This window comes from Phodopus roborovskii, unplaced genomic scaffold, assembly GCF_943737965.1.
Source record: "Phodopus roborovskii unplaced genomic scaffold, PHOROB, whole genome shotgun sequence".
NCBI classification, from domain to species: domain Eukaryota; kingdom Metazoa; phylum Chordata; class Mammalia; order Rodentia; family Cricetidae; genus Phodopus; species Phodopus roborovskii.
The window spans coordinates 18,188,159-18,415,005 of record NW_026126514.1 but is presented as its reverse complement, the minus strand read 5'-3'; the positions used below and the strand labels follow the sequence as shown (position 1 = coordinate 18,415,005).

Genomic DNA, 226,847 nt, shown 5'->3' with positions numbered 1-226,847 from the left:
CTGCAGTTTTCCTGAATCAGCACTCACTCTTGGCTTTTCAGTGAATCATCTCTGCTCCTATGAGTAAGCCCAATGAACTCGCTGCATCTCTAAGATGTTCGCTGATGTCTCGTAATAAATAGAGCTCTTAATGTTTAGCCAGATCTCAACTGGGTGTCAGTAGTGACTCTTACCATCATATTCTGACAAAATATGTACTGAATGGAGTTTTTACAATGGTAATCAGAAGGATGTTCCCAAGAACAGCTGCAGCATAACATAAAAAAAAAATTAACTGAAAATTTCATGTATTTTGAAAAAGGAACCACAAAGAAAGAGATACAGGTTATTTCAAAATGATCAAAAATATTATACAGAATTCGGTCAACTAGGATGGGGGAGATGGCTCAGCAGGTAGGGTCTTACCAGCAAGCCTGATGTCCAGAGTTCGATCCCTAGGACCCACACAGTGGAGGGAGACAGCCAACTCCCACAAATTGTTCTCTGACATCAACACTGGTAGCATGATCTGCTTGCTCACATGCATGCACTAAGTAAATCAATCTTTTAAAATTTTAAAACCTGGTTAGTTAGAAAGCAAAACCATACTCTTCAGTCTTTACTACAGAACATTCAGGATGCTAAGGTGTCAAATATAAAATATTGAAAACTTTAGTCAGGTGATAGTAGCACACGCCTCTAGTCCAAATACTTTAGAGGCAGAGGCAGGCAGATCTCTATGAGTTCAAGACTAGCCTTGTCTACAAAGAGCTTCAGGACAACCGGACTACATAGAGAGACCGTGTCTAAAAAAAGACAAGAAAACTGTAACAAAGAGGAAAAGAATCCAAATATTTATATGATCTTCCTCAAGGAAGCTTAAACTTCTGTCAAACATTTTATTCACTAGATATCTTGATTTTCTAAATGTTCTATCCAATTTTTCTCTGATTTACATGTTAAGCCCTCTTTTCGTATTCCTGCCCATTTTCTTCTTTAATCCTTTAATTAAGCACAGATTCATTGAATTTGCTGATGTGTTGTTGTGCCAATGCGTTAACAAACTGAATACGGGTTGTGGTGTTCTCTATGAACTGCTTTGCTTTGACCTGAGTGGTTAATGAGTTCGTAACCAACAGTTCCACAACAGCCAAGGATGGATTTCCTGCACTGTGGTGCCACTTCAGGGGACTCCCAGCATTGTCCAAGATGTCTCTGAGCAGCACAGCTATCGATGTGAAGAAAGACTTGGCCTTATAGGCTGAGGATGAGGGGTAGGTGAAGGTTTATTATGTTCAGAATACTGAAGCATCCACAACTCAGTAAGTCTTAAGGATGAAATCCCAGCCATTCAGATGAAGCACTGAGGACATGCCCTGAAGGCACCAAGCTGTGAAAGTAGGGCCCAAGGGAAGCAGCAGGATGTAGGAGACTGGTATAATGTGGATAAATAAGAATCTGGGAAACGATAGGCTGATGGATGTTTATTAGGGGAGAAATCACTTATACCAGAAACAGATGACCACCAGCAGTTTCCTTCTCCAAAGATGCCTCGGAATGCTCTCTGTCTCCAATCAGGAACCAAGAGAGAGAGCTGGGGTCCGGGATCCCAGACCTAGTCCCCTCAGGTCACTCCCACACCTGTCCCCATGCCCCAATGGGCGTGGTCAGTACAACAGGTATGGGCAGGGTGGATATCTCACTACAATTCCCCTTTTAGTCTAAAGATTTAGGTTTAAAACAAAACTATATACAAAGACAGTAAATATCAAGTATGCTCTAGGAAAAGGAAAATTAAGAACATACAAACTTAAGACCTATTGCCAGTGAGGTAACAAGAGAAAATGGCAAGAACTACATATCCAGTCCTAGGGTGAAGGCACAACAGAGATTATATAGAGTTGCCCTAAGCTGGAAAGTTTAAATCTTGTACCTAATATTTCTATTTAGGAAGAGAGAATAATAATTGTGACAGTCTAATCTTCAACCTCATCAAAGACCTGAGAAGGAAGATAACAATACTAGGGCAGGCAGGAAGTACAGGTGAACAGCTTCCACAAGATGCAACGAAGACAGAAACAGCAGGCTACCTGGATAGTCACCCAAAGTCTCACAGCAATGTTGGGGCAACCAGCTTTGGCTAAGGCCTAGAGTATCTCACAGACCACTACAGAAGCAGGGAAGTAGAAAGGCTGTCTTACCCTGACTTGGCAAGGTTCAGCAGTCTTCTATGTTTGTCTCCTACAAGCACAGTAGGACAGCATGTCCAAAATCAGTGGTTGAAGTGGGGGCAGTTCTTTGCCCGAGAGGCCATTAGTCGAGGAGAGGATGAACTCCAGAAGCAGGGTCATCGGTGCCCAACTTATTCTCAGGAAATGCTCAGTGCTGTCAGGAGCAATAGTGTCTCATGTCAACAGAGTACAATTATTAAAACATTTAAATGCCATGTTCTGCGGGTCTATGAAGTGTTTGAAGATCAAACATCTATGTTGGACTAATCTCATAGATACATAGGTATAAGAAACATGAGTGAAGATAATCTGAAATACTCAGGAACTTAGTACTTCTCTAAGTAATTAGCAAGGACAATGTTTTTAGCAATATAACTATATACATAATACATACATATATGCAACAGAGGTAGAATTGAAATGTCTTGACCTAAGGTAGAACTATATAGTGCAACATGATAAAAATATAAATATACGGTTCTGAAGAAATGGCTGCATCCACTGGCTGCTCTTCCAAAGGTCCTGAGTTCAATTCCCAGCAACCACATGGTGGCTCACAACCATCTGTAATGAGACCTGGTGCCCTCTTCTGGCATTCAGACATACACATAGGCAGAACACTGTATACATAATAAACAAATAATATTTTTAAATATATATATAAATATACAAAATGTCTTGAACATATGTAAAGGTATACATACATGAAGTATAATAAAGATATCGTGCACAAAATATCATAAACAGAAAGATCTTAACAATATGACAAAATATAATATACAAATCATTCAAGACAGGAATACAAACTTAATTTTACATAAGTTACAACATATAAAAATCCATAACAGTACAAATTGTATATATCTAATAATTACTAAGATAATTCACAAGAAGGTAAGTTAATCTACCTATATCCCATCTAAACCATACCCGTTCCAACCATACCCTATATTTATCTAAAAGAGATACCAGAGTCTGAACATCACCTTCCATACCCAACCCTAAGTAACTAAAACCAACCTTATGCAGATGAATATTATCCCTTAATGTCAACAGTAGGGAAAGGGGGCGCCGTTATCTTAAGATTACTTCCTGCTGAAATGGGATCCTGTAGGAAAAGAAAATGTAGGCAACAAAATTTCTCGAGGGGACTAGCTGTAACATTTGTAGCTAGTCTCTGCTTGGCAGGAAATGCTTGACTGTGAAGTTCTATCTGAAACTCTGGCCTGGGTATAGTAAGAAGGTGCAGCATTTCAGCTAGCTAGTCTGGAGTTGTCTGGAGCATTACAGTCCCAAAACAGTTTTAGGATGATGTTTGTAGTCCAGATGCATCAGGTTGAGTTAAGTGGAAACGAAGTGGGGCCCCATCTTCTTTCCAGAGAGTTCAAAGATTGCTGTTAGGAATTGTTATTATTCCTTGTGGAAAACTTAAACATAAAAATCAACATAAAAATCTCAACAAAACAAAACAAAAACCCCTGGTTCTCAACCTCTGCTGTCCCCTGAAACCACCTATAAGATTAAAGCTGGGGCTGGGGACTACTCAGATGGAAAAGTAGTATGCTACACACGCAGTAAGACTTGGATTCAACCCATGTTTAAAAAAAAAAAAGCCAGGCACTGCTCTTGCCATCCTAGAACTGGGTCTACAGAGCTACAAAGACAGGGAAATCCCTGGGGCTCGCTGACCGGCTCGTCCAGCCTAATCTGCAAGTTCCAAGCCAACCAAACACCCTGTCTCAAAAAAGAAGGTTCTTAAGTTGTTCTCTCAGGTCCACAAACATGCAGGAGCATCACACACACACACACACACACACACACACACACACACACACACGATGCTTTCCACGCCAGCTCTTTAATGGTTCTGAGAGCCATGTGGTTTGAGAGTCTGTGGTTCTTCAGGTTCTTCTGTTGGTCTTAGTAGCCCAAAATGCTAAAAGGCTCCTGGGTGAGGACTGAGTGAGTGAACTTGGAGGCAGTTTTGGTTGTTATCACCCGTGCTTTTACAAAAATAGCAAAATGTCTTCCGAGGTATCATTCCATCAGTCTGTCACTTCTGGTGTGTCATTTGTACTGATAACTAATGACTTAAATTCACTCCCTAAATACCACTTAGGAAGCTGGGGAGATAGCTTGATGATAAAGTGTTTGCTGCAAAGCGTGAAAAGATGAGTTTGGATCTCCACCACCAAATAAAAAATGAGGTGTGTAGCGTACACCGGGAACCGCAGTGGTGGGGATGGACACAGAGACAGGCAGGCTCAGTGAGAGACTGTCTCAGAAAATAGGTTGGAGAGCAATAGAGGAAGACAGCCCTACATACATGCAGCAGAGATCCTCTTTCTCTCTCTCTCTCCCTCTCTCTCCCCCATGATGCAACATAAAAAAAGAAAAGACACAGTGCTTATGCCCAGAACAAGTAGTCATATACTGGAAAATATCTTGAACTAACCTACCAGTTTTTTTAAGTTTAATTGTGCAACCAGGTATTTACATTTTATCACTTAGAATAAGGATGACTAAGGAGATTCAACAGTGGCAAATACAAAAAAGTGTTATTATGCAGCAATTCTAAATAACACATGCTTTTTCTTTCAAGTCCCTTAATCAAGCCCTCTCTCTTCTTTTCGTTATTTAATCCCTTCCCTTCAAAAGACTGCATATCTGAATCAAAATGTCCTAGTGGGATTTCTGTTGCTATAAACCAAATTCCAAAGACTGGATACTTACAAATTTTAAAAAGTTAGTTTGCTCAGAAGGCTGAATGCCCCAAAATTAGGCAGGCCCATGTGTTCAGCTTTTGTGAAGGGCCAGCACCTTGCTGTCTCACATCATAGTAAGGGCTGGTGCAAAAAAGGCTGTCATATGGCAAGAAAGGAAGCAAGCAGAGGCTAGGCTCACCTTCTTTGTACAAGAACTCACATTGTCAGAACTAACCTGGGTCCCAAGAGAACTAATGGGTATTGCGGTAAATAAGGATCAGGATAAACAAATAGGCCGAATAGATGTTTATTCAGGGAGAAATAACTTACAACCTAGACAGATGAACACCAGGAAATTCAACCCGATCCTCTCCTGTCCGAGTCACGCCAGAAAGAGAGAGCCTTTTCTGGCCCCTTCTGACCTCCTTCCACAGGTCACTTCCGCCCATGGCTCCACCCCCCAATGGGCGTGGTCAGTGCTACAGAAGGACTATCTCACTATAATTCCCCTTTTAGTCTAAAGAAAAGATTTAGGCTTGATACAAAACGATATACAAAACAGTGAATAACAAGTGTGCTCTAAGAAAAGGAAAATCAAGAACAAAATGACCTACATATCTAGTCCTAGGGTGAGGGCATAATGGAGTTTACAATAGAGTTGTCCTAAGCTGGAAAACGTAAGTCTAGTACCTAATATATCTAACTAGGAAGAGAGAATAATAGTTGTGATAGTTTAATCTTCAACCTCATCAAGACCTGAGAAGGAAATTAACAATACTAGAGTAGACAGGAAATGCGGATGGACAACTTCCAAAAGGTGCAGCAAGGACAGAAACAGCAAGCCACCTGAACAGTCACCCTAGGTCTCACAGCGACGTTGGTACACCCAGATTTGGCTAAGGCCAAGAGAACTTGACAGACCACAACAACAGCAGGGAAATAGAATGGCTGTCTTACCCTGACTTGGCAAGGTCAAGCAGTCTTCTATATTTGTCTCCTGTAAGCACATAGGACTGCATGTCCAAATCAGTGGTCAAGGTGGGGGCAATTCTATGCCCAACAGGCCATTAGCTGAGGCGAGATTGAACTCCAGCAGGAGCAACAACAGTGTGCAACATATTTTCGGGAAAGTGCACGGTGCTGTCAGGAGCAACAGTGTCTCATATCAATGGAGTACTAATATTAAAACATTTAAATGCCATGTTTTGCATGTTTATGAAGTGATTGAAGATTAAGCATCTATATCTGACTAATCTCATAGGTACAGGAAATGTGAGTGAAGATAATCTGTAATACTTGGGAACTTAGCTAAAAAGACTGATTAAAACTTTCCTGAGTAAAGCAGGAACAAATACTTAAACAATATAACTATTTACATATACCTACATGTAAATCCCTAAAATAGAGGTAGAGTATAAGTGTCAAGACAAGAGGTAGAACTATAAAGGGCAGCAAGATAAATATCCCAAATTGTATCAATATACAAAATGTCTTGAATACAGGAAAAGTATACATACATAGAATATGGTAAAAAATAATGTGCATAAAATATTATAAGTGGAAACATTTAACACAATATAACAAAATATAAACTTAATTTTACATAGCTTACCACATAGGAATACATAACAATGTAAGCTGTAAAATACTATCTCATTCATACTCAAATTCTCAAGGAAATAGGCTAATCTACTTATATCCCATCTAAACCATACCTTTACCCACCATTCCCTATTCCTGTCTAAAAGATAAACCCGAGTGTAAGCATCACCCAATCCCAAATAACTAAAACCAACCCAAAGACGATGACTATTATCCCAAAATTCCAAGGGTAGGGAAAGGGGGCGTAGTCATATTAAGATTACTTCTTGCTGAAATGGGATGATGATTGCTCCAATGGATCCTGTAGGAAGAAAATTTTTAGCAACCAAATTTCTCAACAGAACTGGCTGTGACATATGTAGTTAGTCACTGTGTGGCAGAAAATTCTTGACTGTAGTTCTATTTGAAACTCTGGCCAGGGTGTAATAAAAAGGTGCACCATTACAGCTAGCTAGTCATGAGTTGTCTCGAGCAAAACAGTCTCAAACCGGTTTTAGGGTGATGTTTGTAGTTTCGATGTATCAGGTTGAGTCAAGTGGAAACGATGATGTGGGGCCCCATCTTCTTTCCGGAGAGTTTAAAGACTGTTGTTAGGAATCGTTATTATTCCTTGTGGAAAAGTTACACATCAATATTAAAGTAAAATTTTCAAGTTTTAAGGTATGCATTAGGGAAAGACAACAATAAGCATTAAAAGTATGTGAGAAAATTAGGATTTCAGAGAGAAAATTGCATATAAGATATGAGTCCCCAGATTTTGTTTTCTTTTGCCTTACATCAATTGGCTTTTTGATTTAAGGCAGAAACCATGAATTTAATCTTAACAACATGTTTGAATTTAGAGAAGGAAAGCCAAATCCAACTCCAAAGCCAGCATTGGTTTACAAAATTTGGGACTTCAGGAATACTAGATAGTAGAGAGAAATAGATTTCTATATAGAAATAGTTTACTACAATTAAATATTTTTTTTTTACCATATATCAGATTCTGCTTCCTTAAGTGATTGTTTCTGAAGAGCTGTCTTCTCTTCTGTAGGCACCTACATGTTCAGTGTCTTTTGGCTGTTTGATGATAGGTTTTCTCTGTTTTCCTGTAAAAACAAGAACAGAACACTTCCCCTACCTTTGAGAGGCGTGGTCAGTGCTACAGAAGGACTATCTCACTACAAATGGGCAGTGTCCCAATAACCTAGCTGCCACCCACTGGCCCCACCTTTTAGAGGTCCCTCGACATTATCACCATTGCACTGAAGACAGAGCTTTCTAGTACATGAGCCAGGATACACTCAAACCACACCCAGATTACAACACCAAACGATATTTTCCCACACAAGAGATTAAAAAAAACAACTCATGAAAAATATATCATATCTAGTGACTACAGTCTGAAAAGAAATAAATGCATATGTGTAATAAAAACTTGCACCAATGTGTTCATGACAACTTGCTAATAATCCACAGAACATGTAACTTGTCTGTTTCTTTTTGTTATTTTGGTAAAAGGCAACTTAAGGGGGCTAAGGTTGATTTTAGCTCACAGTCCCAGGGAAATCACAGCCATAGGAGCTAAAATAAACGGCCACATGACACCCACAGGCAAGAGAAAATCTCAATGAATTAATGTTATCAGACTTGGGGGCACAACTATGTGCCCCAACTCAATTGTGGGCACCGGTCCTCAATAAGCCAATTAAAAGTGGAAAGTTGGGCTGGAGAGATGACTCAGAGGTTAAGAGATGGTTCAGCACTGGCTGCTCTTCCAGAGGTCCTGAGTTCAATTCCCAGCAACCACATGGTGGCTCACAACCGTTTATAATGAGATCTGGTACACTCTTCTGGCATACAGAGAACAGTGTACATAATAAATAAATAAATACAAACAAACAAAACAAAATGAAAGTGGAATAAAGAGGTTTCATCCAGCATGACCACACTAGGAAGAGGAACAAAAAGATCCATAAACCCCTCAAGCCTGATGTCTGTCAGGCTCTGGAAATGAGACCAAAGTTCAAGTAGAGGGCCAAGGATGCGCCCATCCAAGCAGCCCTTCTCCAGCACCGTGTCTGCCTGCACACTGCCATGCTTTCCCGCCATGACGATAATGGCCTAAACCTCTGAACTGTAAGCCAGCCTTGATTAAATGTTGCCCTTTATAACAGTTGCTGTGGTCATGGTGTCTCTTCACAGAAACAGAACACTGACTTAGACAAATAGCAAAACTGCACCACATTAACTGTACCACATTAATATACTGGAAAACTATACAATAAAACCAAAGCATATGAATTTGATAGGAAAACAAAACTTGCACACATAATACTGATATGCTAAGTCAGATGAACAGAGACATACTGTGGATTCCATTTACACAAAAATAAAAACAGGCATAAAAAGTCATTTATACTACTTGGCGGCTTGTGCCTGAGATCCTGGCACTCAGAGACAGAAGCAGCATGTTTGCCATGAGTTGGAGGCAAGCATGGGGTAGAAGACCCTGCTTTTGAAAAAAAAAAAGATATTTTGCAGAAGTGGAGATCAGAGATCCGGGTAGTACTTGTCTGATGGGAGATGTCATTCTGTATATGTTTCTCATACAGTGACTAAGACGGGACAATAGTTAGGAGTTAACGAGTTATTTACCTAGAAATACTGTGACAAAAACTTCAGATTCTACATCTGTCCACAGAGGTGCTTTGCTGATATGAATTACCTCTCAAAAGAGGGTTTTCAAAGAATTATGAATCAAGGAAAGTATCAGTTATTTCGATCCATCTATTAAACGGAATACCAAGAACGGAAATGTTAACTTGATATTTAGCACATTGGTGACAAATTATGTATTGTATATGTGGAATGTATATGTATTAAGTCCCATGAGTGTAAAGTTGAGGACACCCCATTAAATACAGCACAAATGTCACCAACTCTTGCTTGGCGTACAATATCCTGCATTCCCAGGAGTCTCCAGAAGGTGTCTCCATAAGCTCCCAGTCAGCCGCTATGCCCAGGTCCTGACACCCACCCCACCCCACCCACCGCCCGTCTGCGAGGTTCTTCTCTAAGCCTTATCGAAGTTGTGGAACAAAAGGCTGACCCCACCCCCACCCCCCGCGTTCCCGCGACAGAAGGTAAAACAGCGTTTGTGGGATCCAAGTATTTTTATAAAACCGCGTGGTGAAGGTCTCTCGGTGTTTGCTGGCCGCCAGCCACAGCCCCAGGGCACACTGGCTCCTACTCAGCAGAGCCAGGAAACAGAATCAAGAAACTGCCACAATCCCCTGACAACTACAACCTATTCCTGGGCAGGCTAATCATCAGACTCCTGCCCTGGGGGGTGAGTTCTCACCCGAGAAGGTTCTGAACAGCTACTCGCAGGTCTTAAAGCCAGCAATGTAAGGGACCCTGGAACTCCTCTCCCCTGATCACACTGATGTCACTCTAACCCATCTGGCCAGTTCCCAGAGGGTCGGGACATGCTAGACACATATGCTAGTCTCCAGCAGAGCCCGCCACACCCCACCCCCACCCCCTCTCTTACTCCGTTAAACTAATCCTGTCGATCAAAATGGGAGGTCCAAGACATCAAATTTGAGCATTTCCTAAATCTAACATAACAATACCGAATTCCTATTCTTATTTAGTTATCTGTTTATTTAATTTTTTCCCCAGTGCTCTGCGTTAGCATAAATTGTTTTGTTAGATTTCAGTATATCTGTATCTAAGATTTTGAAAGAGAGAAACTGCTATCTACTTTGTGCTGTGGGCAGTGTGATTAAAATAGTAAAGCTTAGTTTGCTGTTTTCTGGCTATGGCTGTTTTCTCTAGGTGTTTGGGGGCATGGATATCCAGAACAAAGAAAGCAAGCTGTGATTAAAATTACAGCCACATCCTGCAGAAGCCCAGTATGTATGTGGGTGTGTTCAAAGGACAAAGTCCTCCTCCACCTGCTGGTCTCAGGCCACTTCTGCAGCACACACGCATACACAAACACACACAGAGAGAGAGAGAGAGAGAGAGAGAGAGAGAGAGAGAGAGAGAGAGAGAGAGAGAGAGAGAGAGAGAGAGAGAGAGAGAGCGCCCGGGTAACCATTCCATCAAAAATGTAAAACAACATCCAGTGAAAATTCGGAGTTGAGGGCAGCTCCTTGTTTTTCTCTGAAGCTGGAAATGTGATTAGTGACAATGTCATTCAAGAGGGGGTAAATAAAGAATATCAGATCCAAGATACTCCTTCCTTCCTGTAACCAGCCTTCAGGGCTGGACTACTCATAGTACTGTCTGTTTGTATTAGCATTTTTTGGGTGGTCTATCTTCTATTTGCACGGGAATATGGAACTTCAGTTTCAAAGCTCTTGGGAGACCTGACCTGACCTCTTTGGTTTCTCAGCAGTGAGCACAGACAGAGCCTTGCAGACAGTGGATGCTCACTCATTCAGTGACTGCTGTGTTGGTATTTCCAGCTGACCAATACTTCCAAATCTTCTTCCATCCTGGAAGGGAGATGACTATAGGGGAGTCATATCCAGGTCAGACTATAAAGTGAACCCACTCTTCATTAGCATATGCATTACACCGAAGTCTAAGGAAGATCTGAGAGTAGCAGATATAATCCACCTAAGACAAGGCGTGCAAGGAAGCCCTGTGCTTGTGCTGTGAACGAGCCCCCAGACTCTCAGCCTCAAGCCTTGAAAATATTGAGTGGAAACTATTTTCTGTCTGGAGTTTAATAGCTTTTAAACTAAGAAAGATCACCCTTCCATAGCTAAGCACTTTACTGTTAAGGCTTTAAGGATACGCAAATAGAGGAATTAAAATACTTGGCATTTATGAATCTGAGGGTTTTTTTTTTTTAAGTCTTTAGATTTGCTTCCCCCATGGAGCAAGGTCCCACACCAGTGTGGGTTAAGCAGGAGTCTCTCTGCTTCGTGTTTTTTAGTTGCTATTGTTTTATTTATTTCCTTGTGGTGCTGGGGGAGATCCAAAGGGCTTACACATGCCAGGCACGTGCTCTATCCCTGAGCTATGTTCCTAGTCACAGCAGTTTCCTGTATTCCATCAACCGAGAGCAAAGATCCAGCCAAGATGTGGCTTCCAGGGGCACTTTGCTTTCACAAAGGTCCTGAGACAACGGAACAGGAAGGTCAGCCCTTAAGCCTGTTGCATCACAGTGGTCTGTAGAAACCCTGTGCTTACCACACATTTCACTCCCTTCCCTGCTCAGGGTTTGTTCATGCCTCTTGATACAAGTTTTCCAGAATCAGTCTTCCCTTTCATTCTCCTTACATGATTAAGTGAAGTTTTGGGGGCTTCATTTGTTTGTTTTGTTTTTCTGAAGCAGATGGTACAGCCAAACGATGCTGGTAATTCAGCTCTGCATGGCATGCAGTGAGATTTTGTATACACACACACACACACACACACACACACATATATATATATATATATATATATATATATATATCTTACTGCATATATATATATATATATATATATATATATATATATATATGCCATCCAGTAAAGGAAAACAATCAGTCTACCAACTGCAGATCCTTCAGCAAGGTTCCCTAAAGCGACGGTACTCAAGGCTAGAAGGAGTGGTTGGGAAGCCTCAGCGCCTTGTACTTTCTCTTTGGGGACTCAGAAGATGGTCCTTGTAAACACATCTAAGACTAGAGTGACAAGGCCGTCCAAGAAATCACTTCCTGCCTAGATTTTTTCCTGTTCAGGCTCTTCCTAGAATATGGTGTTCAGTCCCTGGATTCTCTAATATGCCCAGACTACCTAGTTAGTGATTCTGCTTTAAGCAGGCTCCAGGCTCCTCACTTCAAAACTGGTGACAGGGCTATTCCCTCCACAGCCAGCGGCTGCATAAATTAATTTGCATTTCCAACCTGGGAAGCTCATGAGTTTCTCACAGGCAGTAAACACCCCTCACCCCCTGGCCCCCACCAACTCCCACCCTGCTAGCTCAAGGGAAGTAGAAAAGGCAAACTACTGGGAGAAAATGAACATTAGTTCATATTCCAAAGGCAAGTTTGCACCTACCTCAGTAATGCCTTTAGCATTTCCTGGTACTTGGCCATCCTTCTCTGTCCCAAGCTAAGTTGTCTTGGGGAATGAATAGACCAGAGCATTTCCTGATTTTGCATCATTTGACACTGGAACACTGATTCTCTGTGGTCACCAAATTTTGTACCAACAGGTAAAACCATCCATGATTTGAGGGACAGTTTGTACATCCCTCCAGCTTTTCTGGGACTCCCACTGGTCCACACCTAATAAGCCTGGCTACTGTCCTAGCAAGCTAATCAAATATGACAGGAAATGAAAGTGTCAGAGAAGTGTGCTTGCTCCAAGAGTTTAACAGCTACTGGTCACAGTCCTGGCCATTAAAGAGAAGGTGATTCAGGGAGCTACCTGTGTGCCCAAAAGACATTTGGTAGTCTAACAAACCTAGACTCTCAGTCATTATTCTAAGTGTTTGAAACAGCGGGGTCTGGATAGGAACTTTGGCTGTCAGAGTCATACACTAATACATGAATTAAAATTGTTCTAACTCCTGCTCACTGGGCACAAAGCGCAACTCTGATGTTACACTGTCCTTCTCTACTGACCACGTGACCTGCATGTGGGGCTACGTTGGGCCATTTCCCTGGGCTTCAGAACGGATTAAAGTCAACCAAGGGCACAGAGCAGTCCAAGTGAACAGAGGGCATGAGTTAGCTGAGGTGCAGTCAGAACTCTGGCTTCATCAAATCCCAAAGGGGCTTCAGGCCAGAATCTACCCTCAAGTGTGTGAAATCTCTGCGACGGATTGTGGCCTGATCATGAGCAAACCTGAGAACATCTGCGTCGGTCCCCTCCTCCCTACAGTGGGGAGGGAGGCAGAAAATGCCCCTCTGCACTGCCGAAAGGATCAAAAGAAGTAAGGCACACTGGAAAGGGAACCACAAGAGCTGGGTGTGGTGGCTCAGGCCTGTAATCCCGAGGGAGGCTGAGGCAGGAGGCCTTTATGGGTTTCAGGCCAGCGTGAGCTGCAGCGTGAGACGTTATCTAAGAGAATCAGACACAGGGACTACCCGGAGTCCTTGTAAAACTTTTAGTTGTAGTTTTGGTGGCTCTAAAGATGGCATATAACCCTGCTTTGAGCTGTGGTAGATATCAAATTATCTTTATTCATCTTGTATCTTTCTGGGATGCGCCTCCCAGTCACTTGTGACCGCTAGAACCACCGGGGTTGAAAACCTTGCCCTCTCTATAGTGTTTGCACAGAGGCAGGGCCTCCCAGCCTGTGCACCAGTGGTTGAGCACATTCCAAACACTCCTCTGACAGCTGACTAGCCTCAGAATTGCCCTGTGGCCTTGGGGGAATCTTCCTGGGACTGGGTACTCTGGGACAAGCCTAAAACCTCTCCCTTCCCCTCACACTTTGGTCTGACCACACTCACTTGGACAGCCTGATTGCCTCCCGGTTACCTCTCCCACAGACATTTGCCCTGTGAAGAGTCTAATTCTGTACCCAGTGTCTCTGAAGACCAGAACCAACTCAGGTTCCCATGGTTCTCTTCTGACAGTGGGCAACTTGTCCTTGGAGGTCTGGACAGGCTGTCCAGCAGTTCACTGAGGCCTTTTCATTACCGCAGTGGGAGAAGCAGCAAAGAATCAGGCGTAATGCAGGTCTGTGTCGGTGCTGTGAACTTGTGGGCAACTTAAAGCTGCTGCCGTTTTAGGAAAGCCATAGTTTCTGCCCAGGCAAGGGCAAAAGGTGAGTTCTTTAAAAAGATTAACTTGGTCCTGTAAGTTAACTCTCACAGTCGTGGGAATAGATTCAGCGCAACTTGGTTCTTAAACATCACGTGTCAGTACCACACTCCCCTTCCCCTTTTCCTTTCTTTTTTTTTTTAAATTCAAATATCAGCCTAGATGTTTTTTCCCCCTAGATACAAATTTAGTTCAACATAAAATTTAGAAAACAAAGTTAGAAACAGAACATTAACTGAAAAATCGTCATTTTCCCGAATGGAGAGCAATGACGTAGACTCCCAGTTTAGTGTTGACACCTAAAGCAGGTGAGAGTCCAGCCCTGCTTTCCAGCACAGACAGATTAACTGATGCTAAAGACATCAAGGAGAGTCCAAATGAGCAGTTAGAACAGGCTGACCGGCATGTAAGGTCCAGTCTGCCCAGTCCTTGGTGTCATCAGCTGTGATCATGTCCTATTTTACATGTGTGCATATTCATGTGTGTGTGAGTATATATGTGTATGTGTGCATGCATGCGTGTGTGCGTGTGTGTATGTGCATGAGTGCGTATGTGTAGGTCAGAAGTTACTTTGAGTGCTGTCCTTCAGGAACTGACCACCTTTTTCTGGTGTTTGTTTGTTTGTTTTTAAAGATGGATTCTCTCAGTAGCCCAGAACTATCAAGTATACCAGGAATGCCTCGGCTCTGTAATTATAAACACACTCTGCACTGCCCAGCTTTTCTGTGTTCTGGGGTTCCATCTCAGGTCCTCACAATTGCATGGCAATCGATGTTCCCCCCTAAGTTATCTCCCCAGCCCAGACATACCTGCTTTCCCATGGTTGGGGACATAGTCCCTCCTCACACTCCAGAGCTGGAATGTTATGAGGTCTAATTTTTTCCCATGTAGAAGAGATGTTCAACCAGGGGAGGGGAGTCACTGACTAGATACCAACTCAAGGAAATAGTATAGCCATTGTCACCTTTGATCCCTACTAGAATCCTGTCCCTTGGGTAGACAGGGGAGCTGGGACACACCTGCACAAAGACACCCTGAGCAAAACTAGAAAGTTGCTTTTGCCCTTGGAATCTTCCAACTGTGGACAGTTTGAGTACAGTCATGACAGCAGGACAATCATGGTGGTGTCAGCATGAGAGGGGTGGCCATATTACATCACCAGTCAGGAAGCAGAGAGAGGTGAGCTCTGCTGCTTTCTCCTTTGTCCTGTTTTACCATTCCAGGGTCCTTACCCATGGCGTGATATCAACTACACCCAAAGCAGCTCTCCCTTCCATCTCTGAAAACACCATCACATACCCAGAGACCTGGGTATTCAATTAATCCAAATCTAGTCAAGGTCACAATGAAGATTCATTATCACACCATTCAAAGAAGTCAACCTGATTTTTAAAAAACTGTCAGGCTTTGCAATCTGCCAAAGGACCTTCTCATTCAGGCTTCCCTCAAACTTCCCCATGTGGCTCCTAACTTTAGAGCATTCTGACCTCATCTTTGTCCTCATTCAAATCCAACCCTCTCCCTGTCTCTCATAGCCATACTTTCCTCAAAGCCTTTGCATAAAGCCACATCAGCTGTCACCGTCCCAAAGACTAGAAGCTGGAGGCTGGGGATCTGAAGATGCAGCCAGACCCTTGAGAACAGAACTGTCATTCTTAGGGTGAGGGCTGATTTGGCCTGAATCAAGTAACTGCACTCCTATTTGTACATGTACTCAAAATATTTAGCTTTGATGAAGGGAGAGAGAGAGAGGTGGGGAGGGATAGGGAGGAAGAAAGGAAGGAAGGAAAAGGAAGAGAGAAGGGAGGGAGGAGGGGAGAAAAAAGAAAGATAAAGGAGCGAGGAAGGAAAATACAGATAGACAAACGTACAGACTTCTGACATGGACCCTCTAGGTACCTGCTGCCAAGCCTGACCCATACGTGATCTATCCCAGGAACCCAGAAGATCACATGATAGAAGGAGAGAAACAGCCTCTGCCCGCAGTTCTGACCTCTATGTGTGTGCATAGGAGGACACATGTGCTCATGCATACATGCAATGCATACATTGGGGGGGAATTTGTTGTTGTTTGGTTTTTTGTTTGTTTGTTTGTTTTTCGAGACAAGGTTTCTCTGGGTAGCTTTGGGGCCTGTCCTGGAACTAGCTCTGTAGATTAGGGTGGCCTTGAACTCACAGAGATCTGCCTGGGATTAAAGGCATGTGACACCAATGCCTGGCTACAATGCACACATTTCAGAGAAAAAAAAATCTGACATCTTAAAATGCCACATGTTTACCTTTCCAAAGTTTGAAACACATATATACCACCACCACATCTGAATTTGGGGAAAAGATCACACACCAACAGCTTGTTTATCTCGGGAACATAAAGCAATTGGCCCCATGAATAACCTTGTCACACACACAGACTCTCCCTCCTTATTCCTACATCTCATTTGGTTAAAGCATGCTGTAAACAAGGGGGTCTCAAGTCGAAGTCCTGTCCCTCACTGAAGCTTTTACTCAACAGACTTTTAACCCTAGACACCAACTGTGGCCGGCTGCTGTGGGCTGGTCCCAGGCTGGGTCTAGGAGTCAATAAAATCTCAGTCCTGCGTCCTCAGAAAATAAATAAAAAATAAAAAAATCTGGGCCTCCCTAAGGATCTAGGATAGGCGATGCTGGGAACTGGGAGGCCAGTTCGGGCAACCTGGGTTAAATCACACAGACCCTACAGCGTCGCCCCAGGGAGCTACAGTGGAGCCTTCTCCAGCTGAGAAATGGCGATGGCTTTGCTGGGACCTGGGTGATCGGTCGGGCCGAGGCCTCCTACCCCGCCCGCTCACAGGTCCGAGACGCCGAGCGCTACGTGACAGCTTGGTTCCTGGAGCGGCCGGGAGGCGTTGCCCACAGCCCCGGCGCCGCCCTGGGGGCTCCCATACCGCCCCTGCCCCGGTGCTCTGGGCTCCGAGGGTGGGCGGGAGCCGGGCGAGGGGCGGTGCCGCGCCGAGGGGGTGGATCCCTAACTCCCCTGAGTCTCAAAAGCCTCGCTGGAGATGGGGCCGGGCCAGTCCCGCAGTCCCGCGTTCGGTTCTGTTGCCCCGCCGCCCGCAACCATGGCGAAGCCCCTGACTGACCAGGAGAAGCGACGGCAGATCAGCATCCGCGGCATCGTGGGCGTGGAGAACGTGGCGGAGCTGAAGAAGGGCTTCAACCGGCACCTACACTTCACGCTGGTCAAGGACCGCAACGTGGCCACCCCCCGCGACTACTTCTTCGCTCTGGCGCACACTGTGCGCGACCACCTGGTGGGGCGCTGGATCCGCACACAGCAGCACTACTACGACAAGTGTCCCAAGGTACCCGGCCGAGGGTGTTTGTCCTCCTTCCACACCCTGTCCTTCTCCCAAAGTTTGCGCGGGCAGGTGGGCACAGGCCCCACCACCCCCGCAGCGCTGCGCCACCGAGCACCACTGCGCTGTGCGAACCGGAGATTCACTGGTGGCAAGAGCTCAGGCCTCCCTCGCCCGTGAACTTTGCAAACTTTATGGCGTGCCTATTCAGGACTTAACTAAAGGGCCGGGGCGCCTCCTTTGCGACGTGCGGGACTCAGTTCCCGGCCCCTGACTGTCCGCCCGGGACAGGATGGGGGTGGGGGACGGGGAAGGCACAAAAGCTCCGCCTCAGAGCTGGGCGCTTAATGTTTAGGGAAGTGTAGAGTTCTTCTAATAGTGACCACGCCCAGGCCTCAGGGTTGCCCAACCTAACTGTGCAGCAGAGAGATGGGGGAGGTCCTGGCCCAGTCCGGTGAGTGAAGGCAGCAGTTTCTGAACTTTCTGATTCCTGCGGGCCGGCCAGGCCAAGCCCGAGACTCACCTGCAGATATCCCAAGCTCTCTTCCCTCCCAGAGGCCTCTGGGACACAGCCTTTCAGGGACTGCTCTCCTTTCTGCCGAGGGCCAGAGTGTGGAATCTGGGGGTGGTGGACTTGTAGTAGAGGGAGCAACACCATCCCATCATGATCAGTCTAGGGTGAGAAAATTAGTATGGAAGGTTAGGGAAGACCGGGGAGGGAGAAGGACTTTGGACACAGTGAGAGAAAGGCAGCAGCCTTACTGAGGACAGTGGATGTTTTGGGGGAAGAAGCTGGGAAAGCTGGCTGTGGAGTAATGTTGGGAAAGATGAAAGCAGATCTTGGAGGCAAGGGGAAATGCATATAACACTTATTAGGCGTTCTAGATGTATAAAAACACCGAGAAAAGTTATCTCTACTGTTTGTGCCTGAGAACTTTCTAGGACTGAGGAATAAACTCCCTTAGTAGGGTAGTGTTGTTGTAAAGATGCTTTCAAAGGAGAGTCACTTTGTCCCCAGGAGCAACTGGGAATGTGTGTCCTTCCAAATCTACACGTGTGTAGAGAACACTTTGAGTCTCATTCATCTACTGTATCTTTTTATCTGTACAACATGCTTCACCTTGCACTAAAATTGTTTCGGGCTAGTACAGTACTTGTCTGGGTTGGAGCCATGTTTCAGAAACACACGCTGTAGCTGTTAGCATCCTAGCACAGAGAGTTTTGTCCTTTCTCCTCCTGTGGTAATCCTTCTGATTCTGTAGCTGGTTCCTGCCCTGATTGTTCTTCCCCATGTGAGCGCAGAGCTAGCTAGACAAGTTTTACTCAGGGCAGCAGGGAACATGCTAGGGGAGCATGGGAACTCTTAAAAATTCAGTCTGGGTGGGTTCATAGTGCTTCCTCCATGATGGTCTGTGGAAGCAGGATGGGTCCAGCCCTCACAGAGTACCTGGGTAAAACCAGGAGGTCTGCCTGAGCTCCTTCCCCAGCCTCACTCCCAGGTGACTCCCACAAGTCACTAAGTCCAGTTATCTAGCTCCAGACCCTGTGTAAATGCCAAAGGTTCGAGCACACCAAAGCCTCTTCCGCTCCCTCAAACTCAGCACACAAAAACTTGATCACTTCAGCAAAAAAAAACTTGGACCTTCTTTTAGACGGGCATTGGTAGTGCATGCCTTTAATCCCAGACGATGCTGATGAGAAGTCACCATCTGGGAGGCAGAGGCAGGTGGATCTCTGTGAGTTTGAGACCAGCCTGGTCTACAAGAGCTAATTCCAGGGCAGCCTCCAAAGCCACAGAGAAACCCTGTCTGGAAAACAAAACAAACAAACAAAAAACAAAACAAAGAAAAAAAAAAGCTTGGACCTTTTCTTATATCCCCCTTTCAGATGTCTGCAGCGCCCCCCCCCCCACCTTCCCATTCTCTTCCAGTCTGACTTTCTGCCTAGCTGAGAGGCCCTGCAGATCTGTTGTAATGGACTTCTCAGTGGTGACCTCACTTCCCAGGAGCAGTAAGCTAGCAACTGTAGACTCACCAGTCAAACAGATACCACTTGGCCTGGGAGCCTCCATGGCTTTGGGCTAACCTCTGAGTAGTTTAATTCTATACTTTGGGCTGGCCTCTGAGTAGTTTAATTCCATAGTTTTGGGCTGGCCTCTGGGTAGTTTAATGCCATAGCTTTGGGCTAGCCTCTGAGTGGTTTAATTCCAAGCTTTGGGCTAGCCTCTGAATAGTTTAATTCCATAGCTTTGGGCTAGCCTCTGAGTAGTTTAATTCCATACTTTGGGCTAGCCTCTGGGTAGTTTAATTCCATAGCTTTAGGTCAGCCTCTGAGTAGTTTAATTCCATAGTTTTGGGCTAGCCTCTGAGTGATTTAATTCCATACTTTGGGCTAGCCTCTGAGTGGTTTAATTCCATGGCTTTGGACTACAGTCCTGCATGCTTCAGTGTTTCCAGCTGTTTTAGGCAACTTCAACCGCACCTTTATGTGTCAGCTCCCAAAGGCACTGCATTTGCAATCGCATTGCAGTCTCGGCCGGCCGGTGTCCAGCTGAGCTGCCCAAAGCAACCTCGAGTTGAGGTTGCCTCTAGCCCTGTAGTCCTTAAGTGTTTCACTGCTCCATGTTCTGCATCCTTAAGTGTTTCACTGCCCCATGTTCTGCAGGTGAACCTGCCCTCCCATCTCCTCTGCCACCATCCGCTGTGCCTATCTTCCTCCCTGCTCCCCTACTTCATTTCCCACCTCTGCCCTCCACTCGCCCTCCACCCTCCACTTGAAGCACCCTCCCAGCACAGGTCTCTAGGTGCCACTGCTGCCTGCCCTGCAGTCTCAGACCTGTTATCACATGTTTCAGGCACCTGACGGCATACCCAGACAGAAGTACCAGGTCCTCTGGTTAGTGCTGGGAATAGCTTAAACTACTTTTCAAAATTGATATTGTTATGCCATTTTTATTCTATCTTTTGTGACTGGTTTTGTATAATGAATGTTACAATGTTAGGAGTGGTTTGTGCATGTAATTTACAAGGTAAATGAAGACATTCAAATATTTTATCATTAGGAATGTATAATAAATGTTCATAGGACGTTAAGGGAGCAAAGATCTATTTTTCAGGGTCTTACATATTCTCAAATATAAAGTATATTTTCCCTCAAAACATATTACTTGCCAGAATAATAGGAAATCTAGCCGGGTGGTGGTGGTGCACGCATTTAACCTCAGCACTTGGGAGATAGAGGCAGGCCAATCTCTATGAGTTTAGGCCAGCCTGGGCTTCAGAGTGAGTTCCAGGTCAGCCAGGACTGTTACACAGTAAAATCCTATCGGAAAAAAAAAAAAAAAAAAGAGTCAAATGAAAAATAGGAAATCACCTGTAGTTCATGTCCTTAAAAAGTCTGTTATCTACAAAGATACTTTGAGCAAGAGAACCAGAAATATCTTAAATATCCTTAAGATGATACCCATGCTAATGGATCTTAAGTCAATGCTGCTTTGACCTTAAATGGAGGTCAAGAAACTTAGCCCAAATGCAGTAATTCCAGGGGTGTGCACAACCACAAGACTGGGGAAGGGATGTATGTACAAATGAAATTTGTATGGACCACTGAAACAAGGAAACAGGCTTTGTTCCAGCAGAGAGAGAATGAAAATATTCATAGGAGGGCTGGAACTAGCTGAGCTAATGGTGTCTGTGGCTTGATCTGCTGTTCCCTTCGGCCTGTGCACAGAACCCCCAGCCTCAGGTAAGAGTAGGGCTCTGACCCCTTGGGGCCTAAGCGTGCCCCAGATAGATGTCTTTCACTAGCATGCATAGGCATCTGTCTGATAGGCTGGCAAGGACCCAGAAACATCCAAAGAAGCTGGACAAAGATGCTGTGCTCTGGACACCATTATTAGATGCCCGGGCACAACACTGACCATGTTTGTGAAGGTTCACAATTCAGTTGTTCCATAAAACGAAAGTGAGGATGCGTGAAGTGAGTGTAATGGTGATTTGTTACATGAACTCCATCACTATTATTATTCATGTATTGGGTTCCCCAAATTCTTTTATTTTTGGTTCTTATTATCCTGTGAAAATGAGGTGTGCCTAAAATTTGAAGTGAGTTGAACAGACTCTTACTGTTTTATTCTGTGACCTTTGGAGACCAGGGTAACTGAGAGGACAATGTGTCCGAAGAGAGCGATGAAGTCACTCCATCATCCATTGTTTTAAATTAGCAAACTGTGCTTGTATTTAAAACAGTTTGGAGCAGGCCTGGACTTTGTACCTCTCACTTCTGACTCTGCTCATATTTACCTGGCTTTTCCCGTGTCAAAGGCAAATAGTTTCTAAGTCCATAGGGAAATTTACCATCTGATCAAAAGCAAATGCTAATAAGACTTGGGGAGTCTCCTTCCTAGAATTGCTACTAGACTTTCTGGGGGTAGTCTTCATTCCAAAGATGAATAGTTAGGGAAGGAGGACTATTTTCTAGGCACAGAACATGTGGGAGCTAGTCTGAGTGCTTTAGATGACAAGGTCAGACCCAACCCACCTGACCATTGGAGTGAAAGGTGATGCTGGAAGGCAGTCCAACTTGTTTGTCTACAATATGTTTTATTGATGAAGTTCGTGAACAGGGAAAAACAAAACACTGAATGTGATTAATTAGGTGTGCTTGCTTTTCTACCAAGCTACTTTGCCAAAAATGGTTTATAGAGTGGTTCCCTCATGCTGGTAGTGGGGGACACTATCATGCATCCTATTAGGTGACTGCAGGAGCTTCACTTGAGCATGAGTTAAAGTAGCCCAAGACTGGATGGTTTTCTACTGGTGGCCTTGCACGAATTTGCATTCGTATGTGTATCGACAAGCATGGTTGACCTGATAGAAGAATGATGGCTTTCCTTCTCTTTATTTCAGAGGGTGTATTACCTCTCTCTGGAATTTTACATGGGCCGAACATTACAGAACACCATGATCAACCTTGGCTTACAGAATGCCTGTGATGAGGCCATTTACCAGGTATGTTGTTCTCATGTTTCTCATATCTTCTTTCTCTACATTTCAAGTTGACTTTCACATATACACACACACACACACCATGCATATTCACACGACAAGTTGCTTCTTCAAGTAGGGCTATTACAAATAATGAGAAATAAGCAAAAGGTGGAGAACAGACGCCTGAGTGTACTGGTGCATGCCTTTGATCCCAGCACCAGGGAGGCAGGAGCAGGTGGATCTCTGAGTTCAAGACCAGCCTGGTCTACAGGGTCGAGGGAAAAAGAAGTTAGAGAATATGAGATGTCAGGCATGAGGGTTTTATTTTGCAATCAAAATCTTCGGTAGTTTTTCTGAAACAAACAACATTTTAAAGATAGACCTTTTAAGAAGTCTTCATTGTCAGAATGACAAACCTTACATTAGTCTTCTGCCTACCTTTTAAGAGATGATCAAAGTTTGACAATTATTCATATATCAGACAACATTAAAAACAATAAGCTTTTGAAAATCCTCTGTCCTGTTTCTCTCTTGCCTAACGAGATGGAAAACACACTTCTTATTAAGGCAGTCCTAACTTGCTCATATGTGGCCACATCCAGTCCTTCCTATAGGTGTCTCTCCACCGAAAGCAAGTAGCCCTTCACCTTTCTGATGTGACAGAAAGGAGGAGTATGTATTCACAGAAATCTAAATGACACATGGGTCAGAATGCTCCTTTCCCCAGGGCTGGGATGGCTCCTAGTATGGCCTGCTACTTATCATTCAGGACTAGCATCCATTGTGTTGGTTAGGTAGGGCACTTCCTGCCAAAGAGCCACTTCAGCCCTCCTCCACTTCCCTTTCTCTGCTTGCCCTAATACAAGCAAACAGTTGCAACCCTTCCTTGGAGTAGTATGTATGCACGACCTGCATCTGTGTGGTCAAGGTTTAGAGCTCCTTCTTGATTTTCCACTTTGCAGCTTTTCAGGACCCTGAGTGCTAGTTAGCATGGACCACTGACTGCATAAAGAATCCCCAGCCACCGGGGAGCAAATTCAAAACTCTTCCTCGTGAAAAGATTCAGAGCCATGTCTGAGTTCCTGTGAGAGCTAATTATCAACACTTACATAAGGAAGTAATGGGGCAGAAGGGTAGGGGTCTTAAAAAGTGGCTCAGAGAAAATGTGGGCATCACTTTAGGCAGTTCCTTCTTATGCACATGTTTTCAGTATTGAAATCAATTTCCCGTGAAAAGCTGTCCGAGGTAAAGGTGCCTGCAGCCAAGTCTGATGACCTGAGTTCAGGACTTGAGAACCACATGGTGGAAGGCTAGAACTGACTCATAGGTTGTCCTCTGTCCTATACACGTACATGAGGGAGGAAGGGGAGGAGAGGAGGGCTTTTTAAAACTAATTGGGGTGGGGTATGTGACTTTCAGATAAGGACACAGCTGTTTCATAGCAGACTACCCTTTAGTCAGGCTGGGTGAGATTATCATCTAGTCCTCAGGAAACAGGCCACTAGGTTTATGAGAACATAGACTTCCTCATAAAATAAGTGGTCTACAGCTGTAGGACCCTAGTGGGACCCAGTGCTAGTGGCTTCAGGAGTGTGATCCCCAGCCCTGTGGAAAGGGGAGTTAACAACTGTCCCCAAGTGGAGACAGATGGCTGTGCCCACTGAGCTGTCTCACTGACCTCATAGTTTTTTAAGTAATAAAAGCTAACATATAATATACCTACCCAAGACTAATACTGTTGCTTTGTTTATGCAATACCATTTGGCTCACAACCCTAAGTAGCTACTTTCATCCTCCACATTTACAAAGGAGATTTAGCAACCTGTCTAAGGGTATCCAGGAAGTGACCTGGTCCACAGTGGACATCTAGGATTCATGCTTCTCCACGCCTGGCTAGTCCATCCTGCACCACTGACACCAGCAATTGCCAGCTTCTGCAGTACCAGAACACGCCTCAAGCAAACGGACACCAGATCAAACACACAGATCACCCTGATGCCTGGCCAGTCAGTGCTTTAGGAAGTGGCTGTTGTCTCTGGAATGGCTTGAGTGTGTATCCGAGTCCAGTACTGTTCTCCTTTCTCCTCAGCTTGGATTGGACATGGAGGAGTTAGAAGAAATTGAAGAAGATGCTGGGCTTGGCAATGGTGGTCTTGGGAGGCTTGCTGGTAAGTGACAATGGCTGGGAATGGGCTATATTGTCTGGGTAATCCATCCTTCTCAGGTGCAATACACAACCATGTTTAAGAGAGCCAACTGGCTTCTTAGAAGAAGGAGACGGCATGGCCCCCGTGTAGAATTTGTTCTTGACTTTCGACTGTGGGGTGACAAACTCCACAGAGAGAAGAGAACTTGAAGAAAAGAGGTGTTGCTTAAAGCCTTTGCAGACATTGCTTAAACTCCCAGAGCTAACCAGATCCTTCCTGTTCATTTAGGGTTTCCAAAGTCACTTTTACTTCACTGCTGTTTGTTCTCACGGCTGGTCAGTTCCCATAAATTCTAAGTCTTACAGTGCATGCTACAGTTTGCTGTTTGATTGGCTGGCAGGCAGTGATGTCATTAATATACCTCTTTCGTATGCACACAAACCAAGTTCTTTGCTTTACTTGAGCAATGGGTTTTCAGCCAAAAGAGAAGAAAAGATTTAAAATATAATACTAGTTCCACTTGGTGAGACAAAATGCCCAGCAGTTTAAGGAAGGGAGGGTTGAGTTTTGCTAAGAGTTCCAAGGCGCTGTGAGGAGGGAAGTCATGGTAACAAGCGCCTGAGGCAGCTGGTCACATGCGTCTGCATCAGGAAGCAGAGGGAACTAAATGTTCATGCTGTCCAGCTTTCCTCTGTTTATATAATTCAGAGCCCCAGACCCTGGAATGGTGCCCCAACCCCAGCCCCCCAACCCCATGGCTGCTGCTGCCACATCCAGGGTGGGTTTTCCTACCTCATTTAATGCATATAATCCCAGACAGGCATACCCATAGATTCATCTCTTGAGCTATTCTAGATCCTGGTTGATCTGATATTAAGCATCATACCCTATAACCAAGCCTTCCCACTCCTCAGGAGAGTTTCTCCAAAGCAAATACCAAATGCAACATGTGCAGAAGAAGACAGGTAAAACAACAGGAAAGCGTTGTTCTAACACTGCTTTAAAAGTAGCCTGCCCATATAGACCTGCTTGCCTGGTTGATGAACTTGCTTGCATGAATCACCATGCTCAAAGCAAAGCAAGTTCCATAAAAGCCCATACAGAGTGGTGTCTTTTATATTCTTAAAAGACTAAATCTTTTGAGTTATGTTTATAGAGGCACAGGGGAGAGTTTGATTTCAAATACTAAGCTTAGTTTAGTTAAATGTTAACTAAATGATGACTCCCAGAGAGGAGTGTGGGCTTAAAGGAGGCAATCAAAGGGGACACTCTCATATTTCTTTAAAGTCTGTTAACTTTGCATCCCCTCTCACATTGAAGGTCATTTGCATCTGTTTCATTTTATTGAAAACTTCCAGGATTACCGGCGGTGTACTTTAGTGTGGCCACTAGTAGTAAAATGCAGGAAAGTATTTCAGGTAGGCCGTTTGCCATCATCCCGTGCAGTTACTCATCTGAGGAGTTCCCAGGCTTCCCTGGGCCATAGGGAAGGTAACAGCACTGGTGGAAAGCCTATCTAGGACAGGGATTGGTCTGCTTTGCTTTTGTGTGAAACCCACGCTCTGGCTAGCACTGTTCACTCTGCTCTGGGCCTGCTGTTAAAGGCCTTGCTCCTCTGCGGTTTGGGAAGGCCAGAGAATAGAAGAGCAGGTGAAGCAGATTCATTCTCAGATGCCCAAGTCTCTTCCCTGACTGTGAAGGTCAGAACCCCATCCTCAGGCTCTTGTCAGGACCTAGGGAATGCCAGAACAGCCACGGGTCAGACAAAGCAGGGACCCGTCATGTTAGGCTTACTCTAGGCTTAGCCCTTTGTGTTTGTGGCTCTGTCTTAGAGATTGGCTATGAACCCAACACATACCCTTACAGTTTGAGTTACAGCCTTCCAGTTTGAATTCTTACTGTAGGTTTCTTCATTCCACGACAGCTCAGATTCCCAAGAGGGACAGTCAGATGAATGTAACCCTTTGGATTGTATCCAAAAACTAGATAGATGCCACTTCTGCCTGCTGATTGGCTCTTCTAGCTCAGACACTCTGTCATTAGGTAATAGAAAATCTCATCAGAAAACCATTACATCAACAATGACATGCTGATCATAGAACAAGAGGCCCAGAGGTTAGGGCTGATTTATCCAGCAGCTCTATTATCAGGACTCTGGGTCTCTATAGCTCTCCCCCACCCTGTCTCACCCTCCACAATGCAAATGACAAAAATAGCAAGGAAAATCTTGCACTGAAGCCCTCTACCCTCAGCAGAATTCCAGTCTCTGGTGGCAAAGCTACTGGCTGTCACTGATAAAGGGAACGGAATTACTACAAGTGGTTAAAAAGCTTAGATCAGTGAAGCAGAGTTCACTTCCTGGTCCATAAAATCCACTTCTTGGAGCATGCCGTCACTAGTGTCCCAAGAGCAATGGAATCCCATCAGTCATTTGGGTGCTATGATGGAACAGGTCTCACATAAGTTTCTGTTTCTTGGGGATACAGTTCATCAGGCAGTCATAGAAACCGCTTCCCTTAGAACAACTATGGGTAACAACAGTCAATCTATCCAATGGAGAAAGCTTCCATATTTGTTCTCAAACAATGCTAGAATGTGCACAGTAGTTATTCAGAATGGTGAGGAAGGACGTGATACTTAATTTCTTTAAACATTCTTATACTTTCTAATTTCTCTATGGTATTGATTCTATAATTAGAAAAAGTTATTTAAAATCCCAGTAAATGCCATGCAGTGATATTGGTGCTTAAATGAGCGTTTCCCGATAGAAGACTGTGGTATGGCCTCCATGTTCTTAAAAGAAAGGTTTGACATTGATGCAAAGCTTGGTGATTCTGTCTTTTTGTTCCCGTGGTCAAATCTAGCCTGCTTCCTGGACTCCATGGCAACACTGGGCCTTGCAGCCTATGGATATGGCATCCGCTATGAATATGGAATCTTCAATCAGAAGATCCGTGAGGGATGGCAGGTATGCAAACCGTCTTTCACCATGCTGTCTCCTGAGCCTTCAGAAGCGCTTTCCTTGTGCTCTGGCCACTGTGCAGTTTGCCTTTCCTACAGCACATCACTGATTTCTCTGGCATTTGGCTGATGACAATGGATATTGTCAGCTCCCCGCTTTGGATAAGTTGCCTGAGCTGAGAGCCCATAAGAGTCATTCATCTCCAAGTCCATGACACCTGGCTCTCATTAGCTGACTCTTGGCCTGTAAGGAGTAAGGTCCCCTCCCTTTACCCCCCCCCACACACACACACTGGTCTGGTCCCACCACCGCGCCTGCCCCCAATTAACACACAGAGACTCTGTATTTGATATAATGCTGTTGGCCAGGTACTAGTTTCTTATCGGCTAGCTCTGTCTTAATTATTAACCCATTTCTATGTATTTCCACGTGGTCTTACCAGTGAGCGGCGGCTGGCGGTTCTAGTCTCTCCAGACTCTCCATCTTGACTCCTCCTTACTACTTCCTCTTTCCTCCTTGTCTCCTAGTCCCTCCTATCTTCCTTTCCTATTGGCCAACAGTGCTTTATTCATTAACCAGTATGAGAAACATATATACAGAATGATATCTCCCATCAGTGGCCCATTTCTTAATCTCTTTAATGCTCAGCTGTGCCCTCTATAAAACGAGAACAATAGCAGCATATATGCCTCTTGTGCAGTGGGTACGAAAAATAATCTTCAGGGCTGGAGACATGGCTCAGCAATTAAGAGCACCGTCTGTTCTTCCCGAGGACCCGGGTTCAATTTCCAGCATCTATATGGCAGCTCACAACCACCTATAACTTCAGTACCAGGGAATCCTACACCCTCAGGCAAAATACCAGTGCATATTAAATTAAAAAATATTTAGAAAAAAAGAAAATTAATCTTCATTAAATCACCCATGAGGCTCTGCCTGTAGTGAATGCTCACTGAGTTGGAGGGAACTCCATCATTCCAGAGCAGGGTAGATAGGGTCTTGGTTTTTGCTGCATTGAGAGTGAGGCCTCACAAGGGAACGCTGAAAATATTTAACACTGAGCCCTGACTGTGGATGGCTCTCATGTTCCACATTCCATTTCAAAGCTTACAGAAACACGGAAGGCTTGTGAGCAAAAGCTGTGATCTCCCCAGCAGGCCTCCCTGGGAGAGAAAGCACATTGCCAATTTGCAGCATAGAGAGCTGAGTATCTTCCAAAGCAGAGGTCCCCAGGTCATGCTGCTGGTCAACAGCAGTCAGTGTCTGCAGATTTCAGGGTCCACACTCAGTGTTCTTGTGTACGTGAGTCTTGTCCTCCTGCGCCTGACCATCCTCTAAGATAACTCAAACAGAATGTCCTTTTATACAATAAGATTAGCATAATCTTGTTGACTGTTAATAAGCCTGACACATACTTAATACTCTGCTCTATGTAAATGTGCACAAAACCATCCAGACTGTAGTTATACCCTTTTAGATCTAGAATATTGGTTTCTTTCATCTCTGGTAGCTTTTTGAGTCTTTGGTCAAGGCCACTGTGGCATTTCTCCTGATCTTAAGTATAGACTGTGCCCACTCCCCCTCTGCATTTTATGTATCCACCATTGATAAAAATGTATAAACTGCATTTCCAAAAAGCTGAGCTCTGTCCTACACTTGGGGGTCCAAGAGACAGCTCAGGGGTTGTGCGGGGCTATATAAGGGAATGAAGCAGACTTAGCAAGGGTAAGCAAGGTTGGGGACCCAAGGTTCTCTTTCTCCTCCCCCAGTACTTAGTCGCCTAGGAAGGAAAGAACTATTTGGTGTGATTTGGTGAACAGTGAATGAAAAACAAAGTTTATGAAAGAGAGGACTGGGAACAGAATCTGGAAGACATGTAAGCTATAAGCAAAATTCCAAAGTTTGCTAAGGACAGGTGTTGTGTATTTTTACCTAGCTCTAAGTAAATAAAAATGGTGAGGCAACACGGACCTGAAGGACTCAGGCGCTAATTCCTAGTTGAGGTCTAATTTCCACCCCTCATAGAAAGCACGCCACGTACATTGTGTTGCCTCTGTCTGAGTCTCTGTTTTTCGTCTTCACGGTAGAGATTCCCACTTCCCAGAGTTCCTATGGCAACATGCAGAGTGGGCACACAAACAGGCTCTTGGGAAAAGAAGAATCACTCCATTAAGTGTGGTGCTCTGTGATAAAACGTTCATATAGTTAAGATAGCCGTTGCTACTGCCTGATTGAGCAGTTTTATTAAAATAGAAAAGCATTTATGTTGTTTAGGGAGGAAGAGAATCTAAAATGATATGGATGGACTGACTGCAACTTTCCAGGAGAGAAAATGTTCTAGGAAGGAAAATACATCGGGGCAGGAAACATAGATTAAGGCACTTAACGGTCTAGCAGAGAAGCTAGGTTCCATTCCCATGGAAGCTTACAAACACCTGTACCTCCAGCTCCAAGGAGTCTTACTCTTTCTCCTGGCCTCCACTGGCTCCTATATGCATGTGATACCCACGAATCACAGAGACACATCAATTTAATAAATAAATGAATGAATAAATCTTTTTTTAAAAAGGAAAGAACATATACCAGAGTTTCAGCGTTAATTATATTTCAAACATGGCACTTTTGGGAGTGTTTATTACCTTCCATTTGTTCTTCGACATGTCTCATATGCCATGGGAAGCGTGTGCATTACAAACATAAAAAGGTGTAGAAGTGAAAGAGTTGATTTCCTTCCCCAGTGAAGTAACAAGGTCCTTGCTGCTCGCTGAGCTTAGCAGGGGTTTTTCACTATGCCCAGCATTTCCACTCCATTTCACCAGGTGACTCCTGCATCCACCCCCTGTCCTGAAAGTAGACTGTGGTACTTACTGTATTCTAGACTGCTTAAGACTTTCTTTTCTTAGGTTTTTGTTTCGGTTTGGTTTGGTTTGGGTTTTTAGAGACAGGGTTTCTCTGTGTAGCCCTGGCTGTACTGGAACTCACTCTGCAGACCAGGCTGGCCTCAAACTCAGAGATCCGTCTGCCTCTGGCTCCTAAGTGCTGGGATTAAAAATGTGCATACACCACCACCGGGCTTCATTTGTTAGTTTTTAAACTACTGTTGTATGAATGATTCTAAAGAAACTCAACATTTCCCCCCTTGAATTCATTCTTAATCTTATAGTCCAAAGATGTATATGTTTACAGCATTCTAAATTTTAAAAAGCAAAACTGGGACTATAGCTGTTGCTTCATTGGTAGCATGCTTGTCCATCATTCGTGGAGCCCTGGGTTTGGCCCATTGCCTCCGTCACTGAATAAGCCAAATGGTGTCGGTGCACACTTACAGTACCAACACCGGGGAGGCGGAAGCCAGAGGACCAAAGATCATCCTCCACTACTTACCAAGCTAGAGGCTAGCCTGCACTACCTGAGACCCTGTCCAGAGAGGGTGGTTATGGGGAGGAGAGCTAGAGGAGAGTTAGGAGAGGGAGGAAAGAAAGATACCAATAGTTTCTGCTAATTCCAAAGTTAGCCCTATTAGACATCATCACTTCTCTAATTGTATCTTAAAAGTGGAATCAGAAGGACTTATAGTTCTACTCACCACCTGCGTTATTTCTCAAGACAGGATTGTAAAGAGCAAATGTATATGTCACATCATAAAAAAGAAACCATTTCCATGAGAAACAAAAAGCATACGCCAGGAGGCTTGCAGTCCTTCTGACTATGCTGTGGTCTCGTCCCTGAGCGCTGATCTCCTCCACCCCTGCTTCCCTGTTCCGCTGCTCCCTCCACCCCTTCACCCTGCTCTCCTGCACCCCTGTTCCCGTGCACCCCAGCTCCCCCAACAGCAGATACAGACGATGCTGATGAGAAGTCACCATCTGGGAAGGTTTTAAAGGCTGATGGACTTTTAACTTTTGGGATCAAAGAACATTTGCAGTAAAATGTGGTGACTGCAGTTCTGAAGGAAATAATTACGTAGTTAAAATTCCGAGCTTGCCATACACTCTAATGGAACCCTGGACCTGAGCTGTGATAGTCCACTTGAAAGTACTAGGATGTGTGGAGGAAGAGGGAAATGCCATGAAACACCCTGTCCTAGAAAGGCTAGCAGGTAGCAAAGTCTTGCCCAGGAATGATTGACTGCTGGGTCCCTTCAGTCTCCCGTTATTTAGAACCTGTGCAGAGCCTGTCAGAGCCAGCCTCCTGGTGTCCCCTGCCCAGTGAGCCTCCAGTCACTCTTACTGAATCACTGTAGTTCCCCAGAAAGGTCATTCAATTATGTATGTCCTCAAGAAGCAAAGGCTTTTGGCATTTGTTCGTGAGCTCATCCTCTGTGCTGCACATTTGAAGGAGAAAAGTGGTTTTTTTGTTTTTGGTTTTTTTTTTTTTTTTTTTGTTTTTTTTTTTTTTTTTTTTTTTTGGAACCCTGTTGCCAGTGCAGTGCCCGAGCTGACCTCTGCCTCGCTGCTCACTGCTGGCTCTCAGGTCGTTCCTCCAGGGAGCCACCCAGGCTCGGAGCCAGCTCTTTCGCTCTCAGGAGCCCTAGTTGCTGTGAATAGGCACCACAGCCCCTGCAGCCTCTGGGATGGACCAGTCCTGACGCCTGCTTAGATGTAAGGATCAGAGCCCATCTCCCACCCACTCCACGTGTTCATATACCTCAGCGATCAGTGCTCCCAGAGGTCCCCGAGGCTACCCCAAGGTCCATGAAGAGTTTTTCCCTTCCCACAGCACCTTGGATCCTCCTCTGGTCTGCTGTGATGAGCCAGAGGCTGTGAAAAGCCTACCTGTCAATCCACCCTAGAAACCAGCCTGGGTAAACAGAAAGTGCTATTCACTGATTCCTTTCTCATTCAGCAAGGGACTCAGACGGAAGTTAGCAAACAAACATGGCTCCTTACAAAACCTGTTAGCCACGGGAAGCAAAACAGCCATTTTGGAGTGGGGCAAAGGAAACCATGGTCAGCTGACTACTTCTTTGTCACTTAAGAGTATATCCTCAGGAGAGCAAAGGCCACTCAGTTGGGCAGGAACAGGTGCCATCTTTACCCAGGCATTTCTGCTTCTTGAGGACAGAGGAGTCTGTGATGGAGACATGTTTTCTTGGCAGAAACATGGCATCCATTCTCCCAAGCTCATGACTTTCTATAGGAAAGTCATTATGGCCATCTTCCTTTAAGTCCCTTCTATATTGTTCAGTAATAGCACCAAGTGCAGAAAGAGGAATACCCTGTTCACATTGACCAGGCTGTCCATCCATCTACTCATCTACCAGACAGGGTTTCTCTGTGTAGCTCTGGCTGTCCTGGAAATCACTCTGTAGACCAGGCTGTCCTCAAGCTCATAGAGATCCGCCTGCCTTTGTCTCAAGTGCTGGAATTAAAGGCATCCACCGCCACTGTATGGTTCAACCTTATTTTTTTGAAAACAGGGTCTCAGTGAACTTGAAGCTCAGTGATTTGGCTAGTTTGACTGGAAAGCCAGCCAATCCTGGATCCATTGTCTCCACCCCTCCCCCACAGTGCTGGGGTTACAGGTGTTCACCCCCATGCCTGGCTTGTACCTGGGTGCTGGGGATCTGAACCAAGGTTCTCAAGCTTGTGTAGCAAGTGCTTTTACTGGAAAGCTTCTTACCAGCTGGAAGACTTCACAAATGATTATAGTGTGTGCTTAATTAATTAAACTACATCCCTCGATACAGTGGTGTTAATGTTTTAGTCTTCTTGATTGCTTATACAAACCAAAACTAGTTTGATGTCCCGAACACCCTAAAGAGGAACTCTGGTTTAAATTTTTTGTGAGGAGCTGGATACATAAATATTTGTGGAAAGTTGAAATTGTCAATAAAATTAATTCTTTACTTTTCAGTATTAGGGTATCTTCAAAATGAATCATAATGCATAGTTTGTTACAAAGTCAGAGTTTTGTATGGATTAAGATGAGCAAAGACTATGAAATTTTCTGTACCTGTTTCGAAATGAGCTTTGGTGAGAGAGTGGTCTCTAAGAAGCATTTCCTAGCTCATTCTGTACATTCCAGGCACCAGAATCTTGACTGGAAATTTCATGTTTGACCCTGTGTCCAGAAACTCAATGCTTAGCCTTCCTAGAAGACATGAGTTCTGAATCACAGAATGGGAGTCTATCTTACTCTGTCATCTTCTTTCTGTGTGACCTCGAGCTGTTATTTTCCTCATCTCTGAAAAGATGGACATCATTGTTTTCTCCTCTAGGTTGCTGTGAGAATTAAATACTATAATACACATAAAACACATGCCGTTGTTAGTGTCACTGTCACATGAGCATGAGCATTGTAACAAAGGTGAAATGAGGTGGGAAGACCCAGTGTACTGTCTGTACAAAGCAGAATCCTTGAGTTTCTGTAAAAGATGTTTGTGTTGTGATGTAACTGAAGGACTAGGACCTTGTTTCTTGAACAGTGAATTCTATGCCATGTCCATTTCCAGGTAGAAGAGGCAGATGATTGGCTCCGACATGGGAACCCTTGGGAGAAGGCTCGCCCTGAATTCATGCTGCCTGTGCACTTCTACGGAAGAGTAGAGCACACCCAGACTGGGACAAAGTGGGTCGACACCCAGGTAATCAGGTGCTCTCATGACAAGCACTACAGCACCGTGACGTTACACTGTGGACACGCTGTGTAGCACTACACAATATCAAGAATGAAGTATCAGCCAGGCATAGTGGTGCACGCCTTTAACCCTAGCATTTGGGAGGCAGAGGCAGGCGGATCTCTATGAGTTTGAGGCCATCCGAAACTACATAGAGATCCAGAATAGCCAGGGCTATGTAGAGAAACCCTTTTTCAAAGACTGCCACCCCACAAAAGAAAGAAAAACAGTGATGTCCTGTGTTCCAAATAGCAGAGTGAAATTGTACAAATAAACATGCTTGTCCTCTTCACGCTGCCCTTCCCTTTAAGAGATAAGGGCACTGAGGCCAAGAGGGAAGCGACTTCCCTAATGCTAACTGATTGACCAGGGCCGTTTTGCAATCAGCTTGATGAGATATTAATCAACTTGGTAGTACTTAGCCGATTGGCGCTCTGGGTGTTTAGTTCTCTGGTTTTATAAACATTGCTGATACCACAGTAGAGTAGGTTTAAGTGCTTTTGCTCAGCCCATCACTGTACATTTTAGTGCAGTCGTTTTCAAAATGTGGCAGAGGCTTCAGCTCACGGCAGTTAGTGTATAGTGCCGGATCTGTGATCTGAGATCACTTCTGAAAAGGTGATGCTGCTGTTTCTTCAAGGGCATTTCCTCTAGAATGAGTCTCTGCCCCACCATTAAATTTGCATATGGCCCTGTCCCTGAATCATATCTAGACCGTTGCCATCTGTGACTCTCTGTTGTCCTATTTTCTGGCGAATGGCTCTATTCCCTATCGGGCTGCCTTGTCCAGTCAGCACAGCCTCACCTGGTATAAAGCATACTTCATTTGCTTAATAGAAACGATCCCCGGCTGGTGTGTATCTTAGTCATTCTTCAGAACCAAGTAAAACAATTCCCTTACGTGTGAAACTTCTTAGCCTGTTTCAGCATGCCTGGCTTATAGCTTTCTTTTTTAACATCTGGTTTATGTTGCTAATCCTTAGAGATACATTCAAAATTCAGAAAAATAAGACTTAAAATAAAAAGTTTCCTATTTAAATGTGAACTTGTGTGGCACATTAAGCGACAGGTGAACAACCAACACAAATAGAATGATGTGGAGTGTACACTAGTGCTTTGACTTAAGCTCCTACTTTATTCTGTCTCTTGTGTCTGGCCACAGTCTAAGTGGCACTTGGTCAGAACTGCTGCTGTGTGAGCTATAAGCAGACCAGTTAATCCACTCAAAGAAATGGCGCACTTGTTTGGTATTAAGCCAATATGTGGCATACAGAGTTGGTGTCTGTATCTTCATTTGTTTCTCATCGATCCAGAATTATACCGCTTAGGGTCATTGACTGGATCAGCCCCACATTTGTAACCTGGTGAGGTCAGAGAGCATGAGGCTGGACATGCTCTGAGCATGCTGGGAATGACTTCAAACAAGGGAGCTGTTTGTTTGCTATTGTGTAATTCAAGCCTGCAGGGAAGCAGACACCAGAGAGGATTACGCTGTGGTATGGATGTGTGGGAGCAAAACTAGGGAAGAGGAAGCGGGAAGCAGCAGGAAGAAGAGGGAGGTCTTCATGGTACAGGGTACCACCTATGAAGAAGAATGGAAAGTTTTCAGGAAAGTGTGAGGCTACAGCGCTACTCTGAGTGAGTGGTCATGCTGAGGGACTAGCGCACACCTGTTGGAAACGCTGTAGTGTTCCAAACATGCTGGTGCATCCCAGAAATGACATGCACCCTGGGGTGAACTACGAGGGGGAAAGTTCTCTCTGAAGTCCCTGAAAGGAAATCCAACCTGGGTGATCCTTGGACTGCCTCAGTAGCACCGGGAGGAGCAGAGGGGCAAATCGTGTTTAAACCCAGTCATTCCAAATCTACAAGTGACACCTCCTGATTGGTGACAATTGCTTTGAAAGATATCCAAGTAAGAGTGATTTATTACATCAAGGTCACAGTGAGTGGGCTGGACCAGATGATGTATCATCGCCTTCCACACTATCATCCTGCCATTCTCCCTCCTTGAACCTTGGTTCTGATTAGATGAGGGATGAAAATGGGTCATTTTTCATGTGAATTTTAAATGTCCTGCGAATCAGTCCACTTCCCTTTCTATCTGTCTGAATGGCTGTCACCAAGAGAGGGCTAGATTTTCCAAAGCTGACATCTTGAACCCAGCTCAGCTAATTATCACCTGACTTGGCAGATCACCACAGGAGTCTCTAGAACAGCTTTTCACAGTATCAAAAAAGCCGGCTTGCACATTTTAAATGCCTCATGTGGGGTGCCTCCATCGCTCTCCTGTTCTGTTGAATTTTAGCATATTAGACATTAGATTGTTGAGTGATCTACAGAGCCTGCCCCGACTGCTGCTGCTCTTCAGTGGGCCACATTCACGTGCATCACTCTGCTTATACACCATGGTTCATTATCTTCAACCCTTTTCTACCACTAACACCACAGCAGTCCATTCCAGTGTTGTAGGAATACTCTCTTGTCGGGACCTCCAGCCCCCAAATAATGACACAGGGACTTATTAATTATGAAAGCTTGACTTTTATCTCAGATTTGTTACCAACTAGCCCATAAAACTTAAATTAACCAGTTTCTATTGATCTACATTCTGCCATGTGGCTTTTACCCTTCTTTCATTTGTATGTCCAACTCCCTCCATGACTTACTGGTGTCTCTCACCAGCCTAGATTCATCCTCAGAATTCCTCTCTGTCCTGAAAGTCCCACCTAAACTCATCCTGCTAGCTATTGGCCATTCAGCTGTTTCTGCCAAGAAAGTGTCTTGGGAAAGACACATCTTCCCAGTGTACAAAAAGATTATCCCACAACATGGTGTCCCTTCTTCAGGGCAAGGAGCACATGGGAATTCGGCATAGAAACACTGTGAGGAGGGGTCAGCAGTCCCATGACTTCCAATACTCCCTTTAGTCCTGAGACATACTTCTTGGTTCTACCATACACATGTGAGTATGGGATGCAGTCAGGGATAGAATTCCATTGCAGACCCCAGACATTGTTTAGCTTCTGTCATCACACCTGCGAAACTGTGTGCAGCTGCTGATTTTTAATCCCACAGGTGGTCCTGGCCCTGCCTTATGACACCCCCGTGCCTGGGTATATGAACAACACGGTGAACACTATGCGCCTCTGGTCAGCTCGAGCACCGAACGACTTTAACCTCCAAGACTGTATGTACAGCCTGGTCTCTGCCTTCTTCGTGTACACTGCATAGTGATGGCTGGTTAGAGACAAACTGAGGTTGAGAGGAAAGCCTTGCGTGCCTGATCTTTGATCTTTAGTGACCGGGGGCAGCTTTTTATGATTGGATTGATGGATGGATGGATGGATGGATGGATGGATGGATGGATGGTTGGCTGGCTGGTTGGCTGGCTGGCTGGCTGGCTGGCTGGCTGGTTGGTTAGTTGGTTGATTATTTGGGTGTTTGGCTAGTTGGTTGGCTGGCTGGCTGGCTGGTTGGTTTTGGAGACAGGGTGTTACTATGTAGCCTTGGCTGGTCTAGAAATTGCTATGTAGACCAGGCTGGGCTTGAATACATAAAGATCCACCTGCCTCTGCTTCCCGAGTGCTGGGATTAAAGGTGTGCATCACCATTTGTGACTAAAGTGGTATTTTTTTTTTTCTGTAAATATGGAAGACATTTTTTAAAACCATACTTTAGGCTGGCCTTGAACTCTCCTGGGAAAGCCAGTGTTAAAGTTTATTGAAACCCTCTTAGATTTTTTTAGCAATTTTAAGAATTGTACATGGCAGGACATCAAATGAGATGAAGGAAAGTGATCCAGCAATGGCTGTCTTGTCTATTTATGGTTTTTCTACATTCCTTTCAGTTAATGTTGGAGACTACATTCAGGCTGTGCTGGACCGGAACCTGGCTGAGAATATCACCAGAGTGCTCTACCCCAATGATAATGTGAGTGACGCAGGCCCAGCTTAGGTATCTTCCTTCCCAGAGCCTCTCCATTAACCTGTGAAACCGTGTGCAGAATAAGCTATGTCCCTTCCGTCACTTTCCCCTCCCTCAAGTAAGGAAAACAGCTGTACAATTCACAAGATGGAATTTAGTATTTTGCCTTAATTAGTGGTCCCTTCAACTGAGAAGATCCATAGATGTATTTCAAAACAGAACCTAGATATAAAAGAGGAATGAAATGCTAAGAAAGCCTGGTTTTGTTTCCAGATAGAAGCTTCACTGGCAAAGTTAGAATTGGGGATGCCCCCTTCCTGGTCTCCTCCCATGCTCACCTGGGTCTTCCTGGCTTTCTGTCCCCAGTCTAGGGACTAATGCCTGCCTTTTCTGCCACTAGCTTGGATCCTTAAGTTTTTCCTACATCCAGTTATGCTAATGCTATTCTAAAAGCTGTGTCTATCTGTGCATGTGCAAGCAAGCATGCACCATGATATATATGTGGAGGCCAGAAAATAACCTTGGATGTCAGTCTTGCCTTCTGCCTCTTTTGAGATGAGTCCCCCCCCCCCCCTCATTGTTTTTGTCCACTGCTCTGTATACTAGGCTAGCCCTTGAGCTTCTGGGGATTCCCCATCTACCTATAAGAGTACTAGGACTACAGACCACTACCACTCCCAGCTTTACAAGCCTTCTGGGGATTTGAACTCAGGTCCCCACATTCTCACGACAAGTGCTTTACCCATTGAACCTTCTCTCCGGCTCTGGCTTTGTTTATGACATAGGATCTCTTATCCAGCCCTGGATGGACTGGAGCTCACTAAGTCAGCCAGGCTAGACTTGAACTCTCAAGGTTCCTCTTGCCTTCTCTCCTTCAAGTGCTGGGATTCCAGACATGTACCAGTGTGGCCAACTTAACAACTTAGTGTTTGTTTATGTAGAACTAGATCTGCAGTGGCCAGTGCAAATTCTTAGTTGATTTAAGCATATATAACTCCAACCTTTTTATGGTTAAAATTGTGTTCTTGAAGATGTAATGATTCTTCCTGAAAGTAATTTCAGAAGCAACCAAATTAGTACTCTCCTTCACAACAAGCATGGTAGAAACCTGGGGTTCTAGGTACCAGGATGCAGTTTGGGCTAGATGTTTACTTGGTGATAAACTGTAGACTCTGAAAGGGGAGGAAGGAGAAGTAGATGGATTTGCTGCAACGTTTTTGGAACCTAATGATACACGTTATTTTCCTTTTGGAAAAAAGACACAGTGCTGTTAGTACAATTCAGAGAAGTCACTAACCCCAGAGCAAAAGATTGTTACCTTTGATGGACAGAATAAGAATTGTCCAAGTCCGCTGTCTTCCTCCAGGCAACCCCAGACCTGTGGAATTCTGTAACTGGAAGGGGCTACCTTATGTCAGAACCAACCCTGACTTGACCTGGAAATACTCAGTTATAGTAATCAGCATGGTGTATTAAGTTAGCATGTGATTAAAAAAAAAAAAAAAAAAAAAAAAAAAAGACAGGACTCGGGTTAAAGTACTTCTCAAGATATTCTCTTAGTATTACTTTGTTTTTTCAGAGTGGGTTCACAGCATCATTTTTTCATGTTGTGATTATAAAATCAAATTCATTTTTCTTCCTAAATATGGTTATAGCCCATGTCTAGACTTCAGCCTTTTTTCCAAGAATCTTGCTGCTCTCCTCACTCTGCCTCTAGTGACCTGTGTGGCCTGCTTAAGGCCATGAGAACCGTCTGATCATGAGAAGGGGGAACATAGAGTCGGAGGAATGTCTGACTTCCTCCCAAATTTGTGGCAGTTCTCTGACTCATCGCCCATGACCTTGCCCATCAGCTAGGGTCCAGGGGCACTAGAGTGACCACCCTGTTCCTTCTATACCCATCAAGAACTACTCTGACCTCAGTGTTTATCTCACAAATCCTGACTCATCTTTAGGACTCAAATCAAGAATCAATGGAGATCCAGATTTCCAAAATATCCAAAAATGCCTTAAAATTTTTACAGAAACTGTCCACACTTCCCACTACTAAAGACAGAGATTATGTTTAACTAACAATTTCATTGCTTGAAAACTTCTCTAGATTATGAGATGTTTAATTTCATCATAAGCAGAGTCATGGTGCTTTTTATTATTTTTTGAATAATACCTTCATTGTACAGTTATATGTGCCATTAGAAAAAAGACCTATATAAAATGAAGACAGAGAAAAAAAATATTGACTCTACCATCTAAAAAGTCTCAATGTTACTAGTATCCCAGAAGGGTCTAATGACTAAATGTAATATCTTTTAGATTTATCAAACATACACATGTTTGGAAAGATGTATTTGGAAAGGCAAGCAGTCACCTATTTCCATGAAGTTCTGACTTTGTGAAGTAACATGAAGTTACTACTACGTTGTGATTTTTTCCATGCCCACAATTGTTTGTTTGACCCCTCCAGAAAGACAAGCGTAAGCCTCATTCATGTTCTCCCATCTACTCCCCATCACAGAAAGACATTTCTCATCCCGATCTCACCATAGTCTTACTGGGCTCCTCACTTGGTGTTTACCAAGTGTAAATTCCTGTCACTCCCATCGTTCAGAGGGCTTGTGCCTGCCTCCCAAGGGAGCTCGTTGTTTGCAGGTTCCTGTGTCTTTCGGTTCTGGGGTTCTGGGCTTCCTCACCCACGTTCTTGCAGACCTCCTGGGAACAGGCATTAGCGAGCTGAATTTTCTTGAGACCTTGTGTGTCTCAGAAAACACTGCATCCTGACCACACCGATAGTTCTCCTGTATACAGAATGGATTCTGCCTTTATTGCCTTCGAGTTGTGTTGATGCTGAGAAGCACAGCGTAGTTTTGATCCGGCTAGCTTGTGTGAGCATAGTATTGATGGGGTTAGCTTGTGTCATTTGATTCTGGTGGGACAAACAGCAGCTGTCTGTGTTCTGCAGTTTTGGTTGGGAGAAGACTCAAGCGTCTCAACACTCAGGGTACCAACTTTCACTCACTGCCCACTGGACACAGTTTTCCATGAGCGATCGTTGGCACCTGGCTTTAACTGTGCCCTTCACTGGTGATTTGCATCTCTACAAGTCGTGCTTGAGGTCCGAGGTCAGCTGTTCCTTGGGCAGCTCTCACATGACCTTTCTCTCCATCTGCACCCCTACTTTCAAGGAGTTAGTCCTGCCAACTTCTGAAACTCCTCTCCAACCTGCGGGAGATTGCTGATATATAGAATATATAAACCGAATGCCTCATGGATCTTCTCCACCATCAGGCCAAGAGCTGAGTTTTTGGATCTTCGGGCTTGATTCCACAGATCTCCCTGTTTCTCGACTTCAAAGGGGCTTACGGTGCTGGAGGGATAGCTCAAAAGTTAACAGCTGGAACTGTGCTTGCAAAGGATGTTAGTTCTGTTCCTGTTGCCCCCAGCCAGGTTATACCACCTGTAGCTCTAACTCCAGGGGACCTGATGCCCTCCTCTGGTCTCTGAGGGTACTGCACTCAACTGTGCACCTTTAATCCCAGTACTTGGGAGGCAGAGGCAGGTGGATCTCTATGAGTCTGAGGCCAGCCTGGTCTACAGAGCTAGTTCGAGGACAGCTAGAGCTGTTACACAGAGAAGCCCTGTCTGAAAAAAAACAAAAACTATCAAGTTTACTTAACTGTTGTCACTCCCAGCCTCTTTATCTTTTGTCTGAATACCCTCCCCACCCCCAGAGCCCTTGCCTGTCATTTGACCAGCTTTTCAGAAGAAGGTTGGTTCTTCTTCATTCACCCTGCCTCTGCTCGGGGCCTTAATGTTCCCTAGGCAGGGGGCACCGATAGCCTGGTCGCAGCTACGTTGTGACCCACTCACTGGGTCTCCCTGGCTTGAAGTTTTTTGAAGGGAAGGAGCTGAGGCTGAAGCAGGAATACTTCGTGGTGGCTGCGACTCTGCAGGACGTCATCCGACGTTTCAAGGCCTCCAAGTTTGGCTCCAAGGATGGCGTGGGAACCGTGTTCGATGCCTTTCCAGATCAGGTGTGTGATCAGACTGTGGCCACAGGTGACCCACGGGGCAGGACTTCCGTCAGTTAGCCTCTCCCAGGGCCGAACGTTAGCCAAGCCAAGTGCACGCTTCATTCAAACGTTTCCCAGGAAGCGGGCGTTTTGTTTAGTCAGCAGTGGTTTCTGAACCTTCCTAATGCTGTGACCCTTTAACACATGTGTCAACTTTTAACCCCGTGTTGTGGTGACCCCCAACCATAAAATTGTTTCGTTGCTACTTCATAAATGTAATTCTGCTACTATTAGGAATCATAATGTAAATATCTGGTAGACAGGATATCTGATCTACAGCCCCCAAAAGGCAGAAGAGCTGATAGAAGAGCCCCCCCCAGGGTTGAGACTCCCCCACCCCAGGGTTGTGACCCCCCACCCCAGGGTTGTGACCCCCCCACCCCAGGTCTTGGCTCACCGGTTAAGAACTGCTGGTTTAGTGTTTCTTCTTGATGTTGGTGAGGACAGAAAGCCAGAGCCTGGGCCTTCATTCACCTTCACATCCATGTCCTTTCTCCACCCAGGTAGCCATCCAGCTGAATGACACACACCCCGCACTCGCCATCCCTGAGCTGATGAGGATTTTTGTGGATATTGAAAAACTGCCCTGGTCCAAGGTCTGGCTAGCCTGCTTCTTTGCCTTTAAACCATTCAGAATGTCTGGGTTGAGGGACTCCTGAAAAAACCCTTTGTTTCTTCTTTTCAAAATAAGTTTCTGTTGCTAGATTCCCACAGCCGAAGGCTATAGTTTGCTTCTAGGCAAACATGTCTCCATCCTCAGCATTTCACAGGGCATAAAACTGAAAACTAGCTACACGAACAGCAGGAGGCTGGCCAGTAGCTGCATTAAGGAGTATGTTGTGTTGAACATAGTTTGTTTCTCAAATGATTTCAAATGAAACTTCCTAGACCAGAAGACAGCTAACTAAAAGCACACCTCTATAGCTTTGGGAGTGAGCATTTGTGTGTGTGTGGAGGGGGTGCATCTGCTTGCATGTGGAGGTCTGAGGACGTTTTATACTCTTTACTCTTTTTATCTTAGCTCTTTTGGGGACCCACCATCCAGCTCCAAAATGGATCACTCTCAGAGGCTTATTCTTAGTTATAAATGCCCAGCCTTAGGTTGGCTTATTTCTTGCCAGCTTTTACCTTTTGCCTCTGGGATTTTACTTACTTCTGTATTTCTTTCCTTTCCTTCTTATTCCATGTCTGGCTGGGTGGCTGGCTCCTTCTTTTCTCACTCCCTGATCTTTCTTTCCCTCCCCTCTCTTCCATATTTCTCCTTCTGTTTATCCTCTCTGCCTGCAGCCCGGCCTATCCTTTCTCCTGCCTCGATATTGGCCGTTCAGCTCTTGTTTAGACCATCAGGTGTTTTAGGTGGCAAAGAATCACAGCTTCACAGAGTAAAACAGAAGCAACACACCTTAACATCGTTAAACAAATGTTCCAGGGCATAAACAAATTCAACACACTGTAAGATAACATTCCACAGCATCGCCCACCTTGTGTTCTGAGACAAAGCCTCTTATTAGGCTGGGATTCATCAAATAGGCTGGGAGGTTGGTCAGTGAGTCCAGGGATCTTTCTGTCTCTGCCTTCCCATGTTTTTGTTGTTCTATGTGGATGCTGGGAATCAAACTCAGGTCCGCATGCTTGGGTACCAGCACTTTAGTGACTGAGCCATGTCCTTGACCTGGGGACCTTTTAAACATACTTTTAAAATGCAGAATTTTGAACACACTGTGTGTCCACTAAATGTTACCTAAAGTTTTAGTCCCCAACTTTAAGTATTTAGTATTTAACAAGTAAAAGACTTCTTGATCATTAATAAGTAAAAGTGATCATGGAGTAGGTTTATCAGAACACTGTCTAATCTCTTGTTAGTATCGTTTTATAAAAAGCTTTGTCTTTCCCTCACCGCTTGAAAACTCAGTGGAATTTCGTATGCCTGACTGTGCACGTTCCGAAACACCTGTGGCACACTGGGCATTGAGAAGTGCTTGGCTCTGTGGGGGTGTGCACTGAAGGGACAGAAACTGACCCTCTCCTCCTGCAGGCGTGGGAGATCACCAAGAAAACCTTCGCCTATACCAACCACACAGTGCTCCCAGAGGCACTAGAGCGCTGGCCGGTGGAGCTGGTGGAGAAGCTGCTGCCTCGGCATTTGCAGATCATCTATGAGATCAATCAGAAGCATTTGGATGTGAGTCGTTTTGAAAGATCCCTGTATCTCTCAGGAGAATGGGGTGGTAAGGTGTCCGAGGTCGCCAGCCACAGTGTTCACCCTTCCTAAGACGCCCGTGGTGTCTCTCAGGCTCTGCTGAAAGCACTCAAGTCTGAGTGGGGCTCTGTTAAACCGGTGTTTTCGAAAAGTGTAAGATGGAGGGCTGGCATCTCCACAGCCAGCTCTGCTCTCTGTGAAGGTCTTTTCTCCCTCCATCAGAGATTTTGCTTGGGGCAAGAGTTGCTTCTCCGACCGATTTAAAACCCCGGTGGCCATTGAGACTTGTGTCTTTCTTTGACTAGAGAATCGTGGCCTTGTTCCCTAAAGACATCGACCGCATGCGGAGGATGTCCCTAATTGAAGAGGATGGAGGCAAAAGGATCAACATGGCCCACCTCTGCATCGTGGGCTGCCATGCGGTGAACGGTGTAGCCAAGATCCACTCGGACATCGTGAAGACCCAAGTGTGAGTGATGACCCTGCAACCGTGGGCCTAACCCAGGTCCGTGGATGCCGTGGTGCTGATTAGAATGGGCTTTGCTTGTGCTTCCAGATGAGGAAGGGCCTGGGAAATGCTTTCAAGTTTTGTCTTGTACACAAAGAACTGTTTTCGTAAAAAGGAAGACAAACATGGTTTCTCTGTACCACCCCAACTCTAGATGGACAAGCAAACGTGAAATATTCTGCTGGAAAGCTTGGTGTGTCTGTCACAGCCAGGAAGTCAGATGGAGGTGGCTAGGTGTGGGGCAGCTGTTTTGAAGTGCAAATGAGTCTCTTCTATGTAGAGTGACAGCTGCTGCCAGTGTCCCTGCACCTTCTTGAATGTAACCCTGAACTTTAACCCAGCAAGCAGGGCTCTGCCATTCCAGCCCCAGCCAGAGGTCTGCCTCTTCTGTCTCCAGATTCAAGGACTTCAGTGAGCTAGAACCAGACAAGTTCCAGAATAAAACCAACGGGATTACCCCGAGGCGCTGGCTTTTACTCTGCAATCCAGGGCTGGCTGACTTGATAGCAGAGGTAAAAGGAGGCGTTGAGAGGGAGGCTGGTGGGGATGGGGATGGGGTTGGGGTCGGCAAATGAGAGCACAGGGCTGTCACTCATCCTACTGTGGCAGGACTGGCTCCTGAGTAAGTGGCTCATGCTTTTGTGCAGGACCATCTTTTTTTTTTTTTTTTTTTTTTTTTTTTTGCTTAATTTTATTTTTAGTTATGTGTTTATGGGAGGGATATGTACACATGGGTGCAGGTACCCTTAGAGGCCAGAATCGGGTGTCATATCTCCTGAAGCTGGTGTTATGGCCAGTTGTGAGCCTCTCCATACGGGTGCTAGCAGCCAAAGTCAGGTCCCCTGTAAGAGCAGTATGTTCTCTTAACCACTGAGCCATCCCTTCAGCCCCCATCTTGAAATTCTTCTGTTTTGGACAAGGACTACCCAAGAACTGGTAACAAGGAAAACTAAGGTCAGAAGCATAACAGAACCTTGGTTCTTGGTCACCCTCCTATGTAAATTTCTTACATTGAAAGTGTGTCTACCTCCTTTTGTGAGCAGAGCAAACCATTGTGTGGACTTCTGGGCATGAGAGCCACTTTCCATACACTAGCAAAAACCGCTATGATGGGTGTGAGTACCGTCTCAAATTAAGGTCGCCTTGCTCTTTAAATTGACAGAAAATTGGAGAAGACTATGTGAAAGACCTGAGCCAGCTGACGAAGCTCCACAGCTTCATGAGTGATGACCTCTTCCTCCGGGAAATAGCCAAAGTGAAGCAGGTGAGGCCGCCTGCCGGGCCAGGGTCTCTGCCCTCGCCTTGGAGTTGAGGGTGTGGACTCCAGCAGACACCCAAGGCCTCCAACTGAGAGGGCTCTGGCCTGTTCACTCTCCACAGGAAAATAAGCTGAAGTTCTCCCAGTTCCTGGAAAAGGAGTACAAGGTGAAGATCAACCCGTCTTCCATGTTTGACGTCCACGTGAAGCGGATCCACGAGTACAAACGGCAGCTCCTGAACTGTCTTCACGTGATCACCATGTACAACCGTGAGTTTCCCTGGAGCTCCAATCCCCCAGCCTCCCTCCTGCCCTTCTCCCCCCCCCCCCAGCCTTCCTCCTGCCCTCCCCCCCAGCCTTCCCCCTCCCTCCCCTCCCCAACCCCTCTGAGGGCAGAAGCAGCAGTCTGGGGTAGGTCCCTGTACCTCCACAGCAGTCATCTATATCTAAATCTCCATCTTTTGAAGGCATCAAGAAAGACCCAAAGAAGTTGTTTGTGCCAAGGACAGTCATAATTGGTGGCAAAGTAAGCTGACTGAATTTCATGGGGCCTTAAGGGCTCTAGTCTCTTGCTACATGCTCTCTTCATTGATCAGGCCTTCTCTCCACACACTGCTATTCTTTCCCAAGGCTGCCCCGGGATATCACATGGCCAAAATGATCATAAAGCTGATCACCTCTGTGGCAGAAGTGGTGAACAATGACCCGGTGGTCGGCAGCAAGTTGAAAGTCATCTTCTTGGAAAATTACAGAGTATCTCTTGCTGAAAAAGGTACTGTTCTCATTGTCAAGCATGGGGGAGGGGAGGGACAAAATCTGGGCTTGCTCAGGGTAGAGATGGGGCAGCCAACTCCAGGGAGCTAGCAACATTCTAAGATGACCGGAGTGACCCAAGTGGTTGCTGTCACACAATCACATTTACAAGTGTGCCTGGTTCCTACAGCTGGAGAACCTGTGAGGGTAGAGACGCCAAAGTTTGGCCAGGGTCCTCTGTAAAAGGGAGGAAAGGTCTTCAGTTGCCAGCCTGGGTTTTGTAAGAAAACACCAGCTCCCTGACTAACCTCAGATGATTCGATCACTGCATGGGAGGAAAGGCTGTCATTTGTTCACGTTGTGACAGTGAATAAGGGCAGATATGAAGCTGCCAAAGCACGAGGCTTAGCTGTGCACTCCAGAATCAAACACAGAGTTCCTACACAGGCAAGCAGGCAGGAAGCCAATGTCCCTTTCCTTACCACTGGGACCTTTCTTTATTCACAATTCATTACCGGGAGAGAAGCCGCCCACCAGCCAATGCCAACCGTGTTTCCACCCAGATTGAAAAATGTAAAAGTCAGCTTTCTCTTTGTGGTATTTTGGGGTCCCATGGGGTCACTGCTTAAATGCCTCTGCATAAAGAGAAAGTGTATCCGGACTCCTAAAACTACAGATGAGCGCAAATCCAATCCACAAATACGCTCTCCGACAAGGCAGGCTCAGGCTTGGCCTCTGTGGAGAAGAGGTTTGGAGGGTGAGCAGGTGGGATTTGGGTGTGCCTGAGGCTGAGGGGGCAGCCTAGCCCCACCCAGGCACAGAACACCTCAACTGCAGTGACAGTAAAGGGAGAAAGAGGAGGGACAGTTCAGTCCCTGAAAAAAAGAATTAAATAGATGCAATATGTTTTATAAAGCAGAAGAATAAAAATGGGGAGATGAAAAGGGAGAAGGACAATGTTCAGCTCATAGCTCAGAGCCAGTAGAGTTAAAGTAGACTAAAGAACGATAAGCACCCAGGTACATAATGGCACAGTAGCTGCCTGCGTCAAGGAGCAAGTGAGCTCTGTCCTTCTATACCACTGAAGGAGTACCAGGGTCTGCACATGGTCATGAGGTCAACCACAGCCAGCTAGATCAATGCTCACACTAAGGAGCCAGAGAAAACGAACCACCATACTGACATGGCCTGCTTACAGTCATTCCAGCCACAGATCTGTCGGAGCAGATCTCCACCGCGGGCACGGAAGCCTCAGGGACGGGCAACATGAAATTCATGCTCAACGGGGCCCTGACCATCGGGACTATGGATGGGGCCAACGTGGAGATGGCAGAGGAAGCCGGGGAGGAGAACCTGTTCATCTTTGGAATGAGAGTAGATGATGTGGCCGCTTTGGACAAGAAAGGGTGAGAGCCACTCTCCTTTGTCAAGCAGGTCACTCCCAAGAAGGGACATTATCTCCAAGGGTTTGCTGCATGCTCATGCAGGCATCCCGCTGAAGGCTGATCTCGTGAGATGCAGAGACAGAACATTTTTCTCTAGGAGTCAGGACATGCTAGACACAGCTAGCCTTAGTTACCCAGCCAGTGTAACTAAAGGATGCTTAGGGCAGATGCATGGGCAAGTTGCCATGGTTACCAGCCACAGCAGTTTAGTGAACCTTGCATCTTCCTGTGTCTGTGATTTTTTTTTTTTTTTAAACTTTGATTCAAAGAGGAAGTACTATCTCCTCAGATGCTCTTGTCAATAAGTCAAACCAATATCTGGTGCTCCCATAATGTCTCTGAGAGATGGGCCAGAATACAACAGAGTGTGGAGAGATGAGCCTCAGAGGGGTGTTTGCTCTCATTTAATATACAGTTGGGTTTATTAACCTGAGTTCAAGCAAAACCCCAAAGGAGCTTCAGGAAATTCAGAGGATGCTAAATATTCTTTCTGACACTTAGAAGTAAAGTTCATCAAGTTTTATGAATCCAAATGTTTTATGGGCCCAAAGAAAGTAACTGGTTCCCTTCACACCATGCTCTTTAGAGCATGAACCTTACCATATTCTATCAGCTTAGACTACAATGTTCATCATCTACTGTTCTTAATGCTTTTGATTATGAGGAATGCATCAGTTGAGAGGGTATAAATTAGGATCTAGTATTGTACTCATGTTTAAATCTATAACGAATTGTTTAAATGCTGGTGTTTTTGTGTGTGTTTTACAGTGAATGGGTTATCTGGTGTGCTGCTCGTCACACACACTAATGCAGCCTTTTCTCCCATCATCCACCCACCCTTTGCTACAGGTACGAGGCAAAAGAATATTATGAGGCCCTTCCAGAACTGAAGCTGGCCATTGACCAAATTGACAATGGCTTCTTTTCTCCCACTCAGCCTGAGCTCTTCAAAGACATCATCAACATGCTGTTTTATCATGACAGGTGGGTTCCCGGGTGGTCTGACTTGATGCATGAACATGGGACAAAAACATGTCAAACTAGCAGCAACCCACTGGTGTAATTTAGCACAGACCTGTGATCTGATTCGCTATCAGAAGCTTGGTGGTGGGACATCCTCCACAAATGTTTAAGGCTTGAGAATAAGACTCAAATCTTGTGTTCTTTTTTCTCTCTCCACTGATACATTCAGCTCTCTCACACACACATATGCACAATGACATATTTGCATAAGGGAACCACAAAATGGTGACTATTCTTGTTGGTAAGCTGGGCGTGCTTGACAGTTAGCAAAAGAGGATATAAAGTAGAATCTCTGTTCATGAATCTGTTCTGTCTTTTTTCTTCCAACCTCGCACATACAAAAAACAAATACAGATTTAAAGTCTTTGCAGACTACGAAGCCTATGTCAAGTGTCAAGAAAAAGTCAGTCAGCTGTATATGGTGAGTATGTGATGGGTTCGTTAATTATTTTTTCTTTTTATGAAATCTAAATAACAGCCCCATTGACCAATCAAACAGAGAAAGGCTTGGTAGAACTCTTGCCTAGCACGCGCAAGGCTCTGGGTTTGACAACTTCCTCCCACAGTGCCACCAAAATAAAATGGGAAGAGATAAACAGTGAGAGAACTTTGCAGATGTTCAGATCCAAGTCTGTCTTTTTCCAGTTTACAAGACACACCGGGAGGGCTGTTCCAGATGTTGGAATTTGAGATTTCAGTAACAGTAGCAGCCTTTTTCGTTGCTCTACTTAAAAAAAAAAAAAAAAAAAAAAAAAAGAGTCACCAGAGAATTGTATTCATCAAGCACCTACTGTGTAGAAGGCCTTTCCCAGAAACTCAGGATACAGGCCTCAGGTGCGAGGGGTCTCTCCCTGCCGAGCTCAGCCCCTTTTCCCTTAAGCAGCCTGGTTGGTTTTTCTCCCCACCTCCCACCCCTTTAGTTTTGCTTTTTTAAGACAGGGTTTCTCTGTAGCTTCCTAGCGTATCCTGATAGTTTGATTTTTTTTTTTTTTTTTTTTAACGTTTTCCTAATGCATTAACAACGTTGAGTAAATTCCAATGAACTCGGAGATCTTTAAGAAAAAATAAGAAGCTGTGAGTTTATATTCTTTTACAAATGTAAAATTGTAGGTCTTTTTGATTGAGAATAAAACCCTAGTTCACCCTATTTTGAAGCCCCAGTAGAGTTGTGGCGATTCAGAACAAACTTAACAAAGCATAGGCCTTCAAAAGGAGCAAGGAAGCCGAACTTTCCATTGCTGTTAGATAATGTTCACTGGTTTCTGAACTTTCAAGTCAAAGTTAAACCTCTTTGAATGGATAGTGAATATTAGTCCCTTTTCCCCCTTTAGGTGGAAGAAAGGTTGTCCCCTTTATTTTTAAATTTTATTTTATGTATGTGTGTTTATGAGAGTGGATGCTAAGTGTGTGCAGGTGCCCATTGAGCTCAGACGAGGTAATTGGGTCCCTTGGAGCTGGAGTTACAGCAGTAGAGGTGCTGGGAACTGAGCTCAGGTCCTCTAAGGGACTGACAGATGTTCCTAACCACTGAGCCGTCTCTCCATCCCAGGTCTTTCCACTTACAATAATGCATGGGAAACATGGCTTGCATGCTAAAACACTAGAACCCTAGTAGGATTACCAATTAGAGAATTCCCATCCATAGATTTTCATTCTCTCCCTCCCTCCCTTCCCTCTGCCATCTCTGTCCCTCTCACGTCCCCCACAACCCCCTCTCTGCATGTTCATACTGTTGCTCTCACTCGCTTGCTTTCTGGTCCTCTCTCTCTTGAGAGAGAGTCTGTGTAGCCCAGGCTGGGTTTCATCTTGAGATCGTCTTGCCTTAGCCTCTTGAAGGCTGGGATTACAAACATCTACCACCACACTATGCCCGTGGTTTCCCTTAAAATGAAAACAGCTTTTCATCCCTAAGAGACATATACTCTGTGAAGCAAGTGTAGTCTTCTCTAGCTGGCTGTCAGCAGAGCAAATGCATTTATAAGTCATTCTAGTTTGTTACTGTCTTTTCCTCTATGAAGTGTGTTTGGCCTGGTGTTCGTCAAAGCGTGCCAGGCACAGACCCTGTATGTGTTTATGTTATTTACAGGATCAAAAAGCCTGGAACACAATGGTACTTAAAAACATAGCTGCCTCAGGGAAATTCTCCAGTGACCGGACAATTAAGGAATACGCCAAGGACATCTGGAACATGGAGCCCTCGGATCTGAAGATTTCCCTATCCAACGAGTCTAGCAGGGGGATCAACGGGGAGTGACAGGAAAATGTCTCTCAGAAAGGAATGACTTCTCATTGAACTTGAATACTTTTATAGCTTTGTTGATTTTATTTGTTATTGAATAATCCGTTAAGTGTCTCTGGGAATGGGAAAGGAAAACATATGGCTGTATTAGAGATGAAAAATAAAATATGGCTGTATTAGAGATGAAAAATAAAATGTAGACTTCTAGTTGTCAATCCATAGCCTGCTAGGATTACTTTCCTCAAAAGTAACCAGGTAGCCAGAAAACTGCTTGGAACAGTTTAAGGCCATTTAAAGGAACTGAGGTAAAATATCCACTAGTGTCAGAGTACAAGCTCCAGACTGCTGCCTCGGTCCCTTCAAGCTGTCATATCAGAAGGTGCTAACCTAGATAACTTACAAACAACATAAATTTAGTCTCATAGTTCTGAAGATGAGAGAAGGCCAAGTACAGGGGACTCATAGGTTCAGTGTCTGGGGGGAAGCACTTTCTGGTTCCTACATGCCTCCCCCAAATGGTCCCCTCTCTAAATGGTCCCTTCTTGTCCCATCTTGACAGACAATGGCATTTGTAACCACCTTACAAATAGCCCAGAAGCTTTCATAAGTGGACATTTATAGATGAGATCAGATTGTATTAAATTCTGGTTCTCCACATTGAGGATTTGGCATGATTCTCAAGGCAGATGATGATGACCTAAAGAACATTCCATGCAGCTGTCTTTATTCAACGGCAGGTGGCCTTTGGAAGCATCAGGGGCTTTGGCTCATCCAAGTAGCCCATTGCAATATTGCACAAAGAAAGCACACAGCTCAGGTGACATTTGTACCCCATCTTCACTGGCGATTTCTGCTCCTCCCGGCCCTCAGGCCCACTGCTGGCTCAGGAAGTCTCTGCAGAAAAGAAGGCTTAGGTCAGCTCACACTTGGTCTGAATAACTCAGGACTGCCCTGATCCCTGTGGCAGCAAAGCTAACTGGGTCACAATTAGCAAGAGTAGTTCTCACCTCACACTTCTCAGTAGCAAAGGGCTTTCACAAAGAAGGTTATGATGGAAACCTGGAGGAAAGACCACCATTTTGACCCTGTCTTTGTTCCTGTAAGCATTGTGTGCAATTTCATAGAGCTGTGGGAGAAGCAAAGGACAGTTAAAGGTGGTGATATCCAGCTGCAGATCTCCTAGAATGACTTCCCTAAAAGAGAAAGTAACGTGGGGAGTCTCTCGTCAAGTTAGACCCTAGGGACCCTCAGGTCCTCCGTTGGCCATTTCTACAGCTAAGGACCAGAATGCCCATGACTAATAGAAATGCTGATGAGCCAGCCAGCCATCTTCTCGCCACACCTCATTGCAAAGACTCTAAGCATCGCTATGGGCCCATGCCAGCACAGGTTTGTTTAAAGGGGAACATCACTAGAGGTAACACAGGGATCCCACTTAGCCACAGACCCCAGGTGAGGGACAAAGGTCTACCCCTACCCCAAACTCCTTCAAACTAGTAACTAGGGCACAGATGCTCATATAGATCAGAGAACGTGACTCTTTAGGAGTATAGAGCATCCCTATGGTAGTGACCTTCAACCTCTAATCAAAGGTCATCGAGGTGAAGAAATGGTAGAACTCTTGAGCTACCTGCTTTCCATACTCCAGAGGCACTGTCCTGTCGTCTTCTCCATGCAAGATGAGAAGTGGGGAGGACAGGAACTTCACACTAGAAGACGGGAGAAGAGCACCCAATTTAAGTTTTCAACCCGAGCTCTTAAGTTACTGTTTAATGACACATGGCATCTGCCCAAAGCACAAAAAATAAAGTCTTCCTTCCAAGGAGTCACGGCTTTGTATGTGCAAAACTTCACCTAGTAAGTAACCAATTTTATCCATGTGTCACTGTTTGATTTGCTCATGCAATTGAATTCACTTCTATGTGAATTTTAATAATACTAAACAAAATACACATTGAAATAATAGATTTACATGGCATTAGTAGACCCTTATCTTTTTCTTTATTAAACTTCATTGTGTAATGTCTGAAGTATTTTAATTAAAAGTCTACAAAATAGGGAGATAGCCCAGTGGATAAGAGCACTGGCTTCTTCCAGGTGCCCCATCTAACAGCTCACAACCATCTCCAATCCCAGGGGATCTGACTCCCTCTTGTGGCCATCTTGGGTACTGGTGCACAGACACAGTACCCACACCAGTAAGATTAAAATAAATCTTTAAAGATCTACAAAACAAGAGAAATAAAAAATAACAAAACTACCACAGAGCATGAGACCTTCTTGGAGCAATTTATTTACTTCACCCCATAAAAAATAGAGCTTGGACGTGCAGTACCAGGTGTGATTAACGACTTAGCCAGCTCAGTTTGACAATACAAAAGGTTGAAGGAATGGAGAAAGATTTCCTCTCGGGCTCACTCAGGCCTTTCTGTATCCTTCCAAATTCATCACTAGTGGTTACTGCTCAGAATGCTAGTTTTCCTTGTGCCGACATAGGAAAAAGGATATCTTAACAACTGCCTATTTGGAAACATCCTTAAGTTATTCTAATCATTGTATCTATTGCTGAGTGGGCTGGTTGGTATTGCCTGGGTTTGGGCTACATGGAAATAAGACCTAGTAGTCAGGGAGCCCCATAGACTGTTAGACTCAACCCCAGCAGGCTTTCATGGGGCTCATAAAGATGCATCTTTACGGTGTCAGAGAAAGTACTGGATTGGAGAAAGCATTCATTCGGACATAAGGAGAACAGCAGACCCTGAAATGTGCCCTGCCCATGTCCTAGAACTAGCATGGAGTACAGAAAGAAGGACAGACAATACCCTGAGTTCTCATCTAGTATGCCATGGTGGTTATTCAGGAGCCATAGCAAGCATCTTGGTTTCCTTACTTTTCATCACTGGGGAAGACAATCTTGTCTTCTTTAAGGGCATCCATAAGCATTCTTACACATCTTGGCAGCTTCTTGAAAATCTACTTTTTAAAAAAGAGAAACCAAAGATGTTAACACTTGTCCCACAGTCATCTAGAATGCATAGTAGCAAGGTCTCAGAACGGTTTTCCCAAGCCCGCATACAACTTGTTACATCCTTTCATTATGAACCGTAAGGAATAACAGAATAGCCACTCTAGCTACACTAAACTTTAAAAAAAGCACTTGTGGATCTTCAAAAGCAGTTCTTGTAATTGAAGAATTTGGAGAAAACCAGAAATGAGCAGAGACATGAGCCACATAACTGTTCTACTATCAAATATCCCCACTGTAAACATTTGGTTGTGTCTTCCTACATTGCTTTGTTTCAAATACAAGTGACAGATAAGCTCTTATTCCTCTGCTCACGAGGGAGCAGTACTATGCAAAATCTAAAATCTGCTTCTACTGCAAGCAGACTTAACTAGTTTAGGGAGCAGCATTCAGATTAGATCAGTTCTGGTGAGGGCATTTGATATGCTGGCAATTGGTTTGAACACTCTAAATGGTTGAAAGTGATTTGTTACTGTGATGCTTGAAAAAAAAAATTCAGATTTTGACAATGGCTACAGGACCCCAAATACACCACCTGACATTCTGCGCACATGGAATTTCCCCTCTGATGGCAATCTGCAGTAAATGAAGTAGGAGCTTAGTTTGCCTTTCAATACTGTGGTCATGTCATGACACAATCAGTTCACAAGCCTTAGGATGCTTTAACTGAAAACATGGAGCAGAGGACAAAAGCCCAGCATGGCACAGCACCCTCCCTCCACCTCCCCACACCCCCAAAATGCATCCCAAATCCAGTCTCAGTCCTCTAGCTCTGAGGTCACCTGCCCAAAACACTCTACCTTTGGACCCTTGCAGCTCCAATTTCCACTCTCCCCCTCCCCCACCCTCACCATCCTGTAAATCAGATCCTGGTGCTGTTGAGCCTGCACCCACCGAGGATGCTTGGATTAAGCCAGACACACCTTGGCTTTTGAGGCCCTGCAAACTTGGGTGGTGGCCTCTGCCCAGCCTTTTGTCACTAAGCCCATTGCTGTCTGCCTCTGACTTGGCTGCCTTCTGCATCTAGGATATTACAAACTCCATAACTACATCCTTAATTTTGTCTTTCTCTCAGCCGTAGACTTCTAGATCTTTGCATCGGTGGATCTGAGCTAAGACGACTCCTTTTATATATATTTTTTAGTTTTTGAAATTATAACTTAATTAAAACATTTCTCCTTTCCATTCCTTCCCTCCAAACCCTCCTATAAACCCACCATTCCCACTCTCCTTCAAATTCATGGCCATTTTTCACTAACTGTTATTGTATGCACTTATGTATGTATACATTACACGTGTATGCATACATAATCCTAAATATATAAACACAAATAATACATATTCCTAAATATAACCTGTTCAGTCTGTGTGATGTTACTTGTACATGTGTTTCAGGACACTGTTTATAGAGGTTTTCCCTCACCAGCTAAAGTCTTGCCTTCAGCATTTCCTATGACGTGACGTTACTCATGCTAGTCAGTATTCTCTTACTGGAACTGGTCCTCTACTTCTGCAAGGATATAATTTCTTTACTGGTGAGGGGTGCACAAGACATTTCTCTTTTCTGCTGTTACCCTCAAAATCTAGAAGCCTTCCTGGTATGTAATAGATGTTCAATAAATATTTGCTAAAGGTGGAATGGATCTTTTTATGCCAATATCCCCATGCGCACCTTAAGCTATCAGTTGTATTTCTTCCGTGGGCCTGATTTTCAGGCTTCATTCTTAGAAAAGATCTTTACAAAGGAAAGACAGCAGAGAGTCACATGGTTCTCCTGCTGTAGCTCTCAGAGGAGGGCAGAAGGATGCAGTACAGTAAGAAGGACACTGCAAAGGGACAGGAATGGGCACAGAATAGGCCTTCACAGTTTGTTTTAGATGGAGTCTCACAATGGTGCCACGCTGGTTTTGAACTCATCATGATCTTCCTGCCTCAACTTTCTGAATAGCTTATATTATAGGTATACAATGCCATACTTTAGAAAAAGATTTTACACCCAGGCATAAGGCACACACCTTTAATCCCAGCACTCAGGAGGCAGAGGCAGGTGGATCTCTGTGCGTTGGAGGCCAGCCTGATCTACAGAGCAAGGATTACACAGTGAAAACCTGTCCCAAAAAACAAACAAAAAAGATTTTACATTTATTTAGAATGTGTGCATGTATATATCATGTGTGTGTGTGTGTGTGCACACGCATGTACGCATGCACATACAACCACATGCCATGTGTACATGGAGTTCAGAGGAAACTTGTAGGAATGGTTTCCTCCTACCATGTGGGTTCCAGGGATCAAACTCAGGTCATCAGGCTTGGCAGCAGGTGCCTTTGCCAGTGAACCATCTTGCCAGCCCTGGCTTCCCATTTTTTATAAAAGAAAAAAAAGCATTAAAATTGAGACTAGAGCCTGCCAACTCAAGTGTGCTCCTAGAGAGAACAGTACCTTCCTGAGCGCTACAATTACTTCAGGTATTTTTTTTTTCCTGATCTTTTAGAAGGAATTCACAATCCCATAGGCAGTTTAGTTCGGTACAGAACAGGGTGGCCAAGCCAGTAAGTAGATGCCTGTGGCACACTTAGGGCATGGTCCTGCTGCTTTGAGAGCCTGCTGGGTGGCTTGGGGTCGGCATGGCCCACACATTTCCCAGCTCTCCGAGAATAATCTGCCTTCGGGTGTGGGCCCGCTATGCCACACTGCCTTTCCTGTATCTTCTCCTTTCATGTCCTCCTCAGGGTGAGTTACTAAGTTTCTTTTCTTTGTCTCCTGATTTCCCCTGTCCTGGAACTGGGACTCATGGGAGGAAAATCCAATAAGAGAACCCCCTCAGCCATTCATCTCAAATTCTGAAGGAGTAAGAAAAAAGCAGACCCAAGTCAATCTCCTCCCATCATCCCTCACTCTCTACCAGGGGAGATACCCTCTGCTATGAACAGAGGTAAGGACAGCACACTGGCAGAGATTCAGGGAGGCCATAAAGGCTGAGTGTGAAGGGTGCATAGGAGCCCATTCTAGGGCTCCACCCACACACCCGCCTCCAGCCCTGGCTCTAAGCTTCTGCTCCTTTGTTTCCTCGATGCTTTCTGGAAACTCACTTTAATCTGGGCTCTCTATAAGCCCTACACACACACACACACACACACACACACACACACACACACACACACACACACGAGCACAAGGCCACTCCCTTTTCGCCATTCTCCCTACACTGGAACTACCATTATGTCTTTCTGTGTCCCCCTAATATGGTCTTTTTAGTTCACTCTGATACAGAATGAGCAGGGAATGGAACAGGCATTGTTGGTACCCTACCAGCTGCTCCCCATGCAGTCAGTGTCTTACTTAATTTACTTTTTTTTTTCTTCTAACAATCTTGTGCATTGGGCATTATCAACCACATTATTTTTTTTTTTTCTTAATGGGAAACTCAGAGAAAGAGACAACTTAGGTGGCAGCAGGGGTCGGGAAGTCATATAGGACTAGCAGCAGAGGCTAGATTTGAACCCAAATCTGTCTGGATTCGTAGTCCATGCTCATCATTTATACCATCCTAATTAACAAGATGGACTGAATCTCTGTGGTCATTTATGGCCTTCATCATGTCCCCTCTTTCCAAACAGAGCATGAGGCAGAGGACCTGTGCCTTCCTCTTCCTCCATTTACATCATATCATCTTGTATCAATTACTCAATGGTCATGTGGATAGAAACAACTCTAGCCCACTGAGTGCTTATTATGCAGGCACAGCTGTGGTCGCTTTTTGTATGTATATATTCATTAACTTAACTGTCTAGGCAAATTTGAATACAGTTTTCTTATCCTAGTTCATAGAAGAGATGACTAGTGCACTAAAAACAAAAAACCAAAACCAACCAACCAAACAAACAAACAAACAAAAAAAAAAACTTAGCCCAAGATTCCTCCACTGTGAGTGACAGTTCAGAATATCAAATCTGGGCATTGAGGCATCTGGGCCCAGGGTTCTCAAGGACTGAGAAATACTGCAGGAGAGTTCACTTCTAAGTTGCAGAGTGCTGATTCCTGGTTTGCAACTTTAAACTGTACTGAGATGCAAAATGGTACCCACTGAACAGAAACTGTACATACTTTGAATGTTGGTCTTTTCCTGGACCAGCAATGGACTATCCAGATGATCCTGGCTCAAGCTGCCAACTACAGCATCCATCCAGCCAGGTGATCATGAATGCCCCTCAGCTACTGAGCTACCATACCAGCAGGGCAGGGGTAATGGAGGCATGAGTTTATCATTGCCTGTCAACAAACATCTGCAAACTGTATGCCATTTAAAATTCAACTAAACTTTCAAAATCCCAGGGAAGCTGGGGGTAGTGACACACCCCTGCAGTACTAACTACTTGGGAGGCAGAGGCAAGAGAATCACTTTAGTCCAGGAGGTCTGGCCTACAACACCGCACTCCTCTGTGGTCTCTGTTTCAGCTCCTACCTCCAGGTTTTTGCCTTGAGTTCCTGCCCTGCTTTCCCTCAGTGAACCGTAAATTGTAAGATTATATAAACCCTTTCCTCCTCAAGTTGCTTTGGGTCAAGGTGTTCTATCACAACCAGAGCTGTGTCAAAACAAAACAATAACAACAACAACAGAAACAATGACCAACCCCCCCAAAAGTAAACAATGCATCAGACTTGGCAATGAATGTCCTTACCCACTGAACCACCTTGCCAACACCTGAACCAGCTGACAATTAAAAAACATTTCAAAACATGTGGGACTCAGAGGTGTGGCTTAGGTAGAATATGTCCTGATGCATAAATTAGAAAATAAATCCCAAAATAAATTATTAGTTGATGCTGAGCATAGTGGTGCATACCCTCAATCCCAGCTCTTGGAATGCAGGCAGATCTCTGAGTTCAAGGTCAGCCTAGTCTACAAGTGAGTTCCAAGATAGCCGGAGCTACATAGAAAAACCCTGTCTTGAAAAAATAAATTACTAAATGAGTAATATGCACAAGAAATTTTCAAATAAAAAATATGAAAAAATACAAGGAAGAGAATAATGATATACTTGTTTTGACCAGAAAGGCTGGGAAGAGACAGCAAGGGACGATAAGCGAAGGACAGAAATTAAGGGAACAGAAGGCATTGGTCTGATGGCTAGAAAACGTGACAAAAATCAACTACCAATCAACTGTCTCCTGCTGTTTGTGCCTGCCTGGGACTAACAGCTGTCTCCTCTTGTCCTGGGAGACAGCCATGATCTCTGCCCTTCCTCCATTTTCTACTGTGGGGACAGCAGAAAAAAATAGGCCTCAATACCTCAAATCTGGAGCTTGACCTGCCCCCCCCACACACACACACACTCATGCTGACCTCTTTCCTTATGCCAGCATCTCCTTCCCCTGTGGGGCTTTCCTCAGTGGGTTCCCACAGTCCGCCACACACAAAAGTTCTTGCCTGGGTTAGCTTCTCAGAAAATAAAGCAGAAACTAAAGAAACTAAATAACAAACAAGCAATAAAGGAAAAAGTAAACAAAGGACAATAACACATTCATGCCCCGTCAGTATTAGAAAGTTATCAATTCCCCCAAACTGATCAATAGATCCAATGCAATCCCAATCCAAGTCCAGATTTTTTTGTATAAATTGACAAGAATATTCCAAAATATATATGAAAATGCAAAGGGTTAAGAATAGCTAAGGTGACGGTAGGGAGGAGATGGCTCAGAAGTTAAGAGTACTTGTTGCTCTTGCAAGAGGACCCAGGTCCAGTTCCCAGCATTCTCATGGTGGCTCACAATCATCTGTTACCCCAGTCCCAGGGATCCTGATGCCCTCTTGTGGCCTCTTTAGGTACAACATACATGTAATGTGCAAGACATACATGCAGGCAAGACACCCATATGTACAAAATAAAAATTAAAAACGAAAAAAATTAAGAATACCAAAGGCAATGTTGAGGATGAACAAAACTGAGGAACTTTACAGCAAACATTAAGATATAGCATATGCTGAAATGATAAAATGTTGTAATAGTCACAGGAATTGAGAATGTACCAGTACTGCGTATGTATACTCCACTGCATATACATACTGGTGATGCAGAATGACCATTGGTCCTGAGCCTAAGGATGTCTCCCTCCACACAAGCAACCAAACCTGTGAACTGTAACTTTTAACATAAAAGATCAAGCAATTTCTAGAAAAGGGCATACAAAAATATCTTTGTAAGTAAACTTGGGTGAGCAGAATTTTTTTGTTTGTTTTCAAGGCAGGGTTTGTCTATATAGTTTTGGAGTCTGTCCTGGAACTTGCTCTGTAGACCAGGCTGACCTTGAACTCACAGAGATCTGCCTGCCTTTGCCTTCCAAGTTCTGGGATTAAAGGCATGGGCCACCACTGCCTGACTAGAATTTGCGTATACAAAACACTAAAGCATAAACTGCAAAAAAAAAAAAAAAAAAAAAAAATGGTGAATTGCTCTACATTTAGTTTCCGAAGAATTCTTCGTGGAAGAAAAAAGGCCAGACAAAGTACTGTAATCTAGCTGCAGTGCAATTTCCCAATGACTCATGCTAACATCTATGAAGAACTTCCACAAGTAAAATATAGCTCAACTCAAAAATGGGAGAAAGATGTGGACAAGTTCACAGGAGACGATATCCAAATGGCCAATGAACATGTAACAATGCCTAATCTCATTACTCAGCAGAGAAATGCAAATGGAAACCAGTGGTAGACCAATACAAGGGCAAACCTGTGATAAATTATGAGGCTCATACACTTAGTGGGTGATAGACTGGCGAAGTCACTTTTGGAAACCACATAGCAGTGTAAGTGCTCCAGCAGAATCTCACACACAGCAATTCATCCCCCAGGCTCCCCTAGTGACACATTACCAGAAAGAGTGGAGGCTGGAGGGATGGGAGCACTGGCTGCTCTCCCAGAGGTCCTGAGTTTCGCAGTCCCAGCACCTACTGGCAGCTCACAACCACTTGAAACTCCAGTTCCAGAGGATCCAGTGCCCTCTTCTGGCCTCTGCAGGCACTGCCACATGTGGTACATATACACAAGCAAAACACACAGAGAAGAAAAAATAGAATACACGCCAAGCCGGGTGGTGGTGACGCATGCCTTTAATCCAAAAACTCAGGAGGCAGAGGCAGGTGGATCTCTGTAAGTTCAAGGCCAGCCTGGTCTATAGAGTGAGTTCCAGGACAGGCTCCAAAACTACACAGAGAATCCCTGTCTCAAAAAACAAGCAAACCAACAAAAAGAATACACACCAAGGTACATAGCTTGATGTTAGAGCATGTGTGAGGCCATAAGTATAAGTCCCAGCATACACACAGACACACACACAGAAAGAACATATACAATAACAATGGCATGAGCTGCCTCAAACTGAGCATGACCTGAATACCCAGAAGTGACACGATGAACCTATAAATGGTCATATGTGCATCACAACTGAATACCATATAGCAATGGAAATGACCAAACTACAGTTTCAGACATCCAGAATAAAATCTCACAAGTATAATGTTAGGAGAGAAAAAGCAGTAGAATGTAATCTGTGTAATTGTATAAAGAAGCTCAAATAAAGCTATACTCCTTAGAGACACACACATGGATAGTATCACTACAAAGATATACATAGCTATGGCTGCCCGATCCCTGAAAACACTTAAGCAGACTTCAGAAAACACTGTGATGGCTTATGATACAAAACATTTCAGAAATTAACAGATTAAAATATCCGTGGAATGCCTTATAGCCTCAAGTAATTTAAAACGTGTGCCTGTATCTCCTCTAAAACCTTTGCCTTTCCTCAGACTTCGCTGCTAACCCCTCATTTGTTAACAGTCACTGTGGGCATGTGACTACCAACAATTGAAAATTAGGCCTGGGAACGCTTGTAAATGGGTAATGGGTCAGACTCACACTGTTAATTCCAGACAAGATGACTGTCATTGGTTGGAAGCTAGCCTGTCTGTGCTACTTGGTGTGAGTTCAAGTGCTGCCTGAGCTATGAAATGAAACCTATCTCAAAAAAAGATAAATAACATAATAATAATAGGATGGTGTGCTTTTAACTCATCTTTATGTTTCATTTTCTTGAGAAGACTGCTGACCATATCTGGAATGTTCTACAGAAGCAGCATTTTCTCTAGAATCTCCCTTATGACAAAATTATGTAAGAGATGTGGCTGATGGGCTGGAGAGGTGGCTCAGCCGTTAAAAGTTAGGCCCACAACCAAAAATGTAAGAGATGTGGCTGGCATTCATAGAGCTGAAACTGATGTCGAAATTTTAGTTTCAATTTAAGAAGAGTAATTTTCATAACAAATCTATGTCTGATCAGTTTTAAAATTATAACGTGTCTGCTAACTTCAGTAGTGCATTACTAAAATAATTATAATACAAACATATATAGTTGATGGGGGGGGGGACTTTCAGTTCCTGTCTGTTAGAAGAGGCTCTTGTGCTTTCAGTAGTAAACTGACCAAGCTAGAACAACTCCAGAACATACAAAGCTCATTTTTAAAATGAGCCATATTCATAAACACCTGGGTGTGGAAACAGCCTACACTTCAACATAAGGTAAGAGCGGGCAGGAGACTCGCCTTTAGCAGAGGATAGTTGATACTTGCCACCCACATGTTCGTAAATGGAGCTTCTAAGACAATGGCATCTACTGGGCATCCTAGATAATAAAAACAATTGAAAACTTGATGAGTAACTCTCCCCTTAAATACCAGAGTACCACCTTCCCTAGATAAGGGGTCCTCAGGATCTTGTACATGAACTGCCTATATTAAAACCATTTGTGAGGTGTTTTTAATATGCTAGCTCCTTAACCCCACACCATACCCGAGGGACAGTCTTGGGGCAGGGACTGAGAATGTGTGTGTGCACACAAAAACAGATCCATGTGAGTGCACACATATATGCCAGCATGCATACTCATGTGTACATTTGAATGTGGGGACCAGAGGCCAAGCTCAGATATTGCTCTCGGGAACCATCCACCTTGTTTGGGGACAGGGTCTCTCATTGATCTGGAGCTTGCTGGTGAGGCTAAGCAGGCTGACCGGTGAACCCTACTAACCCTCCTGTTCATACTTTCCTCAGTGATGGGATTAGAGATGTGCCACCACAGTGGGCATGATGGTATGCAGCTTTCGTCCCAGCACCTGGGAGGTGGAGGCAGGCAATCTCTGTGAGCATGTGTTCGGTGTTCAGCTCAATGAATAAGTAAATATCCCACAATTGCACCTGGCTTTCTCACATAGGTCTGGGGACAAAACTGACATCAAAGTCAGCATGGCGAGTACTTTACTGACTGGGGCACTACTCCAGCTCCAGAGTATGCAATCTAAACAAGCCCGCTCCTCCTCGAGTATGTCTATGCACATGATAACTGAAACCACTGCCTTCTACTAAGAGTACAAGACTTCCAGAGCTCAGAAAATATAAGAAAGCAAAGTATTATAAGGACAAAGGGGTCTACAGTCCTTCTTAAAGAATAGGCCAGAGGTTGATTGGGTTGATTGGTTAATACTCAGAGGACAGGTAGGAAATGTACATGGAAAAGGCATACATTGTGGAATATTACTTTTAACTATGTAAAGGTGTGTTGCATTTGTTTATGCTGCATATGTTTAATTATGTAAAGCTGTGCTGAATCTGTTTAATTATGTAAAGCTGTGTTGCATCTGTTTCACCTAGCCTGCCCAAGGCACCTGGTTGATCTAATAAAGAGCTGAACAGCCAATAGCAAGGCAATAGAGGGGCTGGAGGACAGAGAGAAAAGTAGGAGAAATCTAAGCTTGAGAGGAGAGAATGAGGATGAAAGAGAGGGAGACACCCAGGGCCAGGCAGCCAGGCAGCAGCCAGCCAGCTAGACATGGAGTAGGACCTACAGAAGCAAAAAAGGTAAAAACCCCAAGGCAAAAGGTAAATGAAGAGAAATAGGTTAAGTTATAAGAGCTAACAAGAAACAAGCCTAAGCTAGGGCCAAGAATTCATAACTAATAATAAGTCTCCTTGTCATGATTTGGTATCTGGTTGGAAGCCCAAAAAAAAAGCCTGCTACAGGGGTATGTGTATGTGTGTATGTGAGTGTGCAAACCATTTCTCTGAGTTTTGGCTGTGATCTCAAAGGACTTCATTCTAGGAGAAACAGTGCACTCGATATAAAACAACCCTGATAAGGTCTGAGTCCAGCCTCAAATCAACTCATTCTCTGCTTGGTTCGTGGTGACTTTATCCACACCCAAAATGTCCTGAAGGAGCAAAATAGGATATTCCTGGAATAACACAGCACCACCTACACCTTCAATCTATCATCTTCCATATGTGATTGCTACCCCTTAATCAAAAGTAATATGTCTGGGGGCTGGAGAGATGGCTCAGAGGTTAAGAGCACTGGTTACTCTTCCAAAGGTCCTGAGTTCAATTCCCAGCAACCACATGGTGGCTCACAGCCATCTGTAATCGGGTCTGGTGCCCTCTTCTGGTGTTGAAGCAGACATGTAAGCAGAGCATTGTAAACACAATAAATAAATCTTAAAAAAAAAAAAAAAAAGTAAGTATGTCTATAAAGAGAAAACAAAAGAGACCAGACTGAAACTCGGGGGTGGTGTCCTTGCCTATCACACACGAGGCCCTGGGTTTGATGCCTAGCACAGCTAAAGAAAAAAAAGGGGGAGGGACTGAATCCAAGTACATTTTTTACACATTAGGCAAGCTGTAAGTCTCCACAGCTTTAGAAGTCAGGGTGGCTAAGAGGAAGAAAGAGAGAGAGACTGTGAGTTAGACTTCAGTCTGGGGAGAGCAGCTCTGGGGCTGTAGAGGAAGAGTGAGAACTCTTAAGAGCGCCAAAGTGAGCCCACAGGATTTTAGTCAGAGACAGAGACAGACAGACAGACAGACAGATGATAAACGGATGAATACATAACAGATAGATGATAGATGAATAGATATAGATGATATATATGCTAGAAGAGATTGATAGATGATAGATGGGTGATTGATAGCTGATAGAGATAGTGAGATAGATAGAAGAGATTGCTATAAGATGGATGATTGATAGACAATAGATAGATGATAGATATAGATAGATAGATAGATAGATAGATAGGTGCTAGACAGATAAAGCAAAGGTTACATGTTCTTCAGTGAACCTAAGCAAACTTAGAAGTGAGGATCTGTAAGCAACTGCCAAAAGAAAAATAAACCACAAACAATTGGTCTTGAATTTTTTTTTCCAATTTAGTAACAGCATTAGGGTAAATAATTTTTTTCCATCCAACACTTCCATACTAATTTTTTTAATCTTTACACAAATTGTCTGGCCCTGTTCACATCTATTCACAGAGATTCTAGATGCATAAAATCAGTTAGGAAGGAAGCTATGTTGTCAGAATCTGATATACACTCCACTCAGCTCTGACAAACACTGACAGGAATGTTATGGAAAACGGACTGCAGAGGGCAGTGTGGCTATTGCTATCCTCAGGATATATTATTTTCCTGTCCCATGATTTAAATTAACATCCTGCCAGCAAGAGGACTTGCTTTGCAGCTCAGGTTACCTTCAAACTCGGGGTCTTGCTGCTTCAGCCTCCTAAGCATTGGGATTATGGGTGTGTGATTGGCCACGCCCAGCCAAGTAATTTTAGCCCAGAAAAGCAGTGGTTACACCGCTAAAAAATCCTTGCAAACTAGAGCACCATGGAGTCTGTGGTAAGTATGTAACAAATTTCACAGAAACTCCTAACTTTCTATTTTTCTACCCCAAGCCCCAAACCTGCCATCGAAGAGTTTTACATTACCTTTTGCCTCTAGAGCTCTGGCAGCATTTGTTGCGACTCTGTAATACAAACAGTAACAGTATGCTGTGAAACACAGCAGTCGAGTGGACACTGACAGCATGGGTGTGAAACTCGGCAGTCCAGTGGACACTGTGGTCTCAACAACCCAGAACCAGCAATTGATGAAAAGCTCTGCGCTCTTGGCCTTGAAAGAATTTCAAAGGATACCACAGACCCTAATTTTAGGGTCTTTTTCTTTAATGCACTCATAGATTATTCCAGAGTAGACGTCCGTGTCAAGGTTATGCAGGGAGTTTAAGGGACTTGCCACTGTCTTGAAAGCAGACACTGTCAGGGAGGCTCTCTTACCATTTCTGGAGTGGGAGAGAGACCAAGGAACTGAGGTGTCCCAGTTTGGTTCCCCTTCCCTGTTTGCTGTGCCTTTGAAGACACAAAACCACTAGTGAAGACACAAGGACCCCCCCCCAAAGGACAACACTTGGGCTCCCACTTACCCTGTTCCCAGAGAGTGTCCCCACAGACACACAGGGGTCCTGCCACTTCTTGCCTTGGTCCATTCATAGACACAAATCGCATCTGTGGTTAGGCCCTCCTCAGTGGGTGTCCCTGTAGAATCCCCAAACCCTGGCAGCAAGAAGAGGCCAACACAAGTATCACACCCTCTAGACCGAGGAGTCATTGAAGACCTTCCATCCCCATCATGTCTTTGTCCATTATTCTCAACACATACCTCTATAGTCCACTGATAAGACATGAAAGCCTCCGTCACTCAGCACCTGCATGCCAGACAAACCGTTATCATTTCAAAAAGTTAGACAATCCCAACAGGGAAGGCTCCTCTGCAATACATCTATGTCCCTCTGTTGTAATGGGAGGAACGACGTATTCTGAAGGGCTGGGATACCTCTCACTGGTAAGGCACATGACTAGTGTGCTCAAGGTGCTTAGTTTGAGTCCCAGAACCGCAAAGACTCTGTATGAGAGTGCTGTGGAACATTATTTGAAGATGTGTTACATTCTTTTATGCTGTGGGGTATTTGTTTAATGATGCAAAGATGTGTTGCATTCTTTTATGTTGCCTTTGTTTAACTCTGTGAGGCTGTGTTGTTTTCCTGCCTGACACACCTGGATTCTAATAAAGAGCTCAACAGCCAATAGCTAGACAAGAACTAGAGATAGGCGGGACAGGCATGCACACAGAATAAATAGAGAAGAGGGGAGAAGATAAAGGAGGAGAGGAGGACACAAGGGGCCAGCCACCCAACAACACATCAGACACGGAGTGAGAAGTAAAGAAAGCAATGCAGAAATAGAGAAAGGTAAAAGCCCAAGGGCAAAAGGTAGACAGGATAATTTAAGTTAAGAAAAGCTGTCTAGAAACAAGCCAAGCCAGGGCTGGGCATTCATAAGAGAGAGTAACACTTTGTGTGATTTATATGGGAGCTGGGTGGCAGGCCACCAAAAAAGTAAAGAGAAAAATAAAGAAATAAAAACTAACAACGTGAGAGTCTACGGAAAAAATGGAAAGTAGCCTGGGTCACCAGGGCTCTTCCACAAGCATCGATAACGACATTAGCCTGCTAGTTAAACATTCAAATATGCAAATATTATTCAGGGTTGCTGGAGGGTTGATAGATACTGTACCAATGGGCTTGTTTCCATGTCACAGTCCCAGGTAAGCATTGTCTAGAGCTGGAGGAGTGGCCCCGAGGTGGAGTGCTCGGCTAACATGCTCAAGACTCTGGGCTTGACCCCCCAAACCACACACACTCTGAAAGAATGAATGAACTTCTCTGAGAATGAAATGCTACACAGAGTTGTTGTGGGGAGAGGCAATCTCATAACGGGGGGGGGGGGTTATTTGAATATGGATAGATAAAAGCTATATTTTCAACTAAAAAATAAAGAGTTTACCACTTGAATATATGAAACCATTGCTCAGCCCCAATTAGGTAAAGAAAGAAAGAACAGGAAAATTTAATTTCAAACAGGTGGGTACCAGGAAGTGGAGGAGGAATATGCATGAGTAGCTTGTAGCACCCCACACTGAGTAAGGAGAGCAGTAACAACTCTTAGACCCCAATAACTACTCCTAGGAAAACAGGACACAGGAAACAAAACAGATGCCTTAAGTTTTTTGTAGCTGTACTATTTAAATAAATTCAGGAGGAAAAAAGTGAAACTTTATAACATCAGTGGGCTAGTTAGCAGTTACTTAAGAATAAACTGGAAAACATATAGTCTTTAAATTTGTAATTATGACCCTTATGTAAAAACGTGAAAAATATAGCTGAGTGTGTGATGCATGCCTAGTCCCAGCACTGGGAGGCAGAAGCAAGCAGTTCTCCATGATTCAAGGCCAGCCTGGTCTATATCAAAAATTTCAGGCTGGCCAGCGTTATATAGTGAGACCTGTCTCAAAAACAGATAAAGAAAAACAAGAAAATAAAAATGTGTATACAAGAGTATAAAAGCGTGCAACATAAGTTTATATATCGGTACAACCATAATATCAAAGGTTTTATATGAAAGAGAAAAGACCAGTGGAGAGTAAGCACAAGTGAAAATAACAATGTTAGGGGAGGGGGAAGGGGCAAAGGGAGGGAGAAATAAAAGAAATCATTTGATAACGAAGATCTTTTGTTTAAAGAAAGTACCTGTCCAGACAGGTGAAGAAACTTGCAGAAATGAGATAAAAATCACGAAAGGGTTTGGGGGCCCAGGGTTAATAACACGCACACTCCCAAAGTTATTCCCACATGTTTACACACACACACACTCCCAGAGTTATTCCCATGTGTTTACACACACACACACACACTCCCAGAGTTATTCCCATGTGTTTACACACACACTCACTCACACACCCAGAGTTATTCTCATGTGTTTACACACACACACACACACACTTCCAGAGTTATTCTCATGTGTTTACACACACACACACACACACTCCCAGAGTTATTCCCATGTGTTTACACACACACACACACACACTCCCAAAGTTATTCCCATGTGTTTACACACACACTCACTCACACACCCAGAGTTATTCTCATGTGTTTACACACACACACACACACTTCCAGAGTTATTCTCATGTGTTTACACACACACACACACACACTTCCAGAGTTATTCCCATGTGTTTACACACATACACACACACACTTCCAGAGTTATTCCCATGTGTTTACACACACACACACTCCCAGAGTTATTCCCATGTGTTTACACACACACTCACACACCCAGAGTTATTCTCATGTGTTTACACACACACACACACACACTCCCAGAGTTATTCCCATGTGTTTACACACACACACACTTCCAGAGTTATTCCCATGTGTTTACACACATACACACACACTCCCAGAGTTATTCTCATGTGTTTACACACACACACACACACTTCCAGAGTTATTCCCATGTGTTTACACACACACACACACTTCCAGAGTTATTCCCATGTGTTTACACACATACACACACACTCCCAGAGTTATTCCCACGTGTTTACACACACACTCACTCACACACCCAGAGTTATTCTCATGTGTTTACACACACACACACACTCCCAGAGTTATTCCCATGTGTTTACACACATACACACACACACTCCCAGAGTTGTTCCCATGTGTTTACACACACACACACACTCCCAGAGTTATTCCCACATGTTTACATACACACACACTCCCAGAGTTATTCCCATGTGTTTACACACATACACACACACACTCCCAGAGTTATTCCCATGTGTTTACACACACACTCGCTCACACACCCAGAGTTATTCTCATGTGTTTACACACATACACACACACACTCCCAGAGTTATTCCCATGTGTTTACACACACACACATACACACACACATACACACTCCCATCCCCATTGAGGTAATGGATGAGGAGAAGGCCACTCATGAGGGGACAGATCTCTCAGGGGACCATCACACTGAGGCCCTCAAGGAGAACTCCAGACTGCAGCCCTGGCAGAACTGGAGGGATTCAGAGTGCTGGTGCTCTGTGGCCTCTCGGACATACCTTTGCCAGCTTAATTCTGTGAGGAGCTGCCCTGTGGAGGGGAGAAAGAATTAGGAACGACCATGACAAAGTCAATACGACTCACTCTCAGGCTTTAGCTCATCCTACTCACAATTTTCCCCTTTTCTCTTTGAGATTTTTGTTTTGGTTTTGTGTATTCTGTTGTTGTTATTGTTGTTTGAGACAGGGTTGCACTGTGGAGCACTGACTGACCCCAAGCTCACAGACATCTGTCTGCCTCAGCTTCCTAAGTACTGGGATTAAAGGCAGGTATCATCATGCCTGGCCTAACACTGGTCCTTTTGTTTTGTCTGTTTTGTTTTTGTAGACAGGGTTTCTCTGTGTAGCCTTGGCTGTCCTCGAACTCACTCTATAGACCAGGCTGGTCTTGAACTCAGAGATCGCCTGCCTCTGCCTCAAGAGTGCTAGGATTAAACGCAGTTTACCACCACCACACACCAAATAGACTATTTCTTAGTGGCAAGACCAGCTTGCTTGTGTCCAGGCCAATGGCTGAAAGCCCCCCCCCCACCCCTGCCTTTCCTTGGATGCACTGGTCTCTCCAGGACTTCCCAACACAAGTGTCTGACAAAGTACTGATAACCCATCTCTGGGTGCTGTGTAGCGGAGCTTCCCTCTAGGCGGCCTCTGTGAGCTAAAGGAAATGTTCCAAAAAGTGACTTCAGAACTGGGGTTATCAGTGGGATGGGATTGGATCTCCTGCACTCAATTACAGTTTGTCTGAACCCCACTAACTCCACCACAGAGTGCAAGCAGAAATGAAGGAGAAAGACCTGCCTTTGAGAATACCAAACGCCCCCCAAACGACAGTGTCCACAATCACCTCAACAAAAGAAAGCAAAACGGCAGAAAATCCCTTAAAAAACAAACAAAACCATTAGCTAGAGCCAACAGTGCTCAATGTTAATGAGCCATGGAACCTCTGAGAACCTTGTTAAACCCATTTCCTAGAAACAGGAATGTGAACATTTTATATAGGACTTTAGGGATGGGTTCAAAAGCTCTCAAGTCCCCCATAGATCTAGAGCCTAAAAACGCTGATCCTGGGCATTGACAAGAACTCCTGTGGCTTCCTGTTTGAGGAATGGTGCTCAGAACTCAGTACTCAGCACTGTGGGCTCAGGACTGCTGACTTAAGCTGAGACTTCAGGGGAGAGGCTGAGGAGGGTGTGGCCTCTGGATCTGGGTCACCTGGGGACAATTTCAGATTCACACACAGGCACAGGGCATGGCAGGATGGTGTACTGATCCTTTAAATAAACCTACAGTAATACTGTCCAACTTCATACATCAGGACAATGTTAAACAAGGCCCATTGTTCAGCTTCACTGAAAAATAAATCATCTTAGGGAGTGCTATTCTAAAATGGCTGAAAGCCTGAAAGGCTTCACCTGACAGACAATGACACAGGCCAGCTAGCCAGCAGGCAGGGTCCTGAGCCTGTCACTTGGTTTGAAATGCCCCACCCCTCAGCCCCTCACCCCCCACTCCTTTGCCCCCCTCCCCTCCACCCTGTCAGCCCCAGATGTGAGGGAGGTTTGTGATTCACTGCCCTTTCCCCCCACCCCCCCTCTCATCCCCGCAGTCCCCAGCTGTAACCCTGTGGGCCAGGAAAGGCTTTGATAGCACACATCAAAGGACAACAAGCTTCTGGGATGCCAGCTTTGTGACAATCCCACACAGTTGACACATGAATGTTAGCCTGGAATCTATCAGTCCCCCATTTCTGTGGTCAGAGTTCCAGGTAACTTCTCTCAGGCATCACACTTCAAATAAAAGGAATTAATGATAAATAAAGGACTCCCACTAACATTTTATGGAAGAGACCACCAGTGTGGAAATTGCTAGTAGTTCGCCCTTTAATGCATGCCTAAACCCTTTCTAGTCGTCCATGGGTTTGTCAATCCAAGGAGTATTTGGAGACTATTTGGAACTAGTAAGTGTCACAATGGCAATGCATAGAAATCTATGCATATATTCAAAGAAATGCAGGGGTTAGCTTTCACAGGCCAATGAAGAGAATTGCATGAAGTTATTTGGAAACAATTGTTCCTAGCTACTAGGATTAGAAGCAACCATCCTGAGGCTGAGGGAAGAGGGGCTGGGCAGATATTCCCCAGTGGTCTTTGTGCAAGGCTGTGGTTCTGTCAAGTCTTCTATGAACAGTTCTTCCTGTTGGACACACACAAGAGACTCCCTTCCTCCAGGCTTCTAGCTCTAGTCCTTTCTTGGTTTAAAAACAACTGATTCTATTTGGATTCAATCTATTGTCTTGGATAATCATGAGGAGTAAAAAAACCAGTGACTTAATTGAAATCAATATAGACATTTTGGAAGAAACATTAGTCCCTCCCTTTTGGAAACAAGCCCATATCATTCTACATGCAGACTGATTGTTTAAAGAGAAGGCATTTGCCAGAATATCTTTGCATATTAAATAATGAATAGAGAAAGGCGAAGCATGTCTGTGGTTGAAAACTACTTTCAGTCTCAGTCTCCCATGGCTTAGAAATGCTCTGAATCTCTCGAAATTAGACAGAGATAAATAATTGACGGATGGATGGAAAGATAGATGATAGATACACAGGTAGATACATAGATAGATAGATAGATAGATAGATAGATAGATAGACAGACAGATACTCCAAGCAGAGATGCTGACCTGTGCTGTGCACTGCCATGAAGATAAACAATAATTGGGTTCCCATCGTGAAGGGCAGCTTCATACCAGCAGTGACACTTCCCCTTGGCATCTTCTCCCCGGCAGCTGGGGACCGTGTGCCTGAAAAACAAGGAGAGGTTTTACAAAACTGCAAAGGCAGAAACTTGCTTCCTTTCCATTAAAAGTTTTTTTTTTTAATCTGAGTAACACATGCATAAGATAATAATAAGCTAATAAAATCTAAGAGCACAAAACATCTGAGGAAAATTGCTATTGCTACTGTACTACCCCACACAGGGTATGTTAATTGTTTACTGTTCTAATTCTTGCAACTTTTGTTCCTGTTAAGCTTCCAAGATTTCAGTTCTCAGGTGGAAGGTATTGAAAAAGCAACAACAACAAAGGTTGAAACAAGGAAAAGGTAATGATATTCACTCAGAATTTGAACATGAACCCAGGTTATTCTTTTTTTTTTCCTCTCTCAGTAACCAACTCATACATTTCAATGGTTGCTTAAGTTTTGATGCTCAGGTTTCAGCATATGCACACATGGGAACTTAATAATAAAGATTAATGATGCTTCACAGCATCATGTGGGTGGAGGTGATGGCTAATCTTGGTCGTTAACTTGACACACCTGGGAAGAGATGACGGAAGGCTCAGGAGGAAAGAAGGCCAATGCTGTAGGAACCTAGTGCAGTTGGAACCTCCTGGGATCTGAGGGTGACCCTAGTGAGAATTCGAAGTAATGTGGGATACGGAGCCTGAGCTAGCCCTGTTCTATAGCCAGGCAAGACTTCCAGCAGCGAGACTGGGTTACCAATCCAACAACAAAACCTTCCCCGTGCAATCTGTCCTGCCTGAAAGGCGAGCTGGGGTAATGGTAGCACAGAACTTGTGGGAATGGCCAACCAATGACTGGTCCAGCTTGAGACCCTCACTACAAGAGGGAGCCCATGCCAGACACTGGATGGCCAGGAACCAGAGGCTAGATAGCTCAAAGACCCAGGACAGGACATGACTGGGGGGAAAAATCAATGACATTATTACTAAAACCGGAGCTCATCATGTAACTGATGGGAAATGCACAGACCCACAGCCAAATACGAGGTGAAGCCAGGGGAACCCTGAAGAAGAGGAGGAGGAAGGACTGTGGGAACCAGAGGGGTCAGGACACCGCGAGAACACAACCCACATCATCAACTAAGCAGGGATCAGAGGGGCTCATGGAGGCCGAAGCGACAAGCACTGACCCTGTATGGACCTGAGCTTCGGCTCTGCATATGTGTTATGGTTATGAAGCCCACTCTTGGCAACACCCCCTACTCTCGGCACCCTCCCCTCCTACTGGGTTGTCCTGTCCAGCCTTGGTATTAGGCCATGTGCCTAGTCTTTTTGTAAATTGTTACACTGTGTTGAGTTGATATTCCTGGGAAGCTGGGAGGGAGAGGGGAAATGGGGGGCTGGGAAGAGTGGAGGGAAAACATTACATTGTATGAGAGAAGGAAGGAAAAAAAGAAAGGAGGGAGAGAGAGAAAGAGAGAGAGAGAGAGAGCTAAGTATAAGCCTAGGAGCAAGCCAGTAAGCAGCCATCCTCCATGGCTTTTGTTTTAGTTCCCATCTCCAGGTTCCTACCCAGAGTTCCTGGCTTCATCCCTCACCCATGTAAGATGACAAAAACCCTTTCCCCATCTAGTTGCTTTTGGTCATGGTATTTATAACAACACAAAGCAAACTAGGACAGTGCTGGTTACTTCTGAGCTTTAAGAAAAGTCTGCAACATACCTCGGGGAGCCTTCCTAGAGTGTACACGCAAGTTTCTTCTCCACTGACAGGTTTCTTCATGTCTCAGTTACCCAGCTCTGAAGTCACTAACCAAGGGATTGCAGCCTAAGTGGTTTTGGGATTGTAAACATCTGTCTTCAGGTTCCTCTGTCTCCTTAGGCTAAGAAGTGAGCCCTGAAAGTGCCATACTGTATCATTTCCCAGGGACATACAGAACTGGCTAAGAGGCAACGAATCTGCAGTCCTGTTCATCACCCACCAATAGAAGCCCACCATCTGCAGGACCTCTGGAAAACTGTCCTCTGTCCGATAACTGCTCGTAAACACAGCTGCCTCTCCAGGCCCATGTGGTCAATCAATCTATTGGCTAGGCTGTCCTTGAGGATAAGAAAAAAGTTATACAGGCCCTTCCAGAACCTCCTCCTGCTGGAACTTCAGACTCACGGAGGGAAATGAACTATGAAGTCAAGCACTAGTAATGGCAGCCAAGGGTAAGCAGTGGACCCAAAGGGAAGACCCCAAGAACACCACATCGGAGATGAAATAGAAGGCACAGGACCTCCTGTGGCCTTAACTGAGCATGTTCTGTGTGGAGTTAGGCTATGGATGAACCCAACACCAGAAGCTGTCCACCCATGGAAGCTATCATCTCATTAGGAAGGCAAAAGTGAGCAAGTAATCATAATGTTTGTTCCATGACGACAGGAAGAACTGCTCTAAGCACTGAACACAGATGGCCATAAGCACGCTTACCTAAAGAGGAAGCTGAAAAGCAGGGGAAAGGAAGATTCCCTGAAAATAACCAAAGTGAGACCCAAAAGATGAGTGACGGTAGGGTGGGGCATGGAGGGCCAGCCAAAAGGAGGCAGCAGGGCAAGTCTTGGTTGTGACGTTTGTCAGGGAGCTAGTGTGTCTGCAGCAGAGGAATGACGAGGGTGGATGGAATAAGGCAGAAGTGAGTGGAGCCAGAAGCCAAGAGCATCAATTTGTAAGACTTCGGACTCTGAAGCAAACATTCTATAAAGTAAAATGGGGCAGGGGAGTTGTCACAATAGAAGGAAAGGTGTATGGAGCAGCGTCTAGAAGCTTCCACAGACAGCCAGGTCTGCACAGGCAGGCAACACAGCCTCTCACCCTCTATGCTCTTCTAGCAGAAAGTTCTGCTCTATCTCCACCCACCCCCCACGTGTGTCTGTGTCCATCTCATCTCCATCTCTCTCTCTCTTCTCTTCTTTCTGCAGTTGAGGGTCAGGGGCTTATTCTTAGATGGGTCAGAGTATAGTTCATGTGCTTGCCACACAAAAATCAACCGGAGTTAGGAAGGCATCAGCCAGCTCACTCACCAGATGCCAAGCAGCACCCCAGGCTCAGGCCTGAGGAAGAAATTCACTGTGTGGGCAATCTTCGATTCTGGTCTCTTTAAATCCACGAGAAGGGGAGTTTTATCTGCAAGGCAGAAATCATAATCAACCCTCAGCATCAGGCCCCATGTCTGTCCATCAGTTTTAAAAGAAGCTCCACTCTGCTAAGCGAGTCAGTTCTAAGCTGTGAGCTAAGCAAGAGAAGAGTTCATGCCATCCTAACCCTTTCTGGAGCAAAAAGCAAACAAAACCATTTCTCTAAAAGGTAAGTAGAAAACAAACCCACAGGGAATACCATTATCATTAGCCAGGTGGTGGCAAGATATAGCTGGTACTGACATACAATACAGTAAGTGAAGCTGAGAGCTAGGGCTCTAGTATGGGGAGGAGGATAGAAATCGATCTATGTCTGTCTGTCCCTCTGTCTCTGTCTCTGTCTCTTCTCTTCTGTAATTGATGCAGATGAGAAGGATTCCAAGGCTGCAGTGATGGTCCCGTGGATAATGTGTTTGCTTGCCACACAAGTATACGAACAAGAGTTAGGACCCATCACATCCACATAAAAAGCCAGGCAGACATGGCAGCTAGCCTGAAATCTCAACAACAGGGAGGAAAAACAGGGGAGTCTCAGGGTGAGTTACTGAGACCAGCCAGATCCAGAAACTCCTCTTCAACAAGAGAAGAGTGATGAGATCACCCAGGGTCCACACACACACACACACACACACACACACACACACACAAACATTCAGGCACACACATGTACCCATACACACAAACATACATAGAGACATACACACTCATGCACATACACAGACACACACAAATGCTCACATATACATACAGACATTATATATACACACACATTCTCATGGACACATATACATGTATACACACCCATATGTGCACATACACACATACATATACATACAAACATTCGGGCCCACACATGTATATGTACACACAAACATACACACACACACAGACACACACATGCACATGGACATGTACACATACATATACATACAAACATTCGGGCCCACACATGTATGTGTACACACAAACACATACACACACACACACACAAGCATATACACATGGACATACACAAAGATACACACACACCCTCCAACAATTGGATGAATTTGTGCTAACCATCAATATAGACAGCTTGCAACCACGTGAATATCGCGAATATCCATGAGCAGTACATACTTACAAAAATTGAAATAAATCATCATGTTCATCAGAGGAGGAAAAATGTGTTCCTTGAGAGATTTACTCCTGAAGCTTTGGAATTCAGCAGCTATTTTTCTCACGAGTCCTGAGCAGGCATGTGGGAAAAATCTGCAAAATATTGAGGAATAAAGTTTTCAAGATCAGCCAGAGTTTTGTCTTGGTTCGTTTTTCTTTTAAGATTTAAATGCAGGGGTTGGAGAGATAGCTCAACAGTTAAAAGCACTGACTGCCCTTCCAGAGGACCAGGGTTCAATTCCCAGCACCAACATACTGCTAACAACTGTCTGAAACTCCAAGATCTGACACTCTCACACAGACATACATGCAGACAAAATGCCAATGCACATAAAAACAATTAATTTTTTTAAAAAAAAAGAAAGAAATACCTTTTTTGAAAAAAAAAAAATCAAACCCAATTCCAGAGGCTACCCCTAGCATATAAGCAAACTTCTTCACACAACTGCTTGTAAATAAGCAAAGTGGCACTGTTGGGCAGCCAGTAAGGAAGGCCATCAGACAGAGTCCCTGCCAGTACCTGCAAAAGCCAAGTGTGGCTCTGAGCAGGAGGGGAGGTTCTGAGCATCCATCTGGGTGAGCAGCCCATAGGAGGCTGGGACAGAACCCCAGTGTCAAACATAAAACAGCTGCAGACAGCTTAGTCATGCCCCAGCTCAGAGCCCCACCAGCTCCGAGTCAGCAGCCACAAGAACAATGCTCTTCTAGCTAGGGTTCCAAAAGTAACCTGTAGAAGACCCCGCCTTTGAGAGGAAGAGGACCTGGGACAGTAAGGACTCTAAGGCACTCCAACAGGGCTGAAACCAGGGCAGGGTGACATTGGATCACACGAATCTTCCTTCTTTTTTTGGTATTTATTTTATGTGTATGTGTGTTTTGCCAGCATGTATGTATGTGCACCATAAGTGGTTCTCAAGCCTTCACATCTTTCTTTTAATATTCTCTTCAACACAAATACCTAAAGCTAAATGTCATGGTAGCCCAGTGATGACTTCCCACCAAGGCCACCTGTCGTGAGCCACATTTTTCATGAAATACAAGATGGTGTCCTACTTTTGAGAGGTGAGAAATAAAAAGTCATCTCCTGCCTCCCACTTACATCCCCACTACCCATTACACAAATCCTTTCCCCTATGGTAATTGGTCAGCACTAATTGCTCAATATGATGTCCTTAGAAGGTTGGCTTAATCCCTTCTGCTAGACCAGTAGGGATTGGGTAGTAACTGCCCAAAAGTCAAGTCTCCTCTTTCTCAAGGTCACAAGCCAATGAATAAATCATTGTCCCCACGTCTGCCTGATCCTAGAGTTTTGTCATGCTCTCCAACAAGCTGTCACAACACTGCTGAGATCTACTTGTGTCCCACGCAAGCAAAGAGGACCCCACAAAGATGACTCAGGAACGATGCTGGACTCCACCAAAAGTCTGCTCCTGGGGAATGGTGTCCCATATGTCCTTTCCCCTCTGCTCCTCACCCTGTCTCAGAGTGTCCCTCTGTCTGTCCTGCTATGGAAGTCGTCAACCTCTAAACAATTCTCCTGCAAGTGTTAAGGACTTACAAGCCAAAGTGCTTATCCAGATGTAAAAGAGGCTTGAAGAGATTGGTGAATCATGGATTTTGGACAGGTCTGCCAGTAGCGGAAAAGCTATCAAGCGCCAGGCAATGGGTAGCTCTTCAAATATCATACGTGGGCGACTGCCTACCCACAGAGCCAGCAAGACTATGAGAGAATTGTTTCCCAAGTCTCTAAAATACCCTCCACGAAGGCAGCGGGAAAGGGCGGGGCATTGCTGTTCTGGTTTCAGGCGTGAAAATCACAACCCAAAGACTCTGCTTTGAGCCAGAGATCAAGGCGAAGTCTGTCAGTGCAGGCTTCCTTCCCGTGAGCCTTCAGCTGTCTGGCATTCCTGCACCCCGCCCCCCATACACACACACCCGACACACACTCCTTGCCTTCCAGGCTCCCCCTAAGTTATCTTTTGAAGGTAGGCAGGGTCGTCTCCTGCTAAGTTACCTTTTGAAGGTTTGTCAGCATTGAAAGGAAGTAAGTTTTCTTTTCTTTCCTTTCTTTCTTTCTTTTTTTTTTTTTTTTTTTTTTTTTTTTTTTTTTTTTGAAATAATTTATACAGGACCCTTTTCTCAAATAGCTCAAGGCACTTCAGTGCAAGCCCCTTCTGGGAGAGAAGAGACTGTCCTGATCCCCTAGCATTGATAACGCAAAGGTGCTCCTTCTAATAAGGGGATTGTCAATTTGACTTCCCCTAGGTCAGCAGAGGGTAAAGTTGGGTCAAAAGTCACCAGTGGCTGACAGACCTGATTTGAGCATGGAGGAGCGGAATTTCCCATCAGTCCTGGCTATAAGCTGGCCACATCAAATGGCCACCTTGGAGCTGGGGTGTTCTTTCCCCTGCTTCTTAATCAGCTGCAGCTGCAATCACAGGGTGCCTCACAGGGGCAGAGGACCTTGCTGGGCTACCCATTGCCTGGTGCTTGATAGCTTTTCTGCTTACTGGCAGAGCCTCAGACTGCTTCGGGGTTGCTTCCCTATGATTAGCTCTTCTGCTCTAGGAGCCAGGTGCTGAGAACCACACCCCCTCTGTCTAGCACAAAGCCAAGCCCAGTCAGTAACTGCTGACCCCTACGGTGAAGACTGACAGATGCATTTTGTTTATAAGGGAGGAAACAGCAATGGGAGAGGCAGTGGGGACAGGAAGACTTCATCCTTTATTTGTTTTAACTACGATTGAAAAATGAGTCACCACGAGCTCCGCAAGCGCAGGGATTTTTGCCTGTTTTGTTTACTCCTGTGGATGCTGGTACCAGGTTAGCACGTGATAAATAAGAGATGACTGGTACTGGGAGAAGAACTAGTAAGATCTTCAGCCCCTCCTAGGAGTTCTCTATGAACCATCTGGAACAGAAAGGTGATGCCAATCAAAGAGGAAGACAGCTTGCTCCTGGCTTGCCTCTCAGAATATTTTCCATTCTCCTCTCTTGCAAGTGAAGATTTATTCTCGTGGCCCCATCCAGCTTAGGTAGTAACTGTACTGGATGAACTTTTAAAATAAATATACTAGCAGAGAATATGTCTGGGTTAGTTTTCTTTGTCAACTCTAGAAAGGAATCTAAGTTAAAGAGCCTCCATTGGATTGTTCCATAAACAAGTATGAGGAACATTTTCCCGATTAATGACTGACGTGGCAGGTCCAGGTCATGGGGAGCACACCATCCTTGGGCAGGTGGGGCTGGGTGGTTTTAGAAAGTGGGATGAACAAGTCAGTAAGTGGTGGAACACCATGACCTCTGTTTTGCTTCCTGCTCTAATTTCTCTTCATGATGGACTATGAGCTGTAAGATGAAATAAACCTCACCTCCCCAACTTGCTCTTGGTCATGGTGTTTTACCCTAGCAAGAGAAAGCAAACTTGGATGGTATTAAAGCTCAGCCACTGAAGATGGTGGCTGATTACATGGTCTCCTTCAGCCTCACACATCACATTAGGCATAGTGCTACCCAGGGCTGGGCAGGGTCAGTGCCCTGTGGATGCTGGAGCCTCGACTCGGCGTTATCACATCTTACCTTAGATCAATAACCCTCTGCTCAGAGGAAGAACCACACCAGTGTTTCGTTCTCTCGGGAAGCATTTCTGAGTCTCGAGATACTTGTCTTTTACTATTAGCCAGGCAAGCAGCAGAGGGTCCTCTCTACCCTATTATTAACTGAATGCTGGGCTCTCTAGGACTGTGAACTGCAGCTTTGATTGTCTACCTAAGAAATGTTCTTTCCTGCCTACTGAGGGCTAAACAATCAGCCACTGGCTTTATAGAGAACAAATTGGGAGGGGGGAGGGGAGGCAGCTTTGCCAGAGCAGCCATGTCAAGGGGAAAAGGGTGGACATAACCAGACAATGTGATGTCACTCATCCTCTAACCTCAGCTATGGGGCAGCCGGGGTGGGGTGGGGTGGGGTGGTGAGTGGGGGAGGAGGGAATGGATATGAGAGCAAACGATCCCTGTTGGTTACTATCCCTAGGGCATTCCAAAGTGGGGTCTCTTGTGTGTAACTGTGACCCTAGAGTAATTTGTAACCAATGCAAATTAAAATGGAGCAGCATGAAGACATGTAACAACACTACCAACACCTTCCCATGTCAACTCCTAGGGCCACAGTCTGACCCAGCACTTGGCTCTAAAACTAGTAGCCAGGCCTGGTGGCCCACTTCTTTAATCACAGCACTGAGGAGGCAGAGGCAGGCGGATCTCTGTGAGTTCAAGACTAGGCTGCTCTACAGAGAGAGTTCCAGGATAGCCTCCAAAGCTACAGAGAAAACCTGTTTCAAAACAAAACAATAAAAAGCAAATAAACTAGTAATGTGGGACTAATCAAAATAACTGATTGGAGATGATTAATTGAATGGGAGCCAGAATATTTAAAAGCAAACAAACAAAACACCATGACAAACAGACATTTTCAGACACAAAAAATGTTAAGAATTTACACAGGTAACCACGTACATAGTGATTTCAATATACGCAGACATTCAGCCAGCCCTTTAAATACACACCTGGGAACTCACACCTGAGGAGCCAGGCATTTATCCCTATCTGATCCTTCTCCACCTCCACCTCCACACACCACGATTGCAGCACACCGTCGGTTATGGCTGCCTCTATTATTAGTAATATTTAAATCCATCCGGTAGAGTTGCACGTTGAACAGGTAAGAGAAACCATCTTTTTGGAGTCTCATTTCCAAAGCTCTTACACATTTCTGAAATGTCAAACCTGCCTGCCTTGCTGGCCTGGGTAGGACAAAGCCATCTCCGAGAGACCTCCGGAGTAAGCAAAAAACGAGGAGCCCAGGAAGTCGTCGGTGTGTTCCCATTTCTGCCTGCTCCAAACCCCAAGCCAAAGCTTCAGTGCAGAGGATGACGGACAGGTTCAGCCCTATGGCCCCAGCAGGGCTGTGGAAGTGACTGACCGACCAAGCCCACTCACCTCAGGTTCCTCAGGACCATATCCCACCAGGAGGCTACGCAGGCACAGGCCGGGGGTCCGGGCTCCGAGGCTGCTTCACAGTCCATTGCATCTATCCCCAGGCGCTGCCAGCACAGTGGAAGCTGCCACAAGCCACCGCGCGTCCCAAGTTCTCCCTCTCCTCCCCTGCTGCGCTAGTTCCCGCCCTCTTCCGCTGCCCAGAGGGAGGCTTGGCCACCTGCCCTAAGTCACACTCATCTTAGGGGCTGGGGCTTCCTCCCTGGTTGATCTCATGCCCAGGCACAGGGGTGAAGAATAGAAACATAGATACATAGATAACTATGTATCATTTTGTTTTCTGTTTACTTTCCATTGGTTTTTATTGTGTATCCCAATGAGTTTTGGCAGGTGTTTGCCATTGCTGAGCCCATGGAATAAAGTTAAAACCATGACAGACTTCCAGGACAGCCAGAGTTGTTACACAGAGAAACCCTGTCTGGGGTGGGAGTGGAGGGGGGCGGAAATAGGGGGTGGCACACATCTTTAATCCCAGCACGTGGGAGGCAGAGGCAAGAAAATTTCTGTGAGTTGGAGGCCCACCTGGTCTATAATAGCTAGTTCCAGGACAGCCAGAGCTGTTTACACTGAGAAAGCCTATCTCGAAAAACAAAACACAACACAAAACAAAACAAAAAATCATGACAGCACAGTTTTTATAAAACCTGCCTGTCATTACTGTCACAAGAATTCCTTTGGCTCCCTTTGATTAAGAAACAGTTGGGAAACTGGAGAGGTGGCTGCTTTTCCAGACAAGAGCACACACTTGAGCTCACAACCGTCTGTAACTCCAGGTCCAGAGGATCTCACAGCCTCTGTGAGAACCAGGCATAAAAGCTGTGCTTAGGCAAACACATATGCAGGCAAGACACCCATACACCTAACAAGCTACATTGAGCTACACAGTTACTCCATGTATCCAAAATGAAAATCCGTTTGGTGTTGTTTACTTATCAATATGTATGTATGTATGTATGTATGTATGTATGTATATGTAAATACACACACACATTATTTCATTATTTACAGTTAGAACATTTGCATCACCCTAAAAGGAACCCTGTACATATTACCACTTACTCACTGCTATGGCTATTCTTGGTTGTCAACTTGATTACATCTGGAATTGACTAAAAACACAAGCTTCTGGGCTCACCAGTGAGGGATTTGTAGTTAACTGGATCTTCTAAAGTATAAAGACCTGCCTTTAATCTGGGCCACACTTTCTCAAGGCAACCTATATGAAGGCATGAAAGAAAAAGGTATTTGCTTTGCCTGCCTGCCTTCACTCTCACTTTACTGGTATTAGAGCCTACTTTTTTGGGAGTCAGATGTATACTGAAAACCAACTGAGATATCCACTTCTGGGTTCTCGGACTTTCTATTGGTAGACACCATTGCTGGATGGGCTGGGCCACAGCCTGTGTGTGTGTGTGTGTGTGTGTGTGTGTGTGTGTGTGTAAATATGCTGTTCCTCTAGAGAACCCTGACTAATACAAATATTTGGAACCAGGAGTAGTTCTAGAGCAACAGAAGTTTAAAGGTGAGTTTTTATAGGATCTGAAGCAGACTTTCCAATCCTCTGGCACCTACAGTTACAGAAGACTCGCCTGGAGTATTCAGACCTCTGAGAGCCAACGTTTAGAAACAGCTGAAAGCTTGATGCATGGAATAAGGAATTTGGTGACTCTGTGTATGAAACTTTGACAATTTGTGGGGAATAGTGGCAAGGATGCTGACTTGTTGTTCCTGGCATTTCTGGATTTAATTGACAACAGAAAAAAGTGAGTTGAGGGATAAAATGAGCCAGTTTCTAATATTTCAGGGTATGTGGCAGAGGAAAAGAAAGAACTCCCCGATGCATGGGAATGCACTGTATGAACCTTTGAGCTTGGCGTTTCTTCCCAGTGTAATGCTTTCAAGGTTCATCCACGTTTCCTGAGTCAATACTTCATTATTTTCAGTATTGAATACTGTCCTGCTGTAAGGCGATAGGATATTGTGCTTATTGGTGCTTCTGCTGATGGAAATCTTAGCGGACTCTATATTTTGGTTGGTATAAATAATGCTGCTATGGTCATTTGGACACATGGTTTTGAATACTCATATATTTCATTTCTCTTGAACATAATGCAACAACCTAGGGGCTAAAATAGCTATCAACTTGACAGGGTTTAGAATCCCCTGAAAGATAAACCTTGGGGCATTTCTCTGAAGGCATTTTCAGAGGAGGGAAGACCCACCCTGAATGTGGGAGTCACCATTCCACGGGCTGGGGATGGGGGTCTCAGACCAAGTGAAAAGGAGAAAGTGAACAGAACACCAGAATCCATCTCTTTCTGCTTCCTCACTGCAGACGCATTGTGGTGGCTGCCATAGCTAGAGCTGTTCTCACTCTCCACCCTCAAGGGACTGCATCCTCAAAACCGTGAGCCAAAATGAATCCTTCCAGCCTTAGCTTGCTCTCGTTAGGTGTTTTGCCTCAGCAATGAGATGGTCATGAATACATTTGGGTAAGCCGGTATTTAAGTTCTTCAGAGTAGCCTCACCAATGTGTGATCACACTAGCATAGCCCTCGTGCATTGCATCTCACGCCCCTTTTCACGTTATCTAAGCTTTCCATGCACAGAGCAATTTAAGAATTTGATGTTGGTGAAATATTAAGTGGACGTTTAAGGCTAGTCACAGGAGACAGGGAGCAAGTGAAGGAACTCCCAACATTTAGGTCTGTTTGTTTATTTGCTTGCTGTTAAATAATCCTTCTGTACACTGTGAATATGGATTACTCTTGTTGGTTAATAAAGAGCGGACAGGCCCACAGCTGGGCAGGACGTTAGGTGAGAGAGCCAAACTGAGAGAAATGGGAAGAAGGAGGGCAGAGTCAGAGAGATGCCAGCCAGCTGCCCAGGAAGCAAGACAGGTAAAGCCATGAGCCATGTGGCAATACATAGATTAATAGAAATGGGTTCATTTAAATGTAAGAGCTAGCTAGTAACAATCCTGAGCATTCAGCCAAGCATTTGTAAGTAATATAAACTTTAGTGTGGTAATTTGAAAGCAACTGCTGGGATGGAGAATTCTGCCTACATTTGTTTGTTTGTTTTTAATTTATTTAATTTTATTTTATGTGCATTGGTATGAAGGTGTCAGGTCTCCTGGAACTGAGTTACAGACAGTTGTGAGCTTCCATGTGGATGCTGGGAATTGAACCCAGGTCCTCTGAAAGAGCAGCTCTTAACCACTGAGCCATCTCTCCAACCCAAAATTTATTTTTTTATAATGAAGTTTCATATAATTTTTGCATGCACCAAAGACAAAGGACCTTATAAGTGCCAGGGCAAAAGTTGGTTGAGAGCTCATATGGGCTTCCTGTTAGCTGGAGGGGCAGTGTCTTTAAGAAGTCATGAGGTCGTGGGTCCCCTTGAGTGGGAACTGGAAGTGCTCAAATGCATTCTTCCTTCCAATGAGCTCTTCACATTCCATTATGCGCCCCACATATCAGTCCCCCTTGCAATTTCATGATGAGAAATGACAGGGTACTGTGTATGAAGGGCTACACAGTTAAAGCCCAGAGCTTTCCCCTGCCCCTGCCCCTCCTCATGCCTCTCTAGCTTTCTTGTTTGAGCCCCTCCAGCTGTTCTTTATGCTGATTATTCTAGAACCAGTGGTGTAGTGCAGCCGAGGAGTCCTGGGCTCAACACCCCATCTCCAACCCTTCCCCCAAAACAAGTTAGCTATTTTCCACTGTTCCTTCCCAGCTCAACGTCTCTTCTTGTTGCTTATACAAGGATTTCAAAAGCTATCATCAATCATTTGGGAATCTGTGGGCTGAAGCACAATCAAATATAATTCTTTGGCCAGTATTTCATGTCTCAGAATCTTTCCTTGGCCAGAGTTCTTCACTAACCACCCAGAGGGAACTGTAGAGAAAGACATGTTGCTATCCACATGCCCCCAAAGAACAGCATCATTAATTTCAAAGACTTCAAAAAAGAGTGTTCATCTCTATTTTTCTGTCTCCCTTAGTCTAGCATCCCCTCTAGATGGGATAGAATTATGTCCTTAAGCAATATTTATTTATTTGACAGTTTTTTTTTTTTTTTTTTAGCACATTCTATATATAGCATTTGGCTTGGGAGCTCTAATTTTATGCAGAGGACTAACACATATGAAAAGCTGAACAACAACCCAGGAGTCACCACCAAGTCATAAATAAATGTAACAGATAATACACATTCCCATAGGCTCAATAAGAAACATCTTCGTAGGTGGAAGAGGTCAGGAAAGGATTAAAGGGAGGTACCACTCTGTTGCTTAGGAACAGCCTCTGAGATGGAAGATAATTTAAAATGGCTTTCCAAACAATTCCATAGAACACTCAAGCTGGGAGATGTGCATAAGTGAACATTTAATTTGCTCTGGTTTTACACGAAGGAAACTGAGAGCCAAGCAATACCAAATGATGAAAGGCACACAGCATTCCCTCAGCCCACTGCATGCAAGACACAGCCCTGGCTATACTGATTCATCACAGTGGGCAAGGTGGGGTTCATCATCAGAGGCCTTCAGAACCTAGCAAGAAAGCAACCTGCATCATGGCCACTGGGATGGGGCGACTGGTGGGAAAGTGGGAGGCCCAGGTGATGGATGTAAGCTGGACACTGCTTCCTCTACTTGCCCTTGAAAAGAGCAGAGTCCAGTGGTTCCTCATATGCGAAGTAGGCACTCCTTGTTTCTGTGTGAATAATCAGGGTGGAAGATCTCACAACTCCCAGTCTATCCACATCCCATCTGCATACACAGATGTCCAGATAAGAGATGCTCCAGGGCAAGGTGGTGCACACCTGCATTCATAGGAGGGGAAACCCTGTAGTTGGATTTAGGACGGGGAAGTAGGAAGTCACCCACAGAGGAGGAATTTTTCCTCCTTGACTCCTACATCATTTTGTTTGATTTAGGTTTTGTTGGGGTTTGTTTTTATTTTGCTTTGATTTGTAAAACAGCTAATAAATTCAGAGTTAAGCCAGCCTTAGGGTTATTACCCTAGAAGCAGTCTAGCTGGGAAGGTAAAGAATTAGATACAACTCTGAAGGAAAAAAAAAAAAAAAAAAAAAAGGTGTTCCTGAAAATGAAACCTCACACATGAGAACAAGCAGAAGACAAAAAATCCAGGGTGCAGAGAAGGCGAGCCAAATGGGTCACTCTGACCCAAAACACAGAATTTCCAGCAGAAGCCTCCTAGCTCCCTGGCATTGGGGCAAACAAATCTAGTCCCCTTCTTTAGATCATCATGGAAGGTAGCCCTGAAAGAAAAATAGTTGCACTCATCCCTCCCCCTCCCTCCCCCACCCAGGCACAGCTGGACTGAGTGAGCTCTGGCACAGCTGGAAATGAGCTCAGCCTCTCATCTTTGCCTTTAGTTTTTAAACAAGCAGGAAGAGAGCCCAGGGGACTTCCCCTCGGTGGACTACCTGAACTATGATGCCAGTTAGCCTGGGGCTGTGTTCCTTATCTTCCCCAGGCCTGGCACTGCTTGCTTGGAACAACCTGCCCCTAGAGAGGAGTTTTAAAATAATAATAATATGTCGTGTGAAGTGAGATCACAGATATGAAAGCTCTTCTCCGAAGTTAAGGGTTTTTTTTTTTTTTTTTTTTTTCCTTCAGCCTACAATGCACAGTATTGGTATTATTTATTAATGACTGGATTTGATGCTATCTGTCTCATGGACTTACAGGACAGTCAGCAGCATGGTAGCTTACAGACTAACATGGAAGATTAATTACTATTAAATTCAAATACAAAAATGGACAAACGTTCTGACAGTTGCCTCTTCTAGTTCACTACACAAAAAGAAATTTTTTAAAAATGGCATCTAGCAGATTCCCCATCCCTCACTTCCAATATGAGAAACAAAGGAATATGGGGCAGGGCTTTGAAGGAGTGTTTTTACTCTGCTGCCTGCTAAGTGTCAAAGGCAGGTAGATGCTCTCTGAGAGACAGGGTCCCAGAACACTAAAGCTACTTAACAAACATCAGCTCCTTAGTCCATGGGTGAGTGTTGAATACCATTGTGAGGTGACCTATAAAGCAAGTTTTGCTAACCCTTTGATATGTGTGTGGGGGTGGGGGGATGGATGTTCAGGTATGTGTGGAGGGCAGGGAGTACTTGCACTGTGCACGTGTTCATGCGACAGCCTAAGGTCAACCTTGGGCATTGTTCCTCAGGAGTGGTCCACAGTGCTGTTGTTGCTGCCTCCTCCTTCTCCTCCTCTTCTTCCTCTTCTATTAGAGCCAAACTTACTCCTAACTAGTCCACCTTAGGGCATCATTGTTTTCTTTTGCTAGAGCTATGATGCCCCTAACTTTGAATGGAGTCAACCTTCTAAGCAGGTAAAGTATCTTTGTCCTGTAGGCTCAAATGTCCCCCTTAGAACCCTGACCCACCTCCTCTACAGACTCTCAGAGCTGTGTAAGCAGGGTGGTGCTTATGAGAGGGTGGTGAGATGGCTGAACCCAGCCAAGAGGCCAGTGGCAAAGGTAGAGAGGTGCAGAAAGGTTAGCTCATTTCAGGACTTGGCTGCTGACTCTCAGAGCACACAGCGAAATGGACCCTTTGGGCAAATGGAGAAAAGTACAAACTTGCTTCAAGACTGCAGGCTCCTGCTTTCATGAAGACAATTCCATCTTGACTATGTAAACACTCTCTACTAGGCTGCTTTGCTTAGAAGTCTGTGGTTACAAATACTGAAAAATGGCACAGCCAATGGGAAACTCCATGACCACCATCCAAAAGTGCAGCAGAGAACCATGAGATAAGAATGGTGTTTACAGGAAAATGCAAGCCATTTTCACCAGTGCTGACATCCAACCAGACAGTTGCCCCATATGTCCTTCTTTGGGGAGACTCTAGAGCAGCGTCTGCCCTGTGCAGAATGCCTTTCTCTTGGGACTGCATGGCTACAGCTGTGCAAAATCTGGAACATCGCTGCACATAAAAGGAAGAGTCTGAGGGGTTTTAGTAGCCCACAAATCCTCAGTGTGGTCTATAATCCCCACCTCACCCTGGGGGGGGGGGGGGCAACACTGTCCTTAGTCTAGTTCACAGGCACCTACTGGTAGAATCATTTGACTGCTCTGTTGGAGGAAGTGGCCGAGCTCCCACCCTAGAGCTATCTGTGGGCTGACTGTGAGCATCTGGAGGAGCAGTCAGGCTATGATAGTGACAGTGGGAAGTGTTGCTGAGACACAGGGTGGTTTGGGGAGGGACACTGGGAGTGGGCAGCTCTTTCCTCCATACAGGAGACTTGTGCATAAGAAGAGAACATGCCACTTCATCTATTCAGGACAGAAAGTTACATTTAGGACATCAGGACATTTTGTGAGACCTCAGTTTCTATGAAGCAAGAAACAATGCCTCTAAATTGCATGGGTGGGCAAGAAATGGGAAGAATTGGTGCTGAACAGAAACTTGAGAGACTCCTAGCTAACACAAATAGTTGTGCTTTGATAGATTTTTTTTTTTTTTCTTCTTTGAGGCACCTCATCTCACCATAAATCCTTGGCTGGTTTCAAACTCACTCAGTAGACCAGATTATCCCCAAAGTCTTTCAAACCTGTTCTGCCTCCTGAGTGCTGGGATTAAAGAAAGGCATGTGTTACCATGACCAGGGGATGGATTTTTTTTTTTTTTTTCTATTTTAGTTTTTTGAGGCAGGGTTTCTCTGTATTGCTTTGGAGCCTGTCCTGGAACTGGATCTGTAGACCAGTCTGGTCTCGAACTCACAGAGATCCACCTGCCTCTGCCTCCTGAGTGCTGGGATTGAAGGTGTGTGTCACCAATACCCGGCCAGGGGATGGAATTTTAAGATGTTTTTATTTATGTGCTCCTATGTATGTCTCTGAATATATATGCCACATGAGTGCAGGTGCCTGCAAGGCCAGAAGAGGGCACCAGCTCTTCTGGAGCTGGAGTTATAGGTAGTTCATGGGGGCTTGAAACTAAATGTCAGTTCTCTGGAAGAACAGAAAGTGTTCTTACCTGCTGAGCCATCTCTTCAGCTCCCAGTAGATTTTTAAAAGTATATGTATCAGATATTATCTTAGTTTGTAAACTGTGCAGAATTCAATCATCCTCACTATGGGTTTTTATAGGATGGTAACATTGAATGTGCCTCACTGTGTTTGTCCTGTGTCTTCTCAGAAAAGCTATCATTAGTAGAATTGACAATGTATTCATAGTTAGTTCCCTAAACAGATTAAATGTATTTCTTCAGCAAAGGTACAGTGATTTGGGAGGGAACAAATATAACGAGGCTATCTGAAATAGGAGGTGTTCAAAATTCATTTAGAGCATGCAACTCCTACTTACATGCTACAACTTTGCTTCTTTTGTCCTAGGAGCTAGCTGCTTTAATTTGCCAAGTATAAAATGGATGCGCTCTTCTGATTCTCCTAACTAACACCAGGGAGCAGCAGTGAGCCAGAGAGAAAGGCAAACAATGGTGACATAATACAACCCGAAAATTTAAACCTAGAAGGAGATACCACCGGCTAGCTCAAGTTAAAAATTATTTGTATACTTCTTACTCTTCTAAAATCAGTTACTAAGGGAACGGGATGTCCTAGCATAGCATATGTTCTCTCCCTTAGTGGTTCATTTTCCTTTTTTTTTTTTCTGAGTCTTTATCGACAACCTTCTTTCTCAGTCCGTTACAGAAACTGATTACTTTGAAACTGACAAACTTTCTCCTGCCCAGTCCAAGCTGAAGTTCCGGCTGAAGAGAAGACGGTCCAGCAGAGGCAGACTAGCAAGGCCTTTGTGAGAACCTAGAAGAGAGCCCTTGCAGAAGGGTAGAGAAGCGGGTCTCCTGGGGCTCCTTTTATTGGGAGGAGACAAGGACACGCCCTCTTCCAAGAAGGATAGTTTCATTTCCGTCGATTTGAAAACTGCACTCTCCCGGCAACCCCCTCCACAACTTCTGAAGAACAAGATGGGCTCACAGCCAATCCCCTAAACCCTCAAGTGAGCAAGCATCAAGCAGGGAAGACAGATGGAAGACAGTGAGGCTGTAGCAAGCGGGTCCTCCTGAAAACTGACACCCTGGAGAGAATTTGGGAGGACCACTCTCCACGTGGCCCCGGAATGCAGCATCCAGGGGGCGGGAAAACCCCTGCTCACACAAGACGCCTTTTGTGTGGCTGTCATGCAGGGTTGTATTTTTAGACTGAGCTGGGCCTGCTCTGGACTTTCCCCTCGCACAGCTGCTGCCGCTGCTTCCCAAAGCCCAGCCTACAGCAGTTAGGCTTCCAAGCGCCTTTGTGTCCCTCGATGATGTACTGAAGATAACGTCAGACGGGGGTGGGGGGGGGGGAGAGAAGGGAGGTTACACCGCCCTGCAGAGTTCTTTCCTCAGCTTGCGGACAACAGTTTGTCTTATTTGCACCACCTGGCAGCATCTTGTCCCCCCAATGCAGCCCACGATCTCCGGTCCAAATTTGCTCAGGACCAGCCGCTTCACGGCATCGATCGGGCCCCAGAACATCTCTCAGAGTGAGAGAAAATATGACTCCACGAGCAGCAGGGAAGCTCAGACACAATACATAGTAAAAGCCACCTCTCAGTCACTCTGGTAAAAAGTTCCTCCTGCACACGCTGTTTTAGAGCATTTATTTCTTCCTCCCTCTAAAAATAAATAAGTAAATAAAAGAATACACCCTTATTGTAGCACTTCCTTCCGATTTGCCACTCCAGACAGACAGAGGCATGATTTAAACTTCTGATTTTGGATGCCTAGTTGAGGTCTTCCTAGAGGTTTGACTTCAATTCTCTCCCATTTGTATTTTAAAACTGTCCCTGCAACAAAGGGAATAGGAGGGGAGAGGTTTTATTTTTACCTTCTACCCTTTTCCTGCTGTTTCATCTGTTCTCAGGCTGACCAGGGTACGTGTCCTCTTCACCTTTCAGTTCTAGGACTTCATCTGGGGCAGATGTGTGCAGCCCCTGTGCATGCTGCTTCAGACTCCATGAGTTCATATGTGCATCTGTCTCGAGCTCCTCTCTGCTTAGTGCATATTGTCTGACTGTGGGTCTCTGTATTTGTTCCTGTCTGCTGCAGAACTGCAGCATTTGTTTTCCCCGGGTCCCTGGTTGATCTGGTCTCAGGTTCTTGGCCACCCAAGCAGTGTTGGGTATGGATTCCATCTCACGGAGTGGACCTGCACCAGTGGCCCAATGAATAAGATATCTGACTACTAATTAGAAGATTCTTGGTCTTGTTTCTCCTTTTTCCTCTTTTCTTCTTGTTCCCCTCCTTCCATCCCCCAAAGATAGGGCTTCTCCATGTAGCCCTGGCTGTCCTGGAATTTACTTTGTAGACCAGGCTGGCCTCGAACTCATAGATCCACCTGCCTCTGCCTCCAGAGAAAGGTGTGCACCACAGCGCCTGGAAGTTTTGTTTCTTAAACTGAGATCTCATGCAGCCTCTGCTGATCTCAGATTCTTATGTAGCTGAAGATGACCTTGAGCCTCTTGCCTCTTGCCTCAACTTCATAAAAGCTGAGAATACAAGTGTGTATCACTAGGCCTGGCTGAGAGCCTGACATTTTAAAGGACTCATATAGCCAGGCAGAGAACAAGAGGGCTTTGCCCTCACAAATTAAAACTGGAAATGTTAGCAAGGTCCCTCTACTCCTGAGATTTCTTGTTCTTCACAGGTCTGCTCTGGGTGTTTCACACAAAGCCTGCCACATGATTCCCCTCAGCCCTGGGGGGAAATGCTCTTGTTACACCTATGCTAAAGCTCAGGTCCTCCAGCATCGCTGGGGTCACTATCGGTGTCACTACCAGGGCCAAGCAGTGGGTTAGGAGAGGCAGATTTGCACGAAAGCACTCTGTGCTAGCACACCTGACCCAGAGCATCCTGCAGAAGTGAGGGGTGTCTGAGACAGAGCTGCCAACAACAGCTAAAACGGTGACTGGAAAGCTACATCATGCTGAGCAGCCTGAATTTTATCCCAAAGACAGCAAGGGGGTTGAAAATAATGCATTTCTTAATCATATTTGGATTTTAGGTAGATCCTGGCTTTGAAAGGATGGTGGACCTATCTAGTAGAGCAGGCAGACAGCTGTTGTAGGGATCTAATAGAGAAGAGAGCCAGAAAAGATGGATGGGAGAGTGACAAATATGAGTGCTCTTGAGATAAAGTGGGGCCTGGGATTAGGAAAACTTGGTCCCAGTGTGCCAAAATCTGTGCTGAAGACATGATAGGATCCATGAGATTGAAGGGCAGCTTGAGCGAAGTATAATTTACTGGGACTGTGAACGGAAGCATGTCCTAGACAGAAGCAAAATAGACAGATTTCACAAGAGAACGCCTTCTCATCCAAGCTCCATGATGGTGGGCTGTGGCCACTGGAGTGCCACTTAGGCTTTCTCAAAAGCTGCTGGCATGCCCAAATTCAGTTCCAGAGCAGTCTGGCCAGCCAGGCAAGTTCAGGTGACCATCTTTTCTTAACTGTATCCTATAAGATTTGGAATGTGTGCCAGGTCATTTGGAGGGCAAAAATGACACGTAGGACCAACATGGCTATTATGACGTCAAACGGGATCCCTATAAAATAGGACTTGATGTTTGGTGCCTTGCTTAACTGTGGATGAAGGAGGATCTTCAGGGTGTGCTGAGAACACTGGAGTAAGGACAGGCTTGGAGGGAAGGGGAGGACACCCTTGAGATAGGGTAATGACGTCAGTGGCTGGAGGCATGGAAAAAGGAGATGTTATTTTAAAGCAGGCATTCTTTACCTGGCTAGAACTCAGGGGTGTAAACTTGGATGGGAGAAGCATTCTATTTTTTATTTTCACCCCCCCCCACAGCCTATCATATTCTTTCATGATTAAATGTAAGAAAATTCCTATAGCATGGTAATATCAATGACCTCAGGATCAGTAACAATCACAGATTTTTGTATCATATTTTCATATCATATGTCAGTTGTGGCAAATACCTCTAAGTATCATTTGTGTTCATCACTAATTTAAAAAGCTGGTAATTGGACCTGATACTGGATCTAAGTACTGTATTTTGTACAACATTGGTATATTTGCATGTAGTAATATAACAAAATGACTATAATTTTGAAAACTGTATTTCAAGAAATGGTATGCTCCATAACCCTTTATGTTTTATTTTGTGCATTGGGAAGGATTCTGAGAGGCTGGTCAAAGGCTTCACCAGACTGTCAAGTGTTTTAATGATAGCAAGACATAAACAAAAAAGCTTTGAGACACCAAGGGAAGAATCTTTTACACCATTAATGCCTGAAGATGAGGGGTTAAAATGAAGGGGAAAACTAGAAGATGCAAGCTGGCTGGGTGACAGCAGCAAATTCCAACATACTGTATGCAGCTTGGGCTGAGATTTGAGAGGATGGCATGGAGATTGTAAAATGTTGGTCATGCGGTGCCCATAGACAGACTATCAGGGCTGTCCACAGGAATGTGGAGCACCCATGGGAGAAATCTACTACAACGATTGCCCAGACTTATGGACAAAATAACAGGCAACCAAGAGAGAGTCTGCAAACTGGGAAGGTTGAGAGGCCGAGCCCCAGTGACACAGGCTAAGGCTGCAGAAGCAAGGGAAGGGGCTGCGGAGACTAGAGTGTCATGTCAGATGTGGCAGGTGGCAGACAAGACTCAAGTGGCTCTGGCGGACAGTTTTCCTAAAGCTGTGAGGAAAGGAATTCCAGGAAACTGAGGGAGTTAATCGGGACAAGAAAGTAGAGACCGTGTTCAAGGCCTGTAAGGAGCTCCGTGTGTCAACCACCTGCAGTTCCAGCTGCTCTGGAGGAGAAGACAGATGTTCATCTCCTTTGAGCCCAGGAGTTTGACCTCAGTCTGGGCAACTGTGACATCTGGAGGGATGGAGAAGAAACACGGCATGAGAAAAGAGTAATGGAAGAAAAGACATGCAATGTGGGGGAAGATAGAGGCGCCTGGGGAACCTCGGAAACAGACACGTTAGTGGGGCCGGCAGAGTCACGGGCTGATCTTGTGTTGTTGAGAGGCCTGTGAGAGAGGGCCTTGTCTTCCAGGTGGATGGATAGGTGGGGCAGGCAGGTGGCGGGACCCTCGGGCTATGAGTGGGGGAAAGGTGTGTGGGACCTGTTCCTTTTGGTTAGTTTAAGAAGACTTGGCCTTAGTTAAATATCCAGGTAAAACGAAAAGCAAATGAAGCTGGGCTTTCCAACTGCAATCCTAGCACTCAGAAGGCCGAGGTGGGAGGTGAGTTCAAGAGTACTACAGAGTGAGACCCTAACTCAAAACAAAATAGAAGTAGGAGCTGGCTATGGTGGTACACACCTTTGATCTCAACATTAGGAGTTCAAGGCCAGCTAGGTCTGCAGAGCCTGTCTAAAGGAATCGAAGTAGGAAAGGTCTTGCCCCATGCCTGTTCACTCAAGGATTCAGGATTTTGAGGCCTGCCTCGCAGTTAGAGAGGATGGCCTGTTGAAGGAGAGAGCACAGAGTTGAACAAACCAAAGATTTGGACAAGGTAAATATTAATTAAAAATGAAAAAGGCTGCCAGGTGGTGGCGGTGCATGCCTTTAATCCCAGCACTAGAGAGGCAGAGCCAGGCAGATTTCTGTGAGTTCGAGGCCAGCCTAGGCTACAGAGCGAGTGCCAGGACAGGTTCCAAAGCTACAACGAGAAACCCTGTCTTGAAAAACAAAACAAAACAAAAAGTATATCACACAGCTTACAGATGTTTAAGAAGATAAATTCCAGACTTATGAAAATAAGATTTAATTGAAGTACACATTTCTGTTTCTGTAGTACTCTCCCACCCTTCTTGGCTGTATATTTTGAGTTCTTCTAAATAACAATTGTTGCAAAACTTCCTAATGATCAGATGTATAAAACCTGTTTCTCCTAATTTGCCTGACTGACTTTTTCTGTGTATTGGTGTTTGGGATGCCGTGAGCATGCAATTTCACACACAGACTTTTTTCCTGTAGACAAACTCTCACTATGTAGTTCTAGTTGGCCTAGAAATTAATATGTATACAATATTGTTGAAATCACAGTGATCCCCCTGCCTCTGCCTCTCAAGTGAAAAGATTGTAGGTGCAATGGTTCTTTCTAATAGTAGCACTGATGCATATGGTCAACATAATGTATTTAGATTATAAATGATGTGTTATCTGGGGATTTTGTTTGTTTGTTTGTTTGTTTGTTTAGCTTAGTTTTTGAGACTAAACTACAGGTTTCTCTGTGTAGCCTTGGCTGTCTTAGAACTCACGATGAGGACCAGGCTGGCCTTGAACTCGAGCTCCACTTGCCCCTCTCTCCCCAGTGCTGGGATTAAAGGCCTGGCTTGGTTTGTAGAGAGTAAAAGACTTCTGCTTTGACTTCACAGAGAATCAAATCCTCCACTGAAAACTTCATACAAGACAGGATTGCAGGAAAGCCCCTCCCTACCAGTTCTGATTGCACAGCTCTAGCCCTGCTATCTCCTCTGCCCCACACTTCTGCAGCCAGGTTCTCTGGTGCTCAACCCCACCAGTGGCTTCTGCCTTTGCCATGGCCCAGTGGATGGTAGCAGTCAACAGGGGTTGCTCCAAATCCCACAAGAAGAGCTATAACTCACACAGAAACGAAGACCAGCATGGACCTCCACCACAAAGCTCCCCTCCCCAAGTGCCTTTGGGCACGTCAGTGTTAGCAAACACAAACAAGAAGACACTGTCTCAACCACCTGTAACTCAGAGCTCTCCCTGGACGACGTGAGAACTCCTTGTTTGGTTCTCTCTGGGCCTGGCAAGGACCAAGCAAGCCTGAGGCTTTACCTTCATGGAAAATCTTCTGCCTCTAGGGTGTGGATTGAGCATGGGTGGCCATGATAAAACCACGATTTAAAATAATGGAGTTGGTAATTACATAGGGCCTACCAGGGGAAACTCCCTGTGTGAAACACAATCATTTAATCCGACTGTGGTTCGGACTCAACTTGTCGGCAAAGGCTTGTGTACACACTTGGTCACCAACGTGATAGATAGCACCTAGAGGGTGATCTAGAAAGGTCAGGGACTCCATCCCCAGGAAGGATTACTGTGGCTCTCACAGGGCTGGATCCCTTTCTGAGACAGGAAGTTGTCATAGAAAAAGTTTGACTTCCCCTAGTTTCCTGCCTCCTTCAGATCACAGCAGCCTTTCTTACTGCATCTCTGCTGTGTTCTGGAGCACCCATGAGGGCCCTTGCTAGAGTCCATAGCACTGTGCCGTTTGGCTCTTTAGACTTCCCAGCCTCTAGAACCAGGAGCCAAATCAACCACCATACATTATCCACTGTCTAGCATATTGTCAAGGCAACACAAAAGAACAAACATAAACCCTATGCCACTTGGTTCTATACTAATTCCCATTTTATAGACAGGGAAAGTTAAGTAAGGCGCCCATGGTCAGGAATTAGTATGAGACCTGGGATTTGAACCCACACTGTCCGTTCAAGCATGCCCCTGGCACATCAATCACCACACCAGCCTTACAGCCTAATTCTGCCCCAGATTCTGAAGTCTCCTCGACTTATGACATGGTTCAGTTGTCCCTCAAGAGCCACAGAAACTGGTTCCCATGGACACGAGATTCTGAAGATACTTAAGCCCCTTCTATCAAATTAGTATTATTCACATAAAACCTACAAACATTCCCCCGTTCATACTTTAAGTTGTACCTTATTTATAATACAACGTAAATGCATACGCAGGTAGGTGCTGCATATCCTATGGGACATCAACAAGAAAGTATATGTGCTGTGGAATATTCCTTTTCACTGTGTGGAGATATCTCACTGGGATTAGTTTAATAAAAAGCTAAACAGCCAATGGCTAGGCAAGATTTGGGCAGCAGAGAGAACATACTGGAAAGAAGGGAGAAGAGAAGACAAGGAGGAAGCAGGATGAAGAATACACTGAGGAGGTAAACACATCAGGGCAGCACATAGATTGGTAGAAATGTGTTAATAAGTTACAAGAGCTAGCCTAACGGTCTGCTGAGTTTCCATAATTAGTAAGTTGTCTCCATGTGGTTATTTGGGAGCTATCTGGTGGAACAGAAAAAAAAAATCTGCTTTGATCAAGACCCTTGGTTGACCTGTGGTTGTAAAGTCATAAATGCTGAGAGTCAGCTGTGTCTATTTGGCTGGTCTCCCTGATGTCTGTCCCTTACTTCTAACAGACATTGCGAGGTCAGGGCTTTTTGACTGTTCTCCACTGTATTCTTAGCTCCAAGGACAGAACTGAGCACACTCTAGGTATGTGGTAAGACTTTATGCTTTCTGAAACTCCTTTAAGACACTGAAAAAGAAAGTGAAAATAGAAGAGAAGAAACAAACACAATAGTGAAGTCTGGCTCAGACATCACAAGGGAAAAGGACTTCTGAGTAGGTCATGATAAAACAGCATGTAGGTGATTCATAGGCTCTCCTGGGTCAGCTCGGGGAGACTGTTTGGAGCCAATGGGGGACACTCAAAGTTTTCAGGTGGACCTGAGGCTTGAAAAGTGAGCTAGCACCCAAGTGCAGGACTGCGTGATACCCGTGCCCTCCCCAGTAGCATAAAGACAAAGAAATCGGACCAACGACTGGATCCAAGACTGAGAATTTGTTGGCTGGGAAAGTCAAAGGGGGCCAGGACATAGTTTCCGATGATGCAAGTGTCCTAAAAGAAAGAGCATCTGGGGGCTCTGAGGCAAGAAGACTAGATTGATGGCACCCTGGGAAGATGGGAGTCTGGCAAGATGAGGCAGGGAGGATGGGTGGGTAAGCAGCTCAGGGCAGGGTGGAATCTCAAAGTTCAAGGTTTCAGAGGTGAGGGAGTTCTGGGCACCGACAATGCCTTGTAACAGGAGAGGAGACATGGATAGCAAGCGAGAGGAGTCCAAGATGAGGTCTGGGAAATGAGAAAATTTGATACTGTGTGGCTGTAATGCGTAGGTCTATCAGCTCAAACTGCAAACTGCAAAGAGTCCCTTCTCAGAAGCTCGCTTTTTGTCAGCGATGATTTCTTTATGATAATTCTAAAATAGTAAACCAATGAAGGCGACAAACCAGGATATTGGTGTCACCTTGGTCCGGGGAGGGGTTCATACAGCTAAAAGCTGTCAGTTTTACACAATGAAGGCTTGATTCTGTTTTGAAAATCTTTTGCAATTAAACACTATGTTAGTTAGCTTTTGTTTCATTGCTGCAATAGACCAGCTGCTGTAAACAAGAGAAGGGAGATTCATTTAATTCATGGTTCCAGAGTGTCTGGCCACCATGGTAGGGAAGGAAAATCATGGCAGACAGGATGTAGAGAGAGAGGAAGTCGAGGACTGGAGGCCAGGCATGTTCCTGGTGACCTACTTTCCTCTCTAGGACCCCGCATTTCCATTACCTCCTAAAACATCCCCAACACAAGCCTAGAGATGACATCTCACATTCAAAACACAATATCCTACTTCTGGTCCCCAGGGACTCATCACCACCTTGCAATGCAAAAAGCTTGTAGTCCATCTCCAAAAGTCCCCAAAGCAACAGTTTGAACACTGCTTAAAAGTATAAGTCAATCTCTCCGAGACTCAAGGCAAACTCCTAGCTGTAAGTCTTGTCAAATCAGAAAGAAAGTCCTGTACTTCTAACACAAAACAACACCAAACAAGCATCCTCAGTCTAAAAGGGACAAGTAGAGAAAGAAGGGTCCCATCTATGCAAGGTTGTTAACAAAATCCTACAGCTCTGTGTATGGCATCTGGCTCACATCTGGCATGTTGTGAGCTCAAACAAACTTGGACAGTCCCTGCTCTCTGATCTCACAGGTTGCAGCCCACAGGGCCTCCCCACCTAGCTAGGTGACTAGAGCTTTTCTGGGCAGGTGTTCCATGGTCTTGGTGGCTCTAGCATCCTAAGGTGTCCCTCACAGCACAAGTCACAATCACACACATCGTCCTTTGGGGGCTACCTGCAAGGATTCTGACCATGTCATTTATTGCCTGATCTTGCTTCTTAGGTCTGAGTGGAAGTCTCTACTAGCCAGTAATTCTTGGCATTCTGCATGGCTGCAGAAGCAACAGCACATGGGCAATGCTCGAGGTCTGGCAGCTGCTAGAGTGGCAACGGGGCCTCCGCGGATCAACGTGTGCCATTGAGCACAGTGAAATGAATCCTGGGGGAAAACAGCTTCCAAGGCAGCTCTCAGCATTTTCTTCTCAAGACAAAGTCTTTCAAGTGAGTTTACCCTTTCATATTCTGGAGCCTGCTATGGATGGGGTTTGGCCAATTTCTGACATGCCCTCAAGGGACCTTTCCTATTGGAATTGCACAAAGCCCTTTGCTTCTTTTTAGTGGCATCATTCTCTTTAGCAGCCATGCCTAACTTAGCCTCAGCTTTTCTTAACAAGCTACAAGTTTTTTTTTTTTTTTTTAAGTCTTTCTGCTCCAATTTTGTTGCCTATTCTCAATGTAAACTTGGCTAATACCAGCCACTAATAACCATGCCTGAGCCTGAATCTGAACAAACTTAACATTTCATCTGCTGTCATCCTGCTTAGACTCAGCCTCCCATGGTCTTAGGACCTGGACGAATGGGAGCCTAATTATTAGCTACAGTCTAATACAAATGGTCTCTAATTCCCATGCCAGTACTTGTTTCCATCTAAAACCTCTTAAATTATTAAATTGTTGTTGTTGGTGGTGGTGATGGTGTGTGTTGGTTTGGGTTTTGCTTTGTTTTTTCTGAGACAGGGTTTCTCTATGAAACAGTTCTGGATGTATTGGAGCTCACTCTGTAGACCAGGTCTGCCTGCCTCTGCCTGGGATTTAAGGCATGAACCACCACTGTCCATTTAGGGTTAATTCTTACAACATTCTAGGGCTTCACTGCTCACAGAGCTCTGAGGCTTCCCTAGTCACAGTGTTCTGGGGCTTCAGTATGCTATTCCAGGCTTCATTAGAATAACTGGAATTAAAAGACAAACAAACAAACAAAGAATAACTGAAATTCAATCTTCTAAATGCTTCTGAATTCCAGCCCCATAAGCTTCTGAATCATGTGATCAGAGAGTCTCTGCAACAAGTGCCTGCAGTACCAATTTCCTCTGTTTGTTTATTTATTATGTATACAGTGTTCTGCCTGCAGGTCAGAAGAGAGCACCTAATCTCATTACAGAGGGTTGTGAGCCACCATGTGGTTGCTGGGAATTGAACTCAGGACATCTGGAAAAGCGGCCTGTGCTCCTAACCGCTTGAGCTATCTCTCCAGTCCCCCAATTTCCTATTTTTATCATTTACCTTTCTGTGACCAAATAGAGAAATTTAAAAAATAAGGGAGAAAGGGTGATTAGGGCTCATCATTTTGGTGATTTCATTTACCTTGGTAGAGACAGTGTGGTGCGAGACTCAGATCATCATACCAGAGGAAAGACAGGGGGCCAAGGCCTGAGCTTAACTCTCAGTGGAGAAGTCCTTGTGGCCTCTTTCCTCCAGCTAGGCCTTACCTCCTCAAGTTCCCAGCACCTCCTCAGCTAGCACCACCAGAGGAGTGCCAAGCATTCAGCATATTGTAGAGGGTGTCTCCTATTAAAACAATAACAAATATACAATTTGTAATCCCAGTACCTGGGGGGACGGGGATAGATCTGGGAGGATTGCAGCTCACAACAACATAGTATTTCACACACACACACACACACACACACACACACACACACACACACACACCACACTACACCACACTACACCACACCACACCAAGGCAGGCAAGATGACTTAGTAGGTAAAAGCTCTTGCCATACAAGCCAGACCTGGTTTCAATCCCCTGAATCTAGGGTGGAAAAAGAAAACCAGCTCCTGTGATTGGCCCCTGACATTCATATATGGGCCACTGTACACACACACACACACTCACAAAGTCACTTTATAGGTCTCTCTTTTGAGATAATATTGAAGCATCATTATCCCCTCTCTTCTGTGGTACATTCATTCTAAAAGATCTTCCGACTTTAGAAGTTCATGTGCTAAGGCTACCAAATACTCAGTAAATACACAAATAAACAATAAACAATGGAAGAGTGGGGAAAGCACTTAGTCCCCCCAGATGCCCCCATCTATGAAGTGATCCAATTACAAATATAATCAACAAATACCTCTCCTGGGTATTGTCTGGCAGCTTAAAGGGAAAGGATAACAAGAGCTTGGAGTAGGATACGGTGAGGAGTGCGATTACAGTTTCTCCCACTGTTGATCGCAGGAGACGGAGAGAAAAACACTTTTTAATGCACAGTCTGAAGAAAGGTATCAGAAATCCCAGGCTAACTGTAGCCTGCAGATGAACTGATTATATGCTCCTGTAAGGAAATTTGTAAGGAGAGAACTCATCTGTGTGTTTCACCTGAAGTACTAAACCCAGGAGGGGATTAAGCAGTAACCCCTGCCCCTCCTTTGGAGATGGGCAGAGGACTTCTGGAGCCAATGCGGCTGCTTTTGGCAGATCGACCGGCACCTGGGCAGTGTTTGGAAGTCGGAAGTAAAGGAATCCGAGCCCTTATTCTACTTGTGAATTGATTTTTAGACGTTTTCTAAATCGACAGAAGCCATTTTGCCCTTTCCATTTCCGAAACTCCGAGACAGATGGAGGCCCCGCAACAGAGCCAACCGAATGCAGAGGATGCAATCTGGGATATTAAAAATAAAATCTCTTCCAAATCTTCACGGGCTCTTTTAAAAACACTTCCACCCAAGTGTTAAAGCATCCCACTGCAGCGTCTAAAAATGGAAAGAAGATGAGGTGCCCTGAAGGCTCCTATTTCAAAAATTATATTAATATTTATTTCTCAGGAAGGGCATTTTACACAATCAGCAAATGTGACCAAATTTAGTCTCATGTAGACTTGAAAGTGATTATACCCCAGAAGGCTTTCCATTATGAATCTCTAAGTATAAAAATGTTGAATTCAATCCAGAACTAAAACAAATAGGCAAGTGTAATCAATCCTCAAGTTCAATATTAATGTTTTTGGACTCCAATGAAACATCTCATATCATTAAATATTTCAACGCAATCCATGAAGTTTTGACATCCTATTCTCTATTATCACTATTATACATTCTTTACTATAGAAACTTTATAGTTTACATTTTACATTTTTATAATATTTAAAGTTTATTCTTTCATCCTATTTAAAAACCAAAAGCTATCTAGGGCTGCTACATAGGCAAATACTGTCTTAAAAGGAACCTGTCAATAATGGCTCTTGAGTTTTTAATTTTCTGTGTGAAACTAATTTATTCTGAACCATATGTAATTTCAGCTTCTTAAGGGGTAGATTAACCTTATAAAAGTATGTTCAAATATATCATGTTTGGTTATTATCATTGAAAGAATAATCAATATTTGACAAAATGTAAATAAAATTAATATTTTATCCTCTTCACTCTCCCCACTAGAACATATAAACAAATGACATGAAGTATATTACTGAAGGAAATTAAATAGGCATTTCTACTCTTTCTTAATTATGGATTCTTCTTGTTCTGGGAGCTCATCTAGGTGCTAGGTACAGCAGGAAAGAGTCAAATGAGGCCCAGCAAAGGCAGCTAGGGACACTGGCTTCAAACCACAGCTCAGCCAGGGAACAAACAAGACACTTCCCGATAGGGACAAGTAAAATGAAATTTGCTACTTAAACTGACAGTGGCCAGGAAGCAGGTGGCAAAAGGCCTAGGGTCCAGGTCAGGGAACTGGGAAAGGTGGTATTTAGAGCAATGAGGACTGCATGGAGAGGAGACTCCCACAGGCTCCTCCTGGCACAAGGCTTCCAGCAATACTCTTGGGAGCCTGGTGTGTGTGTTTGCCCAATACAAAGGCCGGTAGGAATCGGGGAGGTAGCGGTGCACCCCTTTAATCCCAGCACTCATGAGGCAGAGAGGTAGGTGAACCTCTGAATTCGAAGCTAGCCTCTTCTACCGAGAGAGTTCTAGGACGGCCAGGGCTACACAGAGAAACCCTGTCTTGAAAAGCCAAACCCAAACAACTAAAAGCAACAAGGCCAGTAGGACCAGAGAGTTGGAGAAAGTAGGCTGGGGTGTAGTGAGCAACATCACCCAGGAAGTTGGGCTGGGCCTGGTTATGTAGTGAAAAGCAGGCCTTTGTGTCCCAGGGCGGTGGTGGCGGCCAGGCAGTGGTGGCACAGCTTTTAATCCCAGCACTCAGAAGGCAGAGGCAGGTGGATCTCTGTGAGTTCAAAGCCAGCATGGTCTACAGAGCTAGTTCCAGGACAGCCAGAGCTAATGCACAGAGTAATCCTGTCTCAAAACAGAACAAAGCAAAAAGTCTCCCAGCACCAAGCTGGGAAGCTCAGAGTGGAGCCTGGCCCTCTTGGACCATAGTTGCATCAGTTTCAATGTGCTGACACTGGAGAAACATCCTCCTAGGTGGTTACTTTTGGGGGGCAAGAGAACACCAGTTGTATTCAGGCTTTCTACTTTTAAGTAAATTTGCACCTTCACAAGTCGGAACTGCAGGGGGTGAGGTCTGCCCCTTGGGGCCCTTCTCTGTTGTTTAAGGCTGCCTAGCACTAAATTTCTCCTCACCAGTGCTAATCTCTTCAATAGTTAGAGCTGCTTGGCTGTCTTCACTCTCCCTATGGGAGGCTTTAAGCATATTCATTCACCTATCCTCTGCCAGGCTAGTCCGTTTTCCTTACATTAGACTTCACTCGGCTTCTCCGAACATAGGCAGAATGAAATCAGGTTCATGGACCGTGAATGGTCTCTATTCTGATACAAGTCTTACTCCTCTTTAAACCTCATGAGGCAAGTGCCCACTGTCCATGTTTCTCTCAGCATTTTGTCTTCTAATCCCCCTGCCCCAAGTCCGATTAAGCTCTACTTACACCTTACAGGGGTTTTCTAATCTGAAGTTCCAAACTCTTTCACATTCTTCCAGCAAACCAGTTCCAAAGGCCTAAGAGCCACCAGGTCAGGTTATCATAGCAGCAACCCACTTCTTGGTACCAATTTCTTTCTTTTCCTCCCCTCTGTTTATATGATAAAATACCCTAACCAAAGCAACCTAAGAAAGAACATCATGGCTGAGGACATCAAGGAGGGTGGCGTTTGAAGCCGCAGATCACATCACATCCACAAATCAGGAACAGAGGACAATAACTGCACATTGCTGCTCAGCTCTCTTTTTCCATTTTCACAGGGAATGGTGCCGCCCACAGAGGGACTTCTGACCTTGATCAACATATTCAAGACAATCCTCCATAGGCATTCCCAGGGGCCATTTCACACGTGATTTTACATTCTGTCAAGTCAACAGTCAACATGACCCAATGCACTTTGTAATTCTAAGAGATGGACTCCTGGAGCAGTGTCAGATCTCATAATTAGCCCGTGGCCCTGGTTTCTGAAGCAACACACCAAACCCCTTAGCCTTTGCTGCAGGGAAGCACCCTGTGTTATAATGATGTGACTGATAGGCTCCTGGGTAGAAGCTGGTCAACAGAAACACAAAACCATAACTAGAAGCTTGGGATTTTCAGCCCCAATCCTATACCCTAAGAAGCAGAGAGGGGCTGGGCATGGGATTAATCATCAATCATGACTACACGATGACCTCCATAAGCATCTGGGCCATATATAACATGCAGAGAACATGTCCTTTCACAAATCTGCACTTGTACACAGTCTCCAGGGTTCTGTGAGCCTCTGGTTTACAGTCGCATGAGACAGAGTTGTGTGTAAGCTGGGGACTGCTAACCAGTGATTTTTGTCAGTGGAGGTTGCGCTTAAGGACTGAGCATTAAATGAGGGGTAAGTGCTGATGCATCATTGTTAGGATTGAATTAAGTGACAGCACACACAGCCAGTATTAGAGAGTTTGTTGTTGGTGACCAGAAGTTTCCTGTGTCGAATATGAAGATAGAGAAGGTTCATTTCTTCCATGAATGCACAGGACCAAGAACAGAATCAGTGAAATGGATGGATGAACTAACAGCAGAGTATAAGAGGGACACGATGCTGGCATTTTGATGAAACAGACCACAGGACTGGTTGGAAAATTATTTCATTCTCTCCAATTCTCTTTTCCAAAGAAATCTTAGTCCCAAGCCCTTGTTCCATTCCTCTGCTCATACGGCCACCAATACATTCTGTGCCTCAGAAAAAAATGCCTCTGACCCTGTTAAATTATACTCAGTCCAAATGGCCGCTAAGTCACCAAGCCCATTGTTCCAGGACCCCATCCTCCGGTCAGGGAGTTCTACACAGGGCACTCTCCCATCCTGTAGATCTTTCGAGAGCTCCACTTCATTTCATGCATGGCACTTCGCATGGCCAACACACCTGTGTCCTCTGCAGGTATGTAGCTGTTGTTGAATCATCTCTTTTTTGTACACTGTGTTAGATAGTTAGGAGCAAGCTTAAATTATCAGCCAAACTGTCACGATTAATAATGTGAGCTAAGGGTCCCGACAAAGAGGTCTGCTACATGCAGCAGCCCCAGGAATATATTTGGAGGATGATTGTCAGGGCTCAATCCTAGAGTCTGTATATGACTAATCTGCTTTAATTATCACAACGCCAGAGAACAGGGCTGTCCTCAGAACTGGCTTATGCTGGAAAACAAAACAAAACAAAACAGTGCGTGGACATATTTTGCAGACTGCAAAATCACACCCAGAGAATTAAAGTGAGATGGCATTCCCCTGGGCTCCCAACCTCTGTCTCCTGCTTCTCCAGAACTTCTGCATTAAGAACCACGCTAGGAATAGCTCTACCCCTATGCTAAGTGTCCCTGGTAGGGCACATCTCTGAAATCTAAGTGTCACCATATTTTAGTTGGACAAGAAAACTAACCCCTGTGTGCTTGCTTTCTGTAAAGACAAGGACCATTCCGCCTCTCAAGTGAAGAATAAGGCAACCACTATATGCAAAGCACTTAGAATGAGCCTGCTATGGAGTGAGTGCTATGGACAAGCGTCATTTCAGCATGTGTTCACACAGCCAACACATCACACTCATACAATAAAACATTGGCCACTGGACCACTGAGCCATTGCCAACCCCCCAGACTGGGAGTAGGTTGCTAGGGAGTGCACAGCAAGGTCATTCAAAAAGCTAGATGGGACAGTGTGACAAGGTGAGTGTCATGAGCTAAAGAGACATTTAATGACTTGTGGTTAATTTACTCTGAATAATGCATTGAAGCGAGGACTCTCCACAGCTTTGCTTGGATTAAATGCCTGTTTGTTCCAAGGCTTTCTCACTGGTCAGTAAGTGTATGGCATCAGCAGTGGAGTTCTGCTCTCAACAGTAGGGTCCAGTTTTTAACAGGTTCTGCCCTGTTCTGGTTCCCGCTATTCTATCAACTTTCCCCCACGAAGAGGTCAGCGGATGTCTCCCCCCTCAGATTAGGGCACCAGGAACAAACCAAAGTTCCATGCCATCAAAATACAACTTGAGAAAACAACAGGTGTATTAGGCTTATTTACAGAGCATGGCTGAGGGGTCACTTACATGAGTACGGGTGACCCCAAAGTATCTATACCACCAAAAAGTCTCATGGCCAGCCTGGATGAAAATTTCCTTAGAGATGCATAGATGGAGTTCCTACTTCAGTTGGCTTTCAAAGTCTATAAACTCTGGCATCTTCAGATACAAGGAGGTCATGTGTAATTAGGACGGAGCAACACACAGCCGGCTGGGAGGTTTAAGGTGCAATGACCCTCCCTTATCCCTTCTATGAGAGAATGACTACAGTCCACAGGCCTCAGCATGAGGCTCTCCTGCAAGCAGTTACAGCTGCTCTGCTGAAGGTAATGGCTGTCATGCTCAGAGGACAGTGATCTACCACACTCGCCCAGCTTGACAGAATTCTGTACTTCGAGTTTTGATTGGGCTTCAGGATTATTACACACCACAGAGCTTAAGACACCTACCAGACAAAATAGAGTAGATTTCTCTGTGGTAACAATAGCAAAGCCTACATTTCAGTGCTTGAAATAACTGTCACCACTTGCCTATGTTCTTGCCAAATCCATGGAGGAGATGGGATGCCCTGCTCCTTATGGCTCTGAGGAACCAGGCTGGTGCCTCTAAAGGCTCCTTAGACATAGGAGCAGAAGGAATGGAGTGGTACAAACCATACATTAGCTCTTAAAAGTTTTTTTTTTTTTTGGCCTGGAAATGTCTATCATGCAACTCTTATTTCATTGGTCAAAAAAGTCATGTGGTCATGCCTGGGTTTATAAGTACTTACACACTTCCTGAATGGAAGTGCCCCACATGTGGGGAAATAATAAGATAAGCTACCAGAACAAGGAATCGATAGAAAATAGAAACTTGTCTAATGACATTGTAAACAGCAAAGGGTTGTTTTTTTCTCTTCAACAGGAAGTCTAGAGGCAGATGAAGCCCAAGCTAGAGGGTTTAATGTTCAGTAATCCATTGTATCTCTATTTCTACTATTAGTGAGTTATATTAGTGTTTTCCAGAGTCCCAGCTTACTTTACTTTGGGCTCATAGGCCAGAATTAAGTTATATACCCATGACTGAGACAGTCACTGGGATGGAGAGTAAAGCCACCTTCTAACACGAAAGTGTATTTTCCCTATCTGTACAAATAGTCCCCATCTTTCTGTTTGGCTTTTGTTTTTCTTTTGCAGATTGTGCCTGTTACACATACTCAGACTCTTAGCTTTATTGAGCCAGGATGTCACAAAGTAGGTCACCCTGGTCTTGAACCTTTGGAATACAGGTTTGCACCACCACACCTGGTAGCACTTCTGGCTTGTATTGGCAATAGGGCACTGAGCTGTTCACGTGCCTGTGACACTAACACTAGGCTCTGCTATGGGAGGATTGAAAGCTCAAGACCAGCCTGGGCTACACAGAGAGTCTGAGGCTAGTCTATCTAGAAAAGGGATCTCAAAAAGAAAGGACAGGAGGGGAACAGGAGAGGAGGGAGGGGGAGAGAGAGAGAGGGAGGCATAGGCGGAAACACAGACAACAGGAAAATATAACCTGTTTGCACCACTTCTGGAAAGGTCCTTTGTTGAGAGTGTAAACAATGCGGAACCGCAGTGTCCCTTCACAAAAGCTTTCGCCTATGCTTATGCGGTTATTCACAGGGGACTAACTGTGGTCAAATAAAGAGAGCAAAGCTGGCATTTAATAAGGAAGGATCGTTTACCTAAGGGTCATGGAAATTAGAAACTGCTCTGGGCTGATATTACATCCATCTCAAAAGCACTGACCAAAAGAATCCACCACTCCCTTTGAGGTGACCCCTCCATTATACCCAAATATTGGTCATCGGTTCAATCTTCATTGTCCTTATCTGTGTACCTGTCTGTCTCGGCCTCTAAGGCTGAAAATTTAAACCGCTTCGTGTTTTTATTCCTCTGCATGATAGGAAGTAGTCATAGCTGAGACCAGTTGTTCACTGTGTACACCGAGCCTATCCTAAGTTCTGAGGAAATTAGCTCTCACAAACAAGAGCCTGGAAGGCATGTGTTGATGTCTGTGTTTGCTAGATGGAGAGCATACAAAAGTTACATCAGTTGACTAAATGGACACACAGAGCAGGATTTCCAGTGCAGGCAGCCTTATGGGTCTGCTTAGCAGTGGTGAGCCTGATACACTTCAGACATACGAAGGAGAACAGGCATGAAGAACAATCGATATCAGCTTCTTTTTGCACGGCCTGCCACCCATGCTTGTGTCTGACTGGTGTCTGACTTCTAGTGTTGTTCTCAACACTTAGTGAGAAAGGGAGGGACTGGGAAACAAGGAAAGAAGGGAGAACGATAATGCCTTTTCCACCCCTCACTCCCCCTTACTCTGCAGTATGCAGGAGCAACTTTGTTTCTGCAACCTAAGTGTCACTTAAGATAGGAGAAACTGTCAGCGTTCTGAGACTTAGAGGTTCTCACAGAGAAAAGTTGACGTGTAACATTGTAACCCAGCAAAGAACCTCTGCTGGCTCTCTAAGTTGCTTGAGTTTGGAAACAATGTTTCTCAAAGAACTTGTGTTTTCTTTTTTTCTCCTTTGACTTGTGCTTTTTCTTCTAATTGTGTACAGTTTGAAATGTCAGTGTAATGAAGGGATGCCAATTTCTTCTTGGGCATATTGATTTATTTCCTTAAAAGCAACTCAAGGTCATGAGTAAATGAATGGTAGTAATGAAGGGCCAGGAAATGGCCACTGTCAGTTGATGGGACTGTTACTCCAACATCCTCTTTGCAAGCCGCATGTTACATTAGACAGATAATAGGCTTTGGACATGAAAAGCACTGTGTCCCTCCTTGCTTTCAGTACAATTATCACAGAACGCCGCTCCCCAGGATTGTTCCAAGAGATTTAGGATAACAGATCCGGTCTTCAGACTGAGTAGACTGCTCCACAGCAAAGCAAAACCATCATGAAATGGAGGGACTGCACTTTTGCTGGTGTGTTCTCATCCATAAGGGATGTTCAGATTTTCTGTTGTCGATCCTGTTGTTTGGAACCCTATCTGGAGAGCTGTGCTATGTGTGCACACATTCACGGGGGTAGGGGGAGTAGTGTGTGTCCACATGGCGCCGAGGGTTTCACCACTGTATGTATGTTTACAAGGGTTCTGGGGGTCCAATTCTTCTTTGTTTTTGTTTTTGTTCTCTGTGTAGACCTGGCTGTCCTGGAATTCATTCTGTAGACCAGGCTGGTCTCTAACTACAGAGATCTGCCTGTCTCTGTATCCCAAGTGCTGGGATCAAAGGCCTGTGACACCACATCCAACTTTATTGCTAATTTCTTAAAAGACTATTCTTTTTACTGATGCTCAAATCTTTCTTCAGCATCTCCCCCCCACACACACACACATCACTTCACAGATTCATTTATCCCAGATTCATCAAGATGCTTCTTGAGTCCTTCCATCTGGCGGAATCCAAAGTACCTTTTAAAATGTTGCTTAAATACCCTCCCCTTTCATGGATCTCCAGGCAGAATTAGAATTACTTACTACTTATCTTATTCGAATCTGTGTTCCTGTCTTAAGTCAAGGTTCCTAGAATCACACTCTGAGAGGGGGACATCTGGGGGAATGGGAATGTTCCCAGAAGAGGCCTGCAAGTGAGTGTAGGAGGCATGAGGAGGGAAAGAGACTAAGCAAGGGAAATAATTTAACTCCCAACCCCAAGGGAGCATTTTGATTGCCCCTCCCCCACCAGCACTTCCTGTTCTTACCTAGGTGCCGATTGGCCCATGAGTGTCTCCTGAAAGAGAGTGGTAGATGCAGGCCTCTGGAAACAGAAACATGTTGGAATTGCTAGTAAAACGACCTCAGAGCAATATTAGCCATGGGCATTTTTGTATTCTGCCTGGGAACCATTGCATCCCAGTAGTTACTGTGGATGCTGAGGCATGGGGGAGCAAAGACTTCTTAGTCATCCCTCCCACAGTCAGACTATCATCCTCTTGCAGTTGGTCAGGACTTACACAGCACTGATTGACTGGAGTCAAAAACTCCCCACGCAATGATCTGTGGCTTCTGATCATTTTGCAGAGACCTCTTTCCCTCACCCCAGTGGTTTTAGCTTAATTATAAAATTCATGGTTTATGGAGTTTCAGAACTGAAGGTCCAACTTCTCTTCCTGGTACAGCAACTCGCTCAGCGCATCTCTTCCAAAATTCCAAGACAGGCTGCTTGCTCTGTTCAGTCAAGATGCCAACCCAAGACTCATTTCTGAAAGATCACAGTCATCACCATTGCCAAGAGACGGAGTTCTTGGCACGCAAAGAACCTGGTTCAATCTGAGATGCCAGATGGTGATTTCAACTTCAGCTAAATTCCTGCTGAAAAGTGTTTGAACTGCAGATGAGAAAAGCTTCTATGACAAATTTCCAAGTGTGAGAAGCTTCAGAGGAAAACGGCAAGTGTTGAGACTCCCCCAACCCCCAACCCCCAACAGCCACATGCACAAGTTCCTCAGAGCCACTACTGGCATCTGTGGTCAAGATTCCCACAAAGATGCCTTTGCTTCTAAGTGCACTGTGGATCCCAATTGATATTTCCTGGGGTTGACTGGGTCCACAGAAAGCAAATGCCATTGAGTTCATAACTTGTGCTTTGGCCGAGAGTGTCCCCACAGCTTCATAGACTGCCCTTCCCTCTCCAACTATGGCACCATCCTCGGTCCAATTGATCATCTGTATATTTCCCCTCCTTAAACACCATCAAGCCATAGGGGACCTGGCATCTCTTTTGCAGGCTCTTCATGCCCACATCTGCACCAGGACTTTTGGTTGGTTCTTGCAACTATTGGGATTTTACCTCTTTACAAAGAATTGGAAGCTTCTGAAAGCTTGCTGCAGCCTTGTGTTGTTAACTGCCAGTGTCTTATTGATATGGGAGAATAAAAGTCACCCTTCCCTGACTTAATTTAGAGCCAAAGTTGAGGTGAATTTATGTTCCAGAATTCCTGCCAATGTGAGGTTAAGTAACACTGGTACTTTGCCTGAGATAATAACCTTATGGAATACCTTCTCCCTCACTCTGTCTTGCTCCACCCCACATACCACAATACATTGTCCCTTTTTTTCTTGACACACACACTAATTATCCTTAATAAAACTCAGGTACAAAGCTTCACCTCCGAGACTACCAAGATGATTCTGGACAGTGGAACAATTCTGGAGTACCACACTATTATTCACAGGGCAATGATCTCTAGAACAAGGGGGTATGCACTCCTATTCCATCAATCCTGATCTCAAAGGGCCAGCTGGGAATATGGGTCAGTTTGTGAGAGGCTTGCTCTGCAAGCATGAGGGCCAAAATTCAGGTCCCCAGCACCTCATAAAAAGCATGAGGTGGGGGGAAGCAGAGAAGGAGGACCTTCCACTCACTGGTCAGGAAACCAAGCTGAATCGATCAGCTGCAGGTTCAGAGAGAGACCCCCATCTCCAAATATAAGTTGGAGAGCAGTTGAGGAAGCTGCCTGAGATTGATTTCTGGCTTTACAGTCACATACGTGTGTACATTTACATGCACACACACGTGAACACGTACCTATACATATACAAAGACAAAATTCTAACTAGGCATGTACAGGCTAGTTAATAATGGGAAGTCTATTTGCAATGGCATTTGTAGAGACAAAGAAGCCAGGTAAGTACAATCCTAGAAGCGGTCACAGGGGTCATTAACAATCATTATGGACTCTGGGCATCACTGGCAAGAAGAGAGCATGGCTTTGAGAGCGGGTGACAGAGCTTTGTGAAGATAGCTGTGTGACAAAAGCTGGTCTCTGCAGCTGATCTCTGGAGGCCCTACGGGGAGGGAGCTGCATACTCCTGCTTCCCATAACATTTGCCAGTGACCCCACAGGATTCCAGGTTTGGGGGGAACCTGATCACAGTCATCAAGGATGTGCTCCAGGGGCACAGAAGAGGTAGAGAAGGGCAGAGAGAGGATGCAGAGGGACAAATGGGTGTATACCTACCTATCACAGACACAAACACACACAGACAGACAGACAGGCCTGCCTTAAACCAGGTGAAAGGTGAGGACCATCACCCAAGGTTATCCTCTGACCACCACAGGCACATCAAGGCACATGTGTGCATACAAACATATACACACACCTACACACACCTACACACACTCCACACACATACATACATCACACACATACCACACATTCCACACCACACACACACACACACACACACACACACACACACACACACACACTGTTCTTGATTGTGGACCTTTTAGCAGATGCACACAAACAGACACTTTTTTCCCTCTGTTGGTCTGTTTTCCTTCTGCCTTACTTGTTAGCATTTTGGGAGACACTGAGACAGGCTCCATAGTGAGGGAGAAAAGACCCTTAACATCAAGAACCAGACAAAGTGCATTTCCATTAGAGTCTGAGTATGGCATCTGGGCACCTCAGCTTTGGCTCTAATACAGCAGCTTCTGAGACACAGAACTTTATGTAAATTGAGCATGACTCACAGAGCTCACTGTCATAAAGATGAACACCCTTTCACCTTGGAAGTTAGGTGTGCAGAGCCTCACCATTTCTGTCCCAGTAGAAAGTGAAATGCAAACCAAAGGGTTCCATGTTGCTTTAGGTAATGCCACATCTATCTGATTGCACCTTCATCAGACTGTGCAAAGTGGCCTTCATGATTTGGATTACTTCCTGCTGTCCTTATCACTGGGGGTAACGATCTCCTGTCATTGGCCTCATTTTATTCCTTTCATAAGGTCATTACCCCCTGCATTTCAGATTTGGACTGGTGAGAGAGTAAAAGGAAAGATTGCATAGTTATTTCAAGGCCTTTGAGATTAATCATGGAAAGCAACATGGTCCTCAGGATGCTGGCAGGGGCTGATGTGAGTGGGATGGAGGATGGATGAGGCCCAAGCACCCTCCCACATTTCCTTGGAGGACCAGCATATCACGGATGCCATTCCATCCTTGGTCCCTGGTCTTCTCTGCTAGGCTCCCTGCAGATTCAAAGGATAAGCAAGGCAAACTTAAGCAGCTTTCTAGTTGTTTCTAGCTATTAAAATACTGTATAGTGGGCTCCTTCCTTCTAAAATTTTAGATTAAAAAGTACTTTTGGAGGGAATTGGAGAGATGGCTCAGTGGTTAACAATACTGGCTGCTCTTCCAAAGGACCTGGGAGCAATTCCCAGTACCCACATGGCAGCTCGAAACCCCAGTTCCAGGAGATCTGACACCCTCATACTAATGCACATAGAATAAAATTAAATACATTTAACTTATTGGAGAGGTGAGGAATTTAGAAGATGACAAGCCTTAAATAATGATACTATGACTTTGACAGCTTGCATTCTTTTAAGGTAGCTATTTGGTTCATTCATAAACAGTCCTGGGAAGTAAATGCTATGGGAACAGTCCTAGGCTTGGGGTCAGACACATCCACTTTGTCATCTTAAGCACAGCAGTAGCCATCAGTCTACATGGCCAGTATGAAGACAGATGGGCTACAAGCAAAAATACAGAGCAGGAGCCATAGAATTACACAAACATAAATGAAAAACTACCTCACTGGTTTTAATATTGAGTAAATGTTGAAAAGACAATATTTGGGGACATAATTGGTTAAACATGTTAAACAATTTTATGTGTTTACTTTATCTTTTAAAATATGGTCATTGGGAAAAGTTTGAGCTACACCTGTGACTTACATTCATTTCTACTAGACAGACCTGTTTTAAGTGGGTCCCCAATTCTTGCAGAAAAACTCAAAAGTAGTCCCATTTGGAAAAACATTGTTTTCTATTCAAAGATCTTTTATTTTAAGAGAAGATTTTACAAGGCTAAGATCCACTCCCTTCTCTCTGCTTGTGTTCTTTCTTCTCATCTGGCTGTTGGATCTCCTGGTCCCTGGCATGCATCTCTGGAATACAGACTTCTCAACCCCTCCCGGACACACACACACACACACACACACACACACACACACACACACACACACTCCTTTCACCACCTAATCTCCTCTGAGAGAAAGTATGACATCTCTTTCATTCACTCAGCTCCTGAGCTAGCCAGGTTTGGGGCTATTCTGTGAAGAAGACTTGGCTGGGCACGGTGACACAGACCTTTAGTCCTAGGACTCAGGAGCAGAGGCAGGTGGTCCCTGTAAATTCAAGGTCAGCCTCAGTCTACAGAGTGAGTTCCATGACAACCAGGGCTATACAGAGAAACCCTGACTTTAAAAAAGAAAGAGAAGGAAGGAAGGAAAGAAGGGAGGGAGGGAGGGAGGGAAATAACACAGCCAGCTGTGATACAGAGATGGGTTTGTTGAGTTGGGCTAGAACTGCAACTTTTCCCTAACTGGGGGCCAGGCATCATTCTTTAAGTACCAGGAAGTAAAAAGGTTACATTCTAAACTCTTCTCCCTTCTTCCTGTCTAATTATTTTCACCCTCATTCCCATCTCCCCTCTCTACTCCCTCTTCTTTTTCTCTAATTCATCTTAGCTGTCCTGACCCTATCTATCACTTATAAAATTTCCCAATGGTGTGGAAGCAGGAGGATAAGGCTCTCCAGGCAGCCTGGGGAACACTAAAGCTGGGTGTGGTGGTGCACACATTTAATCCCAGGACTCTGGAGGCAGAAGCAGGCAGATCGATTATGAGTTCAAGACCAAACTGATTTACATAATGAGTTCCAGGGCAGCCAGGGCTACACAGAGAAACCCTGTCTCAAAACAAAACAAAACATAAAGTTTCTTCAGGAAGGAACAGAGTGACATACTCTGTCAGGGCATCTGCTTCAGCAAACCTTTTGAAAGTTTTAAACCCCTGACAACTCCAGCCCAATACTGTAGAATGTAGCAGAAAACAAACCTCAAACGAAGGTTCCAGGCTCCACTAACAAGGTTCTGTAAAATGAGAATTAAAGTCAAAAGCAGATAAACTACAACAAATAAAAGGTGCAATTTAGCTTGCAATGAATATTACCTCCAGGCAAGTGTTCATATTTCTTTTCTTTTTCTTTATATTGCTACTGCTAAGCAATAGGCTGGTTCTAAGGGAAGCCTTTGGTTTTTTTGTATGGACTAAGACTAATCATCCACCCTGTGGGACCTAACACACCGGCACAGGTGTTAAAGAATCTGCTTCACACGTGCTCCCAACAACCCTGAACCACCCAGCAGCAATTGCCTGGCTCTATGCTGTTCCCTCCTCTGTGGCAAGGCTGGAGACAATCCCAGCACTAACTCCACCCCATCTCATTCTTTCAAAAAACCAGTATTGCGTTTTTTCTAATTACACCATCCTTAGCAATCTGAGCTTCCTCCACAAGCAGTGAACACTGCCTCCAAGATCTCTGGCCCCAAGAACCACTGCTTTGAACTAAGGCACTATCTCATTCTCAAGGATCCTTGGTGGTTACAGGGGCGTATGGAGAGGTAACCAGCACGATGACTCTGCAGTGGCAGAGACTGGGCAGAACAAGGAAGCCGCCTCCTCACCCATTCTCCAAGGCTGTTGGCTGTTTGAGTGTCCATTGAGCATCACTCTTGTTCATGACATCTCTGTAAGTATCCTTCTGGTAGTGAGTTGATGAATGATGTTGACTAATGGAATAGCAGGTTGTAAGTTTCTAATGGGCTGAAAGGGGAAAGGGGCATGAAATGCCCCTTGTTTCCAAGATGCTCTGTGTTGGAGAAAGTTTAGGATTTTTTAGACAACTGGCTTTGTTATATGTGTTTCCTAAATTTTGAGACAGCTGTAGATTCACGTAAGGAATCATAGAAAGAAAGCCTCTAAATGCTTTATTCAGTTTTCTCAGAACTGTAGCACAATACAAGCAGAAAATAAGGAGGTAGGCTATCTTCAGCTGGGGCCCCCACTAAAATCTCTTACCAGTTTCATAGTTTTGGGTTGTGAGCATTAAGTTCTAGGCAGTTTTGCGGCATATGTGATGTTCTTCTGAATCCTAGGTCTGTGAAGGGCTTTTTGTTGAAGCCCTGCGTTTCCGGACTTCCAGCTGCCTGCTTTGAAAAAAACTTTATGGTGCCTAACCCCTTAGGGACTTCCAGCCTCCTGGCTTTTAAAAGGCTGTGGTGTCTACCTCCTCAGGGTGCTTGTCATGAAGAACAGGTCACATCTGTTTCCAAAATCCTGAACTTTACAGTTTCCTTTCTGTCACCTAGATTTTGTCTGATGCTCTTTCGGAAATAACTTGTGAGTGTAATAACGCAGGCAGATATTTCTTCCACAAGGACCATTCTTGGATCCCAGGGAGGCATTGACTCCGGCCTACAGCTCTCTCCACCTCTAGCCTGAATTTGTGATCTTCTTTGACTAACTGTGTTAGGATGTTTAAGAATGGGAGGAGAAAACCGAGATAAGGTAGCACTTTTGAGGGTGCATGGGAGAAAGCTGTAGCCCGGGCGGGTACCTGCCCAGTATCCTTGATGGCCCAAGGACCACCAACTCCAAGAATTTTCTGTTCTGCACGATTGTGACAAAGGACTGACTGCATCCTCAGAAGGTTATACAAGGGCCAGGACATCTACAAGGATGTGGGGCAGCTACAGATACATCTAGAAGTGGTTGGAGGTCCATAGGGCTCAGCGCTCTACAGGGCCCTTTGCTCTTTGGGGCAATTTCCCAGGACCTTCGAAGGACTCTCTGGGGCTGGGAAATCCAGGGTCGCCTGAAGGTTATAGTGGTACCTGAACTTCTACTTTAGGTCTATCCGGCTGGGTCTTCACTCTTCAGAGGCTTGTGGGCCCTGTGCCAAACCACCAGGTGCTAGCGGATGCCTCTGAGAGGAAAAGGAGGTGTGGGCTAGGGACCGCATGGTGGTAGTGCCAGCTGGTGCACCGAGGGGACCTTGGGGTGCTGAACCCGCACACAGAGCCAGGGCGTTCCCAAGTTCAAACCTCTTAGGCAGGGGTTCGCACCGCGGGCTCACAGCCGCCACCCGCCCCTCCCTCGGCTGCGGCGGGAGGAGGAGCCGCGCCCTGGCCGGCGTCCCCTTGACTCCTCCCTGCGCGGCCGGGCTCTTCCTCCCCGGCGGCCCGATCTCTTGGTGGCGGCGACTGAGCCGGGAGTGAGCGCGCTGGGCGCGGCCGTTCCGTGTCGCCCGGCGGAGCTCAAGAGCCCCGAGGTCATGGTCTGTGCTGTGGCGCGGGGCGCCTGAGCCCCGGGACTCGGTGAGCGACAAGCTTGGGGATCCCTGGGGATCGAGCGACCTGGGAGAACGCGAGGCCTTGGTTGCCCACGCGCCGTCTGCTTGGGGACCCCGAACGTCCCGCGCCGTGCAGACCCGCAGATCCCGGTCCAGCACGCGGTGGCGGCCCGGGAGGGGCGCTGTCGCCCGCGGGTGGCTACGGGGGAGGGGGAGGGGCCGCGGCGACGGCGGGGGCGGGGGATGAGCCGGCGTGCTTTTGTGAGCACTGGCCCCTTACATATGGAAATGACGCCCGCGCGGGTCCCCAGTCGCGTCCTCTGGAAGGACGCGTGCCCAGATCGGCGGCGCGGGCTGCTCGGTGTCGCGGCGCTCGCGGGGCCCTAACAAAGCTCCCTTTCCTTGCAGAGCTCCGGAGGCGGCTGGCGCGGGCGCTCCCCAGAGGCCGACGGAAGGTAGGCGAGGCCGGCCGGGCCGGACCACCGATCTGGTGTGGGAGCTCTGCGACCCGCGGGTGGGCAGGTGGAGCGGGGACGCCGCGCGGGTTGCTAGGGACCTGGGCTGGCCCGCCCTCCCGCCACACCTCCGCCTGCCAGACCTGAGGCTTCCGGAGCTGAAAGCTGTTACCGTGCCTCGCTCCAGCAGCGGGCAAGACCCGGAGCGAGCAGAAAGGGATCTTGTTCTGTGGGTCGAGGCCACTCAGGCAGCCCCGAGACCCAGAAGCCCTCGCGGGGAGCCCTTGGGTGTTGGCCTGCGCCTCCCGTGAGCGCATGGCTGTTTGGAGTCCTAAAAGTGGAGATTTTAAAAGGTGCGTGGGATCCGTGCAGGTAGAGATTTTTGGGTGCAGCTGGCAGGAAAGGGCGACGGTGCATTTTGACAGTTGCTCTGAAAACTCGATCGCCAGAGCAGAGGAGTGTGAAATGAAGTGAGGAGTAGGTGTAGGTGGGGAAGAAGTATTCGAGACTCGGGTCTGCACTGCAGTTCCATCTCCACTCCCCACGAAAAAGGCAACTTTTGGAAACCAGCCTCCGCTAAAAGCTCTCTGTGAAATTGAGAGAGACTGGAAGGGGTGATGCTCCCAGCCTCAGCCCGGGCAGACCCGGCAAGGTGCAATTGAAAGGAGAGCTGGAATAGTGTCCTGCCACAGATCGTGTTTCCATTCAACTATTATGAGACAGTCTCATCGTCCCTCACCTGGGACAGACCCTTTCCAGGCTCTCAGGAAGTCTTGAGAAGGCTTTCCATGCAGCTCAACCAGAACCGATTGTGTGGTTGTCTAAGGAGCCACGGGAGTTTTTTTAGGGTGCTCCTCTTAATCTCATCATAGCACCGGAGCTAGGCACCTGGGAACACGAACTGCTCTCTGTTGAGTTCTCTGAGATGTGTCACGTTAACATAAATTTATCTATTTGCATGCTTCCCGAGGCCTAACAAACCACAAGGAAATACTTCGGTGACATCAGTGTAGCTTATTCTAGGGTCTTCTCCAGTGGTAGCATGGGTTTTTGCAAGCTGGCCTGGAATATTAGTATGTCTTGCTGTGGAATTGAAAGTAGCTATGAAATATCCAGACTGTTTGCCTGCAGCGTGCAAGGCGGCCTGAGAGAGGAGTTTGTGTGGTGTCTTCATCTGTGGTTGGTGTTCACAGGGAGGTGATGAGAACCTCTGGGGGCAGGGATATTGGCAACCTGTTTATTTTCACGGCTCTCTGGTGCCTTAGAGGGAAGCACTCTGAGCTGCAGTGTTGAGAAAGCAAACGGATTGCTGTAGGCAAAAGCGTTGCCAACACAGATACTGGGGCAAAGATGAGCCGCCCTGGATGTGGTCCTTCTGTGGAAATGTCACGGTGAAGTCATTTTAATAGGTGCCTGCTCAGAATGTCACAAGTTCTGTATTCTTATCCCCTTTTTATTTTAGATATGTAACATTCCTTCATTTTCAAAGGATGTTAACTCACAGGACCAGAACAGGGTGCCACTGAATTCTGAACAGTCTTTAATAGGCAGTGTTCTTATCATGAGTCACATGTTGGTCAAATAAATTGTTTTAAATGTCACTGTAAATGACTTTCTAGACTGCCATTTCACCGGTCTTGATGCTTCCATTTTATGATGATAATGAAAATACATTTCGTGGATCTTACACTGATAGAGGCTTGGCAGGTGTGACCAGAATATTTTCGAGGGAGTCAGACAGCTAGAGCCATTCAAAAGGTTTACTTTTATAGACGCCAACTCATTTGTAAACCAATAAATAATGCAGTTTGAATTCTGGCTATTGATCTTGCATCTGTTGGCCAGAGGCTTGTGGTGGTTCGCTGAACCTTGCAAAACGATATGTTTACCCAATTACATTTACAAAGACGATACTTTAAAACATTATGGAATTATGCAAATAAGACACTTCACTAGACATTAGCTGGCTTCTTTTCTGCAGTTTGTGTAAGCAATTAGACCTTGTTCTGCATTGCAAGTACATAAGGTGTCTATATCCTAATACCTCAACACAGTTGGTGAAATAGTGTGTGTAAATATGAGGACAGAACTTCTCTACTTGTGCCCTAGGGAGCTTATAGCTTCAGCTATGGTAAATGAATTTATGTAAATATGGCTCAAGAAATGAAAGTTGTTTCAAGCTTTCTTTTTTAGAAAAAAAAGTAACAAACACAAAACTGGTTTTTTTTGTTGTTTGTTTGTTTGTTTTTGCTCCTGTTGTTTTTGTCTTAGTGGTTGATTATAGGTTACTGGACCCATGTTGTACAAAGCTGTTTTTCTTTAACTGATTAGGTAATCCACCTGCTATTAGGTGTAACAAAAGCCTGGGTTCACACCAACCTTCCAGACAGTAAAATAGTAAAGCTTGTTAAGGTTGAGAATAAATGCTAGCAGGGTGCTCTTAGCACAATTACATGTTATGTATGGTTAGCAAAGCAGTTTCCTTTCAAATTCATTTGAATGTGAGTTTTCCCTGCTACATTACATATTGTAAATTGTGTTCCTGGTGAAGCTGTATTGCATTTCATTTCTAGCTTTGAGCAGGGAGGAGGCACTGTTGGAGCAGGGAGGAGGAATTTGACAGTTTGTGGTTGAGCAGCAAGCAGTACTTTGAAGGAGTGATTTAGGTAAATGGGAGCCATTGCTTGCCCTGGAGCTTGTGCTGTACTTGAGTTTATTCTCCTTATTACTCCCTTTGATACTAAATTTGATACAAGAGTAAGCCTGGGAAATTTTTCAGCTGGTAAAAATGTTTGCAGAAAAGAGGGAAGAAAAAAACACTTTAATTTGATCACTCGCAGTATGAGGGTCTAATAAAAGCATAAATGAAAAGGCTTAGCAGGCAGGGGTTGTCTGTGTTCATCATTGCAGCCCCAAAGTAATGAAATGAGTCACTTGGTGGTCACTGCCTGGGCTGTGGACCCCCAACAGCTGTGTCTGAACACAGGTCCCAAAGCATCTATTATGATGCTCTGGAAAGGGAAGAGGCTGAGTAGAGGAGAACACAGACATTCTGCAGAGCTGGTCAGCTGCTGGGCCATCTGGAAGGGAAATAAAAGGCCTGGGCTAGGGGCTCAGCTTTGTGTTTATTTATTATTTGGTTTTCACTTGCCACATTTTGTCCCCTTTTCACTCCCTCCAGCCCAGAGCAGACAGCCACCTTGTCTGGGGTTCCCTTCTTACCTGTTGCTTTCTGTAGCCTGGTGTGGGGAAGTTTACACGAGCACTTCCCACTGACTGACCTGCTGGTGGCTTCATTACTTCAGTCCCATCCTCTACCCCTTTCTTTCCAAGTCTCAATTGGCATTGTTTTCATGGGGGGGGGGCGGCATATGTGCTGAATGGCAAGTGGCATGCAGCACAGATCTGTGATAGCTGTCTCTGTCAGAGTGTGTGGCCTAGGGATGTGGTCCTAACCTTGTTTAGGGATCTTTGGCAGGAAGATGCTCAGTAACTGCCAATATGGACCGCTATTGGGTAGTAAATGTTTCATTGCTCTCTCCGGCATCTGCCTTTTGTTTAACCGTTCCTAGTTAGAACTCTAGCCTATTGCCCACACCGGGCCCCTTTTATTCCAAAAGAGTAATAAAGGCTTCTGACTAGCTGATTGGGAAGGTCATTGGTGAGGTTTTACCAATGTTTATGGCTGTCTTCATTAAACTGGAAATGTTCTTTGCAACTTCAAGGAGGATTTGCTACTCTAATTCTACTTTGTAAGTTTCCTGCTGCCGATGGATGCCTGCTGGGCCTGAAAAGCACTGGCTCCTAGATTAGATACCAAGTGTTTCATTCAGGGAAAAGATCCAGAATGACGCGTGAGTCCTAAGCTGAGTCCGCTACTAAGGTCTGGGGCACTTCACGGTCACCTTAACGTAAGAATGTATTTCTTCTCCACTTTACATCCAGAAGAAGAGAGTGCTTATCATGTCTGTATTCCTAGAGGCATGTAGGCTGTCTGTACTCTTTCCGCCAATGGACCAAGGGAGGTGGGGGCTCTCCCACCACTGCCCATGCCCATTCCAGTTTGGGGCAGTGTGTGGCCTATGACTGTCCTAGGTTCTGCCAGTACTGTCCAGCCTGCTGACACACACGGGGATGTCATTTCAGTAGTCCATCATTGTTGCCTCCTGTGTGCATGTGTAAGACTGAGGTGTCACAACCTGTCACACTGTAAGTAGACGCTTAGCTCCTCCCCCACTGTAACGCTGTGGCCTCAAACAGGTTGCTTACTTTTTAACAAATCCAGTTTCTACATTTGAAATGTGGAAGTGATACTGTCTATGCCCCTTAATTAGGAGGAGTAAATTATATGGATGAGATGGTCTACATGGCCATGGTACTTGGCATAGGCCAGGCTCACTGTAAATGCTAGGAAAAACATAATCTGGATTCCCATCTCTGCCTCAGCCTTTCTTCAGTATTATGATATTAAATTTGTCAATAATCTGCCCTTTTAGGCTCAGGGAGCCAAGCATTATCCGTTACCATCATCACTTCTTAATATAATGATATTCCTGCGCGTAACATCGATGGCCTGTTCTTACCCTCTATTCAGGGCCATTCCATGTCGGCTGTTTCGCTGCTCAGCAAGCAGAAGTCTGTCTGATTCACTTAAGTCACCCTCCTAAGCTCATGCTTCATTTCCAGGCCTTCTGTATGTTCTTGCGTGATTTTCAGTCGCCTCTTAGACCGGTTTCTCTGAGCCTACCACTTCCACTAGCTTGCCCTACTTAGTTCCAGAACAACCCTTCCAGATGGCTGTTGTTATTCTCATGGTCTAAACGAGGGGACTTGAGAAGTGTTTTAGCACAGATTCTCCTCCAAAGTTTTGTGTCCTCACTGAGAAATGCAGCTGTCACCGTGACGCCTTTGGCATACTCTCTAATGTACCAAATTACACTTTTGCTGACTTCACTGTAGTTTGGTGGTGGTTGTTGATGATGTATTTCTTCTTGGGTATGCCTAACACTGAAGATGCCTTTGAAAAGGGGGAGGCGGAGATAACGTGTGTGGAAGAAGTCAGTGCAGAAACTGTCCACGCTGATTTTGGCATCTCCCACAGGGTGTAAGTTTCCCTCCCTGGAACCTCCATAACACGAGGTCAGTCCGTTTAGCAAGTCCTTGGCCAAAAGAATTGTGTTATTTGGTTGGGGGAAGGAAAGACAATAATGGAGTAGAAACTGTGGCCCTTATGCTTATATAGTTTCTGGCAAGTGGGGAGGGGAAAATTCTTGCACGGGAAATTACAGATGAACATTTGGAGAGTTGTATCAACCAGCAAAATGCACTTGGCGCCAGATGAGAACTGACAGCTTGTCACCGTGTGTGACATTTCCTGGATGCTGCAATTGGAAACTTGTTCCACAGTGGTGGAGCCCTCCTTCTCCCATATCACCCCCACCCATGCACCCCTCACCTCCCACCCCATACACCCCTCACCTCCCTCCCCATGCACCCCTCACCTCCCTCCCCCACCCCATGCACCCCTCACCCCCTCCCCATGCACCCCTCACCTCCCTCCCCCTCCCCATGCACCCCTCACCTCCCTCCCCCACCCCATGCACCCCTCACCTCCCTCCCCCATACACCCCTCACCTCCCTCCCCATGCACCCCTCACCTCCCTCCCCATGCACCCCTCACCTCCCTCCCCATGCACCCCTCACCTCCCTCCCCCACCCCATGCACCCCTCACCTCCCACCCCATACACCCCTCACCTCCCTCCCCCTCCCCATGCACCCCTCACCTCCCTCCCCATGCACCCCTCACCTCCCTCCCCATGCACCCCTCACCTCCCTCCCCATGCACCCCCTCACCTCCCTCCCCCTCCCCATGCACCCCTCACCTCCCACCCCATGCACCCCTCACCTCCCTCCCCCCTCCCCATGCACCCCTCACCTCCCACCCCATGCACCCCTCACCTCCCTCCCCATGCACCCCTCACCTCCCTCCCCCACCCCATGCACCCCTCACCTCCCTCCCCCACCCCATACACCCCTCACCTCCCACCCCATGCACCCCTCACCTCCCTCCCCATGCACCCCTCACCTCCCTCCCCATGCACCCCTCACCTCCCTCCCCATGCACCCCTCACCTCCCTCCCCCCACCCCATGCACCCCTCACCTCCCACCCCATACACCCCTCACCTCCCTCCCCATGCACCCCTCACCTCCCTCCCCATGCACCCCTCACCTCCCTCCCCCATGCACCCCTCACCTCCCTCCCCCCACCCCATACACCCCTCACCTCCCTCCCCATGCACCCCCTCACCTCCCTCCCCCCACCCCATGCACCCCTCACCTCCCACCCCATGCACCCCTCACCTCCCTCCCCCATACACCCCCTCACCTCCCACCCCATACACCCCTCACCCCCTCCCCATGCACCCCTCACCTCCCTCCCCCCTCCCCATGCACCCCTCACCTCCCTCCCCATGCACCCCTCACCTCCCTCCCCCCACCCCATGCACCCCTCACCTCCCTCCCCATGCACCCCTCACCTCCCTCCCCCTCCCCATGCACCCCTCACCTCCCTCCCCCACCCCATGCACCCCTCACCTCCCTCCCCCACCCTCATCTTCAGTCTAAAGAACATTTCTCCTAAGCCTGAAGCTTGCTGTCTGGGGAACCTGGGAGATGAAGTTGAGGCACAAGAGAGAAAAGCAGCTCTCAAATGAAGGAAGTTTGATCGAGTGAACATCCGCTTCCCTAATCAGGCATGCTTGCTAGCCAGACTCATAGCAGCAGCTAGGCTGGGTCTTGTTAGCACATGCTAAGTTTCACTCCCTTCCATTGGCTGGGGCAGACAGATCACCACCCTTGAAGATGATGTTTGAAGGGAGAAGTGTTAGGATCCTTTCACTTTTGAGTTTATAAACCCATATGCAGAAATCAAGCAAAAATAGACTTGGCTGTTTTTTTCTGAAATTGGTCAGATTACAACCCAGAGGACTCTAAGAGTGAGCCTCAGGGCTGTGAAAATCCCCGAGAGGGAGGATGGGAGGTGGGGGGGGGTGTCAGCAGATCTTAGACAATTAACTGGCCCACTCTCATTAGCCAGAGGGCCTTCCTTTTGTGTCTTGGTTTAACACCTAAATGTTTCTTTTCTGAAGCTTTGCTGTTTATTTAGCACTCCCAACATATTTTGAAAACATTTACATACTGATTAGTTAACCCAACAGACCAACCCTGGGAAGGCAGCCAGGGCCCGCTGAACCTCTGTGGAAAGCTGCTGAGGGAAGAGACCTTCCCAAGCCCCGGAGCCTGGACCCACACCTTGCCATGTTGCTTTTGGAAATGGCCCTCTTTTAACACTGAGCTGTGTTGCAGCGTCATTCTGGCTCATCTTCTGAGGTCACCTAGTTAAAGAGGATATGGCTCTGCTCATCTTGTCATATTTTGGACAATTGTCTATGGAAAGAAAGCAAACAGCCTAGGGCACCACTGAATTGTCTTGGAAGGCTCCATGGCCTTGGGTCCTAGCTGTGTGTCGCAGTGTACTACTTACTGAGAGCTGCCCTTAGAGTTCTGACTCAAGGCTTTGTTTAGTTCCGGTGCTGCTTTTACTGTCAGTGCTCTTGGGGGTTGAACCCAGGGCCTTGCATATGCTAAGTATACATGATGTGCTGATGAGCTACACCCCCAACCCCTGGTGGAAGGTGCTGTGTTTGTAGTCAAGGGGTTGGTTGAAAGCCTGATTGCAGATGGCTGAGGTCACCATCCCAAGGGTATGTGTTATGTTTGGCACCCATTGATTGCATCATGAAGTTCTGCCAGGTGTGTAAAATTTGGGTGGCATCCAGCGCATTAAATACTTGAATATTGTATATAGGGAGAAACAAACATCTTACCCTCCTCCCCCCAGCCCTGGTTTATTGAAACAGGGTTTCTCTGTATAGCCCTGGCTGTCCTGGAACTTTCTCTGTAGATGAGGCTGGTTTCAAACCCAGCTGTCCACCAGGCACTGCCTCCCAAGTGCTAGGATTAAAGGCATGTATCCCCACACCTGGCCTATGAAACATACTATTCTTGAAGTAAAATACCTGGAAGTGTGTGGTTCTAGTTTTAGTAAAAGATGACTCGTGAGTTTTTGATGACTTCAGGTTGTTACTGCTCCTAGGGATGGTTAATGCCTGGGACTAGGGTTGAGGGTGGGGGTGGGGGATCAGGGCAGCCAGGAATGAAGCATTGAGTTGTTAGAGGTGGTGGAGTTCAGAGATGCTGTTCAATTCTCAGAAATCAGCGGGTGGCTCCTAAGGACCTCTCCTTGGGAAAGGTTGGAGTGGTTGGTGTTTTGCTCTTTCTCTTGGTAACTAAGCATTACCTAGCTCACCCTGGGACTACAGAGAGCCTGGGGAATACTTTCAGTCATACAACATGTAATTGCACCAGCAAGGCTAATTGAGTTGCTTTTTGAGTAAAAGGCATCTGGTCTCTTGTAAATTGGGAGGTGGCTCTGGCAGAGCCTCTGCTGTCACTGTGATGCAGGAGTACCTAGACTGACTAGAGTGAAATAATCAGATTGGTCACCCCTCAGGGCACAGCCTCAGGGCAGGTTGTCTGGAGCTCGCTGACTTGCCCTGCAGCTCTGACAGCTCTAACCCGGTAGTGGCTTGGTACTAACAATAATCTCACCTGACCTGTCAGAAGTAGCCTTTCACTTTCCTGAGTCCTGGGGCTGATAGGGGGAAAACCCTCTCAGGTCCAAGTTTGACAGACAGGCCATTTACCTCTGATCTATCAGGAGGGGGGACTCTGTTATATCTGTTATCTCTGTTGCAACCTTGCAGAATTCTCCCTGGTGCTAATGTATGTAGGAGTACCATTGGCCAGGCAGGGCCTTGCTGCAATGTCCCAAATGGCTGGTGGGGCTGGGAGGGATGCATCTGTCCAGAAGTGACTCGCCCCAACTTATCCTCCTCTCCGTCCTGCACAGGTGAGCGCTGTGGGCTATGGGATGGATGAGGTGGAGCAGGACCAGCATGAAGCCCGACTCAAGGAGCTGTTTGACAGTTTCGACACCCTGGGAACTGGGTCTCTGGGTCAAGAGGAGCTCGCTGACCTCTGCCATGTCCTGAGCTTGGAGGATGTGGCTCCAGTGCTGCAACAGACACTGCTTCAGGACAACCTCTTGGGCAGGGTAAGAGCTGGGGAGCAGTAGTTTGGGGGAAGTGGGGTGTGGTTTCTGTCAGGGTTCTGGGGGTTGCTGGCAAGCCACAGGTGTGTTGCAACTTGTCTCTTGCAACCTGGCCGTTAACCTGGCCCTTGCAGTTTGCTCCTGTGATAAGGGAGAATTGAGTTGTTCACTGAGCATTATGGGTAACAAGAGAAATAGGCTGTCTCCCAGATTTTTTTTTTTTTTCCTTGTTCTTTGTGGGTCATTCCACTGAAGCCACATTCATCATTGGGACAGAGAAGGGAGAGTCGAGGTTTCCATGGAAAAGAAGAAAAAGGCAGGAAGAAAGCTGTTTTTCACAGGAAGAGTAGGTCTCTACCGTGACTTTCAAAAAGCTGTCTCTTGTGAGGGTCATTTTGAGGTGAAGGCTAACCCTCTTATCCAGGAAGTAAGACAGGAAAGTAAATGATGCAGGCCAGTATGTGTGTAAAATCCATGGTTAACGTCCACATTTGACAGCCAATGTTTTCCTCCTAGATCAAGTCACAAGCAAGAGAAAGAGGAAAGGGGAGCCCCTTCCTTCAACCCCCTAGCAGTGAGCAGACGCTTGGTTTGTTTCAACCTGAGAATGCCTTCAGTGGCCCCGCTCAGCATAATCAGTAGCCTCATTTACCACACTGTGTGTGGAGTCTTTCGATGTTGCCTCTGGAATGGCAAAATGAGGGGCGGGGCTTCTGAACTGTGTTGATAATTGTAACACTTCGTGCATGTGGTCTGTCATGTGCTATAACTTGAAGAAGTAGTCATGAACTTGATTCAGGCAGCTAGACTTCCTCTCTTCACTTCCTGTTCACCATCTCTCAACTGACAAGATGGATAAGTGACCCAAGGCATAGTAGAAAATTTTAGCTGTGTGTCAAGTGAAGAAGACACACGTAGCACTAACCCTGAAATTAATGTACAAATAAATGATTTTTGGGGCTTGACATGGATGTGATATCAAACAGCTCACATTACACTTAAGGAAAAAGAAGTAGCCGGGTGTTGGTGGCGCACACCTTTGATCCCAGAATTCGGGAGGCAGAGGCAAGTGGATGTCTGTGAGTTCGAGATCAGCCAGGTCTACAAGAGCTAGTTCCAGGACAGCCTCCAAAGCTACAGAGAAACCCTGTCTCAAAAAAACAAAGACAAAAACATAAAACAAAACAAAACAACAATAACAAAGAAAAAAAAGGGGGGGAAAAACAAAAGAAAAAGAAGTAGAGTTTGTTGTAAGAAGTAGGGTCACTCTTGGTCACTTTGAAGATTAGATGTTTGTGAATATATGTAGTACCTAGAAAGGCCTAAAAAAAAAAAAAAAAAAAAAAAAAAAAGAAAGAAAGAAAAAAGAAAAGAAGAAGAAGAAGAAAAAAAAAGAGGCTCATTCTGAAAGCAGTAAAAACAGGAGTGTGGAAGATCAAGCCATTCACTCCATGCATGTTTTATATATAAGGCAGTTTTTGAGTATTGCCTTAAGTTTAGGCATGAGTAATAGAGCATCATCTCCCAATGTGGTTCTCAGGTTTCAGGCCTTTTGGTGATGAAGGGGCAGTTGCTTTACTGTTTCTGAAAGCGCATGGAGCCATGCTTCAACTGTTGTCTCCCTAAGAACTTCTCTTAGAGTAAGAGGGGAAACCCCACTGCACCCAGATTCCACCACAGCAGCTGGCTAACAATTTGCTCTGCAGATAGATGTTAGGCCCAAACCAGGGAATAGTTATCGATTGATTTGTTAATGGCTTGACACCGGCAGCCTGCTTTTTACATTTGCTATTTGCCTGAATAATGAACACCTAAGTGGTCTAGAGTGTGATATTTACTTAGTGAGCCGGTGATAAAGTTAAATAGATGTCTGCATATTGATTTCATGTGGGAGGTCCCTGATGATTGCCTTGAGAGACAGAGTGGGCACAAATTAATGCACTACTGTTAGATTTGCATTTTCATGTAACTGAATTATTCTCCTTGGTTGATCACATAAACTTGGCCATATGCTGTGAAGATTTCTCCTGGTTTATAATCTTAAGTTGTAAAGCACTTAATCTCTTAGAGTTTACTAGAACCATTCTGTGTGTCACCTTCATGATACTGAGTAGGGGTCATACATTGTTAAAGGCTAAGTATTGAAAATTAATTTAAAATGACACATGGTAACTGTGTGCACTGACGGGACAGAGTGGGGAGTGGAGTTTCAATACCTGTGTGCCAGGTCGTGATCAGGTCATGCATTTCCTTGTGTTGGGAGCATTACACATCATTTCCATCGTCTCTTTTGAAATATTCTGTTAATCATTGTCAACTATAGTTATTTTATCTTTTCACATTTTAATTTATTTATTCTGTGTGTGCATATGAGAGAGGGGGAAGAGAGAGAGAGAGAGAGAGAGAGAGAGAGAGAGAGAGAGAGAGAGAGAGAGCGCAGTGAGGATCAGTAGTAGTAGTAGTAGTAGTTTCTTTTCTTCCACCATTTGGGACCTGGGGATCAAACTCAGGTTATCAGGCCCTGCACAAAAGCTTTCTTTTTTCTTTCTTTCAAGTTTTTGTTTTCATTGTTTCTGGTTTGTTTGTTTCTTTCTTTTGTTTTGTTTTGAGACAGAGTCTCCCTATATAGTCCTGGCTGACCTAGAACTGATTATGTAGACAAGGCTGGCCTCAAACTCACAAAAGTCTTTCTGCTTCTGTCCCCTGAATGCCAGGATTAAAGGGGTGTGCCACCATATCTGTCCTAAATTGAATTTTTTTTTTTTTAAACTGTCAACTATCTGTCTTCTCATTAGAAGAAGTTTATAGAAAAAGTTAGGAACTAGGGATATAACTCAGAAGGTAACGTGCTTACCTGGTTTGTGTGAGGCCCCAGGTTCAGTCTCTGGAACCACTGTCATCAGAGGATGGGGGAATGATAAGGACTAGAAGCTTGATAATAAATTGAAAAAGCAGCATGACAGGCTGTAATATATTCATCAGCTTACTAATTCAGCAAATACATATTGTATGTCATGTGACAGACATTCTTTCTGTCTCATTGTATTGGTGCAATTTATTAATGCTCACTGTAAACCATAGCAGTTCACCAAATTGGCTTTGGGATACATTTGGATCCTAGATGCTGTAGGCAGACTTTTCTATTCCTTCAGTCAGTTCCCAAATAACCACACAGAGACTTATTAATTCTAAAAGCTCAGCTAATAGCTTATGTTTGTTACTAACTAGCTCTTACAACTCAAATTAACCCATATTTCTTATCTACTCTCTATCATATGGTGGTACCTTCTTTCAGCATGACATGTACAACTCCTGCTTCATCTGCACCTCTTTCTCTCTGTATCTCTCAACTCCTCGTAGTCATTCCTTCTTCCCAGTGTCCTCCTAGTCTGGCTCTCCAGCCCAATCCCTTCCTGCCCAGCTACTGGCCAGTCAGCTCTTTATTAACCAACGAGAGCAATACATCTTTACAGTGTATAAAGATTGTTCCACAGCAAGATGCTTATGACTTTGATTTACCTTTTGAATATAAACACCCTAATTGAATATAACTGTAATTATGTGTGTGTGTGTGTGTGTGTGTGTGTGTGTGTGTGTTCATGCACTTACTAATAGACCATTTTCTTTCAAATTTGATTTAGTTGATCTGTCTTGATTTGTAACTTAAAGTCTGTATTACCCTGAGCCTGTTCAGGTGTGTGGAAGGCGTTACTTGTGGGCCCTTGATTTAAAGGAAAGGTTCTGGTATGTATGTCCAGTCCATGCCATCAGCTAAGCACGTGACTCCCCAACACTATGGCCTCAGAACACCGAAGTATTGGTAGTCTAGTTGGGTGGCATACCATACTTGGCAAGTGAGCGGCAAAGGGATGGAGCACTCACACCAGGAAGGATGCTGTTAACTCTTTGCTGGACCAAGCTTTTACTAAGCAAGTAACCCGATATTAGGTGCTTCCTATTTCTTGTGTCTATATGTTTTAATTAATTTGTATCAGTTTGAAAAGTCAACATACAAAGCAATGGATTTCATATGGCACTTTCATAAATACTTTGTTGTGCCTTTTAGATGAGGTGTTCCCTCGAGCCTTTTTCCTTAATCAGCAACTAGTGTAGAAAAGGGAGAGCTTGCTTTGGTTTGATAGGTAGAGAACTTTGATTTAGTTCAGATCTGATCGTTAGCTTAGGTTTAGTTTAGATAGATAGCTTAGGTTTGGCTTGACAGAGAGCTTAGACTTAGTCTGACTGGAAACCTTCAGTCTATCGTTATGTTTACACAGTGCATTTCCCTTTCCTTATCCACTGTAACAACTTTGAGACAAGACAGGTCCCTGAAGTTCTGAAGGCTTCCATTGCTGTGTTTCTTGATACAAATCTAAAATACCCTGTGTTCTTGGCACACCTGTCTGAATGGAAAGAAACCATCTGGCAGCAGAACGTGCCACTGGCTCCCAGAGTCCCATGGGTATGTGGCTTTTGAAAGTTAATGTGAAGCCAAGAGGTGGTGGCACACGCCTTTAATCCCAGCTCTTAGGAGGCAGAGGCAGGTGGATCTCTGAGTTCAAGGCCAGCCTGATGTACACAGTGAGTTCCAGAAACAGCCAGGGCTACACTGAGAAACCCTGTCTTGAAAAACAAAACAAAAGTTTTAATATTAAAACTTGATAACTGTGCAAGTGTATAATTTAGCTCTGCTTTCTACCTACCTACGATTTCAAAGTTCTTGGGGTTCTTTTTGGAATGTCAAGATTGAGTAAGTTCTAATGGTAGGTTTGCCCCTTGTTTCCAGGTCATTAAAAGCTTCTTATGGTTTCTTTCTCCTACACATATTTAATTATTTGAAGAGTAAATCTGAAATAGAGGAGGACTCTGTGGCCATGCTTATTAGGACTTGCTCTCAGTGTATGCAATTACACTTGATCATCAACTCCTGCCTATTTATAACCATTGCAATCACGCTCCTGAGGATATCACTGAGCCAAAGCCCTTCAGACATCCTGCAGTGGGATGGGAGAGCTGTCCTTAGCCTCTGTTTAACCTGCAGTAGTGAAAGCTGTTATTATTTGTGCTGGTTTTGTGACTCTTCATGAATCACCTTCTCATCAATACAAGAGTCTCCTCTGGGGTCGACTGAAATTCCACCGTGCCTGTGTTCAGCCTGATGTGGGGGCCGCTGGCCTTGCTTCTATTCTGTCTTGGTGCTTCATGTCAAACTCACTACGCAATGAACTCTCACTTCCAATCCTGTGACTCCTTAAGTTTCACAGCCTTTAGTGTGACAGGAAATAAGAGTAGAGGCTCTGGACTCTGAAAAAGTAGATTGGACGAGCACTGGATGGCCTGGCCACTGTCCCGCCTGCATTGTTTTAGTAATGCCCGATTTATCAGCCAGAGATGATGCAGTCAGGGAAGGCTCATTAAAATTTGCCACTATTTTCTGATACTTTTTATGGTTTGCTTATTGTCTGCCAGCCAGGGGGTATTTCATGTCCTTCAGTGTCCATCAAGCTATTAGTCATCAGGCTCACTGTGACAGAGAATCCTAGTACCTAAGGTTTGTTCAAGGTCAGATGACTCATTTGAGGCAGCGCCAGCATGGGATGCTGGAGTCACCAGTCCTTGCATTTAAGTGCATGTCTCCACAGTGCCTTCCGCACTAACTATGCAAGAATGCATGTCATGCTCCACATCCCTGTAAACACGGCCTCCGCCGCCACTGCCACCACGACTGCATAGTACTTAGAGTACATAGAGACAATGTATGGCGGTGAAATAAGGATCAGGATAAACAAATAGGCCGAATAGCTGTTATTCAGGGAGAAATAACTTACAACCTAGACAGATGAACACCAGGAAATTCAACCCGATGCTCTCCTGTCCGAGTCACTCCAGCAAGAGAGCTTTCCCCGGTTCTCTCTCCGAACTCCTTCCACAGGTCACTTCCGCCCATGGCTCCACCCCCTAATGGGTGTGGTCAGTGCCACAGAAGGACTACCTCACTACAATAATGTGCTATCATAGTACAGTTTTTGATGTCAGACCTCGGTTCAAATACTAGCTCCTGCCACTTTACAGCCATGTCATCTTAATTAAATACTCCAAGCCTTGCTGTCTTCATCTCTAGAATGAGAAATGCAATAGCTTCCTTACAGGGCTGATGGGAGTTAAAAGTGTGTGTACGAACGGCCTATCAGAGAGCCAGAAATACAGCCTTTGGCTAAATCTTGTGATATGGTTGTCTTCCCCTTTACAAGAATGAGACTTTGATGAATGACGACTTACCCGTGGTGATTTTTCTAAGAAAGTTTGTGAGAGAGTGGATGGTGGTGGATTTTGCAGTTTTTCCATCTCTAGCAGGACTCCTTGAACCTGTCAAGAAGCATATAGTTGCCTAATGTTTAAAACTTGCTGTCACCTGTTTAGATGGTCTTTGCCGCTACACTGCTAAATCATAATATTCCCAGTGCTTTATTTAGAATAAAACATTTCATAACAGTAAGTGACTGCTAAATCATAATATTCCCAGTGCTTTATTTAGAATAAAACATTTTATAACAGGGCCTCTTGTGGCAAAATACACCTGTTCATTAGTCTGTGAGGCCTCTCCTTTTCTAGACTATTTTTTGATGGGTCCATATTTTTATACCCATCTCAATTAACAATGCCCTGAAGTTCCTGTCACTGATTTCCTTTTTCGTTAGTAGATACAAACCAACACTTTTAATGAGAGTTACATAGTACCTTGTCTTGTTTAATTAACTCACCTTGTTTTAAACACTGGCTTGAATTCTCATATTACCTGTGTAATGTGGAAACTGTATGCATTTGATCTCCATGGCTGCACAAGGTGATTGCATGCAATTTAGATTGTGAGGAGGGGTTGTTTTGTTTTGTGTGATTGGTTTTTTTTTTCTTTCTTTCTTTTTATTTTGTTGTTTGTTTGTTTTTGAGATGGGGCAAATTGTTTTCCTAAGGCAGCATTCATTGAAGCAGTGGTGACATTTGACAGAGACAGAGGGAAAAAGGGACACTTGACTAGTCTTCCTATTAATTTGGTTTAAATGTCATGTGTGTTTTTAGTCAGGCATGTAATTTCTGCATTGCTGCAGACTGCCCTTTCAGGCATAGAGAGCCCCTTATGAAATGAATGGCAGCAATTCTTATTCAAATGAGGAAGTACCAACCAGGGCACCCACAGCCTGGAGGCTCATTATCTTTTAAGACTGAATTTCCTTGTATATTTGTATATTTCTAAATCTTGACATAACAGAGTAGTAAAGTCCCCTTGGAAGAGACAAGGGTACTAAAACTTCTTAGTTACATGGTGAGCTCACTCTTAATGTGATTCTTGACAATAGGGGCCATTTACCAGCATATTTGATTCTGGGTTGAACCCTGAGGGGCTTTTTACCACATCAGTATTCATGAGCATTGATGGGAAAAATGCAATCACCTACCTCCCTTAGAGAATGGTCTCCTTGAATCAAAGTTGTGGCATTTACTGCTGTTTAAATCCCGGGGCCCAGTGTCTGTGTGCCCTTGCAAGAAGGAAATAAAGATCAGAATGAGACTCGAAGCTGTGCTAATTGTTTAGCTCAGCTGCTGAGTGCTGTCTGAGGTTTGTTTGAAGGAAGGGGCCAACTCAATAGGTGACATCAGACCATGAAGACCCTCTGACTTAACAGTCCTAGATGCTTTGTCAGCTAAAACGAGACTGATTTGCCACTCTGTGTCCATTCTGGAAACCTTTAACTCTCAGATCATCTTTGAGAAGTAAGGGTCACAAACGGAGCACTATTTCCTTTCCCGATGGCCAACTAGGACACCCTGACTGATCAGGTGACCCTCCCAGCTTGCTTTGTCTCTTTCCAGGTACTCAGCTGATTCTATCTTCCTGTTGCGAGTACACTGTCCTCTCCTCCACATCCCATTCTCAAGCTCCCCAGAGGGTAGCCGATACTCCTTGAGAGCAGAGGTCAGGTGTCTTGAGGTCGAGTTATCCTCTGCCCGCTGCTGCCTTCCACTGCCTAGGAACTGCAGGGCGCTCTTGAGAGGTCAAGTCAGAAGTGAAGTGGGCACAAGTTAGGCAGAATTGCTGGGTCTGGTAGAATTCTATCAGTGGGCCTCGTTCCCCAGGTAACCCCACCACTTCTAAGACTTGTGCTGTAAAATTCAAAGACAAGTTGTCTAGGATAAAACCCTCAATAGTATCCCATTCACCTGGGATATCGGAGACATATGTAAATAACACTTTCCAATAACAGAATCTTTTATCCCGTGTACTGACTGGGGGTTGTCCATTGGAGAGTCAAAAAATTGCTTTAAGTTTTATTTGATCAAAGAATATATTACACATAATTATACTGTACTTCATCATTTTTGCCCTGTTAACTTTTGTAATGCAGAAGAAAAGAGACACTTCAGGCTTCATTTAGCAGTGTGTATATCCTTGCCTATTAGTTTTTGAGTGCATATATTTTATCTTTTAAAAATAGGTTACATAGAACTATTAAAATAGTTTTTAAATTATTATTATAAAGGCATCATCCTTTATTTGTGTTCGAGGAAGGCTGGTTAATGTCAGTACTTACTTTTTTGTTCTTACCTTGGGGGCTTCTGTCTTTTGCTTGCTGTTTCTGGGCTGTAGTTCGTGGCCACAGCAGGACGAAGTTTGTGTGTTGTAGTAGAGTAAGGTGTGGTGGACAATACCTTTAATACCAGCATTCTGCAGGTTAAAGCCAGTAGATATCTGTAAATTGGAGGCCAGATAGTAAGATGCTGTCTCAACAACAACAAAAAAGTTGTGTGTGTGTGTGTGTTTTCCAGCTTAAGAACGTGTATGCGCACACGCGTGCATGCGTGCCTGCATGTGTTAGGCACTGGAGGGGTTGCTCAGCAGCTAAGAACACGTATTCTTGCAGGAAACCTGGGTTAGAATCCTAGCACACATGATGGCCCACAACCATAACTCTAGTTCCATGGGACCCTGCATTCTTTCTGACTTCTGAGGGCACCAAGCACGTATGTGGTGCACATATATACATGTGAGCCAAAACACATTAAGTATCTAAGTCTTGAAATGACTGCAACAGCAAAGTTGAGGGCTCCTACATTGGCCCTATCTAGCCTGAATTTGTCATGACAGATGTCCTTTAAGTTGGAGCCACATCATCTCATCCATTGGTTTCCTCTCAGTCTGCCATATGGAAGATAATCAGATAATCAGGGCTGTGAGATTAAGAAGCCCATCCCAGATGCTTCTACTTGTTGCACCTTAGTCATGGAGACTCAAGCACCATAGAAGACCTTTGACATTGATTTAAAGTAATTTCTGAGTATAGGTGCCTGCCGGTACCTTGCGTCAGGGAAGGGTTGTAGACCCCAGGGTGACCTTGTTAGCTTCCACTTTACTGAACTGGATTAGTCAAGACCAATTAGCACTGAGGCTATTTTTCTGTTGGTTTTTTTGTTTTTGTTTGTTTTTTGTTTGTTTGTTTTTTTTTTTTTTTGAGATAGGGTTTCTCTGAGTAGCCTTGGCTATTCTGGAACTCCCTCTGTAGACCAGGCTGGCCTGGAACTCACAGAGATCCATCTACCTAGACAGAGTCTCGTGTGACTGGCCAGGAACTGACTGTGTAGTTTGAGGCTGACCTTGAACTCTCAAGCCTCCTGTCTCCACCTCCCAAGAGTTGTGATTACAGGCATCACCACACCCAGTTCTCAGAAAGACTCTCACCTGTAACTATCAAAGCATAGACCTTTAGAAACCCCACAGAGACCTGCAGAGTCAAGTATAAAGGGCTTGAATTTCCCAGGACAAATACCCCATTTTCAAATAGGTCTCATGTTTAGCTTGGAGAGAGAGGCTTCATCCAGGACCCTCTGTGAATAACTCAAGCTAGGAGACTCATAGTTAGGGTTCTCCACATACAGAAGATCAGCTCAATTTCCCTGATGCTGAGTAACTCCAGACATCTCTGGAGCAGACTGGGCCCAGGATCTCCCTCTGCTGTCCTACCCTCTTGGAGCTTGACTATGTCACTTGAATGGCCATCTGCTATGCTTCAAAGTTTCTCTGTGTTGGGAACAGTCAACCCAGGATTATATATGTTAATGTTAACTACCACTTGTGGGGATCAACTAAGTTTTAGACATTTTATATAATTTTCATTTGACCTCCCTAGCCCTGCTTCGGGAAGTAGTGTTATAAAAACCAGAAATGTATGCAATGTTGTTCATTACCCGTCTGACATCCAATGAACCTGAGTTTCATGAAAACATTGGCTCATGTCACTCTCATCCTTGCTGAGTTACCAGAGCTCAGTGTCTGACATGTATCGGCTGCTCAATACATACACATCAAAGGAATCAGACAAGACATTTGCTAGAAAGCCCCAACTGTTGCAGATCAGAGTAGCAAGCAAGCCAGGGAACAGTGGGAAGTGAGCAGCAGAGCTGCCTCCAGAGCCTATGTGCATCTTCCCAGCCACCCTGCTGCCTGCCCTAGAATAGGAGGGATGGTTTTAGGCATGAAGAGACCCCTGTCAGCTGGCCTGAGCTCCCAGATGTGTGATGTTCTGAGCCGGCTGTTGGGGTGAATGGCCTTAGTCATGAGAACTCCAGTTCACCTGGGCGGTACTGTGCCTACCTGAGTCTATTTCTGAAGCCAGAATTGTGTGCTTCTCTCTTCCTGAGGTTTTAAGATGATTTGTCAGCCACAAACCCCTAATTAGCTTACATTCCTGCAATTGTTTAACCATTTCATGGACCATCTTATTGCTTTAGCAGATGCTCTGCCTCCCTGGGCAGACTACTTTCTGTTCATGGTTTCTTCTAGCAATGTCTTCAAAAGTCCATAATTACAGGAAATTTGCCCACAGGGTAAATCCTAACACACACACACACACACACACACACACACACACACACACACACACAAAACTTGATCACAGTGACTATCCCACAGTCTATACATATATCTAACCATCAAGTTATACTCCTTCACAACAAATAGAAAATTAAGTAAAGTTCACATGATCTAAAAGGAACATAGAGCTGAAGTGATGGCTCAGTAGTTAAGAGCACTTGCTGCTCCTGCAGAAAGCCTGGATTTGGCTCCTAGCACCTGCACCAGGTAGCTTATCACTACCTGTAACTCCAGTTCCAGAAGATCTAATGCTCTCTTCTAGCCATGATAGGCACCTGCATCCACATACAGACAAGCAGGCACACACATTTATGTTCACATAATATAAGTAATTTACAACATTTAAAGCTCTACAAAGGGAAGCTTTGATGAATCAAAGTTAGTGTAGTAGAACTCACATCTACATTAGGAGAATTGCCAAATTATAACTAAATACAGTTTTGTTTGGCTTGGTATTTTTTGTTTGTTTGTTTGTTTTGATTTTGCTTTCTTTTCTTTCCCTTTTCCTTCCCTCCCCTCCCCACCTCTCCCTTCCCCTCTCCTCCCCAACCCTCCCCTCCCTTCCCTCCCTCCCTTCCTCCCAGACAGGGTTTCACTGTGTAGTTTTGACTGTCCTGGAACTTGCTATGTAGACCAGGCTGTCCTTGAACTCACAAGATAGACACCCGGGATTAAAGGCGTGTGCCACCACAAATGACTTGTTTGTTTGTTATTCAGGCTGGCCTGGAACTTACTCTGTCACTCTGGTAAGCTTTAAATTTGTGGCTTTAGTGCCTTGGCCTCTTTAGTAGTTGGAGTTACAGGCTGCAGCCACTAAGTCCGACTGATCGAGTCTTCCGGATTAGTCTTTATATGGGCCCCTCTGTTATGCTGTCCTTCGGGCAGATACATTATATGAACTTTGCCTATGTTAAGGTAACTAATATGCTTTAATGATTGTCCAAATTTAATTTGGAGCTTTTTTTTTTTTTTTCCCATTTACATCTATATTGAAACCTCTGTCCAGGCATAGCCTGTGAGTAGCCCAACACGAAAACCATAATTACTTAGAACATTATGAGGTTTTTTTTTCATTTAAAAATAACTCAATTGTGTGGTTCTCAAGCATGAACTTTGTAGATGAAAGAGCACATCACAATGTCAAAAGGCTAGACATACCAGCCAGTGTTTTGAAATGATATTCAAAGAATCCTATAGTGGTACAAATGACACATTTACCAACTTTATTATGATATATAGGCTTCTGGGAAAATAAGTATGACACACTCTATAATTATGCAGACTAGAAATGAGACCTCTCCCTGCTGTCCTGTGACCTTCAAGGTCACAGAAACTGGAGGTGTGGAAGACGACTTTTACTGTTGTAAGCACCTCCAATGAGTATTCCCGTATGTCAGACTGGGTCCCCCCATGCTACTAGGGGCAATTATAGATTTATAAACTGATGAAAGTGCTTTTCAGGCTTCCTGCATCCTGTGTGTTTGGTATTGATTTTTGCTTATTTATATACTCATAGGAACTTGGGAGATAAATATTATATATCAGCCCCAGGCAAAATCATATTTAAAATCTTCCCCACAAGAGCTTACTCCCTTCTAGACTACCTTGAGATGAAAGAGTCCATGGCCCACGTGACAATGGGTCATTTACTTAGGAAGTTTTTCCTGCTGTCAAACCTAAAGCCTTTCTCTTCTGATCTTGTTTAAAAGGTGACAGGAATTGAGAGTCAAAATGTATCTTTTCCCGAGTTTACAGAGGGTTTGCTAGCTTCACTTTCTCCTTGGCAGCTGAGTAGATCCTGGTGTTTGTGTAAACGCCAGCGTGTTCATGGTACTGGATGTCAGAAAGAACCATCCCATTTTTCCCTCCCATTTAGAGAGATGAAGGAAAAAACAGAACAGACGTGGGTGATGATTTGCTTCAAAGCTGTCAGGATGGGAACGAACAGTTCAGATACCTTGCAGATGGATTTGCATTCTTGGGGCTGTGAAGAGTGATTTTAAACTTATTTTTAATTGCTTTCTAGGTACATTTTGACCAATTTAAAGAAGCACTAATACTTATCTTGTCTAGAACTCTATCCAGTGAGGAGCACTTTCAGGAGTCAGGTAAGAGCACTGATGTTTCTTCTCCATATTCCCCTTTAAAAGGTATTCATGGATGGGCTGGGGATATAGCTCAGTGATAGAGAGCTTGCCTAGTATGCACAAGGCCCTGAGTTCAATCCCCAGCTCTTCCTTCCTCCCCCAAAAAGTTTGAAAAGTTTTCTGGAGGAAAAATGTGAGGACCTTGAAGTATGCATGTGGGGGATTTGGGACATCTGCTCTTCATAGATGGAGCCATTATTTCTGGAGACTTCTTTTTTGATATCGTCATGAAAGCCTTGCAGCTGTTAAACACTAAAATGAGACCTCTCGACCACAGCAGCACATTAAGGAAGAAATCACTGGATTATTCCTAGGCAAGTGTCAGATGGTATAGCAGTAACTCATTCTTGGATAGAGAGGAGTAAAGCTGAATGCTAGCTCCTTCAGCCTTACTTCCTGTGTCTGTGTGAGCATATGATTTGGGGGAAGTTTCCCAAAAGAAGAAACGTGGCCAGCAAGAGAGAATTCTATGTGATCCCACTGAGCAGAAAACCCTGTTATAGACATTACCACATGACAGTGTGATCCCTACTCTCAAGTGCATCTGCTTTTCTAGCACCTGGAAGAACAGTTAGCCTTAGTAAATATTAAGTTACTGTCATGAAAGAAGAATAAATGTTGTACCTCATTGATTTTTTTTTTTTTTTAAAGAGTACCATGTATTGTAAGATATATAGTTACAAGTGCACCAATGGACTTCAGGAGCTCATTCCCCATGGAGGGATACTCCTTTAGCCTAGAGACGCAGGGGAGGGCCTAGGCCCTGTCCCAAATAACTTGACAGATTTTGATGATCCCTCATGGAAGGCCTCACCTTCCCTGGGGAGTCGATGGGGGATGGGATAGAGGGGGTCATTGAGATGCATGGGAAGATGGGAGGGAGAGGGAACTGGGATCAGTATGTAAAATAAGAAAAAAAATATAAAAAAAAGATATATAGTTACATATCTCAAAAAGAGAAAAGTGTTGCCAAATATAACCTAAAATGTTATTGATGACAAAATGTATTATAATTTAAGTGTGTTCAAATCTGGCACTGGTGTGTGCATGTCTTAAAAATCAAAAAAATATGATAAATATTTGAGGGAAATTCTAAAGTGTAGAAACTCGTATTTAAGTATAGAGAATTTTGAAGTCATTTGATTGACATGGGCTAGGGATAAGGGCCAACTGGAATGGGCATCAGGAAATTTTGAGAGTGCTGTAACTTCTGTCTCTTGTAATGGAAGTACCATGATCATATGAACTTTTCCCACCCATACAGGGGTAAAATGTACTACATGAATTACGCCTCTGTAAACCTGACTTTAAAAAAGAAAACAAAACCCTATAGTCCAGTCTGAGCAAGAATCGTTAGCATTTTGTGCAGTCCCTTAGTGTGGTCTATTTACATAGAACACAGATAGGAACCCATTCTTCTCCTCACTGGTCTAGGCCTCCGCTGTTCTTTGGAAAGTACAGATTTGGCTCATGCGTCTGGGCTTTATCTTTAACAATGTTTTTGGGTTCTGGGTTGAGCCCCACCCCCCACCTCCTTTTTTGCTGATAGCATCTACCTTAGTAAGGCTGTCCTTGGGCTTTAGGCTTGACACAGCTCCCTGGAGGTTCCTACTGAGCCTTGGGGAGAGGTTCTTGCATTCTTCAAAATTTTCTAGACTAATAGCAGAATGTCTATAGGTGACCACTGCTGGAACACGGACATTTGTTACCTGTGGCACCTCACATGTTATTGGTATTATTGGTTTTTAAAAGTTTGGTGTCTTGATAGCAATTCTGCAAGATCTGGGGGCCCTGGATAGAGTGGTAGATTTGGGCTGATATGAGGATGGGCAATTTAAATGATTTCATTGCCCTCCTGTGTTTTCGTGTGGATTGGGAAGGGGCAGTGTTGCCATCCTTCCTTGAAAACCCATACTGTCATCTGACAGAAAACTGTCACTATAGAAACTCAGGTTTTGGTGAACACACATGAGAAGGCTGCCCCTAGAGTCTTGCTGTGTTGGAGCCTGGCAGTAGGAAGAGCTTCAGGGTGGCTGCGAGCTTGGGAACTGCCAAAAATGCAAGCGGAGAAAGCTAGCTGCAGATGGCGGCTCCTTTACTGCAGGTGGGCTACACTACGGTACAGACTGAGGCCGCCATGTGGACCAGTCTTTTAGGACCACACAGAGAAGGCATTGTCACCATTTCATCGTGTGACAGAACTGTCCCCAGTTAATCCAACAGTAAGATCCCTATGGACAGGACATTTCAGCCAGGGTTTCAGTGATGCTGTTATCCCTTGTCCTAGGGGGATACAAATCCCAAAGAATGCAGACAGTGGCTTGAGTGATCTACTAGGAAGCATGGGTCATGGCCCATGACTCCCACACTCCCTGCTTTGTCTGTCTTTGGCCTCTGTCTTCCCAGTACCTCCAGTTGCTCGTGGCTATCAAGGCATTCTTTACACCAAAACATGCTCCCACCCATTTGAAATCTACCCACTCAGACTGACTGGTTCGTGTGTGTAGAGACAGAAGGGTCAAGACTCAAGTGCAATGTAGCAGGCTATCTGAGTTCACCCCTACCTCTCCCTTCATGATAATTATCATCCCAAAAATGATATACTGCAGCATTTAGGGCTGGAAAGAGCCAAATGGAGGTATAAAGAGGGCAGAGCCTATGTGAAATCCCATGAATAGATGGCAGGGGAAGATGCTAGTACTGTGTCACCAACACGTACAGAACCTAATTTGAAGCATTGTTTTTATATCTGTGTGCCTGCATGTATGTGTGTGCACCCCATGTGTAACCAGTGCCCAAAGAGGCCAGAAGAGGGCATTTGATCCCCTGGAATTAGAGTAGCAGGTCATTGTGAGCCACCATGTGGGTTCTAGCAACCAAACTCCAGTCCTCTGCAGGAGCAGTAAGTGCTCTTAACTGCTGAGCTATCTCCCCAGCCTCTAGTTTAAAGACTTAACCTTCAGGGGGGTGAGCAGGTCCTCTGTGCAGCCTGTCTGCTAGGGGGTTCAAGGTGACAGAAGGGAGTGAGCAGCTGGTTATGCCTGACCGTCAGGACAGAGCTGTCTGTGTCCTGTCTGCTCAGAATTTAACTCCTCTTACCACATGGCACTACATTCAGAAGTTTGTCACATCTTCTGAAATCCCAGCGGACTTTGAGAGAAAAGACAAACCCAGGAAGGAGACTAAACAGGCAGGGCTAGGGTGTAGAGGCTGAGAAATCCAGAGCATCACGAAGTGATAGCAGTAAGATTTCTATAAGACGAAACACCCCGTGTCTGTATTAGACGGGTATTCTAGAGGAGCAGGACCAAAGGAATATGCAAATACATGTACATATACAAATACTGCTTATAAATGGCTTTCTGCACACTACAGAGGCAAGTGCCAGGGAGTCCAGCGGTTCCCAGTTAGCACTGAAAATCCAGATGTGCCCACCCCTGGAGAGTCACTGACCCTTGAAAGGTCAAACTTACTGGAGTCTGACATCTCTGGAGGAGAGTAGCAGTAGCCATAGTGTACCTACACACTCCCAAAGAAGGGGAGGTGGGTGTCACATTCTCAGCTCTTTCACTGGGCTTCTTTTTAATACTGGCCACTCTTGGAAGGGATGGCAGAGTTCACATCAAGGGTGGGTGAGGGCTACTCTCCATCACTTTCTCACATGTCAGTCCTCTCTAGGAATGCTCTCTCTCTCTCTCTCTCTCTCTCTCTCTCTCTCTCTCTCTCTCTCTCACACACACACACACACACACACACACAGACACACACTCTCACACACACGCACATTTCGTCAATTATAGACATTTCCTAATCCACTCAAGTTGACAACCCAACCAACGATTATAGTAGTACCTGACCAAGCTATAGTCTCGAAGTCTTGTTGATTTGATGCAAAGAACTTGGAGCCAAAAATACTGGCTTAGCATCTTCACTGGTGTGACCTCATACACACCTTTATGGCCTTTAACCAGCTGGTATCTAAAATGGTTGGACCCCTTTCAGCTTTAAGGGTCACTTATGTTGTCTCCTGATGCCTAAATGGCATTATTTAAATCTATAGGGAAAGCCACAAACACTAGCTTTCTTTTTCTGTAAGATTTTTACTTAACATAAATTGACACTGTAAAGTTCTTCTGAAGGGCAGATGCTCACTGTGCTTCACGCTCTCTGTCTTCTAATAAAAGGCAGCTGCACATAAATAATACAAAGCACAGCTCTAGGGGGATTTGAGAGGGTATGGAATTAAGTCGTTATTTTTAACACCGTAGTCTTGGGCTCTGCCCTTTATAACTTCTCTTGTATAATTTTCAGCATCTTCATAACTCTGACTTTAGTAATTCTGAGACTGTGGGAGTTTTTCCTGTTTAAAAAAAAAAAAACAGTAATAGAGGCAACGAAATGTAGATAAAGACAGGATAGTGGACTGTACATGGCAGGGTGTCCTTCGTAGCTTCCAGCCGCACTAATAGTGACAGTAGTGGGACTCCCTCATAGCTGCGTGTGCTATTGAATTTTTAAGTCATGTTTCCGGAATAAGAGAGGGGCAACAACGTATTAACTATTTATTCAGTTTGTAATGGCTCTGGATCACTGGAGCCTTTTTTTTTTTTTTTTTTTTTTTTTTTGTAGTGGAAATGCTGGCCCAGCACTGTAATGCTTCAGTCTTTAGAGACTTTGGCTGTCTTTGATGCATCTTGCACCAAGTTTCTGTTGTGGAGTAAATGTTGGCATAATTCAAGAAACCCCCTGAAAATGCCTTTCTTTGTTTGGGGGGGGGGAGGGAGGCTCAATCTGGAAGAGGTAATTTAAGGAAAACAGGATGAGGCATTGTTCTGGCAGGTGGTGGTTTCTTTTACGGAACTTTAAAATAATAAGAGCCATTCCATTTAATTGCAGTTGTTTTCCTTATTTTTCAAAAAAGCCATAAATGTAACAAACACTTCCTTTTATTCACTTAGCAAGCACACAGCAGAGTGGGTTTCTTGGGCATTGGGCTAGATCCTGATTTACAGTGATTAAAGGTGTGTTTGCAAGCACATGCAAAGATGCTAGGCCAAGCTCTGGAGTCTAGCCTCAGGCTTGATAAGTCATACAGATAGCTCAAGGGGCTTGTCTGTGTCCCCTCTTTGCTTACGATAAGAACATAGGTTCTTCTGATGTCAGTAGCATCTAAACCAACACCACCGCCATCAAAATCAACTATAGAGGTAGGTGCCAGTGTTTATACCTGGGTGTGGTGGTGCACACCTGCCATCTCAACTGGACAGCTGAGGAAGCTGAGGTAGGAGAATCACAAGTTCAAGGTTAGCCTGGGCTATACAGTGAGATCCCAACTAAAACAAAAAGAGGGTCTTTGCAAGTTGTGAAATTGGAAACACTCGCTGCCTACTGGTGATCAGGTAGAACCATACAGCCTTTGCTGTGAGCTGTAATGATGCTCTTGGCTAATCAATGCATGCATCTCTCAGATTTTACGATATGTAAGTAATCACGGATATGTACAAGAATGTGTATAGAAGGACGCTCACTTTGGGTAATGTGTGTGCAGTTGAGTTAAAAAAAAAACATTGGCAGCATGTCAGTAGGCAAATTGTGGTTTATGTGTATAATCAGGGACTAAACAGTTATTAAAATGCCATGGAGGGCTCCTTATTATTGAGATAATTTTACTAAGGATGAAAGGCAATCTTTTAAAAATCCATGCAGTATCCTATAAATACTCATGCTACTTCAAGCTAGGAACTAGGGTGCTGAGACTCTTGCTAATGAAATAACGTTATGGTACCAGTATATTTTACCTCCGTTGCAGTGAGTGGGGGAGAAGGTTTCTGCACAGGGGACATGAAGGATACAGCTGTTTTAGAGCATTGATTTATCCCTCTCATAGCAGCCTATCCATGAGTGGGAAAGCAGCTAACAGGGAAGAGAAAATTAGGCCAAGATCAAGATCAGGGCGGCTTTGGTTACTGAGATGAACTGTCTTATTTTGCATTTGCCACTAACCTGACATATTAGGAGAAAACGAGGCTGGGAAATCTGCTGTGATTTGAGGGTTGGGACATTCTTCTTGACTCTGCTCCTCCTGATGCCCACTGCTGGGTACCTCTTCCTACGCTGATAGCTTGTGGCTGCCAGCAGCTCCACAGAAGCCTGGGTGGAAGGGTTGTCCTACAGGGCGGTTAGAGCTGCTGTGACAGGAGCTGCTAGACAGGACCATAACCTTGCTCTATGGACTCTCAAGTTTTCCCTCCTTTAATGAGGGAATGAAGCCTTCATGAAGTTAAGGACTCCTAACCCCCTGGAGGAGTGCCTTTCTCCAGTCCATTTGGTTCTGATGCCCATGCTCTTCCCACAAAGCATAAATGCCCAGGAAGTGTTACAGTCTAAATGGATAGGGAATCCTAACACACAGAGGTGCTTTTGGAAAAATGGGGCTGGCCACTGTCAGACCCGAAGCTGCAGTCAGTATGAGTTATGCAACAGCGTGGGAGAAAAGGCACCATGAAAGTTGTGCCAAGAAGTTCCTTGAAAGAAATATTTTGAGCCGAGCCTTGAGTCACAGGGAAGATTCAGTCAGGGAAACACTTCTGCGAAGTGGCGGCAGATGTGGAGCCTCCTCGTGTAGGACCGTAGGTCCTCCCAGAGAAGCCTGGGAAGCAGGGCAATTCCTATCGGTACAGATCTTTCCCTGTGCATGGATCCTTGACTGCTGTGGCTGAGACAGACTATAGAACTGGCCCAATCGGCCCAGGGCGTTGCCGCACCACACTCCTCTGCTGTCTTCAGCAAGCTTTCCCTCAAAGCCTACCAGAGCCGGCAGAGCCAATCAGGACCTCCGTGGATCGTGCTTCTGTCCCTCCCCCTGATAGGAAGTGAGATAGACACTACTCCTAGAATTCTGTCACTGCGTCCAGGAAAGACTGAGCACGGCTCTGAGAGGAGTAGTTGGGGAATGAGGTACCAGTTTTCCAACACCTGAAAGCGGCGGGGACGGTCAGGTCGCTTAGCTAATGATTGATGTCTTTTCTGGGAAGGAAAAGATGTGCCACACGGCTTCTGATACGTTTCTGTGCTACTCTGGCCTTTCTTCTCTTTCCCACCCTCCCCATCTACTAACCTGACCCTCTTCCTCTTTCCCTTGTTCTCCTCTAATCTTCTCGTACCTCCCGCTCTCCTCCACTATCAATTCATTTGCTCCCCTTCCTCTCCATGCTATCCTAGTTCTTCCCCCACCCTCTCTCTCCACCCGATCCCTCGTCTGCCTGTCTGCCTGTCTGTCTTTGCACTCTAGCTTGGTTAGCTTGGTTGCTCTAGGGTTTTAGCCCTTTGCCTTGCTCATATGTAGACTCCCTTGTGGTCCTGCACCTCTCAAAGCCTTCTTCTAACCCTAGGATTGGGCAGGGTGTGAGTGGCGGTGATGCAGGTCAGACCACACAGTAAGGGGCTGCACAGCAGGACCGCGTGTCCTCATAGACTGCATGACAGCCTTTTCCCAAGAAAGCTTGTTGGGGATGCTTGTCTTGAGATTCACACGCAATTCATTTTCTATCCTTTCTTATTTTCAAGTTGAGTTCAGAAATCCTGTCAGTTGAACAAAAATGCATCCGAAGGGCCTTAACTAGCACCCCGCCCTTTCCTCTGGACTGACTCTAAAATCCTGTCATCTGGAGAGGGCTGGGAAAAGACCTTCTGAGCAGACACACCTGATGTACACACTCCCTGAGAGAGGCATAGCTGGGGGCTGAGGGACCAGTCTTCCCAGTGTCTCTAGGTGATGATGTCCTTGGCTCACTAAAGAGCCAGGAAAGGAGACAGGAAGGAAGGGTCTTTGGGAGCCATTCCAGAAGAACAATGTTGGTATTATAATGGCCAGGCTTTCTTCTTCATCCTTGGAAACAGTCTAAGGCTATTCAGAAAAGTTTGATTTAAAACATGATTTCTTTAAAAAGTCCATCAAATCCCTCAACAGACGTGAGATAACCCCTCAGATGTCCAGTGAATGTGAGGTAAAGGACTCACACTGAAGGCATCTCTGATACTCTTGCCTAAGTTCTCTGTTATGCTTTGGCCCTGAACCTGTGTTTGTGCAGAGAGGGTGTTGCATGATGAAGTCACGATTAGGCTGAGATCTCTCTTCTTTTGGCCAGTCATTCAGTGGATTTGGAACAGCAAATGCTCCAGCAGAATGCAGGAGCCAGTGGCGCAGTCTCAGAAGGGAGAGAAAGTGAGCCTGACACCGGCTGTTCCTCATGCCGCTGGGGAGTCAAGGCCACAAGTCTTGTTCTCCCGAAACTGGCGCATCCACCATGGGTACCACTGTCTGCCCAACTACTTCAATTTTAGTTTTACTGTAAGTGCCGGGCCTCCTGGTCGCATGTCATCCATGCACCTGTCACATCTCTGAATCGTCTCTTCTTGGGACAGATGAGATATAGAATAAAGATGAAACGTATGTGCTTGTTGGCACCCTTGGTGCAAAGGAAATGAGTGGGTTTTTTTTCTTTCTTTCTTTCTTTACCCTTTGAATTCCCTACTTAACTCCACCTGCGTGTAGAGCCTGTGAGTTTCCCCACCTTACTCCATCATCTTCAGAGACATGAATCCAGGTTTCTCTTTCATCCTCTCCTTCTAACCGGGCGCTTAGTTTATGGAGTAAAACAGACATCTAAACTAGGCCTCAGAGCCATGTCCCTTACCGAAGCTCTTGTAGTGTGTATGTGTGTGTGTGTGTGTGTGTGTGTGTGTGTGTGTGTGTTCATAGGTGTGTGCTCATGCACCTGGAGGCCAGAAGTTGCCATTGAGTGTCTTCCTCTGTCACTCCCCTCCTGAGTATTCTTTACTCCTTCTGTTTTTTATTTTTTTGTTTTTGTTTTTGAGACAGGGTTTTTCTGTGTAGTTCTGGCTGTCCTGGGACTCACTCTGTAGACCAGGCTGGCTTCAAACTCACAGAGATAATTCATGTTAAAATATTTAGCAATGAAGGTAGAATAATATCTGTAGCACAGGATAAGCTATCACTGTCTGTATTGGCAATGTTGATAACATTCATTGTGATTATTTTATCGCTTAGAGATTCCCTCCTTTTCATTGGGTTAAAGGGGTGCACTACCACCACCACCCGGCCCCACCTGAATTTTTGAGACAGTGTCACTCACTGAACCTAATGCAGTTCCTTCAGAGGGGTGTAGCTCTGAAAAGCTAGGCTGGCTGGCTAGCAATGCTGCAGGACCCTTTGCTGTCACTCAGCCTAGAGCTGGGATATAGGTCCAGCTTTGTGGGTGCTGACGACCCAAGCTTAGGTCTTCGTGCCTATGCAGCAGGCACTTTGCCAACTGAGCCATTTCCTCAACTCATCCCTTCCCCCATTTTATTGTTATGCTTGATGCCAAATAGAAATGGGAAAGAACAGAGAGTGACTTGTGAATATCCCTTGAAAGACCTAGCCTCCAGAGACGGGACAGCCGTTCATGTCTTTCCTTTGAGCATGGGCCTGTGCTGAAGGAAGCCATAAACCAAAGAACCCCAAGTTACCTGGCATCAGGAAAGTTGTTCCAGAATGAAACCCCGAGAAACTGTCACTTCTGGGTATACTCCCAAAATAAATCAACTTTGCCCCAGTGTGGCAGTTTCTTCATGAGATGGGCAGTTTTCAACTTGAATGTCTGAGGGCACCTTAAAGTCCCCCAGGGGCCTCCTGTTTGGACTGCTGCTGTTAACTCGGGAAGCCCAGCTGATATCACTGGAGAGGAGCATGGTGCTCAAATGCTCACCACAGCGAGGGCTGTCAACCGTGAACATCCTCTGGACATTCTTACTCATGCAGGGTCTGTCCTTCTTTCATATAAAGTGAGTGATGCTGATGGTGTCAGTAGAACAGGGACACGTGAGCGTGCGATTCTAAGGGGTAACAATTCCTAACTGCTGCGGTGGACCCTAATTTTTATTGGTCACGTGGGGGAGTTTGGGAAACTGACAAGAAATCCTTAATAATCCACCTTTCTTACGTAGATGCTAACGGTTTCATTCAAGTAAGATTTTTTTTTTTTTAGGAACCGGAAACACACATGCTGGCTGATTATATATGTGTGTATGTGTATGTGTATGTACATATACAGATATAGATTCTATAGAAGATATTAACTTAAAATTTGCTTGCAACTGGTTATTATAATAAAATGTAATTTAAGAGGTTTTAAAGTTCCTGAAATTAAAAAAGAGTAAGTAAGTAAGCAACCCCCAAATGGGCAACATTTCCGGGCAGTTCACAATTGGCCACCTTTTTTGTTTAGAAGAAGAGCTGTTTAGATTACAACAACGCTACCTTCTGTCACAGGAAAGTTAATAGTACGTAGTAGCCACTGGGGCCACTTCACCCACAGGTAAGCTTAGGCACTCCATCCTCGTGGCGTCTGAAGAGACTGTCGCTTCCCATATTTTAAATGTCAGAAGCAGTGCAGTGCACAGGAAGAACTCTTCTGCCCATCCCAACCCCAGCTACAACCTCGTCCTAATACTTGGAAAGTCCTGGGTTATATGTTTTCCTTTTAATCCTTTCTAAGCCCTCATAGTCACTAATGGCATATCCTGTCGTTGTCTGCCACTAAAATTTAAGAACACCTAATAAATTAAGGATGCTTCTGCATTGCTTCCTGTCTGACCAGCACCTGTGGGTGTCAGCTGCCAACCAGTAGCTCGGGTGTTTGTGCCGATCCTGAATACGCACAGGCTGACACACTCTCTTCTCGTGAAAGGTATCTTCCAGGGTGCATGCCATTTTCCATACAAAGCCTGATTGCTTAAACACTTTCTGTAAGAAAATCGCTCCATCTCTAATGAAATGACATGGCCGGCACTTACAAAGAGCTGTATATTAATATCGCTGGGAATCAAATAGCTATCATAAATACTTCACTCTTCGCTTTCCCGAGCATTTTCAGAATGCTGCTGGGCCACATCTGTGAGCATCACAGAATCCGAGCTTGTGCTCAAGGAAAGGGTATGGGGGAAGGTGGACTGGTAAACAGGGCCATCTGCCCTCCCAGGGATGCTGAAGTCCGCCAACCCAGTCATGCTTCCACTGAGAATAAAAGAAGGGCGGTTTTCCTTCAGATGGTATCTGGGCACCCATGCTTGCCCTGATGATATGTGTACACACCTCATTTAAACCATTCGTGTCTGAGTTTTGAATCGTGCTTAGACTGTCATGTTCCAACAGGACCCAGAGTGTATCAGTGTGTCTGTGGGGACACACTGTTGGCATTCCATTGTATTTTAATGGGATATGTTATTGCCCTGCTACTATGTTAAGTGCTTACAGCGCTTGAGGATGGCATTTGAGCGAAGTGAAGTATTTATCTTTATTGCTTTAAAATCTTCAGAGCAGAGCATGAGGGGCTTGCTGGTGGAGGTGACTGTGGAGCAGGTGGCGGCTGTGGTGGCAGCAGAGGTGGTGGTTGTAGACATGGTGCTGTGGATGGGATGGTGGTGGTGAAGGTGAAAGTGGTAATTGTTGAAGTTAAGCGTCACTCCGTGACACCAGAGCTCTTCACAGTTGCAGGTGACTCTACCCTGGGCACATTCCTCTTTATTTACACGTCACTGACATTGAAAACAGATGAAGCAGTGTGCCATTTTTCTCTTGTGTGTGTGGTTTTCTTGTTTGTTTTTTCAAGATGGGGTTTCTCTATATAATAGTCCCAGCTGTCCAGGAACTCACTCTGTGGACCAGGCTGGCCTCAAACTCACAGAGATCCGCCTGCCTCTCCTCCCGAGTCCTGGGATTAAAGGCGTGCGCCACCACCGCCTGGCTGTACCATTTTTCTCAATGTGGCTTTCCACTTACTATTTTGTGTCACAGCTCTTAGTTCTATAATTTTATAATGAAAATCTTGATGGCAGGTTTCCCAGAAGTGAGGAGCTGTCGATGGTGGATTAGAATTCTCAGGGTCAGTTTTGCTTTTGTGTTGCTCTGCCTATCTGGTAGATCAGAAAGTGGAAAAGTTAACAAAGGGGTCCCTGAGGTGTGTGTGTGTGATGCTGATTGGGTGGACACTAACTTTTCAGAGCTGTACAAGGTCCAGGACTTACTACAAAGTGTCTCTCGGTTAGATTTTTTTTTTCTTTCTCTACTTCTTTTGCCTTCCCACACTTAAAGCCACCAGCCTAATGAACAGAAAATCAATGTCATCACCTCCTGTACCCCCCTTTTGATAGGGTGTTCCCTGTAGACCCAGCTGGCCCTGAACTCACTGTGTATGACTGAGGATGACACTGAGCCTCGGGACTTCCAGCCTCCACTTCCCGAGTGCAGGATTACTGGGTTCACCACTGGGTTCACCACTGGGTTCACCACTGGGTTCACCACTGGGTTCACCACTGGGTTCACCACTGGGTTCACCACTGGGTTCACCACTGGGTTCACCACTGGGTTCACCACTGGGTTCACCACTGGGTTCACCACTGGGTTCACCACTGGGTTCACCACTGGGTTCACTGGGTGCTGGGGATCGAATCCAGGACTTTGTGATTGCTGGGTGAGCACTCTGCCAATCGAGCTACCTGCCCCACCCAGCCCTCCTGATCTCAGTCTACGCCTTTGAATCAGTTTCCTTTCTGCCAACGCTGCTTCTGTAACTTGCAGATACACAGATGCAGGTACTTGGGACCATCAGAGGTAGAAACAGCTCTGCATCCAACTCGAGGACTCCCATGCACCCATGGTCACCGCAGCTGGCCCCCAGGGCTGGTCTGTGTCCCAGGAGTGTCATCTTGGGGCTCCTTCTCATGTTATGTGACCTTACCTCTTGTCTCCTTGTCCATTCTGCTCACCAGAGGCTCAGCCCAAATATGTGAGAGGTGGAAAGCGCTACGGACGAAGATCTCTACCCGAGTTTCAAGAATCCGTGGAAGAGTTTGCACAGGTGACAGTGCTTGAGCCACTAGATGAAGAAGCAAAGCCATCACACATCCCAGATGGTGACTGCAGTGAGGTAAGGAGCTTGGTCGGGGTCGCAGGACTCGGGCACCGTCATCGACCATAGGCCTGGGCAGTCTGAGGCCCAAGACAGAAGTTAGGTATTCACGGTGCAGTAGGCTCTGCTCAGATATGGCTCCTTGCTGCTTTTCCCTCTTGTCCCTCTCAGGCATAGATGCTAATCTTCCAGCTTGAGTGTTTTTATTCATGCGACAGTTTTTGGACGGTTGCTATGTCTGCACCCTGTTATGTGTGTATACCTAGATTTCAGTTATTTTTATATTGTCTGTTATTCTCCTAGATTTCCTTAGAATTTTATCTTTCCCCACTATGCTCACTCCCATTTTTATTTAGTGATTTAAAAAAGCTAACCAAGAGCCAGATTTTGAGAGTGCATGCCTTTAATCCTAGCACTCGGGAGACAGAGACAGGTGGATCTCTGTGGGTTTGAGGCCAGCCTGGTCTACAGAGTGAGTTTCAGGACAGCCAGAGTGGTCATCCAGAGAAACCTTGTCTCAAACACTCAAAAACTAAGAAAAATAAATAAATAAATAAAAAAGGGAAGGAAGAAAGGAAACAAAAACTAACTATGGGCTGGGGAGATAGCTCATCAGCTAAGATCACTTGCTGCATAAACTTGAGGACCTGAGTTCAAGTCCCCAGAACCCATGTAACAATCTGGGCATAGTCACACTCACCTCTGGGCTTTGGGTAGAAGCAGGAAGTTCCCTGGTGGGGGTGCTGGAAGGGTAGGAAGGAAGTTGGGGAATGAAGACAATAAGATTGCTGGGGTTGCTAGTGGCCAGCATAGAGTTCCAAGTAGAGGGAAGGACCCTGTCTCAGGGAATAAGATGGAAAATGCTAAGACAGGACACCCAACATCCATAGCACGGGCATGGGTACAAGCATCCATGCACACATATGTGCACATACAAATATACTCTTCACACACATACATGTACACAAATAAAAAAAAAAAATCTAACAAAAATGTTCAGTCTCCACCCTCAAACAATGAAACTGCTTCCTTGATGGAAGACTAGAAGTCACGCGGTCCAATTTCTTTAAGTTTTTTTTTTTAATTCATTTATGTATATGAGTGTTTTGCCTGCTTTTATGTATGGGCACCCTGTACATGCCTGTTGCCTGGGGAGATCAGAGACAGCATCAAATACTCAGGAACTGGTTGTGAGCTGCCATGTGGGTGCTGGGACTTGAACCTGGGTCCTCTGTAAGAGCAGCCAGTAGTCTTAGCTGCAGAGCCACCTCTCCAGCCCCAATGTTTTGATGTTTTAAAAAGAGCCTCCATCTTGTATTTTGGGATGTGATAAACAAGCTCAAGCACTTAGTTCTTGCTTCAAAGTGTGGGCTAGGGGCTCTTCCCCAGGGTTTGGCAGTGGCCAGTGCCTTTTCTCTTTACTGGGACTGTCACAAACTGGGTGCAGCTGGGCTCACATGCTGGCTCCCCTGTCCTCTCCAATGCCCTTCTTTTCATCCTGTGCACCACTGTAATCCATCAGTAAATGAGAAGCAGTGCCATTTTCTTTAGTCTTTCTTTATGGCTCATTTGCCAACATCCCATTTATAGAGCGTGATCATGAATAATATTTCTTGCAAATCTCAGCTCAGATTGGAGCTGTAAATATTCTAGACACGAATATGAGCTGGAAAAGAGACAAAGCACCTCCGCTTTCTGGAAGGTTCTGCAGACTGCAGGCTGACTGGGTATGTGTGTGTGCATGTGTCTCTGTATTCATGTGTATTCATGGGTTTTTCAGCATCCACGTTACTAAAATCTATAGGAGACTTGCTCCCGAGGATGTCCTCAGCAATCAAACGTCTGTCCTCAACATCCTAAGACACTTGCAAACCTAAAGGAAACTAGGACAAGCCCAGGTGTGGGGAAGAAACAAAACTGGCAATAAATACTGAAAAGTACAAGTCTGGTAAACACCTTTGCCTCTCAAAAGCAAAAACATCAAAGGATGCTTATCTGCACCCTAGAAATGAAGGTGAAGGTTAGTGGCAGAAATGTAAGGAAAAAAGAAAAACACAGCTAGAGGAGAGACAAAGAGCTTAAAAAACAGAGTAGGAATAGTGTGGGTGACCTGTGGCCACTAACAAGGAGGAGAGCATGCCGTGGACCTGCTGGTGCCCCAGCAGGTCAGCCTAGGGCAGACCTGCTGGCCATCTCAGATACTCAGTTCAGTAGTCCCTTCCTTTTCTGGTCTCTTTGAAACATTCAGACTGGGACCTTTGCCTAGGATAGCACACGTAGTCCCATGCACAAGCATCTTGCATACAGTTTTAATGGGGCAAGAATCTGCACAATTGTGTAATTGAATATTCATAACACTGTGTTTTCCTTGCTGTTGGCTAGGGTGTCCTCTTACTATGTAAAATCTGTTTTGTTGTGAGTCTGGGCGATATGAAATTTAACTGAGATATACATCTTGAAAAAGAACCTGGACACCTTAGGAGGTAAACTTAATTATTTGGAGACCCCTTTTAAGTCTAGTGTCTTATCTCTTGGACTAGTGTCAAGATATTATTACTTGGTGCTAAGAAACCCAATCATTGTTTATTTTTCACATAAGAGTTTCTGCTTGCTCTCCAGGGATGCCCAGAAAGCCTCTGAGCAGTCAGTGTTCTTGCATCTTTGTTAGCTCAGTTACCGACTTCTTGGGTGACTTGCTTGACTGGGGTTGCTATTTTAATAAGTGAGCCTTTGTTTTCATATGTGAGTAAACATGAGGCAGGAGAAACCTTACTGTTTGTAAAGGATGTCATGGGGAGGTCACCTCTCCCCATTGTGCTACAGCTTCCTGAAAATCCTCCAGAAACCTTAGTTGGGACCTTTTAATGCTACAGTCAGAATCTGCCCTGTTCACCACCCTCTAGAAAAGCTGCAGGCAGAGGCCAGAAAGGGTCTTCTCTCTGCATCTCTGCTCTCAGCAGAGACTCTCTCCACTGTCATGGTCTATAGCATCCCTCCAAAGCATCTTCAAGGGTACTCTTTTGTCTTGCCTGTGGAAATTGTCACAACTGCTTCTTGCCTAAAAACCAGGCTGAGTTGGCCCTGACTTTTTTTTTTCTTTCTGTAGATCAAACCCAAAGTCTTGGTCATGCTAATAAGCAAGTGGCCTTCCACTCAGATTCCAACCCTGTCTTTTTTCACCAAATGACTCCCAAATCATGACAGGGAGACTTATTATTAGTTTCAAATGCTCAGCCTTATCTTAGGCTCACTTCTTGCTAACTCTTATAACTTATTTTAACCCACTTCTCTTCATCTACATTTTGCCTTTCTTTTATTCTGTATGTACTACTTTGCATCTGTCTTTCTGGCTGGCCCTGGTGTCTCCTCCTTTTCCCTCATTCTCTCCTCATTCTCCCTGGATCCTAGATTCCTCTTCCTACTCAACCTCTCTGCCCATCAGCCCCGCCTACCCCTCTACTGCCAGCTATTGGCCATTCAGCTTTTTATTAGACCAATCAGGTGCCTTAAGCAGGCAAAGTGAAACAGCAACACATCTTTACATAACCAAACAAATGCAGCATAAACAAATGTAACGCATCTTTACATAGTTAAAGTAATATTCCGCAACATAAATAAACGTAGCACACCTTTACATAGTTGTAATATTCCACAACAGTGACCCTGGCTGAGGTCTCACTCTTATGGGCTGCCTTCACTGGGCCCTGCAATATAGTTTTATGAGCATGCCACTCATGTGTCCACACAGTGTCCCTGCTTGCTGGTCAGTTTGTGCTTTAGCCTCAGCAATTAAAAGCTACCTGTCCAAGAGGCTTGTACTAATACCACTGTCCATTCTGCAGCAGCTGCTCACACTTCCCAGGGGCTGAGGAGGTGAAGGCATTTGGAGAGTCCCTCAGCCACGTAGTGTGAGAAGGAAAGTCTCCCTAACTGAAGAGGGAGCCCGAATCTGTCAGAGGTTCTTTACTTCTGTCTCCATTTCTTTCTCCTTTCTTGTCACCTAAGAACCTGATGTTTCATGTCACGGGAGGTGTTGAGAATCTATTCTTTGAGGTCATACTTCATCACAGGGCTACCAGGCAATATAGAAGGGGAGGGCCTGGGGCTGGGCCTCCCCTGTGTGAATGTCAGGTGGGGAACTAGAGACCGACTTCTTACGTTTGCAAGATGGCATGCTTAGCTGGATTTATAGGTCTGCCTTTTCTCCTGCTTCCAACGGGTCTGTTCCCTGCTTCCCCCACCCCCAAAAGGTGGCTTTAGAGTTTCTCGATGATGACAATAAAAAGATCAGAAACCTGTTTTCAGGAATTGAGCAGAGGGAGGTCTGGCTGTGTTCCGCAATGGGAAACTAATTTTAGTTCCAGGTTGAGTCAAATACTGATTTTACTGAGGCCCTGCGGAGGCGTGGGTGGTAGGATGAAACAGTGTCCCACTCACAGATCAAAGCAGTCCCCAGGCAACTCACTTCCCACTGGGAACTCACCCTCTCAGGACACACGAGCAAGCTGTACCTGAAAAGGGAAAGTAAGAATTCATCTCTTCCTCCTGGGGTTATTCAGTCAAAGGGGAGGTTGCTGCAGGCTGATGCTTCCTCACTAAGGCTGTCATTTCTAGGCTGGGGGGGTGGTAGTTCACGGTGTCTTCTTTGTGTGTGTGTGTGTGTGTGTGTGTGTGTGTGTATGCTGTATGTATGGCCATACACATGCTCTAACATCTAGCATTGTTTGAGAGCCCTTCTCTCCTAAGCATAACCAAAACTATTAGTACTTCTCCATAGTAATTCTCTGCAGTCTCCCTGTAACTGCACCTTTCCTCATACTCATAGAAATGCCCACATGTGCAGATAAGTGTGAGCGAGGTTATAGAAACTGTGCTGAAGCAGCTAAATTTATAGTTAATGCAAGTTTCAGGCTTCGTTAGACACCGGCAGACTTGAAGCTCAGGCAGGCCCTGCCTTTGTTCCGAGCTGTGGGTGAGGATCCACATGGTCACAGGCCATAGCTTCTGTGCCTTCCCTCACACATGTATGAAAACAAGCTATGTTGGGGCTGGAGAGATGGCTCAGTGGTTAAAAGAACAGGCTGCTCTTCCAGAAGACCCAGGTTCAATCCCCAGCACTCCCATGGCAGCTCACTGTTGTCTGTAACTCTAGTTCCAGGGCCTTCCACACCCACATACAGACATGCATACAGGCAAATGAAATACAATTTTTAAAAAAGAAAGTAAACGCTTGGCTCTGGTTTCTGTTCAAGTCCAATATGTATTGTAAACATATTCATCATCTCTAGCCCTTCCCCATCCCTTGAGCTTTTATTGGGCAATTTGAGTCTTTCTTCCTGCAAGCAAAAATATCTAACTCAGCTTTTAAGCGAGTCTCTCTTACTAAGTGTAGTTTACAAGGCAATAAAGCCCTTCTATAGGAAAAGGCTTCTGGGAAGTCTGCAGCATTGAATATGGTTCTTGAGACATTTCATTTGGAAAGCAGGACAGAGAATATGCTAATCCACAGGGCAGGTAGAGCCCACCAGCAGGCCATGATGTGCCTGGCCTTGGATTTAGTGTGTTTATCTGTCCATGGATCCCTGGGGAGTCTGACCTCTCGTCTCGGCTGGGATTGAAAGGAAAGGGTGATTTTTCTTTTTTATGGGATCATTTTCACCCAAGTCAATTCAAGAGGACATTCTACTCTGAGTGAATCCCGGCCAACAAAGGGGACATTCTTGGTCCTAGCCTAAGGTGTGACTAATGAGATGGTTTTGGTTGACACTGTGCTTTACTTCGTTAACAAACAGAAGTGAAATTTTAGGCTTTTAAGATTACATTTTTACCCCCTTTAATAAATAGCTATTGAAAGAACCTTGGGCTTTGGGCCAATGTTTCCTCAGAGGTAGCTAGCAGGGGAAAGGAAAAAAACACACACACACACACACACACACACACACACACACACACACTTCAATTCTGTTCTCCATTCTTCAGGCTTGTTAGGAAAGACTGTGTAATTAATACAATTGGGGCAGGGACACTTTGCTTTTTGCCCTAGTTGAAAAACAGGGAACACCTTGTTAACTGCTTTCCTCTACTGGGAATGAATTGGGTCTAGTAAGATCTTTATCGAGAACAAGGGATTTTGAACAATCATTTCTTCAACTGCAGACAATAATGATGTAAGTCAAAACCATTGACTTACACTTCAGTTCAGTGAGAACCTGAGAGAAAAGTTAAATCCAACTGCAACGTTGGCCCAGGATGTCCCAGGGAGTCCAGACTTTGCATTGGGTTTGTGCAGGTGAGAGGGGAAGGTGGTGCTTGGATAACTATTCCCCAAAAGAACCCTGAAACAAAACAAACAAACAAACAAACAAACAAACCGATTTTGCTGTCTGTGTCAATTCAAACTGCTTCAAAAAGTCCAAAATGGACTGTCTTTCTCTTGTGTTCATTTTCATACATGCATAACTTGGTGGCAAAACTATGAATTATTTCCATTGTATGGATCAGTATTTAATTGTGGGACACACTTCTTTCTTAGTAACCGGGAGAAGCTCTATTCAGATCTTTTACAGTCAAAACACACACATTGTTTTTTCATTATCCCCATTCTGTCCTTGTCCTTCTTTGACAAAGCACAGTCTCCTCATTGACATCATTGATTCCTGACTCCCGGGATGGCGTCCCCAGGACAGACGTTTCTGTTAATGGTATTCCAGCCTTCCTTTCCCTTATGTTCTTCAGTCTTAGTAGATCACATGGCTGTTCCCACACGGGATTGTAGATCCCTTGAATGGGACCTAAGATCTCAGAAGCCTCTTTAAAGCGAACAAGACGGCATTTGTCCTTACAAGGCTTGCAGACCTCAGTGTCCTGGTTGGTCTTCTAAGTTACACCGAGAGAATGCCCCTTAAAGTTTGTCTCTGCTCCACCACCTTCCCGATCAGTAATCTCTGATACGCATTTCTTTTTAAACAAGAAACTGAAGACAGACAACAGATAAAAATCAAACTAATGATGATCAATGTTCTAATGACAATAGTAACCCCTCCCAACCAAACCACTAGGTCTCTTCCACGGACAAAAGTTTTGCTTACTACCCATTCAGCAACTGTAATGAGTACAAGTATAAAAACTGCCTGTTCTACTCAATGAGCCCCCGTGTCAGTGATAGTGTTTATTTAAACTTAGGCTCAATCCTCAGTGCCTCCAAAAGGGTTGAGGGGACTTTTTCAGGACTTGAAAATACACTCACCCCCAGCCTTGCTAAAGGAAGAGGCTTATGCTCAGCATTTCTTTGCATTGGCAGTACTTGAAGGCTTTTTGGCCATGCACTAGGATTCTTGTGGATGGATATTTGTGCATTTAAAAAAACTATACATTAATTCCCATTATCCCTGGCTCTTATTTGCAGTGGTTAATTACCTTCTGAGATGAAGGCACCAATTTGCATTCCAATCCAATAGCTCCTCCCTGAGTTCAAAGTAGAGAGACTAGAAGCTGGGCTGTCAGACTCGCCACTGCCTTAACCTTCTAAGGTGGCTGAATGGAAAATGAGCCTTAGTCCCAGGAAGTTCAGTGTCCTGGCAGAAACAAAAGGCAGACCCCCAGGCACAGTCAGCTTCCAATATCTTTCTGAACATTTAAGACTAAGCAAGACTAAGCACACTAGATACTGTGCTTTCAAGCACATGCATTCTCCCTACACAGATTTCTGGTTCTCTTCAGACACCCTTTGCTTTGCTGAATATGTTCTCCCTTTAAAAGAGACACTTGATCTCAGCCTTCTGTGGAGATTTGTCAGTCTAGGAAATTGTATTTCTCTTCCTCTGGGCTTACAAGGCACTCCCTTTTCAAAATTAATGTGCTTCCATCTCCCGGGCTGCAGAGCGCAGCTCAGCAACCTGTCTCAGAAGAATAGTCCATGTATGCCCATAATCATTTTAATTAGCCATACATTCTGGAGGGCGTAAAGGTCTTAGCTGGAGCAGATGGCTAGTGGGGGCAGTGGCTGGCCCATTGTAGGCAGGGGCCGTGTGGTCCAAAGGCTGCAGATGCTCGCTCCACTTTGGGGCTAGAAGCCGAGGGATCCTAGAGACTTTGGCCATCTGCTCTGTAGTCCCCCAAAGCAGGTGTCCCTCCGAAGAGGGCATTCCTGAAATTGGTGCAGCCTGTGTCGTTGGTGTGTGCAGGGTACCTCAGCCAGATGTAAAGCAATTGAGCTGGCCACAATGGCCAGTGTGACATTAAGATGTGTGACCCTTGGGTCGGGTGCAAGGGCATCCTTTGTCTAACCAAGGAGGGTGAGGATCACTCTGTGTAGCAGCCATTTGGGGGTCAGGCAACCTCTGACCCCATCTCCTGCATCTGCCCTGCAAATAAGGAATTGCAGGGTAGCCTCTGCCAGCTGTACCAATTCAGGGGCCTCTGTAGAGAGGAAGGTCCTCCTCAAGGTCCCTCCTCCCAAGTTGACTACAGTTGATTGCTCCATCACAATTACGGTGCCAAACCTGGAGCTCCTCCCACCTCCAGTCTTCTTAAGGCATAATTGACAACAATTACCTGTTAGAGCTGTAGTTGCTAATCTCTTTACTCCTAAAGCTGATGTTGGACCATCTGCTGATTTTTGTCTTCCTACTGTTTCAAGCATCCGAGTAGCCAGTGGGGTAACTACTAGCTACTTCCTCTAGTTAACAGTAGGACCACCCGAGCTGCACTTAGTCCTCAGCTCTGTCCAGTGTTTTCCAGTATGAAGCCTTCACAGGGAAGAATTGCTATGCACTTACCCATGGGGAAACTGAGGCATGGAGAGGTTAAGTGGTTTGGCCAAAGTACCCATGCCACTAAAGGGCAAGGAGCCCCAGTGGTCTAGCTTTGGAGTGCAACCTCCTGGTGCCATCGTTGTTCTGATGGAAAGGATAGAGGCGGTCGGCCATCTCTAAGACACATGCACACCTCCATGTCCCGCCCACAGGGTGGGGTGTCATCCCCACTTTGTAGGTGAAATAAGTCCCTGAGCAGTAACAGGAGACTAAACAGAGAACACTGTCTCCTCCCAACCCTTCTTATCCACTGTGTGGCTTTGCCTCCCAAGTCCTGAGTACCCAAGGTGTATGGGATGGATGTTTACATGCTCTGACACCCTCAGAGGACCCCATGGCTTCCCCGGAGTGAACCACAAAGTCTCCTGTGGTGGATTCGGCACTCTGACAGAGCCCCAGCCATTGTGCCTCCCTGCCCCCCTCTCCCTTCAGCTACCTTCCTGGTTGCCATTTTACTGCTCTGGACTGACCTGTGTCTAGAGGCCACCTGGCAGCCCTCACTCCACTGGGGTGACCGACCGAAATTAAAGCACCCTGTTCCTCAGTGATGTCTCCTCTTATTGGTGCTGTTTCAGTAGCTGGATGATCTAATTCCCCCAACCTTCTAAACTGTCTCCCCCTCACCCCCCCCCCCCAGCTTTTTAATTGGACTCACTGGCTCCAGGCAATAAGAATGAAAATAAATGAAGTGTGAATGAATTGAATCTTCCCTTTCCACCCCACCCCCTCAGACTGCAATTTAATAACAAACATTCAGCTTCCATCCCTCTTAAAGGAACAGACCCTTCTTCAGAGAGAGGCAGAACTCTGGTCATGTCTTGGTCAGGAACTCTGGTAGGTCACCGATCTTGGAATGAGATAGAGACATTAGGGTGAATTTGCCGCCTTCCCCGGGCTGGCTCCAGCTCCCAGAGCTTCTTACCAAGGACCAAGGAAGAATTCTCAGCTTTGCTTGTTACCCTCACTCTGCCGGTCCGTCATCTTGAAGTGATGAGAAACCGTTGCTGCTAAGTGATGCCTGGGGTTCAAAAGCTGTGGCTGGGTTGAGCTGGGTTCATTCTCTACTAGCATATATTGTGCGTAATAATGGGTTTCATTCAGACATTTGGATACATGTATACAACGTGTTTTGATTGTATTCACTACTGATCCCTTTTCCTAACCAGCCCCCCTTCTGCTGGGTTTAATTCAGGTTGCTTATAGAAGGTGTTATTTTTGTGTACATGGACACTGGCCAGTGTCTGGCTATACCACTGAAGAAAATGTCTTCCCCACCCCCAGCAACTGCCTGCAAAGACTCAGAGAGGGCTGGGGCCTTGTGAGCTCCTCCCCGTCCATGACAGAATGTTGAAGGCCTTAAGACCGTATTGAGTGAGCTGGTCTTGTGAAGGTAATCAGAGCAGCTGTGCAGTACCCATGGCACGCCCAGTGTTGGACCATCTCAGGGCTGCACCTTGGGATGGTTGCTGTTCCCACAGCAGGTGTTAGCTGAGGCTGAGGGTCTCTGATGGTCCCACGCTGTACTGAGCTCAGGAGGCATCCATACATTTGTCTACTGGGCAATCCTGGCTTCCCTCCAAGCCTGCACCCACCACGGTCTGTTGCACGGTCTGTTAAGGTGACTTAACAAAAGGGGTAGAACCCGGAGTCACTGCGGCTAAGTTATCCAGGACTCCAGGACAGTGACAAAAGGAACAGTGAGACTCAATGGGTTAATACTTCAGAAAATCATTTATACCCGTGGGGAGAATAGAGATTTTTCTCCTATAGTCCCTCAACTAAAACGTGTCTTGTTTTTATTATCTATTTCCTTCTGGTCTTTGTCTGGTTATATAAATATTTGCTGCTAGCAGTAATCATAGCATAGATTACATTTTTTATTATGCTCTTTCATTTAACATTTATTAAAATGTTTTTCCATGTTCCTACATTGTTTTTAAATTGCTTTTAGTTACTATATAATGTTGTATCATTATACCTTATGCCCCATTATTGAATATTTAAGCCAATTTCAATACTTTATTGTTATAAAAGTACCTCAATATGCATATTTGTACAAATGGCTTCCTCTTTCTGTTTCTTTCTTTTTCTTTTTTAAATTTCCTTTAGATAGCAGATTAAATGATTGGGTTGAGAAGTCTGAATATTTTTATTTTGGTACATAAGGCCATTTTCATTATGAAAATAATGGTAGCCATGAACATTGCTGCCAGCCACACATGAACAGGCCTGCTTCAGACTACAGTCTTGGTGGGAGTGAGAGCTATAACGTAAATACTTAGAAAATTCAATAATGACAATTATGAGCCCAGTTTTATCGCCTGTGACCTTGTGTGGTGTTGAGTGAACCATACCGTTGTGAGGTGGTGCTGAGGGAGTTGCCATCTGTATCCTGTGCATCTCTGCTGGCACTCGGTGGTTAGAGTACTGTTCTTGCAGAGAACACCCCCCCCCCCCCCCCCAGCCCGCTGTCGGTTCAGTTCCCAGCATCCATGTCAGGCTGTTTGCCACTACCTATAACTAACTAACTCCAGGAGATCTGACACCTTCCGATCTCACATGCGTGTATCTGACACAGACACACACGAATATATAATTAAAAAATATAAAAAATACCTTTAAAAATGTACAGATACTTCCAGAGGTGTACCCAAATGAATGGTTTGATTTTACATATAGAGGTGAAAATAATTCCACAAATACAAATTTAATATGTATGTATTGCATACAGAGGTGCCCCCACAAAAATAGAAGACTTTATAATGCTTATATGCCAGGCACAGTGCAGAGCACTTGGCCCTTCCCTCAGTAAATTCACACTACTTCTTTCTTTTCCATTATACAGGGAGATAAACTAAGGCCAAAGAGGCCAAGCAACTTACATAGGGTTAACCCACACGTACATTGGGATTTACTACCAGGCAGTCTAGCTCCAAATCTGTGCACTGGCGTCCATACTGGGCCTTCCAGTAGTCTTTGTTCTTCAAATGCGTTCTCTCACTATTTTAGCATGCATGGGGCAATAGATGAGCAAATGTGAGAGACCACACAGACCCTGTCACCTTAGGAACTGTTGCCAAAGACTTTTTGAAGCTGGGTGTTGCTGTTTCATTTTTGTTCTGAGATGCTGTATCCCTGCAGAGGCTGTTTATGGTCTGAGCTCAATGAAAACATCTTTCTCATCAGGGTCTGCTGTTTTAAAAAGTCATGTACAACTTGTAGTTTCATTTGAACCAATGGATCGGAGGTGGTAAACTTCATTGAATACATTGTAGGTGGATTTAGTGGGTTTGAGTTTTGGATACTCAGATGCTGAATAATTAATTTGCATAATTTCAGGTGCCAAACGGGGTGAGCATTTGACTCAGTCTGTTGGCAGGCAGGATGTTTTTATTAGTGGGCCTCCCTCTACTGATTTGCAATTTTATAGATAATAGCAGTCTAATTCTGATCGGAAACAGTAACTGAGGGGATCCATGGAAGACTGTGGCCTGCTACTCCCTGCTTCCAGGCCACACACTTCCAGTTCATTCCAGTGATACCTTAGCCATTAGTCACTTCCAGTTATGGTCTGAAGAACGGGCTGCAGATAACTTAGGTACCTGAGACATGGCCTTTGGCAGTCTTCAGTTTAGCAGGAATGTCTGTTTCAGGATTTCACCTTGAGTTTCAGTGTAGCTGAGTCTGACATCTTTAGGTTCTCTGTGAAATAAGGAGCTGTGAATCTTCGTGGACACTCGTCCCCCAATGAAGAGGCGATAACTACCATGCGTGTAATGGTTAATATTGTCAACTTGGTGGAATCTAGAATCACTTGGCGGCATACCGGTGAGGGCTATCTAGATTAGGTTAATTACAGTGAGGAGATCTACATTAACTGGGGGCAGTGCCATCCCATGAGCCGGGGACCTGGTCTGAACAAAGAGGAGGAAAGTGACATGAACAGAAGCACCCATTGCTCTCTGCTTCCTGACTGGGGACACAGTGTGTCTAGCTGTTTCCTGAGTCACACATTCCCTTCCATGATAAATTCTGTCCCCTAGAGCTGTCAGTTGAAACAAACCATCCTTAAATTGATTCTTTCCGGTAACTAAAACATTGAGTGAGTGTGGGGAATGGAGGTGTCAAGGTCGCCTGCAAGAATGTTAAGTCGGGTCAACTCGAACTACTGAAAGTCAGTATTTGATGTAAGCATTTTTGCGTGACACACCATCTGCCTTGAGGAGTCCAGGCTCCTCAGACAGGAGTTAATTGAGCCCATCTTCCTGCTGTGTTTATTTCAGGAGTCTGAAATCAACTAGCATTATGCAGTTCACCCGTCCCAGAGAACAGGCTGGTTGCTTGGTATAAAAGGCAATTTTATTCATAAAATCGTATCTGGTTCTCTTCCCCCTTTTAATTTTTAAATTTGTTTTTTGGTTGGTGTACAAAGAAATGGGTTCCATTCATAATACACCATTAAGCTTTGCTCTTATTTGCGCCTCTCACAGTCCTCACAAATAGCTCCGTCTCCCTTGTTGCTATTACGAAGCCCACGCTTACACAAAACATACTTCTTCCTCCTGAGTGCTAGCATCATAGGCATGGACCAGCACATCTGTGGATTACGGTGGTTTGCTAAGATAGCGACCTAGTTCTGAAAAGACGAGTCCTCTTTTTCTCACAGGACTTCCCTCCCTGTTGGAGCACCTTCCCATCGGAGGCAAGCAAAGGCAGCTTGATTGAGAAGCGCAAAACCATTTGCAGGGCCAAAAACTAAAGCCACTGAGGAACTATATGTTACAACTGGTCCAGGGAAGATTGACAGAGAACTTGGCCAGTGGAGCAGGGGCTGGATTTGACCCTGACTTGGGGTGAACCGGTGGTTACCAGGACAAAATCCACATCCTCTGACCTCAGAGGAGGCTCACTGGAATCTTAGCATGAGAAGGGGGCTAAGCTGTCTAGTTCAGGTAAATTCCACCACACTCAGTGTGAGGTAATCCCAGCGCAGAGTGTGTTTATTTCAGTTTTCCACTCTGTGTGGACCGCACCTGTATCTGCTCTCAGTGACAAGCACACCAGACTTGTTCTTAGTTCAGCAAATATTAACAACTCCTCCTGTTCACTGTGCTCTCTGTGGTGCAGATGACCCTCAGGGCTCAGTTTAGCCATTGCTGCTTTGGGGAAGCCCACCCTCATCTTCCAAGTCTAATGTCTCTTACTCAGGAACCATCCTCTTTTCTGGTCCCTGTGTCTTCATTAGCATATGTACTTTTTGAGGTTATAATATAATTACATTTCTCCATTCCCTTTTCTCACTCCAAGCCCCTCCCATTATACCATACCTCCTTGTTCTCTGAATTCATGCATGGTCTCTTTCTTTCCTTAATTGTACGTGCTTATGTTGATGTCTGCTCATAGATACTCTGTAGACTGCTGCTCATATGTGTGCCTTCAGGACTGGCCAGTGGCGGTTGGGGAACCACTTGGTGAGCTCTTCCCTGGGGAAGACTTTCTTCTGTTCTCGGCAATCCATAGTTGTCTGCAGTTCCTTGGGTGGGGTTGAGTCCCCGCCCACTTTGGCATGCCTACTCACATCCCCCTTGCTCCTCTCATGTTTAGGCAGTCGGGCTGGTGAGATGCAATGGGTGTAGCTTCTGACATTGGTAGGAGACACAATCTCACAGGAAACTCTGGCTCCTACAATCTTTCTGTCCCCGCTTCCATATATGTATTTTTTAGACAATAATTATGCATGTTCTGCTCTTAGTTGTAGTCCCAAAACAGCATGAAGGTGAGCGCTCAGTATGTACTTAATGTGGACTTACATTTGCTGGCTGGCAAACTCTGAATGTTTGCTTGCAGCTGGTTCAATGGGCTGTAATAGGTTCAGTCATTGAAGAAGTGACCTTGTAAATGACAACTCCCTAGTGACCTGCAAAGATGGCAGTTTGTGCCGATGCTGGCAAAGTCTGCAAAGAACAGTAGTCTATTTCAAGAGGTTTCAACCTTTTTTGTTGTTGTTAAGACAGGGTTTCTCTGTAGACCAGGCTGGTCTTGAACTCACAGAGATCCACCTGCCTCTGCCTGCCTGCCTGCCTGCCTCTGCCTCTCGAGTGCTGGGATTAAAGGTACACCCCCACCACCTGGGGGTTTCCACCTCTTGATTGGTTGTCTGGTTAACTGAAAAGAGCCCACGATAGCCCAAAGGCTAAAGTCACGTGACTAGCCCACAGGCTGACTTTAGAGTAGTAGGTCTGGAAACTGGATTCAAATGCTCACTAATCATCTCTTGCCTCCCCCAGCACTGGAAGACACAGCGCAGTGAGGAGTATGAGGCAGAAGGTAAGAGAGCTCAGGGGTGGATCGGGGGCTGCTGAGGAGGGAAGGCCCGGGCTACTGTGGCCAAGGCACTCTGCAACCACTGTCCTGCTTCTTGTCCTGGAAGCTAGCCGAGCATTGGCATTAGGACCAATGGCACCAGGAAAAAACAAAAAAGATTCCCAAGTGACTCTTCCAATTCTAGCTATTAATGTTGTGTGAAAGATGACTTCTTAGGGTGTCTATTGCTGTGAAGAGACACCATGACCATGGCAACTCTTACAAAGGAAAACATTTCATTGTAAGCATGGCGGCACGCAAGCGGACGTGTTGCTGGAGAGGTAGCTGCTAGTTCTACATCTAGATCTGCGGTAGGAAGTGACAGTGACACTGGACAGGCTTGAGCTTCTGAGACCTTAAAGCCCACCCCCTAGTGACACACCTCCTGCAGCAAAGTCACGCCTACTCCAACAAGGCCACGCCTCCTAATAGTGCCATGCCTATGGGCCTGTTGGGTCCATTCAGACCACCACAGCATCTAATATGTAGCAGCCCCCTTACAGACCAGTTACTCTCTGTCCAGACTCCCAAAGGAATTTGTGAATATCCTCAACATAAATAGTAAGCCTATTAGGTACATCCTTTGCAAGTGTCTAGTATTTATCATCCTCTTGAAGCAGAACATATTAATCCTGTGGCCAGCAGGTGGCACTGTGGTTCAGTGGCGGGAGCCCTTAGCTTGCTTTTCTGCTTAACCCCAGATGAGCTGTACTTGAGTATAATTAAAACAATGTGTTCTCTGGCTCTTCAACCTGGACTAACAGGGCAGTAATGGGTTTAATTTCTGTCAATAAATAGCACGAATGACACCAAGTACTCCTTTCAGTCCGCCATGGTTCTTCCAGGTACATAAAATAGTGTCCGTAATTATCCCGTGTCTAATAATGACTCCATGGGCTGTCTCACATTAATATTGCCGGTTTAGAAGCAGGATGGTTAATACAGGTTAAACAGTCTTGTGTTTCAGTGCATAGTTGGATCCTGTCTTTAAGCAGATCTTATCTTTCAGCTATAGATACTAACAAACTTGCAGCTTGCCAAGTTTTCTTTCAAGTTGCATTCTTGGGTTTCTGTGGGTCAGGAAAATTGGGGGAATAGATGAATCTTAAGAGGCTCATTATGATTGCTTCCTTCCCAGGAAAAGGTGCCAAAAGGCTTAGACCAGAAAGAAAACGGAAATAAAAGATTCTGGAAGCCTCAGCAGAGGCATTTGACCTTGTATATGCATATTCATGTGAGATAATGTTCCTTTCTCATGGGTGACTGTCCCAATTTATAATGGGACTTGAGTTCCAATCAAAGTGGGATCTATATTTATAGTTGTCTCATACAATGTACATTTGGGGGCTGGAGAGATGGTTTAGTGGTCAAGAGTACTAATTGTTCTTTCAGAGGACCTGGGTTAAATTCCTAGTACCATCTGGTGGCTCACAACCATCTTTAACTCTAGTCCCTCCATGGGTGCTATATATGTGTGGTGCACAGACGTACATGCAAGCCAAACAGTCATACATGTGAAAGTATAAAAACAATTGAAAGAATTACTTTCCAAAGGGGCGTTTTCCGTAACAGGCACTGTTCCTGTGCTTTTGGAGACAGCACAATATATGCTCTCGTTTTAGGTCAGCTAAGGTTTTGGAACCCAGATGACCTGAATGCTTCACATAGTGGGTCTTGCCCTCCCCAAGACTGGATAGAAGAGAAACTGCAAGAGGTTTGTGAAGACCTGGGGATCACTCGAGATGGTCACCTAAACCGGAAGAAGCTGGTTTCCATCTGCGAACAGTACGGATTACAGAATGTGGATGGAGCGGTAAACCCAGCACTTTGTTCTGATTTGGGGATAATACTGTGGCTTCCTGTTTAGAGACATAACCTTCTTTTTTCCTAGGAAGACATTCTACTCGTACACCCGTTTCCTCTTTGGGAAAGTCATGTTCTGTGACAGAAACCCAAGCTGATGTAGCTGAGTTCTGAATATATAATATGGTCCCCTACTGTGCATGTCACCTCATCTGAGATAGCCAGACAAGCTGAATGCTGCAGCAGAGAGTTGTAGAAGCATCAGCCAAAGGAGTAAAATGTGAGGAAACATGGAGGGAGAAAAAGGAAGCATCACAGAGTGCAGTTAGAGCATTTTGAAGGCCAGGCTGCTGAGTTTTCAGTTTGGGGAAGATCTCAGTGTCATCCCTGGGCCCTTAGGTAGACTGAGTGGTGTGAATGGGACAGGTGGCTTCACCAGTGTGCGGTGAGCCTCAGCCATGAGGAAATGGGGTCCGGTAGGCTGGTGGTTTTAAAAGCACACAGAGAGCTCTTGATGTTAAGATTCTGCTTTACGTTTTTCTGAAGAATCGAGAAATCTCCAGGATTAGTATGTGAACAGCCGTGAAGCACAGAAAAATGCATAATATAAGACATGTCTTTCAGAAAGCTTCACATAAAGCTTAGGGGGACCTAGAGGTTAGGGGCACAGGCATTGCTCCAGAATCCCTGACTCTACTGATATTTGACACCACCCTGGCCGCCTCTGTGGGGGAAAGTGGTAGCTTGTTCTAACCCAGGAGATGGATCATTAAAGGTTGCCCAGTAGCCTGCCTTGCACGAAAGTTGGTTTTTGATTTTTTTTTTTTTTCTTTTTCTTGTCTGATGTGACATTACATAAATCCTCTAACAGCCTTCATAATATCCCGGTGCTCATTAATTTTTCAACAATGGTATTGAGTCATAAAATTAAATTAATTGTCCTAATTTCTGAACCAACGTGGTACAAAGAGCCTTGGGTTGTTTGGGGTTTTTTTGTTTTCTCACCCGAGAGACATTGCACAAACTTGAATTATTGACCTGAGGACAATCCTTGGAATATAAACCGCAGAGGCTCACAGGGTGCTGGCTTGGTTTTCTTCTGCTGGGCCCTCCTGAAACCTGAGATGACACTTTCATTTCTTTCCCAGTGCTAAGCAGACTGGGAAGGCGTTGCTCATGGAGCATGTTCCTGCTCAGTGTTTCCACCCCCTCCCGCCACGAGGAGTCAGGAGAGGCCCTGCACGCCGTGCCCTTCGCTCTGAACTGGAGTGGAGGTCAAGCTGCTGTTATTAGCGTAGTACTTGGGATCCTGGAATTTTACACCTGAAAGCAGTTTTACAAAGGAAGCCAGTGAGATCAGTGACACCCCGTTTTTATGAGACGGAACTAGATGTGTTCTCGGCTGTCATTCACACCCACCTTCTGTAAGTGAGGACAGTGAAGAGGGCAGGGCTGGCAGAATACCTCCCTCGGGGCCACATCAAACCCAAGGATGACTTCATTTGACCTGTGCAGGGTTGTAAAAGTTGAACTTTGAGGCACACTCTTTGAAACTGGAAGTTTTCCCTAAATATTTGCAATAGCAAGCCACCGCCGTCATCTCTGGAGACCACAGGCAGCCATGTGCTGGGCTAGCTCAGTCCCCACCACTTGCTTCCTGATGGCGGAAGCCTCCATGCCTCGGTCACTCCTATCATCTTCCAGGCCCCTGTGGGTGTCCCAGTTCCTGGACCCTATTCTGGTGCATATTTCTTACCCTACACAAGGAGAAGTCAGCCATCCACAAACATGGCCAGTGTGGCCATGAAATGTCCTTGTTCTGGAGGGGACCCCTGTTTCCAAAGAGGGCGGGCATCTCAGTTGCTCATGTAATCAGCATTCTCTTGAACTCAGTCCTGACCATCCAGCTCTTTGTAAATTCACACCCTTTTACCCGCCATTTCTTATCCCAAGCTCTGACTGAAAATGACTGCCAAGAGTCTACTACTCCAGCAGTTTGAATGGATTAAGTGACGAGTGTTCAGGCCACCTAGAAACTGCAGATTTGGCCAAGGTCAAGAAGTATGGGTATACTCTGTTGGTATGTCTGCATTTCATAGACACTTCTGGTTGGATGGTTCTCAAAGCCACTTCCTCTAGAATATAGTTCTTTTGATTGGTGAGAATGAGACAGAAAAGTTGAAGGCTTTTGGCAGCCTGAGCATCTCGTCTCACATGCCACTGATCGCAAGATCAATTATAGAACCCATCATTTTTTCCACAGACTTTCATCTTCCAGAAAAGTTTCCTTGTCTCAGAATCCTTTCCCAAATGAAACATATGTCTCCCGTGAATTTGTTAAAAGCCATTTGGGAGCTTGTTAGCAATACAGTCTCAAGCCTCTCCCATAGTGTACCAAAGCAGTGCATATTGCAAGATCTCTGAGTGGTCTCTGCTCTGTTCCTGGAGGCCTGTTCCATAATAAAGTTTGGTCACACAGAGTGAGGAGTATCTCAGTAGGAGGCCTCTGTCTTTTCTCCCGCCTGTGACTTCTGTGATTCATGCCAGTCTTTCCCCTTTCCCATTCCTGTGGGACTAAGGAGCAAACAATCCCTCTGACAAGCCTCCACATGGGCTGTGGTCCAATAATCCTGTTCCCTGTTATCTGATGGAAATTATATGATGGCCATCAGAGAGTCAAAATTTCTTCATCTTTCAATATATTGAGATCCTCCTTTTGCACACACTAGATCATCCTCAACCAGCCGTAGTCTTTTCTGGGCTAATGCATTAAAACATAACTTTAACATGTTCCGAGGAACATCAGTGCTATCTGTCCCAGACCAAATTTGCCCTGTTAATATGCTATTTGAGTTTCTTTTTCTGTTGCTGTAATAAAACGTCCTTGGAAGGGGGAACTTAAAGGAAAAAGGGTTTTATCTTAGTTACTGTTCTATCGCCATGACAAAACATCACGACCAAGACAACTTATAAAAGCATTTCATTGGAGGCTTGGTTACAGTCTCAGAGGGCAGGGAACACGGCAGCAGGAGGCAGGCAGGCAGGCAGGCAGGCAGAGAACTGGAGCAGTAGCTGAGAGTTTGCATCCTAATCTGCAGGCATCAGCCAGGGAGGGAGGAAGCCTATACCTGAGATGAGCTTTTGCAAACTCAAAGCCCCAACCCCAGTGACACACCTGTTCCTATACAGCCACACCTCCTAATCCTTCCTCAACATTTCCACCGTTAATGAAGCATGTGGGGGTGGTTCTTATTCAAAGCAGCACAGGTTTATTCTGCTCCATCGTGCAAGGCACAGTCCATCTTGGCGTGGAAGTTAGAGCAGCAGGGACTAAATCAGTTGGTCATACCACATTCATAATCAGGAACAGGTAATGAATGAATGCATGCTCCTCTTGGATAGGCCAGGATCCCAGCCACAATGGGCAGAGCTTCCCAGTTCCGTTAAAGCAATCAAGATACCCGCCCCCACCCCAGACATGCCCAGGGGCCTCTCATGTTCATGTTCTTCCAAATCCTGTCAAGTGAACTTTAGCACTAACCATCATCACACATGACAATTTCAATATCAGCCAGATATCAATCACTTAGAACCACCACGTTTTGAAGGCATAGCAAATGTCCAACTAACACCTTGTTAGGATTATGAGCTATAGGTATTAAGTATTTTTTTAGTTTATAATAATAATACCAGTAACATTTAAGGCTGCCTGTCCTGGAAAGATGAATGAGAGGAAGAAAAGTTGATTGCTAAACTGTATACTATTATGGAGATGATGAAAATGGACTTTTATTTTGCTTGAGGGAGGACATCATTTCTGGAGAGGGGAATTCTCTCAGATGTGACTAGAGACAAAATTGTGTCTGGAGTCTTAGAGTCAACAGTGGGATGGATTTCTACGGGCCAGAAGTACATTGCACACGTGGTATTTGTGTGTGTTTAAAACACGGATTGCTCTTCCCTAGATGTTGGAGGAGGTCTTTCTCGGTCTTGATCCTGACGGTACAATGAGTGTAGAAGACTTTTTCTATGGTCTGTTTAAAACCGGGAAATCCCTCACACCATCAGCGTCTACTCCATACAGACAACTAAAGCGGCATCTCTCTATGCAGGTGAGCCATCAGTGTGCAGAGGCAGGTGTGGTGGTGCACACCTGTAATCCCAGCTCGAGGGAGGCAGAAGCAAAAGCAGCAAATGCAAGCCAGAGGGTAGAGGGGCTACTTAGTGAGACCTCTTAGGAAAGAAAAGTCAGCAGAATAGTTTCCACCAAAATGTGTGTTAAAAACACATTTAGTAATTCTGGGTGAATTGATCTGTTGTCTAAAGCAAAATACCAAGAAGAAAAAGTATTTTTTTTTTTCTAAAAACTAACTTATTTAATTGTATTTTATGTGCACCAGTGTAAGAGTGTCAAATTCCCTGGAACTGAGTTACAGACAGGTGTAAGCTGCCATGTGGGTGCTGGGAGTTGAACCCAGGTCCTCTGGAATGGCAGCCAGTACCCTTACCTACAGAACCATCTCTCCCGGCCCAAGAAAAAGTATTCTAGAGAATGAGAAAGACTAAGCCATTCAAAGGAAAGGCAGTTTGAGTAATGACCATAATTTACAGAGTGTGAAAGTCACTAATTAGGCCTCTTGATGACAGTGTGGGGTAGGAGAAACCTGGTATCAAGTAGACATGCATCTCATCTATGACCAACTCTCCAGAACAGTTCTCTCTGATAAGCTGGTAGACTTGACTTACTGGGAACCACAGATCAAAGGCACAGCATGGCTCCCCTACTCCCACCTGCCCCCCCCACCCCACCCCCACCCCCAGCTGTGTAAACTAAATTCTGCCAGGACTAGCAGTCCCAGTCTTAACCAGTATCCAGCTGACTTTCTGGGGCCCACCTTAGTGTGCTTAAGACTCTTTCTTCTTCCAGTCTTTCGATGAGAGTGGACGGCGGACCACAACCTCATCAGCCATGACAAGCACCATTGGCTTCCGGGTTTTCTCCTGCTTGGATGATGGGATGGGCCAGGCATCTGTGGAGAGGATCCTGGACACCTGGCAGGAAGAAGGCATTGAAAACAGCCAGGAGATCCTGAAGGTGTGGCAGCTAAACTGGCAATCCCAAGGAGGGGTGTCACTTTATCTTTTGAAAAGCATTTGACCTGATTTTCCCTGAATGACTTAATGTGTGTGAGATCTCAGAGACAACTAGGTAACTTTTCCTGCCTGCTTGAACCAGAAGCCTGTGGCTGAGTAGGTCCATGTTTTGTTTGTTTGTTTCTTTGTTTTTAATCTCAAATCATTGACATAAGAAAGATCTTAGCCAACCGTCTGTTGGTGGAGTTTGAAATTACATTACCATGTTTGTTTACAATGTTAGGTGGGATTTCATGAACTACAAGCTTGGTTTCCATAGGAAAACCAGGTTCTAGGAGAATCTGTTCCTGAGAGGGGCACTGCTGGTATCTAGGCTCGTTTCAGAATTATGCACCCTCTGCACTCTGTGCTTTTTGAAGCTGGGGCTTGTCATTTGTTTTGACTCTGTCCTACTCTGATTCCCAGGCCTTGGATTTCAGCCTGGATGGAAATGTCAACCTGACTGAGCTAACGCTGGCTCTTGAAAATGAACTTTTGGTTACCAAGAACGGCATCCACCAGGCAGCTCTGGCCAGCTTCAAGGCTGAGATCCGGCATTTGTTGTAAGTTGAGCAGAAGGTTTGCCTGGTGCATTCCCTTGACAACTTGTCTTTCATGCCAGCATCACCGGGTGCCCCATCCTTCCCGTCTAACTGTTCAGCTGAGGCGTAGCCAGCTGGGGCTCTGATTGACTGGGTTTTTGAAGGGAACCGTGGAAGGCATTTTTGTTTGGGGAAGGTTTTGGTTGTCTTGGTTTTGTGTTTGTTTTGAAGCGAGCCAGATGAGAGCTTTCTTGGGTCTCCTGGTAGCTTGGAAACAGCCTCCTGCTAATTCACTTGATTTCTAATTCTAGGGAACGGGTTGACCAAGTGGTCAGAGAGAAGGAGAAGCTGCGGTCGGACCTGGACAAGGCAGAGAAGCTGAAGTCTCTGATGGCCTCTGAGGTCGACGATCACCACGCAGCCATTGAGCGGAGGAATGAGTGCAACCTCAGGTGTGGTCAGAAGGGCGAGGTCAGGGTCCTTCCCCAGCACTCAGAACCCCCCATTCTTCCCTCTACCGCCAATCCCTCACCCATCAGAGCAGAGTGGGCACAGAGCTAGGGGCCGCAGAAGTGTGGCCCAGCCCCTGGGAAGGCAAGCCACTTTAGGCATTGTCTCAGTGCGCTTCCTGAATCTGCACCTCCCTCTCCGGTTTTGGAATCTTCAAATACTGTCCCTCCAGGGGATCTAAAGGCCACCTATTGATTTGTCCTTTGTCACAGGAAATTGGATGAGGAATACAAGGAGCGCATAGCAGCCTTAAAGAATGAACTCCGCCAAGAGAGGGAGCAGATCCTGCAGCAAGTGGGCAGGCAGCGGGTGGAGCTGGAGCGGGAAATTGAAAAGGCCAAAACAGAAGAGAACTACACCCGGGACCGCCTTGCCCTCTCCCTGAAGGTAGACTTTCCTTTAGCTCTGTGGCCTGGATCCATGCTGGGTATCCACCCAGAATGCTCCTGCACTCCAGGAGCACAAGTCTGCACGGGGCTAACCCAAGGGTTCTCACTGTCATGGCCAGGACATGGTGGTAGCTTTGCTAGCATTTGGGGCTGTATGAGGCCCAGGGTCTGGTATGTGGATGATGTTGATGAATGTAGCGTGTTCTTCCCAGCTGCCTTTACAGCTGTTCCTCAGGACTGGGTGGGGCCTGGCCGACATCTTCAGTCCATGGCTGCTCCCTAAACCTGTCCTCATCCTCAGCTTTGCTTTGCCCATCTTGCCTGTCCTCCATCCTCATCATCTGTGCCTCCAAACATGACTTTCCTCTTGCGATCCTCCCTTCCCCCCAGTGGAGGAAACTTCCCTTCTGTTTTCTGGACTCGCATCCCAGATAGTATTGTGCTAGGCCTCTGGTACCCACAGGAAAGCCTTGGGGGAAGTTACTCAAGCCTGTTTCCTAATGTATGGATGGACACAGACAGAGTAGCTCTTTCTCCTTACCCTGGTGTGGTTAGCATATCAGATGGTACAAGTAAGGTGTACGAGAACGACAGGTACGAGGGAAATAATCTGTTCCCGTTGTTAGGATGAGGTGCCCCTCAGGTCCACACAATAATGGAGGAAAGGCTGAGGTAATGCCAGTCTCTGCTGTCTCCTGGCTTGCCGTAAGTCCCTGAAGTTAAAATTCCCAGCCATCCCCACTCATTACCACTCCTCTCTCTTTGCTGCTCTGAAATGCCTCTTAGACAAACCCCTGTATTTCCCCAGCCTCCGATTAGTCTCCAAATTCACCATGGCCCTTTAGGTGATAATGTGTGCTCTAAACAGTCCCTTTCCTCCATGTCTCCATCAGAGTGAACTTACATGCTGGTACCTTTGGTTTCAAAATAGAGTTAGCCGTTAAGGGAACTGCCAGGGTCTATAACCTGGGTTCCTGCCAGCTATTCCCAGTGTCCTGGCCCTCTCACTGCACCTTCCATGAGCTCTCTGCTCCTCCTCTACGCTCATTTTGCCATGTCCCCAACCCCATGGGCTGCTTTACCTTTCCCTTCCCATTACATCCCCTTTCTTGTTATTAGGAGATTGTGCCTCTATTATTGTATCGGTTTGTGCCCACCCCCCGCCCCATGCCTTCCTCCTGTGGTCCACATTGTCTCTTACGCTCAGTGGCAGTATGTGATTTGGTACCCAGAGCAGCAGTGAGTGTCTGGAATGCAGGGTTTGCTCCTATCAGTTCATCGTCTAAGCGTGGTTATTTTTTCAGAGACTAAAATAATAGAGTTTGTGTTTTAGGAGAAGGTAGTTGTTTGTTTTGTTTTTCAAGACAGGGTTTCTTTGTATAGCCCTGGTTGGTCCTGGCTGTCACTCTATAGACCAGGCTGGCCTCGAACTCACACAGTGCTGGGATTAAAGGCGTGCACAACTACCCTCCCCCAACTAGGGTTTTTTTTTTTTTTTTTTTTTTTTTTTTATGCTTTAAGTACTTTTTTTTTTTTTTAAACTCCATATTGCTATGTGAGAGTGTGAACTAGAATACATTAAAAAATATATTGGCTCCATATTCTTTTGGCAAAATGAACTTGGAAAATAACATTCTTCCAATCAGCCCTTAACACTGGAGAAGAAAATATGTCAAATGGCAAGTCTGTATTCCTTTTTATTTTTTTTTCAAAAAACAAATGTGGGTGAAATCTTCCTAAAATGTGCTGTGAAAAATCTTCTTTTTCTTTTTAATGGAAAAAAGGTTTGTAAGTTCCAGTTGGTGTGTCATTTTATTACAATTTGCTTGTACATATAAGTTATGAACCCTTTATGTGTAACTTCTGTTTCTTAAAGCAAAACTGACTTTGGATTTACTCCGTTATAGTCCTTCTGAGTCTCTGGCTATAGCTAGACAAGGTGTCTTTATAACATTAACTTGTTTGGTGGGGGCACACAGTGACAAGAGTATCTGGAGGTCAGAGGTCAACTTTCAGGAGTCAGCTGTCACTTTCCTCCGTGTGGGTCTTAGGCCGTCTACTCAGTTTGTCAAGCCTGGTGGCGGGCGAGTGCCTTTACCCACTGAGCCAGCTCATGCTGCCCTAGCAAAGGTATTTGTAATTGGTTCTTTATGTGCAATAATTCATCCAGAATATGTCATTTAAAATACTCCACTGTGATGCTGTATAGAAAGAAAATAAGACAACGTATGGACTTTCCTTAAAAAAGAAAAAAAATGCATTGCTGTCAAAGTAAAATTTTCATATTAAAAAATAATATCCACTTTAAAAAGTGAAATTAATTTCAAGTCACTTAATTCAGTGTCTACAAGGCATTGGCATTTTGGAATGGAACCAGTTAAAAGAAATCACTCTGAGCTGTGTTCTATATTTGTAGCTTACTGCACGGATCCAGTGTGTATTTCCTTCTGATAGCGTATGTCTCCATTGGTTCCAGATGTATTCCAAATGCTCAATATTCACCCAGGCCTGTGAGTAGCTAAGATGGGGAGCAGCACAATTTTATAAGGTTCTCTTTAAAGCCAGACTTTCAGACCACGAGCTAGGTGTCCACTTTTTAATAATTGTTTTGTTTCAGTTTCCTCCAGCTTTCATGATAAATGGGTTTTCTTCATCTCAAGCCTTGCCTTGGTTTATACTTCATATAAAAGTGTTAAAACAGTGTTCTGACTTCTGACTTGTGTCGTGTTTATTTTACCAAATTTCTCAAGGAAAACACTCGCCTGGAAAATGAGCTTCTGGAAAACGCAGAGAAGTTGGCAGAGTACAAGGCCCTGACCAATAAACTTCAGCGGAATCTGGAAAATGTGTTAGCAGAAAAGGTAGCGCTGCCTAACTTCCGACTTCCTGATGAGTTGCCCAAAATGTCACTCACCCAAAAGGGCAGAGGCGATGCCAAGAACATTTTTATTAGGGAACTGTTTGGACACAGGAAGTTGTGATTTTCAGGATATAATTTAGAGCAGTGGCTGTGAGGGGACTGAGATGGGCTCCCTACCCAAGTAGAACACATCGCTCTTGGATGTTCTCTTCTTCTTCCGGTTGGTGGTGTCTCTGCTCAAATGCCACATTCCTGTCATATCTGGGAGCTCGGGTAACACCAGAAACTGGGATCGTTGGAATGTGATAGGTCAAAGAAGGGCCCTTGGGAAAAACAACAGCTTTGTTTCTTTGTCCTTTCTAGTTTGGTGACCTCGACCCCAGCAGTGCTGAATTCTTTCTTCAAGAAGAGAGGTTGGCCCAGATGAGAAATGAATATGAGCAACAGTGCAGGGTGAGTCGCTGGTGAGAACTAAGCAACACAAGAGGACCTGGGTTCAAATCCTGGCCTCGGTACTTCTTGGCCACATCCACTGAAATCTGTGGGTGCCTCAATTTCCTTTATGCACAATGGTAAAAGGAGTGCCCACTCAAAGGGCAGCTGTGGAGGTTTGGAGGGAATCTCTGTGACGGAGCCAGGGACATGCTAGACACATACATGGATGCTGGCTATTAATGGTACCCCATATCCTGGACTGCACGTAATCAGGAGAACTACATTCGGGGCCACCTTACCTCTCAGCTGTATAGAGGGATATCCAGTTTTATGCTGAGTGAAGAAATATTTGGCTGTGTTGATGTGCTTATTCCAAAACTAGCTTTCCCTAGCTGATCGTTGTAAACTTAATATGACTGGATTTAATTTTTGTCCTTTTTCTGAATGCACCCATTTATTTGAAAAATACAAAAACTGGGAGCAGAAACCACTCAGGCAGAAGTTGTTAGCCACTCCCGGTGCCAACCGGGACGAGCAGAGGTCTCAGTTTCTTAACTCCCCTAAGCTTAGCAATTTGATTTTTTTTTTTTTTCTTAACCAAAAATACTTACTAACAAGGTAAATACAACTGAGTTCTGATTGTTTTGAATCAGTTTATACTTGTGCAGGGCTAAGGAAAAATGTCATCTCAAAAGATTGCTTCTGGCCTGCCTTCTCAGGAGCTGTGTGTGCACATAAGAAGTGACAAGCCCTTCTCTGCTGCCTTCATGAGTAGCCTTAGGTCTAATCATGAGCTTTTGATTGAATTGTCTCTAAAGTGAATGGATCGTCAGTAAACTTGTTCCTGATACCTTCAGAACTCCCAGTTCATCTTTTTGTATACTGTACATTCCATTCATTCAAGGTTTTTAGTTCTGTGTTTGTAATTATATTCCAACAACTGAGCAACCCTGACTACATTCAATATGAGAATGTTGTCATCTCCCCAGGAAACCCCACTTCCCTTTAGCCAACTTCTCCTGTGTGTTGGCCCCTCACTGCACCCCCGCCACAGGCAATGACTGGTCTATATTCTGTCTTTATAAAGCCAGTATTCACCTTTCGTAGAAATGGAATCATGTAACAAATGGTCCTTTGCTTCCTCATTTGGTGATATTGTCCTTATTTATCATATTGTTACATGTATCTATATTCTGTTCCTGCCAGTGGCTGAATAAAATCCCATTGTGTTGATGTTACATTTTGTTAATGAGTTAATAGACATTTGGGTTTTTAGGTTATCATGAATAATGAATGATTCTGTGTCGATTTTTGCATGGGGTTTATACCTACATGTGTTCAACTGGGCCACAAGAGAAATCAATGTTTAACTTTCAGGAATTGGCAGGTCTCCTCCAAGTGGTGAGATCATGTTATTCTCACAATATGAGAGTCTGGGCTCCCCCCCCCCCCAACATCTTTGTTTACAATTGTCATACACTGGCCTGGATTTTCTAAATCTCCTGATAGCTGACAGTGTTTCTGGTCATCTAATGTACTTATTGTTTATCTTCTTTGGCGAGCTGTTATAGTCTTTGCCCATTTTAAAGTTGAATTCCTTGTCTTTGGGCTCTAATAATCTTTATAAATTCTAGCTATAAGTCCCTACCTGGTAGTTAACAAAACTTCCTCCAATTGCATGCATTGTCTTTTTAAAAAACAGTATTTTTACTTTTCGTTATATGTATATGTGTTTGTGTTGTTTTTGCACATGAGTGCAGTACCCACAGAGGCCAGAAGAGGGGGATCAGTTCCTCCTGGTGTGGGAGTCACAGGTGATTGTGACCCACCTGACTCGGATGCTGGGAACCACGCTCGGGTCCCATGCATGAGCAAGACAGGTTCTTAACCTCCAGTTCTCTCTTCAGACCCCATGTCCTTTTTACTTTCTTGGTGTCTTCTGAAACACAAAAGTTTATATTTTGCTATTATCCCATTTATCTGTTTTTCTTGTTGCTTGCGCTCTTGGTGCTCCATGTAAAACCGGTGTTGGTTTTTAAACTCCAGCTATTACAAGACCAAGTGGATGAACTCCATTCAGAGCTAGAAGAATATCGTGCACAGGGCAAAGTGTTCAGGCTCCCCTTGAAAAACTCGCTGTCAGAAGAACTTGACGTTAACAGCGGTGGCATTGAGCCTGACCAAGGTAAACACATTTGCACAGAACTTTTTGGTATCTGCGTTTGACCTAGTTTTTAGAAGCATGGCTGAGTGGAGCATTGCTGAATGCTGGCATCCTGGAATCCAGGGAGGGAGAGACTTTGGCAGTCTCATTTCTGGAACTGTTTCACTTGTGGCTGGGGTTTTCGTTTGTCCTTGAGGTCTTTATTAAAATACTTCTGAGTTTGATATTGCGGACCCTTCCCTCCCTGCCGGCATCTGCCTGGTATGAAGATGGTTTGGAAGAGCTAGCCAGCCACACACCGCAGAACCCATAACTGATGTTTGTAGCTGGCTATGCTAAATGCCTGATTTGCCTGTGCGGAGCAGCAGATGAGTTAAGCACTGGTGCCCGTGGCTTTGTGGGATATAGTGGAGGGCAGGCCTGTTTGGGAACCACAGTGCAGCCACACTCAGCTCTCTGCCCGAGTCCTGCCTTCTTCCCCGGTATGTTGGGTTCTGCTGCTCTTTGTAGCTTCTCCCGCCCCTTTGGTCCTTAGGAAAGTGGTTTACTCCTTCACTCGCCTCTACTGTAGGTGGCTGGGGAGGAGGTGTAACAAGTTGGGAGTCCTTTTCTCTGGTCCTTGACTCACTCACTGTAGCTTGTCCACCAGAATGTTGGGGGTACTTCTAAGCAACCCTGCCACCTTGGAGGGTGGATGTGCCCAAATATATGAAGAGAAAGCCCAAGGCAAGACTGCCAGTCTGAGCTGCTAGACCTCTACCCAAGAACGGTTCCCCATCTGCCCTCCACATCTTCTGATGACAAAACCATTTGAGTCTCACGACCTTGAGACATCTTTTCCTAGTAGTAGATATGTTTGACCTTGTGCTAGCGTGGCCCACAACTGCTCATATTTTCAATTTTCTTTAGTCCCATTGGATAATGGGGATAGTAAACTCCCTTGAAGGCATGGAGAGTCTCCCCTGTTGCGGGCACCCACACTCCTGACCCGTGCCCTATCTGTAACTGACACCAGGAAATTCATGACAGTAAAACAATTGTGTGCAGCCTTGAGGGATGGATTAGACATCTTGGCTCATGAAGTTTGTTAGTATTCAGGCATCTGTCCTGGCCTGCCCGTGGGGTCTTGACAGGATGCACCCTCAGCTGCTGCCACTAAAAGCACCACCAGCGACTATTCACTATATTCCCTTTTAAAAGGGCCCCTACCTACCTCCCATTATCATCTCTCTCTCTCTCTCTCTCTCTCTCTCTCTCTCTCTCTCTGCCCCTCTTTTCTCTCCCCTGCTGCTCCTGCCCCTGGAGGCTGGTTTCCCGCTCCTCTTTCCCCTTTTAATGATTCCTTTCCCTAATAAAAGACCCCTCTGCTTGAACCCTGTCACATGGCATCTTTCTCCCAAGCGCTACTTTTCTAAAATTACAGCAAAGTTAGCCCCATAAGACTCAGCAGCAAGGGAACTAGTCATTTGTTTGTCCCCTGCGGCATCCTCCCTCTCAATTTGTCACTGGGCAGTTTCTGGAGAGACAAAAGGCTGGTTGCTATCTCCTTACCACATAGCATTTTTACTGAGAGCTCGTATTCCACACATGCCCATAAATCGTTCTAAAAGATGGACTCTACGAAGGTTTGGCACACCACCTATATTCAGGAAACTCTATTCACCTTCTTGTTGCTCAAATGTCTGAAGAGCAGAGAATCTTTTCACCCCGTCTATTGTTCCCAAGTGCTTCACACATGGGCAAATCAGGTTGAAAAGGATTCCTTAGTCAAGCCATCGCCAGATGCCAGAGTGTGTCGATGACAGTGGTGTCCATGTGTTTTCAGGGCTTGCTTCTGAAGAATGCAATCCACTGAATATGAGCATTGAGGCTGAGCTGGCCATCGAACAGATGAAAGAACAACACCACAGGGACATGTGTCACCTGAGACTGGAGCTGGAAGAGAAAGTAAGTGTCGCTTCCCAGTCTTGCTGTCTGATGGCTGAGAGTCCTGTCTGCAGGCCGCATTCCTGCTGCCTTTTCTCCCCAGACCAGCACTTCCTATGCATGTCTACGGATCGGTCGCTGAGGTCAAGGCCTGTGCTATGGTGTGATTTTTCCCTTGGTCCTTATTGTGGACAATGTCAGAGTTGTCCAGCATGTGATATGCTTAGCCTCACGTATCATAATGTACTAATTGTAGCGTTTTTAACTTATTTAAAAAATCCCAATTAAAAAACAAATAAACGAAACCCTTTCTCTGATGCCATCCCATTTACTAGTTTAGGTACAAGTTCTTTTCCTTGGCCTTCCAGTCCTTTGCTACGTAGCTGCTGCTCACCTTCACCGTGTTTTGAGTCTTTTTTTCATCCTTGCATGTAGTGTGCATGTTTACATGTGTATGCACATTCATGTCTGAAAGCACATGAGTATGTCACAGCTGGAGATTGATGTCCAGTGTCTTCCCTGATTGGTCTCTCACTGAACCCAGTGCTCGCCCATTCATCCAGCCTCGCTAGCCAGCTTCCCCGGGGGACCCTCTGTCTCTACCTTCCAATGCTGGCATCACAAGTAAAGTGCCACCATGCCCAGCTGTTATTATGTAGGTTTCAGGGATCGGGCTGAGGTCCCCTTTATCAAGTGCCACCTGCCCTGCCTCTGCTTTCCTGTGTTCACTTGGATTTTGCTGGTTTCCGAATAACTCTACTGAGCACTGCGTGGAGCCTGACATGTGCTTTCCTTTACCTTCACACCTTTTCTTTCCTACTGAGAACTTAGGGTCTTAAAATACTCTGTTTAAGTCTTCAAATGTTTCCTGAACTCCGTAAGGCACTCTGCAGGCCATATCAAACACAAAGTCAGGGGAGGAATTGTTAGTTCAATGAGAGACCTTGGAGCTCTGTGGCCAGCCAGCCTAGCCTATTTTAGTGAGTTCCAAGCCAATGAAAGACCTGTCAGAAAAGAGAAGGTGGATAGTGTGACACTGTAGTTGTCCTCTTGCTCACACACGTGTGCACATACCTGCACACATGTCCCCTTGTACACATACAAACACATGCATGTGTGCACGCGTACCCACCCACCCACTCACACACACACCTTCCTAAATAAATAAAAGCAGACCTTGCTTGCTAGAATTTTACTTCAGGTAATTTTGAACTAAGTCACTTTGAATCAGAAGGAGAAACCAAGAGTGTCCTGTGGGACAGCATCACTTGTTGTCCTCACCATCCCTTTGCGTAACCTGGAACCCAGTCATCCCGAGGTTTCGCTGTCTGGTTCTAGGTGCACCATTATGAAAAGCAGTTGGATGACACCAGGGTCACCTGTGAGAAGGAGCAGGCGGCCATGAAGCAAAAGTATGAGCATGGAATGCACACCTTGGAGACACAGATAAGCGACCTTCGAGGTGAGATCACAGATCTCCAAGGGCAGGCGGTGGTACTGAAGGAGGCCCACCACGAGGCGAGCTGCAGGCACGAGGAGGAAAAGAAGCGACTGCGGCTGGTGTTTGAGGAGGAAAAGACTCAGCTTCAGGAGGAGCTGCGGCTGGAGCATGAGCGGGAGCTCCAGGCCAGGCTGCAGCAGGCCGAGGAACACTTTCAGCAGGAGAGAGAGGGGCTCGCTCAGGCTGCTGCCTGGACCGAAGAGAAGGCGAGGGGCTTGACGCAGGACCTGGAGCAATCTTACCAGGAGCAGCTGCTGAGCCTGGTAGAGAAGCACGCCCTTGAGAAAGAGCAGCTGAGGAAAGCGCTCTTGGAACATCACCAAAGGGAACTTCAAGAGGGAAGGTAAGAAAGTGAGGGGAATTAAAGCAACATGGCAACACTTCTCTGGGGGGGGGGGGTCCCACCACGGAGGACTGCGGGGGTGGGGGTGGGGCCCACAGCAGGTAGAATTGGTTCTTTAGGAATTAATCTGGCCAGTTTTGCCTCTATTCCAGGGCGCCTCCCTTGGGGCTGCTGGTGTATGTGCACGTGGGGGAGGAACTGTCCCTGCATGAGACTTACTGTCTCTCTGTGCTCCGGATGAGGGCCAGATCCTTCCTGCTCCAATGCTGTTGCCTTCTGAGAAAGGCTATTTATAAACTGGATTCTGGACATGCTTATATTTCCTCCCCATTATGAAATGCCATTTTGTGTTTATCTCCCTTGTGTGAAATCCCAGGGATAACAGAGTTTTTGAGCTTCCCACCTTGTTTACTATAGTGCTCTTTTATTAAATGAGAAGCAAGCGCAGAAGACGGTTATCCTCATGTCTGATTTACTCAACTGAACCCCTACAATGCCTTCTTCATTCAAATGAAGTGAGGTCACGGTGTCTTTGGTCATTCATGCGAAAGGGGCCAGTTTAAGGCATCGGTGTAAGCCACATAAGTACATCCAGGAGGATATCAAAGGATTTGGTTTTGTAAATGTCCCCCTGCTTCAGAGAAAGGTTAAGTTTTCCAGACTTATGACCACCCGCCTTAGCTCTAGGAGGGGAGAATCCCTTCCTGGTACACTCAGATTGTATGGAATCAGATCATTGTAAAAGGGTTCCCATTGTTCCCCCGTCAGCCTCCTCCATGCATGGGGAAACATTGGGTTTGCTTCTAGAGCTGGCAGCAGTCTCAATAATGCTGTATGTTGACCACATTTAGGGAAAAAATGGAAACAGAGTGTAATAGAAGAATCACTCAGATAGAAGCCCAGTTTCAGGCTGACTGTGAGAAAGTTACTGAGCGCTGTGAACAAACTCTGCAAAGCCTGGAGGGGCGCTATCGCCAAGAGCTGAAGGACCTCCTGGACCAGCACCTGGAGGAGAGGTCCCAGTGGGAGTTTGAGAAGGATGAGCTCACTCAGGAGTGCACAGAAGCCCAGGAGCAGCTGAAGGAGGCGCTCCAGAGGGAGAAGGCAACAGCTCTCATCCTGAACCAGGAGCGAGAGATGCTGGAGAAGACATACATGGAACGTTTGAGCAGCCTAAGCATGGAAAGAGATGGGCTGCTACAAGACCTGGAAGACCTGCGGAATACTTCTGAGAGCCAGCATGGCCTCTTGTCTGATCAGATCCTTGAGCTGAAGAGAAGTCAGGGGAGAGAGCTGAGGGAGCGAGAGCTACGCCAGACAGGGACTTCTGAGCAGCTAGCCAGCCAGCAGCTTGAAAGGCTACAGGTAGAGCATGAACGAGAGAGGCAAGAAATAGTAGGTAAGCTTGCAGCCCTGGAGAGCGCCCACAGAGTGAGCCGTGAGAGAGCCGATCTAGAGAAGGCTGAGCTGAGTGCAGAAATCCTCAGGCTTCAGAATACAGTAAAGGACATGAAACAGGCAGCATCTCTTTCGGTATTTGAGGGTGCTCATTCTCTGGTAATGATGGGGGAGGAGGCAGAAGGAAATGGAGCCATGTCCCTGCTTCAGCAAGGGGAGCAGCTGTTGGAAGAAAATGGTGACGTCCTCATCAGCCTGCAGAGAGCTCATGAGCATGCCGTGAAGGAAAATGTGAAAATGGCTACTGAAATCTCTAGATTGCAACAGAGGCTGAAACAGTTAGAGCCAGGGTCAGTGATGTCACCTTGTTTGGAGGAGCAAATGACTGAGATTTCTGGAAGTTCCCGGGAACAAGCTGAGCCATTTGTATCACAAGTAAAGCAAGGAGAAAGTGCCACCACCAAGCACATCCTCAGGGACTTAGGAGACCGCGAGGCCCAGGACCTGGGAAGTACAGGGACAAGCTCTGTTCGAAGGCAGGAGGGCAAAACTGAGGAGTTGGAAACTTCGCTGGAGTGCTTTTCTGAGCTCGAAAACAGTGAAGATGCCAGGACAGAATCCTGGGACTTGAAGAGCCAGATCATTCAACTCCAGGAGCAACTAACAGTCTTACGTGCGGACTGTGATCGGGCTTCTGAAAGGAAGCAGGACCTACTCTTTGATATTTCTGTGCTGAAAAAGAAACTAAAGATGCTGGAGAGAATCCCCGAGGCATCTTCCAGATATAAGTTGTTATACGAGGATGCCACTAGAGAAAATGCCTGCCTCCAGGAGGAGTTGAGGCTCATGGAAACACGCTACGATGAGTCAATGGACAGCAACCAAGAGCTCACTACTGAAGTCTTCAGGCTGCAGGATGAGATGAAGAAAATGGAGGAGGTGCTAGAAACGTTCCTTAGCCTGGAGAAGAGTTACGATGAGGTCAAGATGGAAAACGAGGAGCTCAGTGCTCTGGTGTTGCGGCTTCAAGGGAAGATGGAGAAGGTTCTGGATAGAGCCCCCTTGCACTGTGACAGCTACCCCTTGTGGGAAGCCCCTTCAGAACAGCTGGAGGTCATCTCTGATGAAAAGGTGCTTGAACTCCGCCAGGCTGCAGAAGAGTGTACACCCAAGGTCATGAGCATGCGCCACATCCTAGAAGAATGCAGACAAGAAACAAAATGCTGTGAACAGGGAAGCACACGGCTCCTGGCCAGAATAAAAGCACACGAAATCGCCTGGCTCCACGGGACAATTCAGACATGTCAGGAAAAGCCTAGTGTGCAGAATCAGGTTCTCCTGGAGGAAAGTGCTGCCCTCCTAGGCCGTCAAGACACACATCTTGACCATCAGGTCACAATCGCAGAGTTAGACCTGGAGAAACAGAAGCTACAGGAGCTGACTAGAAAGTTGAGGGAGCGAGTCAGTACATTAGTTAAGCAAAAAGATGCACCTTCTCAAGGAGAGAAGGAGGAAGAGCTGAAGGCAATGATGCATGACTTGCAGATCACATGCAGTGAGATGCAACGGAAAGTTGAACTTCTGAGGTAATGTATGTGCTTTCTAGACATCATGGAAGCCTGCAGAGCACCTGATCAAATCTAACTGCCGCTGCTTGCCGTGCCTAGAGACACTAACCTATTAGTCTCAAGAAGAGCAATGTTCTAGCCTTCTCCGCTTCTGTGTGTATTAACAACTAGAGTAACCTTGTCTAGGTGGCATCCCGTCCCGCATAGCATATCCATGTTGTCCCCACGGAGTGTGGAAGCTCAACATGGCGAGTGTCTGTTACTTAACCACAAGCATCACCGGTCTTCGTCCTTAGCCCTCTCCTAGCACTTGTCCTTTGGCTGGGTAGATACCGTTTTGCTCAATGTTAGCTCCTGTTCTCATTTTGCCGAAGCATGTTATGTGGAATGAATGCCTTTTGTGTAGTATTAACTCACTTGGTAGATAACGGTGCTATTCTTCCACTAATATAAGAAGTGTGTCGATTGGATTATACTTTTTCCTTTCATACTTGAAGTGTATGCTAGTATCCAACAAACAGTACATTTTATCTTAGAATGAATCATTTCACCAAGGAATTACCAAAGTCTAATAAATATTCTTGAGGGATAAAGACAAAGTAAACTACTTTCAACAACTACCAACCTGACTTTATGAAGTAAGATGGCATTTTAGTATTCTAGCATTGTTGGGTTTTTCTTTAATTTGTAAAATATTACGTTGTGTCCAAAGCATCTTAATGGTATAAAACAAAAACAATTCAGTTGTGAATGTGTGTTTCCTTTTCCTCAAATTACTTTTACGTCAGAACCTCAGAATACAGTGAGAAGAATAAACTGCATGTTTTGGTGTGCCCCTTGGTTTATGTAGTACATTTTCTTTCTTAGGTCCCTGGGGGCCTGAACTAAAGCTTACATAGCTTAGTAATGTGGCTTTTGTCTGTTCAGAGCAGGGAAGACTTGTGACTGAGGTAAATGAAGCCAGCTGTTCAAGGCAGCCTGCTTGCCATTGAGAAGTCAACACCAGCATTGGCTTTGAGTCTGGATCCCTGTCTCCTTCTAGCCACGCTCTCTACCCACCCCCCACATGCCCCCTCCCAACCATGTCTTTTAGTGAGATTCTTACTTCCCAAAAGTAGTGACTCAATATGTTACAACTTGATTTCCAAGTACCAAGAGACTACTAATTTAGACTTCTACTTTATCTGGCATGAAAAGCTTTCTTTATTGGAAGTTACTAGAAAATATTTTCCAAAGATGCCAGATGACTGCCATGTTGTAACATTTTTTTTTTTAAATCTCTACACTTCAGATATGAATCTGAAAAGCTTCAAGAGGAAAATTCTATTTTGAGAAATGAAATTACTACTTTAAATGAAGAAGATACCATCTCTAACCTGAAATTAGAGGAATTAAATGGATCTCAGGAAGAATTGTGGTAAGACACAGATAGTGCACTTAAATTTTACAAGGACTGAGAACTATTTAACTTCTATTTTAAAGGCTCCACTCCTGAATCATGTTCTTATTGCTCCTTTAGGCAGAAAATAGAAACTGTAGAACAGGAAAAAGCTTCAATTGAGAAGATGGTTGAAAAATTAAAGAAACAGGTAAGGAAACATTTAAAAAATTCCCAGTGTTTCTTGACTGAAATTTTCTTTCTTTCTTTTTTTTATTTGAAATTTACAAACTAAATTAGTAAATAAATAAATAGATTAGTAGAATAATATATGCAATGGTGAGATTGACTGTGGAAACTCACCTCATAGTGACTCTAAACTAGGTCCCTGCCTTTGGAAGTCATGTATAGTCATTTATAGACCTTCCGTGCAAAATACAAGCTTTATACCTAGTATACATAGGAAGATAATGCCTTTGAGCTTGACCTTTGATTAATGTCAGCACCTTCATTTTTCTGATTAAAAGCAGAAAATTTCTGACAGAATTTCACAGCTATAGAATGCCAGAAAATCTGCATATCATTTCACAGACTTGTAACTCGTTCAGATGGCTTATGCCATTCAATGCTCATTTTGTATAATCTTACAGCATATATTCAAGTATGGGAGGCCTATTTAAGAACAAATCTGAAATAGTCCCAAGATAAGGACATACTTTGGAAAGGAATATTTTTAGTGTCTGAAATAGCCAAGGTAACATCCAAAATATACCTTGTACTATTTCAAATAATTGGCAGTACTCAGTTGAAAAGTAGTCTATAGATATGAAGGATCAAATCATAGAAAGGCATAACATTACATACAGGATGGCTAGCTTCAGAGTGTTACGGGAATTTATATAGTTTAGGTTTTTTTTTAATCTACTAAACTAACGAAAATGAAACATTGATAGTATCTAAGAGAATGAGGAAAGAGCTACACTGTCAAGAGTAAGCTGGGGGGCACCTATAGGAAGACTGTTGGGGTCTTCTGTAGGGCTTCCTTTCTAACCCGGCAACCATTTCAAAAGAGGCAAACCCAGAAGTGCTACCATTCTGTTGTTAGTAATGAAAAGACATGGTAATGACAAACATATACATCTATCCATGCAGGAATGGATAATGGCAATATGGGAAACTTTTTTGCATAAAATGTCCTGCATTTATCAAAATATATATCATATTGTGGTACCTAGATATGCTAAGTAGGAAAGACAACATCTCTACGATATCCTACGTAGAAAAAGCAGGCTGTTCAAACATGCATTGATTCTTTTTATCTTTATTTTTATTTATTTATTTATTGGTTAAAAGTAAGGTGGTGCTGTGTATGCATAGAAAATGACCTAGTATTATGTATATTCAGCTATAAAGAATAGGGAGCCCTGTGGCCTGAAATTAACCTGGGTCTAACTTCTTCACATGCTTCTGAATAGATTGAATTTGTAATAATGAGCATATATTATTCTTGTTATTGTGTATGGTTAAGGAAGCACACAAAGAAAAATTAAGTTTATTACAAAAAAAAAAAAAAAAAAAAAAGATATACTGTAGGTTCATGCTCGAGAGCAGCAGTTCCCAACTGTGGATCTTGACCCCTTTGGGGGTCCAATGACCCTTTCACAGTGATTACCTAAGACCATTGGAAAACACAGATATTTACATAAGTCACAGTTATGAAATAGCAAGGCAAATAATTTTATAGTCAGGGGTCACTACAACATGAAGAACTGTACTAATAGTCAGGGGTCACTGCACCGGGGAGGTTGGGGGACACTCCTCCACAAGCAGGAGCAGCCAGGACGAGAAGCAGGACTGCCCTGTGGCACAGTAAAGCGTCGTACAAGGATTTTTTTTTACATTGAGAGAGGAGAAAAATCTCTAAATATGCTTTTTACTGTTACAGCAAAAGTAGGGCAGCAATTTTTTTTTAAAAAAACTCATTTCAATTTTAATTAGGTTTCAGATTTAAAAATCAAAAACCAACAGTTGGATTCAGAAAATGCAGAACTCAGCCAAAAGAACTCCCAAAACAAGGAAGAGCTGCAAAAACTTAATCAACGTCTGGCAGAGATGCTATGCCAGAAGGAGGAGCCAGGAACCTGCACCTCTGAGAAATGGGAACAAGAAAACTTGAGTCTGAAAGAAGAGCTGGATCGATGCAAAGTGCAGGTAGGGTCTCCAGCCACACTCAGCTTAGCTTTCTCAGTCCAGAGAAAGAAATTTCTTATGCATAGTTCAGGTAGGGTCTCCAGCCACGCTCAGCTTAGCTTTCTCAGTCCAGAGAAAGAAAAGAAATTTCTTATACATAAGACTGTAATGATTAAATCAGTATAGTACTGACACATTAATATATACTCCAGATATATCAAATATATGCAGGGGATAGAACATTCCCCCAAAAAATGAAAAGTGAGTTCAGGGAAGCATCTGTAAGCTATGAATAACACATTTGTGAATTCATCTCAGCTGTGATAAAAAATATCTTTTTTTAAAAAAGAATTACACTTTGCCAGATATGCACAGATTTCGTTCTTATTGTTGTTGTTATTCCCCAAAGAACACAGGTAACAAATATTTACTTATATTTATATTGTGCTACTGAAGATGAGTTGAGTCTACAAGCGAATATAAACAAAAGTTCTACGCAAATACTGAACTGATTTATAAGGGATTTTGAGCACCCAAGGCTTTGGCTATCTTGGGCAAAGGGGTGGCACTCCCGGGACTAATTCCCCATAGATAGCAAGAGTAACTAATCAAAGTGGTTTTTTTCCCCAATCAATGGGGTCAAAATAGATTTTCTTTTAAACACCTGGACAAATTGGGTAGATATTTAGGACTAGATTCAGACTATAGACGTAAACCCCAACCAGAGTAGAACACTACATACAATAAATAAAACCATCCAAACACCAGGAAAACTCATGGGTGAAGTTGTCTTTAGCCACAGAAAGAAGAGATGCTTTAGCCACAGTTAAAACAAACAAACAAAAAACCCTTGAAATTTAGGACAGGGCTGGGGAGATGGCCAGTGGTTAAGAGCACTCCTGCCCCTGCAGAGGACCTTTGTTTCACAAAACCCACGTGGCAATTCACAAACCATCTGTAACTCCTTTTCCAGTGGATCCGATGACTCTTTTGACCCCCACCTGCACCCTGGGCTTGTACACCCATGTGGTATGCATACAAGATAAATTTAAAATATTTTTTTTTAAGAAGAAAAAAATTTAAGGACATAAGAAAAATTTGGTAGCAAAGTGAGAAAAAAAAACTAAAAACAGAAACAGAAGTTTTTTTTTTTTTAAAGATTAAAATGACCCTCAAAGTTTCAAAAAGATATTCAAAATCACTTATAATTAGAGAAATGTAAAATAAACAGTACTGGCATGTAATTCCTTGCTTGAAAGATCAGTATCTATTTAAAGAGTACAGCAGCATGTTCTGTTGGCAAGGCTGCATTGGCAGACATTTTTATGTATTGCCGCAGTCAGTCATGCACTGACACCATTCATGTGGAGGTAAATTTGGCAATGCCTACCACTTTCCTTTTGTCCAACAACCTCACTTCTAGGAATGAAGCCTCACAATATCCCTACACCAATATGAAAAGCCGTACGCACGGGGTTATTCATCCCAGCTTTGTTCATATCTGCAAAGTTGTAAGAACAATCTAGATGCTCGTGCATGCACACAACGGTGATTGAATTAAGTGTTGAGACTATAGCCATGTTATGAGTAGTCTTCTGTAACTCTTAAAAAACAGAGGAACATAGCTGGAGGTGGTGGTGCGTGCCTTTAGTCCCAGCTCTCAGGAGTTTGAAGGTGGATCTCCATGAGTTTGAAGACAGCCTGGTCTGTAGAGCTAGTTCCAGGCCAGCTAGGGCTGTTAATACAGAGAAACCCTGTCTCAAAACACAAACAAACAAAAGAAAAAAAGAAAGAAAGAAAGAAAGAAAGAAAGAAAGAAAGAAAGAAAGAAAGAAGAAAGAAAGAAAGAAAGAAAGGAAAGAAAGAAGAAAGAAAGAAAGAAAGAAAGAAAGAAAGAAAGAAAGAAAGAAAGAAAGGAAGAGAGAAAGAGAGAAAGAAGAAAAGAATGAGAACAATCAAAATGAGTCCTAGGACATGCTATTAACTGGGTAGTTAGGCTACAAAGAGTATGAGCACCGTGCTTCCATGCTTGTAAGGGGAAGGGGAGACTTCAGAACAGAGCCATGTGTTTGCCCATTTATGTAAAGAAAATATAAGAATGATACCCTGACCCTAGAGAGATGGTTGCAGAGTTGGGTGGCAAAGGCATGGACAGTGACGTGGGATGTGGTAGAAGACTAAAGAGGACGATGCTCTGGGGAAGTTATCTTTGTACAAAGCTCTGACTTTTATACTTGGTGTTTCACATGTTTGTTTGTTGTTGCTTTTGTTTCGTTTTGTTTTTTGTCTTGCTTTGTTTTCCTCCCAGTTCTGAGAGTTTGACCTAGAGCTTTGCAACAGCGAGGCAAATGCTCTACTACTGAGCTACATCCCAGCCCTGTTTCACACAGTCTTCATATACTCAAATAAATAAAATCAGTCATGATGGGCGTGGGGATACAAAAATAGAACAAAAACAGTAACAAACAGAACTGACACTGTGTCTAAAATAACCACTGTTGGGAGGGAAAAAAGAATTAACAGTCCATAAATGCTTTAATAATCTAGTAAGAAATTGTGATTCTTGTGGGCATACAAGGTTATTTTGTGTATACTAGAAGTGAATGAATAAGGGAATATAGCATAGACCAAGGATGAGAACTATAATTCTCACTGTTGGAGAAGAAAATGTGGAGGGCTAAGGTGAACCCTCTGATGTTGGTTCAGGATCTGAGACATGAGTATGTATACACAGTATATATGCAGAGAGGTGGAGAAGGAAACATAGATGTGTTTCTGTATGGGATAACCAGTTCTTGCTTTCTAAATACCATTTTCCTAGAAAAGCACCTTGGGAAAAAAGTACTGATTCTGAGAGCAGAACAGGAAAGATATAAGTTGAACCTGGAATGTCCCATGGTGCCAGATAGGAAAAAAAAGTACTAAACCATAAATAAATAAAAAGTGAAAATAGGGGGTAGGAGAGGTAGCTCAGTGGTTAAGAGACTGCTTCCATAGGACCTGAGTTCAGTTCCCAGCACCCACATGGGAGCGCAAAATTGTCTGTAACACCAGTTCCAGGGGAACACAGATATACATGCAGGCAAAATACCAGTGCACATACAATAAAAATAAAATAAGGTTAAAAAATCTTTTTAAAAAAAATTAAAAATAGAACAAACTCAAAAGACTCAGGCCCCCACCTAAGGGAACTCCTAATAGCTCTGATTCAAACAGTTTGATCAATGAAATACATATAGACTGGAATTATTATAAAATAAGTGTAATAGATGTCTGAGTACATATTAGCATCGACTGACTGAATAAACAAACGGGAGATGCTGCTGCCCTTTCTTATGGAATTCTAACAAATGCAGAAATGAAGGAAGGAAATGGAAAGTCACCCGTAGGAAAACCCCAAGTGATAGCTTTAGCAGCCTGAGTGCACAGGGAGACACTGGGATGAATAGGCAGAAATCCAAGGAGAAGTTTCAGTCTCACAATACCTCTTCCAGGAGAAAGTAACTCTACAGTAGAGAAATATGCAAAGACGTGGACTAGTCACCAAGTCCATGATATCTACATACATGGAAAGCCTTGGAAGATAATTTGGTTAGTTCATTGACTATAGAATAAGTGTTCCCAGAGCAATGCCATTGAACTGGTGGTGTTACTGTTGCCTTCTTTGGGCTTGGTGAAGCATCCCCAGCCAATGAAGATGTCTGTTACATGCCTGGGGTGAAGCTTCCCCAGCCAATGATTATGTCTGTATTATGCCTGATCTCTTTCTTAGACTTCCACTTTAGTGGCTTCTCTGGAGGCAGAGCTTTCTGAAGTTAAACTGCAGACTCACATTGTGGAACAGGAAAACCTCCTTCTCAAAGAAGAGCTGGAGAAACTGAAGCAGGCAAGTCTGTGCTTCCTGAGTGGGGTGAGGAACGACATGGCATTTGATGATGTCTCCTGCCGCCAGATGCCCTTTGCATTGTGGTTGCTCAGGCAGCTTACTGCCTCAAGTTGAGGGCTTGAAGTGCAAGCATGGTTAGAAGAACTCTGCTTGCTAATTCTCTCCTGAAACAGCTTATTTATATGGTAGACTCTAAAATTCTGTTACTGTGAATCCCAACCATTCCAGTTTCAAATTTTTGTTGCTCTGTTTTCTCCCCGCCAGATGAAAAAAGTAGCACTAGCTTGTCTATAAGAGAGTGACGTTCTGGCTCATGACTTGCATAACTGTTCTTTGGTTTCTGAAGACCCACATGAAGTGCGTCCCACACCTGTCTCTAACTTGTGGCAGGTGTGAGTTGCCTGGCTTAGGAAGAAAAGCTCTTCCTTCAGGTGGTGAGGCCCTGTCCCAAAAAATTAGTGTGGTTTTTTTAGAAGGCTATTTCAAAGTTTCAAACAAAGACTTAATTTAAATATAGAAGAGGGCATACCTAAAAAAAAAAAAAAAAAAAAAAAAAAAGCTATAGCTACAGATGAAATATTGTCCCGTCTTGTTTTTATTATGTGTAAGAGTATCTCCATTGTACCAATATTGTTTTATAATAGAATTTAGTTGTTCCATTTATTTGCCCCACCCTTGTTACCTTAATATTTGTACCATCAGATGATAAAATGTTCCTTCCTACATCTGTTCTGTTCACCCTGTTAGCATAGTGACCTTCCTTAAACACGGTAACAGTCTTAACTAGGTTCACACTGCACCTGTACCATATGTGTTCTTTGAGCTGACTGCTAATTGACTCCCTTATCTAGTAATAGAATAAGGCCATCAAGGCACTTGTGTCTTTGGTAATGCTTTTCACAGGACTGGCACCAAACAAGTGTCTTACAAGAACTTTCTATGCCAGGTACTATACAGTACCGAGTATATCTTTCCTGTCACGAGTAGAAACTCCATTTTTTTTCCATATAAACATGCTGGAAGCTATGGCTTCCTTGTGAGGTAAGAGTAGCCCAGAGCCACTACTCATAAGTTTGTTGTAATCAACTCCAGTGCACCTTTCCTCATGTGTCTTTGAAAGCATGGCTTGCTCACCCTTTCAGTGATAATGTCCAATCCATGTGCATACCATGTGTGATGTATGCTGCATGGCCTTGCTGAGCTATATAGCATCAGAAAAGGGAGCAGAGTTGGGAGAAAAACATGAGGAGGACATCACTTGGCACATTTTATCACACATTCTTCCCAGAGCATTGGTATAAATAGATGGGAAAACCATGAGTCCCTATGTGCACATGGTAGGAAGTCATTTTGTCCCGAGGATTCTTGATAAAGGTGGTGTCAGCTTCCAGCCCATCCTTGCTGCACTGCAGCGTAGACCCAAAAAGCATACACCACTCTATATAACATCATGATTTAGGGCTCTGGAAGCGCTTTTATATATATTACATATCTCACCAAAAAGAAGCATAAATAGTATCCAAGGAATCAACATCCCCTGTTAAGTTGGGGAATTAGTATTAATTACTGAGTGTAGTGAATACAGCCAGAGATGCTGTGAAACATCCTACAATGGATAGAAAGACCTCTGCAGCAAATTGTCCAGCCCAGAGTGTCACCAGTACCAACATGGATACTGAAAGGAACAAAAGCAGCCTGGATTGCCCCAGCTCTGTGGAGAAGCCAGCATGTCCACTCCGATGGCATCCTACCTGGAAGTCGTTAGGCTTCTCCCAGGGCAAGGGCACATCCTTAATTTGCCCACATGCTGACACTTGTGTGTGATAAATACCAATCACTCAGTTTGGTTTTGTTTTTTAAACAAGACGTGTAGCCCAGGCTTGCTTCAGACTTCCAATCTTCCAGCCTCGGCCTCCTGAGTGCTGGGATGATAGGCATCTACAACCATGCCACATACTTTTTTTTTTTTTTTTTCCCATTTTGGAGACAGGGTCTCATAAAGCCCTTGTTAGACTAGAAACAACTGTGTCTGTAGCCAGGATTGGCCTTGAGCCTCTAGAGCAGTGGTTCTCAACCTTCCTAATACTGAGACCCTTTAATACAGTTCCTCATGCTGTGGTGAGCCCCAACCATGAAGTTATTTTCATTACTACTTCGTAACTATTAATTTTGCCACTGTTATTTGGAGATAGAGGTTTGCCAAAGGGCTTTCGACCCACAGGTTGAGAACCGCTGCTCTGAATCTGTCTCCACTCCCCAGTGCTGGGGGATTACCATGCTCAGCTGATTCTATGGTTCTGGATGCAGTGATTTGAAAAACATATTTGAATACCTTTAAAAAAAAAAAGATTAAAAAAAGTGTAACATGTGTTCCACGAGCAGAAGTTAAACTGATGGCAGGAAGGCAGTGTGTTATTTAACTGAGTAAAATTGAAAGCCAGGGCCATCATTTAGCAGCATCTGCCCACATCTCTCTAATCAGACATTTCAGTAGTCAACTAGGGAACAGTGAGGAGCTAACTGGGAACAGTTAGTTCCAGTTAATTATAGGCTGCTAGGGTTTATATGTCCCTTGAAATATGTCCAGATAGGAAGGTTTCAGGGCCAGGCAAATGCCCTGTTTACAGATACGTCCTTTTCAAGTTCATGGTATAAACATAGCTGGGAGGTGATGGCAGGGCTCATTTGTTTCTTCTCTTCCAGCTGCACAGATGTCCTGATCTCTCTGACTTCCAGCAAAAAATGGCTAGCATTCTAACCTACAACGAACAGCTGCTGAAGGAGAAAGAAGCTCTAAGTGAAGAATTAAGCAGCTGCGCTGATAAGGTAGTAAGAACAACAGGCGTTCTCATCATTGTGGACGGTGAACTGCAGCAAGCATTTCCAGGGCTGTGGCCTCTGGGCTTCCTGTACTAGACCAAAGTTGTAGATGGAGTTATGTGACCTAGACTTAGTGAAGTTGAGATCATGGCATTGTCCCACTTAATACATCGTGATGCTATCTGGAAAATAATATGTAAAGCACTATGCTACATAATAGAAATATGGCTTTTATCCTCTGAGGTCTATTTCATAGACAAACACTTTTTTTTGTTCCTATTATATTTTCACGAGCGATAGGAAGATGTTACATTCTTTACTCCACCTACCTCGTAGGCATTCTTTATTTTCCTGACACAGTACACTCTTGAGATTTCCAATTGCCTTTCAGCCCACTTTCCGCCCCAAAATAGGAGACACTAGGGGGGAAAACAAAAAAGGAAAACCAAATAAGGAAGAGAAGCCTGATTAAGTTAGACAGAGCTAGGAAAACCTTACCTCTCACACCCTCCCTGGCCCGCTCCTCAGGGCAGACAGGCTGGTTCTTGATAGTGGTAGTGGAAACTGTAAACTGGGTCTGGATTTGCTTACAAAAAATGCCCCTCCTTCTTCCCTTCCTGAAACAGTTGGCAAAATCAAGCCTTTTAGAGAACAAAATTGCAACAATGAAGCAGGAACAGAGGACTTGGGAGCAGCAGAGTGAAAGCTTAAAGTCACAGCTGGTGACGTCCCAGGAAAAGGTGTGTGGATAGTTCACGCTGCATCTCCCGCTGCATCTCCGTAATTAATATTGTCTAGTATTTCTAGTACTTTGGCTTGCTCAGAAAGGCCCAGAATATTCCAGGTGAGACTGGCCTAAGTGGCCTCAGAATGATGGCATGGGACCTCACTTGAGACATCTTTGCAGTATGACAAAATAACTTAAAACAGTGTGTCCATCGAAACCCATTGGCTGAGAGCTTGCTTACCAGAAAGGTTTAAGAGCAAGACTTAAGGAGAACTGCTTGTTGGTAACAGGACAGGACTTGTAAATCAAGCATGTGTCCACTTACACTGGAAGCCTGCCCTTTACAAATTTAACATGAATTGAAATACAATTGAATTCTGCAAATAGAAATTATTATTTTCAACCAAGAGGTTCTTTTTACAAAGCAGGACCTCAGACTCAAATGTAATTATTTCTCAAGACTCTCTGCAGGTGTGGTTGGCAGTGACCCACTGGTTTTCCTCAGTTCTGTCCTCCAGCCCCTGGCAGTCAATTACATCATATCAGCGGTACCTGGCTTTATCTTTTTCCTAAGAATAACTTAACATCCTGTAACTATATGTAACATCTTGAGTTTCCACTGAATTTCTGGAAAGAGAACTGGATGTAGCAAATTGTAACAGAGGGGGCCCTGGCATTCTCTCGTTTATTCTTTCCTGGACATTCAAGAAGTGAGAATTTTTGTGTCACCGAATACAATTGCTCTTACCATGCAGGTTCAGAATTTAGAAGATGTCCTGCAGAATGTAAATCTTCAGATGTCCCAGATTCAATCGGACCTCCAAGTGACCCAGCAGGAGAAGGAGGCTTTAAAACAGGAAGTGATCTCTTTACGCAGACAGCTTCAGAATGCTGGTGACAAGGTTCTTGTTCTTTTTCTTTTTATGTAATTATGCTAGAAATTATTTTAGTTTATGATTTGATTGGTTTTGCATATATGTATCATGATTTGTTTTTTACAAATAGGTTGTATAGCCACAACCAGGAGCAAACAGTAATAACATTTCTGTTGTCCCCTCCAGTTGATAACCCCAGGGACCCACTTTTGTACAGTCTGCCACCATAGGTCAGGAACTTCATATAAATGGAATTATAGGGTACTTTTTTTTTTTTTTAGACCAAAGAAGCTAAAAGACTCTGAATTGAATTTTATAATAATAAAACCAGAGCATTTTCAAAGTTTAAATAAGAACATGCATGGGAATCTACAAGACCAGCCAAGAAAAACATTAAGAGAAATTAAGCTAGGAACACCCATCTACGGGGGTGGGGGGGTGGGGGGTGATAAAGCTACAGAAAAGGAAACCTCTAGCCTAAGACAATGGTGCTGACTTAGAAGGCAGGTCACCACTGCCAAATGGTTTACCTCTGTGGTAACAGCAAGTCTAGGAAAAGCTGCTTAAAAATAGTTGGCTGGCCTTCCGGGAGCTGTTAAAAACACATCTCATTTTAAGTACCACAGAGCTGCTGAAGGTGTACGCACATCATTAGCAACATTCCAAATGTCTGGTAGATGTTACAGTTTTGTTCTATAATAAAAATAGGCCCTGATTCAGTTTTGTTTTTTTTTTTTTTTTTTTCTGATGGTTGATAATACTTAAAGAAAAAGGTAGTTATTTCAATGTTAAAAATACATAAGGGCTGACCTTTTTTTTATCAAACCTTTCAAACTTTCTTTTCTTTTTCATATTTGACTTAAAAGGTAGAAAGCTTATCTAGCTGTGTTACCTTTTTAATTTTTTTGAAGTTATTTTTAGGATTAAAAAAAAAACTCACTTTGGTGACTTAAAGCATATTTCTGAATTCAGGCCTCAGTTACTAGGACAATATGTGCTTTGGAGTCTAAAAAGGGACGTGCTTGCCTGTGAGAAAGCCAGGTGGCTTTAGCCTGTGGAAGCATGCAGTTGCAGTACCTCTGAGTCCCCTGTCTTATGTTAATCAAAAGAGTTTTGCCTGGGTTCAAAGAGGGCTTCCCAAGAAGGAGGCAACTTTGAGACCACCAACTTCTAGACACTTGAGTGCTTTGTAGACCAGGTCAGAGGCCTTCTGTCAGATTTTCTATTGAAGTCGACCGGCCTATTTTGCCAATGACCACTGTGAACCTTAAAAAAAAAAAAACCAAGGATACCATTTTCTTTATATCTGTATCTATATACACATAAGCTTGAAAAGTGTTTGCTAAGACTTGTCATTCGACAAACAGGAAACCTGTCTCAAGACAGAGGTGACCGTCAATTTGCCAGTAAGTTTTAACTCTGCAATTTTCTCTTAAGGACTGGATCTCAGAAACAGCCATCCATCTCTCAGGGCTCCATGACCAACAGAAAAGGCTCTCCTGGGACAAGCTGGATCATCTCATGAATGAGGAGCCACAGCTGCTTTGTGAAGAGAGCAAGAGGCTCCAGACTTTGGTGCAGAGCACCAAAGCAGACCTCACACACTCCCGAGAGAAGGTAACTCAAAAGTTGTGTGTTATTGGGAGTGGCTGATTAGACATGAAAACAAACTGTTGGATGTGGTCCAAACAGTTCTTAGGTATAGACTTGAGTATTCTGTGGTGACACTTATTTTAAGAATGAATAATTTTTCATTTACTTCTATACAAATTTATCTTTATACATTTAGACTATTTTCATTTTATATTGGCAGTTCTATACCAGAATAAATCTGTGGCTTTAACTCTCATATTAAAAGTATAGAGTCATGGAAACTATGACATTCATATATTCCTCATTCAAAGTGGTTAGATGCCCAGACCAATAATAACGAAATGGCAAAGTCAGACTCAGATCTTATGCATCTGGCTAACCCTTTATAGGAGAAAACTTGGTGCCCCTTCTTAGAAACTCAGCATTTCAAGGTTAGAACAACTTTTTAAAGTCTGTGATAACCACACAGCTACCCTTGTTCACTGCTATTGTCAACCACTTAACCTTCATCAGCACCTCTGCTGTGAAATTCTCCCAAGAATCACTGACACTGCAGTGGGAATAGGACAACCACAGTCCCCACCCTCCTGGAATTTAGCATATGTAGATGCATACATGGGTCCAGCAGCAGCAGTCTCAAACAGGGTCAGTAGGACTTGCACCCCAGCCACCTCTAAAACCCGGGACTGCTGCCCCCATTTGCCTCATAGCTCCATCCCACTCATTCGTGGCTTCTGGAAGCTTGGCTGGCCCAGAAGTCCCTTCTCATCTGTCTTGAGTTTGTTAGCTCAACCAGATTTATTTAGAAAGGATGTTTAGAAATAATTAAAAAAAAAAAAAAAGAAAAGAAAAGAAAAGAAAAGAAAGAAACAAAGAAAAAGTAGGCTTCAAGAATTAAAAGAGTCCAGGGGCTGGAGAGATGGCTCAGTGGTTAAGAGCACTGACTGCTCTTCAGAAGGACCTGGGTTCAATTCCCAGCACCCACACAGCAGCTCACAACTGTCTAACTGTAGTTCCACAGGACCTAACATTCATGGCAAAACACCAAGTGCACATATAATTAGATAAATAAATTTTAAAAATACAAAACAACAAAAAAGAATTTGAGTCCATGTCTTGCTATGTTGCCCAGGTTGATTTAAACATTTGAGTTCAAATGATCCCCAACCTCAGTCTCCCTGGTAACTGGAATCACACTCCTCTACCCACTTGCTCAGCCAAAAAAAAAAAAGTGTTTTTCAAACCATGGAACCCAAGTAGTAAATAAAAGCATTCCTCCTTTGCTGTTTGTTTTCCTGGCTGGATATATAAGCACTTCTTCCTCTTACATTGTTTTTTGCTAGGTCCATCAACTGGAATCCAACCTTCTTCCCATCAAACATCAGAAACAACTCCACCAGTCCTATACTGTGAAACCCATAGAACAGGAGAAAATGACTTTAAAGAGAGAGTGTGAACAGTCTCAGAGAGAACAATCTCCTACTAGTAGGAAGGTGGGTTTTTCAAGTGTAACCACACACCTGTGTTCTGACAAGTGAGCCCCCAAAGTCTGCTTCTCTCCTGCTTAGTTATTGGCCATTCTGCTCTTTATTAAACCAATTACAGTGACACATCTTCACACACCATAGACAAATAATCTGCAGCAGAGAGCTGTGTGATTTTGAAAAGCTTCTCTGAGGGAACTAAGAAGCTGGAAAATTCCTTACCTCTCAAATAATGTTTGATAAGTATTTAGAAACAACTATACATCTAAACTAGAATTTCTTTAGAAAACCACAAGGAAAAGCTTTTTATATTTTCTCTTACTTATTAAATGGGTAAGAGCAAAGATAAAATTTCTGAAAAATTATTATAAAGCATTAAAGAGGGACAAAGATTAGTAATCCTAGATAATATAAGAGTGTATGTGTAGAAAGCTGGGGTAAGGCTAACTCAAGGGGAGTGGAAAAGCTGTATTTTCTTAGTATATTTTCCAAGTATGTACTTAGGACTGATTGTGCACACTGTAGGGCAATGTGTATTTCTTGCAGTGGATGGCAGGGAAGTTTAAAGCCTTAGAAAAATCTGCCCTTTGTGAGATGTGGTGGTGGAATCCAGATTGCTTAAATGCCATCTGTATATTTGTTTTCCTTGCTGAATTATCTTGGCTTTCTTCCAAGATTAAAGATTTTTTTAAACATAAATTCATCAAAATAAAAGACAAACTCATGTGTTTTTTTTCTTTTTCTAAAGTGGTGTTTTTTGTTTTGTATTTGCTTGTATACAGGTCAGTCAGATGAGTTCCCTTGAGCGAGAATTAGAAACACTTCATTTGGAAAATGAAGGCCTGAGGGAGAAACAGGTGAGACTGGATGAGCAGCTAATGGAGGTAAGTTTGAGTAAATGGCCTTACCTGTGGAGAGCACCTATGAGCCATTTATTAGGAGGGCTAGACATGGCATTGCATTCCTGTCATGAAAGTCTAATTGCCAGGCTTAATTCTTGGGTCTATCTTCTCAAAATGAACAGATGTGTTTGCTTAGTTACAGTCATAGATGCCTGTACTGCTTTGCAGAATAAAAAATAACTTTAGCCCCAAATGTAAAGACTGGTATACATTTTTAAATGTGGATCACAGGGACGCTGCCTGATACCGTGTGAGGGGCCCGAGCATTCTTGTCATTGGTGTATATGTAAAAGTTTCCTTGACATGTCCTATTCTTACAGTGTTTATGATGTAATCACTCTCTGCCCACCTGTTCAGATGCATGTGAAGATTTGAGAACATCTGTATTTAGTTTTCTTTCAGCAACTGCCATCTTAGGCAGATAGAGCTCAGTGGTAGAGCACTTGCCTTGCATGGTGAAGCATTGGATTGGATTCTCAGTGATCAAAAAGCAAACAGTGTCCATGGCTTATGGCTACACTTGTACAACTGACAAATGTTAAGCTGATTTGGAAAACTCACCACTGTGTCTGTATTGGGTCCTAGAAACCACAGCATGCTTTCATATAGTATTAGGGGATATGAGCAAATGTACAGATCTCAGCAAGTGAAGACTTCATTGAGATGCTTTGCCGTAGATAGATGAGAAGCTAATCTAACATGAAATGAACTATAAAATCTGTATAAGGAAGCATCCATAGAATTTGTCTTTCTATGGTCTTAAAATACTGTGTGCACACATTTTTGTTTTTTTAAAGGCAGAATTATAGGAAGAAAGGATGGAGAGAGGGAGGGAAGAAGGGAAGGAGAGAAGGAAGGAAGATATTGAAATACTTATCATTTATTTATTATTATTTTGATTTTTCAGGACAGGGTTTCTCTGTGTAGTCCTGGCTATCCTGGAAATCACTCCTTAGACCAGGCTATCCTTAGACTCAGAGATCTGCCTGCCTCTGCCTCCTAAGTGCTCAGGTTAAAGGCCTGGCAAAGTATTTCCTTTATAAAGGTGGCTTTAATGCTTTGATATGGGCAAACATATCACACTGACATTTAAATGATCCAGTCTGAGGTTTATGACAATTTTATGTTCTCTAGTTTATCTGCTAAGGGGGGATTGGTGAAACTATAAATAGTGAAACCCAAACTGTTTTCTGACAGTGTGTAATAAGTGTATTCAAAACTGTGAGTTCAGCCTGTGCTTTAATGTAGTTATGCTTCTCTGATGAAATAATTATAGATTCTAACCAGTCTATCTGAAGCTGAGCTCTGTGTGTCTGGTAAAAAGCTGAAAGGTGACAGGGTGTCTGCACTCACTGCTGGGCTCTGTCCAGTGGTCTACCAGTAAGCCGGTTCTTCACCTCTTTATCCTAGCCTGGGAAGCCCCCTTCTTACAGGCCCCTGTTCCTATTATTAACCGTCATCAGCCATTTCCTGCCATTCTTTTTCCCTAGCAGTAAATATTTGCTGATAAGGAAAGTAAGTGTCCCTGGCACCGGGAACTGATCAAGGAAAAAGCATGAAGTTAAACACTGAGGAGAACTCTTCCAGTGAACTCTCTTTAGGAAGCAAGACTGAGTTTTAACCTACAGTTACACAGACTGGGTCTTTTTTTTTTTTTTTCTCCTTTACTTTTCTGAGACAGGATCTAGCCATGTAACCCCGGCTGTCCTTGAACTTACAGTCCCTCTGCTTGAGTCTCCTGAGCGCTGGTCCTTCAGACTCACAGCACCACAGCTAGTTCCAGATTGGATTTTTAACAGCTCTTTTGAGATAATTCATATACTATACAGTTCACATATTTAAATTATATAGGTGTACTTGGGGTGTGTTTTTTACTTCTTAAACCTTGGAGACATGGATATAGCAACTTTGCAACTTTACCATTTTCAAGTTTCCAACCCAATGGGTTTAATTAAATTCAATGGTTCTAAAACATTTCATCACTCCAAACTCTAACCCTTAAGCTTATTAACCATTCTTGCCACCAGCCTGTTGGGTTGAATTGCAGTACAATTGTATGGGGGTGGCACACAGTGGCTTTCATACTGCCTTTGTACTCACCTGAGGGACCCATGTATTCCTTCCTCGCTGCCACGTGGCAGGTTGGAGGAGTGGTGAGCAAACACGGAAGTGTTCCTTTATCAGCATCCTTGGAGCCAGGGACTTATCTGATACGCATACTTCCTCGGGAGAAGTCTCCCCCATCTCTACAGACTAGTTTTAAGGGTCCAGTGTAATTAAAGACTACAAATTAGTAGATTGGGAAATGAAATGATTTTAGCTTAAAGCTGACTCCCATTCCTGGGCTTTTTCAACAATTTAGTAGTTAAATATTCAGTAAGCACTTTATTTTGAATACTCAAAAAAGATCCACAGGCTACCTTTGCAGCCCTTTGTCCGCCCTATCACTTGGCAGTCCACAGTTTAAAGGGTTGGACAAAAAGTGCTTTTCTCCTGTGTGTCCATGTGACAAAGGATTTAACCTCAGATCTGGTGCTTCCTAGATCTGGGTATGGGTAAAGCTAGCAAGTTCACAACCAACTAGTAGAGGAGGGTGCAGTTGCAGAATTACAGCTATAAGGCCCTTTACTATAAAACTGACATGCAGCAGACGGTGACATCGAATTGCTTGCACACTATTCATGTGCATAATATGCCTTCTTTTTGTAACTTGTACTTTTCTTACTCTTCCTGTAACTCCTGTAATTTTCTCTTTGTTTTTGTTTCGTCTGTGGCTAACCTCTACCTAGCACTCAGTGGTTGGAAGTAGCAGAGAAGGGTGCAGTTCTGTGCCTGAGCTAGTGTGTGAAGGTAGAACATTTTCCTCCAGTGAACCTTCATAGCATGGGAGCGTCTTGATGTGTCCATCCAGCCATTTCTGTTGATTATGACAATTGACACGTACTTGGGCAAGAGCCAGTATTCATTTTTCATTTCACTTTCATTGGAATATGTCGGTTTACTTAAGGATTTCCCTTAGCATTTAAAGCAGTATGAAGAACACTATCCCACTGATAGAAACTTATGGGATCATAATCTATCATATTCTTTATCCATAAATGTTATATTTTCACATCTGCTACTAATAATAATATTTCAAAATGGACAATGACCCACCTCAGATTTAGAGTTAAGAAAATGGATAGTGGCTCTGAAACTTCATAACATTTAATTACAGTTGAGTATAAAAGTCCAATCCCTTCCCACAAGCCCAGAGGTGCTTCCTCCCCAGTTTACTTCTTGCTCATGTGTGTTGCATGCCTCCCATTGGGCCCTGTGGCTGCTGAATGTGCTGACAGATGAAAAGTAGCATGTTTCGTTGACTAAAATGTATTGTTTTCAACTTCTTAAATTTGATTGGCATGTTGATACACTGTTTCCTTGTTGTTTTCAACAAATACTTTTATTCCAGTTCTGGGGTCTTCTGGCCTATGACCTTATGTCCCACACTTGCCTACCTTGTTGCTATTTAAGGACACAGTAACACATATATAAAACTAAGATAGGTTGAAATAATTTTGGACACATTTTTTTTTTTAATGTTAATTTGGGGTCAAGATTTGGAGCCAGTGAGTAGTTACCTTTAAGAATCTTCAAGGATAGTAAGGAAAATGGGGAAAACTTAAAGCCAAGCCACCCTCTCCACATTCCCTGTTCCTATATCACTTTTAAATAAAAGGAAAAAGGGCAGCTGGATGTTCTAGAATTAAAAACTTAGATATGAATTAGCTGTGTATCTCATGCCCTTATAGTCACTCAGGAGTGATGACAGTCTATTCTTTTAAGTTTTAAAAATTTTAAGAAAGCCTGGTCACACAATGTATGATCTCCAGACAACAGCAAAGGGGCTCTTCCCATGAACTTCCACGGGGCTTTGTCCTGTTTCTAAGTGAGCAGGGGCTAGGAGGCCATGAAGGGGTTCCGGGCTCAGTGCCCCCAGCTTGGCACCTTCCTTGGCAGAAGGCCGTGTACTGACCAAGCTTTGTCCTTATCCTTCAGATGCAGCCCCTGAGGTCCACTGTGATGCTTAGCCCATCCTCTCACTGGGATCTGCAGCTGCTGCAGCAGCAAACCTGCCCGGTGGTGCCCAGGGAACAGTTTCTGCAGCTTCAACAGCAGCTGCTGCAGGCAGAACGGAGAAGCCAGAACCTGCAGGAGGAGCTTGATAATAGGACTTCCGAGACCAACACACCACAGGTACAGAGTGCTTTTCCTCCACAGAAAACCAAACCATCCCTTTTACTTTACCTTCATTAGAAAAATAGGCCGGTCAAAAGGAGGGGACCAGAGCTATGTCTCCCACCGTTCTGCCCACAGAACTGCAGCCCAGCATTGGCTTTGGTTTTACAGTTTCCTTGCAAGCTCTCTGCTTATGAGTCAGGCAGTTGAGCAAGCATGCTAGGTCTCCTTTGCACACCAGTATATGGCAAAGGACGAAGGTGACTTGTACATAGTTGGCCTAATATTCTTGTCTGGTACCCAAAATGTCACAAACTCAATCCTCAGGTAGGGATCTCTGCTAATAGACATCCTCAGTGTTGCTGTACAGTGTGGCCTGCCAAGGTCTGTGGGAATCCCAGGTGGGGATTTTTATAACTAAGGATGTAGAATGTGCAGTTAGTGCTGTGTTCCTAGTTGTATAGTTCACGTCGCTCATCATTTGAAAGAATCAGCTTTGAAAAACTACTTAAGCTCCAAATGGTTGTTTTCTCTTTAGGGCTTTACACATAGTCTTCAGTTTTTCAGAAATTTCCTCTTTGTTCTTACCCATTTAATTAAGTCATAGTAAGGGTAAGAGTAAAAAATGAAAGGCTCTTCTTTTTTTGTTTATGTCTAAGTTGATGCTTTCTAGTTTAGATATACTCATGTCCCAGTTCATCTTTGATTAGGAATTTCCCCCTTTCTTGATCACATTAGCCCTCCCCGAGGCCACTCTGCTTTCTCCTCTTATTAGTAGATAGCTGTGCTGTCCAATTCTGTCACTCATTCTTCTTACCAAACCTTCAAAAAGTCTTTTTATTTATGTGCTTTAAAACTTTGTTTTCCAGAGCTTTCCATGTACCACCCCTACCTCCCTCAATATTAGAGTCAGCTTTATAAATTAAGTCTGCTATGCTGGGTTGTTAAATGTTCCAACTCTCCACAGAGTACTTAGAATTCTCGGTATTACAATGAAATTTTAAAACAAAGAAATTGCTATGTTTGAGTATGAAAAGGAAGCTGCACTTTTTCATTGTGTAATTGAAATCTGAAACCTTGGCCTCTGTTTTTGAAAAGACCTTCTAGTTGTTTGGCAAAGATGTGTTCATTGCTCTTCCATATACACTGGTTTTAAAGTATGCTTTTCATAATCTGCCCATCAATATTAGAGAATTCAAAAACAAATGTATTGTGCCAATAACTCCAATATTAGACAAGAACTATTTAGAAAAAGAAAGAAAGAAAGAAAGAAAGAAAAGAAGGAAGGAAGGAAGGAAGGGAGAAGGAAGGAAGGAAGGAAAGAAAGAAAGAGAAATCCTTCAGTCAGAGGAAAGAGTGGACTATTTATTATTTGCAGTAGAGTGGCCTCCAGGCTTTCTCCTTTTCTGGTTTCTGAACTGACTCTAATTTTAAGAATACTGCACATCACACCATCTGCACAGTGCCTGTGTGTGCAGTGTGGGGTTTCATCTGTCTTTGTGTTGCTTTGCTTGCACATGTAGTGTGACTGCATGTGCTTCTGAGAACGTGTTTGCATTGTAAGTGTGTGCACTTAGACTCCTCTAGAAATAAGCCATGCTCTGGATACCAGGGTGAAGTATACCCCTTGCCTTCTTTCTCTAGGCCTTGCTACCGGAGCAGCGAGCAGTACACACAGACTCCTGCAGAAGGATTGGGCACCTCTGAAAACTGGGCTGCTAATGATGCCATTTGTTACCATGACAGTCTCCAACGCTCACCCACACACACGCACATGCACACACACACCCCACACAAACATGAGCTGGGGCATGTTGGAATCAAGTGCTTCCTTAAACTATGCAGCTGCCATTTCCACTGTTTTGCCTTCACAGTATTGTCTCTTATTTATGTAGACATGATAGACTGAATCGGTCACAAACTTCAGCTTGTTACAAACCAGTTTATTTAAATGGTTTAAAGAGTGGATTGAAGATTCTTGAAGGGATAGAGTCTATATATTTTCTCATTCCATATGTTGTAATTATTTTTAAAAGATGGTACTACTTTTATATATGGAATTTGAAGAAAATCAGGGTTATTTATACAGTTTTGTGTAAGATGTACCATACTTTTTGACAGAAAAAAAGGAAAACTATGATGCAACAATAAAATAAAATTTAAATTATGTGACTGTCTTCTTTGATTTTTTTTTTCTGCCTTCTCCTTTGCAAATCTTGGTGTTCTTTAAATTATCTGATACTGTGATTTTCTATTTTGCTTCTTTGAAATAAGCATTATTTATTATGTATAAACATTAAAAAGCCATTAAACCTTTTTAAAGTATAGCCTTATTTAAAAAGCCGGACATCCAAGGCCCTATTTACACATATTTACTTTGTATATTAAGCTTTACCAACTACAGATTTTGTCTTCAAATTGGCCACATGATTTAGTGCTATTATTTAAATCCAAGCAAATAATGGGTTTCAACTCATGTTTGAGCATCCTACATTCTTTTCCAAAGATGCCTTTTAAGGAACATTTAGCTGTCACCCAATTGTTAACATCTGAATCACAATGATAATAATTAGTAATACTTAAGGCCCTGAAGCGTCTTCTGAAGTTTGAAGCCCCTGGTGGAGGTACTTTTGTACGTGAGGGTATGGGCAGTCTTGTCTCTCTTGAGGTCACTTTGCTTCCTAAACTTGTGTTCTTCCTGTCCTATGGTTTTATCTGGGCTGGATGTCTGAGATTTTTCACTTCTGATCTGCTCTGATGATAAATGCATCCTCTAGTGAGATGTTTGCTTCACATTGACAAGTAACTGGGAAACAGATGGGGGGGAGGGGGACCGGCAGGAAGAAGCTGATTATTATGAAGGAGAAACTAAGCTTTGATGGTCACCAGGCATTTCAAAGGAAAAATGAGAGGCATGTGTTGCCAGCTGATTGGAAACATTAGGCAACTCCAAACAAACCCAGTGTTTGCAATGTGCAGAGTATTGCAGGGACCCACTTCACAGTGAAATGGCGGTCACCTGCTTTGATTTACCTCGTATACCCACTGTAGGAGTGCACATAGGCATTAATTATGGGTTTAAGAATTTGTATCAGGGGACGGTGGCATGACAGGTAAGAGTTTTTGGTTTTTTCTTTGACTCCTCTGTGATCGGGCTACATTTCTAATGTGTTCAACAGTGCCCCGAGCTCTCGTTTCATTAAAAATCCATCCTTCCAGTTACGAATGCAAAGCATTGGCTGTGCTTTCTCTGGGTCCTTATGGAGAGTAACTATCAGGAGCTCAAGTTGAGCATGATTTTCAAGTGACCATACTTTCTCTCCCTGTCCTCCTTAGGGAAGCCAGGAACACCTTGTAAATCTCATGGAAGAGCGAATGATAGAGGTTGAACAAAAACTGAGGCTGGTTAAAAGACTTCTTCAAGAGAAAGTGGATCAGCTCAAAGAACAAGTAAGTCCACTTTATCACCTCTACCTGTCCTGACAGTCCAGTTTTTATGGGTGTATAGTGTGTATACCTGTGTATATCTGTGTGTGTGCATGTGTGCGCTTTTGCATCTGTGTATCTGTGTGTGTACGTGTGTGTATGTGTAACTGTGTATATCTGAGTGTGCATGGTGCACGTGTATGCATGTGTGCACATTTGCATCTGTGTATCTGTTTGTACATGTATGTGTGTACATATATGTGTGTGTGCGCGCGCGTGTGTGCGTGTGTGTGTGTGTGTGTGTGTGTGTGTGTGTGCGTGTGCGTGTGTGCACAAGCACCAGAGACCAACCTCAAGTGTTATTCATCAGGAGCTATCCACCTTGTTTTTGAGAGGACCTGGGTATCTCTCATCAGGATAGTCCTGTGTCTGCCTCAACACAAGGCTTACCAGTGTGCACAGTCACTGTACTCGGGCTGTTTATGTGTGTGCTAGGGATCCAAATCAGGCCCCCATGCTTGCAAGGCACTCATTTTACCAGCTGAGCTGTCTCTTCAGTCCTGATGTTTCAGACCTAACTCCAGATTTTGTATCTTTTTTGTTGTTGTAGGGTTTTTTGTTTGTTTGTTTCCTTTGCTTTGCTTTGTTATTGTTCTTGCTTGAAACAGGGCCTTTTGCAGCCCTGGATGTCCTAGGATTATTTCTGTAGGCCAGACTGGTCTCAATTTCACAGAGATCTTCCTGCTTTTGCCTCCCAAGTGCTGGGATTAAAGACATACAACATCACCACCCAGCCTGATTCTGTATCCTTCTATTACTGTTAATTTGTGTTGTTAAGAAAAGCTAATTCTGTGGATAATAACTAGAGAACTCAGGAATCACTTTCTTTTAAGCTTCAAAATATGAATTTTGCATTCTATATTTTTTCCTAAAACTCTGTTGAGGCCTATTTGTCTACAGTTTTATGAATGTATATTTGCTAGCCATGCTCATATCCAAAGTGTTCCTAATGAAGTTCAGTGACTCAAACTACATTCTTACAGACTGTTTCCATCCAAGATATTACATACACATCTCTAAATAAACAGAAAATGATATATTCACTTTTAAAACTTGGGTAATAATGGAACTTTGTCTTTCCTGTCCCCAGAGGCTTGTGACAACCTCCAAAGGTACCTTAGGGCTGGTGAAATGGCTCAGTGGGTAAAGGTGTTTGCCACCATGCCTGACAACCTGAGTTCAGTGCCCAGAACCCACCTGGTAGAATGAAGGCACCAGTCCCCAGAAGTGGTCCTCTGACTTCTCTTCCATTAGCCTTAAACTAGAGAGCAGTTAACACAAGTGGAGTAATATGCTTCCGGTTCTGCCCTAGCTCTGCAAGAATACAAAAACAGACGCCATGGTGAAGGATTTATATGTTGAAAACGCCCAATTGTTGAAAGCTCTGGAAATGACTGAACAGCGGCAGAAAACAGCAGAGAAGAAAAATTACCTCCTAGAGGAGAAGATCGCCAGCCTCAGCACCATCGTCAGGAACCTGGCACCAGTACCACTGGCTTCTACACCTCCTTTGAGGTCATAGCCATACCAAAGGATGCACTGATATTTGTGCACTGACGTTCATGGAACACTTCCATCCGTACCCCGAACCCTCTAAAAAACTCTCAGTGGCTTTCACTCAAGCCTCCCCTAAGTCTGCTCTGCCAGCAATGGAACTGAAGTCTCCAAATGGTTGCTTACAGGAACCCCACAAATCTCATATTTCACTATTGAAATTACTCATGAGAATTAAAGTAACTTTTTAACATACTTCTAAAGTATGTTCTGGATAGCTACCAAGAAGGAAAATAATTTAAGAACCCCGTTTTTAAAGGTTTTTGATTGTTATTATCTGTACATACAATCCAGATTCCTTTTAAATTTGGGATCTAACTAGAATGATTATTATATTATTATAATCTTTATTTTTGAAAACATTTAAGTAAGTACTGATAGTTTTGTTTTTTTGAATGAGTTGGCCGACTGCAGTTCTGCTTGAAGAAGACTTGGCTAGTAGCTAGCCACTGAGGTCAGAAAAGTCCAAGTTTTGTAGAATTCTGGCTTCTGGTGCCTGTTCTTGCTGCTCTTGCTATATAATAGATCCAGCGCTGATTTTCTTAACTGTATTCTTTATTTAGGAGAAAGTTTTACTTTATTTAAATGTCCCTTTATCCTCTTGAAGCTTTTATTTGGGACTTTGTGTTCTTAAAAATGGCTAAACCTGAATTTTTAAACATTTGAACTCTGGGGAGACCACTGAACAGCCCGCTTTGGAGTAAAAAGCCACTCCTGGGGGAAGATTACATGGCGCATCATGGGCGTGACTGCCTCTCTCCCAAGCCTTGGTGTTCATGGACATAGCTTTGAGTTTGCATCAAGAGCTCAGGGAACAATGTCTAAACTGTCTTCCTGAACTACTTACTGCCCAGCCTCTCTGAGAACTGGAGATGTATAAACCATGTGACCTTATTTGTCTCATGTATTAACAGCCATAGAATTTTTATTTCTGTATTTTTAGTGCACTTAATGGTCTGTAAAGGCCTTGACTTTATAGAGTTTAAAACCTCTTCAATTTGTAGAAGAGTTTTACTGTTTGTTTAAATCAGGTCAGGCTTTCCATGCTTCTGACCTTTTGATACCTCACATCTGAACGTATGAATTGCATACTGTGGAGAACATTGGCATGCATTGCCATGCCATTGGAGGTGAAGGAGCAATAATGGGACTTTGCATTTGTTCTTGAGGTCTGGGTTTAAAGACCAATAAACCTTTTAAGTACACACACACACACAAACACAGGGTGGTGGAGGACTTGCCAAGTATAGGACACTACCAAAGCTGTTCTCAACCACCTTTGTGTTTCCATGGGGAGAGAAACTAAAGAGTTTCACTTTATTAGAGGTACAAGAGAAAAGTAAACCATTGCTTATGGGCAGGAACACAGGACAAGTCAAATAGGCTAAGAGGCCATGTGATGTGAGGAAATCTCAAGTCATTTCCATTGCAACTCTTTGGGAATCTTTAGGACCCAGTTATCTAGTCCTGCAGCCCAGGGACCCACTCCACAGTGCTCTGACACAGCACACTGTCTGTGGCCCAATAGTTTACACTGGTTTTGCCCTACTGCTACTATCAAAAAGTTCTGCTTTCCCACCAGGTAAAGAATCCTTCCCTATTATTATCAAACTAAATATCTGGCATCTGGTATTACCTCTCCTCTAAATCATTCTCCTCAACTATTTATATGGCCTTAACTTTATTTAGCAGAAAATATCTTCACTTGAAGTTGTGGATAGGCCTAGGCTAAGATGAAGTGCTAATGTGAGATGCTTCAGGTTCGCAAGGTCAATGCCACTGAACTGAACAACAAGCATATTTCTCCAATGTTGGCTTGGCATGGGGCCATGTTTGTTGTGCTTTTTTATTTTTTATTTTTATATTATGAAAAGTGTAGGTTAGTGTTTGTTATACTTATACATTTGTATTTTATGTGTACATAAAGTGATGTACAATGACTGTAAATAGAACTTTTTGAAAGTTTGAGAGTAGAGTGCATTTAGAATTATTTTGCCCAACATCAAAATGCTGCTCTAGTAAAGTGTTAATTTCTTGTATTACCCCGCTTATTAAATGGGGGGTCAATATGACCCCCATAGATATCCTATAAATAACCTATAGATAACTTAAATTTATATATTTGAATAGCAGTTTATATTTGAGAGACCATTTAGAGCAGGAGTTTGGCTGGCCATTGGAATAGCTTAAAGCTTTAAAGGCAGCAGATGTAAATACTAGAATTATGTGTAGTTTACTTTCAGACTTGGGAATGGTTCTCTCCCACATCACAAGTTATGTGTTTTATGATCATTTGCCTACTTTTTTTTAAAGCACTGGTTTTAAAACTTTATTTAAGAACCGTTCTATAAGGGTAATGAGACAATTCTGGACTCACTCCGAAACCTCCATTGTCCTGTTTTCTACTTTTGAAAGCACGTTCTCTCCCGCACCAGGGTGGGAAAGGGCTTCATCTAAAGGCCTTTACTCTTAAAGTCAAGTTTGTAATGGGAGAGAAGTAGGAGGTGCGGTTTAAAATGAACCTCAGAATTTTCATTGGTTTTTCTAAAACTTTAATTCCATCTAAGTCATGGTAAATGTGAATCCCTCCTTGAAGCATCCATGTGCTGTTTGTGTATTTGGCCATCAGCATGTTTTATATAACTAGATCATGAAATCATAGACTTTAAGGAAGACATCTTACAGGTCTAGTGTTTTGGTAAAAACAGCCAGGGTTTTTGTATAAATAAATCATGGAGTCACAGACTTTGGGTATAGGAAGATGTCTTATGGGTCTAGTGTTTCAGCAATATCAATATTCAGGACAGGTATTGTTTTGAGAAAAAAATTAAAAGAAATGACTAAGTCCTCTTGAGAAACTTTTTTTAACATGTAGAAAATGAATTTGTGGTTTCCCTTTTTGCTTTGCTGAGTAAAAAAGAAGGAAAACTCGCTGCATCCCACTCAAGGGAGTGCTCTCAAGTACAGTATTAAGCAAGTGCTGTTCTGAACAGATTACCTGCAAATGTATAGCACTCCCGTGAGTCGTTAAGCAATGCCAGAAGCCAGGTCTAAGCCTGGTCACCAAAGCACTTGTGCTAGGAAGCTAATGCATCATGGCTGGCCCTGTTTGAACATCTCTGCACTATGAAGACCTGGATCCTGGTATCTAGACAGCCAATTCATAGCAAGTTAAAGTTGCCTTTTTGTTTGTTCATTTGCTTGTTTGCTTTTTTAGTTTTTTGAATGGAAAAAAAGTAAGTTTATTCTCCTTGTGAGAATATTACCACAGCACGATGAAAAGGAATACTAGTTTTATAAAAAAAAAAACAAAAAACTTGAGTGTATCTAGAGCTCATCTCCAGAATTGTATCAGATAAAGATTAATGTGAATATGTTTATATCAGGTTTGTACATTTCTTTTTAGCCATTCTATCCCAGAAAGATTTTTAATGTGAGCTTAAAATGTAAATAAATAATTTTACAAACTCTGGTTTTCTGTGTCTTGGAGTTTTGATGATCAGTTTCAATGTTTATCATTAGCCTTTTAAGTAAAACCATCAAAATATTGCAGGAAACACAGTCTACAAATGCAGAATCGAGGTCCTACTCTGCCTGCTGGCCCACAAACATCATTTTTAAGATTCCCCCAGGGGACTTAAAGAAAATGGTTCAGTGGTTAAGAATGTTTCTATTCTTCAGAGGACCTGGATTCAGTCCCCAGCTCCTACATCAGACAGCTCACAAATGCCTGTTACTCCAGCACCAGGGGATCCATCGCCCTCTTGTGGCCTCCAGGAGCACATGCATGCATGTGGTGCACATAAACTCATGGCAGGTGTTCATACACATAAATTAAGCAAATCTTTAAAAAGTCCCTCCCCCCGCAGGTGATTTGTTGTGAACTAGAGCACAGAGACTCATTCCCTTCCTGTCAAAGAAGTAGTAACAGTCATACCAGCCAGCTTGTGGTGTTTGTGTTCTGTAGCAGTGGACAGTTCACACACAATCTTAACTTAGCCTGAGGCAAGGCCCTGCTTGGCATCTGGGATGCTTCAGAGATGAGCTGTGCCACTTTGACATTCATGGGTGAGTAACTAAGACTTCCTTAATTGAGATTCTCACAACTGATGATATAGGCTGTATTAGAGACCCCAAAAAGTGAACTTAGAACACTGCCCAGCATTTGGGAGGCAGAGGCAATGGATCTCTGTGCATTCAAAGACAGCCTTGTCTATACAGAGAATTTCGGGCTGGCCAGGGCTACATAGAGAAACCCTATTTTCAAAAACAAAAATCAAGACAAAAAAACACCAAACACCAAAATGCAGAGTGGAAATGTTGGCTGACCTAGACCCATCTCAGAGGCCCTGTTTTATTCACTGTCAAAACTTTTCTATCACCTTCATACTCAGTGCTTTTATGAGGCAGTGTCCTAGCCCTCAGGGTCAGTTGACAGGGACCCTGAAGGAGAGACTGAGAATGAGTGGTCAAGAGACTCGAGAGATGGAGACAAGACAGTATTCTGATCAAGTCTCGTTTAATGAATATAACTGTAGGTTTTAAGTAGTGGGGAAATGAGGGAATGGGCCAAAGGGAGGATGTGAGAGATGCAGGTGCTCTGCTATAAGATAAGTTGCTATACGATAAGTCTACAGCTGCGACTCTTTCAGGGTCAGGCTGCATCATATGTTTAACAGGAGAACAGTCATAGGGGAATGAAAAATTACCAGTGTGTTAGTATATAAGAGAGTAGTAGGAAAGATGGCTGTTAAGATGCTAACTTTGCTCTGGGGTTCCCCACAAGGCAGGAACTATTTATCCCCATTTAACATATGGGAAAAATTGAAGCTCATAAAATTGAGTCAAGACTATCCTGCCTGCAAATAGAGAAGTCAATATTCAAGACCCAGCGGGAGATGGGATGAAGATGAGACGCTACAAGCTCTTATGTTCTGTATGGCTGGCCTGTGCCTCATCTCCTTCCTGCACTTCTTTAAGACCTTATCCTATGTCACCTTTCCCAGAGAACTGGCCTCCCTCTGTCCTAACCTTGTATCCAGCTCCTTCTGGAACAATGCCCCTGTCACTCCCCAGGCCAGTCCAGAGCCAGTTGGCCCCGACCTGTTGCACACCCCACTCTACTCCCACTCTCCCTTGCTCCAGCCCTTGTCCCCCAGCAAAGCCATTGAGGAATTGCACCAGATGGACTTTGTATTATCTGAAGACACCACCGAGTACTTTGTGCGCACCAAAGCCAATGGTGTTTGCTTCAAACCAGGTACCAAAATGATGGAGAAACCTTCTTCAGGGCACAGAGAAGAGAAGCCGGAAGTGGCTGAGGGCTCCTCAGCCCGGGGGCCCTGCTCGGAGGCCCATGCGGCACGTGTTGAGTACACCAGAGTGCCTGGGTAGCTGGGGTACTAGGTGCAAGTGGGTTGAGTGTGTATGCTTGCCCGGCTGGCACGGACCCAGGTGCAGGGTGCCCACTGTGGTGCAGTATTCCAACCTGCCCACCAAGGAGTGCCTGGTGCCCAGGAAGGTACCAAGGCGGGTTATCAATGCCATCAACATCAACCATGAGTTTGACCTGCTGGAAGTGCATTTCCACGAGCTGGGTGATATGGTGGATGCTTTCGTGGTGTACGAGTCGAACTTCACCGCCTATGGCCTCTCAAGTTCCGAGAGATGCTGACCAATGGCACCTTCGAGTACATCCACCACAAGATGCTCTAAGTCTTCCTGGCCCACTCCCCACCTGGTGGTCGGCAGGATGGCTGGATTGCAGATTACTTGCGCACCTTCCTCACCCAGGATGCTGTCTCCCGCCTGCGCAACCTGCGGCCTGATGATGTCTTCATCATTGATGATGCAGACGAGATCCCTGCGCGTGATGGTGTGCTGTTTCTCAATCTCTATGACGGCTGGACAGAGCCCTTTGACTTCCAAATGCGCAAGTCCCTGTACGGATTCTTCTGGCAGCAACCTGGCACACCGGAGGTAGTGTCGGGCTGCACTGTGGACATGTTGCAGGCTGTGTATAGACCGGATGGCATCCGCCTGCGCAGTCGCCAATACTACACCATGCCCAACTTTCTACAGTATGAGAACCGCACAGACCACATCCTAGTACAGTGGTCCCTCGGCAGCCCCCTGCACTTTGCGGGCTGGCATTGCTCCTGGTGCTTCACACCCGAGGGCATCTACTTCAAGCTTGTGTCGGCTCAGAATGGCGACTTCCCACGCTGGGGTGACTATGAGGACAAGAGAGACCTCAATTACATCCGCAACTTGATTCGCACTGGGGGCTGGTTCGACGGCACGCAGCAGGAATACCCTCCTGCAGACCCCAGTGAGCACATGTATGCTCCCAAATACCTGCTCAAGAACTATAACCAATTCCGCTACCTGTTGGACAACCCCTACCAGGAGCCAAAGAGCACTGCGGAGGGTGGTCCCGGACCCTGGGCTCTGAGGGAAAGTCACCTTCTGCCAGGGGCAGGTTGGATACAATAGAGGACTAGGGCTGGGCAGGCTGGGGTGATGGACACCCCAGTGTTACCTTTGGCTTCCTTGAGTCCGGAGGCTCTTGAGAGAGCCAGGAGTCCTTGTAAGTGGTTCTCTCTGTTCAAGCCCTCTGGAATTAAGGGTTAGGCCTTTTAGCCCAAAACAGAAAAGAAAAAGTAATCTTTTCCAGTAGAGAAGAGCAAGCCCAGACATCTGTGCAGCATTTTGTCTGTGTTCTGTGGGAAAGAGGTGTCCTTGGAGAGCATAAGGTAGTTTTCTGGGATTGTGAGGGTTGTGGAATTTCAGTCTAGTTGAGAGAAGACAGTTTTTGACTTTCTGAATTATTGACCTGTAATGGAAAAGGGGGTATGCCATGCCAGGAGTTCCCAGAATACTGTAAATAAATGCAACTTGGATCCAGAAACAAGAAGAGCAGCTTAGTACTTAGTAGGAAGGGACTTAAAAAAAAAAAAAAAAAAAAAGTGTATCTACTCTTGATCTTGGCCAAAAAACTAGGGAAGCAATGGAAATGGCACCCAGGAGAAAGAGCACTTTGGAGCTTCCTAGGAGGTACTGGACCTAAGGAATGAGGTCACTGTTGGCTAGGAGGGTGGAGCCAGTGGCTGTCAGGGTCAGAGCCATGCCTCTGTAAGCAGACACACCGGGGGCCTGAGGAACTTCCCTCTGGGTTCCAAATCTAGCCTTGATGGCTTTTTCGCTTTTCCTATTGCTGTTTCATGGGATGCCAGCTCAGCTACTTGCGAAGGATTCTAGGAGTCCAGTTCTCAGGGTGAGACAGGAGCTGGAGACTGTGGACAGCCAGTGTAGTATGTGGGACAGGGAAGGGATGGTAACGTAAGGCCTCTATGTCTCTCCCCATCTCTGCTGGCATCTGTTCCCATTCTACCACCATCCGAGGTATAATCATTCCTGTCCTCCTCTCCCCACCCTGCTAAGGACAGGATAGGGCCAGGAAAGGGCCACAAGGTTTTCTGGGATCCAAGAAAGGACTTTAAAGGTCAGTGATATGGCAAGCCATTTCTCTTCATTTGCCTTGTGGGGACACAGGATGTATTTGTTGAAGATTCTGAGATGTAAAAGCCCCTCAGCAAACAGCAGTCAAGTAAGACCAGCTTGTTTCTAATTAAGTAGTCTAGGGGTAAATAGTCCAAAACCTATAAGACAGTGTTCTTAGCCTCACACACAGCTTCCAGGTCTGGATAGAGTGGTTGTACCCACTCACGTGGTAAGATAAGGAAGTATGAACTCTTTCCTATGAAGGGCAGGAGTCAGATAGGTTGCTTCTGGTAGTATCTTACTGGTCAGGATTTAGCTGCATGGCTACAAGTAGTTGCAAGGATAACTGGGAAATATAGTTTTGAGCAGGGCTGCTATGTGCCTGCCTCCGTTTGAAAGTTCTGTATTAGCAGCAGCATCTTTGTGGGAGGGGCGCAAGTGATTGCTCAACATGGGACCCTGCTCTCTCCCTGCCTGCCTCATGGTTGAGGTACAGTAGGGACTTACAGGCATATGGAAAGAGTGGGGGCCTCTCCCTGAGGTCCCTAATGTTCCCAAGGAGGCCTGTTCCTAAGAACTGTAGTGAAAATCTGAAAGATGGAGATTTTGAACCAGAACAGTGAGTGGTAGAGAAACTAGGTGATTTCCCCGTTAAAGAGCTATCACAGGACATAGGCACGAGATGGTTTCCTGCAGATCTGTCATAATGAAACCTCTCTCCGCTGGCCCTATGCTATTGCCCACTGCTATTCCTCACATCTGCTTCTTGTTTTCGTAGCTCTTTGTTCAGAATACACTCAGTCAGAAGGGTCACTGAGTACTTGTCCTGTCAGCCTCCTCTTTATTCACCTGGAACAACATCATATTTTCAGAAGATAATTATTTTATGTGTATGAGTGCACCATATCTACATGTAAGTGACTGGTGCCCACCAAGGTCAAATGTGGCCATGGGAACCCTTTGAACTGTAGTTACAAGTGCTCTTAACACTGAGCCAACTCTCTAGGCTAGAAGAGATTTTTCACCTTATAAACATGTCTCATCACTTATCTTTGGGTTGCTGATTTCTTAGGTAACAAAATTTCAAGAGACCCTTTAGGTATCTGTCGAGCGCTATCGCCTTGCCTGCAAGAACGAAGCTCAACAACAGGATTCTTCTGCAGCTATGTTTATTGCGCGGCTCATTACAGCAAGTTGAGGGAAGACCCCGAGGAGGAAAAAGGGCTCTGCTTATATAGAGGATCTGTGTCTGTTACTGACAGTTGCAGAGGAGCTGTGTCCGTTACTGACAGTTGCAGCCTGCAACGGTCGTAACGGTCACCCCATGACATGGATCGCACATCCGCACCTTGCTGGCTTATGGACAGGAAACCGGCACCATCTTCGGGAATGGCACCGGTGGCTCTCTACAGGTATCCTTCAGCATTTTTGCCAGTCTGAACTCATTTTGTTAATCTTGATTGTATTCTCCCGGGTCTGTACCACACTCTGGTCCTCTTCCTGTAATATGGCCCTCTCTTGGTCCTGTCCAAGTTTTTAACACCTGAGCTAGGTAAAAAGCACATTGTTCAACAACACAGATGTGAGGAGGCATCATCTTTCTCTTTGAGAGCATTTGCATTGCACTCACAGGGTTAGAGTTTATGGTTTCTCTTGATTAATCTTTCCCTGAATGATGTAATGCTATGTGAATTTGTCTTTTAAAAAATCCCATCTCTGCTATTTTGATATAGTTCTTTCTAACCCTCATTTCTCGGTATCAATTAAGAGCTTATTTTATTGTAAACTAATAGAATGAAATGATGCCTAATTTGTAAACCTTCGTTTTCAATATAAGTTCATTTCAGCTGGTAATGGAGTGGAACCAGCCCAAGAGAAGGAAATGGTTTGTAGTCAACAAAGCTGAAAAGAGTTGGATAACTGAAGAAAGCCTTGACATCAGACATGGATATGCAGAGTTTGGCATTTGTCCAGCTGTTTTTCTGTCTTGCTTTGGTCCAGTATTTCCTCACTATGCTCCCTTTCCTTGGTTTTATAATAGAAATGTATATTCTGTGCCATTGTATGTCGAAAGTATGTGATCTGCTTTTTCGTTTTGATTTTACAGTAACTTACAGTAAGAGATTACCACAGACTTTGAACTGAGTGTTGAGATTGCAGTAGACTCCGGGGTCTTCTGAAGTTGCACTAAATGCATTTTTGTGTTATGGATACAAGTGCATCGGGAACAGGGAGTGGAATGGTCTCCACAGGCTCATAGATTTGGCTCCTAGGGAGTGGCACTATTTGAAATGATTAGGGAGGTGTGGCCTTGTGAAATCCATAGGCAAATGGATAGAGATACAAGAAAATCATTCCAAGAATGGTAAGCCACACAAAAAAGATAAATGTGGTATATTCCCTTATATGTGGGTATAAACTACTAAGTATTTGATAAACAAGCTACAATCCATATAACCATAGGGAATAGATGAGTAAGGGGCTAGGGATGGAGGAAGAGGAAATAAAACGGACAGTTATGGATGGATTAGATGAGGGAACTGGAATGGGAGGATCAGCAGGAAAAGGGATGGAATGGAATAAGGGAGGGGAATACTGGGAGGAATAACTAACAAGAAGGGCCATGGAAACCTAATACAGTAAAAACTACTTAAATAAATATACACATATAGAAGAAATCTAAATGGAATCACCAAATAATGGGGAAGACAAAGCTCCAACTAGATATCTCTCATTACCAGTGACAGGAATGTGTTGCATCTCTTTGAATTGTTGGCCAAAGGGGACCCATGGAGACCCCAAACAACCTAGGTTATTGCTAAGGCCATTATTTGCTCTTCACAAACTGATAATAAGTGCCTATTTTGCTGAAGACAACAACTACATAACTCACTGAATGAAGAGAAGTCAAGCTGGTACCTACCTAAAGCCTTCTTCCTGATTAATGGTCATGGTACTAGAAGGTCCTCTGCATACTATCAGAGGGGCAAGCTAAACACCAGCCAAGAGGCAACCTTTCGATTTACAATGGTAACCTGCCTGCAAGATACACTGGTATGATAGTAGCACAAAAGCTGTGGGAATAACCAACCACTATTTGATCGGATTTAAGGCCCATGCCATGAGATGGAACTCATGTTTGATATTCTTTGGTGCCCAAGAACTTGAGACTATAGTGGAAAAACAAATACTACTGTTCTTCTAAACAGCAATATGTTTAGCAACAAAATGACTCCTAAAAACATTCTGCTATACTCCTAGATCAGTGTCCTGCTCAGTCATCATCAGAGAAACTTCATATTAGATGGGAACAAATACAAAGACCCACAACTGG

General features: G+C 44.6%; 3 protein-coding genes and 1 pseudogene across 3 annotated transcripts; 3 read left to right on the top strand and 1 right to left on the bottom strand.

Moving 5' to 3' along the window:
• Window positions 1-17,339: 17,339 nt before the first annotated feature.
• On the top strand, window positions 17,340-51,970 carry Pygl (glycogen phosphorylase L). Its single transcript, XM_051195943.1, has 20 exons — window positions 17,340-17,622; window positions 22,524-22,625; window positions 24,694-24,772; window positions 27,616-27,719; window positions 34,168-34,299; window positions 37,411-37,522; window positions 38,183-38,265; window positions 42,147-42,290; window positions 42,833-42,925; window positions 44,365-44,511; window positions 44,835-44,998; window positions 45,435-45,549; window positions 46,200-46,301; window positions 46,418-46,565; window positions 46,763-46,821; window positions 46,926-47,067; window positions 48,247-48,454; window positions 49,343-49,477; window positions 49,871-49,937; window positions 51,603-51,970. The coding sequence occupies exons 1-20, from the start codon at window positions 17,380-17,382 to the stop codon at window positions 51,768-51,770; spliced, it is 2,547 nt and encodes an 848-aa protein (XP_051051900.1). The 5' UTR covers window positions 17,340-17,379; the 3' UTR covers window positions 51,771-51,970.
• A 522-nt stretch (window positions 51,971-52,492) lies between these two features.
• On the bottom strand, window positions 52,493-119,462 carry Abhd12b (abhydrolase domain containing 12B). The gene is made up of 14 exons (XM_051196057.1): window positions 119,276-119,462; window positions 82,729-82,819; window positions 77,697-77,824; window positions 76,460-76,562; window positions 73,332-73,451; window positions 70,649-70,679; window positions 67,325-67,370; window positions 67,089-67,218; window positions 66,595-66,632; window positions 63,382-63,461; window positions 54,646-54,728; window positions 53,386-53,464; window positions 52,763-52,881; window positions 52,493-52,649 (listed from the first exon to the last, which is right to left on the bottom strand). The coding sequence occupies exons 1-14, from the start codon at window positions 119,460-119,462 to the stop codon at window positions 52,622-52,624; spliced, it is 1,263 nt and encodes a 420-aa protein (XP_051052014.1). The 3' UTR covers window positions 52,493-52,621.
• Window positions 119,346-216,081, top strand: Nin (ninein). The gene is given in 31 exon segments (XM_051195942.1): window positions 119,346-119,503; window positions 119,887-119,933; window positions 128,907-129,110; window positions 142,058-142,139; window positions 155,010-155,167; window positions 170,250-170,289; window positions 171,948-172,138; window positions 176,094-176,240; window positions 177,056-177,223; window positions 177,688-177,824; window positions 178,115-178,255; window positions 178,526-178,700; window positions 181,453-181,563; window positions 181,926-182,015; window positions 184,044-184,182; window positions 185,987-186,108; window positions 187,426-187,931; window positions 188,783-190,915; window positions 192,189-192,314; window positions 192,417-192,486; window positions 194,274-194,486; window positions 198,238-198,351; window positions 201,055-201,177; window positions 201,798-201,911; window positions 202,654-202,800; window positions 204,211-204,390; window positions 205,710-205,859; window positions 206,633-206,734; window positions 210,791-210,988; window positions 214,307-214,420; window positions 215,769-216,081. Coding segments are annotated over 31 exon segments (6,495 nt in total). The 5' UTR covers window positions 119,346-119,460; the 3' UTR covers window positions 215,979-216,081.
• Window positions 216,082-220,899: 4,818 nt separating this feature from the next.
• LOC127230792 (beta-1,4-mannosyl-glycoprotein 4-beta-N-acetylglucosaminyltransferase-like) lies at window positions 220,900-222,624 on the top strand (annotated as a pseudogene).
• The last annotated feature ends 4,223 nt before the right edge of the window (window positions 222,625-226,847 follow it).

Coding starts and splice junctions, on each gene's coding strand:
- Abhd12b (XM_051196057.1), bottom strand. CDS start 119,462: ATGACCTCGGGGCTCTTGAGCTCCGCCGGGCGACACGGAACGGCCGCG. Junction 76,563..77,696: donor GATGATTTATTTCAATTTTT/GTAAGTATGTAC, acceptor TCTGCCTTGCAG/ATAAAACTCCCCTTCTCGTG. Junction 53,465..54,645: donor GTCTTCCCCAGTGATGAAAA/GTAAGGAAACCA, acceptor CCCGTCTTCTAG/TGTGAAGTTCCTGTCCTCCC.
- Pygl (XM_051195943.1), top strand. CDS start 17,380: ATGGCGAAGCCCCTGACTGACCAGGAGAAGCGACGGCAGATCAGCATC. Junction 42,291..42,832: donor TCGATGCCTTTCCAGATCAG/GTGTGTGATCAG, acceptor TTCTCCACCCAG/GTAGCCATCCAGCTGAATGA. Junction 42,926..44,364: donor AAAAACTGCCCTGGTCCAAG/GTCTGGCTAGCC, acceptor CTCCTCCTGCAG/GCGTGGGAGATCACCAAGAA.